Below are 288,358 nucleotides of genomic sequence, written 5' to 3'. Positions count from 1 at the left end.
ACCAAGATCTGGGCAGGGGTTTGTCCTTGCTACAGGACTGTCACTGTCTGGGACTTCTCTGAAGACAGAACTAGGGAAGATATGCATAGAACCCATGTATGCACATATATCATAATTATTTCTCTTTCTTTATGTCTTTATCATCTATCTACTACTTAGTCTATATTCTCTCTATGTGTATATGCATACAGATATATTCTCTATACACGCTGTCTATATATACACACATATATGTTCATAATAGGTATACATATATATATTTATAATTTATAAAAAATACATAATTAGATATATGTAATTTTTAAAATTTAGGGGTGCCTGGGTGGCTCAGTCGGCTGCCTCAGGGCATCATCTCATGGCTTGTGAGATCGAGCTCTGCATCAGGCTCTGTGCTGACAGAGCAGAAACTCCTTGGGATCTTCTGTCTCCCTCGCTCTCTGCCCCTCCCCTGCTTGCATGAGTGTGTGTTCTCTCTCTCTCTCTCTCTTTCTCAAAATAAATAAGTAAACATTTTTTTAAAAAAAGACTTTAAAAATTAAACACAAGGGGCGCCTGGGTGGCTCAGTCGGTTAAGTGTCCAACTTTGGCTCAGGTCATGATCCCACGGTTCGGGGGTTCAAGCCCCGCATCGGGATCTATGCTGACAGCTCAGAGCCTGGAGCCTGCTTCCGATTCTGTCTCTGGCTCTCTCTGCCCCTCCCCGCCTATGCTCTGTCTCTCTGTCTCTAAAATAAATAAACACTAAAAGTAAAGTTAAAAAGACGATTAGTATCTAGGTGAAAGTCTTCACACGTAATCAGACCTCTAGCTAAGGGCTCTCACCCTTGGCACTTTTGTTATTTGGGGCTAAATAGTTCTTGCTCTGAAGGCTCTCGATTGCAGGATAGGATGGTTAGCCACATTTGGGCAATCTTGGTCCACTGGATGCCAAAAACAGGCCCTCCCCCAGCACGACAGGGCAGAATGTCTCCGCATATGGCCAGGTGTTCTTCGGGCACCAAGTAGCCCCTGACCGAGAACCGTTACAAAATTAACAGTTTGTAACTAACAAAATGCTACATGCTGGTTTCAGTGTATGAAGGAAATTGTGATGGATCTTTCAAAAAATACCCCAACTCATAGTTCTCGTAGTCACTGGATGGCCACGAACGGGCCTGATGAAGATGTAGGGTGAGCGGGTATAGGTCTAGGGAGAGTGTTCCAAACCGACCCGATATTTTGATAATGGATTAAGAAAACGCGGGGCGCCTGGGTGGCGCAGTCGGTTGAGCGTCCGACTTTGGCCCGGGTCACGATCTCACTGTCCATGAGTTTGAGCCCCGCGTCAGGCTCTGTGCTGACGGCTCAGAGCCTGAAGCCTGTTTCCGATTCTGTGTCTCCCTCTCTCTCTGCCCCTCCCCTGTTCATGCTCTGTCTCTCTCTGTCTCAAAAATAAATAAATGTTAAAAAAAAAAAAAAAGAAAACGGTTTCTTATTCTTATATAAGACAGCTGCCACTGCAAACCATACTCTCTGCAAACCGTCTTCTAATGCCTTGTGAAGTGGTGAAGAATACCCAGACGGGGGTAGCTTTTGCTGCCAACATACCAGTTTTTAGGTACATTCTTTTCAGGTTTAAAACAATTGTTTTAATGTTTATTTATTTTTGAGAGAGAGAGATAGCACGTGAGCAGGAGATGGACAGAGAGAGAGGGAGGCACAGAATCCAAGGCAGGCTCCAGGTTCTGAGCTGTCAGCACAGAGCCCGATGCGGGGCTTGGACTCACGAACCGTGAGATCACGACCTGCGCCAAAGCCGGATGTTTAACTGACCGAGCCACCCAGGCGCCCCTCTTTTCAGGTTTTAGATCAGTTTCCATATTGTCGTGGGGTAAACCTGAACCACCTTCCGAGTACCAGCTACTTCAGGGAAGTCCCATTTGATTCCAAGTGGAAGAGGACTCCACCCAAACTGGCTTGTGCAAAATCCAAGTTGGCTCACATCCTAGAAAATCCGTGGGGGATGTGTTCAGGCATGGCTGGATCCAGGGGCCAAGCAAAGAACCCAGGGTTTTGCTTTGTCTCCATCTTTCACTTTTAGTATTGTGTCGGTTTCATTCTCAGGCTCAGTGACTCCAGGCTCCCCCTCAGAAAGCAAGATGAATACAGCAGCTCCTCTTTACATGTGATTATGTTCAGTCTCAATGGGAAAGCACGACTTGCTTGTCTCCAGAAGCAAAAGACTCTCTGTTTCTTTGTTTTGCTTTGCTTTGTTTTACTCTGTTTGGGTCACAAGGCTCCTCACATGCCCATTCTTGAGACAGTCCTGGTGCAGGGGTGTGGGATACATTGATTGACTTAGGTCTAGTTTATGTGCTACGGAGTGATGGTTAACTTCTGGGTCCCTTAACTGGCTACCGGGTGTCCAGATTAAACATTGTTTCTGGGGAAGAGCTACCGAATCAGGACGTGCATTTTCACAACGTTCCTCCATCATCTGTACGCACGTGGAATGATTTGTATACGCGATACTGTTTGAGAATCTGCGATTGCTCCACTGTTCTCATCCCCAGAAGCAATTCAAGCCCATCTGGGGAGAGGCAATAAAACACGTTTTTCCAAGCCCCACTCTGAAATGTTCGAATGAATAGGATAGGACCTTGGATAGGATCTCTGTAATGATAATTATTTAAAACGTTTATTTATTTATTTTGAGAGACAGAGAGAGACTATGTGTGTGCATGTGAGTGGGGGAGGGGCAGAGAGAGAGAGAGAGAGAGAGAGAGAGAGAAGCACTCTCTGTGCTATCAGCACAGAGCCCAATGCGGGGCTCAAACTCACGAACCATGAGATCATGACCTGAGCTGAAACCAAGAGTCGGACACTGAACCGACTGAGCCACCCAGGCACCCCCCAATCAGTAATTTCTTTTTAAAAAAAAAAAAACCAAGGTTTCCAGGTGATTCCAATGTACAGCCAAGGTTGAGAACCATAGTTATAAGAGGAAGAGTTTGCTGTCAGAAGGCCCCTCAGGTTAAATTTCAGCTACAACATTTATTAGCTCTGTGACTTTGGAGAAGCTATTTAACACCATAGCTTAACTAATCTGTAAAATAGACCTATATCCAAAATACTATTTCTAGGCAAATGGGGTAAATGGAGCTCCTGGTGGTTTGGGTACCTCGTGTCTTATTTTCTGGAAAGAGCTGTTCTGCGAGTTGCAGTTAAAAAACCTGCTTGCCAAACGGAGCTAAGGAAGCCAAGAGCAAAAACTCAGTTTTTATTAAGTAAAACACTGGCCAAGAGGATTTCACTTGCTGAGGATCCTGGGTCCCACTTGCTCCTGAGTCTGGTAAGGCCAGCTTTTTTTTTCTTTTTTTTCTTTTAACGTTTATTCATATTTGAGAGACAGTGAGAGACAAGGCACGAGTGGGGGAAAGGGCAGAGAGAGAGAGGGAGACACAGAACCCGAAGCAGGCTCCAGGCTCTGAGCCGTCCGCACAGAGCCCGACTCGGGGCTCGAACTCACAGACCGTGAGATCATGACCTGAGCTGAAGTCGGACGCTTAACCCACTGAGCCACCCAGGCGTCCCAAGGCAGCTTTCTAAAGCAGAGTCTGGTCGGGTTGCTTCCACCCCTAGATCGTACAGCGGCTCAAACACCAGCTTTCCTTTCTGTGGGTAAATCGGATGGGGCTTTATGCAACAGCGAGAGTGGATGCCAAGTTAGAGGGAGGTACCGTTCTTCCATGAACGTTTCCTGAGTCTTACTCCTCATTAGGTGCACACAGTGATGAGGCCAGCGCGACAAGCCTAATAGGCAAGGGAAACTGTTGGCTTTCAAGCTGGATTGTCAATAGGCCTGTTTGATACGGCTGCGTTTCTGACCTAATCAGCTGCAGGCGGCCTCTCCGCGGAGCTCCCTGGGGGCATCGGAGCAAGCAATATTTCACAATCTAACAGCTGAAATCAGCTCAGATCTCACAGAGCTGGAGCCTGAAGAAAAAATAACGTTGGAAGAGGCTTGCACATGCAGAGAAGAACCTTCTGGATGGTGGTCAAGTGTGTTTGCGGAAGCAGGCCGCTGCCTGTCGGGCAGTGCCGGGGCGATGTTTGTGAGGACGGGTGCATCTAAATTCGAATGACACCTTCAGGCCACTCAGCCTTGGGTTATTTTCCCGGAGAACGGTCACGTGGAGAGCTTTCGCCCAAGCATGGCGGGAAACTAAATGTCTGCTTGGCTCATGCTTCGGCCTTGGTTGAATATCATCATCCAGCCTGAGATGCTCTGCCGTGGCTGTGTTTGACTTGGGCACAGAAGGGGCCGCGTCAAATATTTTTGTAGTAGTGAGGATGTTTTCCGGTGCAATCTCCTGAAAAGCTAAACCCACTGGATTAGCTATGGAGTTTAGGGGCTCCCATATGAAGCCTGGAGTCGTTAGGTTGCAGGCATTGTTTGATGAGGATTCTTCTTCAATCTTTGTCATCCTGCAGGCTTGTGCTCCTGACTGTGTCCTCAAGGATAAGGCCAGGGAGCTGAAGCAGGTCTAGACTTCATATCCGAGCCTGCGAGAGCCTCTCTTTTCCCAAGCGTAAAGAGTCCCGAGTGTCACTCTGATCGGTTTAACTTAGTTGGCCCTCCTGACTCTAAGGCACGTTTGTCCAGAGGGGATGGCATTATGCTGATCAACCCAAGTAGAGTCAATTTCGCCCAAACCACATAGCAACTTTTCGATAAGATAAACGGCCACTGGGGAGGAAGCCAACATTTACTATATAGTTATTTTCTCTCAAGGCCCTAATAGGTTGTTGTTGTTGTTTTTTTAATTGGAGAGAACTTGAGCAGGTACAAGTTAGATTTCGAAAGAGGCTTAATAATCACTCGGCGTACCTTAGAATCGCCTCTCAAAGTGAGGCACATGAATATCCAGGTGAATCCCTGACGATTATCTCATGCTGGCAAAAAGCTCTTTTATTTTCTATTGAAATTTTTAATGTTTATTTCTGTTGAGAGAGAGAGAGAGAGAGTCGGGGGGGAGGGGCAGAGAGAGAGGGAGACACAGGATCCGAAGCAGGCTCCGGGCTCCGGGCTGTCAGCACAGAGCCTGACGGCGGGGCTCGAACTCACAGTCTTCTCCAGTAAGACCACTTCCTCTACTGTGGATGACTGTTTGAGAATTTCCCGTCCTTTCCATTCCACGTGCCTCTTAGTCTCAAGTGATGTTACGGCTTCATATGTCTTGGGCAAATCAGACGTCAATACACGAAGGTTTTCATGAACTCCCCACAAATCTACTCCTACCTGTTTTCTCTTGTTAGACTTTCTTCTTGTTAGGGTGGAGGAAATAGAGGAGAAGCAAGACATGGGGAGCCAGTAGCTAATGGGCATACAGTTTCAGTTTGGGATGAGGCACATTTCCGGCAGATGGATGGCGGGGATGGTCGCACAGCAGGGTGAATGTCCTTAGTGCCATAGAACTGAATATTTGGAAGTAGTTAAAATGGGGGCACCCGGGTGGCTCAGTCACTTGAGCAGCCGACTCCTGGTTTCGGCTCAGGTCACGATCTCATGGTTCGTGGGTTCTAGCCCCGCGCCAGGCTCTGTGCTGACAGCATGGAGCCTGCTTCGGGTTCTCTCTCTCTCCCTCTCTCTTTGCCCCTGCCCTGCTCATGCTCTCTCTTTCTCTCAAACTAAGTAAATTAACTTCGGAAAATAAAATAAGATACGATAGTTAAAACGGTTAAAACGTGGCGTGATAGATCTGTGGACCACAATAAACATGTTTATTAATTGCAAGGGGAAAAGTAGTAAATTTATACTAAAGAAAATGGATAGAAACCACGGCCACAGAAAGAAAAAGAAAAAAAAAGGTGGAGTGAACATGCTGATTTCACGTTCTCACTTTTAGAGTAATTCTTTATGCGCTGGGTTTTATTTCCTCCTGTTTTACTAAAGACTTTGTAGCAGGGCGCCTGGGTGGCTCAGTCGGTTCAGTGCCCAACTTGGGCTCAGGTCGTGATCTTGCGGTTCGTGAGTTCTAGCCCAGCCTCAGGCTCTGTGCTGACGGCTCGGAGCCTGGAGCCTGCATCAGATTCTGTGTCTCCCTTTCCCTCTGCCCCTCCCCCACTCACTCTCTGTCTCTCAAAAAATGAATAAACATTAAAAAAAAAACAATAAAAATTTAGAACAAGAACTTATCAGGACTCTACTTCTGGAACTGGCAACGCAACAAATATGTACTATCTGTCCCTTTAAAGAGGTGTTGTGGACTCCGGACCCAGACAATTAAACGTGCGTGTCTGGACCTCGGCTTTCAGGTCTGAATTGGAGACGTGAACGTAGGAGAGAGCGTGGAGTGCAAATGACATGAGTATCTGGACAGGGCTCTGAGGTGTCCTGACATGGAGAGGTCAAGCAGAGAAGTGCAAGGGGAGAAAGCAATTTGACAAGAGGCAGCCAGCGTGACTGGGGGAAACCCAGACGAATGTAGCATTCCAACAGCTCAGAGAGGCATTGCGGAGTCAGCTGGGACCTCTGTGCCCCCTGGATTTGGCAACATGGCGAGGTGGGGAGAGCCTCGGTGATTTTAAATCATGTCAGTGACGTTGCGAAAATCTAACTAGATCGAAGTAAAATGAAAAGAAAAAGAGACGTGTGGAAGTTGACCCACACATCTAGCCAGCAAGAATAGACACTGTGTTCAAGAAGTTTTGCTCTGAAGTCGGGGCACCTGGGTGGCTCGGTAGGTTGAGCATCCGGCTTCTGCTCAGGTCATGATCTCGCAGTGCGTGGGTTCGAGCCCCGCTTCCGGCTTGCTGCTATCAGCCTGTCAGTGCAGAGCCCGCCTTGGATCCTCTGTCCCCCTCTCTCTGCCCTTCCCCCACTTGTGCTCTCTCTCCCTCTCAAAATCAATAAATTACGTAAATAGCATTTAAAAAAAAGAAGGTTTGCTCTGAAGTAAAGAAATAACATGTTACAGGAAGGGATCGTGGATATGTAACCGAACATTTTTGTAGAATTATAACACACACAGATGAAAGCAGGAATCATAGGTGTGTAAATCAAACATCTTACACGGAGTGGACACACCTGTGTAAGCACTCCACAAATCATAAAACAGAACACTACCAGTATCTCGGAAGCCCATTATAGACTCTATGTTTGCATTCTGATATTAACAAGTTTGAACAATTTCTCCCTTCTGATGGTAAATTTTACAGGTCAACCTGGCTCAGCCAGGGTACAGAGATAGTTGGCCAAACATTATTCTAGTTGTTTTTGTGAGGGTGTTTTGAGACGAAATGAACATTGAAATCAGTGGGCTTTGAGTAAAGCAGATAACCCTCCATTATGTGGGTGGCCGTAATCCAATCTCTGAAGACCTTCATAGAAACCAAGACTGACTTCCCTGGGGGAGAAGAGAATTCTGCTCCAGAATGCTTATGGATTCCAGCTGTGACTTTTCCCCGGGTCTTTAGCCTGCTGGTCTACCTTACAGATTTGTTTTGTTTTGTTTTGGACTTGCCAGCCTCCACAATTGTATAAGTGAGATGATCCCTTTAAAAATCTCCCTCTCCCATATTTGTGTCTATATTTACATTTACTTTTCTTGATCTCTACCATCGTCATGATACAAACCACCATCACTTCCCACCAAAACATTGGTAGCCAGATAGTAAGTATTCTTTCAACCCTTCCTCCCTAGACAAATCAGAGATATTTGTAAAGATAAGACCACGTCCCCCTCCTGCTTAAAATAAAGACTCAAAATAAAATGCAGGTGTCCTGCCAAGGCTTGCTAGGATGTGGAAGAGGAAGACACACACTGCTTGCCATTCTCCGTAGGGCACCTGTTTATTCTTCGGCCCCAAGTTACACAGCAGTGTGGGCCCCTGTTGCCCGATCGTCACTACTGTTTTCTAAAGAAAAGTCAGACGCCGAGGTTCTTTGGTCTTCATACTCCTCATCAGGGTTTTCAAGGGTCTCTCAGGTTTTGCTCCTCTTTCTCTCTTCCCTTCACTCCTATCTGCATTTCACCCTCCAGCATTGGTAATCTAACTCAATTTAATTTCCAATGTGCATCAGGCTATTTCCCACCTTCGTGTGTTTGCATCTGCTACGCCTTCTGCTCAGACTTCCCTGCACCTCCCACCCCTTCCTTCCCCTGGCTGAGATGGTAGCATACCACTGACTCCGTGAAAACTTCTTCGACACCCCCCGCCCCCATCAAGAGGAGGTGGTTGCCTCTCCATGGGGCTCCATGCTTCCCCATGATAGCTATCGCCTGTCATGGTGCACTTCAATTATCTGCCAATAGACTGTGAACTAACTTCCTGAGGACACAGATGGCATCTTTGATCCCTTTGTCCTCACTCAGTACAGAAATTGACATGAGAGTGCTTGAGCCCTGGCCCTAGGTTCTGCCAGGCTCCCCCCATGGATTTCACCAGGCTTCTGCCACTGTCCAAGGTGCTGGCCACCTTGTTCTGCCTGCATCCAGCCAGCCTTCCTTACCAGAGCTACAGGCTGATGCTCTGCCTCCGTTCCCAGTGCCACGTCCCCAGATGGGGTTCCCTGCTCACTTGGTCTTTATGTTTCTAGGACCTGCTACTATCTTGGCTATTGGGATTAGGTTTATGCCTCAGCATCAGGCCTCAGTTGTTTACTTGTACCTCTAGGGTCAGTATCTGCAACCAGATCAGGGTTTTGTTGTTGTTGTTGTTGTTGTTGTTGTTGTTGTTTTGGTTTTTTTGGTATCTGCTCTGACGTGAGTGTAAGTCTCCTGTCTGAATCTGGTCAGTGCACTTCTCCCTGCTTCCTGCATCAACCCATATGCCAATCTTCACACCTTTCTCCACCTCTCTTGATATGTGATACCTGTTCTCACCCCCGAGAATGTGCGAGAAATAGTCCCTTCATTTCTTTCCTTATTAGGGGCAGGTCTTTGAATAGGATCAAGTTCAGGTTAAAAGCACAGACTGTATATTCCCTCAAGCCTACGTTTCAACTGTACCTCTATCATTAACTAGCAATGCAAAGTTGGGCAAGCTGCTAAGGCCTCTGAAGCTTGATTTCCCCATCTGAAATTAGGAATTCTCACAGGGTTATTAGGAAAACTGAAGCGAATGTGTTGAAAAGCGCTTGGTTACGTATCACTTATAGGTAATAAGTTATGCATCAGTATTGTTTCTTTTATTAGTAGGAAACAATAGTGTGGCAGTAACGTCACTCATTGTCCCAGTCTGAGCTCTGCCTATCGTTCTCCCCACAGAGCATCCCCCAGCTTCTCCTGTTCTCTCCCGACAGATGCTTTTGCTGCTAATAAATCCTGCCTGTGATATCACAGTTCACTGCAGCATCTGGCTTGGAATCGAGACATCAACACATGAATCAGACAGGATGAGAGGAGGAGGAGGCTGAAGATGTAGGCTCCAACTACCTTGGTGACAAGGAACCGAAGAGAGAAAGAACAGAGGATTATAATAAGATCTGGAGGTTTTGCTTTTCTGCTAAGTGGGGTGGGTTTAAACTTCTCCTTGTGTTCACCGCCCACTCAAGGTTAGGTAGACAGCTTCTGGGAGGGGCAGCCAGTTGGGAGTTTGGCACCCCAGAGGGAAAAGTTTGCAAATGCGCCGTGCCGTCTGACGTCCAGGCTGAAGAAGGGAGGAAAGAAGGAAGGAAGGAAGGAAGGCGAAAGTAAAAAGGAAGAGGGAAAGAAATCCCATTAGCCTCTCTGATACACCTGTCTTGGACACATTTCCAGCGTGGTAGGAACAGGCTTCCCAAGACTCTCACAATTTAGAATTAGTTGCATAAAATGTGATATTCCTAAGATTAAGTTCAATTCTACAGTGTAGCCTCGATGGTCATTCCAAGTCGGGTCCCTTCTGAACTGTCTCTCTCCATCTTCCACCACCTCTCCCCATATGCACATAGAAGGGTAAACACAGAAAAAGTTTATTGAGTGTTTGCCAGCTACCAAGTACTGTGCCTGTGTTCTCATGTGGTCTTGTCAACAGCCCTTCGAAGTAGGTTCTATTATTACCTTTATTTTCTAGATAATAAAACTGAGGCTTAGCATTATTTCCCGTAGTCGGAGACTAACACGAAGTTGAGCCATGGCAGGCTGATAAACAGACCACGATGACGATTTTTCCATGAATTTTTATCTTGTTTTACTATTTTATTTTATTTTTAGAGTTTCTTTATTTATTTTTGAGAGAAAGGGATCGGGGAGGGAGAGAGAGAATCCCAAGCAGGCTCTTCACTGTCAGTGCAGAGCCTGACTCCGGGCTCGATCCCTCAAAACGTGAGATTGTGACCTGAACCGAAATCAGCAATCGGATGCTTAACCAACTGAGCCATCCAGGCACCCCTCGATGACTTTTTATTTTTATTCAAAAATTTTTTTGTGGGTGTTTATTCATTTCTGAAAGACAGAGAGAGACAGAGCACAAGCAGCGGTGGGGCGGAGAGAGAGGGAGGCACAGAATCCGAAGCAGGCTCCGGGCTCCGAGCTGTCAGCACGGAGCCCGACGTGGGGCTCGAACTCACGAACCGTGAGATCGTGACCTGAGCTGAAGCTGGACGCTAGACCGACTGAGCCACCCAGGCGCCGCCCCCCCCCCCCCCCCCGCAATTGCTTTTTAAAAGAATGAGTTATATTTGAACGTGTGGAGATGTCCCCTGATATGTGCCAGGCTCTCCCGTCGACACCCAGGATACCGTGGTGAGCGGCACAGGCTTGGACAGATGAACCCAGCTCCTCAAGATCAAACACGCAGGCGGCAGACCTGGAATCCCAACCGTAGTCGTCGACTCTCAAATTCATCTTTCTATTACACTCAGCTGCTTCCCAATTCACACATCTTCATATTCAAAGAGGCTATTAACCTACTACATCATCACCACCTGGGGCCTGCCAGGCAAAGCAAATGGAGTCAGCATCTTCGTAAATAAGGATGATCGGGGTTGGTACTCCTGGGTCCCAGAGAAATGCCAACCCCCTGTATTTCAAAGAGAGGGTAAGTGGCATCGCCATCCCGCACAGACGATGGAGCGGAGGGTATAATGACTGAGGGGCCAGCTCTGGCTCGGCGTGATCCCGGCAAGGTGACTTCCCTCCCGGGTCCTCATCTGTAAATTGAGGGGGATGTATTAGCTGGTTCTGAGGTCCGGTCATCTTGGGAAGGGATCCATTTGCAGTGATTTCCCCCATACAGACTTCAAAAATTTTGGAGACTGGGGATTCAATGAAAAGAAATTAAAGAGGCACGATCTGACTAGTTGATGCATAATTTTTTGAAACTCCTGTTCTTTCAGTCTGTGAATATGCTGGATCTCACCCTCAGGTCTAATTAGCTGCAAGATTCTCCTGAAGGCTTTAGAATCCAGAAGCCCAAGCTTTATCGGGAGAGAACATTCATGGGTAATTATGTCAGGGCTTTCCTGGGGCTCCATACAAGACACACATGCGCTTAGGAAAGTTATCCTTTACACTTTCTGTTCTTCATCATCCGAGTTCAGAGCTTGAACTCAGAAACCAGATGGGGCAGGTCTGCATTTAACTCCTGTCCCTTAACTTCTCTTACCCTGCTCCCTCTTCTATAAAATGGAGGCACTTCTCTCCTCGCGTGTGACCCGTGTAAAGCTTCGCCCCATGCCTGAAAGATAGTGAGATGTGCAACTGACCGAGAATGGGGCCCCCAGGGCCATCAACGTGCCCAAGTTCCTCAGAATGTTACTATAGTGGCTTGGGTAGGGAAGGCAGAGGGACTTTGCGACTCATAACTAACATAATTTCATAATTTACTACTTTGTGTTGGATATTTTCCAGCTTGGAAAGGAGCAAGGACGAGAGAGAGAGAGAGGGAGGGAGAGAGAAAGCTTCCGGAAAGGATGCTTGGTCGGAGAGCCAGCCACAGGTTTTCACAAGCGTTGTTGACAATGGCCGCCTTCGCCCTCCTTTCTGCTTGACACCCCACTTTGCTGAGGGCTGGGTTGTTCATATAAAAAAAACTATCTTGGCCTTGTAGTAGGAGACAGGTTTACTCCCAAAAAGACGGTACAAAGCCTGGTGCTTGTGAGTCTAGTAGCCTGCCGCTCCCCTGCCCAACACCCCAGTTTCAACTCAGCGTTTGTTTGCAAGATCTGAGCTCTTGCAGAGATCTGAAGCTTGAGGGAGACGCAAGGGACTTGGAGAACCAGCCCATATCACTTATTTATTTCCCCCCAACCATTATTGAAGAGTATTTAGCAAGCATATTTCCTGAAGGCCGTCCTCCTTGTAAGAAACCCCGTCGGTGGTTTAATTAAGTTTACATAAATACTAAATGGGATCCAACCAGAATGGGGTTTGCTGATTTGTTGTGTTGAGATAAATCCTTGCTCTGTTCTAACTGAATAGATTGAACACAGGCTGTATTTGTTCTTATCCTGAAGCCACTTTCATGGGAGCGATAAACTGGAAATGTTATCGGGCTTGATATGCCGGTTTTTCTGGGAAAATCACACTGCCTGTGGTGAGGGAAGGGAGGAGCTAAAAAGGTATTTGTTTTCAAAGTCATATGTCACAAGCCAAGGAGACTAAAAACAAAACAAAAACCATGGCCACTTTCTGGTAAGGACATGGTGAAACAGGTACCTCGTGTGGTCAGGAATGTTGCAAATTAAAATGACCATCTCGAGAAACCAATTTGGAAATGTTAAAAGACAACTTTAAGATCAGGATAATGCTTCGTGGTTCCATCTAGGAGTTCCGCATATGGGAATCAAATCCAAGGAAATGGCCCCAACCTGGAAAAAATGATATGCATGAAGATGTTCATCGTGGTGTTAGCTACGGCAGCAAAACAAACAAAAAACCACAAAGAAATTTTGCAACAAACCAGATTGAGAAATGATTACGTTGGTTATGACACTTTCCCGATGGAATACTATGCAGGATTTAACAAGAGGATTACAAAGATTACATGGAAAACTACTTGTTGGGGCGCCTGGGGGGCTCAGTCGGTTGGGCGTCCGACTTCGGCTCAGGTCATGATCTCGCGGTCTGTGAGTTCGAGCCCCGCGTCGGGCTCCGTGCTGACAGCTCGGAGCCTGGAGCCTGCTTCTGATTCTGTGTCTCGCTCTCTCTCGGCCCTTCCCCTGCTCACGCTCTGTCTCTCTCTGTCTGAAAAATAAATAAAACATTGAAAAAAAAAAAGAAGAAGAAAACTACTTGAAGTAGAAAAAAAAATAAATCTAGATACACGTATACACTGTAAGTGAATTCAGCTTTAAAAAATACGCTGCTCAGCATGAAAGAGCCAGGATAGGCAAATTCAGAGAGACAGGAAGATGGACATAGGGGTTGTCAGGGGCTGAAGGGTGGAAAGAACGGGGAGGGACTGCTAATGGACGTGACGTGGGGTTTCCTTTGGAGTGATGAAAATGCAGATTATCGGTGATGGTTGCACGGCACTGTGAATGCAATGCCACTGGGTTGTACTCCTGAAGGTGGTGTTTTGTGTATTTACAACCATTAAAAAAGGGAAAGAGATGACAAACGATGTAGAATGCAGTAAGACGACCCCCAGAAATCTGAATAGCAGTTATTTTAGGAGAGTGGGGCACTTTTTCTGTGTTTCTGAAATTTCCTCTAATGCTAGTGTTACAGAAAGGCAGAATCATGCAGTATCAGATCCAGCCGAGAAGGTTAGGGGTGAGAGCCCCCCGTCGCCCACCTCCCGCCACCCTGCCCCAGTCAGTGCAGAGGGTAATAGACAGCATTGAATACATATTTTAGAAAAGAAGGCTCAAAACTCAATAGTATAAGCTTCCTTCTTGGGAAACTAGATACAGAAGAGCAGTGCAAACCTAAAGCAAATAGAAATACATAAATAATACACACTAGAACACAAACTAATAATATTGAAAGCAAGAAAGTAATGGAGAAACCAATGAAACCAAAAGCTGGTTTTTGAAAAGGTCCGTGAAATTGGTAAACCTCTAGTCAGGCCAACCAAGAAGCAATAAAGAAGCACAGGTCACGAATATCAGAAATGAAAGAGGGGACGTCTCTACAGGTGCATGGGACATCAGGGATCCCATGGACAGTAAATGAATAGAAACTGAATATTGTGAACATCTGTGGGCTCCAAACTTGGTTACGTAAATTAATTCCTTGAAAGATAATCACCCAAGGAGAAATAGATAATCCAAATAGGCTATATTATATCTATATAATTAATTTATAGCTAGTAAAGAAATTGAAGTTATTGTTAATAACTCCCCTAAATAGAAAGAGCCAGGCACAGATGTTTTCATTGGTGAATTCTATCGAGTGTTTAAAGGAAGAAATGAAACCTATTCTCTCTAATGTGTTCCAGAAGATAGAAGAAGAGAGAGCACTCTTTACTCATTCAATGAGGCCAGTGTTACCTTGATACCCAAACCAGATAAAGATATTATTAGAAAGGAAAACTACACACCAATATCTCTCCTGAACATTGAGGCAAAAATCCTCAAGAACACGTTAGAAAACAGAAGGAAACAATGGATGAAATTAACTATACACCACGATCGAATAGGATTCATTTCATGCTTACAAGGGTGGTTCAACATTGAAAATCAAGCAGTGTAATCATATCAGTAGTAAAGGAAGAAAAATAATATGACCGTATCAATAAATAGAGAAAAAGTATTTGTCAAAATCCAACACCCATTTGTAATAAAAACTCTCAGAGGACTTCAACTTGATAAAAAATATCCCCCAAACATCATATTTAGCAGTAAAAAAACCAGATGCCTTCTCCCTCAGATCAGGAGCTAGTACGTAATATCTCCTTTTACCACTCCTGTTCAGCATTCTACTGGAAGTTCTAGCTAATGCAATAACACAAGAAAAGAAAATGTGTAGAGAATGGGAAGGAAGAAATAAAACTATGTCCGTTTTCAGATGACATGATTATCCATGTAGAAAATCCAAAGAATCAACAAAAACCTTCTGGAACTAATAAGTGGCTATGGCAAGGTCACAGGATATAAGATTAATATCAAAAGTCAATTTTCCTTATATTCCAGCAATGAACAATTGGAAATTGAAATGAAAAGCAACATACAATGTTGCATCAGTACCTATATATATATATATATATATATATATATATAGGCATAATTCTAGCTAAATGTGTTGAGGATTTATATGAGAAGAACCCTGATGAAAGAAATAAAGATCTAAATAAATGAAGAGATATTCCATATTCATAGATAAGGAGATTCAATATTGTTAAGACATCAATTCTTCCCAACTTAGTTCAATGCTATCTACTAGAAGCAACCCCTGTCAAAATCTCACCAAGTCATTTTGTAGATGTTGACAGATTCTTTTTTTAAATGTTTATTTATTTATTTTGAGAGAGAGAGAGAGAGCGAGAGAGAGAGAGAGCATAAGTGGGGAAGGGGCAGAGAGAATCCCCAGCAGGCTCCCTGCTCAGTATGGAGCCTGATGGGGGCTCAATCTCACAATTGTGAGATCATGACCTGAGCTGAAGTCAAGAGCTGGATACTTAAGCGATTGAGCCACCCATGCACTCCTGACCAACAGATTCTAAATTTTGTACGGAAATGCAAGAGACAGACTAGCCAGCGCGATTCTGAAGAAGAAGACAAAGTCAGGGGACTGATATCACCTGACTTTAAGACTTATCATAAAACTGCAATAATCGTGACGGCATGATATTGGTGGAAAATATAGGCAAGTGATCAGTAGAATAGAATAGAGAACCCAGAAATGGACCCACTCACGTATAATCAACCGATCTTCCACAAAGCCGCGGAGGTAATTCAATGCATTGATGGCCTTTTCAACAAAAGGGGCTGAAAGACTTGAACATCTTATGCAAAAAAAAATTTTTCGCAAAATTAAATTAAAATAGATATTAAATGTAACTTGCCAGCTTACAGATTTTCTAGACGATAACAGGAGAAAACCTAGATGAACTTGGGCTTGTGGGTGAGGTGTTAGCTATAACAGCCAAGCACAGTCCATAAAGGGGAAAACAGGTATGTTGGACTTTATTAAAATGAAAACTCTCTCTCTGAGAAAGACATACTTTAAGAGAATGTGGCGGACAAGCCATAGGCTGGAAGGACATATTTCCAAAACACGCATCTGGTAAAGGACCTTTGCCCCAAATATACAAAGAGCTCTTAGAACTCAGTGTTAAGAAAACCAACCCAGGTAAAAACTGAGCAGAAGATCCGATACGTGCAACACCACAAAAGATACGCAGATGGAAAACAGGCATACGAAAAGATGCTGGACATTGCATGTTGTTAGCGGGTGGCCGAGTGAGGCAGCAACGAGATACTCTTCCATACGCAATAGAACGACGAAATCCAAGGATGTAGAGCAACAGAAATCTTTGTTCGCTGCTGGTGGAGACGCTAACGGGTACAGCTACATTGAAAGGCAAATGGGCAGTTTCCTACGAAGCTAAACACAGCCTTACCATATGATACAGCAAATATTACAGCAAATACGGTAACGCAGTGATACACCCCAAATGGTCCAAGACTCTGTGTGCGCAAAAAACCCCCGCACACGAATGTTTACAGCACCGTTAGTTGTGATGGCCCGAATCTGGAGGCAACCAAGATTGTCTTCAATAGGTGAATGAATAGTCTGTGCTGTATCTGTACAATAGCGCACTATTCAAGAATAAGAAGAAATGAGCTGTCAAGCCGTGAACAGACGTGGAGGGCACCTGAAATGCATTTTTACCCAGGGAAGGAAACCAGCCTGAAAAATCTACACACTATGTGATTCTAACTATATGACGCTTTGGAAAAAGACACAAGTATAGAGGTGGTAAAAAGATCAATGTTTGCAGGGGTGGGTTGCAGGGAGGGAGGAGAGGGATGACTTTCCTTCCTTCCTTCCTTCCTTCCTTCCTTCCTTCCTTCCTTCCTCCCTTCCTCCCTTCCTCCCTTCCTCCCTCCCTTCCTTCCTTCCTTCCTTCCTCCCTCCCTCCCTTCCTTCCTCCCTCCCTTCCTTCCTTCCTTCCTTCCTTCCTTCCTCCCTCCCTCCCTCCTTCCTCCCTCCCTCCCTTCCTTCCTTCCTTCCTTCCTTCCTTCCTTCCTCCTTTCCTTCCTCCCTTCCTCCCTTCCTCCCTTCCTTCCTTCTTCCTTCCCTCCCTCCCTCCTTCTTTCCTTCCTTCTGTCCTTCCTCCCTCCCTCCCTCCCTCCTTCTTTCCTTCCTCCCTTCCTCCCTCCCTTCCTTCCTTCCTTCCTTCCTTCCTTCCTTCCTTCCTTCCCTCCCCTCTTTCTTTCCTTCCTTCCTTCCCTCCCTCCCTCCTTCTTTCCTCCTTCCTTCCTTCCTTCCTCCCTCCTTCCCTTCCTTCCTTACTTCCTTCCCTCCTTCCCTCTCTCCTTCCTTCCTTCCTCCCTCCCTTCCTTCCTTCCTTCCTTCCTCCCTCCCTTCCTTCCTTCCTTCCTCCCTTCCTCCCTCCCTTCCTTCCTCCCTCCCTCCTTCCTCCCTCCCTTCCTTCCTTCCTTCCTCCCTTCCTTCCTTCCTTCCTTCCTTCCTTCCTCCCTTCCTTCCTCCCTTCCTCCCTTCCTCCTTTCCTTCCTTCTTCCTTCCCTCCCTCCCTCCTTCTTTCCTTCCTTCCTTCCTTCCTCCCTCCCTCCCTCCCTCCTTCTTTCCTTCCTCCCTTCCTCCCTTCCTTCCTTCCTTCCTTCCTTCCCTCCCCTCTTTCTTTCCTTCCTTCCTTCTCTCCCTCCCTCCTTCTTTCCTCCTTCCTTCCTTCCTTCCTCCCTCCTTCCCTTTCTTCCTTACTTCCTTCCCTCCTTCCCTCTCTCCTTCCTTCCTTCCTTCCTTATTTTTAGAGAGAGTGCAAGCAGGGGAGAGGGGCAGAAGGAGAGAGAGAGACTCCCAAGCTGTCTCCATGCCCAGCTCGGAGCCCCGTGAAATCTTGGCTTGAGCCGTCATCGAGAGTAGGACGTTCAACCGACTGAGCCACCCAGGCGCCCTCACAGCTTATTCTTAGCTGGGGAACCTGTCAGCAGATGGGACAAAGCCACTTTGGAAATGCAGCCTTCCTTCAAATTCATTACTGCTTCTTCTCAGAGCTCTCATTTATTTGCTGGCCGAATCACCTTTCCGTGGCTTTTGTCACCTGGTGACAAAGAGTTGCAGTGGTCATTCCGATCCGCTTGGCAGTCATTTAGGTGGGCCACCGTACGGAGGAGGGGGTGGCCCGGGTGCCCTCTGGGGTTTTCCATTTGCCAAGCGGACGAGGCTTGGGATGGTAAGGGGAAAGGTTGCCCTCCATCCTTTATCTGGGTGCCCCACATAGCTCACCCCAAATCTCTTTAATCATCCCCTTCTGTAAACTTGACCCTAACCTGGTGCTTTCCTGGGCACAAGGTGTGATCGAGCCTGAGCCCTGACCTCCGAGGTTCTCAGGGACCCCCGCCCTGGGCCTCCCACCCCTTAAACCGGGACCAAGAAGGGACCAGGGCCCCTCACACAGCGCTTAACTGACTGTGCTCTCCTTTGGTGTTTGTTTACGTTAAGCTCCACATGCCTGGGGCCCTCGGCAGGGAGGGAGAAGGCTTTGGCAAAACAAACAACATTGCTGTCTCACGCTTTGCTTGCCAGAAACTGCGGAAGACAACCTAGTTTTCTTCACTAGAGGGAGGCTTGCAGCATAGAAATTACTTCCCATTAAGTGTTAAAATCACAGGACTCTGACGGGGTCCCAAGGGACTTCGTCCTACGGAGTCCCATGCTCCCTTCCACAGATGTGCTATCCGTTTCTTGCCTTCCGTTGTTGGAGACTCACTTCTGGTCTCAAGACCCCTGCAGCATCTTTAAGCAGCCATCATACCTTGTTAACTCGGGCTGGGTTTCCTACGGACCCCTTAACTGTTGCTAACTTCCTTTCTTTTTTCTCCGTTCCCCGCAGAGAATTAAGGACAAGAGCTGACCTCCCTAGTTCCAAGTTATTCCTCTCAGGTGGCCCGCATTTATCGCTAAAAAAAAAAAAAAAAAAGAAGAAAACCCATAAAAACCCTTTTGTCTCTTTCTTCTTCTGCCTTTTCTCTCATTTGCTATTGAATTTAATAGTCGTACATCAGGCATGTGCTTTATGATCCGCGCGCCTCCTCCCTAAATTGTAAAACAAAAACAGAAAAAAAAAAAAAGGCATTTGCTCAAACTGACATTTTCATCTCCGCTCACTCATTTGGAGTGACAGGCTGTAATTTGCCGACAGGTTCACATCCAAATGCATAGGTGAGTGCTGACATCATGTGATTTGTCACAGCCGCCTCCAGCTCGTGCGTGCTACCCGGGAGGCCGTGCTTAGGTCAGCAGATACTGCGGTGGAAAAGCAAGGAAAAAAGCTCTTGACTTCCCTGAAGCGCTCAATGCGCCAAACGCGATGATGATGATGCACGCAGGTCTGTTCCGAGGAGCGGTCGGGCCGTGCATGGCAATGCCGTGCTTGTGGAGGAAAGCTGGTTTCACTGACTCTGGTGCGAACACACTTAACCTTTGGGGCTGTGAGTAAACAGCCTCTGTAGCCGGGGAAACCGGGATCGGCCCCTGGCTCCAAAGACGGAGGGCAGCCAGCTGGGCAAGGTGACAGAGGAAGTGTCGCCAGGAAACGTCGCTCTTCCCGCCTCCCGGGTTACTTCCTGACCTGGCTGGGAGCGTCCCCTGTCCAGATCTGCGCTCACTTGGTCATTGGCAGTAACCGGGCAAAGAAGGGACCGTCTTTGTTTCCTCTTCTCTCTCCCTCTAGTCCTGTTTCTCTGCTGTGTATTGCTTCTTGGTAGGTTGTAGCCTTGCTAGGCTCTCTCGGCAGGTGCCTCCTGGGTGGTGAAATCTCTTGGTTCCGTAGGTAGTTTTTCGTGTCGTTTATGTTGTAACGTTTGCCCGTGAGTTCACTTTCAGCAGGAGTTGGTGTGCACGCTGAGACTGGGGAGGGAGGCCACAGTCTGGTCTCGTAGTCATCTCTGCCAGAGACTCCTCAGCCCCTGGCTAGCTCTTACATGAATCTCATGGCTTGGAGTTTTGACTCTGTTTGAGGAGTTAGAACTCAGGCTTACTCACCTGTAGTCCACACACATACTGGGGTTCTAATACTTTATGAATAACCGCTTTCTATCAGTGACATCCTGGGAGGACCTTCACTTCCGAGCTCTGTCTTGGGACCGGAAGGCACTTTCTCATCCCTGCTTCCAGACTCAGCACATCTTTTCGGGCACTCTTTTTATAATTTTTTTTTAATGTTTATTTAATATTGAGAGACAGCGAGACACAGAGTGTGAGCAGGGGAGGGGCAGAGAGAGGGGGAGACACAGAACCCAAGCAGGCTCCAGGCTCCGAGCTGTCAGCACAGAGCCCGACGCGGGGCTCAAACCCATGAACCGCGAGATCACGACCTGAGCTGAAGTCGGACGCTCAACCGACTGAGCCACCCAGGCGCCCCTCTTGGCACTCTGATTTATTCAGGAGTCCCCACACGTGCTTCTTGCTGCCCGGAGAGATCACAGCCTTGACTCCAGTTTCTCTGAGGACGTTAGCATCCCAGCCACAGAGGTTCAGACCCTGTTCTCCACGGAACCTGTGAGGTCCCCATTTTCTCAAGATCCCCTGAGGACTGCCCTTCCTGGCTTTGACATCGCATTGTATTTTATTTATTCGAAATGATTTCATCTAGTAATGTTACGGTTTTGAGCACGGAGACGGGGTCTTCTACAATGATTTTGTCTCACCTTGTTCGCCAGGAGAGCCACACTGACTTTCAGTGCCTGCTCTCTGCAGCTTTGTGGGATCACGTTTAAACTGGTGGTAACTTCTGGGTTTGAGACGGTGGACGTTTAGAGACTCTCCTACCGGCCAGGACTCCAGGCAATCATGGGCTTCAAGCCCATACTGTGAGGATGTTACGAAATTGAGAGCGACCCTAAGATCCTTGGAGGACACTTGTTCGGAGAGCCAAGATCTGGGTGTGGCTCATGAGGACATAACTGAGCTCTGATCTCTGCGACGTCTAGTTCTGATTCTGTGGGCACCCACTCAAAAGTGAGAGGAGAGAAAAGGGCATGAGGGGGCTACGCATGGCATTGAATGTCCAGCATCTGTGGGTTGACCGTGGCCAACATGTGTCATAGTCCTGTCGCAAGGCACCGTTTCCTGAAAAATGTGATGCCTCTTTTGTTCTTTAAAGACAAGAAATTTGGTTTTCTCATCCTTGTGTTTTGTTTTTGTTTTTGTTTTTGTTTTTGTTTTTGTTTTTGTTTTTTGGCGGCTGAAAGAATGATTCAGTCTTCCTGGTCCAGAGCGGGAAGAAAATAATATCCGACCTCAGAATTAGAAATTCCTATTTCAGCAGCCAACCTGAGGAATGATCCTTCTAATTGGAGGGGCGTTGAAAGGGTCGGTGGGCATAAAGTTATACTGCCTTCGCCTCCTGCCAAACTGACTGGTCCGCGTGGGGGTGTTACCGTGGGAATACCGCTCCGAAAGGACTCGCTGGGTCCGGTGACGTCACAAGATACACACCACACACAGCCAGGAGGGACTGGGAAGGAGGTTTCGGAAGAGAGGGCCGTGCATCGTAATAGAACGTACCCCCTTTTTCTGCAAGGTGTCCTGATGGAAGTGGAGGGTCAGGCAAATAGGCTCCGCATCCTTTTTCCCTACGGGAGCCCACAGCATCCATGATTCTCAGAGGGGAAAGGGCTTGGAGCGGTGCCCTGCTTCCACTGAACATTCGCTTCTTTGTCTTTTCTCCCGGCGTCTCCCGGCGTGTGGAGGGAGCTGGTGTTTACTCGGTGCTTAATCTCTGCCAGGCAGGAGTGATCCATCCCTGACACCTCTGACAGAGTGACCTTTCACAAGTGAAATCAGATCATTCTCCTCTCCTTAGAGCCTCCTCAAGAGGTATTTTCTTTGCATTCAGGAGGATCCGGCTTCTTATCCTGACCCACTTGATGTGACCACTGTATGCTCAACTAGTTTGTAACTTAGCCACAGCTCTCCTTGCTTACCACAGTGCAGCTTCTTTCTGTTGGGTTTTTTTTTTCCCCATGTTGGTTTCATTACATATATCTCTCTCTCTGTATTTTTATTGTGGTAAGAATGCATTATGCGATCCGTCTGTTCATAAATTTTTAAGCGTGCAATGCCGTCTTGTTGACGGCAGGCTCAATGCTGTCCCAACAGATCTCTAGGACTTGCTGTCTTGTCTGACACTTTCTACCCATCGATTAGCAGCTCCCCCTGTCCCCCCTCCCGCCCAGCCCCTGGCGGCCACTATTCTGCTTCTATGAGTTTGAATGTTTTAGACACCTCGCTTACGTGGAATCTTTCTATGACTGGCTCATTTCGCTTAGCGTCATGTCTTTGAGGTTCAGTCGTATTGTTGCACACGGCAGGATTTCCTCCTTTAAAACGGCTACGAACATTCCATGGCGTGCATGTGACACATCTCGTTTGTCCATCTGTCTGCTGATGAACATCTGGGTTGTTCCCATACCTTGGCTACAGGGTGCGTGGGAATGCCAACATCTCTCTGCGATCCCGATTTCAGTTCTTCGGGATCAATACCCACAAGCGGGATTACTGGATCCTGTGGTGTTTCCGTGTCTGATTGTTTGAGGAAATTCCATCGTGTGTTGCATTTCTCCCAAGCGTGCACAGGGGTTCCCACGTCGCTACATAACGGACAGGCATTTGTCCAGAGAAGACAGACGTTGGCCAATAGGTACGTGAAAAGGTGCTCAGTGTAACTGATCGTCAAAGAAATGCCAATCCAAACCATGATGAGATGTCACCTCACATCTGTCAGCCTGGCTATTCTTCTGTTTCTTCACGTTTCCCAGCTTATTCCTACCTCAGGGCCTTGGAACGTAGTATTCTTTTTTTTTTTCTGGGACGCTTTCCCCCCAAGTCATCATCTGATTGGCTCCTTCTACTCATTGGAGTCACAGCTCGATGCAAATGTTACGTATTCAGAGAAGCTGACCCTGACCATGCTATCAGAAGTAATCATGTCAGCCCGTTTTCTTTTCTTTTTTTTTAAATATTTATTTATTTTTTGAGAGAGAGAGAGAGACAGAGAGAGCACGAGTGGGGAAGGGGCAGAGAGAGAAGGAGACACAGAATCTGAAACAGGCTCCAGGCTGAGCTGTCAGCACAGAGCCCGACCCGGGGCTCGAACTCATGGACCGTGAGATCGTGACCTGAGCCGAAGTCGGACACTTAACTGACTGAGCCACCCAGGCGCCCCCTGTTTTCTTTTCTTTATGGCTCTCATCACTGTCTGTGGTTATTCCCTTCATTTATTTGTTCATAGTCTCCCTCTCCATGAGCACAGAGGTTTGATTGTCTTATTCACCACTGTATCTCCTGTGCCTAGATCTGGAACAGTCCTCAGCGAGAGTAGTGGCCGAGAACATGGCCCCCATAGCCACCTGTGCTGGGTTCAAATCCCAGGTCGGCAATTCCCTTGCTGTGTGATCTTTCTCCTGTGGCTGAACCTCTCTGTGCCTCACTTTTTTCCACTGGTAAAAAGATGATAATGACAGTTAGTTCTTTTCTTCATAGACTTATGCTAAAGATTGAAAGAATGAATACCCACGAAGTGCTTTACATAGTACTTGGCACATAGTAAGCATCCAGAAAATGCTGGTTATTATCTCTGATCGCAAACATGTTGAATGAATGATGAGGCAGTTTCCCATATGGATTTCATGTATTTCCTACGGCAGACATGCCTCGATCCACTTGATGAGTGACGTTAAGAAAACCACCTAGGTTTTGGGGCGCCTGGGTGGCGCAGTCGGTTAAGCGTCCGACTTCAGCCAGGTCACGATCTCGCGCTCCGTGAGTTCGAGCCCCGCGTCGGGCTCTGGGCTGATGGCTCGGAGCCTGGAGCCTGTTTCCGATTCTGTGTCTCCCTCTCTCTCTGCCCCTCCCCCGTTCATGCTCTGTCTCTCTCTGTCCCCAAAATAAATAAACGTTGAAAAAAAATTAAAAAAAAAAAAAAAAAAGAAAGAAAAGAAAACCACCTAGGTTTTGATAGCAAAAATGACTTGGAGCAAGGATTCCATCCCAGTTCTTCCTGACTCCGGGTTAAAGGTGTTTTTCCATGAGACCACGCCCGCTGCCTCCAGCCCCCCTCGTCACCCCCATCTCTGCCTTGTGTCTTGGCCTTGCACTGGGTGGGTTGTCCCGAGGCCTCTCGTTCCCCAAGCCTCACAGCCGGTGTCCGCCCGTCCCTTGATCTCGAGCTAATCCCCCCTTTGCTCCTGTGTGTGCTGCGGAGAATTTGCCACCGAGGTCTGTTAATTCCAGCCGTTCTTGGTGACCCTCCACAAGAAGGGACAAAAGGGAACACCGCCTCCGCTCTGACGCCGCCTCTGGCTACGTAAATTGAAAAAGCAGCAGCGATTCCCCTGGCCGTCCAGCCTCATTGGCTCTGTCTTCACATCGAATTATTCCGCCCGGCAAGGTGGCAGAAATGGCCCCAGTGCTCTGGCAGGGGTGTCTTTCCCCTCCACCTATTCGTGGCCTCTGCGTTCAAGAGAACGTGGGAAAAACGAAAACAGACATTCCTCCAGGAAGGAAAAGGGCCGGAGGCTTCGTAGCAGGCTGGAAACTGGCACAGGTGCTTACTCTAACCGGGCTTCCGTGACGCATGAGCTCCAGTTCAGGGCCGTATCGCAGCATTTGGTTCGATGTGGGTTGTGAAGAGGGCCCGAAACTCGGACTTCTCTCGAAGGTGAGATCAACCTCGCGCATGTTCCCCTGGCTCCCCAGGCATAGGCTTCGTATGCTCCAAACTCTGGTCTGCTTTCCTGTACAATCCAGCACCTTGAACTATGTATATGGTAGATCGGAACACATGAATTCTAGTTGGGAACAATGTGGACCATTGTCTTACAGCTGAACCGTAGCCGTTTGCAGATTTTGTTTAGTTTGTATTTCTTTTTAAGTTTTGAAAATATTTATTTTTGAGACAGAAAGACAGAGAGAGAGAGAGAGAGAGAGAGAGCAAGCGGAGAGGGGGAGGGGCGGAGAGAGAGAGAATCCCAAGCAGACTCTGCACTGACAGCAGAGAGCCCGATGCGGGGCTTGAACTCACAAGCGGTGAGATCGTGACCTGAGCCAAGGTCAGACACTTGACCGAATGAGCCACCCGGCTGCCCCGCCGTGTTCGGGGTTTAGATGACGTGGCCGCCACACGGAATCCTTCCCGGATGCACCATCAGGATATGAAGTACGGATATGACATCCCTCATTTGCCCCACTCAGTACTCACTCAACAAACACCAGCCGAGAGCCTGCTGTGCCCCAGGCCCTGTGTTGGACCCTGGAGATACGACAGTGAGAAAGGTACCTTCCCCTAGGGAAATCGGGGTCTAGTAAGGACAGTGGCCGGTCATCAGGCGGTTGTAATACAGAACGATACGTCCTGGGTGTGAGGAATACGCATAATAGGGGTAGCAAGGAAAGGGGGTCCCAGCACAGATCCTGGACTGCTTGTGGGGGCTCACGACCCACCTTTGCATCCTCAACATTCCTTTGGGATACGGACCAGAAACCCAAGGACTTCCTCATCTTCATTTTTTGCCTTGAGAGCAAGTTTTCCAGGCTCTTCCAAAAACTACTCTCCCAGTCCTGGCTCAGTGGTGCCCGCAGATTCCGGGCTTTGTCCTCCTTGTCTGTTTCAGCTCTTGGCTGCTTCAGGCCCTCACGCTGAGGGGCTGTCCATTCGGTGTTCTGCTCCTGAGACTCATGACCGAATGGCCGCGGTTTTGCTTTTCCGAGCCACTGATCAGGCCCACCGAGCAGCGTGGTACCCGCTGGAAGCAACGACAGAGACGTGAGCCACCATCGGTCTCTGTGGATTCGGGGGCGGGCCTGGATGTGCTCTGCTCTTCCAGAGGGTAGGGTCATAAACAGGCCTAGCGCGGACGGAGGACAGAGGGGTGTTAATTAAGACTGTGATGAGGGCTTGGAAGGGTTCCCCTGGGAGACAGCGACCGGGACCCCAGGCAGGGGGCGAGGGAAAAGGAACCCCTGAAGAGAGGTGCGTGGGGTCCCCGGGGAGGAAGGGCAGGCCAGGAGCTGGGTGAGGACACAAAAGCACTCGCAGGGGGCAGACGGACAGCTTTTGGAGGCAGCTCTTGGAATGGAAGTCACAGGAATAAAAGAGGAACCAAGTCGTGCTCAGAAGAACTGAGAAGGCAGCAGCTGTGGGGAAAAGATCCTGGGACCAGCTTCACGCAGCTCATCTTTGTGTCCCGTGCCCGCAGGCCCCAAGACGGCAGCTGTAAATGAACCCGGCCCGAGGCTGCCTTGTGCTCTTGGTAATTCCAGCAGGGATACTCGGTGTCCGAATTCCGCTCTGAACCTGGAGGCCGGTGAGCTTGCCAGGTGTCTCAGCGGGAGGGGCGTCCCAGCCTGCTCTGTCTCTGGTCACCTCACCTCCTCACCCCTGCCCTGCCTTCAGCGAGGACTTGGGACCCCTGCTGTCCCCGTCTCCCTCTCCCCTGCTGGCCCCACCTTTGCCGCGGCGGGATCGGCCAGCCAGCCTGTCTTCGGGTTCTTTGCGCCGGATGTGAAAGAGTGTGAACGCAGCATCTCTGCAGGGAGAGGGTCCGTCATTTTTACAGGACTGTCAAAGGGTGTAAGAGTCCCACCTGCCTTGAAAAAAGAACCACTCGCTGCCCTGGGTGCCATCCCTGACCCCTCCCCTTCTTCGGTGACATTCACTCCACTTGACTTCCCCGTCAACTCTCCCCATCGGCCCCACCCTGCGGTAGCCGCCTCCAACTTCCCCCGACCGCAACCCTGGGTCCAACAGCTTTCTCACTTCCTCGTGCTGATGATGCTTTTCCAGCTGCCCGGAAGTTTCTAGGCCACTCCTCTCTCGCCTGGCTCTTCACCCTCCTGACCTGACTCCTGCGTCAGTCACTTAACCGTCTTCTCACAGGCATCTTGTGTTCCCCCAGATGCCTTGTCTTTGTCGCGGATCTGCAGGTGCATCGGAAGAAACAGGATGGTGCCCCCCACGCCCAGATCCACAGGGTAAAATCTCACCGGGGCACCCGGGGCAACTCAGTAAAACCCTGCTACCGACCGTCGCCGCCTCTTCTGCTTATTTATCGCGTGAAATCCTCCAAGACTGAGCCGCCTGTCCTCAAATCCCTTCATGTGATCCTTCAGCCAACCCCGTTCTCAAAGAAAGGCCTTGCCCCTTACAGGGAGAGCGGGGCCTGTGGGAATAAACTCTCTCAACTTCCTACTTGCTGGGCTAACTGTGGCCTCCCTTTGACAGGTGAGCGTCAGAGAAGGAAAATGCTCTCCCCGGACACCCTCGGCTCGCTGACGGCCGTGCGAATGTCCCGCGTTCTCCTGCTAGCTGGAGAGGCTTTCTTCTTTCTGTTTATTGTAATTATGTCTAGTGTTCTTGGTAGGAGTACTAACAGAGGTGAGACGGCCTTTATCCGTCGCTAAAATGACAAATGTTTGTGGAGTAGCCCCGATGAACTGTCTTAAAGTGCACCTGTTCCAGGGGTGGCTGGCTGGCTCAGTTGGGTAAGCGTCCGCCTTCGGTTCCGGTCGTGATCTCACAGTTCATGGGCTCGAGCGACGCATTGGGCTCTGCACGGACAGTCAGGAGCCTGCTTGGGATTCTCTCCCTCCCTCCTTCTGCCACTCCCCTGCGTGTGCTCTCTCTCCCTCTCCCTCTCTCTCAATATAAATAAATACACTTTAAAAAAAAAAGTGAACCTGTGCCCTACTGGGCAATAAAGTAGGCCTGCAGGAACTGGTGACATTGTTCAGCTGTGCAAATGCACAAGCAGTAGGGGCTCACAAGCATGCACGCACCACGTGCTCCAGAGGGCTCGGTGCGCACCTGCACGCACAGGCGCACACACACGTCTTTGCGGAAGCGCGGTCCGCTGCCGACGTGGGCTCAGGCACAGATGGGCACGCGTGCGCTGCTGCGGGTCCCAGTTGTACCCTTTTATCTGTTACCCGTCTTGCAGACGCCTTCCCCAGGTGGCCGGGGCATGCCCGCCCGCGAGGGGAGCCGCGCAAGGCACTGTGCGGAGCAGACCCATTCATTCATCAGGCGCTCACTTAGGCGCTCGCGTTACAGCAGATGGGTTTCTGGGGGCTCTGGAAGGGCCGCGTTTATTTGCGGAGGATTTGCCATTAGCCCCGGATGGGAGAGTGCGGAAGGCCGCCTTAGGGGGCCCTTTGGTCAGTGTCTGTTCCCCGGGGCGGTGGCAGAACCAGCGTGCGGTTTATTGATGGGCCAGTTGTCCTTTCACGGGGCCCCAGTTCGGCCCTGGGATAATGACATGGGTCTTTAGGGAGCATCCCTCTCCTCCCCTCCCTCCCCCCCCTCCCCCCAGCTGAGGGCGGCTCTGAGAAGCTTGGCCTCTTAGTGGCTGGTGACGGAGTGGAGACGGGCTGACTTTAGCACACCCATTTATTTCCCCAGAGCTGGAATGTTCAGCAGCCCCTCCCTTCCCCTCCCCCCACCCCCGCCCCCGCCCCCATGCCCACCCCTAGCTGACCAGGGCTCTGTCTCAGGCCGTCAAGGGCTGTGTGTCTGACCTCCGCTGGGCAGCCTTGGGCCAGTGGCCTAACCTTTCTGAGCCCCAGTTTTCTCTCCTGTAGAACGAAGGCATGCATTTGGGACACTTGACATTAACCGAGGACCTACCCTGGGCTCAGCCCTGCAGCTGGTTTCCAGGCTGACCAAGAGGGGCAGAAGCAGATGAGGTTTCTGTTGCCCCGTGAACTTGGATGAGAACAACAGAGAACACTTCAGTGGATCCCTCTAATGAATGCGCGGTTCAAGCTTAGAAGGCAAGAGGCAGGACGAGGCGACAAGGGGTCCTCTGCTTGTCCGCGGGCTCTGAGAGGGACGGTTGTTTGGCTTTTTTTTTTTTTGTAATTTTTTAATGTTTGTTTATTTTTGAGAGAGAGACAGGGTGTGAGCAGGGGAGGGGCAGAAAGAGAGGGAGACACCAAATCGGAAGCAGGCTCCAGGCCCCGAGCTGTCAGCACAGAGCCCGACGCAAGGCCTCGAACTCGTGACCCGTGAGATCACGACCTGAGCCGAAATCTGACGCTTCACCGATGGAGCCGCGCAGGCGCCCCAGGGGTAGTTAACTTTTGATCCCAGGGAGGAGCGGGTGTTAGGTGTTCATCGCTGAAGGGGCGTGGGGGGGGGGGGCAGGGGTGGGAAGGGTGCACCAGGCAGAGGGGGCAGCATGTGGAGGGGCCTGGTAACGGAGGGGACGTGGTACCTTGCAGAAACCGTGAGTGGGCCGGAAGGCCCGGCATGCCGGGAAGTCGGGCCCCCCCAGGAATCTTCACCAGGACGCCTTGTCCTGGACTTGACCTTTATCTTAAAAAAAATAGGAAGCTGCCAAAGGTTGTAAGCAAAGGAAAGGCTCATATTTGCGTTTTGGAAAGACCCCCCTGGCTGCAGCACGGGGCCACCGAACTGGAAGGCGCCAGGCAGGATGGGACTGGTAATGGGTATGGAAATGATGGAAGCGTGTCCTAGGGTGGGAGCAGAGGACACGGCGAGGAGTGGGGTTATGCGATGCCTTGAACGGAATTTGGACAGACAGGTGAGGAAGCCGCCAACAATGCCTCCTCCCTTTCCTGCTCCTACCTCACAAGGCCGCTTGATGAACCCATTTGTGACAAATGTCTGGCACACCTTAGGTGCCCAATAAATGTCAGTTCTCGTCCCCCCGTTTGCATCAGCTCTTTGCCATTTGATTCCCTTGGAATCTTTCGCAGCCACGGAGGGCCGGGACGCTAATCCTTTTTAGCTTCCAGAAGGTTCTAACCTTATCATTTTCGAATTCAGTGCTCAAGTGCCAACGGGCAGCCGTGGCTTGGTGGAGCTGCCAGGGAGAAGGCAGGCATGGATTGCACCTGCTGGGAGGCTCCTCAAGGCTGCCCCTCCTGGGATGAGAGCCGGCCAGGTCCCCTCCCGGCTTAGCACAGAGAAGGGGACCCTTGACAAAAGAATAAAGTGGGAAACATATTGGGACTGGTGGAGAGAAATCCACAAATTCCTGTGTGTGGTCCTGGGTGAATCACTTAACCCCCCCCCCCCTCCAAGGCTCCAGTTTTCTCATCTGTGAAGTGGGGTTGATGATAATTCTCACACCGGAGTTCCTTTGCAAGAGTAAATGGGATTCTGTGATGAAAACAAAATGGTTTATAAAGGACAGCGTGGCAAGGAAATAATTCATGTGTGAGTAACTCTGTGGGGTGGCTTTCAATTCAGTGAAATCTGGGATTAGATCCAAATTCTGCCGCTTCTGCCCTGTGTAATGGGGGGCAGGGATAAGTCACTGGCTTCTCCACACCTTAGAATCCTCATCTGCAAACGGGACTCATAATATTTGCCATTCATGGGACTGTTAGAATTAAAAGGGAACATAGTCTCGGTCTCTGACCTCATGAAGCTCCTATTTCGAGAGAGAAAAAAAAAATTAACAAACATACACAGGCCACTTTATTGTGCTTTGCAGATACGGTGTTTTGCAAATGGAAGGTGTAAAAAAAAATTTCTTTAATGTTTGTTTATTTTTGAGACAGAGAGAAAGACAGAGCCTGAGCAGGGGAGGGGCAGAGAGGGAGACCCAGAATCGGAAGCAGGCTCCAGGCTCTGAGCTGTCAGCACAGAGCCCAACACGGGGCTCGAACCCATGATCCGCAAGATCATGACCTGAGCTGAAGTAAGACACACAACCGACTGAGCCACCCAGGTGCCCCAAAGGTTTTTTTTTTAATGTTTATTTTTGAGAAAGAGAGAAAGACAGAGAGAAAGGGGGACAGAGGATCCCAAGTGGGCTCCACACTGACAGCAGAGAAGCCCTATGTGGCGCTTGAACCCACAAACCACGAGATCATGACCTGAGTCGAAGTCAGACGCTTAATTGGCTGATCCACCCAGGCGCCCCACAAATTGAAGGTTTGTGGCATCCCTGCGTCGAGCGCGTCTTTTGGTGCCATTTTTCCAACAGGATTTTCTCATTATGTGCTTCTGTGTCATATTTTGGTAATTCTCACGATATTTCAAACCTTTTCATTATTGTTGTATTTGTTATGGTGATCTGTGATCTTTGATGTTACTGCGTAATTGTTCGGGGGTGCCCAAACCACACCCACGTAAGATGGCAAACGCTGTATGTGTTCTGACTACTCCACCGACTGGCTGTTTCCCTCTCTCTGTCCCTCTCCTCGGGCCTCCTTGTCCCTTGAGACACAACAATATTGAAGTTAGGACAGGGGCACCTGGGTGGCTCAGCCGGTTAAGCATCCCAACTCTTGATTTGGGTTCAGGTCACGATCTTACGGTTCATGGGATCAAACCCCGTGTTGGGCTCTGTGCTGATGGTGTGGAGCCTGCTTGGGGTTCTCTCTCTCTCTCTCTCTCTCTCTCTCTCTCCCCCACCCCTCTCTCTCTCTCTCTCTGCCCCTCTCCTACTTGCATTCTCTCTCTCAAAATAAATAAATAAACATTAAAAAAATCAGGACAATTCATAACCCTACGGTGGCCTCTAAGTGTTCAAGCAAGCAAGTGTTCGAAGGAAGAATCATACGTCTCTCATGTCAAGTCCAAAGATGGAAATGATTAAGCTTCGTGAGGAAGACATATCGAAAGCCAAGAGAGGCCCAACGCGATGCCTCTTTGTGCGAAACGGTGAGCTAAGTTGTGGATGCCAAGGGAAAGTTCTGGAAGGAAATGGAAACATCGCAAACGATAAGAGAGTGAAGCAGCCTCACTTCTGAGACAGAGAGACTTTTGGTGGTCTGCCTAGAAGACCAAACCAGAAACAACATTCACTCAGGCCAAAACCCAATCCAAAGCAAGGCGCCGACTCTCTTCAGTTCCGCGCAGGCTGGAGGAGAAGTCAATGCCTGGCTTCAAAGCTTCAAAGGATAGGCTGACTCTCTTGCTAGAGGCTACGGCAGCTGATGGCTTGAAGTTGAAGCCAGTCCTCCCTGACCGTTCCAAAAATCCTAGGACCCTTATGAATTATGACAGATCTACTCTGGGCTCTTTAAGTGGAACCACAAAGCCTGGGTGACGCACATCTGTCTATACACGGTTTACTGACCTTTTTTTTTTATTGTGTAGGCAATGTTTATTTTATTTTTTTTAAATATCATTTATTGTCAAGTTGGCTCACACACAGTGTATACAGCCTGCTCTTGGTTTCGGGGGTAGCTTCCCGTGACTCCTCGTTCCCATATGACACCCAGGGTTCATCCCAACAGGTGCCCTCCTCAAAGCCTGTCACCCACTTTCCCCCCTCCCCCACACCCCCATCAACCCTCTGTTCGTTCTCTGTATTTAAGAGCCTTTTATGGGTTTGCCTCCCTCCCTCTCTGTTTGAAGCTATTTTTTCCCCTTCCCACCCCCCATCGTCTTCTGTTAAGTTTCTCAAGTCCCACATACGAGTGAAAACACATGATATGTGTCTTTCTCTGCCCGACTTATTTCACTTAGCATAATACCCTCCAGTTCCATCCACGTCACTGCAAATGGCAGGATTTCATTCTTTCTCATTGCCAAGGAGTATCCCATTGTATATATAAACCACATCTTCTTTATCCATTCATTCATCAGTTGATGGACATTTAGGCTCTTTCCACAATTTGGCTATTGTTGAAAGTGCTGCTGTAAACACTGGGGTGCGTGTGCCCCTGTGCATCAGCATTCCTGTATCCCTTGTGTAAATTCCCCGTAGCGCAATTGCTGGGTCGTAGGGTAGCTCTGTTTTTAATTTTTTGAGGAACCTCCACACTGTTTTCCAGAGTGGCTGCACCAGTTTGCATTCCCACCAACGGTGCAAGAGGGTTCCTGTTTCTCCACATCCTCGCCAGCATCTGTTGTTTCCCGAGTTGTTAATTTTAGCCACTCTGACCGGTGTGAGGTGGGGTCTCAGTGCGGTTTTGACTTGCATCTCCCTGATGAGTGGTGTTGAGCATCCTTTCATGTGTCTGTTGGCCATCTGGATGTCTTCCTTAGAAGAGTGTCTATTCATGTCTTCTGCCCATTTCTTCACTGGATTATTTGTTTTTCAGGTGTGGAGTTTAGTAAGTTCTTTATAGATTCTGGATACGAACCCTTTATCCGCTATGCCATTTGCAAATATCTTTTCCCATTCTGTCGGTTGCCTTTTAGTTTTGTTGATTGTTTCCTTCACTGTGCAGAAGCTTTTTGTCTTGATGAGGTCCCAGTAGTTAATTTTTGCTTTTATTTCCCTTGGCTTTGGAGATGTGTCGAGGAAGAAATTGTTGTGGCTGAGGTCAGAGAGGTTGTTGCCTGTTTTCTCCTCTACGGTTTTGTTGGTTTCCTGTTTCACATTTAGGTCTTTCATCCATTTTGAGTTTATTTTTGTGTCTGGTGTAACAAAGTGGCCCAGGTTCATTCTTCTGCATGTTGCTGTCCAGTTCTCCCAGCACCATTTGTTAAAGAGACTGTCTTTTTTCCATTGGATATTCTTTCCTGCTTTGTCAAAGATGAGTTGGCCATACCTTTGTGGGTCCATTTCTGGAGTCTCTTTTCTATTCCATTGGTGTATGTGTCTGTTTTTGTGCCAATGTCATACTGTCTTGATGATTACAGCTTCGTAGTAGAGGCTAACGTCTGGGATTGTGATGCCTCCCACTTTGGTTTTCTTTGTCAACTTACTGACTCTTTTGAGCCCCCTTTTGAGACCTAATGCTCAGAAAAAAAAATTATTTCAAAATACTACTGCTCACTGACAATGTACCTGGTCACCTAAGAGCTCTGATGGAAAGGGACAATGAGATTTATGTTTTCATGCCTCCTGATACGTCTATTCTGTAGCTTACGGATCAAGGAGAATATCTGACTTTCAAATCTTACTACATAAGAAATACATTTCATAAGGCTCTAGCTGCCATAGATAGTGATTCCTCTGATGGATCTGAGCAAAGTCAATTGAAAGCCCTTCTGGAAAGGATCCACTCTTTTCTAGATTCCGTGAAGAACATTTGTGATCCCGGAGAATAAGTCAAGATATCAACATAAACGGGAGTTTGGAAGAAGTGAATTCTAACCCTCACGGATGACGTTGAGGGGTTCAAGACTTCTGCGGAGGAAGTAACTGCAGATGGGGTGGAAATAGGAAGAGAAACAGAATGAGAAGTGGAGCCTGAAGATGGGATTGCAGGGCTGCAGTCTCATGATAAAAGTTTAATGGTTGAGGGGGCTCCTGGGTGGCTCAGTTGGTTAAGCATCCAACCTTGGGTCAGGTCATGATCTTGCAGTCTGTGAGTTTGAGCCCCGCATTGGGCTCTGTGCTGACATCTCAGAGCCTGGAGCCTGCTTCGGATTCTCTCTCTCTCTCTCTCTCTCTCTCTTTCTCTCTCTCCCTCCCCTGCTCGTGCTCTGCCTCTCTCTCTCTCAAAAAAAAAAAAACAACATTAATTTTTTTTTAAAAGTTTAATGGATGAGGAGTTGCTCCTTAGGGATGAACAAAGAAAGTGGTTTCTTGAGATGAAATCTACTCCGGGGGAAGATGCTGTGAAGGTTGTCAAAATGACAACAAGGGATTTACAATATTACAGGGTTTTGTACAATATTGTAGGGTGTGTAGGATTGACTATAATTTTCGTGTTGTATTTTAGTATGTTTTTAACTTTTAATTTAAATTTTAGTTAACATACAATGCAATAGTGGATTCAGGAGTAGAACTCGGTGATTCATCAGTGACATAAACACCCCACGCTCATCCCAACAAGTGCCCTCCTTAATGCCCATCACCCATCTAGCCCATCCTTCACCTCCTCCCTCCAGCAACCCCCAGTTTGTTCTCTATCGTTAAGAGTCTCTTGTGGTTTGTTTCCCTCTCTCCTCTGTCTTCTCCCCCTTCCCATATGTTCATCTGTTTCGTTTCTTAAATTCCGCATGAGTGAAATCATATGGTAATTGTCTTTCTCAGACTGGCTTATTTCACTTAGCATAATACTTTCTAGCTCCATCCACATCATTGCAAATGGCAAGATTTCATTCTTTTTTGATGGCTGGGTAATAGCCCATTGTATATATGTACCACATCTTCTATATCCATTCGTCCATCAATGGACAGTTGGGTTCTTTCCATAGTTTGGCTATTGCTGATAGTGCTGCTGTAAACATTGGGGGTGCATGTAGCCCTTCAAATCTGTATTTTTGTGTCCTTTGGGTAAATCCCTACTAGTGCCATTGCTGGGTCTTGGGGTAGTTCTATTTTTAATTTTTTGAGGAATCTCCATGCTGTTCTCCAGAGTGGCTGGAGTGGTTTACATTCTCACCAACCGTGCAAGAGGGTTCCCCTTACTCTGCGTCTTCACCAATATCTGGCATTTTCTGAGTTGTTAATTTTAGCCATTCTGACAGGTGTGGGGTTGTATCTCACTGTAGTTTTGATGTGTATTTCCCTGATGATGAGTGACATTGGGCATCTTTTCGTGTGTCGGTTGGCCATCTGGATGTCTTCTTTGGAAAAGTGTCTATTTATGTCTTCTGCCCATTTCTCAATGGGGTTGTTTGTTTTTTGGGTGTTGAGTTTGGGAAATGCTTTATAGATTCTGGATACTAATCCTTTATCAAGTATGTAATTGACTCCAATTTTGGAAGAACTTCTGCTGTGGGTAAAATGCTGTCAAATGGCATTGCAACTGTAAAGAGATAGCTCATGATCGGAAAAATCGATCGATGTGACAAACTTCATGCATTGGTGCCTTATTCTAAGAAATTGCTACGGCCTCCCCAACCTTCAGTGACCGCCACCCTGTTCAATCAGCAGCCATCAACATGGAGGCCAGATCGCAAAAACATTGCGATTCCCTGAAAGCTCAAATGATGTTTAACATTTTTTAGCAATAGGTATTTTTAAATTAAGATATGTACATTTTTTTGACATAAAGCTATTGTGCACTTAATAGAAAACAGTATAGTGTAAACATAACTTGTATGTGCCTGGGAAACCAAAAAACCTCATTTGACGTGTTTTATGGCAATATTTGCTTTTTTTGCAATGCCTGAAGCATCTCTGAGGTATGCTTGTAAATCAAAGATCATTTTACAGACTGATTCATGCTCTGAAGAAAGTGAAACAAGGTTTGGACGTAAAGGGATTGCTCTGGGTGGGGTGGTCACAGTGGGGGCCTCCCTATGGCCACGACCCTCAAGCCTCGAGAATATTAAGGAAAGCCAATGACCGAACAGTCGGAGACGGTGATTCTCAGGTGTGGCTGCTTATTAGAATCTCCTGGAATCACCTCCAGCCCAATGGAAATGGTTTCCTTGGGAATAGGGCATAGATAGATGCATTTTATGATTAATTTGTTTTATTTTAATTCCAGTGTAGCTACCATGCAGTGTTCTGTTTTTTAATCGGGTTATTTGTATTTTGGGTGTTGAGTTTTAGAAGTTCTTTATATATCTTGGATACTAACCCTTTATCAGATATGTCATTTGCAAATATCTTCTCCCTTTCAGTAGGTTGTTTTTCAGTTTTGTTGATTGTTTCCTTTGTCGTGAGGTATATTACATATATATATGTATATATATATGTATATATGTATATACATATACATATATATTGGTATATTATATATATATTTGGTATATTACATACATATATATTACATATACATACACATACATATGTACATATGTATATATTACATATATATGTATATATATGGATATATACATATATACGCAATATATACGTATATATGTATACACACATATTACATATATGTACATATGTACATATATGTACATATACATACATGTACACACATATACATATATGTATATACATAATACATATATTACATATATATTACATATGCATTACACATATATATGTAATATATACATATTACATATACATATACATGCATATGTACATATGTATATATTACATATGTATGTGATATATATGTAAATATATATACATATATAACATATATATTACATATATATGTAATATATATATTACATATACATACACATACATATGTACATATGTGTATATTACATATACATACACATATATGTAATATATATGTAATATATATGTATAATATATGTAAATATATGTTAAATATATATATATATATATATATATATATATATATGTGTATCACATATATATATATTTGCTTCTATTTTCCTTGGCTCAGGAGACCTATCTAGAAAAATGTTGCTATGGCTGATGTCAGAGAAATTGCATATTTATTTTGAAGCCTTCAGGTGATTTTGCTGCATGGTGAAGGTTGGTAATAGGTAAACATTTACAATATGCAAGATGTTGTGTCTCAGAGTCAAACATTTCCCAACACCTGATACCACCTTATGTTAGTCTGAGTGGGACGCCATAACAAACCACCGCATATGGGCTTAAATAACAGAAACTTCTTTTCCCAAAGTTCTGGAGGCTGGAAGTTGAAGATCAAGGGGTCTGCAGGGTTGCTTTCTGCTAAGGCCTCTCTCCTTGGCCTTCAGATGGCCGCCTTCCCATTGTGTCCTCACATGATCTTCTCTTGGTCTTGTCCGTGTCCTAATCTTCTCTTCTTATAAGGACACTGGTTACACTGGAAGAAGCTCCGCCCATGTGACCTCATTTTACCTTAATTTTCTATTTAACGGCCCTGCCTCCAAATATAGTCACATTTGAGGTATTGGGGTGAAGATTTCAGTACATGAATTGGGGGGGAGCACAATTCAGGCCATAATACACATTTTCTTGACTCTGCTTGACTTAACGGATTTCCGATTTCCCTATTTTCTGATCTCCCTGATTTCGTACTCTGCCTTTCCCTCTGTGTGGTCCGGGGCACATTCTTCATTATGAGATCATTGATTTCGAGACGTTTGAACTACAAAGCTTTCAGAGAGGAACTTGCTTAAAGCCCTTATTTTCCAGGTGGAGGTGGAGTGGTTAAAAGAGGAAGGAATTTGCTCAGTGTCTCACAGACAAATGGTGCAGAAGTAGGTCAGTTGTCCAGTGTGGCTGCCACCACCACTTTTGTTCTGCTGCATGGATGCAGAGGGCCGGATTATACGGCTTTGGGAGTTGGGCCATGACACGTAGCGCTCTCAGCTGTTAGAAACAGATAATAAAAGGATGATCATGAGAAATTCATAGCTTGATGAGAAGGCTCCTCAAAGTGACTGGCATACAGTGTGTGGTATTATAACTGATGTGATCACCAGGGTTGGGCCTTGTGATGGGGGCCAAGGCCATCGTGAGAGGGAAGAGGGAGCTTCTGTCTTCTTAGGGTCTCCAAGTCCGGTACCTGCTACGTGTGAGTCCAGGTCTGGGTTGCAGAAGGATTACATTCAAGAGAGGATGTGCAGGGTAGAGGAGACCTAACCTCAGATGATCGTGTAGCCATCGTCTTCCCAAGGACCATAGTCATCACACTTCTTTATAAGTTCTGCCCCCAGGCTGTCGGAATGCAATTCCGTGGGGCCCTGCCACACAGGATTTGCTGAGGACCCTGTGGGATTGTCTCTGGCACCTTGGCTGACCTGCTGTCTCCAAGGGGGGGTGAAGGAGAAGGTCTCTGTAGCTCAGTGGGATGGTGACATCAGGGTTCAGCCATGTCTGTAGGTTCCCCTTTTCTCTGATGCTCTGGAGGTTGAAGGATCAGATCAACAGAGAGAGGAGTTTCCTTTGCTGAAAGGTCCAGGAAGAGAGAGTGGCCGGGGAACTTCTGCTAAGCAATGAACTCACAAATGGTGGTTAGGGTTTTCTGGGAGCCCAGGTGAAGAGTCAAGAAAATTGAGATTTTCCAAAAACACAGCCCCACTTCCAAGTGGAGAAAGGAAGGAAATCTAACACCAAAAGCAAGGAAGGAGTCTTTGTGCGTAGGTCCTGTCTTTCTAAGGCCCTCCCAACCATTGCCCATACGTCCATAACTGTAGACAATAGACTTCCCTTATCACTGACATATTTCCTTCCCCCCCCCCACCCCCTCCTTGATGGGTTTATCCTGTTCCTGAGCCAGATCTGACCAAGACAAGAAGTCCAGCCACAGCCTCAGTTCCACAAACAGGCTGGTCTGGGAGGAGGGCTGCTGCTTGGGAAGTGATAGGCTGTCTGATAGAAGTCTCCCCACAGAGTCTTGGGCTTCCTTATGCCTTCCTCCAAGCCCAGCATCAACTGGATTCAGAGCCCAGACTACAAGGCAACTTCCCCAACCCTCTCTCTGAAGCTTCCAGGCTCCTTTTTCCTACCCAAAGTCTGTATCACACACCTTCCAGTCTCGGAATCGATTAGGCTCCTTTGGGCTGCAAGCAACAGAAAATTCAACGGTGTGGCTGGAGCCATAAGGATGTGTATTCGATTCCAAAATCCAAGTCCAGAGGTGAGAGGTGCCAAAGATAATTCCACAGCTCAGGACGTGCCATCCAGGACTGGAGCTATTAATCCCACTCCACTTTCCTTGGGATGTTGGGTTTTCATCCTTAGGAGTGTTTCCTCGAGGCTGCAAAATGGCTGTCACTGCTCTAGCCATTGCTGTAGCTCTTCGCAGAACAGCATCAAAGCAGGAGCAAGGGGCTGGGGGGGGGGCGGCAGTAAGAGAGCTCTATCCTCACACCAGCCCCTCTCTCTTAACTTTAAACGTAAATTTTCAGTGATGTATAACATACATACACACTGTACATAGACCAGGAGTGTGCATTGGGTGATCTTACACCGAGGAAACATGGAACGAGGCACGCAAACCCGGACACGGCAGATTGCCAGAAACACCCTTTGCCACCTTCTAATCCCAACGGTGAACCTTGGTTTTGGCTCAGGTCGTGGTCTTGGGGTTTCATGAGTTCAAGCTCCACATTGGGCTCTGTGCTGGCAGCACGGAGCCCGCTTGGGATTCTCGCTCTCTGCCCCTCCCCCTCTCACGCTGTCTCTGTGTCTCTCAAAATAAATAAATAAGCTTAAGAAAAATTTTAAAAAGAACCGAAAATAAAACACTTTATAGACCCGGAACCAGGCAGCATGTCCTTTGAGGCACCTCTCCTCTTCGGCTGTGTTTGGGTTCGCCTACAGAGTCGAGAGTAGCTTGCTCCTGGTCATTGCTGTATAGTGTTCCATTGTGTACATATGCAGAGTTTATTTCGTCTATTGTTTTTTTTTTTAATTTTTTTAATGTTTATTTATTTTTGAGACAGAGAGAGAGACATAGCATGAATGGGTGAGGGTCAGAGAGAGCGAGACACAGAATCTGAAACAGGCTCCAGGCTCTGAGCTGTCAACACAGAGCCCGACGCGGGGCTCGAACTCACGGTCTGCGAGATCACGACCTGAGCCGAAGTCGGACGGTTAACCGACTGAGCCACCCAGGCGCCCCTATTTCATCTATTGTTTGTGTTTATTTAAGTCGCTTCCGAGTTTTGTAGATCATGGGTAGCGCTGCTGTGACTCCCCTTATGCGTGTTTTGGTGAGTATATATCATATGAGTGGGTGTTGGGATAACCCAGGAGTGGAAAGTCAGGGTCATAGGATGGCCTCTTTCTTTTCATGGATGAACGTCTTTCCCCACAAGCCCCTCAGGCTTTAATTGGCTCATTACAAGCCTACTCTGAAGATACGCCGTAGAATATCTTAGACATATAATTTGTTCCTTGGGGCTGGGAATTTGTTCCGTTGCTGCTTGATCAAAATCAGGTTTCTGGAAATGACGAAGGCACAGAAATGTCAAGTGGGCGCCATCACACTCTTCTGTCTCCTCCCGATGATTAGCTCAGGCTCTTCTATGAAATGTGAATGTGTCTGGAATCGTGTCAGTGCCACTCACGGGGACGTCCCTCCACTTACTCCGCCTGGCCCAAAAGTGTGGTCTTTTTCCTGCCACCACCAACCTGCCCTCCATCCTGGTCCTGCCTCTGTTGCCTACGTTTCTCCGGAGCTGCAACCGAGCTCTTCCTCGATGGGTCGGCCTGAAGACGCTGTCGGGGGAGACTAATAAATATGGGCCGGCATCCACTCGCCAGGCACCTTGTCTCAGGTTATCAATCTGCATTTCTCTCCCATCAGGCTCCCTTCTGTTAGTGAGTTTTCTCAGAGCATCTATTTCAAGATCCCAGTGGGAATGATTTTTTTAAAAAAGAGGCACCGTCCCCTCTTGGTTATCATCAGACTACAAATTCTGAACAATCTAAGGCTGATTTTAGAGCAGTTTTGAGTAAGTTAGCATGGGATTTCCCCAGAGTTGGAGTTCAGTGTAGTATTTTAGGAGAATCTTAATACTGCAATAAGGATAGATTGACGTCGCATCAGTTTCTATTCACATTACAATAAAAGAGTCAGTGTGGTATTAGAATTTTACTGCCTGCAACGTTTGGTGAATTACAGGGAGGTCTAATATGCTTTCCCACACTATCTTCTGTTTAGATTGGCAGGTTTCTCTGGGCGTTTCTCAATAGACTGATAAAGCACTAGACAGGGGATTAGCTCTCTTGGAAGCTAAGAAAAGAGGTGATCGGGGTTGTTTATAGCTTGTGGGGATGGATTCTGATGGAGGAGCCCGGAGAGAATGAAACTTTCACAGCATACAGAATGCCAAGGACTCGGGGAGCATGTTCCAGGGGATGGCCCCACCCTGGTGAGCAATTCCCCTGAGGACTCAGGACAGGAACAACCAGAACAGAGAGACTAATGGGTGTCCTCTTGGGACGACGTCATGAGGAGAAATAAATCACACCGAACGTCTCTCCAGGGGATCGATTTCTTTTTCCTTCCGAAGAAAGGCTTCGGATCCAGATTTAACTAGCACATATTGGACAGCACCAACTCCGAGCGCCGTGAGCACTGATTCCCACAGGCCTGTTGGGTAAGCCCTCATTATCATCCTCATTGGTTTGGATAAGGTTTCCTGGAAACTGACTCTTAAATGGAGAATTGCATGCAGAAGGGTTACCCGGGATTACTCCTTGAAGATGCAGCTATAAGGAAGCTGGGGAGGCAGAGTTGGACAGAGAGACGCTGACCTGCCATGTGGCTCCAACCGAGGACTCAGCGGCTCCCACAGGGAACTCACGAGCCTTTAGAGTGATCCCACTCTGACACCAGGAGTTGCTCCTTCGTGTCCACACCTCAGTCATTCAGTGGCCAGGGCCACCCCAGAGAAGAGGCAGAACCTTGAGTGAGCCAGTTCGGGGCCGTGGAGGGCAGAGTCATCGACAGCCCAGATTTCCAACTCCCGCGAGGACAAGCGTGTTAGGCTTGAAGAGGAGATCTGAGTGTATTACACTCGTCGTCCGTGAATAATCAACTTTAATCATCGAGTTCACTAATCCATTCATTGATTGTCAGTGATACTTATCACCACCACCGTGGCTTCGCAGAAGAGGCTCAAAAGAATCATGTGACTTACCCAAGGCCACATAGCTGGTGACTGGACCATCGTTTGCTCTTATCCCTGGGTCAGTATGCTTTCTCTTCTCTATGCACCTGCTTCAGCCTCCATTTCTCTCAGGAGCCCAATTAGGGTTGGAGGCCGATGAGGTAGATGATGAAGGAATCCCCAGTCAAGGAAACGGTGACTCGGGAACCATTGCATTCAACAACACCCGTGGACACCTCCATGCGGGCTATTCTTCTGCGTGGTGTGGATATGTTGATAGGAAGACAGAAAGACCCCTTTCCTCGTGGAGAGGTTAGTCTAGTCAAAGAGGTGTATGGTCCAGAAAGCCTAGAAATCCACAGTGGAGAAAATCAGGAGTAGCTGAGATTGGCCGAGTAGACACGGCATCTCATTTGAGAGAATAAGAAAGGTCCTCATTATCTGCATTAAAAGGGGCTGTATTGTACTTGGCTACAGATAATAGAACACTCGGCTGATAATAAGAGGTTTCTTGTATCTTCGTTCCTTAAAAGTATGGGTGTTCTATGGAATGTTAAAGAATACCAGCATGGGCAAGAGTGTATTAGCATATGGTGGGTGTGTAGCTAGACAGAAATTTCTGCACCATCATGGGGGACAGACTTGGGTCCTTTTCCCTCCACTTCAGACTGGAGTTTGATATAGCTTGGGTTTAGTTGGTGTCCGATTTCAGATGAGAGAATGTGGATGTCAACGGCTGAAGGCAAGCCAGTCATCCGGTCATTCTGTCCCGTGTAGGGGCCCTTGAAGGGCAAGCGTGTGTCTTCTCATCGGAAGCACAGTGACAAACACATCTGGGAGTGAGAGGTGAGCGCTGGGGTTTTCCATTTGGTCCTACCCTTCTTCAGAAAAAGATTGCTTTCATGGTGATTTCCCCAGATGTATGTCCGTGTATGCCCCCAACCATCAACATGCCTCAGTTTCCAGATTTGTGCCCTGGACTCTCTTCATCAAATGGAAGATAAAAAGATTTCCACGTATCCCTGAAAAAACAAACTTGCTTCCAGTCCCGTTTCATTTTTTTTTTGTCATGCTTTAGAGAGCTACTTAATGTCACGAGAAATATGGATGATACTGGATCAAGCCGAAGATGAACGCAGAATATGTATCATGCAATCCCGAGCTGTGACAGTGGAGAAATATAAACTCAAATATTAACAGTTATGACCTTTGACTCTGGGATGAAGGGTGATTTTCAGTTTCTCATTTACACTACCCCTTATTTCCAGTACTGTGGAGGGCTTGGAGCTAAGACTGGGGGCTTAGGGTTGTGTCTGAGTTCTGTCACTTATGTGGAGGAGTAAGTTCCGGAGCTTCTTTCCCTCGCATGTAAAACCTAGTCCTCTTTTGATCTGCCTTTGCCACAGGGCAGCATACCCACCCACCTTGGACTTCTGTGCACTTTTCCGGGTTCTGCAGAACATCCATTCTGACATAAAGGTAGAAGGCATTCTTGGCTGCCTGCTAGAGGAGATATGAAGATTCTGCTAACTCTAGTCTCAGCAGGTAGACGAGAGCATCAGAGACCTGGAGACACCACTTAACCTTCTTAGGAAGGGCGCCGTATCTTTGCTTCACAGCATAGTAAAGAGTGTGGAGGCGGATGGAAACCGTTGCTAGAACCTCAGCCCAGGGAGGCAGCCTTCAAAGAGTCAACCCAGGAGTTGATCAGCTGCCCACTGAGCATGTACACCTTGACAAAGAGAAGAGCCTTTCCTTTATTTTGGGTCTCTTGACCTCTCCTTAAGCAATTCTGAGTGCTCTGATAGGTAGCTGGCGTGTCTGCTTAGGCCGCTGCCATAAGAAAATACCATAGACTGGTGGCTTAAGCAATAGACGTTTCTTTTCTCACACCTCTGGAGGCTGGGAGTCCCAGATCAAAATGCCAGTCCATTCAATTCTGGGTGAGAGCTCTTTTCCTGGCTTGTGGATGGCCATCTTCTCATTGAGTCCTCACATGGCAAAGAGAGGGAGGGGAGGGGGAAGGGATGGAGAGAGACAGAGACAGACACAGAGAGAGAGAGAGGCTTATGTCCCTTCTTATAAGGCCATATAAGATCCTGGCTCTACCCTAATGACTTTATTTAACCTTGACCATCTCCATAAAGGCCCTATCTCCAAATACAGTCACATTGAGGGTTAAGACTTTGACATGTGAATTTGGAGGGCACACAATTCAGCTCGTAGAAATGGCACTAAACATTTCTAGGTCTTCTTCTTCAAGGAGAAAGATTTCAAGAGATATCCTTCCAAGTCATCCAGCCTGGCATCCAAGCCCCTGTGCTTTCCAACCAATGGCCCAACCGAGTGGTCACAACATTCCTTAATAATCCCCTGTCATTTATGCAGAAATTCCAAAGGGCTTTCAGTGCCCATTTGGCCACCATGTCCAATGGAGACACTTCCAGTCATCAGCTAAGAATCCCAAGTTCCAGTAAGGAGCCAGTTACCACAGTACACTATTGCTGTCTTTAAATCAGAAGATACAGGACCCTTGTCGTAGTGTTTTCAAGAACAGGGAGGGGTCACATGGCCTGGTCATGGGCCATATCTAATTATTCATTTTCGTAATCCTCAACTGTCATATCACCAGTTGGCTTCATGGAATCCACACTTATTTTATGGTCATACAGGAGACTTCCTAGGGCCCTCAAAGACCTGGGAGGCAGAACCTTGGTGACATTCAGCTGTGTTGATCAGTCACTTCACAGCCTTCCAGAACTTGGATTAATTTCCTGTCATGGCTGTGTGTTCAGTTCATCAACAAGGGTCAAGGAATAGCTTCTTAGGACATCCCTGATGTTCAGACCTGAAGCCCTCACTGTCACACTTCCAAAGCAGTGGGTGGAGATCATCATCTATAGCCTTGTGGCTGAGTTGCTTTGAGAACAGCTGAACCCCTCTGCTCTTCTGTTGAGCCGGGACCAGGCAATGAGTGGAAAACAAGGTGAGGAGAAGGTGCTGGGAGAGCCCATGTTGAGTCCCAGCCTGAAGGAGAGCCACAACATCCATGAAGGCTGAGCTCAAAGAGCACCAGTCCTGGGATGGGAAGTTGTCAACACATGGTCACATGGTGGTTTGGGCGCTGTAACATAATTTTAAAGAGAGGGGACCTCCCCTCTTTGACCATCACAACCCTGAAACTCTTGCAAAGACATCCCATTCCCCTTTAATAAGCCCCACTGTGAGGTGGCAGGAACTGACTTACAGTCCCTCTCCCCTACACCCCCAAGTCCACTCGGCCCTTGCCTAGCTTGGTTGGAGGATTACTGGGAGTCAGGAAGGTTTATTAGTACCTCTCATGACAAGAGGTCTGGAGGTAAGAATCTTCAGGTTGTGCAGCAGCTCAGAGAAGTCATCAGATGACCTAGTCCTTCTGTCTCTGGGCTGTCGGATTTGTCCCCCACACGGTGGCAAAATGACCTTACTATTTCACTATTAGGGTAATGTAGTTGCTATAACAAACAAACAGCAATAAAAGAGATTCTCAAGCAGAGGGTATTTCTCCTTTGCACATCATAGTCCATTGAGGGGTGGTGGGAGAAAGTTAGGGAAGGGGCTCTTTCTCTCTGTCCCTCAAGAGCCCAGGCTCCTTCTATGTTATGGCTCTGCCTTCCTCTCAGTCTCCAGAGTTGTCTCCAGCCAGGCAGAGATCATGAAAGGTCAACAGTCATAATTGGAAGGTCGTATGCCACGCGTGGAAGCGGAGAACATGACTGCTGTTGACAGCTAGGACCCTGGTCAGAGAAACTTCCTTTTCCACCGCAAGCTGGAAACCGTAGTAGAGGGCAGAAGAAAAGTCAGCTATTAGGGACCGCTGCAGTATCCCGCACAATTTCCAAGTATCATGTCCACGCACCACAGTTTTGGAGACCAGATGAGAAACGGGTGCTGCCAATGAGAGGGAAGCAGAGAATGGCTTGCTAGGATCGCATCAACATGCGTCCAGGATGTAGAACAGAGCGTCCCAGACTGCGTTGGGCGGGAGATGTCAGAAGAAGAACGTGGCGCTTGGTGTGGGGTGGGTGACCCAGGCGAGAAGGCGAGAATTTGAGCTGGACTTCAGGCCTGGAGAGTCAATGCGGTAACAGGGCCGGATGATTAGAACCACGACCGTGGGTAGTTCGACAGCTTTTTTTTTCCCCCTCCCGTAGACAGATGGCCTGGAGTTAGATGCATGCCTCTTGCCCCTCCTGGAGGAACACTTAACAGCATCGGGTGAGGGCTCTTCTAAGGGGATCAGCGTCAGGGTAACTGGCTCCGAAGCATCGCTCGGTGGCGGGGAAGGTGGAGGAACGAACATTTCAAGGCATGACAGACACACTCTGATCACCCCGTGTGTTTGTGTCGTAGTTTTGTTTGAGCGCGGCTTTTTCCAGTACCCGTTCATCATCGTCCTAGCAATTCTGTCCATATATTACCTTTATTACCAAACTTTTGTTTTGTACCTGAAGAGTAGTTTTCCACCTTGGCCATACATTGGAATCACCCGAGGTGTTTAAAATCTTCTAACGTGCATGCTCCAGTTCCAGACGTCAGTAAATGTTTAGAAGGTCCACAGTGATTCTGACGTGCCAAGAAGTTTGAGAACCACTGGGCTAGACGATGTTCTAAAGTTTCAAGGGCGCCCGGGTGGCCCAGTCGGTTGAGCGTCCAGCTTCAGCTCAGGTCACGATCTTGCGGGCTGTGGGCTCGAGCCCCGCACCGGGCTCCGTGCCGAGAGCTCAGCGCCTGGAAACTGGCGCTTTGGATTCTGTGTCTCCCTTTCTCTGCCCCTCCCCTGCTTGCGCCCTGTCTCTCTCTCTCTCTCTCTCTCTCTCTCTCTCTCTCTCTCTCTGTCTCTCAAAAATAAATAAAATGTTAACAAGAATTTTAAGGTTTCAGACATGTGGTCACTTTCAATCCTCACAAAAGCCCCTTAAAGGAAGGGACCAAGCGAATCCCCATTCACAGATGAATCTCTCTCAGAAAGATTGAGAGATCATCCTGGGGTTCCATAGCTCATAGCGATGCTGAGATTCCAACCTAAGTCCGCCCCACGCCCCCACCTCTTCACAAGGCTGCATCCACAGGAAAACAGGTTGTTCCGTTTGACAGCTGGGGTGAGGCCACAGCAGGCTCCAGCTGATAACACCCAAGATTGCTCCCAAATGGTGTTCCCCTGGCTTTGTCTGGGGAAACCTAATTGCTGCAATTGTGTTATAAAATTATCACTTTACCCACGCAAATGGGCCAGAGCGACCGGTTGTCTATTCTTGTGGTTGTCCCAGATTATTAAATGAGCAGCTGCCTCCAAATACGTTTGCAGCCGCCGAATTCAATGGCAGCGTGAACTTGCATATTCATGGCTCCCGACCTGCAGCCCAGGCTTGTAGGACTCCTCCAGTGGGGCTCTAAAAGTCAATTTATCTTGACAATTTAAATACATACACTTCCGGGGGCTTTGGTGACTTGCAGATTTCAGTGAACACCTTGACGGAAAGGGGAGTCGGGGATCAAGGGAGGGGGAGTGGAAATCTGCTCTGGGTCTCGAGGTCAAGTGCAGGAGGACGAACAAACCATCGACGTGGTGGGAAGAGAGCCCCGTGGTGGCCGGGCACTGGCGTTTCAAGCCCCACCTGGCTGATTTCAAGCGTGGGCAAACCATTGGATTCGTCCAGACCTTGCTATTCCTCATCTATAAAATGGGAGTAATGGATTCATAGGCAGAGACTCAGGTGAAAGGATGCAGTTTCCTACACTCCCATCGGCCTCGTTTTGCCTTCGTGGAAACGTACCTCCAGGGCTCCGGGTTAACTTAATTTTTTCCCCCCTGTATGTTGACCTGCTTCTGTTTTTACCTGGAATATTATTTATCCATGAACCTATTTAGAGCGTCCTGTGAATCTCAGTCACAGGGCCCTTTCCTAGATAACTTTCAAAACTGGTTCTTCTATGTGCCGCCCCAGTGGTATGCAGACCGTGCCAGGGGACGGTCCTCGTGGAGCCGGCTAAGGCCACAGCTGAGCCCGGCACAGAGGAGACGCTTGACGCCTGCTTTCTCCTCTCCTTGGTCTTAATGCCGGCCTCCCAGGTGAGGAAGACGCGAACGCGGCCAAATCGGCCGAAGGTGCCTGCGAAGTGCCGGGTGTGGGTCGGGTGGGCCAGCTTAGCCACCACGAGGGAAGCTGCAGGTTAGCGGTGTGGACTCTGGGCTGGGCTGCGAGGGCTCAGGCCCTGGCTGTGCTGCCTACTGGTGAAAGAATCCTCTGCAGACACCTAGCTTCTCTGGACCTCAGTTGCTTCATCTGCAAGATGCAAACGGCTGTGTCCCAGGGTTGTCGTGAGGACGACAGACACCCCATACACTTTAAGCAGTGCCGGGCACAGAGGAAATGCCAGTGGAAGGGTTCTTAAGGCGTTGGAGATCTATTTTAAATGCCCGTGGATACATTTTAAAAAATCCCTGCTGGGGCGCCTGGGTGGCACAGTCGGTTAAGCGTCCGACTTCAGCCAGGTCACAATCTCGCGGTCCGTGAGTTCGAGCCCCGTGTCGGGCTCTGGGCTGATGGCTCAGAGCCTGGAGCTTGTTTCCGATTCTGTGTCTCCCTCTCTCTCTGCCCCTCCCCCGTTCATGCTCTGTCTCTCTCTGTCCCAAAAATAAATAAACATTGAAAAAAAAATTAAAAAAAATATTAAAAAAAAAAATCCCTGCTTTTTTTGTCCTTGTCCTTGTCCTTGTCCTTGTCCATCTCCTTCTCCTCCTCCTCCCCCTCCCCCTCCTCCCCCTCCCCCTCCCCCTCCTCCCCCTCCCCCTCCCCCCTCCCCCCTCCCCCTCCCCCTCCCCCTCCTCCCATCCCCCTCCCCCTCCTCCCCCTCCTCCCCCTCCCCCTCCTCCCCCTCCCCCTCCCCCTCCTCCTCCTCCCCCTCCTCCTCCTCCCCCTCCTCCTCCTCCCCCTCCTCCTCCTCCCCCCCTCCCTCCTCCCTCACTCCCATCTTGCACGCTGGGAGGGCTTCCTATGCTTCCGGTTCTTATTTAGACACTTTCCGCTACACGGAAGGTCTTATGTCCCATCTTGCAGGTGAAACAGAAGAAGCCGCGGCTCGCAGAAAACCGGAGATTTGCACAGGCTCACAGAGCAAAGTGAGTGAGCCTACGTCCTTCCCCCGGGTTCACAGTGAACATGACACTACCTGTGAACACGGGGATGACCCCGATGCATTGCGTGTCCCTCCGGTACAGACGTCGCTCCTGCAGAAGTTCTGGAACGTGTTTGTTAACGAGCAAGGCTTTGCCTTTTGCCGTGGAGTCTCCTCTCGTGTCTCCAGGATGCGGGAGGGCCCCGACTGTAATGGTGAGGAGTGTGGCCTCCGGGGCCAGGCTGCCCCGGGGTTCGCCTTGTGGTTCTCCCCCTTACTGGTCACGTGATGCTGGGCACATGGCTCCACATTTCTGAGCCTCTGTCTTAGTATCTGAAATACGGGGATAAGATTAGAACTTCCCTCCCGAGGTTTTTGCGAGGAATCCACAAGGCACCGTGTGACGAGGGCTCAGCAGCGCCCTCGCTAAGCGCCAACAGACGTCTCCTCTCGTTCTCGTTACTCTGGGCGTTAGAAGAAACTACAAGGCCACCGTTCAAATGCAAGGTGACGTTTCCAGTAGTGGAGGGATCCAGACACTCCCCTCCAACGCGAGTCTGTCTGATGCACAGCCTGTGCACCAATCCGCCTGCCACCTACAGGCTGTGTGGCCTTGAGTGAGTGCCGAACCTCTCTGAGCCTCAGTTCTCTTCAACTATAAAGGGAGGAGAAGAGCAGGGCCTGCCTCGGGGTGGTTGTGGGGATTCAGTGAAGTCAGGAAAGGGAAGCACTTAGAACAGAGCGGACTGTGTGATACCTAGTGGTGATTATCATACCAGTATCATATTATACATCTGATTATTATCATAGACGTGAGCTGTTTCTATCATGCCGATCTCTGCTCATTTCCGTTCCATGGACGCCAAGTTTGGGGAACAAATAGTACCTGTCTTTCTTTTTTTTTTAAACCACCAGGCCTAGACGGCCCTGTTACGTGATGCACCCTCTGTCTCTAGGTGAGCACGCCTGGGGATGCTCCAGATGTTTGCAGCTGGCAGGCTCCTTCCCCGCCCGCCTCCTGCACCTCCACTCTCCACTTCCTCTGTACTCCAAGGACAGCGGGGAGCTGCGGGGCCTGGGAGGGAGGGTCTGAGCAGGCCAAGGGGAGAGGAAAGAATCGCCCCTGAGTGTCTGGCATGCCTTCTGCCTTCTCTCAGGAGAATCATAAATTACCTCCCTTTACTTGCTCACCACCGTTCCCGGGGAAATGAAACCCACAGCCTGGATTTTAAATCCTATATATCGTTTGGCTTAAGCTGGGTTCCCCCCCCACCCTCCTCCTCTGATAAATAGGGAATTTTAATAATATTCACAGCACGACAAGAAGTTGGGGGAAAATACACATGGCTCTCCAGGTGTCGGATTCCCCGGGCGTCGCCGAGATGGGATCTAGTCACAGCTCTCTCCTGGAGAGTGACTAATGCTTACACGGGAGACAGCAGGCGGGGAGGGGCGGCCTCGGGGTGTGGGAGGCAGGACTCCTGGAGGGGGGGTGGCGGGTCCCAGAGAAGGGGGACAAGGGGTCCGGGAGGCAGGCAGGGGCAAGGACCCGGGGACGTTCAGCCCCGCAGGGGATGGCCTGGACCTACAGGCTCTCCCTGTAGCTCTTCCTTCTCCTTTCTGCCAGGGCTCAAAAGTGTCCTCGATGCCAGAGGTAACAGGGTGATGAAATGTCCCCAATCCATCAAGTGCCTGCACATCCAGGCAAGGGGCTGTTTTCACTCTTTCTCTCTCTCTCTCTTTCTTTCTCTTTCTATTCATTATTATGATTATTTTTATTTTTGGTTTTGCCCTCTGATGTCTGCAGAGGTCTTCGACATTAACACGCGTGGCTCGCCTCGTGCTCTGTGCTGGGCTCTGTGGGGGAGACAGACATGAATGAGACACAGTCAACCGTCCTTGAAGGGCTCACAGGTCAGCGGGGAGGACAGACGTGAGCTCCCGCAGTAAGGGTTCAATGACCATGGCGATGGCACGTTGGGTGACCACACGGAGCCTCGCACTGTGCTAAGCCTCTTTCCCTGAACAATGATTACTCTAGTGCCAAGTACGTGACGACAGCGTTTTGTTTCCGGCGCCTGGACTAAAATAGCGGACAACAACAGGGGGCCCGACCGTCGTGGAGTTTATATGCCCCGACGGTGGTGTTAAGGAGGGAGATAAATGAGAAACAAACCAAGAAATACCTCTGGATTTATTTCGGATGCACAGTAAGTGGAAAGGAGCAGAAGTGCCATTTTATGGCAAGTTTGGGACAGCTTCTCCGAATGAATGAAGGAAATAAGAGTCCTAGGGGGATTATCTGGGGGGAGACCCTTCCGGGTGGAGGAAGTGAAAAGGCCCTGAGGCACGTTTAGACTGTCCAAGGAACACAGCCAGGAGGCCAGTGGGCGGAAGCGGAGCGGAAGAGGGGGCGGAGGACGGTAAAGTTGACCAGAGGAGTCTCACCGTCCCAGGGAAGGATTTGGGATTTACTTGTGAAGCCAGCGGACGTCTTCTGGCGGATTTCAAAGCAGGGGAGTAAGCACTCCCTGGGTGGAGTGGGCAGAGAATGACTGCGGCCACAGCGTGAGGAATGGCCTGCTGGGACAGGATGGAGGGACCGCTTGGGAGGGCCTAAGGAGCAGGTGCTATTGCTTCTGCCGTGTGGGTGAGAAAAGCTGAAGCAGGAAGCTGAAACTTAGCCATGGTTTCCACCCCAGGAAGTGGAAAGACGGGAGGACAAAGCCAGGATGCTCTGGCTCCAGAATCTGTGCCCACTAACCCCTGTGATCTGACGTCTCCCTGATCATGACGGTAAAAGGCAGAATGTGAGCTTCGTCGGGCACCGTGCACACATCTCGCCTCGGAGGTTCAGAGGAGGGAGGAAATCCCTGAGATCCTGGGGGTGTCCCCTGAGCCCCGGGTTTTCACAGCTCCGTCTCGTCAGAGCCTCCCCAGGGCGGCGCTGGAAGATGCTTAGGCGTGGTTCCCACATGAACTTGGAGATGGGGGTAAAGGTGATTTCCCTTGTGGATGTAGGGAAGACAGGAAAAAAGAATTCTATATAAAGAGCTGATCCATGGGCACCTGGGTGGCTCAGTCGGCTGAGCGTCTGACTCTTGATTTTGGGTCAGGTCGTAATCCCAAGGTTGTGGGATTGAGCCCCGCCTCGGGCTCTGCACTGAGCATGGAGCCTCCTTAAGATCCCGCCCCCCTCTTTGCTCCTCTCCCCTACTCGTGCTCTCTTTTTCAAATAATAAAAGAAGCTGATCCAGCTGGGTTTCGGCATGCGAAGATAAAAGATCAAGGCATTTATTTTGATAGCATTTGTACAGCATTTATGATAATTCTAAGTAGGTTCTAAGTACTTCACAAATATTGACACACGAAATGCTCGTCACCCTGGAGGGGGTTTCCTATTATTGTTACCTCCCCGTTTTGCAAACAGGGAGCCAAGGCACATAAGGTTAAACGACTTGTCCAGTGTCCCATAGCTGGTGAGCGTCAAAGGCGAGATTTGAACCCGAGACTTCGGGCGGCAGAGTTCGTTCCTCAGACAGCCAGGTTATGACAAGGCCCTTGTGAGTGTCAGTCTCAAACCAATGATCTACGAGTGACTGTGTCTCCCACATTTCTTGAGAAAACGGTTCTTCTTGCGCATCAAGCCTCTAATTTTAGGGACATCCGGATTTACCTCGTACCTGCCAGGTCCTCCAGTTGACAGGTTCCCACCCGTTCTGGTAGAATCCATTGTCACCTTCTGTTCACCGTTAGGTTGCTGGTGTCTATAAAAACACTCGGAACATAATCACTGCTCGATAAGCATGGTCCATACGGTCTCCTTCCAGAGTCAGGTCCGAATTCGTCCCACCTCTTAGGTCCTGTTCTCTTACAGTATAGTATGGTGTGGTTATAAACTCAGAGTTTTACAAACTTCCTGGGTTTGAACCCTGGCCCCGTTGCTTGCTAGTTTGGGTGACTTTCAGCAAAGTTACCTAACATCTCTGTGCTTCGGTTTCCCGGTACGTAAAATGTGGATGAGGATAGTAACTACCCCATAACGTTGCTGCAAAGGTCAAATGAATCAACACCTAAAAAGCACATAAGGGGGGGGAGGGGTCTGGGTGGCTCGGTCGGTTGAGCGACTTGACTTCAGCTCAGGTCACGATCTCACGGATCGTGGGTTCGAGCCCCGTGTCAGGCTTTGTGCTGACAGCGTGGAGCCCGCTTCGGATTCTCCGTCTCCCTCTCTCTCTGCCCCTCCCCTGCTCGCGTGCTGTCTCTCTCTCAAAGATAAATAAACATTGAAACCTTTTTCAAAACCACGTAAAACAGCGAATGAGACGAACCAGCAGCTATGGCCGCCATCCGACCATCACCACTGCTACAATTTCTGCAAAGCCTAGGCGGGCTGCCCCGTGGGTACAGAGCCTTCTTTCCACCCAGTCCTGCTCCTCAAACTCTCCCTGCTGAGTTCTCCATCTGCCCAAACCTGAGAAGGTCACCCGGGTTATTTTTATTATAATGTGTACCAGGACGAAATGCCCTCTTACGAAACCCATACCGTCCCTGTTCCCTCGTGTCATCCTAGTCTCACATCGTGAGCCCCGGCCATTTGGTCTTTGCCTTCTTGCCAGCAAGACTGGAGTAGCAACGGGAATTGAGTTTAAGCAGAGAAGACCCAACCCTGCTGGCCCCAAAGCCCTGTCCTCAGCCCCGCTCCACTCTCCAGGGCCCTTCTTACAGAATTGCCGTGCTCCCGGCCCCCCACAGGGCTCCCTGAGTTTCCCTCAGCTGGATGCCCAGTGCTGAACTTCACCTGCTGCCCATCAGCCCCTTGTACTGGAGAAAAAGGGGGGCTCCGTGAAGGGCCATCAGGCGCACCCACGGAGTGTTTCCGGACAGGCCTGGGCATCTGAAACACTACCGGCGGGCCCACGCCCCTCCCACGGTGCAGGCTGTTTCATCAAATGCGCATGTCAGCGCTGCTCTGAAGGTGTTGTGCAAATGAGCTTAACACCTGCCATCAGTTGACTTGAAGCAAAGGAGACGGCCCTTGACAACACGGGTGGGCTTTGTTCAATCCGTTGATGGCCTTCGGGGTAAAAATCCAGGTTTCCCAGAGAAGAGGAGATTGTGCCTCGAGGCTGAAACTTCAACTCCTGCCCGAGTTGCACACCTCAGGTGTGCCGGATCTTACAATCGCATGAGCCAATCCTTAAAATAAATCTCTCAACATGTACATACAGGGACACAGGCACGCACACACACACACACACACACACACACACACACCCATTCTCTCTGTCTGGAGAACTCTACTGGGTACGACACCCTTCAAGCTCTTAGTAACGCGCAGGTGTCTAAGGCAAGTAGACTCCAGGAAGAAAATGAGGCTGGCTCGTAGTAATCACATAAGAGGAAAGGAAAAGAAGACAATGAGGAGGCAGGAAGGAAACTGCTTTTAAAAAACTTTTAGAGGGGTGCCTGGGTCGATCGGTCGGTTGGGCGTCCGACTTCGGCCCAGACCATCATCTTGCGGTTTGTGAGTTTGAGCCCTGCACTGGGCTCTGTGCTGATGGCTCAGAGCCTGGAGCCTGCTTTGGATTCTGTGTCTCCCTCTCTCTCTGCCCCTCCCCCACTCGTGTTCTGTCTCTCTCTCTCTCTCTCTCTCTCTCTCTCAAAAGTAAAAAACAGTAAAAAAATATATATATACTTAATAAAAAAATAATAAAGTTTTAGAAAGGAATATCTTTCAGACAACTTTTCAGAGAGACCGACTCTGTTCTTTGAGCACAATACAATTCTTTTTGTATATGTGGAGAGGTGGACTCTTGGCCAGTCCGTCAGACTTATGGTCCCCCCTGAGTGAGGCAGTCATCAGGCCATAACCTAGAGAACTTGGTCCCCACTTGAGTACAGCAGGCTCAGAAGAGCCTGCCCGACTTCTCTTGTCACAGCTGAGGAAACGGGGCCCAGACGCAGAAAGCGACTCGACTAATAAATATCATCCAGGGCGGTGGGGCAGGGGGGCAAGGCTGCAGGTACAGCCAGGTGTTCTATTTCGCAGTCTTCTTTCTTTTTCTACCGGATGGAGAGATCAAGAAGAGAAATTTTCTCTTCCACCTGCCTTCAGCCACTTCAGACCTTCCTGCTTCCTCATTCCCAAAAGTCAGAGAGGCGCAGGGTGGCCCCAGCCCCGAGAGGTATCTCAGGGAAGCCCTTGGCTGAGGGGGGAGCAGGGGAGACGGGGCATAAGGCTGTTCGTGACTCAGAGGTTGACATCCGTTCGGTTGCTTGTATGCCGTGCTAAATCCCCACGTGCAGGGACTGAAAATCACCCAGTTACTTTGCAGGAATGGTTTAATAAGATTAGCAGGAGTTGAGAACACTTGTTACTTCTGAAGCAATGATATGAGAAACTCAACATGCGGTGGTGGATTTGCAATGGAATTCTGAAACCGGCAAGTGGAGGAGGTGTATTTTTTTTTCAACATTTATTTATTTTTTGGGGGACAGAGAGAGACAGAGCATGAACGGGGGAGGGACAGAAAGAGAGGGAGACACACAATCGGAAACAGGCTCCAGGCTCTGAGCCATCAGCCCAGAGCCCGACACGGGGCTCGAACTCACGGACCGCGAGATCGTGACCTGGCTGAAGTCGGACGCTTAACCGACTGTGCCACCCAGGCGCCCCGGAGGAGGTGTATTTTGAGGCTATGGAGTCCAAGCCTCTGACTTTGGCCAGGCCGAATCTACTACTCTTAGAAGAAAATCTAGGGGGCCCCTGGGTGGCCAATCGGTTAAGCGTTGGACTTTGGCTGAAGTCACGATCTCGCGGTTCATGAGTTTGAGCCTCACGTTGGGCTCTGTGCTGACAGCTTGGAGCCTGGAACCTGCTTCGGATTCTGTGTGTGTGTCTCTCTCTGCCTCACCCCCACTCATACTCTGCGTCTCTCTCTCTCTCTCTCTCTCTCTCTCTCAAAAAAAAAAAATGAATTAACATTTAAAATAATTAAAAAAGAAGAAAATCCAGTTGCCCGTTGTATATAAGATTTTGCTATCCTTAGAGACTAGTTACAGAACCACATCATTATTTACATTAGGAAGTTCTACCTAATGCCATATCCAGTAGATAGATCTGATCTACTGACCTCTGAGCCCAAAAGTATTTACTGGGGTTTGAATTTGAACCCAATGATGTCATAATCTAAATAAATTATGTCAGGTGAAGTTTATTAACTTGGTCCAGTGGGAGGAGAAAAGAGGGAAAATTTGTGGATAATCAGAATTAGGAATGTTACCCAGATGTGGCATGGCCCACTGGGACATCCCATGGGCTGTGGTCAACTCTGGCTTAGTCAGTTAGGCACTGGCATATGTAGATGTCCAACAAGACAATGTTGCTCATGGAAAACAGTAATGTAAGTGGCAATGGAAACATTTTAGGTGGGAGAAGTCTTGGTGTGTGAAGGGAACTTAAAGAACACTCAATAGCTCAAGTACAATGGGACAGAGGGATTATGGTCTAAGGACAGTCAAATAGGGAGAGAGGGGACAGATGTATCAAAACCTTTGGTAAATAATGGGTTTGGATTATATACTAAGAATACTAAGATGTCTGAAGGGTTTCATACAGAGAATGACATGAATCGGTTTATATTTTTGAGAGATCACTTGGGCTGCTAGATGGGGAATAGATAGCAAGAAGTATGGGGAAAGGGGACCAGCTCGAAGGACGTTGTAGTAATGTGGGAGGGAGATGACTAAGCTTTGACTAGGATGATAGAAATGGAGATGGAAAGAGGTAGATGGATGAATGGTTGGGTGGACAGGTGGGTGGGTGGTTGGATGGATGGTTGGATGGATGGATGGATGGATGGATGGATGGATGGATGGATGGTTAGATGGATGGATGGATGGATGGATGGATGGATGGATGGATGGATAGATGGATGGATGGATGGTTGGATGGATGGATGGATGGATGGATGGATGGATGGATGGTTGGATGGATGGTTGGATGGATGGATGGATGGATGGATGGATGGATGGTTGGGTGAATGGATGGATGGATGGTTGGATGGATGGATGGATGGATGGATGGATGGATGGTTGGATGGATGGATGGTTGGATGGTTGGATGGATGGATGGATGGATGGATGGATGGATGGTTGGATGGTTGGATGGATGGATGGATGGATGGTTGGGTGGATGGATGGATGGATAAATGGGTGGATAGATGGATGAATAGATAGATGGATGACTCAGTGCTGATTCACTCTGAAGGAATGCACAATTTGTGCCCTTTGACCCTGATTTCTGTTGCTTGAATGCAGAGAGATACTCATTTTCTGTAAGAAGCTCATTGATTAGGATTTTCTCAGTCAATAGAGAGCAGATGAAAAATGATAAGCAAAAGGCCATTGGTGTATATGAAGAACAAATGTTGTGCCACCCTCAAGTTGCAGAGGAAAACGCTCTCGTTCTTAGAGGAGACCATCTGGCCTGTGCTCATGGGGAGGCTGGGAGCAGAACTGGAATCATACTTTGCTAACCCCAGTTGTGAGGGTCCTTGCTCCACTGGATGCCATACAGGTTGTGCACCCTTTCCCACTGAGGGGAGAAGCCAGGGCCACCTGTTACTCCTCTCAGTCATGGCGACATCTTGCCGAGAGGCTGATGGAAGTCACCACCGGGGATTGCCCCCCAAAGGAACAGCTACACTGGAGAGTTTCTTGAAGCTCTGCTTGGGAACAAAGTATGGCAGGAATGCACGGGCTGCCTTTTCACAGGTGTGTGAAAAAGAATGTGTGAGCAGGAAGAAAATTATATAGAAATTATAAAGAAATTATATATATATATATATAATCTCCATATCTAGAGCCAAAGAGAAACAGTCTTTGAGAAAGAAATGGTCATTTCATAGGTCTGGGTGTATGTTAAGTAATGAAGAAAAATAGAGGACAGAAAGGGAGGGAATGGATGACAGGGAGAATCGCTCCATGCGGGCAGAGGGGGTGTTTGGGGATGTGTGTGGGTGTGTGCATTTGTGTTTGGGTTTGTGTCTGTGTGTGCATGTAAATGAGAGAAACACCTGGAGAGAGATCTCTGAGGATTCTCATGTCAGGGGTGCCTGTCCACTTTAGGGAGGGAGGGATGGAGACATTATTTCTGTCATTTGGGGGTTGAGGTCTGTATGGCCCATGATGGCAGCAGGGAGGATTGGGAGGAGAGAGAGAGAGACAGGCAGAGAAGGAGAAAGACGGTCAGAGAAGAAGACAGGTAGAGAGACTGAGGGGCACCACCGAGCACAGAGGCTGTCAGCAGCCCTAGACTCACCCCCACCTGCCTGGGGGATCTTTGTTTTCCCAGAGTGGTTTTAATCCCCACGCTCTGTGATGGCCCTGCCTGTTTTATGGTATGTCAGTCCTCGACACGACCAGAAATTGCTTAGAAAAGACCTCATTTAAAAAAAAAAATCTCTAAAAGCAGCCCTTCTCCGTTACTGCTGTCTCAGATGCGGTCTCAGAAAGGTAGATGGATTCTCCGCAGCCCATCTCCTTTCTGTGGCGAGGTGGCAAGGCCCCCGGGTTATCCCGGGAAGGAGGGGAGAGAGAGATTCCATTAGATCGTGCCCCGGGTTGTCCAAGTGAAAAATGGAGAAAATAATAACGATACCTTTCTTGCCCTCGCAGGTGACTCTGGAAGGGGAGAGTAAATCTTTACTCGCCAAGAGTTCCCTGGGAGGCAGATTTTATAGAAGCTGCAGAGGGGGCGGTGGGGGAGGGCATGTTCAGAGAAGGGGAGATATCGAGACCGAAGAGTTAGTGCATGTTTCAAGGAGGCACAGGTGAAAAAAATAAAGCCTTGAGCAATGGTAACCAGGCTGCCAAGTTGTGGATTTCGTCTGTTCTGGGTCAGAATCGTGCAGAGTTGCGTTCCAGCTCCTCAACCCGGCTGGAAATGCGAGCATCTGGTCCTTAACGCCTTAACTATCATTTAGCACGGTTTCTGATTTACTTGGGAATTGCGGTGGCTTGGTGACAACAGAAGAAGCTGCGAGAACACGCACGGGGGGCTCACAAGACCAGGTTCACTCAATAAACACTTACGGAGGCTTTACGGCAGACCCAGCCCTGAGCCTGGTGCACCAGGTTCTGCTCCCACAGAGCTTAGGGTTTAGTGGGGAAAGATAGTTCAGAGGTGAGCCAAGGAATGAGACGATGCAAGTTAGTTGTAAGAGATGTGTAGGAATTACAGCAATTGATTCAATAGTTCGTGCTTCGCTGGGGACGTTGTTTAGATCGGTGAGTCAAGAAAGACCCACTGAGGAGGCACTGTTTGAGCTGAAATCTGGCCGATGAGAAGGGACGTGTAGAAGCTTGAAGGTCACCAGAAGAGCATACGATTTATTTCTGGGCGCAACCAGAAGCCATTGAAGGGTTTTTGGGAAGTGATAGGATCTGGGCGCTGGGTAGGAGATAGATGGCAGGGGGTTTGCTCATAGCAGGAAGCTAGGGGACCAGGTAGGAGCGCACTGTAGCTGTCCAGCACCAGATAATGGCGCCTTGGACTAGGGTCCTGCAGATGATAAGATATGGCTGGCTCTTTGCCCACCAGAATGGCTAAAAATAAAAATAAAAGACTAATGATACCGAGTGACAGCAAAGAGGTGCAAACATTTGGGACTCTTGGGCGCTGCTGGTGGGCATATGAATTGGTATAAACAGTTTGAAAATTGTTCAGCGGCATCTTCTAAAGCTCAAGATACATCACTCCTAAGACCCAGGAAAAGTAACTCCTTGGAATATGTCCAAGAGAGATGAGAAATGAGCCCACCTGGGTGGCTCAGTCAGTTAAGCATCTGACTTTGGCTCAGGTCATGATCCTTCAGTTTGTGGTTCAAGCCCCGCATCAAGCTCTCTGCTTTCAGCTCAGAGCCTGGAGCCTGTTTCCGATTTTGTGTGTGTGTCTCTCTCCTGACTCTCCCCTTCTTGTGCTCTGTCTCTCAAAAATGAATAAACATTAAAAAAATTAAACAATGAGTGTTCAAAAGAAAGGAAGAAAAGGAGGGAGGGAGGGACAGAGGGAGAGAGAGAGAGAAAGAAAGAAAGAAAGAAAGAAAGGCAAAAAAAGTAGTAAAAGTTCACCAATAAATATATATATAAATAAGTAAAAGAATTTATAACAGCTTTCTTCATGGAAGCTCCAAATGGGAAAACCAAATGTCCATCAGCAGAAAAATGGGTAAGAACACAAACAACTGAATCTCCCGATGACATACATGAAACTCATATCGATCAGGTCAAGCAGTACAAGTCAAGTGCAAAAGTATGTACTGCAACAGTTTATTAATGTGCCGTTCAAGACCAGATGATAGAGGTCAGAGTGGTGGTGACTTTTTAGAAGGATATTCACCGAATGGGACACCCCAGGGCTTCCTAGGTTGCCGGAAATGTCTGTCTTATGGATGGTGACAGAGGTGCCTTCACCCTAAAAATAAACGGACCTTAATGCTTGCATGCAATTTTGAATGGAAATTTGTAAAACAATTTGGCATTCGTATGTAAAAATGGATGGGGCTTAATACTAAAGATTTGTATGCAATTTTGTAACTACATTATACCTAAGTGATGAAGTTAACAGAAATGATTTAGGGAAGACGTGTGTGTTAGGGGTTGGTCCAAAAAGCCTAACAATCTGTTGATAGATTTCATCTGGGCTGAGAAGGAAAGACATGAGTCAAGTATTACTCTTTGGCTTCTGGCTTGACAAAGTGGGTGGCTAGTCTGACAAATGGGGAGTGATTAATATCCAGGTAGACAAGTCATGTTACCCTAGGGTCTCGGCCATCACTTGTCATTCACAGGTAAATGGGGAGGCACACTGAGGTCTAGGGTGAAGGCAACATCCAGACCTGTTGGCGGATGGGCAGTAACAGCAATAGGGAAGCCAGACCCATGGTCTTTGGGAAGCAGAACCTCAGCCACTAGTCTGGCATTCAGAGGACAGAGGTGCACACACTAGTGAGGGGCATGTGTAAGAACGTGGCGTGGCCTCTCTCGTACAAAGGGCCTAGGGAAAAACTGGTCACTGGAACAAGAAGCAGAGAAAAGGTTCTATCCTCTGCACCAGGGCAGGAGATGGAATACAGAGGAAGCTTGTTGTGACAGAGAACGAGTAGGTGCTCACCAATCCCATGTCCTTGACCTAAAACCATAGGGACACCATATTTCTGACTCTCCCTCGCTGTTAAGCTGAGGTCATGTGCTGGTTCTGGCTGGTGGAATATTGGTGAATGAGATGTATGCCATATCCAGCCTGGCCCCTAATATCTCAGGAGATCCTTGGTTTACTTTCTTTATTCAGATCCCGAGGATCCAGTTTAGGATTGCAAAACTCTATGTGGAACACAGAGCCTCAAGGTGGAAGGAAACTGTCTTCCTAAATTATGGCATACGAGACTACTAGCTCAATGAGTAAGACACGTGCCATCGAGATACAGCTATTTTTGCAGTAATTGGAGTGTGTTACCCTGACCGGGGCACCTGTGTTCAGAATTTAAGTACAGGAAGGTGGGTTTGCCAGAGAGTAGTTGCCAGTTGCCGGGACTCTAAGGTCTGGTGAGCTCTGGGGAGCCTGGAGTGGAGTCAGCCAATGAGGTGGAGACAGATGGCACTGAGCCCGTCTGATGGACGTGCTAAGAAATGGCTGGATTGTAGAACCTCTACCTTTGGGAGAAGAGTCTGGGAGCTAGGCCATGATTGTGGACATTAGGGACACAGCTGTGGGGTGTTGCAACATGGAGATATAGAAAAATTTATTGGCTCATTCATATATCCATCCGTACACTCATCCATCCGTGCACACATCCACCCATCTACCCACCCATCCACCCATCCATCCATTCATCTATCCTTCCATCTTTCATCTACCCCCTAATCTATCCATCTGCTTGCCCACCCATCTATCCAGTTATCTATCCCCCCCCACCCACCCACCCATATATCCATCCACCTATCCATCCATCCATCCATCCATCCATCCATCCACCCGTCTACACACCCATCCACCCATCTACCCATCCATCCATCCATCCATCCACCCACCCATCTATCCATTCATCCATCCATCCATCTTTCATCTACCCCCTAATCTATCCATCTGCTTGCCCACCCATCTATCCAGTTATCTATCCCCCATCCATCCACCCATTTATCCATCCATCCATCCATCTATCCATTCACTCATCCATCCATCCATCCATCCATCCATCCATCCACCCATCTACACACCCATCCACCCATCTACCCATCCATCCATCCACCCATCCACCCATCCACCCACCCATCCATCCATCCATCCATCCATCCACCCATCTATCCATTCATCCATCCATCCATCTTTCATCTACCCCCTAATCTATCCATCTGCTTGCCCACCCATCTATCCAGTTATCTATCCCCCATCCATCCACCCATTTATCCATCCATCCATCTATCCATTCACTCATCCATCCATCCATCCATCCATCCATCCACCCATCTACACACCCATCCACCCATCTACCCATCCATCCATCCACCCATCCACCCATCCACCCATCCATCCATCCATCCATCCATCCATCCATCCATCCATCCACCTATCCATCCATCCACCCACCCATCCACCCATCTACGCACCCACCCATTTATCCATCCATCCATCTATCCATTCACTCATCCATCCATCCATCCATCCATCCATCCATTCATCTACCCACTCCACTCATCCAAGGGTGGTCTGAACCTTGCTTCCCCATTCCCCCAGAAGGGGACTGATCCCTGGCCAGCTTTGGCAAGAGAGGTTGTTCCCATGCTATAGATGCTGTGGATGAAGAGAGTGGATGTAGGTGGACTGATACCATTTGTGAGCTCAGGATCACACTGCCGCATGGTGGTGGCCCCAGTTGTCTCCACGGTCCCAAGTCTGTACTGTCAACCACCAGATCCCCTGGCTTCCAGCACCAAGTGCCTTCCATTGGCAGACCCCATCCACCGCACTCACCTCCTGCTGCCTTCTCAGAGCTGTCACCATGCAGGGCACATAGTAGGTACTCGGTAGTTGTTTGTTGAATGCATGGGTAGGTGGATGGATTTGCTACCTTGAGACACGATCATGACTTACATCTGCTAATAGTGTTTCAGGGCCTCTCCTACACTCTAACTAGGATCCAGGAGACAGCCGTCAGGGGCAGCCCTGGAGTTTGTACAGGTGGCCAGAAGTGTCTGAATGCGTTGACTTCCCTCACATTGCTCTAAAATCCTCTGCCTTCCATTATTTTTCTTCCTAAAAACCATCTATGCACGACTTACCGTATACACCACCTGGTTAAATCTCCATCACAGCCACATCAGGTACATATTATGAACGCCATTTTACAGATGAGAACATTGAGGCCCAGAGAGGCTAAGTAACTTGCCTAATTCGTACTGTTACTTAGTGACAGAGCTGAGAATCGAATTATAATCTGCTGGTTGCTAAAGCCCGTCCCCTAAAGGGTACAGGTTCCCCGGAAAGGGTAGGTAGTCCCCTCGAGATTATTCGGAAGAGTCTGGGTACCCGTAGCTTTAGGGGGCCTGCTCGTGCCTGGCTCACCTCTCCCAAATAAACCCTTGCCGTTTCTAGCGAATTCCACCTTCCCCCACCCCCTAATAAAGGAAGAAGCCAGCAGAGAGATCTTGCTTTTTGCTCGTCAAGAAGCTCCAGATTAGAAAGCTAGTTAACAATTCATCTAAAAGAAGCAGAGTAGTCCAAGCATGTCCAAATTAATATTTATGGAACGAAGGCTTGCTCAGACCCAATTATTCTGAGGGGCTGGAAGCTGGGCACAAGAGGTGCATCGAGTAAAGGGAGGGAGTGGAGGTGCCAGGGGAAGCAGGGACTGGGGAGAACAGCCAGGACGCTGTTGGCTGCAAAGCCCGGGGTGTCCCTGGAGCCGGGCATACTGGATGGGTGAACGGGTCCTTTATGTACAGGTGAGCCCCGATTCACGGCAGCTTTGACTGCTCTTTTTAGCCCAGAACTGGGCAGAACGCATCTTTGCAGGAGTCAGCAACCCAAAGGCCCTTACAACGGCTGGGCGGTAAGATACATTCGCAGATGGGCCAGATGGGGACTCTGGCAAACTGGAGATGAGACACCACCATTTTCTTTCTCCGATGCATTATTGCCAGTGGGGAAGGGGGCCCTGGCTGGGCCAGCCAGATTTTGTGAGTGTGTGTGTGTGTGTGTGTGTGCAGAAAATTCAAATCTTGGGGCGCCCGGGTGGCTCTGTCAGTTAAGCCATCCAGCTCTTGATCTCCGCTCAGGTCATGATCCCACAGTTTGTGAGTTTGAGCCCCGCATTGGGCTCTGCACTGATGGTGTAGACCCTGCTTGGGATTCTGCCTCTCCTTCTCTCTGCCTCTTACCTGCTTGTGCGGTCTCTCTCTCTCTCTCAAAATAAATAAATAAACTTAAAAAAACCCCCAAAAGTCAAATTTTAATATGAAATCTCCATAGCAACTAATTCATATTTCTAAGTCGTTGAGAAATTCAACAAAGCATGTCTGTGTCATTTTTGTCCCTCGTGCTGACTTGTCACAACCTCCAGCCTGGAGGCTAGAATCTGAGATTATTTCCGGCAGCTTTGATTTGCTGTTTTTGCTTGATAGAATTCCCCTAGCACTGGCTTAAAACCAGTCAGTCCGTGTTCGTATTTCTCAGGTTCTAGCAGACTGGGCCCATTGCTTGGTCCCAACCCACCACGGAGAGGAGTGAGAAACAGGCTCGGTCATTATTCCCCAGACCTTAGTGCTGCCATCGGGACATCCTCCCTCCAGCCTTATGTCCAGTGATACTCATTTCTGGGTCTCTGATGCTGAGGCCCTTCTCTTCTGCCCACCGTCCACATAGCACCAGCGAGATCTTTGGAAAAGGCAAATCTCATTGTTTCAAGCTTCTGCCCTCAAATGGCTCCCCATTGCCTGCTTGCTACAAGTCAGCCTCCTAAGAATCACGTTTAAGGCCTTGTGTGATCTGACCATCTGTCTCTTGTGTGATCTGACCCTGTGACCTTGTGTGACCTGACCCTGTCTCTCCTGCCCCATCTCCCACCACCTTAGGGACCTTTGGGAGCAGCAGGAGGTGGCTCTGACTGACCAAAGCAGCAGAGGAAGAATAAAGAGACCACTGTGGTCTGACTCTCAGCTCCCACTGTCACTTGCCTGAATCTGAGCGTATCCACCTGCTGATTCAGTCTGCATAATAGCCAGAGTGATTGTTTTAACCTAAAATTAGTCCCTGTCTCTTCCCTGCTGAAAACCCTTCAAGGACTTCCTGTGGCATTGAGAATAAAATCAAAACTTCACCACGACTTGCGACAGTAAGTAACTTCCATGGAGCACGTAATGGACCAGGCACTTTTCCAGGTGCCTGATGTATCATAACAACCTTGTGGGATAGATTCTGTGATTAGCCCCCCATTTAACAGAGGGAGACGCCGAGGGGCAGAGCGCTCAAGTAGCTCGGTCCATGGCACAGAGAGGAAAGGTAGGGAATTCGAAAGGGATAGGTTGAGGCCAGAGCCCAAGAGCTCAGCCACTAAGCTACACCAGACGCTGTCCATGGTCTCCTGACACGGTCCTTGTTCACCCAGCTTCCGTCTCACTAATCTTAGTGGGCCTGAAATGTTGCCACAGCCGTGCCGACCTCTGGGCCTCTTCTCCTGCTGGTCCCCCTGCCCGGGACACCCTTGCTTAAGAACTCTGTATGGTTCCTCATATCACCTCCGCCAAGGGCCTTGCCCTGGCCACCAAACCTACGTAAACTAGCACCTCTCCTCCTGTACCGTGATTCCCCCCCGCCCCCCCCCCCAGATTGCAACAGTTTTCTCCAAAGCAGGGGGCCAATGGAAAGGTAGGAGAACAGGTCTGAGAAGGGCAGGGACCAAGGAGTTCTGGCAGGTTCTTACAGCAGGAGCTGACAGGTTCGCTGCAGGTCACTGGGGTGAGTCAGCTCCCACAACTTCGCCATCCTTGATGCAAACTCCAAGGAGAGATCAATCCTTGCTGGTGTTTACGTGGTCATGGGCCTCATTCTTGGTTGAGGGAGAGCAGGACATCTCGCTTGACAACCAAGGTAGCTACCAGCCCCTATGGTAACTTGGTGCAAGTTTGGGGAAAATGCCCTCCTTTGAGATAGGTGCCCCCCCCCATCACCACCATCGTACATGACTGGTGAACAGAGCCAGGGCTTGATTTCAGTCTCCAGGTCAGACTTGGCCAGGTACCCTTATGCAGTGCACAACCTGCACAACCACACATGGCCACCTAGTCAGGATTGCTCACGGGGGGGGGGGGGGGGAGAGGAAATTCCTTAAAATAGCATTAAGGAGAGTCTATAAATAAGTGAGGGTGTATGCTGAGTGGCCAAAAAAAAAAAAATCAATCCACAAATGTCTACCAGATATTCTCAACTAGAAGCTCTCAACGGAGATTGCACATTAGAGTCCCCTGATGGGCTTTATGGCTATTCAGATTCTGAAATCTTACCCCACACCAATGAAATCAGTGTCTCCGGGGGTGACAGCTGGGCATCGGTATTTTGAAAGCACTCTCAGTGATTCCAGTCTGTTGCCAGATTTGGAAACCACCGCTCTTAACCCTGCCTGCACTGACTTCTTTGTTTCTCACTTGGACCTCAACGTGGATTCCTTGTTCCTATCGTCATCTCTTCCTAGAATGCTTGCAGATGCCACACGGGTGCTCACAACACACACGGCCACCTTTGCCTTAGTACTTCCTGCTCTCATCCTCAAGGAAACACACCTGACCTCCGCTTGCCCCACTTCCATGCTTCCTGATCACGACACCTTCCTTCCACAACTCACTGTGCTTGTCAGCACATCCGTGTGTCCAACCCGGGGGCTGATGAACCCCCTGACGACAGGGGCTGGGCCAGATTCATAGTAGACATAAAATCTCACCCTAGAGACCTAACCCTAAAATATGGGGACTTCTGGTGACTGCTGATGTCTCTTATTTCTTGCCACACCACATCCCAACTTGGACGGACTCCAGATTTTAGGCATTTCTCTTGGTATCTGTTTCTTCAATCCAGAATCTACATTTCCACTTGATTCTGGGAAGTCTCTGTTACTCAGACCTCCTGATGGTTCAGATGCTTTTTTGTATCAGGCAGGTTCTCCAAAGAAACAAAACCCAAAGGACATATAGGTATAATCCATATATATACATATATATTTATATGCAATATACATATTATAGATATTTAATAGTGTCATGTCTACAATATATGACGTTTTCTGTTATTTATTAGTATTCTATTATTTATTTATACTGTTTATTTTATTACTATTATATGTTCAATTCCAGTGTAATTAACATTCAGTGTTATATTAGTTTCAGGAGTACAATAGAGTGATTCAACAATTCTGTACATTACTCAGTGCTCTCATCATGATAAGTGTATGCTAATCCTGTTATCTGTTTCCATCCCCCAGCAACCTCGCCTCTGGCAAGCAGCAGTTTGTTCTCTATAGTTAAGACTCTGTTTTGGTTTGTCTCTTTCTTGGCCCATTTGTTTCGATTCTTAAATTCCACATATGATTGAAATCATACAGTAGTTGTCTTTCTCTGACTTATTTCACTTAGCATTATACCTTCTAGCTCCATCCATGTTGTTGCAAATGGCAGTTTCACTCTTTTTCATGGCTGAGTAATATTCCAATATATATATCTCTATATATCTCTATATATGTATATTTGTGTGCATGCATGCACATATACATATAAACCACATCTTCTTTATCCATTTATCTCTCAGTGGACACTTGGGTTGTATAATATAATTATGGAGGACAGAAAATCCTGTGATCAGCCATCTGCAAGATGAAGAACCAGGAAAGCTGGTGGTCTAATTCAGTCTAAGTCCAAAGACCCGAGAGCCAGGAGTACCAATATCCAAGGGCAGAAGGTGGATGTCCCAGCTCAAGATTAAAAAAAAAGAGAGAGAGAGAGAAAATTTGTCTTTCCTCCACCTTTTTCTTCCATTTGGACCCACAGTGCTTTGGATGATGCCCACTCATGTTGGCAAGGGCAGTTTTCTTCACTCTTGTCTGCTGATTCGAATGCTAATCTCTTCTGAAAACACATCCACAGAAACACCCAGAAAAAATGTTTTACTGACTCTCTGAGCATCCCTTAACCCCATCAAGTTGACATGTAAAATTAACTGTCACATCCTGGGCATTTATTCTGACCTGCACTGAACTGGGTTTTGTATTTTGTTGTCTTTTGCCTTCTGAACTCTGCAAAGCAAATTCGTTCCAGGGTCGCTTCCTGCCTGCTGGAAGGTCGTCTACCTACTGGGTCTCACTTAAAATTCCTGGGTCACATCATCATTCTGCTTACTTCTCCGGAGGTTCTCAGCTTTCTCTGCAGCCTCAGCTCTCTTATGCTCCTTTCCCTTCGCCCCCCTGCCCCGACCCCAAGTCTGAAGATCTTCTCAGATCTCCCAGCTTCGCCCTGACTTCCCTGAGAAAAATAGCCAGAACTTGAATGAGAAGGACGGTCCACGGAAAGGAATTTGATTGGTCTGTGCATGCAGGTTTTCCTTGCTGTGCTGGAGACCGGTGAGGATGGGATTTCACAGAGAGCTCATCTCTGCTCAGGGTCAGCAGCTGCTCCTAAGTCAACAGAGCGATGGTGTGTGTCTTGGGAGGAGGAGAGCAGAGGTTGCTTAAATTGTTTTCCATCCCCTCTGAAACCAAAAAGTGCTGCTCTGTTGCCTGGCGCAATTGAATTCCCAAATGGTGCCCCAGTGGGGTGTCACTTCAAATCTTAATGCCGTCAAGCGTTGGCTCTGTGAGCTTCTGGAAGCAGGCACGGGACCAAGCAAAGGGAGCTTAGGGGTCCTGTTCTAATCAGTCTGTGCGGGAGGGTCGTGATGATACATTCTCCTCGGTCCAAAAAAGAAAGGCTATCAGTCCTAACAAACATCTGGAGTCTTAGAGAAGTCTTGTAACAGGTTCAATGTGGCCGTTAATAATAGCGTGTGTCTAACTTTATGATAAGGTTCAACAAGGCTAACGATGGCCAGAGGGCATGGGGTTGATCAAATGGTGGAAGGGGGCGAGGATGCATGTGTTTAATTACCAAATACTTATTGAGGGATTGGCTAGACACTATTCCAGACCCTGGAGCGATGTCAATGAAAAAGACAGGGAAGGGGGCGCCTGGGTGGCGCAGTCGGTTAAGCGTCCGACTTCAGCCAGGTCACGATTTCGTGGTCCGTGAGTTCGAGCCCCGCGTCGGGCTCTGGGCTGATGGCTCAGAGCCTGGAGCCTGTTTCCGATTCTGTGTCTCCCTCTCTCTCTGCCCCTCCCCTGTTCATGCTCTGTCTCTCTCTGTCCCAAAAATAAATAAACGTCAAAAAAAAATTAAAAAAAAAAGAAAAAGACAGGGAAGATCCCTACACTCAAGGAGTTGATGTTCTAGACACGGCCTCCCTCCAGCTCACTCTGGAACAACACGAGTTTTAAAAGATGAAGAAGGGCTTTCAAGAGATGCCATAGGACAAAAAAAAAAAAAAATCCCAGTCCCCCAGAGGTCCTGAAAACCCAACGTTTCTTTCAGAGTGCATGTTCTGATCTAACAAACTTGGCCAAGTGCAGACCAGCTCCATGGATAAGAGGCTACCATGTTAGTTTCAAGTGAAACTCTCTCTTCTCTCCCTTCCGCATTCATGACACAGCAGGTGCATAGGCTCTGGGATCTCAGCACATCACTCCCCAGGGTCTTTTCCCCCCTCTGACTCAAGTGCAGTGTGCTGGATAGTATGAAGAGGTAGCTAAGATCTCAGGCACTAAAGTCAGGTTTGGGATCCCAGCTCTGCCACTCGCTGCTGTGTGACCTTGGGCTTGTCCATACTCAGTGAGTCTCATTTTCCTGCACTTAAAAATGGAGACGAGTACCTACTTTTCAGAGTCAAGGTAAGGATCCATTGAGACCATTCAGGTGGGAAATAAACAAACGTTAGTTCCTATAGGAATAATAATTACTTTGCCACTACTATTCATGTGTATCTTGTTTTCATTGAGGTATGATGTAAATGCAATCCAACACACAGATATCAAGTTCCAGTGTGATGTCATCATGTAACCCACCCCTCAATACAGAGAATATTTCCATAGCCTGGAGAGTTCCCTCATGCCCCTTTCCGGTCAGCGCTCCCTCCCCGAGAGGCAATCGCTTTCCGACTTTTGTCATTATGGATTGGTTTTCTATGTTCTCGAAAGCCACGGGAATGGAATCAGAGAGTTAGAGTGCTTGCGTTTTTCTTCTTTTCCTCAACGTGATTTTTCTTTGAGATTCGTGACTGCTGGTCTACACCCAGGTTGCGTATGTATGGAGCCGGTTCCTTTCGGTGCTGGCGGTTGTCAAGTATCGTGACTGTACCGCAACCTGCTTGTCCATTCCGCCTGCCCAAAGCGGTTACACCATGTTTTACCCCCACCAGCAACATACGACGTTACAGTCGCTCATGACCCTGCCAAGGTTTGGAGTTCTTGCTCTTTGATTTTCCCCTCCAGGTTTTATTAGTATTTGGTTCACTACTTCTCTCGTTTGGGGGCTGTGATGGCCCTGAGAAGATGCTGCCTTTGCCCCACGATTGTTGTGGAGCCCGGGGACTTTGACCTCTGTCCTCAGCACTGGGTGTTTCAGGATCTCTGGAATTGGAGGAATGGTATGGGCACAAGTTACCAGCCATACCACGCTTCTCTAGGAATGGTGGTTCTCAACGGCTACACCTACAGGCTGAAGGCATCACTATCTCCTAAGCCAGCCCTCTGAACAGGGGCCTGGGGCTGTTACGTCACCATCGCCACCTAGAATCCTGTGATGAGCACATTAGCGGACGCCTCTTGACTGTGCATGCCTTGGACTGATTCTCCCTGTGTGTCTCCTAATAGATCCCAGGTTTCCTTTGTGAGCCTTCCAACCTTCAGTCTTCGAGTGAGCACCAGGGGGACTCCGCTCTCTGGATCCAGATTTGTACCCATGGCACAACTTTCGGCCCACTCGAGTCACGGGTCTTGTTTCAGAGACGGACGTGTGACGGAGCTGCCCCAGACCATGTGGAGTTCTGCAGCGGGTCTGGGAAAGAGACACTCTCCACTGGGGTTGCCCAGGCGGTAGCGTGGGAACCCAGAACTGCTGGGTCAGAGCTTCCAGATCACAGGAAGAGTCTGCTTAAAGAAAAAGCACAAGTAAGAGATGGGCACTTGGTGAAACTTGGTATATTTTTCAGAGTTTATTAAGATATAATTGACAATAGATACCAGTGAGGGCATCCCCAAAATCAAGTTGCTAAGCGCCGCCACTACGCCCAAAAGTTTCCGTCTGGCATCTTGTCATCCCTGCCCTCAGACACCTGCCATCCCGAGTTTATAGCATCACTATAAACGAGCGTGCACTTTCCGTCACTTTACGTAAACGGGATCATACAGCCCCCACTCTGCCTTTTACTCTGGCTTCTTTGACTCAGGCTAATTAATTTTCAATCATGTGTGTTTTCCCGGTTCGTGTCTTTTTGTTGCCGAACGATCATTCATGGTGTGAACGTACCACAGCCTGTTAATCCGTTCATCCCTTGATGGGCACCTGGATTGTTTCCCATCGAGGTCTGTCGCGCACAGAGCTGCGAGGACCGTTGGTGCTCAAGTCTTTTTGTAGCAATTCCCTCCTTTTGTCCCGGGGCCATTCCTAGGGAGGGAGTAACTTGTCCTACGGTAAGTGACTGTTGAACTTTTAAGGACACTGACAAACTGTTTTGCAAAGCGGTTGAAAGGGATGGTCCCCCATCAATGATGAGAGTTCCTTTTGCCCCACATCCTCGCCAACACTTGGCCTGGGTGTCTTTCTTCATGTTAGGCATTTCAGTAGCTATACGTCACGATAGTTTTGATTTAGCTGAATTTATTTATGCTCACAGTTTACAGTTTTTATTCCCATAATGCCTAACGACGAGCATATTTCTGTGTGCTCATCTGCCATCCCTTATCTTCTTCCTTTTTTCATTTAAATTTGTGTCAGTTAACATCTCATGTGGTATCAGTTTCGGGAGTAGAATTTACTGATTCATCACTTGACGTGTAACACCCAGCGCTCATCCCAACAACTGCCCTCCTTAATGCCCATCGCCCGTCTGGCCCATTCCCCACCCATCTCCCTTCCAGAAACCCTCAGTTTGTTTTCTATAATTAAGAGACTCTTGAGGCCCTTGGTGGTTCAGTTGGTTAGGCATCCGACTCTCGATTCTGTCCCCAGTCATGGTCTCACAGTTTAGGAGACTGAGCCGGGCATCGGGTTCTGTCCTGGCAGTGTAGACCCTGCTTGGGATTCTGTCTCCCTGCCCACCACTGCTCCCACGCACGCACTTTCTCTCTTTCTCACAATAAAGAAAAACATTTGTTTAGAAGAGTCTCTTATGGTTTACCTCCCTGTTTTTACCTTATTTTTCCTTCTCTTCCCCTGGGTTCATCTGTTTTTTTCTTAAGTTCTGCATGTGAGTGAAATCATATGATATTTATCTTTCTCTGATTGATTTATTTCACTTAGCCTAGCACACTCTTAGTTCCGTCCGTGTGGTTGCCAAATGACGAGATTTCATTCCGAGTAACGTTCCGAGTAACATTCCGTTGCACAGATAGACATCACATCTTCTTTATCCATATATCTTCTTTGGTGAGGAATATGTGAATTTTTTGGCCCATGATTTTACCAGGTTGTTTGTTTCTTAGTAGTGAAATATAAGAGTCCTTTATATATTCTACATGCAAGTTTCTGTCAGATGTATGCTTTGAAAATTTTTCCTCCCAGTTTGTGGTTTGCCTTTTGATTTCCAAAAGTCCTTTGAAGAACAAAAATGTTAAATTTTAATAAATTCTCATATATTTATATTGTTTCTTTTAATAACTTCTAGGTTTATGTTGTGTGTGTTCTGTTTAAGAAATCCTCCCTAACTTAAGGTCACTGACGTTTTCTTCCATGTTTTCTTTCTGGAAGTGTTATAGTTTAACTCATATGTAGATCCATAGTCCATTTGAGTTAAATTCTGTATGTGAGGCAAGTATTGAGGTTCCTTGTTCTTTGCATATGGCTACTGAATTATTAAGGAAAAGATTATTCTTTCCCCCAATGAACTGCCTTCATACTTTTGTGTAAAGTCAGTTGACAATATGTGTGGGGTCTATTTATTTCTAGACTCTCAATTATCTATCTATCTAATCTTTATATCTATATATACATATGCTATTAAATATTATATATTTAATTATATAAATATATAATATTAAATATAAAAATATATATAATGTATATATGATATATATAAAAAATATATATATAAAAATATATAAAAATATTATATATTTTATAGTATATGTATATAACACATATATACATATAATACATACATAATATTATAACACATATAAATTATATATTATATTATATATTATATATTTAATTAAATAAATATTATGTATTATATATTTAATATTATATATTATATATTTTTATGTTTTGTATATTTATTATTATATTATATATTAAATATTATATGTTTAATATAATATTATATATTTATATTTATATAATATTTAATAAATATAATATAATATTTATTAAATATTATATATTCAATATTATAATATTTAATATTTATAGTATTTATAATATTTTAATAAATATTATATATTTAATATTATATGTGTGTGTGTGTGTGTATATATATATATATAGAGAGAGAGAGATTTTTACACCAATGCCCACAGTCTTGATTCCTCTAGCTTTGCAATAAGACTCAAAATCAGATAATAAAAGGTCTCCAGCTCTTTTCCTCAGAGTTGTGCTGGCTATTCTAAATCCTTTGTATTTCCATCTAAATTTTAGAATCAGCTTATCAATTACCACGAGAAAATAGCTTGCTGGGATTTTGATTGGAGTTTGAGGAGAATAGGCATCTCAAAAATATTGAGCTTGCTGATCTAGGAACACAGCCTAGCTCTTCATAGTTTTAGATCTTCTTTAATTTATCCTGTCAATTTAGAACTCATTTTTTCATGTACACCTTTTAGCGAGATTATCCCTGTGCCTTTCATTTAAAAAGAATCGTCTAATTGTTCACTGCTGATACATAAGAATACGATTGAATTTGTGTCCTGAGCCTTTATGGCAGCACTTTGAACCCGTTCGTTTGCTTGGGTTTTCCACCGGCTCCAATTCTTGTTGTACTTAGTTACTCTGTTGAGCACTTGAGTATTTCCTTTTACTTGCTTTAGTCTCAGCCCTCTTACTGGCCCCTTGCATGATATTCATGGTCCCGATTTTCAGGTCCTCGTCACGAAGGCCAGCTTATCCTCAGCTCATCATATAGAAGTTGCTCTGACTGCTCAATTGTATACTCCCAGGGGTCGACGCCTACTTAAGAGATATTGTTGGGGCGCCTGGGGGGCTCCGTCGGTTAAGCGTCCAACTTCGGCTCAGGCCATGATTCACAGTTCGTGAGTTCAAGCCCTGTGTTGGGCTCTGTGCTGACAGCTCAGAGCCTGGAGCCTGCTTCGGATTCTGTGTCTCCCTCTCTCTCTCTGCCTCTCTCTCTCTCTCTCTCAAAAATAAACATTAAAAAAAGAGAGACCCATGGTACCTAAGATGTCTACCATACCTTTTCTGGAGAACAAACTCAGAACAAATTCCACTGCCACAAGTAAGTTGGTTTACCTCAACCTCCATAAATACCCTGAGCATTCATCCCATTCTCTAGTCACATGTAGGTCACCAGTTTTTACACCCAGCTTCCAGAACATCCCAGCTGGAATGAATGGTTTGTGAAGCTCTGGATTTTATCAGAATAAAAGAAGCATCAGAAGTAGGCATTCTTCCACCTTCTCTATGGCAGTGATTAAGGGGACGGCTTCCCGGTGTAGTGTGAATTATAGAAGCAACAAATCCAAGATCATTCAATACTAAAAATATCCAGTTAGAAGTGAAAGTGGGAGGAGGGGAGACCCATTCACAATAGTCATAAAAACTATAAAATATCTATGAATAAATTTAGCAAGCACGGTACTTCTCCGAATAAAACCATAAAATTTTATTGAAGAACATAAAACATGATCTGAATTAATGGAGAGACATAGCATGTTCCTGAATGGGATGACTTTGTGTCCTAAAACATCCACCCTTTCCAAATTAATAAAACTATTTACCAAAATTTCTATCAGATCCCCATTTAAAAAAAAATATTTTTCTTTTTTGCTTTCATTATTTGGTAGGGGGATGGGACAAAATAAGCCGATTAAAGAATAAATCTGGATATTTTCAAAATCCAGAGTGTCAGAAAGGGGATTAGCCTATACCACCTGTTTGAAAACATACTGTAAAGATGCTCTAATCCAAACAGTATTGGCATAGTAGTAGACGTTGTGGTAGAGAGCAAAACGGAATACAGAACAGATCGTGGTACGTAAGCAAATTTAATATCTGATAGAGATACTCATTCACGTAAGAAAATGAAAGGTCATTTAGTAAAACGTCCTGACACAACAGGCCTTCTGTCTGGGAAGGTACAAAACCTAACCCCAACAATAACATACAGAAATAAACCCCGGCTGAATGAAAGATGTAAAGATATAATAATGAAAATAATTTACAGGAAAATATGAGTATACACTTACAGAAAATGTTTGTAAGACCTCGGGTTGAAGGAAAACGTTCTTAAATAACACAGAATATTCCCAAACTACTACTGAAAAAAAAAATAAAGGAAAGACGTGTTGTCAGAAAAAGCAAAAGACAAGTGATAGATGGAGAAAAATTTAAACTTGAGACATTGCCGATAAAAAGTTAATGTTTTCGTGCAAGTGACTGAGAAATTTTTGATGTTGTTAATGAGAGTTTTTCACTTGTAGTTATTTTATTTTTTACTGAGGTATCATTGACCCCTATTATCATATCCATTTCGGGTTTTTTATGTTTACGTTCACGGTGAAATGATCACCGTGATACGTCTAGTTACCGTCTTTCACCATACAACTTCAATATAATAGTATTGGTTATATTCCCCCAAACTGTACATTACATCCCCATGACCTTTGTTTTATAACTGGAAGTTTGTACTTCATGATCCACTTGGCCCATTCTTCAATCCCTCCTCCCCCTCCATCCCCTCTGGGCACCACATGTATCTTCTCTGATTCTATGAATCTGTATTGGTTTTTTGTTTTCTAGACTCCACATATAAGTGAAATTATTCAGTATTTGTCTTTCTCCATTTGACTTATTTCATTTAGCATAATAATATTCTCAAGGTTCATCCATGTTGTCAAAGAGATTTCATTTTTTTTTTAATTTATTTTTGGGACAGAGAAAGACAGAGCATGAACAGGGGAGGGGCAGAGAGAGAGGGAGACACAGAATTGGAAACAGGCTCCAGGCTCTGAGCCATCAGCCCAGAGCCCGACGCGGGGCTTGAACTCACGGACCGTGAGATCGTGACCTGGCTGAAGTCGGACGCTTAACCGACTGCGCCACCCAGGCGCCCCAAGATTTCATTTTTTAATGGATGAATAATATGTGTGTGTGTGTGTGTGTGTGTGTGTGTGTGTGTGTTTTATTAGTTTTATGGCTTCAGGTCTTACATTCAAGTCTCTAATCCATTTTGAGTTAATTTTTTATATGGTTGTAAGTAAGTGGTCCAGTTTCATTCTTTTGCATGTAGCTATCCAGGAGTCTCCAGAAGACTGTCATTTCCCCATTATATATTCTTGCCTCCTTTGTCACAAATTAATTGACTATATATGTGTGGTTTTGTTTCTGGGCTCTGTAGTCTGTTCCATCGATCTATGTGTCTGTTTTTATGCCATTACTGTCCTGTTTTGATTATTGTAGCTTTGCAGTATACTTTGAAATCAGGGAGTGTAATACCTTTAGCTTTTTCATTCTTTCTTAAAATTGTTTTGGTTACTTGGGGTCTTTTGTGGTTCCATATGAATTTTAGAATTATTTGTCCTAGAGCTGTAAAAAAAAATACCATTGGAATTTTATTAGGGATTGCATTGAAGCTGTAGGTTGCTTTAGGTGGTATGGACCTTTTCACAACACTAATTCTTCCAATCTATGAGAATGGGTATCTTTCCATTTATTTGTGTCATCTTTAATTCTGTCATCAAGGGCATATGGTTTTTAGCGTGTAGGTCTTTTACCTCCTTTGTTAAGTTTATTCCTAGGTATTTTATTCTTTTTGGTATAATTGTGAATGCAATTATTTTCATGAGTTCTATTAATGATTATTTTTAAAGTTAAAAAATACAACATATTTTTGTATATTAATTTTGTACCCTGAAACTTTAGTGAGTTCATCTATCAGTTCTAACAGCTTTTCAGTGGAGTCTAACGTTTTATATATACAGTATCATGTCATCAGCAAATAGTGACAGTTTTACTTCTTCCTTTCCAATCTGGATGCCTTTTATTTATTTTTCTTGCCTAATTGCTGTGGCTAGGACTTCCAATACTATGTTGCATAAAAATGAAGAGAGTGGGTATCCATGTCTTGTTTGTGATCTTACGGCAAAAGCTTTCAGCTTTTCACCATTGAGTATATTAGCTGTGGGTATGTCACGTATGGCCTTTATTATGTGGAGGTGTGTTCCTCCTAAAGCCACTTTATTGAGAGTTTTTGTCATAAATGGATGTTGAATCTTTTTTTCTGTATCTCTTTTTTTCTGTATCTCAAATACTTTTTTTCTGTATCTCTTGATGCATGATATTGAGATCATCATATGATTTTTATCTTTCATTTTGTTGAGATGGTGTATTGTAGATCATGTTGATTGATTTGTGGATGTTGAACCATCCTTGCATTCCTGGAATAAATCACACTAGTTCATGGTGTATGATCCTTTTAATGTATTGTTGAATTAGGTTTGCTAGTATTTTGTTGAGGATTTTTGCATCTATGTTCATCAGGGATATTGGCATGAAGTTTTCTGTTTTTGTGGTTTTCTTGTATGGTTTTGGTATCAGGGTAATGTTTGCCTTGTAAAATGAGTCTGGAAATGTTTCCTCCTCTTCAAATTTTTGGTAGAGTTTGAGAAGGATAAGTACTAAACCTTTACTTGAATGTTTGGTAGAATTAAACAGGGGTGAGGGGGACCACATTACTCCCTTAAATGGGGAATCTCAGTTTCCTATAACACTTTATGTCTCTTGGACATCAGTAATGCTGGTTTTCTGAGTTGGATGTCTTGGAATCCCATCTCTCCAGGGAAGATCCCAGGAGTGGCGGTGCCTGATCAAGGGTACAAAGCCCTTGATCTTCTGGGAGAAGTTCTGGACTAGCACGATTTCTCCCTATTGTATTTCACTGCCCGGGGAGAAGGGGGATTGGTGACACCATATCTCAGCCTCTCTACTCTTCTCTAGATGGTTTTCTTATCCTTTGTTGTAGAGAAGCAGTTCACCTAGTTCTCAGTTCTTTCTCAGAGGTAAATAATCTGTATGTATCTGTAGATTTGGTGTGCCCATGGGAGGAGGTGAATTTAGGTTCTTCTTATACAATCATTTTATGGAAGACCTTCTAGAAGTGTTAAGAAAAAACTCAAGGGGCGCCTGGGTGGCGCAGTCGGTTAAGCGTCCGACTTCAGCCAGGTCACGATCTCGCGGTCCGTGAGTTCGAGCCCCGCATCGGGCTCTGGGCTGATGGCTCGGAGCCTGGGGCCTGTTTCCGATTCTGTGTCTCCCTCTCTCTCTGCCCCTCCCCCGTTCATGCTCTGTCTCTCTCTGTCGCAAAAATAAATAAACGTTGGGGAAAAAAAAAAAAACAAAAAAACAAAAAAAAAACCTCAACATCTCAAAAAAAGCCATTAGCAAATGGAATCAATAAAGTATCAGTAGAGACAATGGTAGGTGTTTTATGACCCCCAAATCCCCATAGTGTAACATAACGCGAGTTTCTGTATCACACCTGAATGGGTCCTTCCAGTGCAGTAGGTGGCCATTCCTGTGGTTGTTACAGGCCCAGGTTCCTTCCATCTTACAGCTCTGCCCTTCTCTAGGGTCTCAGACTCTGCTTTAAGCTGACACTTGGGGGGAAATGATGAAGGATCACAGACGGGAGGCTTGGGGGAAACAGGTGTGAAAGTGACGAGTCCCATCCCATTGTTCATATCCCATTGGCCAGAACTCAGTCACATGACCATACCAAACTGCAAAGAAGGCTGGGAAATATACTCTAGTTGTGTGCTCAAAAGGAAGAAATGGGGTTTGATGATGGGACTGCCACGGTCTGGCAATTCACAAGAGCAGAAATGAGTAGCCAGTGAACATATGATAAGATCCCCAGAATTATTAGTGTTAGAGAAAACCAAATTAAACCTTGACTTCCCACTGATAGACTGAAAATTCAGAAGTAAGTGTTAACACATGAGTTGGCAAAGATTTGCAGGAAGGGAATACTTTCATATGCTTCTGTTAATAATAAGATTGCTTCAGCCTATTTGGGAAGCTGCCTGGCAGTATGTGTTATACTTTTAAAGGGGCGCCTGGGTGACTCAGTCAGTTAAGCGTCTGACTTCGGCTCAGGTCATGATCTCGCGGTTTGTGAGTTCGAGCCCCGCGCTGGGCTCTGTGCTGACAGCTCGGAGCCTGGAGCCTGCTTTAGACTCTGTGTCTCCCTCTCTCTCTATCCCTCCCCGACTAGTGCTCTGTCTCTGTCTGTCTCTCAAAAATAAATAAATGTAAAAAATTACATATAGCCTCCATCCCAGAAATCCCACTTCAGGAGATCTCTTGCACAAAAACAAATGTGTGAGTAAATAAAAATATATACACAGAGATGTTATTGAAGTTATTTAAAATGGCAAAAGCAAAAGCCAGAAACATGCTGAGTGTTGATCGAAAAAGGAAGAGCTGAACACGTCTCAGTGCATTTATTCTGTGAGGTATTATGCAGTTGGAAAAAGAGAGAGAGAGAGACTAAATTAGATTTACACATATTATTCTGTAGGTACGTTTACAATGTATTGTTAAGTGCAAAACACAGGTGCAAGAACTGATTTGAGTCTTGCCTCATTTTGTAAAAATAACTTTCATAGACCATTTTGTGTGTAAGTTTACACGTGACTGTGTAAGAGGTGTGAACAAGTGTGTTCCAGCAGTTGAGGTAGCCAAGAGGCATTTTAAACAAACACATGAAATGACGGTCGACTAAAATAAATATCATGAATTTTGCAAGCATGGGTTAAATCATTCATCCATATATTCATTCAAGTTATCTATTAAGCCAAGCATCTCGCTGGGTGACACAGTGCTGACCTAAACAGATGTAACAGATGTGATTTGCATTCTCAAGGAGCTTGCAGCCTAATGTGATGTTGGGCGTGAGCAGGTGAGCAAACACGATACTGTGATAAATGCGTTAACGGGACGATTTCAGAAGGGGGCAGTTAGCTTCGCCTCAATGGAAATAGAAGACCGACACGTTCATGTTCTGACACAATACGTAGCTAGGTATGTGCCTAGAAATTCCGAGACTCAGTCTTCCCATCTTTAACAAGGGCTGAAAATCCCTTACCTTACAGGGCTGTTGTAAGGACTGAGTGATATAGTAATTATGAATTGTCTATCAGAGTGCCTGGAAAATAGTAGGAGCCCGGTAAAATTAGGTACCGGCTCATACCTTCATGCCCGGCTCCTTGAAAGTCCTCAGAGTGGTTCCTCGGGGGCTGGATGGTGTTTATCACGAGTGAGGTCCCTGAAAGTCATCAGCAGGCACCTCTAAACATCTCCAAGATCGGACTTGGGATGGCGCTCATTGAGTGCTCTGTTTTTATTTATTCATTACAAAAATTTTAACGGCAGAGGTTGTTTCTTAGAATTGCAACAGAGATCTATTTTTACACCCCTCTTTTCCTCCCGTTCTGGTGGCAGTATACTGGTTTTATTTTGAGAAGTTACTCCTCACCCCCGCTCCCCCGCTCATCCAGCCTGTGGTTTTAGTGGGAATGACCACGATCCCAGCTACAGGGATGGTGGCCATGTGACCAAAGCCTTGGTGAGGAAGGGCATTAGAGCACAAGGAAGCATTGGTTGGTTGAGAGCTAACAGACGTCTGCTTCTGGAGCTTGGCTGATCCTATTTTAAAAGAGAAGGGTTCTGTTTATAAGGGTACCTTTCGTTTCCAGGATCTACCACGTGAGGAAGGACTTTTCTCGCTTTGTAGGTGAAATCTCCCAATGTTTCGATGTTTACAACGAACTCAGTCTTTTAAAAAAGGAACACTGTGTGATCCAAACAAAAAATATCGACAGGGTGGTTGCAACCAGTGGGCAATATCTTTGTAAACCCCGGCATAAACCTTTCATGCCTCTGGAGCAGACCTGTGAGCTGTTCATCCGGAGTGAACAGAGCAAAATGGACTGACTATGGAGCGTTTTCACCCAGCTGTCTTCACGGAATGAGTAAATGATGATAATTTTCTTTCTGCTCAGTCCACAACAAAACAGCCTGTTTTAACTACTGATTTGAATCCCATCTAAACTATTAGATTTGAATCCCAGCTCAGCTGCTTACTAGTTTTGCCTGGGTGTTCGTAATAGTATCTACCTCCTAAAGTCATTTGTTCTGAGGACCAGGAGAAGTCATTGGTCCTTGGCGATGCCTTGACAGTCTCCTTCCAGAGAGAAGGTCCCTACCGAAGGAAGCCATGTTCTCCGGTCATCCAGCATCTGGGCCGACGTTGCATCAGTACCTTGGTCCTGGAAGCGGTTTCCAAATCTCTGCCTCCTTCTCAGCTAGCACAGTGTCTTCTCTTCCTTCTGTGTCCTCTGCGCAGACGAGGGTTGGAACAATCTCTCTCTTTCCATGGAGACTGTCTTGGAGAAAAAGAGCTCAACTTGGTCCGATCTTTAGGACCACTGAGTCTAGATTTGCATTGGTTTTCCTCTTTCTCTCTCTCTCTCTCTCTCTCCCTCCCTCTGTAAGAACTACCTCCTTTCTCTCCTCCCTCCCTCCCTCTCTCTCTTTTCCTTCTCTATGTATATATTGATCCTTTGCTTCTCTTTTCTATGTCTCTTTCCCCTACCACCTTGCTTCACACATTCCTTCTCTCCACATCTCGTTCTTCCTTCCTATTCCTACATCTGTCAAGTGCGGACAATCAACTGTATCATCAGGACTGTTTTAAGGTTTAGAAAAAAAATACATTTAAAATTCCTAACGTTGCCTGGATATAGTAGGCCCTGGATTAACGGGGGGGGGGGGGTGCTCATCATTTTCTTGTTCCTTTGAACCTGTCCTCTCCTTTTCTCTCTCGTTTCCTTGCTTAGATAGCTTCTTGGCATCCGCCCTCTGCCTTCCACCCCCACCTTTGCTGTCAGGCTTGTATCAGCACCTTCTTCACCCCCGCAGCTCAGTGAGGCAGCTGCCTTCGTTCAAACCATTAGCAGCCCTTTCTTGGCTTTTTATCGTTCCTTCTTCCTTTGAGATGCACAATGGCAACTGGTGATGTTGTTAAGATGATTGACTATGTACCACAAGAGAAAAGAGTCACATTTCGTGAACTTCAGAAATTTTCTCAATAAAGGCGCATTTGCCCTACGTACATTTTAATTATCTTTGTCAAAGGATCGTTGTAGACGCTAGAGGGAGAATTGCTTGGGAGCCATCAGGTGGAGCTTAGCGCACGCCTGAAGTTCTCTCCAAGGGTGCTGAAACTGGGACCCACGGGGTGTCTTTGCTTCATTCCTTCTGAGAGGGTGGACGGAAGAGTCTCACCCACACCCAGGCTTGACACACTGTTACAACAGCATCTCGGGTTGAACCTTTTGAATCGTGTTACCCGGAATTCAGACCTCGCTCCTATAATATCATTTCTTGGCTCGGGAATTTCTAATGATTTTTTTTTTCGTACAACGAGCGTTTCCAGCTCTGTCTTTGTGACAGCACGAGGTTCTGGCAAAGAGCATGGCTTCTGGAGCCCCCCACCCCCGCCCCCTCCCCACCCCCGCTCCATCACTAACTAGCCGTGTGACCTTGGGAAGATGACTTAACTTCTTTGTTCCTCCGTCAAATGAGAATGAATGGGAATAATAACGTATCCGCCAGATTGGTTTTGTAAGGGTTGAACGAGTTAATGTATGTAAAAATGCTTAGCAGAATCCCTGTCATATATTAAGTGCCATAAAGGAGTTAGTCAACAAAATCTTTCAAATCCAAATATTATGAAAACAGTTTGTCTCTCTACTTTCTGTGCAGAATTCACTCTGAACTGAGTAATAATGGCTTCGATGAACGCCACTCAACGCCAGACGTTGTGTCGGGAGCTCTGCGTATGCACCTGCCCCACGTACACGGGGTGGATGTAATCGTTATCCCCATGCTGCAGGAGAGGGTATACTGAAAGCTTACAGTATCGCTTTGGGTCACTCACCTCTAAGTATTTTATTAAGAAGGTTGCTGTCAGGTGCAAGTGAAGGATATAAGAAAACTGTCTTATGCAGAGAAGTAGAGGATTTATAACCAGCAAGTCCAAAGGGGGAATTCTTAGCTCCAGGCATGGGCGAAATAGCTGATTAAATGATAGTGTCTGAATCTGTCTTTATTATCTCTTGGCCGTGTTTATTCTCTGTCGGTCTTATCCTGAAATAGTCTCGCCCCACATGGTGGCAAAACAAGAAGAAACCTACTTATGGTCTTTGCAACTTTTTAACCTCTTGTGTGTTTTTCCTCTCGGTGCATGTGGTTATCCAAAGCTGTTTTTCTGTGTACTTCTTTCCCTTGTGGCTGAACCTATGTTACCCTGGTGGGTTCCACTCAATTCATTAATTTTATAATGTTTTGGGTCTCAGTTTGTTTCCTGGAATCTACAATACCTCTTGCGCTCCATTCTGTTGTTTCATCACCTCAACTCTGAGCTTTCATATTGTGGACATCTTGCTCTAGTCAGCGTCTTTTTCTGTAGCTTGAGGTGCTCCTTGTGCAATTCTGTGAGCTACGTTTCCAACAGGTTTCTACGCCAGCCTTTTGTGAGCTATACTGCATGTTTTTGTTTCTTGTCCCTTAATTGCATTGGTAGATGTTCAGTGTGGAAATGTGTTTATGAGCCTCTTGGTCATACTAACCATGGGTGCTCTTTTCACACCTTTTATTTGAAGTCGAAAAAATGAATGAATTTTCTCTGCCCCCTTTAGTCCTTATCTGAAAACTGCTTATCTTTCTCATGAGGAAGAACTTGAGTCTGAGTGTCGTTTACAGGCACTTTTATACACACACACACACACACACACACACATATACATAGTCGTACACATACCCTACACACACACATATGGGTACATATACACATTCTCATACACAAACACACATATGCATACTCACACACATACACATGCATATGCACATACTCATATACATACTTGTACACACACATGTACTCCTACACATACACTCATACATGTGCATATGTGTGTACATTCTCATACACACATGTACATAGTCATACACACAGATAATACATATATTCATGCACATATTCATACCCACACATACACATATATATACTCATGCACATATACACATACTCATACACAGATACATGCATATATACACATACTCAAGCACACATATACACATATTCATATACATACACAGATATAAATACTCATACACACATATATATACACACACTTATACATACACACACACACATATATACTCATATACATGTGCATGCATATATACACACTTACTCATACACACACATACACATAGTCATACACATATGTACAGATATACACATTCTTAGGCACATACACAAATAGATATATACATACATATACATATACTCATGCACATACATATATACATAGTCATACATATACACCCACTTATACACACATATGGATACATATACACATTCTCATACACATATACATGCATATGTACATACTCACACACATACTCATACACATACACATATGCATATGTATATACATTCTCATACACATAGATACACACACTCATACACATATATGTACATACACACATACATATATACACATTCATACACAAGCATACTCACTCACATATATATAACATATATACACACATATACACATACTCATATACATACACATGCACACATACTCTTGCAGACACATACACATTTTCATATACTCTTACACATACACATACACATACATATACACACACTCGTACACATGTACATACATATATACACACTTAACTCATACACATACATACCCACAGTCGTACACATACACAGGAAGAATGTGAAGTGTAAGGTGGGGCAGGGAGATAGCTTAGCTATAGAAATCATTAAGCCACCAAAGCTCGCTCTCATTCTCTTTCCCCCCCCCCTCTCTTGCTCTCTCTCCATCTCTGTCCCTGTCTCTGTCTCTCTCGCTCGTTAAGTGCCCGACATCCAGGTCTTCTCCTGTTACTTGAAGGTGCATTTCAATGACTCGAGAAAATTAATTCACACTTTGAATACTACACCTAATTAGGTCTAGGGGGCTGAGAAAAAGGCGGAACTTAATGGTTTCACCTGTCTCAGCAAAAAGAATTTTCTGGTAAGTAGCCAAGATTGAAAGCTGTTCTGTAATTTCCAATGGGCAGCTCCTCAGGCCATATCTTCTTAAACCAGGGAGTATTGATCAGCATTTTCTTGACACCCCCCCCCCCACGCCCCCTTGCCCAGTAACTATGCTGGTGAACACAGGCTGGGTCAGAAGCTCTGAGACACTTTGACAGAATATTCCGTTTCTTTTCTTCATTCTCATGTTTTAAGGATTTAAACGTTAAATTGGATACCTTCATTATATGGTTGCTGCTGGCAATTTTTGTGGCTTTTACTATTTTATTAATTTCATGAGTGTTGAGGGAATGTCGATGTATGTACAACTTGAGCATATTACCTTTGTCCAGAAGCCCCATTAACTCCCTCATTAAAAAAAAAAAAAAAGTTAGGACATTGATGTTCTAAGACTTTGGGTTGTTCCAAAATACTCAGTAATTAAGTTCACAGAGGTAAGACTTGGGATCTGTTCTTTGAAATCCAGTCCTAGTGAACTTTGTCCCTTTTGCCTAAACTTTTTCGATGGATATTTTCCACTTCTACTGCAAATGGAAACACAAAGAATGGGCCTAAGCCACAGCTTGAGGAAGGGAAGCTTACCTAACTGACAGAGCTACTTAATATTTTTAATGCATTCACAGATTCATTCATTCAGCTACTTGTTGTCAAATTGAGCGTCTCCTACAAACCAAACACTCTGCTGGGGGTTAGGATACGAGGGGAGGGGGGAGCAAGAGAGACAACTCTCTTGGCTTCTGGGGAGCTTTCTGGTCTAATGAAGGACACGGACCTTCATTAGAGGTACATCCAAGAAGGTACATTTCAGTAAGTTCTACAGACAAGCAAGTGATGTGACAGAGAGTGACAAAGGCAGAAAGGGCAAGGAAGGCTTGGTGATCCGATCATTTCCACGGCTAAGCTTTGTCTCTGCCCCACCTCACGTACCTCACGTTCTTCTTACTTGCCTCTTAGATCTCCTTACCTGATGTAGACAGAGGAGGTCTGCAGGGGGATTGGTGATGCTTTGAGGTCTGAAGGATGAGAGAAGGCCATTCTTGTGAAAAGAAGACAGAAGCGATCCAAAGCCCTGAGGCAAGACAAGGGTTTGGAGACAGGGAGGACGGGAATGGGGACCAGTGTGGCCGAAGTGTAGGGATGAAAGGGGCAGATGGCAAGGGGTGATGTCGGAGCAGCTGGCAGAGGGCAGACGGGGCGAGATGGTTGTACCAAAGGGTTGGATCAATTGCCAGGCAGTCAAGTGGCTTCCTGAAGACGGGCTCTTGTGTGAGAGAATTTTAAAGGGGGGAGTCACAGATGCCAGAGGGAGGGCTAAATGCCCATGACGGCCTCTCTCAGAGGTGGTGACTTCACAACACCCAAGTGAGGAGAGCTCTGTGTATTTGTATGTTGCGTATGGCTTTGCTGGCATTTCGAGTTGCCCACCCAAGACTGTTACAGATTCCTCAGGCTTTTTCTGCTTTCTGTCTGAACATCGGCCGAGAATCGGCCCAGTTACATCTCGCTTGCCCCGGGTCTTCCCACTCCGTAGGATGGATGGAAGGTTAATTCCACATCCGTAACTTCAGGAAGTGTTTTCTTCCAGGCTGCCAACACCTTCGGCGATTCGTCTTGGCTGTTGTGCCGTGGAATGTCACTTCCCTCCACTCACCCTTTGAAAACAGCCTATTTAAAGAAGGATGATTTGGGGTTAGAGTCAATAAAATCCAGTGGTAAGCAATCCCTCAGCATGTTTGGTCCTCCGCAGCTAGGCTGGGTGGCCCGAGGGCCATTTTTGATGACAGATATCTTGCAGCGCAAGCCTGGGAGACCCTCCGTGGATGTGCCTGCGACAGGCTTCAGGTGACTTAAAGACACATCCACATGAAAAGCAACTCTGGACCACGAAGGCTTCTCTTATAGCTCTTGTGGGGACTCTCCGGTGAGGGGCTCCTGGAGACGATGCAGGCTGTGTCCAATGGGAGCCCTGTCTTTCTAGGCAAGTAAATCGACGTTTTGAGCCTCCATTTTCCCACCTGTAAAGTGGAACAAATATTCCTCCCGCTGGGTGTTACATGGGGGCTTCGGTAAGATACGGAAAAGCCGGGGCGCCTGGGTGGCACAGTCCGTTAAGCGTCCGACTTCAGCTCAGGTCACGATCTCGCGGTCTGTGAGTTCGAGCCCCGCGTCGGGCTCTGGGCTGATGGCTCAGAGCCTGGAGCCTGTTTCCGATTCTGTGTCTCCCTCTCTCTCTGCCCCTCCCCCGTTCATGCTCTGTCTCTCTCTGTCTCAAAAATAAATAAACGTTTGGGGCGCCTGGGTGGCGCAGTCGGTTAAGCGTCCGACTTCAGCCAGGTCACGATCTCGCGGTCCGTGAGTTCGAGCCCCGCGTCAGGCTCTGGGCTGATGGCTCGGAGCCTGGAGCCTGCTTCCGATTCTGTGTCTCCCTCTCTCTCTCTCTCTGCCCCTTCCCTGCTCACACCCTGTCTCTCTCTCTCAAAAAATAAATAAAGATTTCAAATTTTTTAATAAATAACATGAATGCTACATACTTGTAAAAATAATATTTTGAAAGAGATGTCTGATAATACGAGGTGTACTGTCTTATGAAAAGTTAAAGTGGGCTGCAGGCCAGCCAGAAAGTGTCCCACATCATGGAGAAATTTCTTTATTTTCGATTGTGTTTTCATTAAAGTACTACTGGATTAAAGCATGTTGAGTCCACCCGTAAGATTCATTACGCAGGCAAAGCATCTCTGCAACGCCATCGCAAAAATTTCAGAACCCAGGCCCCCTAAGTATGTGGATGGGTATTTGAAAACATAGGTTTTCCCCACATATTCCCGGTAAAAGGGACGATTCAAGAAATTCTGCTGTTTTGACTTTATAGCTTTCTTCCCCCTTCATACTGACTCATGCTCCTAACCACACAAATAGGTACCATTTGGCGAGCACGACCTAATAGTAAAGATCCTGGAATGAAGTTATATCCCTGGCTTTCTTCTCTCCCTTCTAGCATCCTGGAGCCACAACTCCGAGATCAGATCCTTCGTTAACACTTCCTTCGCCAGGGCAGGTAGGATGTGTTTCTACGCCTATAGGCTTCAGTGCTGAAATAGGTATATGAGTCACGGTGAGGGGTGGGGCTCGGAAAGAGGAGGGGCCTTGGCTGGCGGGGTTTGAAGACGGCTCCTAAGCAAAAGGATTCGAAGCGGCTCCCTGTACTTTTATTATTATTATTTTATTATTATTAGCTGCGTTGCAGCGTCCACACGGGGTGTTCTGTCCTAATCTTCCTGGGGAAAGACTGACTTATTAAGTGGTAAGTGCCACCCAAGCCATCTAACCTCAACCAGGTGACATAACATTGTGATTAAGAACACAGCGGCTGATGGGGCGCCTGGGTGGCGCAGTCGGTTGGGCGTCCGACTTCAGCCAGGTCACGATCTCGCGGTCCGGGAGTTCGAGCCCCGCGTCAGGCTCTGGGCTGATGGCTCAGAGCCTGGAGCCTGTTTCCGATTCTGTGTCTCCCTCTCTCTCTGCCCCTCCCCCGTTCATGCTCTGTCTCCCTCTGTCCCAAAAATAAATAAACGTTGAAAAAAAAAATTAAAAAAAAAAAAAAGAAAAAGAACACAGCGGCTGGTTGTCAGACAGACTTGGGTGTGAATAGGAGCTCTGATGCTCTCTGCATAACACAAGGGTAATAACACCGGATTTACCGGGTGCTTGTGGGGATATTCCAAACCTCAAAATCAAATAACGATGAAAGCTCTTCTTCGAGAAATGATGCAATTTGCCCAGAAAGACATTTTTAAAAGCCACGCATACGACACACATGAAGGGACTCTTTACAAGACAGCAGAGAGCACGCATATTACATACACACAAGAAAAGGCGCATGCTTTTCTATCCTGAGTTGTTCATTCTTACTCGGTTAACCTGTACATTCGATATGATTTTGTGAAAATGTACCAGCAGGCTTGTTTTCGAAACAAACAAACAAAAAACTGATATGAAAGTTTACATCAGGAAACAAAACCCTCCGGGAGAAAAATAAGGGTTTTGATGACACTACTATCATCAGAAAGAAAGAAATACCATAAAGCATGTGGTTCTGGCACTACTAATAAAGACCGATCTATAGAGGGAAACAGGGAATGTGAAAACGAAAGCAAATACGGGAATAGATTTCACAAATGATAAAAGGAATGCATGGTTGTGGGAAAAAAGGTGAATTGCTCAGTACATCTTATTGGGAAAATTAGAAGCCATGTGGAAGTAACTTAGACCTCTGCTTTATTCCTTATAATAAATACATTATAGACAAAGCACATATTTTCGCTTAAAAATAAATCAAAATGGAGTACCCTTCTGTGATAAAAGGCAATGAACTACATCTTCCTCGATGGCACGAGACTACGTAGGGTTGCTGCCTGAGATGAGGGCCGTTCTCGCCACAGTTATCCCAAATTGTCCTGGGAGTTCTAGCCAGGGAAATTAGGCAAGAAGAAGAAATAAAAAGCAGCTAAATTAGAAAGAAAGAAGTAAAAGTATCTCTATTCACAGATGACATGATCCTCTATGTAGAAAAGTCCGAATACGCACACACGCACACACATGCACACACGCGCGCACACACACACACACACACACACACAAACGTTAACGTCTGAACTCACCAAAGTTACAGGGTACAACACTGACCCGCAAAACCCAGTGGTGTTTCTGTGCAGCAGCCACAAACAACCCAAGAAGGAAATTAAGAAAACAATTTCCAGCTACAGTTGCATCGAGGAATAAAATACCTAGGAGTACGTTTAACCAAGGAAGTGAAAGATTTTTATACCGAAAATTCTAAAACGTTGCCGGAAGGAATTAAAGGAGGCACGATAAATGCAAAGCTGTCCTTCAAAAGAACAAGGAGAGCTAGAGGATTGTGTCCCGTGACTGTGTAGTTTATATCATGACATGATACAAAATGTGTTTTTGAAAACACCATATTAAGGGGCACCTGACTGGCTTAGTCAGTCAAGCCTCCGACTTTGGCTCAGGTCATGATCTTGCAGTTTGTGGGTTCGAGCCCCGCGTCGGGCTCTGTGCTGACAGCTGGGAGCCTGAAGCCTGTTTCAGATTCTGTGTCTCCCTCTCTCTCTCTGCCCCTTCCCTGCTCATGCTCTGTCTCTCTCTCTCTCTCTCTCTCTCTCTCTCAAAAATAAATAAACATTAAAAAATCATTTAAAAAATCACCATCTTAAGTGATTAGGAAACCTCTCCACAAATCTAAGAAACAACAACCCCCAAAATACAGCATACAACACGAAAAAGTTTTTCAGTATATAAAGAGCCTCTATATATCCACAAGGAAAAAGAATCTACCTTCCCATAGGGAAACAAATGCAAGGCATATGAGAGAAAGTTCAGCAGAGAAAATTCAAATGCACACTAGAGAAAATCAAATGATTCGAAAAGATGGAAAAGATACAAACTCTCACTCATAAGGGAAATGCTACTTATTTTTAAAATCAACTTTATTGAAGAATAATGTATGGGCACTAAAATGCATAGACTATCATTGCTTACCCTACAAAACTTGCTGAAGCGTCTCCTCCATATAATTTTCTTTGACCTCCAGGTTCTCCATAATTACCGGAATACACATTGGGGGCACTTTGTACTGAAGTGATTGGTTTACATGTTCACCAAATGGAAGCTGTCTATGGGTTCCCGGTATCTTAGCCTGATGGATGCAGCCCTCCATGATCTGAACCCAACCCCCCTCTCTGATCGCTGTTCTTACAATGTTGATTGATTCACACATCAGAACCTCTTTGCTATCATCATCTGCTTGCTGGACCCTTTTGCTCATCTAGCCACCTAGGAGGGCTCAATGCTGTTCACCGTTATGTCTTTGTGTCAGTTTCTTTCCTGTCTTGTTGCTTCTTCCCAGAAGGTTTTTGCCAACTTGGCCTACATGTTGAATTCCTACTCCCCCTTCAAAGCCCAACAGCAATGTTACGGCTCTGGGAAGATTTCCCAGATCACCACCTTCTGACAAAGATACTGACTGCTTCAACTGATATTCAGCTTTTCCTTGAGCGTAACTTCACCCAAAATCTCTGTCTCTGTCTCTGTCTCTCTCTCTCTCTCTCTGTCTCTCTCTCTCTCTCTCACACACACACACACACACTGTTATGTGCTTCTGTCTCTGTCTCACATATTATAGCGATACAGTATGACCCCCCCCCCCCAAAATGAAGGAATCATGCCTGATATATATATTTCCTCCACATACTAACAGTGACCTGGCGAAAAGCGGTGTGTTAAATAAAAGTGAAGAGAGGACGGGAGGCACCATTTTTCAGGAAAAGAAACATAGAAAAACATGAATCAAAATTCCAGGTCATCTGTTGGTGCCTACACGAGGGTTAAGGAGAGCCTTGTGCCAAGGTCTGTGGTTTCCTCTAGTATCCGGGTTCTGATTGGGGGCACCATTTCACTCCAGCTTTAAGCTAAAGCTCAGATCAGGTCTGACTGAGGTCTGACTCTGTTGGGCAGATGAGTGGCCCTCCGCAGATCAGACTGAACGTTCCGGAGAAGACAGGATCTGCCAGAGAATACTGCGGAATCAAAGTGGGTCAAAGTTCCTCCTCTGCACAAATGCGTCACTTCCTGAGGGTGGGGTGGGAGGTGTGGAGCCAATATGTTTTCGACGCCGGGGACCTTCTTTACCAGCCTGGTCGGTGGGGTGAACTAGGTCAGGAGAGGACCACCCTTTGAAAGAAAAGAGGGGGCGTCCCACAAGCAGTCGGAGGCAGGGAGCTGCTAAGTCACCATGTGAGCGTGGGAGGTGCTTCTGATGAAGAAAACAATATTTGCATCTATATTTGGGCAGTCATTGCAGGATAAAGGCACGGAGGTACCAAAATAACCTGTGATTGATTCTGGGGGAGAAAAGGCAGCAGGTGGGGGGAACTGCTCCTTTGTGAAGGAGACATCTGCAATAAAAAAGGAACTGGGTTTTTTTTTCCCCCAAAATAGGCTGCTACCTGTCATGCTGCAGCTTTGTGGAAGAAAAAAAAAACCAGAAAATTTCAATTCCAAAGGGAAATTGACTGATGTTCACTTCGCTTTTTTTTTTTTTTTTTGGTCAAATATATCAGGTTTTATTGCTGAAAAATCTTAACTGTAGTAGGTCTATCAATCACATGCATATCCGATGGTGATGGGTTGGGCATCGATATGTACCCCAATCTGATAAGCACGCTTCTAGATGTTTCTTAAAAGCTAGTGTAAGTTCTCTCAGCCACTCACCAATGCTTTCGTGCGCAAAGAGTCAACAAGTCAGAGAGCGTTGCATTTTTTTGCTTATTCGGTGTAACTGTTATGTACAAACACAATAGTAGGTGTTTTATGTACTGGTATCTTGTATGCTTTTAGCCACACCACGATGTGAATATCATTGTCTCAGGTTACAAGTAAACTGAAGTCATTAATGAGATCTGTCTCAAGTTACCTTCTCCTAAGTGCATTTCGGTATTTAGAGTCAGTACCTGGACTCTGAAGGCATAGCGTACCATAGCCTTTGTTTTTCAATTGTATAGGAATAAGTGACAAAGAAGACTAAAAGGGACCCTACATATTAGGAACCTTCACACAGGCCAGGCATTGGGGTTTACACACATGCACACACACACACACACACACACACACGTGCACATGCACGCACATACCTGCAAATACAATGCATAGATACTCATTACAGTCCATTTCTTTTTTTTTTTTCAACGTTTATTTATTTTTGGGACAGAGAGAGGCAGAGCATGAACGGGGGAGGGGCAGAGAGAGAGGGAGACACAGAATCGGAAGCAGGCTCCAGGCTCTGAGCCATCAGCCCAGAGCCCGACGCGGGGCTCGAGCTCCCGGACCGCGAGATCGTGACCTGGCTGAAGTCGGACGCTTAACCGACTGCGCCACCCAGGCGCCCCACAGTCCATTTCTTAAACACGGGAACACAGAACTTCACAGAGAACACTGAACCCACCCATGCTCATACAGCCGGTAAGAAATGAGCTGGGTTCCACTCCAGAATTATCTGATGCCAAGATTGTTTTCAAGGCGTAGCTCCCAGAGACGGTGACTGAGTAGGTCAGACTCTGCTTGTCGCTTATCCAATGCTCTTCATCCATCCTGTCTTATTAGCAGAATCCCCACGATGGGCTGGTTAATTTCCTTTCTGTTGACACTGTCATTTCCTTGGTTCTCATAGCCTGTCACTTGGATGGTTGCAAGTATCTCTATTGAATATCCCAGGCTCCAGTCATGCCCCTTCCAATGTAACCAGTTTCCAAGTTTATTCAGGTATGTCCCAATCAGGGGATGCTTTAATGATGACTGGAGAAAGTCCAGACTCTTGGACAGCCCATCACAATGGAGCTCCATGCCTCCTTTACAGTCTTTCCTAGTCTTTGTATAGATAGCATGATCTGTCTCGGCCAGACTGATCTGACCCTGTCCTCCAAATGCATCTGGAACTTTCAAATGTCTTGTCATTCACGTATGGCAGCCATGCCCACCGCCTTGATTCCCGTCCATGCCATTTTGTAGCTCTTTAAGTTCTGGCCTTCAAGATGCCTTAAAGATTTTCTCTCCTTTTTCTGAACCCCAGCATGGATATGATGGGCCCATGCTTGTTAGACATAGATCAGATTTGATTTGGCATTTTCATCCATTGATTGCTGAGTCAACTGATTGATTAAATATGTAATATTTAGCTTGCATTTGCTTTGTGAAAGGCATGCTTGGGAATGGAGAATGCAACAGCAAACAAGACAGACAAGTTCGTTGCCTCAAGGGATCTGTAGAGAACTACCGCTCTGGGCATCTTTGTCTCTCCCCAGATCTCACACATAAACTAACTAGAATGTAAGATATTTAGGGATGGAAACTCCTTCTCTTTAACTAGACTATGAATTTTCAAGGTAAGATATATATATTACTATATATGAGTGTGTTATATAATTATATTAATAATTATCATCACTAATATTTAATGATTTACACCTCCACATCACATTTAACTCCTGTATCATGGTGTGGACTTAACACCCTGCCAGGCACTCGTGGAGTAGTTAAGAGTGTTAACTTGCATTATACAGCCTGGGTTCAATCACTGAATTTCTCACTCACGAGCTCTGTGACCCCACCGGGTCTCAGTTTCCTCATCTATGAAATGGGAATAACGATGATATCTACCTTATGGAGTTGTCTGGAGAATCAAACACCCAGTCATGCTCTGAACGTTGATCTGACTCCACAGGATGATGGGTCCCCAGCCAGGAAGATTCCGGTTACAATATTGTAAATGGCACACACACCCTCTGAACCCCATCCCTCCTGCCCTGTAGCTCCAGCCCTCAGGGCGCAATCACCCCTACAACGCAGCTAGCTCTATGTCGAGACCTCGCTCGCTCCCTCTGCTTTATCTGAGGGCTCTCAGAGTTGCAATCACACCTCCTGAACAAGGAAGGTGATGAGATTAATTAAGGGATGCCAGTCCCAGGCTGCCACACAGGGCTTCCGTCTGCTCAGCTGGAACAATCCTGAGTGCATCTGGAGCTAGTGAGGGGGCAGGTGAGCCAGACCATCCCTCTGCCTCCAAGCATGGTTTGCACCTTTTCTTCCCCAAAGAGAAGAGTATCACTGGGGCGCCTGGGTGGCGCAGTCGGTTAAGCGTCCGACTTCAGCCAGGTCACGATCTCACGGTCTGTGAGTTCGAGACCCGCGTCGGGCTCTGGGCTGATGGCTCAGAGCCTGGAGCCTGTTTCCGATTCTGTGTCTCCCTCTCTCTGCCCCCTCCCCCATTCATGCTCTGTCTCTCTCTGTCCCAAAAATAAATAAACGTTGAAAAAAAAAAAAAAAGAGAAGAGTATCACAGCTCTTCTGACCTTGGAGAAATTGAGCCAGATATGCTTCATTCCATGCCTCACTAAAAGCAAAGCTAAGCATTCTGTTTGCTGGGGATGGCTCTGAAACAGAAAGAGGTGATATTCCGTTGTAGATCTGAGTTCTTGGCAGGGGGCGGGGGGCAGGAGAGGGAGGGCGGTGCCGTCACATCATCATTTTCCAACCCATCCCTTCCCTTCGGGAGTCCTCCGATTGCTTACAAATGCGAAGTCTTTAAGAGAAGGGACTGTGTTGGTGACTAGCTCAGTACCGTGCACAAACCCCTGTGATAATGAGGAGATGGCTTGTGACTTGGTCCTAGGACCTCCAAATGCTCAGATTCCAGCCAACCACCTCCCTTGCCATTGGATCAAAAAAAAAAAAAAAAAGAAAAAAAGAAAAAAGAAAGAAAAAAAAAGACACGGAGAAGAGACACCCAATCACAGGCATTCATTTTACTATTTTAAACACAGTGGCCTTCAGTCCTGGCCATGTGCCCTTATCTCTCCACACCCTCTGAAACAGAACTTCTGGGGAATAGGACACCTATTTCTGTTGTTTTCATCCAGTTGATTCTGAAGGTCAGTTGAAGTTGAGAATCGTTTAGAAAAGTTTGTTGAAGTATAATCGACATGCAATGTTATATGAGTTTCAGGCGTACGGCATAGTGGTCTGACAATTCTATACAATATGCAATGCTCACCTAAGTGTAGTTACCATCTGTCGCCATACAACATGATTACAGTATTATTGACTGTATTCCCTACGCTGTACTTTTCATCTCTGTGGTCTGAACTGATTTCATAATTGGAAGTTTGTGCCTCTTAATCCCCTTCACCATTTTGCCCATCCTTCCACCGTCTGCCTCCTGGAAACCACCAGTTTGTCTCTGTATTTACTTACAATAACCAAGATATGGAGGAAACCTAAGTGTCCATCAGTAGATGAATGGATACAGAAGGTGTGTATACACACACACACACACACACATACGGCATGCACACACACACACGGCATGCACACACACACACACACACACACAATGGAATACTATTCATCCATTAAAAGAATGAGATCTTGCCATTTGCAACAACCTGGATATACCTATAGGCTATTAACCTAAATGAAATAAGTCTGACAGAGAGAGACAAATATATGATTTCACTTATATGTGGAAACTTAACAACAACAACAACAACAACAACAAAACAACTGAACAAAGACAGAATTATTTTATTGGGACTTTACCCCAAAGGCTACTGTGCACCTTCAGTGAACTGGATACTACAGGTCGATCTAAACATCCTGCAGCCAGCTTACAAAACACCTAAGCTTACAGCTTTAAGCAGAGCCAGGCAGTCACACAGGCCCCTTACTCGAGACCCACAGCCTATCTCAGCCACTTACCACTCCAAAGTTGAGGCCGGAGAAAGAATGTTTTTCCAAGGACTGGAATTGAACTGTTTGAGTTGCCTTTCTAGACAAAGAAGATAGCTCTGATCAAGCTGAGGGAAGCATCAGGACACTCTTGTCATAATGGCCACACAGGAGATTGGAATTCCAAGGAGTCAAAAGAGGAGAAAAGATCCTAAGAACACACTCAGCCTGAGGACACGAAGCTTCAACCTTGCCCCTGGGTCACACTCTTTGTCCAGTCTTGTATCACAAGGGCTGGCCTTTAGGAAGTGTTCTTAAAATTGAAGAAGACACAAAGAAATGGAAAAACATTCCATGCTCATGGATTAGAAGAACGAATGTTGCACAATTGTCTATACTACCCCCAAGTAATTGGCACATTCAATGCAATCCCCATCAAAATACCACCAGCATTTTCACAGAGCTGGAAAAAACAATCCTAGGATTTGCATGAAACCCCAAAAGACCCCGAATAGCAAAAGCAATCCTGAAAAGAAAAGCAAAGCCTGGAGGTATCACAATTCTGGACTTCCAGTTGTATTACAAAGCTGTAGTCATCGACCGGCACAAAAACAGGCACATAGATCACCGGAACAGAATAGAAAACCCATAAATTAACCCACAACTATATCTTCAATTAATCTTTGACAAAGCAGGAAAGAATATCCAAGGGAAAGAAAAAGACAGTCTCTTCAACAAATGGTGCTGGGAAAACTGGACAGCAACACGCAAAAGAATGAAACTAGACCATGTTCTTACACCACACACAAAAGTAAGCTCCAGGTGGATGAAAGACCTAAACATGAGACAGGAAACCATCAAAATCCTAAAGGAGAACACAGGCAATAACCTCTTTGACATCAGCCATAGCAACTTCTTACTAGATATGTCTCCTGAGGCAAGGGAAACAAAAGCAAGAATAAACCATTGGGACTTCATCAAGATGAAAAGCTTCTGCGCAGCAAAGGAGACAATCAACAAAACTAAAAAGCACTCTTTGGAACGGGAGAAGATATTTGCAAATGACATATCGGATGAAAGGTTAGAATCCAAAAGAGCTTATCAAACTCAACACCCCCAAACCAAACAACCCAGTTAAGAAATGGGTAGAAGACATGAATAGACATTTTTCCAAAAAAGACATCCAGATGGCTAACAGACACATGAAAAGATGCTCATCATTACTCATCATCAGGGAAATACAAATCAAAACTGCAATGAGATATCACCTCACACAAGTCAGAATGGCCAAAATGAACAACACAGAAAACAAGTGTTGGCAAAGATGTGGAGAAAGGGGAACGCTCTTACGCTGTTGGTGGGAATCCAAACTGGTGCAGCCACTGTGGGAAACAGTATGGCATTTCCTCAAAAAGCTAAAAATAGAATCACCCTATGGCCCAGCAATTGCACTACTAGATGTTTACCCAAAGCATATAAAAATACTGATTCAGAGGGATACACGCACCTCGATGTTTATAGCAGCGGTATCAGCAATAGCCAAATTATGGAAAGAGCCCAAATGCCCATCAACTGATAAATGGATAAAGATGTGTGTGTGTGTGTGTGTGTGTGTGTGTGTGTGTGTGTAATGGAATTTTTCTCAGCCATCAAAAAGAATGGTATCTTGCCATTTGGAATGATACATATGGAGATAGAGAGTATAATACTGAGCAAAATAAGCCAGAGAAAGACAAATACCATATGATTTCACTCATATGGAATTTAAGAAATAAAACAAGGAGTCATCAGGGGAAAAAAGAGAGAGGCAAAGCAGGAAATAGACTCTTAACCATAGAGAACAAACTGAGGGTTCATGGAGGGGGTGGGTTAAATGGAGGGATGGGTATTAAGAAGGGCACTTGCGATGAGCATTGGGTGTTATATGTAAGTGATGAATCACTATATTCTGCACCTGAAACTAACATTACACTGGGTGTTAACTAACTGGAATTTAAATAAAAACTTGAGAAAAAAAGTGTTCTTAAAATACTAGAGTGGATGAGGAAATGAACATCCTGCAGGTAAGTTTATCTGTCTCCCGTCTCATTTTATCCTGTCCCTGTTCTGGTTTAGGATTAATCTGAAAAGTCAAGTTACTCTAAGACGCCACCTAAGCAAAAGGCATCCCACTCTCTCTCTCATGAACTTTTTGGTCTCATAGGAGAAAAAAAAACAGGATGCAGCGGAAAGAACACAAGTGGGTTGTGGGGACAGACCACTTCACCTTTGCCCACACTTACCAGCTGTAGCTTGGATGCGTCGCCTTATCTTGCCGTGCCTCAGTTTTACCATCTGCAGATCTGGGATGCTACCATGGACTCCACAGGATGACAGCAGGTGTTTCTGTTCTGCTGAGTTTTCTTCAGCGACTGCATATGGTAGATTCCCTATAAATGGCCACTGTTAAGGGAGTGTGACTCTGGCTGGCTTTCAAATCTTTCCATACAGAGGAGGGTCTTGGCCCGTGGGCTTGGACATTCATGGAGCTTGGTGGCCCCAAGACCTTCGGAGGGCTTTGGTGTCTAGAGAAGGTCTTGAGAGTGGATGGAAACGAGAGGTAGAAAGACAAGGTGGGTTTAAGTCCTAACTAACTATGCCACTTACCTGCCATGTGACTTGGGTCATTGTCTTTCTGCTTCCCAGTCTGTGGAAGTGAGGGGTCAAATTACGTGACTTCTTATAGCCCATCCCAGAGTTTATGGTTATTCCGTCTCTGCATCAGGGGCTTATCTGACAGGCACATCAAGAGGTAAGCTCTATGGATGTGGGCCATGTGGGTCTAGGAGGCCAAGACCTACCTCTTTACCTAGACTCCATTGCTCTCAGTTCTCACCCAAGAGGTCAAAATCCAAATAAATAAGGGGAGAGAGACTTCTCGTATAATGATAGCTTTGAACCTCTAACTTACAGAAAGAGTAAATTCATCACAAGCCATGGCACTTGCAATATCCTTCCCAACGTTCCACACAGAGTGGAGAAACTCCAGGAGCTCCTGGGGTCTATGCTAGCAACCCAAGGACACCGTAGGGTGTCCTGCAGGGTGCATGGGTTTCTCCAAGGTATCTCACAGCTGCTATATAGGGGCATTAGGGCAGAGTTATCAAGAAGGCAGGCCCTGAGGTCAGATTGGCCAACAGTTGTGGGACCTTGAGCAAGCGATTTCGCTGCTTTTCTGTGCCTCGTTGTTCTCATCTGTGAAATGTGATAATGTATGCGAAGTCCTTGATATGCAGCATGGTTTATGAGCCGTGCTTTATCAGTGTTAACTAAAGCCACGCAGACACTACACTCTCCCCTTTGTTCACTCAACAAGGACTTACCCAGTACTTTCCATGAATCAGACACGGAGCATATAGCAAGGAATAAGGTAAAATTTATGTCCTTCTGATGCTTATGTCCTAGTGGGGGAAGAGACCAAAAAAAAAAAAAAAGAACCTACAAATAAGTCAGACAAATCCATATGGTCCAAGTAACCTGATAAATATAGAGTGCTACGGGACAAGTCAATGGTTTGAGAGGGCAATGTGTCAGCAAGTGACTTATGGCGGGCCACTTCGTCTCCCCCAGTCCTGTTTCCAATCCAACTCTCTCTCTTCTTCACTTCTTTTCTCTGAACCCCTCTCTTGCCATATATTCTTGTAGTGCTGGGTTGGACAATCTTCAGTTCATTGACTCAGGCACTGACCTTGCAGTCCATGTGTCCACTAGGATTGGAAGTCACAGTTTGAGACGTTTTTGTTGTTCTCTAACATAGCCCTTACTCCAAGGACAGTGCCTGGCACAGAGTACGTACTCAGCAAATAGCCACTGAATGTGTGAGCCCCAAATCCGAGCCACGAATGATCTACTGTATCTCCACACAGGTGGGAGAAATGCTGGTTCAGCCTCCCTCAGCATGCTCGCTGTAGAGCCTGTATAAGAATTCACAGCCCTTGACTTTCCAGGCCGCTTTCGCTTTCTGGGCCACTTACCCAAACTGGGAGACGGCACTGATAGTCCAAGAAGCCGGGATCCAATGTGACCCTTATAGTTAATTAACTACATGAGTTTGAGGAAGCCACGTAACCACCCTAGACTTCTGTTTTCTCATCCATAACATAGGAAAGCTAATCCTGTCTCAGCAGGAATTAAGTCAGATGTCGAATGTGAAAGAAAGAATTGTTAAACTCTCATCGAATGCATGACGCTGTCATTATTATGACAAGCGATTGGTGGCCACAGAGTAAAAACTCCAGATCCCTAAGCAAGTATTTGATAAGGATCGTCCAGATAGCCTCGTCCCGGCCCTGAAGCCCCTCAGTTCTCCTTCACGCCTTCTCTGGGTCTCCTCCTTTTGTCTTTAACCAAACACTGTAGGGACTTCCTGGGTCTGAAAAGAACACTCTGCCCAAAGCTACGATAATATGACTGAGGTTTGCTGCAAATGGAATAGCTGGTCTTTGAGGCATTTAGAAGCTCAGAATAAACAGTCTAATTGAAGGAATGAAATATCCATTAGTCTAAATGAATATTTCTATAAAGCTGCATGTTAGACATTGATAAAAAGAAATGATTAAATGCAGAATTAACCAAGATTAATTATTTTAATCAAGAGATTAATCACGATTATATCTTTACATTAGTTTGCTCTGCTGATGTTTGCTCAGCAATCTGGGGGAAAATCTGTTCATTTATCACCTTCGTGTTTGAAAATCGGCCCATATTTCATACAATCTCCTATCCACCATCCCTAACCTCTTGGTAAACAGAAGCGCCTAAACAGATAAACAGCACCGGAGGAGAGCCTGTGTGAGGCCAAGGACACGGAGCTTCATGTCAGGGACCCAGATTCAAAGCTGAAGATTTATTTTTGAAGTCTAGGAAAACTACAGCTGTTTCTCATTTTAGATCAGTCACCTAATCTGGTGGTTTTTCCAGTTGGACGCCCCAAGAAAGGACTCTGACTCTTGGAAATTAAAATAGCTTAGTGCATACAGAATATAGTCAATGATATAATGATTTTGTATAGTGACTACCCTCGTGACGGGGAGCATTTTGGAACGTATGTAATCGCTGAGTCATTCCATTGCACACCTGATGCTATGTAATATTACATGTCAACTCTACCTCCGTTAACAATAAAAAAGTAAAGTCCCAGTGCCAACCGAGATATTAAGAAGTGGGGCAGCGGATTTCGACGATGTAGCTTTGCCCTGCTTGAGTCTCGCCTGCATGTTTCGCTCCAGCCTTTCACTGACTTTGCTGATGAGATCCAAAACTAGTTCTCTCTGGGGCTCCCTCTTCCTAGTAAAAGTTACCACCATTCACTCAGGGTTCATGGTACAAAACTAGGATAATTCTTCACATGGCTTCCTGTATTACTTCCCCAACCAGTCAGAATATATATGAATATTATATATACGTTAATAATTCATATGTTATCCATATGAATATACATATACTTAATTAGTCACATACATTCATGATATATATTTTATAAATATGTATATGCATATATACATATTATATATAGACGTATGAATTGTATATTTATATAGATGTTAAATTGGTCAGTCTTGGGTAAAATTTCACCCTTTTCGATCATAACTTGCGCTTCTCACTTGGGTCGTGCTGGCTGGATTGGATACTGGTACCCACCTCTTCTAAATTAAAATTGAGAAAATTATGCCACCTTGGACAACTCCTGTATTTCTTCTCCCAGTGGATACTCCTTGAGTGCTTACTCTACATCAGGCCCTGTACTTTCGTTGGGCTCTGTGTTTGATGGTTATCTTCTGTGACTAAGTTAACTCGCTCAGGTCTCATATCTGTATTTTGCCAAGGAGAAAATGGAGTCACGGGAAATCTAAATAATTAGAGCATGATCTGCAGATCAATCTGGGGATAACTGAGATCTTAACAATAATTAAGTCTTCTGATCCAGGAACACGATACGTCTCACTATTTACTTACGGCTTCCTTAATTTCTCTCGGCAATGCTTTGTCTTTTTCAGTGTACAACATTTGCATTTATTTTGTTACATTTACTCCTAAGTATGTCGCCCTTTCTGATGCTACTGTGAATGAAATTGTTTTCTTCATTTCATTTTGGGATTGTTCTTCGCTGGTATAGAGAAGTTATAATAGACTTTTGTACATTGGTCTTGCGTCCTAAGTCCTTGCTCAACCTGTTTATTAGTTATAGAAGGGGTGCGTGTGTGTGTGCGTGTGTGTGCGCGTGCCTTTGGATTTTCTACATACAGGACTCTCTCATACATGAATAAAAACAGTATTATTCATTTTCTTCCAAACTGGATGTCTATATTTATTTATTTTTTTGTCTAATTGCATTGGCTAGGATGCTTTCTTCATAGTATGAGGTGGAAAGTATTCCTTCATTTTCAATTTTCTGGAAATGTTTGTATACACTGGTAATATTTACTCCTTAAATATTTGATAAGATTCACCAGAGAAATTATCTGGGCTTGCAGTTTTCTCTGTGGGATGGTTTTTAACTAAAAATGCACTGTCTTTGGGGCGCCTGGGTGGCGCAGTCGGTTAAGCGTCCGACTTCAGCCAGGTCACGATCTCGCGGTCCGGGAGTTCGAGCCCCGCGTCGGGCTCTGGGCTGATGGCTCGGAGCCTGGAGCCTGTTTCCGATTCTGTGTCTCCCTCTCTCTCTGCCCCTCCCCCGATCATGCTCTGTCTCTCTCTGTCCCCAAAATAAATAAAATTGAAAAAAAAATGCACTGTCTTTAAAAGGCATAGGGTTATGTTCAGGTTGACAATTTTTTCTTCAATAAGATTTGGAAATTTGTGTCGTTCAAGCAATTTGTCCATTTCATCTAAGTTTTCAAATTTATTGGCACAAAGTTGTTCATAATATTCCATTAATATCATTTTAATAGTTGTAGAATCTCTGGTGATGGCATCTCTCTCATTCCTGATATTGATTATTTGTGCTTTCATTATTTTTCCTATCCAGAGGTAAATTAATTGCATTGATCTTTTCAAAGAATGAGATTTGTTTTATTAATATACTTCTATTATTTTTATTTTCTGTTTCACTGTATTCTGCTCTATTCATTTTCATATCCTTTCTTCTTTACATGTATTCATTTATTTTTATTTTATTTTATTTTTTTTAATATATGACATTTATTGTCAAATTGGCTTCCATACAACACCCAGTGCTCATCCCAATAGGTGCCCTCCTCAATGCCCATCACCCATCCTCCCCTCCTTCCCACCCCCCATCAACCCTCAGTTTATTCTCAGTTTTTAAGAGTCTCTTATGGTTTGGCTGCCTCCCTCTCTAACTTTTTTTTTCCTTTCCCTCCCCCATGGTCTTCTGTTAAGCTTCTCAGGGTCCACTTAAGAGTGAAAACATATGGTATCTGTCTTTCTCCGTGTGACTTATTTCACTTAGCATCACACTCTCCAGTTCCATCCACGTTGCTACAAAGGGCCATATTTCATTCTTTCTGGTTGCCAAGTAGTATTCCATTGTGTATATAAACCACAATTTCTTTACCCATTCATCTGTTAATGGACATTTAGTCTCTCTCCATAGTTTGGCTATTGTTGAAAGTACTGCTATAATGCACTCCTGTATCCCTTGGGTAAATTCCTAGCAGTGCTATTTCAGGGTCATAGGATAGATCTATTTTTAATTTTTTGAGGAACCTCCACACTGCTTTCCAGAGTGGCTGCACCAGTCTGCATTCCCACCAAGAGTGCAAGAGGGTTCCCTTTTTCTTCACATCCTGTCCAGCATCTATAGTCTCCTGATTTGTTCATTTTGGCCACTCTGACTGGCGTGAGGTGATATCTGAGTGTGGTTTTGATTTGTATTTCCCTGATGAGGAGTCACGTTGAGCATCTTTTCATGTGTCTGTTGGCCATCTGGAGGTCTTCTTTAGAGAAGTGTCTATTCATGTTTTCTGCCCATTTCTTCACTGGATTATTTGTTTTTCGGGTGTGGAGTTTGGTGAGTTCCTTATAGATTTTGGATACTAGCCCTTTGTCTGATATGTCATTTGCAAATATCTTTTCCCATTCCCTCGGTTGCCTTTTAGTTTTGTTGATTGTTTCCTTTGCAGTGCAGAAGCTTTTTATCTTCATGAGGTCCCAATAGTTCATTTTTGCTTTTAATTCCCTTGCCTTTGGAGATGTGTCAAGTAAGAAATTTCTGCAGCTGAAGTCAGAGAGGTTTTTCCCTGCTTTTCCCTCTAGGGTTTTGATGGTTTCCTGTCTCACATTCAGGTCCTTTATCCATTTTGAGTTTATTTTTGTGAATGGTGTAAGAAAGTGGTCTAGTTTCATTCTTCTGCATATTGCTGTCCGTTCTCCCAGCACCGTTTGTTAAAGAGACTGTCTTTTTCCCATTGGATATTCTTTCTACTGTCTTTTTTCCACTGGATATTCTTTCCTGCTTTGTCAAAGATTAGTTGGTCATACTTTTGTGGGTCCAATTCTGGAGTTTCTATTCCATTGGTCTATGTGCCTGTTTTTGTGCCAATACCATGCTGTTTTGATGATTACAGCTTTATAGTAGAGGCTAAAGTCTGGGATTGTGATGCCTCCCGCTTTGGTCTTCTTCTTCAGTCTTACTTTGGCTATTCGGGGTCTTTTGTGATTCCATACAAATTTTAGTATTGCTTGTTCTAGCTTCGAGAAGAATGCTGGTGCAATTTTGATTGGGATTGAATTGAATGTGTAGATTGCTTTGGGTAGTATTGACATTTTAACAATATTTATGCATCACATTAATAAAAGGAAAGATAAGAACCATATGATCCTGTCAATCGATGCAGAAAAAGCATTTGACAAAATTCAGCATCCTTTCTTAATAAAAACCCTCGAGAAAGTCGGGATAGAAGGAACATACTTAAACATCATAAAAGCCATTCATGAAAAGCCCGCAGCTAATATCATCCTCGATGGGGAAAAACTAAGAGCTTTCCCCCTGAGATCAGGAACACGACAGGGATGTCCACTCTCACTGATGTTGTTTAACATAATGTTGGAAGTGCTAGCATCAGCAATCAGACAACAAAAGGAAATCAAAGGCATCAAAATTGGCAAAGATGAAGTTAAGCTTTCACTTTTTGCAGATGACATGATATTGTACATGGAAAACCCCATAGACTCCACCAAAAGTCTGCTAGAACTGACACATGAATTCAGCAAAGTCGCAGGATACAAAATCAATGTACAGAAATCAGTTGCATTCTTATACACTAATAATGAAGCAACAGAAAGACAAATAAAGAGACTGATCCCCTTCACAATTGCACCAAGAATCATAAAATACCTAGGAATAAACCTAACCAAAGGTGTAAAAGATCTGTATGCTGAAAACTATAGAAAGCTTATGAAGGAAATTGAAAAAGATACAAAGAAATGGAAAAACATTCCGTGCTCATGGGTTGGAAGAATAAATATTGTTCAAATGTCAATACTACCCAAAGCAATCTACACTTTCTTCTTTACATTTAATTGGCTTGGTCTTTTTTTCATTTTTCCAAGTGGAAGCTGGTCATTGATTTGAGACTTTTTTCCCTTAATTTGAGCATATAATGCTATGAAAATTTTCCCTTACTTCTGCTTTAGTGGTATCTCACAATTTTTTATATATTGAATTTTCATTTTATTTTACCTGAAAATATTTTGTAATTTCCCTTTTGATCTCATCTCTGATAAATGTGTTACTGAAAATTATGCTATTTTGCTTTCAAATATTCGGGGATTTTCCAGAAATCTTTTAGTTACAGATTTCTCATTTAATTCCACTGTGGTCAGAAAACATACTTTACATGACCTGAGACCTTTTAAATTTATTGAGATTTACTTTATGACCCAGAATGTGGCTTTTTGTAGTAAATATTACACGTGCCCTTGAAAAGAATGTGTATTTTGCCAGTGGTGGATGGAATGTTCTATAAATGTCAGTTAGGTCAAGTTTGTTGATAACGTTGTTCACATCCTCTATATTCATCCTAATTTTCTCTCCAATTGTTGTATCAATCATTGCGAGAAGGGTATTAAACTTTATGATCATAATTTTTGCTTTGCCCATTTCTACTTTCATTTTTCCTGGGTTTTGCTTCGTGTATTTTGAAGCTCAGCTGTTAGGTTCATAAAGGTTTGGAATTATTATGTGTTTTCTAAGAATTCACTCTTTTATCACTGGGAAATGGCCTTCTTTCTCCCTGGTAATATTCTTTGCTCTGAAATCTAGTTTGTTTAACATGAATATAACCACTCTGGCTCTCTTTGGGTTGTATGGTGTATCTCTTTCCATTACTCTTTTATGTTTGAAATGTATTTCTGTAGGCAAATTATGCTTGGGTCTTGCCTTTGAAGTCTAATCTGGCAGTCTTTTGCCTTTTAACTGGGATATTTATGCCATAAACATTTAATGTGATCGTTGATATGGTTGTGCCTAAATCTGTCATGTTGCTATTGTTTTCTATTTACTGCATTTGTTCTTGTTTCCTTTTACCTCTTTGTGCCTTCTTTTTGATTAATTGAATTTGTATGATTCCATTTTATCTCCTCTGTTGGCTTATTATCTATACTTGTTTGTTATTTCATTGGTTTCTTCAGTGTTATCACAGTCTGTCTCTAAGTGACATTATATGGTGAGTGGGAGGCTCTGATTTGAACATATTACTTCAAAGCTTACTTTTGATCCCTTGTTTTAGGGACTCTCATTAAGTCGTACAGTTGATCTCAGTAAAAGTTCTATAGGTGAGAGTCAAGAAGGAAAGAGACCCGTTGTTGCAGAGATGGGTCTGAAATGCATCAGAAGCCTCAACTTTGGAGAAGTTATAAATGTCTAGGTGGAACAAACGACACATTTTTGAGCTCATCTCCTGAAGTTTGTTACCATTTTTCAAAAAAAAAAATCCCACAACATTTTGGCCAGTTTTTTATCCCCCCCCCTTAAATAATTATATGATACAAATAGCAAATATTTTCTTGAGAAGATTGGATAACACAAAAGGTAATGGGAAAACAAACAAAAAATTCTGATGACTATTGTCAATAGACATATTTATGTAGAGTTTTCCAGACTTTCCTCTGCAAAAAGAGACATAGACTGGTATGCAAACATAATAGCTAACATTTAAAGAATACTCACTGGATGTCAGGTAATTTGTTTAGTATTTCACGTAGCCACAAATTTGCATGGTAGATACTATTACTATCTGCATTTTATAGATGAGGAAACTGCTACATACAGATATTAATACATGTGTACAAGTTCTGTCAACGAGCATGTGACGATGCTGTTTGAATCTAGACATTTCAGCCAGAGTGGTCACTCTTAACCACCATACTAAGTTTTCTATCGTATGCGTACATTTTTATAGAATTGAAATAATCTTTTTCATATTTCATATACACAGATACGTGTGTTGGTGTGTATGTGTCATTTTTCCATGTGATATTTACACTTTGGAAAAAGGTTTATCATTTTGAGAGAGAAAGCACACAAGCAGAGGAGGGGCAGAGAGAGAGAGGAGCAGAGAATCTCAAGTAGGCTCTTTGCTGTCAGCACAGAGCCTGATGTGGGGCTCAAACTCATGAATTGTGAGATCGTGACTTGAGCCCCGAGGTTTGTACTTTTGTATGCATGAATCTTGACTCTAATTCTAATAAGTAGTAGAATTGGCCTCTTTGAAGATCTTTCATTCTCTCCTTCCGCCATCATTCTCTCTTGTATTTTCCAACCATTCTCTTGGGCAGATACTAATGGGCTCACTTTCCATGGTGTGGCTGTATCCAAGGTTTGAGAATTCAGGGAAGGTGTTCTTAGCCCTCAATCAGAATAACCATTTCTGAGGATCCTGTTACACTCGTGATGAAGAGCATAAGGGCTCCTATTTTATTTTATTTATTATTTTTTAAAGTTTTAAATACAAAGACAGCGCAAGTGGGGGAGAGAGAGAGAGAGAGAGAGAGAGAGAGAGAGAGAATCTTAAAGTAGGCTCTGTGTGTTCAGTGTGGAGCCCAGTACAGGGCTTGATCCCACAACCCTGGGAACATGACCTGAGCTGAAATCGAGAGTCGGACACTCAACTGACTGAGCCACCCAGGTGCCCCAGGTCTCCTATTTTTAAAATAAAAGCTTTCTTGACTTACGCAAATTGACAATTAATTGGCTTTCCAGAACCAAGCGATTGGTACAGAGGACATCGTGCCAACACTGACACCTGCTGTTAAGCATTGAAACTGCAGCATAGCTCTGCTAGCCTTGCAAGTGATGACCTAATATCAGAATTCTCTACTTCTACCTTTTAAGGCAGTCCCTGAGCTTTCAAAAGCAACAAAAGCGAGGTAAATTATCTCCAGTTCTCCTTTACTCAACTTTCGCATGTATTAAGCAGCTCCTGACTTAAATATATGATGGGTTCCGTTATATATGTGCCCTTCAAAATCTGAAATCCCTCATTATCTCTCCGAGTTCATCGGCACTCTGAAAATGTCCTTCTCTTCTAAGGACCTTCCCTACACATTTGGGTTTTGAGCTCCCAGTTTGCATCTGACAGCTTGAAGCTTGGATTTGGGCCTCCTCATAGTGAGAATCAGCCTGAATATTTAAAGAAGTGACAGGCGATAAATTGGCGAAGGGGAAAGAATGGGAACTAGCATCTCTGGGAGCTGACTATCCACAAGAGATTTAACCGTGCGAGAGGTTTTCATGCGGGTTTTCCTTTAATACTCACAACCGTCGTTAATAAGTAACAATTATTATTCCTGTTTAACAGATGATAAATGTTTGCATCTAATTTCAAGTCAGGGGTTCGCAGGGCTTCAATAATTTTTCTATGGGCAGAGAATTACTACATGGGAGGGATGAGATATGGAGCTGGGTCTTGACCCCAAGACCCACCAAGTGCCACCTCTCTAAAAAATTACATTCCGTAACACATACCCACGTACGTAACTTTATTTGACAACATATCTACTCATCAAATAGGCGTCTTTAGCTCCGTTGTATAGATGAGGGAATTAGTGCTTACACAAAGCTGAACAAGTAGAGAAACCTCAAAACAAGATGTAAGCTCCAGTCTTCTGATTTTCTCATGAGACACGTTCATTCAGTGGTTCAAGACACGGACTTTGGAGTCAGCCTGCCTGGTTTCACCTGTGTTCTGCTAGTTTCAAAACGAGGATCTTTAGACACGTTGTTTAACCACAGTATGATGTCGCATTCCCCCCGCCCCCGCCTCGTCAATAAAGGGGGGGATAATTATAGCACTTTTCTTGTGAGGTTGTCGTGAGAATCAAGTGAGAATATATATAATGCACATATGGCAGGTAATATGTAAGATGTTATAATTATGAGCAAGAGTGAATATAGCCTGCCTTAGTTACTGGGTTTCCAGGGAAGAAAATAAAGACACGTCGTGGACAGTTTCAGCACAGAGCCATCTATTTTTTGCAGTCTGCCCCCTTCCTTCTTCCCTCTCTAATGGGCCCAGGTTGGGAATTGTGGGAAGCTATGTCAGGGTCTCTTTCTGCCTCTGAGTCAGAATCCGTTGTGTGAACCGCCAAAGCCCTGCCTTCTTTCTCTGGCAGCTAAGAAGTAGGCTTGCAGGCTACAGGCATAACCACACTGGTTTGTACTGAAGAGTTTCTAATTTCAGGTTACTGGGCTCTCTGCCTCGGGGAAGGAGTGACACAGGAAGAGTGTGAGTTCTACCAGGCAGGCTGGGGCCAGATGCTTTTCAGTTTCTCTACCAATCAGGACGAGGGCCAGAAACAGCTGGAGTTCAGTTCTCGAAGCATTCACGGAGCTGGGAGCACACATAAGCAGTCATTTTTTGGACCCTCTGCTTCCTTCTCAGTAAAATAAGGATAACAAGGCTGAACCAGAAAAGAGTGAATGCAGTACGTGTCGCAAAATGCTAAGATTGGGTGCCCCCTGTAGGACAGACTTGTATTGCAAAGAGCTCCGGATTGAGAATTAGGTCACCTCAGTCGTCACGTAGCTTTGAATCCCCCGTGTGTTTTTGTGTGGGTTGTTTGCCCGCTCTGGCTGACAGTTTCTTCCTATGTATGATCAGTTATTTGGATTTGATAACTACCCCGTGTTTTTTTTTTTCCAGCTCATCTGCGTAAACAATTCACTCATTCATCCGTCACACTTTTATTAGGTGTCTGTCTACCACCCAAGAACTGATACCAAATGAATAAGAAAGACTGACCCCAAAGCACTCAAGAGTTATAATGGATATTATCCCTGCATTGTGGGAACAGAGCTAAAGGAAGAAACTGATTACTAGTAGGGGAGCAATGGTCCCAAGTAAGAGGCTTTTTATTTCGCTCCAGATCCTGCATAGCTTCGATGGTGTTATGTTCGATCCAACCAGAAAAGGGAAGTCCCCATACTTTGAGGGGCATTTCTAAATCTCATCTCCGAATAGGATTGGGTTTTGCCTCATAAGCTCCACTCCTGACTGGTGGCAGTCAACATCAAGGGCTCGGTGTCTTGATTCTGGGTCATCTCTCTAACAGAGAGCAAGACTCAAGCCCATGTCTTAGGGAAAGATGCACAGATCAGGGAACATAAAGCAAGAAGCGAATACGCACGCTCTCAAGCTCTCAGCTGGTGTTCTGGGATTCAAAGAAAGGCTTGGGGTCCCTCTGGGAAACCAAAGAGCTGGGCAGGGAAACCAGTGCCCACTGGTAAGACTGAAGGAGATCGTGGCCCCAAGACAGGATGGGGCTTAGAACTCCCACCAGGCTGGAGATGAGTGTCCGTGATGAACATCATCCGTGCCTGCCGGGAGTGGTACCATAAAGAGGGGGTGAGGTGCCTGACTGGCTCGGTCAGTTAAGAGGGAGACTCTTGATCTCAGGGCTGTGAGTTTGTGCCCCATGTTGGGTATGGAGACTACTAAATAAATAAATAACTTTTTCAAAAGGTGGTGGTAATGGCGGTGCCGATGAACACCGCAGGGTACAAAAACCGTTCACGTTTCTTGCTCGCCTGCCCCCTCTTTCCACGCCCGCAACCTTAATCGAGCACCTTACAGAACTACCCTCTGCTTTCATGGACTGCCGGTGAAGCCGATTCCTTCCGTGGGCGGCACAGTTAGCCAGGTGACCCAAGTCTGGCCAACCAGAGGATCTTATCTCCCTTGCCACAGCGATCCGTTCTAGAATGGGCTTGCCTACCCGGCAGGGAAAATCCAAGAACTCTCGCCCCAGGACCTGGGACAGCGTTGCCCCCCTTTAGTAAGAAGGATGGGAAGACAGGATACAAGCCCAGAGTGCTAGCCGCCGTCTGGCACAAGGAAGGAAGAACTTGCTTGAAAACGAAACCAACACCGAGAAAATAAAACTCAGAGAAATCAATAACATGATACTGCTTTGGCGCCCAGATTCGGTTCTGCCTCAAATTGAACCTGATCTTCCACTTGGCAATTCTGTAAAGCAATACAACTTCCTTTGTGTTTAAACCAGCTCAGCGTTCGTTTTCTGTCACTTGAAAACCGTTCTTGACTGAAACAATGCTGTTCGTATTCTTGGAGCTTGGGGTGTGGAAAATCGGAGGGGCTTCTGGGATCAGCTTTCTGAGTATCGCAGAGCACCTCTTTCTTCCCAGAATAACGGTCCAGGTTCTCAACCCAGTCAGACCTATTTTTCCTCCCAAACCACATTCCAACCTGTAGCTACAGATCGCTCTTGTCTATAGCATTCTCCTCCCACGACTTTTTTGCTGCCTCTTTTTAAAAATAACTCCCATCTGTTCGTCTGCCTCCTGTTCGTCGTTCTCTTTCTGAGTCGTGAGCTTCCCTGCTCTCTGTCCCTGGTGCTGAGCAAGCTTTGGAGGTACACCTGTCAGACCTATTTCTCCCACTATGCTTTGCCTCTGCCCAATTTTTTTTAAGTAGGCTCCATGCCCAGAGCAGGGCTTGAACTCGCAACCCTGAGATCGGGACCGAAGCTGAGATCAAGAGTCGGATGCTTAACCAACTGAGCCACCCAGGCAACCTGCCTCTGCCCAATTTTTACCTCTCCAAATCACACACTTCTCTTCCCGTGGCTTCAACACAGGACCCATCAAAAACATGTGGCTGCATTTCTGGATTCACTAAAGTGAAACTTTACATTGCCGTAGACTCCCGGACATAACTTTTTGACATCCTGAAGGTGGATGGTTAACGAGAGAGAACTTAGCCTATATAGATTCTGGGGACACATATCCCATCGTATTGGCTGAGACGAGGGGGAAAGGAGAACCAAGTCTCTTTAGGTAATAGGAACTGGTTAATGTTTAATTATAATAAAGCCGGTGCTCACTGAACATGTATTATGACTTACGCACTGTGCTGAGTACCTCCACGATTTCTCACAACAACTTGGCAGGTATATAATTACCTCCATTCTGAAGATGAGAAAACAGAGGTGCAGAGAAGTTAAGAAACTTGCTCAGGGTCACACAGCTGATGATGGTTAGGATGGTCCCCCAAATACGCCTGGCTTTCTACTTTCCGGATCCAAGGAATGATTGGGCTGCCCTGCCCTTTGGTGAGCTGTGTGACTTGCTTTGGACAATGACAGGTGGATAGATGGGACAAATGTCACCATGAGGTAGAAGAGGGTCGGTACTGGATTTCTCATGCAGAATTCCCACGCAGATACTCCAGGCAGTGGCAGCTTCGCCGGCCTAGGGAACATGATGTATATAATCCAACAGAGTGTCTCCACTGGTGATCAGTGCACTGGTCCTCTGTACTCTGACTTGACTGTCCTGAAAACAAGTCTCAGGCTGCAGAGATCCTGGGGTGTGTGTGTGTGTGTGTGTGTGCACCTGCGGGTTGGTAGCATTTTATTTCTTTTTTTTTAATTTCTTTTTTATTGTTTTTAATATAATTTATTGTATTATTTTACAATTTATTTATAATTGTATATAATATAGTTTATTGGTTTCCGTACAACACCCAGCATGTAGCATTTCATTTCTTAAGCTGGAGGGGGGTTTCTAAGTTTTGTTACAGTGCTCCCTAAACCATTTTGGAATCATATGTTTTTTTTGTGCTACTGGTGTTTAGTTGTTTAAAAAAATTACTTATTTATTTTGAGAGAGGGAAAAATAGAGAGAGAGAGAGGGAACAAGCACAGGGGGAGTGCAGAAAATGAGGAGAGAGAGAATTCCAATCAGGATCTGTGCCACCAGGGCAGAGCCTGATGCGGGGCTCAGTCCCACAAAGCACGAGATCATGACCTGGGCCGAAATCAAGAGTCCGACGCTCAGTTGATGGAGCCACCCAGGCACCCCTAGATGGATTCTTCTGGGTCCCTGTCTACGAATCTTGCCTCTTTCCATCAAGACACATCACTCTTCATGCCAAACGCGCACCTGCGCTCTAACACGCCGAGCCACCTGACCCTCTGGGTGGCCGCTGATGGCTGCTTGTCTGCTAAAGCCCATGGTGGGCAAAGCCACGCGGTTTTGCACCTAAATATGCCTCCCCACTGCGCTTGGGGCCCCAGCCCCATGCCTGGCGCTTACTGCTGTAAGGCCTTTGCTCGTGCTGTTCCCTGTGCCTGGAATGCCAGCCACTGCTCATCTCCACATGTTCAGAGATGGACCACTTCAATATCAAATTCCCCACCAAACATTCACTGGTTCCCGCAGCCCAGACTTGTGTCTCCACTCCTCGAGCCCTCCCACAATCGCCACATTCCTGACCCCTCTCTGTAGGGTATCTTGTTATTTTTATTTGAATTTTAGGAGACAAGGTGGCATAGCAGTTAAATGTGGGTGTTTGGAGTCAGGCAGTCCTGAATTTGGGCCTTTGCTCTGCACTTAATGTTGTCTGACCTCATGGCTTGTCACATTATTCCCCATAAATTTGAAGTATTTCAGGGGCACCTGGGTGGCTCAGTCTGTTGAGCACCTGACTCTTGGTTTCAGCTCAGGTCATGATCTCACAGTTCGTGAGTTCGAGCCCCGTGTCGGGCTCTGTGCTGACAGCTGCGGACCCTGCTTGGGATTCTTTGTCTCCTCTCTCTGCCCCTCCCCCGCTCAGTCTCTCTCTCTCGCTCTCTCTCTCTCTTTCAGAATAAATAAACATTTAAAGTATTTCATATTTAAAACCACAACATATGGATAAAGAAGATGTGGTTTATATATACAATGGAATACTACTTGGCAATGAGAAAGAATGAGATATGGCCTTTTGCAGCAACGTGGATGGAACTGGAGGGTATTATGCTAAGTGAAATAAGTCAGGCAGAGAAAGACAGATACCATATGTTTTCGCTCCTGTGGGTCTTGAGAAACTTAACAGAAGACCATGGGGGAAGGGAAGGAGAAAAAAAAAAGTTACAGAGAGGGAGGGAGGCAGACGATAAGACACTCGTAAGTACCGAGAACAAACTGAGGGTTGATGGGGGAGAGGAGAAAGTGGGTGATGGGCATCGAGGAGGGCGCCTGTTGGGATGAACGCTGGGTGTTGTGTGGAAACCAATTTGACAATAAATCACACTCGAGAAAAAAATAAAATAAAAACCACAACGTCTATAAGCCCCTCCCCGCCCAACTTCTATCTGTAAAACATGGATAATGAAACCAACCACAGAAGTTCTGTGAGAATCGAATAATATAATAAAGCACTTGGCCCAGAGCCTGAGAAAATAAATGGTAGCTATCTTTATTAGGCATCGCTAACATTATTTATTAACATGAATTGCCACTTATTATTTTCTCTATTTTCACAATACAAATGTCTAAGGAGGCGGGACGACCCATCTAGCTGCAGGGCCTCGAGCGAGTTACTTAACATCTTTGTGCCACAGACTCCTCGCTGAATCCTTCGTTTATCCCTGAGTTCGCCACACGTTCGCGGAGTGCCTGTTCTGTGCCAAGCCCAGTGTTTAACCCTGGATCGATAAGGAACAAAACGATAAGTTACACTGTCGCCATGGAACTCTAATCGGGGAAATTGGCAAGAACCAAAATACCACCTAGCGAGTTGTCAGGTTATTCTTTTTTTTTTTTTTTTTAATTTTTTTTTCAACGTTTTTTATGTATTTTGGGGACAGAGAGAGACAGAGCATGAACAGGGGAGGGGCAGAGAGAGAGGGAGACACAGAATCAGAAGCAGGCTCCGGGCTCTGAGCCATCAGCCCAGAGCCTGACGCGGGACTCGAACTCCCGGACCGCGAGATCGTGACCTGGCTTAACCGACTGCGCCACCCAGGCGCCCCGTCAGATTATTCTTGTGATGAGTGCCTGCAACAGAGGTCCATGGTGTGTGATGGGGGATTTGCAGGCGGTGAGCTCTGAGAAGTATTAGTAGGAACAAAGTAGAGAAAAAAAAGGAAGAGAGAGGCTCAAGGAGAACACGGTGGAGAGCCTATGCAAAGGTCCGGGGGTGACGGGAAGCATGTTGAGCGGGAAGGCTGTAGAGCAAGACAGACAGTATGTGCTCTTAGATAAAACAGAAGAGGGAGTCAGACGCATTCACACTCTCCTCCAGGAAGTGTTCCTGGATTGATGAAATGAACATAGGCGGTATCTTTGAGTCTAGGGTCTCACCCCTTTGTGTCTGTGGGCTACAGAAAAATACTTCTCTGCATTCCTGTGTGATGAAAGTCCTGTCATTCCCGGGCCCATCTGTAGCACACACCAGTAAATACCTACTGTTGGTCAGTGCCTCTCCCCTAATCGTGTAGCGTTTCATTTTCCTATTAGCGCGAGCATTTATTTTGATTTGTTTACCATAAAAGCTCGCGAGTGTGGATTCTATCCACTCAAGAATGCGCGATACTAACAGAGAAATCGAGCTGATGCTAGGAAGCACGGAAGAAAGTTCCCAAGCACGTTACACGTATTCAATTAGATACAAACAATTACTAGGGTAATTATAAATCATTCCTACCTATTCATTAAAGCAGGTCCAAGATGTAATAAAGCTACATCCTTTTTGCAAACAGTCTATAACTCAGGATGTTGCTAATTCAAATCAGCCTCCCCCTCAATCACAGAGATTACTGAAGTGTGTTGGCTTGCTCTTTTTAAAATTAAATGGAACATCTTCTTTTCTGATTATATAAGTGCACCTACGATGTAATAGTTTCAGAAAATTCAGAACAAGGTAAGCGGGATAAAATCACCCATTATGCCCGTATCTGATCACTTTTCTCACATCCGCACATTCCTTCCAATCTCTTCTTAAATGCAACTTCATAAATGAATGGGTGAATGGAGGCATGGCTGGATGGACGGGTGGGCGGTTAGAACGATGATAAGCGGATACGTATACGGATAGGTAGGCGGATGGTCTAAAATTTGAGATCATAACGCGTTAGGGATTATTCAGTCTCTCCCAACTATCCCTGTGTTGCTCTCCGTTTCTTCACCTTCCTCGAAGCGAGCGTGGCCATAAGACTGAATCTGGTCGAAAGAATGCATGGAAGGGATACACAAATTGCCAGCACTGGTATCAGAACTCCCTGTGCAACCAGCCACATCCTCTCTTTGAGCCACACCCTCACTTGTCCTATGGTGGAGGCATCCTAGAGTCCTTGGGTCACTACTCAAAGGAGACCCATAGAGAAGAGCTGCGCATCTAACGGGGATACGACGAGGAAATAAACCTTCACGGCATTAGGCAATTGAGATCTGAGAAACTATTAGTCACGACAGCTGTATACGCTGATTCATACACTATTTTTAGTCGTTTTACATTCTATCCTATGTAATTTCCCATGTTAACCCGCAGTCTTTAAAATTGTGACTTTAATTATGTATGCGGTATTCATTTATTCATTTATTATGTGGCTGGCTGTACCAGATTTTTCTTGTTACCATTTTCTTGCCTGTGAGATTTTTTCAAAAAATGAGGATACATTCCTCGAAGATCGTCTCAAAACTTGGAACATTGAGAAAAAAAGTTCTTGACGTATTTGCACAACACCTTCCAGAAAGTTCTGAGAGTCATACACATCCTGTAGTCGAAGAGAGTTCTACTCGGATGACCATCCTAACAAAATTGGGCGTTAATATTTAAATAATCTTTGCCAACTTGATAGGTGACCAGGAGACTTCCTCTTAAATAAATGCTTATTACCGATGAGGCTAGAGCATCATGTATTTGTCATTTGGTTTTGGTTTCTGTTGTGAATTCTTAGTTCTTCAGCCTGAAATTTCCTCTGTTTCCATATCATCTTAGTCTGGCTAACTTCCATATACCCTGTAAGGCTCTGCTTAAAATCATTTCTTCCCAGAGATTGTCCCTGATGGTCCCTGTTGTCCCTATGACTTGTTACAACACCCGTATCTGTATACAAGATTATAGCAATGGTACTTCCTGTCAGTATCTGTCTTCACTGGCAGACACGGGTCATTTCTTTTTTTTTTTAATGTTTATTTGTTTTTGAGAGAGAGAGAGCTTGTGAGTGAGTGAGGGGCAGAGAGATAGGGGACAGAGGATCCAAAGCAGGCTCCGTGCTGACAGCAGCGAGCCCAGTGTGGGCCTTGAACTCCCGAACTGTGAGATCATGACCTGAGCCAAAGTCAGAGGCTCAGCTAACTGAGCCACCCAGGTGCCCCACAGGGGTCATTTCTGATGTGTTCTTTACTGTCCCTTACCTCTGGTATGGTGCCTGACCATGTTAGACAATCTTTGTCTAATGAATGAATTAACTGATAAAGGTAATAGTTGATGATGATGATGTTGGTGATTTTTCCTTGGGCAAAGATACTATAATGATGATGGATTATAAAGGTGATTATTCCAAAGCTGATGGGGACAATGACGGGGACAGCTGCAGAAGAGACTGTTACGTGGAAGAGAGCTAATATGTTGGTAATAAAGACGTAGGACTTGTTTTAACTGTATCGATGGTCATGTTCATGGTGGTGGTGATGCCGAAGCTGATGGTCGGCATTAGAGATTGAGGTTGATGAGAGCTGATAACTGTGTGATGCTTGATAATATTTGCCAAAACTTTTAGATGCATTTTCTTGGATTAATCTAAATCATGCAGGGAAGTTTGACTTAATAAAGATTATTGGTCTACATGCTCTACATCCTACCTTGGGGACGTGACCATGTCTCCGTCTGGACTTGACTCAGATAGAGAGGTCTTATAATTTAAGAAAATCATGTCACAGTACTCAAGGGATTTGCCTCAGGAAACGTGCTTCTGGCACTCGAGGCAATAATTAATTTCCGCAAAATATCCCTGTTCGCTCTCTTCGGATATTAGGCTTGAGTAAGACTTCAGCTTAAAAATAAGGTCCACGAGGGGCACCTGGGTGGCTCGGTTGGTTAAGTGTCTGACTCTTAATTTTAGCTCAGGTCATGATCTCATGGTCGAGGCATTGAGCCTCACGTTGGGCTCCTCACTGAGTGTGCAGCCTGCTTAAAGATTCTCTCTCTCTCTCTTTCTCTTTTTCCCTCGGCCCCTCTCCCCTTCTCTCTCTCTCTCTCTCTCTCTCTCTCTCTCTCATTCTTTCTCAGAAAAAAAAAGGTCCTTGAAGAACAGGAACACCTACCTGATCACTGAGGGCAAGACCAGAAGTGATAGATCCATACCATTGCACAGGAATGCAGACCTTAGAGTCTCTGAGGTCACAGTTAGTAACGTTCACGGACGATGGGAGAACTTGAGCCATTTGCCAAGTCACCTTAAGGGTTTAGAATTTCAATCCGAGGATGATGAGTAAGAAGGATGAATACTGCTGTTGTGCTGGAACAGAGACAGAATTTGTGAAGGAACACAGTACCGTAGACTAAAAAATGACCAAATAGCTACTGTGACAGATAAGCTCTCAACTCTCAGTAGTTCAGCAGAATACAGGTTTCTTTCCCACTTTCAAAAGGGCTGCTTTGGATTGCTGAGAGCTGCATTCCATCCCGTGACTCAGGGATCCAGCCTTTGTGTCTTGCCACCACTTTAACATGTGGCTTCCAGGATCACCGTGGTGTGAGCATCCACATGAGGCGGTACATCAGCTGTTTAAGGCTTCAACTCATAAGTGACACCTATAGTTTCTGCCCACATTGCCTTCCCTGGGTCCAGTCACGTGGTCCATCTTGACCTGCCAGGCGTTCACGCCTTCCACGAGCTCAGCGTCGTGGCCTTCCCGTGTTTCCAGGGAGAACACTAGAAGTCTCTACCCCACGGGGAACTGTCCACACGAAGTCTGGAACACAGAAAGCCAAGAATTAAATTCTCAACAGGATATCTGGGCCATGGGAGTGTTTGGGCTAAAATAAAACACAACTCCATTAATCCAAAAGGACTGACTGTCCAACGGGGGATTTAAACCAGATGATCTTTGAAGAACGTTCTTCCTCATTTAGGATTCAAGAAAAGGGCTCTCCACTGGGAAGTGATATGAGTCCCCGCTTTAACCGTCATCATCTGTGGAAGAAGTTACTAATCATCTCCAAAACTTGGGACCCAGACTCAATGTATGACAAATGAATTAAGATAGGCAGACGAGATTAACCTGTTTGCCGTCTTTATGCTTGATGGTCAAGAAAACGTTGCAAAAGAATTTCTGTTTCCAGCTATGACAGAGTTAATTGGTGGGCAGACCTGCCTTCCCAGTATAAGCAACTATGAAAGCCAACAATATAAATGAGGCCACAGTTTTCAAGAATTGAACAGCAAGCAGCATAAGACTACAAACCCCTGAAATAAAATTCACAAGGCAAGTCCCACAATGGCCCTAGCTCTCTGACTGGGGATAATTTCCCAATGGAATGGAATGAGCTGTAGTCCAAGTGGAGTTCATTGGCCGCAAGGTGCCAAGGAAGCAGAAAATAGCCTCTGGGGTGGCTGATGGAGCTGGAAACTGTGACACCCATAAATAAGACAGAGAGATGAAAAGAATAGTGCCCCAGGGGCGCCTGGGTGGCTCCGTCGGTTCAGCGTCCAACTTCGGCTCAAGTCATGGTCTCACGGCTGTGAGTTCGAGCCCCGCGTCGGGCTCTGTGCTGACAGCTCAGAGCCTGGAGCCTGCTTCCGATTCTGTGTCTCCCTCTCTCTCTCTGCCCCTTCCCCGCTCTCGCTCTTTCTCTCTCTGTCTCTCAAAAATGAATAAAGTTAAAAAAATTAAAGAATAGTGCCCCGGAAATCTGTGTAAGGGGTCTCCATGAGTCCTTAGCTGAAAGCTAGGTTGCGTCTACACAGGGAGAGACCATGTGAGGCTTACAAGGGAGTGGCTTCTACGAGGTTGTGAGTAAAACTGAGAAACCCGTGGCCAGAATACAAAGGGGATGTTAGAATGCCAGCTTGGTCAGAAAAGAGACTTCATTCAGTAACAAGTTGCTGTTTACCCCTAGCCCACCCTTTTAGTGAGAGCTATCAGAAAAGACATAGCTTCAGAGGAATATTACCACCCCAGAGTAAGACCTCTCTAGACCTGCCCTCACAAACTACAGTGACGCGCTAACAGGATTGCAAAGGAGACAGAGTTTGGTGGTTATAATCTCACAAGTTAGCGGGACCTAGAAAACTTCGGGCCTTCCACAGATCTGCACTAGCCACACGAAATTCAGCTTATGCAAGTTCAAGGTGTGGTAAATCAGTAAGTGAGTTGTTTAACAATAACAAAAGAAATTCTTAAGGTGGGGGGGATGAGAACCCCTGTGTCCACAGCAAGTCTTTGACACTTTCCAGCATATGAGCAAAAGTTGCTAGACGTGCAGAAAAGAAAAGAGAGGAAAAAAAACCTGCAGAAAAATGAAGAGAACCATTGGCACGGTGAAACAATATAGTTGACATATGTGTGATTGTGGTACCAGAAGTAGAGGAGAGTGAGAAAAAGAGAAAAACACATAGAGGAAGAAATATGCCAGAAAATTCCCCAAATTTATTAAAAACATGACTTATAGATCCAAGAATTCTGGCAAGACCAAGCAGCGTGAATGCAAAGAAAAGAACAGCGATGCATAAAATAGTCGAACTGCTGAGATCCAAGAAAAAACTTGAAAGTATCCAGAGAAAAAAATAGCATGTATATAGACTTAAATGTAAGAGTGAAAACAATAGTATCTTATAAGGAAACATAAAAGAAAATCTGTAAGTCCTTGGGCGCAGGCAAAGGTTTCTTAGATATGACAATAAAATCATGGTCTATAAAGGAAGAAGAAGAAAAAAGTCAATCTCATGAGAAATAAAAACTTTTGCACTTCAAAACAAAACCAAAAGTCAATACCCCTCATGTACACAGACACAAAAATCCTGAACTAAGTGTTAACAAAATGAATTTAGTAATATACGAAAAGGAAAATACATGATGAGGTTGATGCGGTCAGGGTTCTCCGGAGAAACAGAACCCATAGGATAGATATAGATAAAGATTTGTTATAAGGGATTGATTCACACGATTATGGGGGCTGAGAAGTCCATGCCCTGGTGTCGGAAGTGTGGAGACCCAGGAAAGCTGCTGGTGTAGTTCCAACTCAAACTCAAAAGCCTGAGAACCAGAGGAGCTAAGGGAGTAATGTTTTAATTCAGGTGCTGAGAACCAGGAATGCCAACCTCTGTGTGCAGGAGACGATGAATGTCCCAGCTGAGGAAGACAGGAAATTTGCCTTACCTCCCTCTTTGGTTCTATACAGGCCCTCCCTGGATAGGAGGCTGCCCACATGCTTTGGGAAGGGTGGTCTTTACTCAGTCTACTAATTCAAATGCTAGTCTCTTCTGGAATCTCACAGACACGCCCAGAAATAATACCAGTTATGTGAGCATCCCTTAGCCCGGTCAAGTCGAGCCATAAAATTAACCAGGAAATGATCGAATGGGGTTCATCCAAAGACGCAGTGTTGGTTCGACACACAAAAGTCAATCAATGTAATTCACTCTGTTAACAGACTAAAAAACCAAAAGGCAAAAAAACAAACAACAAAAAAAAACATACAGTTATCTCAATAGTTTCAAAAAAACCAAAAAGTTTTGGACAGAATTCTAAAATCATCGTGATTTTTAGAAACAGAAGAGAACCTCATCAACCCTATAAAGGGCATCCACAGCAAAAAAACCAACAACCAACCAAACACCCTCCAGACAGCATTATAGTCAATGGTGAATGAACAGATGCTTTCCCATTTAATATCTGAAATAAAGCACCTTTGTTTATTCCCACCTCTTGTATCCAAAATTATAATGAAGTCCTGGCTAGTCTAATAAGGCAAGAAAAATAAATAAAAGCATCCACGTTGAAATAAAAAGATAAATTGTCTCTATCCAAAATTATGTGATTGTCCACATAGAAAATCTTAAAGAATCTAGTAAGTTATTTGAGCTAATCAATGAGTTTGGCAAGATTTCAGGACACCAGGCCAACAGACAAATCTACAGTGTTTATAAATAGTTGAAAGTGAAATTTTTAAATTTTAATTCTTTTAATGTTTATTTATTTTTGAGAGCAAGAGACAGACCGTGAGTGGGGGAGGGGCAGAGAAAAAGGGAGACACAGAATCCGAAGCAGGCTCCAGGCTCTGAGCTGTCAGCACAGAGCCTGACGTGGGGCTCTAACCCACGAACTGTGAGATCATGACCTGAGCTCAAGTAGGTCACCTCATCGACTGAGCCACCCAGGGGACCCTCCTCTAATTTTTTCTAAGGAGCTCTTAAATACTATCAATACCGTATGCCCCCCACCCAGATATTTTTTTTTAATTTTTTTTAACATTTATTCTTTTTTGAGAGACTGAGAGAGACAGAACATGAGCAAGGGGCGGGAAAGAGAGAGAGGAGGACACAGAATCTGAAGCAGGCTCCAGGCTCTGAGCTATCAGCACAGAGCCTGATGCGGGGCTCGAACTCTCGAACCGTGAGATCATGATCTGAGCCATTAACCTACTTAGCCACCAAGTCACCCCCGGAAAGTGAAATTTAACAAATGGTCCCATTTACAGTAGCAAGATACACAGAACCTAACCAAATATGTGTAATATCTGTACATCGAAAGCTACAAAGCACCAATGAAAGAAATCAAAGGCGACGTGAATGAATGACTAGAAATCCCATGTCCATAGATTGGAAGATAAGACAGGACTAAGAGGTCAATTGTCCCCACACAGAGATTCAATGCAGTTCAAATCCCTACCAGGATTTTTTTTTTTTTTTGTAGACACCATCAAATCGAGTCAAAATTTATGGAATTAAGAAGATAAAAAAAGAAGGAGAATCCAAACATTCTCAAAAACTGAACAGAGTTGAAGAACTGACACTTTCCAAACTTAAAAATAAATAATTGAAACTGTAACTAGAATAATAGGGAGAATGTGGAATTAATAAAACCAGTGGATTGGAATGAATTATACGTTAAAATGCAGAAATAGATTCACACATATATGATCGATTGATTTTCAAAAAAAAATGGTACATGGAAGCAATTCCATGAAATCTAATAGTAGTTACATTAAAAAAATGGTCCTAGAAAAACCGGATACCCGAATGCAAAAAAACAAAAACAAAAAAACCCTGAACCTTCATCGTGTATCCTATGCCACGTAAAAATTAAATCCCAATAAATTATAGACCTAAATGCAAATCTTAAAACTACAATATTTTTAGAAGGTGAATAGGTAGAAATGTCTCCATTTTTGCATTAGGGAAATATTGCTTATAAATGGTACTAAAAACTCAATTCATAAAAGTAAATTGATAATTTGGCCTTTATCCTAGTTTAAAACTCTGGCCACACGAAAGATCTTTATGATAAAAATGAAAAGGCAAGTCACAGACAGAAAATATTTACAAAACATATACTCATCAAAAGACTTACATCTTAAAAAAATATAAAGAAGTTTGACAACTCTGGAAGAAGACAGATATCCCCAATTTTTTTTTGAAGGCAGCAGGTTTGAGCAGACATGTCACCCGCACATGAAAAGATATACGACATGATTAGCCATTGGGGAAATTCAAATTAAAACCTAAGGAGATATTACTTCATCCCTTCTAGAATGCCTAAACGTATACAGAATGATCATGCCCAGACTGGTAAGGGTCAGAAGCAACTAGATGTCTCATACGCTGCTGGTGGGAAAGCAAATTGTGTAACCCCCTCGGAAAACAATATGGCAGTGTCTTAAAAAGCTAACTGGGCACCAGCCATATGGCCCAGCTCTTCCACTCCTAGGTGTTCACTCACAAATGAAAGCATGTGTCCACACAACGACTTGTAAGTGAAAGTTGATTGCTACATTATTTGTAATAGTCAAAGAGGGGAATTAACTCACATGCCCATCACCAGTTTGATGGATACACACACTGTTGGTACGTGCACACAATGGTATACTAGTCCACAGTAACGAGTAATAAAATAGCAGTGCATGTGAAAACAGACGAATCTCAAAGCCATTATGCTGAGCGAAAGAGCCAGACAAAGGAGTACACACTGTGGGATTCCATTGATGCAGAATTCTACAGAATGGCAACTAATCTCCGGGGACAGGAAGGAGACCAGTGGTTGCCTGAGGGTGTGTTGGGAGAGGAGAGAAATGAAGGATGTGTTGAATTACAAGCCTCACACTTTGCAACCACTTTGGGAAAATATTTGCTGGCTTCTTACAAAGTTAAACACACATTTCCTATCCGTCCTAGCAACTCACAAGAGAAATAAAATTATATGCTCACAGAAAGCCTGGTCGTCAATATTTCATAGCCGCATTCCTCATAATACCTGAAGACTGGAAGAAACCAAGTGCCCATCGGCAGGTGAATTCATTAATAACAGTGATGGCTTTGTACATTGGATACTTTTTAGCAACGTAAAAGAACAAATTTTGGATACATACAGTAGAACGGATGAAACTCAGAAACATCACACTGAGCAAGGAGGTCAGATACAAACAGACAAACAAACAAACACCCCACGATCCCATTTATTTGACAAGTGGGCAAAACGAGTCTGTGGTGATAGAAATCAGATCAGTTGCTGCCAGGGATGTGGTCAAGAGAGATTTACTGCAGAGACTCAGAAGCAAACTTATCCGAGGCGACAGAAACATTGTATTTCTTTATTGGGATGATGGTTACAGAGGTCTACCTATTTGCCAAACTCATAAACCTGGATACTTAAAATATATGCATTTTTCTCGTACGTTAATTATGCCTCAGTGACATCGATGGAAAAACGGAGAGAATGGGGAGGGCTTGGAAAGAAAGTGAAAGAGAGAGCGATTCCCCGGGGCTTTCGGATCTGTTTCTGGGCCACTTTATAAGAAACAGCAGGTGGTTCTCCCCACATTGAGTTTATTTTTAGGCGAGAGAGTTCATTGGTATACCCTTGGGGGTTATTTCCTAGCGTGAATGCATTTCCTCTTGCATTTTCTTCACAGTAAGGAAACAAAATAGTTGGAAAAGAGCTCGGCTGCATAAAAATGTAGAGTGCTTTGTCCTTGTGATGCACTTGGAAACAAAAATGTCATATTACTTTCGCTCATTATGATGATTCGCGCACAATTACAGACGGCCTATGTGTTGGCGGACGTAAGAGAAGGCGTCTTGGGCTGCGTATCTCAGGAGGCTGCGACCCCAGGCGGGCCACCTGATTGCTTTGAGACTTAATCTCCTCGTCTGGAAAGAGAGAATGAATGACCCTCTCTTGGACAAGACAGTCACTCCCAGACTCCAACGAGATCATGTCTGTGAATGCATTTTTGATTTTTTTTTTCCAACGTTTATTTATTTTTGGGACAGACAGAGACAGAACATGAACGGGGGAGGGGCAGAGAGAGAGGGAGACACAGAATCGGAAACAGGCTCCAGGCTCCGAGCCATCAGCCCAGAGCCTGACGCGGGGCTCGAACTCACGGACCGCGAGATCGTGACCTGGCTGAAGTCGGACGCTTAACCGACTGCGCCACCCAGGCGCCCCAGTATTAAAATTTTTTTAAAAGGAAAGAAATTGTAACTAAGAGTGGGCAGAGCCAGAACCGTAGGATCAGAGGATCTCAGTTGGCACTTCCCAAATGTAAAATGTAGACACTAGGAATTGTTTAATCTGCGAGGAATTACTTCACCTTCCTGTGCCTATGCGTCTCTAGCTATATACAGTTTGAAGGATTACACAGAGGTTTTGGAAGAATAATGGTGATAACTTTTGTGGAAACATGTAGTTAACTCTTGGCAAGATAGCGGAACAGCTTGGAGAATTTCCTCTAAGGTGTAGTTGTTAGCAGTTCACCGCAGTCCGTGCAGCCGTGGAAGGCGATACACGGGTGATGCAGCAGACGGGGCACCCAAAACAACAATGGTGGTGGCCGTGGTCACAACCGTTATTGTAAACGTGCGTCGAGAAGGTGCCGTTCACAAAAATCCAACCTGCGTTAAATCTGAAGGATCGAATGGGCTTTGTTCACCGATTTACGAATCGGGCAGCGTCCCGTTCCGGAGGTAGAGGGGAGCCCCAAAGGGCTCCGGGAAAGGAAAGGTGTGTCAAGGCAGAGAGGAAGCAGGAAAACAGGAAATTGGTAGCCAGGAATCCATTACTCGAGGCAAGTAATGGGGAACAGAAAGGGGGTCTTTCAGTCAAGTTCCTGGTGCTGAGCAGGGAAGTCCCATGTTGACCAGTTCAAGGCTACGCCTCTGGGAAGTTGTAGGTTAGATGTTAAGTCTTGGTTTACAGACTTGGGGTCTTAACGTCAATGACACCATTTGGGTCCTGAGGTTTCCTTTTTTTTTTTTAAGCTTATTTATTCATTTCAAGAGAGACAGAGAGCACAAGAGGGGGAGGGGCAGAGAGAGAGAGAGAGAGAGAGAGAGAGAGAGAGAGAATCCCAAGCAGGCTCTGCACTCAGTGCAGAGACCTCACCACCGTGAGATCATGACCTGAGCTGAAATCAAGAGTCAGACGCTCAACTGACTGAGCCCCCCAGGCGCCGTGAGGTTTCCTTTTTAACAGCACTGCGGTAATTGCTTCTCTAGTATATCTCACTCCGTTTCCCAGGGACTCAGGAGGAGGGCATGATAATTGCTCCTTATCCTGCAGATGAAGGCTGAAGTTCAGAGAGGTTAATTCTCTTGCCTAAACTCACACGGGTGGTAAGCACGCAGCGGGGAGTGAGCCTGCTGTTCCTGGCGGGCACCGGTCTCGATGTACTTACAGCTCTGTCGCTGCAAGGATGCCACCATTGCTGTGGCCTGGACACCGCATAGTTCAGTGACAATAAAATCATGGCGTCAGAGATCCCAGAGTGCTGGGGCTTGCTGCCTGTCGCTCCGGGAGGCCTCGTGCTTCAGGTCTCGGGGCCTGTGTCATAACAACACCTTTGCGCGTCTCCAATGGCACCTGCAGCCAGCTGCTCATGTGGTGACACACAATTTCCAGGTTCCAGAACAGGTGGCTTTCACCGCCCGTTTATCAGCAGACGCATCCATTGTGCAGGTGCACCTGCTGTTTCCGAGGACTCTTAGGCCGAATCCTTTTAAAAAAGAAGGAACATTATGCCAAGCGGAAAATTCTCCCGCCCTCATTTGGAGGTCTCACAGACACAGGTTTTCCGAAATGGGCTTTTGCGTGTGTGGGAAGAAAGTGGGGGGGGACTTGGCCTTGGCAAACCGGAAAGATGGCTGCCATCCACGCAACAGAAAACTGGGTATAAAGGAAGAGGTGTTGGTAACCGCTGAGCACGCGCTCGACGTCTGGCATCCTGTCGGAGTTGGACGTTTTTGCTTGAGAACCTTCCAGTGGTCCTCAAATCAACCGTGGCAGGTTGTATTTTGGTCAGGAGTTTCTAGGGTATGCTGTAGTTAACCAATTAACCCTAAAATCTCAGTGGTTTCCCTCAATGGAAGTTTATGTGTCACTCAGGCTAAGGGTCCAGTTTACATCAGCAAGGAGTTCTGCTCCACATGGTCACTCAGGGACCCAGGGGCATGGATGCTGTCACCGTGTGGCCCCCACTGTTGCTGTATCACAGGAAGCAAGAGCTGGAGAGATACGCACGGGCTTTAAAGAAAATCAGCAAAATTAACATGCAGTGTTGTTAGTTTCAAGGGTACAGTCTAGTGATTCAAGAATTTTATCTGTAAATGTACGGATGACTCATCATGGTAAATGTAATCTTAATCCCTTTCACCTGTTTCATCCACCCCCCTCCCTTCCCTCCTCCCCTCTGACAGCCACCAATCTGTCCTCTATATTTAAGAGTCTGGATTTTGTTTGTTTCTTTGCCTTTTTTCTTTCTCTCTTTCTTTTATTCCTTAAATTCCACATGAGTGAAATCATATGGTGTCTGTCTTTCTCTGCCTTATTCGACTTAGCACTATAACTCTCTTGATCCATCCATGAAGTTGCAAATGGCAAGATTTCCTTCTTTTTTATGGCTGAGTAATATTCCATTGTCTGTACATAAAGAACTTCTACAATTCAACATCAAAAAAACAAGTAACCCGATTAAAAATGGGCAGAAGACACGGGGGTCTGGGTGGCTCAGCCGGTTGAGCGTCCGACTGTCGCTTTCGGCTCAGGTCATGATCTCAGGGTTCTTGGGACCGAGCTCTGAGTCAGAGCTGCACTCACAGCATGGAGTCTGGTTGGGATTCTCTCTCTTCCTCTCTCTCTACCCCTCCCAATTTGCACTCTCTCTCTCAAACTAAATAAATAAACGTTAAACATGGGCAGAAGACAGGAAAAGCCATTTCTCCAAAGAAGACATATGGGTGGCCAAGAGAACACGAAAAGATGCTCAACATCTTTTATCGACATCAGTTATCATCAGAGAAATGCGAATCAAAACCTCAATGAGATATCACCTCTCATCTTTCAGAGTGGCCAAAACCAACAACACAAGAAACGACAGGTGTTGGCGAAGATGCAGAGAAAAACAAACCCTCTTGCGCTGCTGGTGGGAATGCAAACTGGTGCAGCCGCTCTGGAAAACAGTACGGAGGTTTCTCAAGAAGTTAGAGACAGAACTACCCTACCATCCAGCCATTGCACTACTAGGTGTTTACCGAAAGGAAACGAAAACACTAATTCAAAAAGACACGTGCACACACTGGCTTTTAAATGCCTCAGCAGGAAGGGGCACATCCTTTCCACTCACAGAGCACTGGCCAGGATTAATTACACACCCGGCCTGACCGTAAGAAGACTGGGAAATGAGTGGCGAGTGGGAAAACACTGATATTTGGCGGTAAATGTTTCCGGCACAAGTGGGTGTTTGACTCCTCCGTTTTACAGAGGGAGAAACTATAGACCCAAGATGTTATTTGACTTATCCAAGGTCACATCGTTCTTATTCAGCAAAAAGGGGTGTCTAGAATGTATCTTCTGAGCTCCAAACAGCGATCATTTAACTTCTTTACAAGGTCTCCCCAGAGTGCCTGGTCAAGAATCCTGATACGTTCTCTGGACGGGTCCTTGGATGCCACTTAGGTATTAATCAATTTGTGTAGGTTGTGTATCAGTCAGGATTCAGCCAGAGGAGTAGAACCATAGATTGTGTGTGTGTGTGTGTGCATGCGTGTGTGTGTGCGTGTGCATATATACGTACGCATATTCTGTGGTGTGGTTATGAAATAGTTATCAGTGTATATGTCTGTCTCCCATACTATTTTGTTACAGAGTGAGCCCCAAAAGGAAGGAATCATGTCTGGTATATATTTAAGGGATTTGTTGGGAAGTTGGTTGGTGTAACCGTGGACACTGACGAGGCGGTCTCTGTAGGCTGCTTGATGTGGGACCCTGAGGTCTACACAGCAGGCAACGGGAATCAAAGACTGCAAGCAGGCCGGAACCCATGAGTGTGAGTTGGAAAGGTATGAGAATGGTTTGAAACTCACCCGTCAGGAGCTTCAGATGGGACACGCCCACACCCAGAAGCATAAAAAATAAGGAAAGAGGGAAGACAAAAGGACTTTGCCTCACTGTCTGCCCCACTTGCAATGACCTCCCTGTAAGCCTCTCTTGTCAGTTCCCCCCAAGTTCTAACCAACACTTACCAGGAATAACTTCATTCATTCCAAATGTGTCTATTCGCTGAGTGTAGACGGAGTTCTTAGTCTGTGTCAAGCACGATTCTAAGCACTGAAGGGATAGCAGCGAGGCATGCGGATAAAATCCCTGCTTCTAAATAGGGGTAGTAGAGAATACACAAGAATTATTTAAATGAAGAATCAAATGAGGAATTTAAACAAGATAATTGGAAACAAATAGAATGATGCGATATTTTATTTTGAGTCACGAATCTCAAGAGAATTCACGTTGTCATCTCATCTGTGCACCTTATAAAGTGTCCCATTGTGTGAGGTTATGGTTTGGTGCCCGCGTTCCGAACGCTCCCATAACAGACAACCCCACGTATCTTACCAGAGAGAATCAGGACGCTGCTAAATTTTAATTAGTTCTATTCACTTGGGGTCTGATCGGCATTAATGTTGTTCAAGGGGGAACGTCTCCAAGTTCATGGCTTGTTGGTAACCCTTCTTGCAGTGCTGTGACATTGAGCGTTTTTAACAGTCCTCAGTTTGTACAAGCTTTTCATTCCAGCTTTTAATTTCCTGGGTGAGTATACGATATCCAGCTGAACGGATGCCACAGAGTGAAGACATCTCAACAAGGATGTTGGGGAACCAGTGGAAATCCAGTTTGTGTGAAAGAGGCAGAAACACGTCCTTTTCTTCAATCAGATACTTTCTGCTCCAATGTGAGGCTTGGGCGGTAGTTTTCAACCGAGGGGATTCTGTCCCCCAGGGGGTATTTTGCAATGTCTGGAGACATTCTTTTGTTTTCCACAGCTGAGGGCAGGGGTACAGCTGGCTTGTAGTGAGTAGAGGCCACGGATGCCCTCCAGACATCCAGTGACGTGCGGGACAGTTCCCCGCGGTAAGGATGATCTGGCCCCAAAACATCAGTAGGGCTGACCTTGAAAAAACCCTGGGCCGGGGAATACTTGCGTGCTTTCCTATGAGATCAGGAGCCCAGGAGACCACCTTGCACATGAAAATCCAAAGTTCTACATAAAGCTAAGAAGACTCATCTGTACATTTTCATTAGAACAAGAAGCCATGAATCCCTTCATTAGAGAAGGAGCTGCTGCCCCCCGGCAAGAAGCTATGGTCATTTGTTGAGGATGAGGCATTGCCAGGGGCTCTGAATCTGCAGGCTCTTAACAGTGCATTTAACTAATGGCATTCTAGTCCCTCTCTGTCTTCTCCCTTCTGCAACTCTTCTCTAGATTCACAAGGCTGGGGAGGCTGGGAGATGATCCAGGTGTCCGGTGGGAGGTGGTGGAGAAGGACCAGACGGTTTTGTGTCTTGCCCTTGCTCTTTGACCCTGAATAGGGAGGCTTGATGGGGAAGATCTTTAGTTCCCGGCCCCTGGCCCCTTCTCTTCCTCCAAATCCTTTGTTGCATGCTGACACCGGCTTTGCCCAGGGAGATTCACAGAATAGAAGAATGGCAGAGAAGAGGGAATTTACAGATGATCTCGCACCGTGTCCCCTAAAACGTGAGACAAATTACCGGTGGCACAGAGATGACTAGAGATGATTTGCGGATGCAGCAAAAATGTCATTTTGAGAAGACTATTTGATGGCAGGTGTCGAGGATTTTGTCCTGCCTTTTCCCTTTGCCTGGGATGCTCTTTCTCTGGATCTTTCTATGTTCGGCCTTCTCTCACCTCTCAAAAGCCTCAGAGAGACCTTCCCTGACCACCCACGCTAAAGTAAAGTAGTGCCCCACGCACACACTCGTACACACCCTTCTGGATTTCATTGCCCTGGTTATTTTCTTGGTAACCCTTCACCCTAGCTAAAATCTTATTATTCAGTTATTTATTATGCCGGCCATTCCCCCCCCCCCCCCCCCCCCCCGCCCTATGAGAATCAAGGACCATGAAGACGGACGCCATCTTTGCTTGGCTTAAAGGTGCACCTCCAGGACCCATAACTGTGTATGTGCCTCATCCTAAACCTGTTGCAGTCAGTTACCCTCCAATCTTCCGATTGAGTCAGAGTGCATCTCCCTTTGTAGCTAAACCAGGAGACTGTGTCCCTCCCTCCAACGTCGCCCCACTCCGCTGGGGGAGGAGTTGTCATAGGGGGCGGACGGGGAGTAAGGAAAGGTGGGTGTAGGAGGCCGGGAGGCAGAGCAGAGACCGGGGAAGCGAGGGCTTCCGGCTTTGAGGAGCTGCCCCCGGCCTGCCCCGGGTGAGAGAGGTTTCCAGCTGCTGTGGGGGGCCTGAGTCAGTGAGAGCCCTGGTAAGATGAGGCTTAGCCGCTGTCTTGCAAACCTGCCTGTTCCTGGGGCGCCGGTGGGCAGATGCTTGCTAACTGACACTCAGCGTCTAATTGCCTCCCTCCTGGATCCAGAGAGCCGCAGTTTTCCCCGACTGTGAGGAGGCCTTCCAAAGCAGCAGAGCCGGCCGGCAGATGAAACGTAAAAACCCTTTTCCTCTGGAGAACGGCCTCCACCAGAACCCGGGGCTGTGCCCCGATTCAGAAGACACGTCTGGAAGCAAAGCAGGCCGGAGCCTGTTAGGTGCTTTGCCCCGTGCAGTGGTTGAAACTACAAAGACGCCCTCGTGGACTTACGTGAGGGGTTGGTTAGGCACAGTCGTCCTGTTGAAGACCTACTGAGTGCCAGGCTGTTCACGGCTCACACACACACACACACACACACACACATGCAGCCACGTGTACGTGAAAGACGCACACGAACACCGGGGCACAAATAGCTTTTTATTGACGGATAGCATTTGCAAATGCTGTTCCAAAAAGGGTTTGCTGCGTCTTGCGCAAAAGACGCCTGTAGCAAGAGTGACAAAATGGGAACAAGGTCAGGCAAGAGTCCCTAGCGGCGAGAAGGGTCTCTGGGCCAAGCACGTGCCCAGTCTTCTAGACCAGCATCTCCGTGATCACAAAGGTTGTTTTTTATTTATTTATTTATTTATTTATTTATTTAACATTTTATTTATTTTTGGGACAGAGAGAGACAGAGCATGAACGGGGGAGGGGCAGAGAGAGAGGGAGACACAGAATCGGAAACAGGCTCCAGGCTCCGAGCCATCAGCCCAGAGCCCGACGCGGGGCTCGAACTCACGGACCGCGAGATCGTGACCTGGCTGAAGTCGGACGCTGAACCGACTGCGCCACCCAGGCGCCCCATAAAGGTTGTTTTTTAAAGGAAGCAGCGGGGAGGGGACGTGAACCCTGGGGTCTGAAAAGCCTGGTTGAGCTCCAAGCTCCCGAACTCGCCTGTATATAAAAGGACCCCATATGTTTTAGCATTCTTACCTTTAAACCAGGATTGCTTTCACTCCCTCTGAGCTCTAAGAATTAAAGGTGTTGACAGGACGGATGGGACAGGTTTGCAATTGTTGCAAGCTTTTTTTCATCCAGTTTTCTGTCTATTTAAAACATTTGACTGTTTAAAAATTTTTTTTAGGGGCGCCTGGGTGGCGCAGTCGGTTCAGCATCCGACTTCAGCCAGGTCACGATCTCGCGGTCCGGGAGTTCGAGCCCCGCGTCGGGCTCTGGGCTGATGGCTCAGAGCCTGGAGCCTGTTTCCGATTCTGTGTCTCCCTCTCTCTCTGCCCCTCCCCCGTTCATGCTCTGTCTCTCTCTGTCCCAAAAATAAATAAACGTTGGGAAAAAAAAAATTTAAAAAAAAAAAATTTTTTTTAATTTTATTTAGGGAAAAGAGAGGGCAGGGGAGAGGGGCAAAAGGAGAGAGAGAGAGGGAGAGAATCCTAAGCAGGCTCCACACTCAGTGGGCAGAGCCTGAGTCGGGGCTCAATCCCACAACCCTGGGATCCTGACCTGAGCCGAAATCAAGAGGCAGACGCTCAACCGACTGAGCCACTCAGGTTCCCCGAACTCCTGACAGTGTTAAAGCATCATCAGATATTTATTGAAGTACTATGTGCGGGTTTCTTTTTTTTTTTTTTTAATATTTTTCATGTTTATTTATTTTTGAGAGAGAAAGGGAAAGAGTGCGAGTGTGGGCTGGTCAGAGAAATTCTGAAGCAGGCTCCGGGCTCTGAGCTGTCAGCACAGAGCACGATGCAGGGCTTGAACTCAAAAACTGCAAGATCATGACCTGAGCCGAAGCCGGACGCTCGACCGACTGAGCCACCCAGGTGCCACGAATGTGTCGATTCTAAACCTCATGCTTCTAGGTTTCTTCTCTCTTGCCTTCTTGCAAGTCTATGTAAGTCAAATTATCTGCCTTATATTGCAGATGAGGTCTGCAGTGGTGTCTGCTAAATTTGCATTATCTGAGTTGAGCCCAGCCGTCGGGCACGCCACGTCTTTACCCCAGCCTACCAGCCCCAAACACAGTCTTCCTCCTTCCTCCCCAGGCACCCACGCCAGAAAATTGGGAACTGCGCTGACCTCTTTCTTTCTTCACGTGCAGCCAACCGAAGCCCCAAGTTCTGCAGATTCTGGAACTCCGTGGTATGCAGATGTTTCACTTCCTAGTTTCCCCACATTGTGTTAGAACAGCTTAAGAGCTGATTCAAGAGGTATTTTTATATGATTCAGGAATTTTGCCTCCTCGACAAAAATCAGACAAATGGATGGCATCATTGCTAAGAAGGTGAGCGTGGGGGACAGAATGACCCTTGTTTTAATCCCAGCCCGGCCACCGAGTAATCGTGTGACATTAGCCACCTTCCTTGGCATCTCTGGGTCTCAGTTTCCTCATCTCGACAGCAAGGCTGATAGGGACCTCACACCCCCATGGCACGTATTCTGTGCTTGGACATGTTCCAAGTGCTACATGTGGATTAACCCCTCTCACCCCTCGCAGCAGGTGTCTGAGATAGGAACTATGATCAGTCGAGTTCACGGGTAGGTAAACTGAGGCTGCAGACGTGAGGCTGCCTGAGCCCATTCAGCTAGTTAGTGACAGACCTGGCTTCCAGCCCAGACGCTCTGGCGTCCTTGCTCTTAACCACCTTAGGAGCTTTGTCTTCAGGGCCTGGTAAGAGGATTCTGGTCAGGCACAGCGCCTGGTTCATGATAAATGCTTGGTAATGAACATGCCCCAGAAAATGGGTTTATGGTCTCACGAGGAACACAGGGTTTCGGTGGTTACCGTTTCCCCAAGGGTGGAGATTCTTACTAGTTTAATGTTTCGCCTCTTGATCGTGTTCTTTGGGAAACTACGGCTGATAAATTGTCGCACATCCCCGACCAGGGTCTGAGATTTGGTTACTGCACCTGCTCTGCCATCTCCGGTGGTGATCAAGCCTGTCTTTTTTTGGGGGGGCGGGGGGTAATTAACTGCACCATATAGATTCAGCTGACCTGGACTCTTTCCTCCCCGCTGAGCTTGGGGAAGCCTGCGTCACTTGCCCCCCCGTGTTCCTCGAGGATAACCAACAAATACAATGTTGTGGATGAACATGTCAAGTATTTTGGCGGTTCGCAGCTTTGTGTTTGGATCCATCCACTCCCTTATTGACTCATTCAAGAAATGTTAGCCGAGCGCCAACTCCTTGCTGGGGACTATTGCCCTGTCCTTCCCATGGTCCCTAACGGTCCCCTTGATCTCTGTGTTTAGCTGTCCTGGCAGATGCTATTGGAACTTTGTTAGGTACCCCTTCTCTGATACCCGGAAGACGTAGGAAGCTCTCCTCTTCGTGAAATGCATCCCGGTGGCATGTTACAATTATTTGTTGCAGATCATGCTTCTCCCAGTTTGGCTTTCTGGTTTAAATTCCTAGATCCTCTCTTCGCTCTGTCAGCGTAGCAAGGAGACTCCCCCTTGCTCCTCCTTTGTGATTTGGAGTGGAAGCCCGCAATGTACTTTATGAAGGACGCGGGATAATAACACCATCGCTGATAATGCTAAAGATAGCTTTTAATGAATCTTGTTTCTGGGTATTATTGGAAGCATTTGCGCTGGCGAGAGAGACCTTTTCAAGCTCCAAGAATTTCACATTTGCAGACTTCTACAGCGCTGGGAGGGTTGTTTAGTCCTGGCTGAAAAAAAACATCTCCTTTGACAAGAGCTGGTCTAATTTGTTAAACTGGTCGCTTTTGTCTTTCTGGTTTTATGATTAAAAAAAAAAAAAAGTCTGTATACTTTCCTGGATGCAAAACTCGCCGAGGTGCATTTCATTTTCTTTTTTCTTCTTCTTCTTTTTCTCTCCCCCCCCCGCCCCGCCACCTTCCTTGGCTGTTGACAGCCTGTGCTGCTGAGTGCAGAAATGAAGGCTGCTTTCTTATTAAAATGCACAGAGCCTCCGAGGTAGGCACTGGAGTTTTGCTGGTGCACTGTCTCACTCGCAGAGGATTCTGGTGAGATGGGTGTGGCTTGCCTACTGCAATGATCCTTACTGAGCCCATTCGGAAGGTGCCCTCTGCTCCATGGTGCCCAGCGGGTACCAGCTGCTCTGACATAGGGACTCCGTGGACGGAGAAATATCGTGCCCCCTTTTGTAGATGAAGACACAGTCTTGCTTATTATTTTATTCACTTATTCAATAGATGTTTGTTGAGGGCCTACCGTATGCTGGGCATCATTCTAGGCTCTGGCAATACAACAATGAACAAAACAGACAGCAATCCCTGCCCATGAAAAACATGTTTTTAATGTTTATTTATTTTTGAGAGACAGACAGAGAGAGAGAGAGAGAGAGAGAGAGCATGAGCAGGGGAGGGACAGAGAGAGAAAGAGGGAGACACAGAATCCGAAGCAGGCTCCAGGCTCTGAGCTGTCAACACAGAGCCCGATGCGGGGCTCGAACTCACGGACCGCGAGATCATGACCTGAGCTGACCGATGGAGCCACCCAGGCGGCCCTAGGAGGAGCTTGACTTTTAGTGGAGGGAGGGCAGAATCCAAATGATTAGTACGTATTATATCTGATAGTGATGAGGGTTATGGAAAAAACTGAAAGCAGAAAAGTACGGGGGATTGCAATTTTATGGAGAATGGTTAAGGAAAGCCTCACTGAAACAAAAGCATTTAGGGGCGCCTGAGTGGCTCAGTTGGTTAAGCGTCCGGCTTCGGCTCGGGTCATGATCTCGTGGTCCATGAGTTCGAGCCCCGCCTTGGGCTCTGGGCTGACAGCTCAGAGCCTGGAGCCTGCTTCGGATTCTGTGTCTCCCTCTCTCTCTCTGCCCCTCCCCCGCTCACACTTTGTGTCTCTCTCCCTCAGAAATAAACATTAAAACAAGAGCATTTGAACAGACTTGAGGGAAATGAGAGTTGGCCTTATTTCTAGGCAAAGGAATCCTTAACTGCAAAGGCCCTGGGGCCAGCATGCTTGACATGCTGAGAGCAACAACTCCAGAGAGGCTGGAGCCAGGTGAGCAAGGAAAGTGCCGTGTGAGGAGGTCGGGGACTTGATCCAGGTCATTCAGGGCTTTGGAGGCCACAGTAAAGATTTGGGCTTTTATGTTGAGAGAGGCAGTGGGGCATTGGCAGGTTTTAACAGAGAAGTGCTATGACTTGACCCACACAGGTTGCAACCGGGATTCAGGTCTTTCTACTCGAAAGCCAGCATTTTCCCGGATTCTGATGCTGCTTCTCTCTCTTTACGTTTCAGTATAATGTTTTGGGTCTATACCTGTGTATCAGGCTGAAGCCTGATCTTTGGAGTAACCACGTAGTTCTTACATGATATAAGAACTCAGCAAAGACTCATGGAATAGACTGATTTCTGTACCTAGGGGGGAAAAGAAGGAATAGCTTTATTAAGAAGCGATTTAAAAAAACCTTTATTATTTATATATATTTTTATATATTTATATTTTATATAAATCTGTATATATTATATATAATATATATTTATATATTTAAATATATATTATATGTAATATATATTATATTATATATATAATTATATATATTTATATATATAATTATATATTTATATATATAAATATATATATTTATATATAATATAAACATTATATATTTAAATATATATTATATGTAATATATATTTATATATATTATATATTTATATATGTAACAGCTTTTTTCCTTTCTATACATTTTCTTGAAGTATTTTTTACCTGCAGGTGAAATTCAGGTAAATAATCATGCCAGGGTAATCATTCTGTATTTGTGTTTTAAATTTTAATATTGGAACATAAACGTTTCCCCACATTTCTGTAGATCTTCGGTACTGAGCTTTTAAAGAGCTCATTAGTAGGACTTTATCAGGATGTGCCATTATTTATTTTACTAGTTCAATATTCTGGCCACTTAAAAGCCTTTCAGGTCTGTTTATTTTGTTTGTTTTGGCCATATAGATAATGCAGCAATGGACATCTTTGTGCGTGCAGCTTTTGACATTTTTTCATGTTCATTGATTTTTTAGAGAGAGAGAGTGAGAGCGCGCACATGCACACAAGCAGGGGAGGGGCAGAGAGAGAGAGGGAGACTGAGGATCGCTGACAGCAAAGAGTCCCGTACGGGGCTCGAACTCCCGAACCGCAAGATCATGACCTGAACCAAAGTCAGACGCTTAACAGCTAAGCGACTGAGCCACCCAGGCGCCCCCAGCTTTTGATTTTAATGCTTCGTTCCCCGGATCGACATTCCCAGAATCGAGACTCTTGGGTGGAAGTGTGCCAACACCTTTAGAGTTACCGGTCACCATCGTTCATGGTTTTTCCCGGTGATGACGGCAGTCGTCGGGACATGTGCGGATCCCAGTTTGACTTCCCAGGTCAGGCAAGTGAGATCGTCTTGCCTCCAGCCACGTCCTAGGAAAAGCGCTAAGCCTCAAGGATACAGAACCCAGTGTTTCAGAACCTTGTAGACAGCCACGTGGGTGTGTCCCCTGAAAGTGGAGAATTTCTGGCTCTGCTCCACCCCAGTAGGAGGAAAATGTATCCTTTGTCCAACGTCTATTGTTGGCCTGTGTTCTCGTGTGTATTTCAAGAGAGGAGAGCAAGCCACAGAGAGATCAGTAACTTGCCCCCTCCTCCCCGCCCCGGTTCCAGTTAACCGCAAGGACGAGGCAGATTCGAGCCGGGTCCTCAGACTTTGTCCTCCACACCACCCTGCAGCCCACGGTGAGGCGTTGTGTCGCCCCTCAAGGAGCTGGATGAGTGTAAGTGTAATATCTGCACAATTTTATGACAGGTTATGATATAGACATGTTACTGGATCAGAGGCAGCACCCAAGAGAGAATAATTAAATCTCTCACGGTGGGTCAGAAAAGACTTCACGAGGGGCTCCCGGGGGGCTCAGCCAGTTAAGCGTCCAAATCTTGATTTCGCTCAAGTCACAAGCTCACGGTTCATAGGATCAAGTCCTGAGTCCGGCTCTGTGCTGAGAGTGAGGAGCCTGCTTGGGATTCTCTCTCTCCTTCTCTCTTTCTCTGCACCCCCCCCCCAAATAAATAAATAAACTTTTTTAAAAAGAAAAGATTTCACCCACAAAAAAGGTGACACGGGAGGACAGGAATTTTTCCGGAGAGAGAAAATGCGAGAAAGCAGTTCAGAAAAGAGAACACAGGGTGCAAGAATCCCGGAGGCAGAGGATAACATGCCATACATGGAAAAGCCCAGAAATGTGGCGAGGAGGCATGGTGCAGGCAAGGGGTCGGAAGCTCAGGCCGGTGGCCAGAGAGGGACCCACCAGAGCAGATGTCATAATGGGTGGTTTGCCTTCGATATCGTAAGTCCGTTATTCTCAGTCTTGGCCCCACCTCAGGGTCGCCTGGGCGGGTTTTAGTTTTATGTTTCGCGGTTTGTCTTTAAATATGAATTCTAGTCCAGCCGGATTAGAATCTATGCACGAGGGGCCTGGGGTGAATGCATGTGATGTCAAGGTTGAAAACTATGATGATAAGAGACATTCGCATGTTGTCAAATACAGAATCAAGTCCATACCCTTTATAAGACGAATGGGAACAGGAAGGAGTATCCGAAGGAGATCAGGGATACAACCCCTCCAGGGTCAAGGTGAGGGTGTATTGTGGGGCATGGGGAGATGTACAACCAGACATTAAAGTGTTCTAGGACATGATCACGAGGAGCCTTGGGAAGTCTCTGTGCCTCGAGATCTTATTTGAGGGTGATTTAATCGTCACCCTTCGGACAATTAAATAAAATTCTCTGATGATGGGACCCAAGCATCAATATTGTTTAAAGTCCCCGGGTGATCTCATAAAGTCCCCGGGTGATCTCAGTGTGTAGCCAGGTTTGAGCTCTCGTGTTTTAGAACCTTGTAGACCAACAACATCAGTACATCCTGAGCACTTGCTGGAAATGGAGAATTTCAGCCTCCACCCCAGACCTTCCGAATCAGAATCCGTTCTGCAACAAGATTCCTAGGTCATCTGTGTGCACGTTAATAATCGATCACATTCTGTGTCTCCCTCTCTCTCTGCCCCTTCCCTGCTCATGTTCTGTCTCTCTCTGTCTCAAAAATAAACAAACATTAAAAAAAATTTTTTTTAATCGAGAAGCAGGGACACCTGGGTGGCTCAGTCAGTTGAGCGTCCGACCCTTGATTTCAGCATGATTCCAGGGTCATGGGATAGAGCCCTACGTTGGGCTCTGTGCTGAGTGCGGAGCCTGCTTGAGATTCTCCCTCTCCTCTCTCTCTCTCTCTGCCCCTCTCCTTTGCTTGTACTCTGTGTCTAAAAAAAAAAAAATTTGAGAAGCACTATCCTAGAGATATATTTTTTTAAATTTTTTTTAATGTTTATTTATTTTTGAGACAGAGAGAGACAGAGCATGAACGGGGGAGGGGCAGAGAGAGAGAGGGAGACACAGAATCGGAAGCAGGCTCCAGGCTCTGAGCCATCAGCCCAGAGCCTGACGCGGGGCTTGAACTCACGGACCTCGAGATCGTGACCTGAGCTGAAGTCGGACGCTTAACCGACTGCGCCACCCAGGCGCCCCCTACTACAGATATTTTTAAAAGCACTATCATAATTTTTGATAATTGCATAATTATCATGAGATTGCATAATTTTTGCAAAAACGAACTATACTTTAGGTACGTAATAATACGCTAAATTCCCCGCGATTTGCAGTTGAACGATACATGTTGTGTATGACTCCTTATATATTTCTCTGACCTTGCTTCCGGCTGGATGAAATTGTAGGGGTCACAGTGGCCCATACCCGTAGACGATTGCATGCAGGTGGCCTGTTAAAGGGATTCCAGTTGTGCGTGAGCTGGCCTGGTTTTGCTTCTCTTCAGATTTTCTCCAGATGGGGGCGCTATAGGCATTTTCAACGGCCTGCTTCCGGCTGGAGCAGAATTAACATCCTTTGAGCACCGGCACTCAATATCGTAGCACGTACGGGTCACGTGACATCAAAATGGCTTTTTTTTTCCCCTCCACCCCTGTTTCCAAATGCCCCCCAGGGGTTCAAGAACCCCCGTACGTCAAAGAGAAGACTGGGTTTTTGCATCTAAATCTTCTGCAGGTGACTTTGTAGCTGAGTAGATCCACCTGGCGTGTGTGTCGAGGGTCAGAGGCAGTAATAACACGTGCCTCGGCCGGAAGAAGTCTGTGCATTTGTGTGCGTGTGCGGTGCGTGTGAGCAGGTGTGCACCTCTATCACTGTACGTGTGTGTGTGTGTCTTTGTAGCTCTGAGCTTGGCCCAGACGTAGGGGTCACACGAAGGATCCCATGCGAGAGACCAGTGTCCACGTGAAGCCGCCCTGCACCTTCGTCATCCTCATTTCTGCCCACGGTCTCAGCCCGGGACCAGCACACCCAGCATGTGCACACGCCCAGACATACGCACACAACCCGTCCCCCCACCCCGAGGCATGCTCTTCCGAGGCAACCCCGGTGGGACAGGAACTACAAACAGATTCCACATAACCCTGAAAGGGACGCTTGGGTGCAATGCGCCGGGGGCGACCTTGAACGTGTTGCTTCTAATCCCCGGTTTGGAAAACGGGAAGGGTTTTCGCTGCCGGCAGGGGACAAAGGGAGGCGCTCAACAGCAGAGAAAAGACCCTTCTCCTGGGCTCCTGACCAGGCAAACCTCCCCAGGAAAGGAGAACTCTCCTTCCTCCCCCTGCACCCAGCCCTGCTCCCTCCATCCTCCCCGATCTTTTCAGTCTCACCTTGTGTCACTTCTAACATCTGAACTGCAAGCCTTGGCCTTGGGAAGCCCGGATGAGTCTTGCCCGCTGCTTACGGCTCTGCACTGAGCAAGTACTCGTGTCCTCTGAAGACGGGGGTGCTGGCAGGGCACTTCTCGATGTTTCTTTCACAAGAAGCTTCAAGTGTCCAATTATCGTTGCATTCTGATCATTCACAGGCTCCGAAACAAGAACCAGCCTCCCTATCTTTTGCAGGGAGCCTCAAAATACCATGCGCCCAATAAGAGAGAAAGTCACATAAACACCATTCACACACAAACACTCAGATTGACTTAGGAGCCAGGGCAAGGAAGCACATAGAGGCTTTTCTGAAATGCCTTCTCTCTGCCGCACCAACGCAAGGACATGCCTAGAACCCCCGGGGCACGAACGTCGACAGAGGCCTGGATACTGTGGCGACACACGTATGCAAACAGACATGGTCAGACCCAGGCACACGCCCCGCTGTGGACCCGTCCACTTCCCCGGGGGACCCAGGTTTTAGCCTGAACAACGCAAGCCACAGAGGATGTGCAGCGTGGCCAGTCCGCTGGGGAGTGTGGACGAGAACGGTCTCAAACGGTCCTCTGGACTGACTCGTGGTTTGGAAACAGAAGAAGTTACATGTCAGTCACGGTGGCAAGCAAGCAGAGCTGGGAGAAGGTTCACAACCAACACAGCGGTAAGTTTTTAAACTTTCTTCCCCCCTTCCCTTTAAACGGTTATCTGTGAGCCGGGGGTTTGACCACAGGGCTGTGTTTTCCTCGAAGTCTTTGTGGTTGCTATTGGTGTTATTAATTTGTGGACACAGGGAGAGCAGAGAGGTCCTCAGCGGTGGCAGGAAGTGCCTGGTTCTTGCTGGAAAAGCCTGTCAGGGTCATTTTTCCTGCTGAAAGCTGGGGGCTGCGGTTAGCACCGGCTTCATTACACCTTCTCTCGCTTATTTATCGGGAAAGGGTCTGACAGGACTGAACTGGGGAAACGGGGGAGGGAGGGCAGAGATTCATCTGGGTAGAGAGACAAAGAGGAAGAGAGAGAAGCACAAAATGGTCTCCCGGTCCCCATTTCCAAATGCCGTCTGGGGATTTGGGGACCGCCGCCTGAGAGACACAGAGCTTTGGAAAGGAAAGAAAGACAAAAACAGAAAAACGATGGATGGCTGGGGGCGGGGGGACAATATGAGATGGAAAGAGAGACAGAGAAACGGAGAAAGGGAGGCAGCAGACCCTGTGCCTGAGAATTGCTTACGAGACAAAGATGACGTGACGTGTGTGTGAAAGATCACGGTGGCGGGGAGATCGTGTATGTGTGCGTGCACGGGTGTGTACGTGTGTGTGTGTGTGTGCCCATGTACACGGGCACGTCTGCCTAAGAACAGAAGTGATGGCAGACAAACAAGGGCAGGGGAGAGGTGCAAAACAAGGAGCATGTTCAAAGGAAGAGAGAAAGCTCTAGAAATTCTGAGCGTGGGTATGAGTGTGTCTGTGGAAAGGAGACAGAGAGATAGGGGCCGACAGAGACAGAGGGACACAGAGAGGCAGAAGCTGTTGAATGACATCGACGGAGAATCTGCATCCAGTCCTTCCCGAATCCCATGTATTCCTGAACTGACAGTTGTGTGAGCCAATAAACCCCTTGCTTCCCCTAGAATGAGCGGGATTTTCTGTCCGCTTCCGGCTAAAATGGTCTTGCTTACTCTCCGCAAGGTTCTTTCACATAGCCATGCTTGTGCCTAAGCATTTTTTTTTACACCTAGAATATCTTTCCTGCCCTTCCCTAACTGATGACCTCTTTTTCATCTAAGCACCAATTCAAATGTTATCTTTTTCAGTTAAGCTTTCCCAGCGTTCCCCCCACCCCCCCGGCAAACGACTTCCTCTTCTCCGTCTGCTGGCATCGTACGTAAACCTTGGGGAAACCACGGAGAGCATCGTGGGATAGAAATTGGTGTCTGTGTCTCCCACGGGAGACTGGGGCCGATGTTAATTTCCTTTGTTTTTCCTGCTCCCTCAACTAGTGTGGCATCTGTGGCTTTTGAGCACACGCACCTCCCTCTTCCTCCCTCTTCCTCCCTCTTCTTCCTCTTTTTCCTTTCCTGGATGATTTCACCCGGAGCACAGAGTCTTACGAGAGTCACCAGAGAAGAAGTGGGTTTCAGAGAATGTTAACAGTCCCCGACATCACAGAGGATAGCCTAGGGGGCTAACTGGGGTCCTGGTTTACCACAAGGAGCACACAGATGAGAAGTCGTGCGTCCCCGAAGGCCCATGAGAAACAAAGATCTATAGGAAATGCCAACTTGAACTTGAATGAAGCCCCGATTGGCAAACATTAAACCCAGCGCTGGTCCTGTGAGGAGCTGAGACTTGAAGGCTGAGTCCTCTAGCTCCTGAATCATTTTCTAGGGCAAGCCTCCACACTCAGACACGTCCAGGCAGGTTCACGGCCCACATTTCTTGCTCCAATATTTCCCGTTACTTCGTTTTGGATTCGAATTTTGTCCCTCGTGTATTATGCTTTTTAGGACGTGTAATCCATCTAGGCTTTGGGCTGGAGCTGTTAATGTGAACCGTGGTTATTTCCCTTTCAGGACCTCCGACTTGGTCAGTGCCCAACGTGGCCCCCACGCCGCATCCCTGCCTTCCTAGCTGGGAGGTAGAACAGAGCAGTCACTGCCCTCGATGGCCATTGTGCATCTTGTCGATCTCCCCCTTCTAAGGTAGATTTGGGATTTGAGCCGAAAGGTCATCGCTGAATCGGCATAAGCAAGAGTACAGTTAACAACGCCCATCTGCCTCAGTGGCTCTGAAGGACCACGTGTGAGTATGAGTTGAAATTGAAAGGGACGCTCACTACATGAACAAAAACCAGAGGAAGCTAATCGGTACGGAGAAATGGCCACCATGGGGGACCGAGGGGCTTCTGTTTCAACAGCTCCTTTTCTGTAAGGCCTGATCTACTTTGGTTCCCACCACGATTCCCATGAACCCACCAAGCAACCGTCCAATAAAATACAAGTCCCCATGCTGTCAGCACAGAGCCCGACACGCGGCTCAAACCCGTGAACCATGAGATCCTGACCTGAGCCCAAGCCGGACGCTTACCCGACTGAGCCACCCAGGCACCCCTGTTTCTGGTCTTTAAAACCAAAAGAACCAGGGCGAAAACCGCCAGCCAATGATAGCCACAGCGGTTACTCTTCAATCGGGAAGATAATGGGGACGATGGCGGCACGGAGGGTGGGAAGGGGGTGATCTTGGGGACTGGTAGGGACCTATAGCATCTAGAGGAGATGATCAGTTTGCCAAGGCCGACTCTGGATTTTCTTCGGGGTTGTTGACACACCGTGTCCAAAGGGTCCAAGGGTCCCCATCATCATTCTGAAACGGTGACAAGACCCCATAGTGAAGGAGCGGAGATGTAGGGGTCAGGAAAACCATTGGTTAAAAACCCCCGAAAAATCTTCCCAGAGCCTGTTTCCAGTCCTGAAGGGGGTCGTAAATGGGAGGCAGTTCAGGGCAAGAGATGTCTAGTTACCAGGATGTTAGAATTCACCATGGCGGGAGGAGATGGACAGTAAGACAGATCAAGATAGAATGTTGGATCTTACAGTGTGAGCCAGAAGAGTTGAAGGAGGGAGAGGTAGGTACGACATGACCCTCGGTTATTAGGAGGCCACTGAGTTGTCTTGGATAGCCTAGAAATACTAGGCCAACATTGGCCCCGAAGGAGGTTGTAGCAGCAACATAAGAGATGGTTCCGGAGTCGCCTGGTTCCAGAGTTTGGTTGGGTGAACTGAACCCTAAGACTCCCCTATCCAGGGATGAACTTGCCATTAGAGCAAATGAAGAGGAAGGGAGGCGTCCGTGCGTAGTCAGGCTGACCAGGCAAGGTCTTAAAACTTCATAAGCGACAGAAACTAGAGCTCTACGTGGCTTGGCATGCCTTGCCCTTCCTTTCTGGAAGATTCTAACAATTCTACAAGAGCCTCTGCTTTCTGTGATTAAAAAGCGAGCTATCAGAGCGAGAATGCAGTCAACAATGCCCATCTGCCGCCAGGCCCTGCCCTTTCCCATCTGGAAAACAGCATTTCTGAGCCCAGAATGCAGTCGGATAGATTTGTTTAACTTGCCGAACCTCGGTTCATGGGATTGTGCATTTGAATTTTATAATACGGAAAATTAATTTCTTAAGTTATTAGGACAGAAAATTCAATAGGATTAATTCTCCTCGTTCAAAAATAATCAGAGGTCACCATGGCAACGCACATCAATGGAGCAGTACACAATGAATGAATCATTTCCCTGTGTTTGGCTGTTTATTCAGGGCCTCTCCCCTCTCTGCCCTGGTGGCATTTGTAAGGGTGGGTGAATCCCCGGGGTCTCTGCCACTAAGGAGCACGGGTCAGGGTGGTTGTATCCGAGATCCGCCCAGGTAGACGGGCAAGTCTGGCCTGGAAGCAGTTTCCTTTGGCCTGTGTCCTCATCCCCAAGGAATTAAAGGGTGAGGTTTGGAGAACATACCGGCTCTTTCTCCAAATTCGCGAGCAGGCTGTGGAAATGAAACCAGCAATGGCAAGGATTCAGGTCATTTACTGGATGCCAAGTGCAACTCCTTGGAAACCGGAGAAAAACAGGCTTCTAACTTTACTAAGAGGGATTTGCAAGGTCGAATGGTTCTGGCTGGCTGATGTGAGAAGGCCAAGGGACGCTGATCCCCTTTCCCGTTCGGTTTTGCCTGGATTGAGCGGAGACGAGGGAGGATTTCTCTGGATCCCAAGTTCCATTTTCAAGAAGGGCGGTGTAGCTGCGTTAGGGAAAGCTTTGCCTCTACAGGTAGCCAGTCTGGGTCGGCGTGCCAGTCCCACCACTTTCTAACCTTGGGGAATGGATTTCTCTGATGCTTGGCCTGGTCACCCGTCAACAGGGGTGTGCGGGCACGCGTGCACAGAGGATGAGGTCATCGTACAGATCGCACGGGATGATGGATGTGAGACCCTTAGCGTGGTGTCAGGCACATGGTGAGCATTTGCTTCTCCTTCCGACGGGAGTGTGAACTGAGGGCAATACATATGGATTGCTCGAACTCTTGATTGAAACGGTAGGAATGGTCCAGAAGAGGCAACGGGAGAGAGGCAGGGTAGTTCCTACCTTTTGCCCCACCTGTCATTCACATCTAAGTTGGAGAATGCAGGCACACCCTTACAGCACTCTCAGGAAATATGGCTTAGTTTGTTACTCACATCTCGAGATAAATAAGTAAAGAGACCCTGAGATTCTGGGTACCTCCAAACACACCGCGAGTCATTAGAGGGAAGGCTCTCCCGGAGCACACACGGATAGGCTGAGCTCCGGATGAGGAAGGACATCCCTCCACTGCCCTTGTCCCTTGTCCTGCCTGACTTGGAGTCTCATTTTGGTTCTGCGAGTAGGGCCTTCAAGGGGATTTGGAGCACGTGGAGAGAACAATCCGAATGCATATCAAAGGAAGAGTGGTAGAAGGTCCTGGAACGAAATCAATGAGACAATCGATTGATCTCATTGAGTCTTTTTTTTTTTTTTAATGGCTCAAAGAATTGTCATGGAGCAAATGTGACCTACAAGGGGAGGGAAATTTTAGGCTTTGCTCCCCTTGACTGCCTTGACTCTGCGTACCTTCTTCCTGGTTCCATATCCCGGCCCAAGGCAGCAGAAGTTGATATCCCTACCTGCCTCTGGGGCCTGGTAGGTGGGTTCAGTGCGTTGTAGCAGATACAGCTTATCCATGATGCTGTGGCTTCCCTTGATCTCTCTTTTCGTCTAAATGTGTAAGCTAAGTCAAGGACCCCCTTGGAACCTGAATGTAACAGAAAAGAGGAAAGGTGAATTTGCTCTCTTCGCTCGAGCTGGGACAACCATCGTCTCCTGGCCTCGGACATCAGAGCTCCCTTTTGTCCTTCTGACTCAGCCTCCAGGAATGGACTGGACCATCCAGGCCTGCTTGGGACTTGCCGTCTCGTTCACACTTAGGCTGTGTGTGACCTCTCAGGTCCTGAAAGCAAATGCAATTCCACTGGCATGGCTCAAGTATTTAATAAGGGGATTGCTTATGGAGATGTGAGCAGGGGAGAGGAACCACCAAGAGATAACGAGGCACCAGGGAACTAGCAAAAAGGGAAACGAACACCACCCCCCACATCAGAAGGTGCAAGGTGAGAAAAGGGTTTTATGGAGCTCAGCAAGATGTGGACCCACGGAGAAGGCGGGCATCCCAATAGGAGCCATAGATAGGCTGGACCTCAGCAAGTATGGAAGCACCAAGGCAGGGAGAAGCAGAGGAAAATAGCCCAGCCCCTTTCCTCTCCTACACTCTGAGTTCCGGCAAGTGTAGTCGTCATTAAAGTCTTTCAGTAGCTGCGACAGGGAAGAGGGAAAGAGAGAGAGAGAGAGAGAGAGAGAGAGAGGGAGAGAATTGGCTTGCTTATTTACATATGGACCAAAGCATAGAAGTCGCCCAATGGATTGAAGTTACAAAAAGGCAGGTTTTAGTTTTAGCTGGAAGAGCGTCGGTAAAAAGAGTCTGGGTGACGGGGTCTGTAGACGCAGCCTCCTGGAGGACCAGGCATGGCTTGGAGGGCTGAAGGCTGGATGGGATGGGGCAGACACTAAGGAACCAGCAGAGAGTCTTCCAGAAGGCTGTTTTCCTAACGTTACATTTCTGGGAAGAAGGGCGTGATGGTTAATTTTGTGTGCCAAGACTTAGTGGTATTGCTTAATGGCTTTAATAACAGGAAGACGTTATTTCAGGCTGTGTCTGCGAGGGTGTTTCCAGAAGAGATTAGCATTTGGATCGGTAGACTGAGTACAGAAGATCACCCTCCCCGGTGCAGGTGGGAAGCATCCCATCTGTGAAGAGCCTGAATGTAACAGAAAAGAGGAAAGGTGAATTTGCTCTCTTCGCTCGAGCTGGGACAACCATCGTCTCCTGGCCTCGGACATCAGAGCTCCCGGTTCCTGAGCCTTCTGACTCAAGACTGGGACCCCCGCCATCAGCGCCCTAATCCTTTGGACTCAGCCTTGCCTGGATCTCCAGCTTGCAGACGGCAGATCGCGGGACTTCTCAGCCTCCGTAATCATGTGAGCCAGTTCCCATAATAAATCTCCTCTGACGTGTATCTCTGGATCATGTTCTGTTTCTTTAGAGAAACTTGACTAGAGAACTTGGCCTTGACGTGGCGTTGGGTTTGTAGACTCGAGGTCCCCATCAGGCCTTACGCGTAAGCAGAGCGTTCCAGTTCAGACTGGAACTCTTAGGGAACTGGTGTGGGCAAGTGTTAACAGAATGCTGTTTTGGCTGCATTTGTGCGTCACTTCCCTAGCAAGTTAAAGGGGAAATGGGAGGGAGTACCGTGTTTCTATGTGGGAATTCCTGGGCCCCGTCATAAGCCATGCAGTTATCATCAGACGTAAACCCAGCCCCAATATGGCGGTCGGCGAGAACATAAGCTTTCTAGTAAGCGCTCGGCCTTTCCACTTACTACCTGTGTGATCCAGGACAAGTCAACCTCTTTCTTACTTACTTGCTTAACGTCTTTGAGCCTTAGTTTCCTTATTTGCGAGGCGGCCATCTTACCTTAACCGCACCGACCTCAGATTGCTGCTAGGGGAATACAAGTGAGATCAGGTAGGTGATGTCTTAGGACAGTGCCTGGTCCATCGTAGATGCTTGGCCAATGGTAGGTAAATTTTAGGTTGCGGGAGAGGAGAGGAGGAGGAGAAACAGGGACAGGGAAGAGGGAGAGAGAGAGAGAGAGAGAATTGGCTTGTTTCTTTACATATGGACCCAAGCATAGAAGTAGCCCAATGGATTGAAGTTACAAAAAGGCAGGTTTTAGTTTTAATGAAAGGAATTGGCTCCCAGTTCCTACCCGCTGGCTAGGAATGGAAAGGTAATGAGCTTCTTATCACTGAAGCATGTTACAGTCAAGGCAGAGCAGCCTCGTTGTCAGGGTGCAAAGGCAGTGGGTTTTTTTGTACTCGGGTAGAAATTGATTCAGAGAAGTTCTCGGTTCGGTTCCGCTGATACTCTTTCTGCAGAGCTTGGAGCACCAGAGAGGCCAGATCATTCTACAAGACTGCGTGTCCTCCAGGGGACGCCATTCTCCAAAGACCCTAAATATTTCGGTCCTGGGAGAGGAAAAAAAAAAAAAAAAAAGGAAAACGTCACTTCTCTCGGGGCATTTCCCCGGAGTGCTTCGAGGTGGAAACAGTCACCATCGATGACGCTGTAGTCAGAGGCCGAGGGCTTGGGAGAAAATAAAATGACAGCACTTGCAGACAGTGGGACTCAGGGCTGTGGATGTACAAAATCACAAGGATGTGCGAGGATCATTTGAGATGACACAGAGCATTTCGCCCTGGTCTCTCCGTCAGGCTCCCTCCCGTGCACAGCCTCTCGCAGGGCTTTGTGGCTCACGTTTGCAATCCTAAGCTTCCCTAGAGGTCACTTAGGAAAGGGGGCATCAGGCATCCACCTTCTCACCCAGGAAACAGTCCAGCCAGAGGTGGGAGGAAGTTGCTCGAATTACCCGGCTGATGAGTAGAAATTTGGAGGCAGCTATGTTCTGAAAACAAGGAACAAGTGCATTGAAGGCTACAAACACAAACACAGAGACAGGGCACGTGACAAAGGGTGTCTTAGGGTCTTGGGGAAGACCGGAGATGTGAGGGCCAGAGCAGTGGGAGTCAAATCCCTGCCTTCCCATTGGCGGACTGTGTGATCTTTGCAAGTTTCTTAACCGTCAGTTTCCTCGGCTGTAAAACAATAGTAACCCTTTCATAGGCTTGTTAAGCTATGAGCTAATATTTGCAAAGCTTTCAGAATAGTGCCTCGCACAAAAATGCTGCATAAGTGATTGAGAAATAACTACAAAGAATAAGGTCCTCAGAAGGTGAAGGATGAAACTGGGAGCCGTGATGAATCTTTGGAGAAGGGGAGAGACACCCACGTCAGCTGCAGCTGGCAGTTGCCGTGGAGGAATTCTGGGCACAATGACACCAAACTTTGCAAGGGGTTAAAAGTAGCTAGTGGGGCACCTGGGTGGCTCAGTGGGTTGAGCGCCCGACCTCAACTCACGTCATGATCTCACGGTCCGTGGGTTCAAGCCCCATGCTGGGCTCTGTGCTGACAGCTCGGAGCCTGGAGCCTGCTTCGGATTCTGTGTCTCCCTCTCTCTCTGGCCCTTCCCGTCTCGAGCTCTGTCTGTCTCTCTCTCTCTCTCTCTCGCTCAAAAATAAATAAACATTAAACAATTTTTTTAAAAAAGTAGCTAGAGGGGCTCAGTCGGCTAAGCATCCGGCTTTGGCTCATGATCTCGAGGTTCATGGGTTCAGGCCCCGCATCAGGCTCTGTGCTGACAGCTTGCTCAGAGCCTGGAGCCTGCTTCCGATCCTGTGTCTCCTTCTCTCTCTGCCCCTCCCCTGCTCACGCTGTCTCTCAAAAAGAAAGAAATGTTTAAAAAAGTTGAAAAAAATAAAAGTAGCTGGAAACCCTGAGTTTCCCTCTGGGACTCTAATTATAAGCAAAGGCTAGTTTTGTAGGGGCCACACAGATTTTCTTTCTATTCAAAGACCACGGAAAGTTCTTCCCTGCCTCAGGGTATTGTGAGACAGGATAATTACCACCAAGTACTCTCACAGACATTCTTCAGGAGCTGAATGGCTTAACGTAATAAGCCTATTTCTTGGGCCGAGACTAGTGCAGCGCAGGTCATTTGAGGGTGCGGGAATAGGGACCCTCCTTCAGAGGCCGAGCTGCTGACGGAGGCTGTGCCTTCTTCAACTCATGGCCCCCAAGGGCTGCACTGGACAGTGATGAGGGGGGGATACGGAACACTGTGGAGGTTATGGTGGCCAGACCCGGAAATGGAGACTACCATTTCCACCCAGGTGTCCTTGGCTGGACACCACTCTTGTGGTCCTGCCGCACTGCAGGGCACTAGAAACACAGTCCATGGATGTCCCCATGGAAGAGAGGAGAATGGTTAGCATTCTCTGCCACAGGGTCTTTGCACTTACCGTTCTGTCCCCTAGAGCAATCTTTTCTTATCATCTCTCTCTTCCACCTCCTCATTCTGCTCTGTTCCTCCTCAAAGGGCCCTTCTTGACATTCCTAGTTTCAGGAGCTCCCTTCCCTTACCCTTACCTTCTTCTTCTTCTTCTTTTTTTTTTTTACGTATTTTTATTTCTTTTTTTTTTAGAGACACACAGAGAGAGAGAGTGCGCCCTCATGGGGGAAAGGGACAGAAAGAGAGAGAGGATCTTAAGCAAGCTCCACGCTCAGTGCAGAGCCTGACACGGGGCTTGATCCCACGACCCCGGGACCAGGACCTGAGCCGAAATCAAGAGGCCAACTCTCAACGGACTGAGCGACCCAGGCGCCCCATCCCCGCCTTCTTTACCGCTTCGGTCGGGTTCTTCAAAGCACTGAGGACACTCTGAAGTCATCGAGGGCTTGTGGTTGCTTCTTCTGCATCCCGGGGCCCTGCCTGCTCCTTCCAGTCGTGAGAGCAGGAAGGTTGTGTATCTCGTTTACCAACACCCTTGTGGGTCTACACCAGCAGGGCTGAGTTAATGGCTTCAAGTTCATTCCAATCACGGACAGCCTCACGGGGAACCAGGGCCTCCCTGCTCCTGCGGCCATCACATATTGGACAGGCCTTTACAATGCCGTCTCCCCGTTGTCCCGTGTCCCGTCCCAGCCCGGAGTCTGCGTGCCGCAGGCTGACCGTGGAGGCCCCGCCCGCTTCCCGAAGCCAGGCTTCCAGGATGCGTTTCCTCTGCTTTACAGGATCTTTCACGGTGTTCTCGTCTGCCTACTCTGTCATTCTGGAATCTGTAGAGACGGTTTTGAAATGTTTTTTTTTTCTATTTCAGGTCTGCTTGTTAAGCAGGAGGGAAAAATGTCAGCGGGGAAGAGCTAAGCGACGTCTGTGTGTGTGTGTGTGTGTGTGTGTGCACTCAGCAGCTGCATGTTGGAAAACAAGTTATAGGGATAGAGGTGGTGATGGAGAGATAAATCAATTATTTATGACTGCAAACGCGTAGGAGCCCCACGTCTCAGTGACTTCTAACTGCAGGGGTTTCCTTCTTGCTTACGCTGTATGTTGTTGGCTGAGGGCCGGTGGTGGCTTTGCCCCATGTGTCTACACAGAGCAGGGGCGCTCGGGGCCTGCCTTTCTTGTGGCAGAAAGAGAGCTCACGCGAGGACTCTGAAAGCCCCCGCTTGGTGCTGGGATTTGACTCCTCGCCTTCCGTTGGCCCAAATGAGTTGTGCCACCCAGCCCGCTATCTGGGCCCAGGGAGGTAGACTCTTTCCTCAACAAGATCGCACACGCTAAGCCCAGTGGTGGAGGGGTGTGTAGGCAGGAAGACCGAGTCGTTGGGAACACCAAACACGAATGTGCCCTGCTCCACGCTCTACAAAAATCTTACAGTGTCTGTGACAGTCAGGGTTGTTTTGGTTGGAACAAACAAAACCAGCTCACATGGGCTTCCTTTTGAAAGAGGCCATGTGCTTGGCCGTAGTCCATGGTTGGTTGCTCAGGTCGCACATGTCCGAATCCATTCTGTTTCCCCGGCCCGTATTTCTTTAGGGAGAGCCATTCTCGGGTAGGTTCGGTCCAGGGTGTGAGCTGTCCTATCCGGTCTTACAGTCCTGTAAAGGGGGGGGCACAGCCCTTCTCCCCTGAATTCTAGCCCAGGACGGTGCAAGACAGGTTCCTGGGCAGTTGAAAACGACAGATTGTATCAAAGAGGCTTTTAACAAATCCATACATCAGTATGTGTCTGAGCCAAGGAAAATATCGATGGGGATAGGAAGTCAAGACCATGGCTAAAAATAGGACACAACTGAGCAGCCCATGAGGGCTAATTAGCTTGCCCTGTCGGCATTGAAACTTGGACTTGGAACTTCCCGGTGGTCACGGTATCTTGACGAAACGCACTGTCCTCGCCCCCCGAGGGCGACTATCAGAGTCGCAGGATAAATGAGGTCGTGGCGAGCGGGGACGTCCAAAATTCTAGGTTGTGACCCAGAGCATACCCAGTCCCCGATTCCCAACCCCCCGCATAGGTGTGTACGTGCATACGTACTTATGTCGTTACCAATGCATAGACAGATGCAGTCTGTCTCTCTCTCTATGCCTTTAAATATTTATTTATTTAAGTAATCTCTCTACCCAACAGGGGGGTCGGATTCCCAACACCGAGGTCAGGAGTTTCACGCTCTCCAGACTGAGCCAGCCAGGTGCCCCTACAATCTATATATTTTCAGAAATAATGTTGAACCTTCCACGCGAAGCGCACTCCGACATTTTCTCCCTCGGACTGCCCAGTCTGTCCCAGCCTGCCCTATCCTCGCCCATCCTATCCTATTTCATACCACTTTATTTTATTTTCTATTTCTTAATGCAACTCGCAGACCATTAACATGATTTCATTGGCCGCTACGGCGTTGCAATCCGCATTTTGAAAAACACTGACCTAGTCGCGGAAAGGAAGGTATCTGCTGCACCTCGTGAATAGCTATTGAGCGGCGGACGGTGAATGAATGAAATCAGTTCAGTCCAGTCTGTAATTATTTTGTACTCTACTATTATGTATAATTATGTGTGCCAGGTACTGGGATGCAGCTATGAACACGTTCAGCCCCCTGGCCTTGAGTCCACCTCTCATCGGGGAAGAGGGAGGTCCTGAGAGGCAGTGACAAGACGGCGTGACCCCTCTTCCACAGAGGTGAGGCAGGTGCCATGGGTGCACAGCTAAGAAGCCAGTGGCCCTTCCAGGATGGAAGGTGAGAGAGGGAACAGGGAACCCTCCACCAAGTACGTCAAGGAGCCACCAGAAAAGGGATGTGAAATTCGTGATTTTTTAAAATGTTTATTTATTTTTGAGAGAGAGAGGCAGAAAGAGAGGGAGATGCAAAATCCGAAGCAGGCTCCAGGCTCCGAGCTGCCGGCACAGGGCCTGATGTGGGGCTTGAACCCACGAACCTCGGGCCCACCACCTTTCAGGGCAATCGTGAGAAGTGACTGCAGATGTCCTTGCTGGGGAAGAAGTCTTCCAAAACCTCCTCGAGCCATAAATAGAGTCTTTCTTTCTTCCTTTTCTTAACCCCCCCTTTTTTTTTGTCCTTTAAGGGTATTGCTTTTCATATTTTTACCTCCAGCTGTCTCGATGGTATTTCAACCTTTTTTATATTTTTCTAAGTCTTGTATTTAACGTGCCCTGGAAATCGTCATCGAATATGAAAAAATCAGATCTCAAACTTCTGCGTTAGGAACGGAGGGACGCAGAGTCAAGGTTTTTTTGGTTTTTTTTTTTTGTTTTTTTTCTCTTTTGAGTGCACGGACTTTTGATATATGGAATGAAGACGATTGTGTCTGATTGCATCTGTAATGAACCCTCATAATTTTAGATTAGGGTTATGTGGACGTCCCAACTAATGGGCAGTAGATTGTGTGGAGATAATTCTAGCCTATCACACTTTTTCTTCAATATCAATTACTTCGAATGCTTAAATATCCAATTTCCTGAGATTTTTATTGTTCCATTTTCTTGTTAAGTGACCCTCCCTCCCTCCCCACGCCCCCAGTTGAAGTTGCTAAAGCAAGGAACTATGGGTTCTGGCAGCCTGAAAGGAGCTGGAGTGGGGAGCCCAGGGTCAGCGAGGGAATGGTTTATGGTTCGGAGTGTCCGGAATATTCTATGACAAATGCCGCCAGAGATTAGAGGCTCAGATCTTTTCCCCAGCGCTCAGACAGAATTGGAAAAAAAGGAAAAAATAAAGACAGGTTTAATTAACCTGCCAACAGGAAAAAAAAAAAATCACAGAATGTCTGTGCGTGAGATTAAGAGCAAATCTAATGATGAAAAGGATTGGAAGGGGGGATGATTAGGCATATTTCCTATTCAGCCAACTAATATCACTGAATCTCCTTAGAATCAAGTCATCAAATTATTTTGGCTTTGGGGTTGCCGCAGCACGGAGAACTCCTGCAGGTGGAATCTGACCGAAAGGAAAAAGTCAAGGTCACCAGCCCTCATCTGCAGTCTCCAGGCAAATGCACGGCTGGAGGTAACTCACCCTCAGAACCCCCTCCAGCAGCGCAAGGAGCCCAGGAGAGGTCAGGGCAGAGCCACAGCCGGAAAGCAGAGGTGAGGCAGAGAGGCAAGAGAGTTACAATGACACCCGCCCAGGGCGCCTGGGCGGCTCAGTGGGTTAAGCGGACGACTCTTGGTCTCGGCTCAGGTCACGATCTCATGGTTCGTGAGATCGAGCCCCACGTCAGGCCCTGCGCGGACCGTGCGGAGCCTGCTTGGGATCCCCTCTCTCCCTCTCCCCCCTCCTCGAAGTAAATAAATTAATTAAAAAAAAAAGAATGACGTCAGCCCAGTAGAAGGACAAGTACAAGCGCGTGGGTGTGCGTGGGGGCGTGTCCTGTGGGTGTGGTCAGCTATGACTGTTGCTCATCAGAGCCCGTGCAATGTGCCATTTCCTCGACAGACGGAGACAGGACCTTCCCAACCCTCCTTGGGTCCAGGTGGGGCCACATGCTTGGGTTCGTCAGTGGACGACGAGCGGCCGTGAGGGCAGCCATTTCCAGGTAAGCTGGTGAAAAGTCGGCGGACCTTCTGTATTTCTTCTCTTCTCTATTCACCTTTCTCTCCTTCTTCTTCTTCTTCTGTCCTTTGTCCTTCCCCGTCTACTGGCTAACGTGGAGCAGGACGTGGCCCCGGCAGAGGGGAGAGCCACACGATGGAAGGGGCCCTGGTGCCCGAACGTGGTGTAGAAGAATCTTCCAGACCCACCCACCCAGGACGCGACGTGGGCGGGAGCTGACCTGAATGGTGTAGGCACCCTGAAACGGGGGGAGGGGGGGGGTTGTTTGTCAGCGGGCTTCATCTCTTTGAGCTTCTTTGTCAAATGGGCGTCCTAATAAAACCTTGGCTTTATAGGACCATTGTATGGGTTAAATGAGATACGGAAATAAAGTGCCCAGTCCGAGTCCCGTATGAATCACTCAGTGAATATTAGTTAACAGTGAGGCAGCTCTAGGCTGCTGTTACTGGAAATCTGGCTTATTCGTTATGTGACCGATATTTCATGAACACCAACTACACGCCAGCGCTGATGAGAGACACTGGGGACACGGGGACATGAGACACATTCTCATGCGGAGCTAGTAGACGTGGACTTTTTATCTTTACCACGTTATTCAAAGGTTGCGCTCCCTATTCTGACCCACCCTGACGTCCACTCTGGAATCCCTGACCACAGCTTTCCTCGCTGAAGCCAGTCCTGACCCCTGAGCACTAGCAACCAGAAAGTTCCATCCCGTATGAAGAGAATACAGGTCGTTTTTGTCTAACAAAACCCACTGCCCTTGTTCTGGAGCTGCCCCAACCTCATGCTATGACTTTGTTTTCCCGATCGGGTTGGCCACGTGTCAGTTCTAGCTCTTGGGGTGAACACGTAACCCAAGCTGGCCGATCAGAGCCCTCCGCGGTCCCTGAGAACACTAATGAGGGAGTAAGCGTGTGACTTCAGCTGGGACAATGCGATGAAATCTCAGGGCTTCCACAAGAACAGTGACCAGGAGATGTCTTCTTCATGCTTGGATTATTGGGCTGATCAGATACAATCTCGAAGCTCTGGAGTTGCCGTGACCATCTTTGTGACCACACGGCAAGCCCCTGTCCGAGCTTCAAGCAAACGCCGGGGAGGCTGAGTCAAAAGACGTCAAAGGACGCCAGATCCCGAGGGTCTCCTCGGAGCATCTGGACCCCGCTATGTATGCCTACGGTCCAGCTCTTGGACTTTGCAGTTCATTCAACCGAATAATTTACTGCCCAAAGCAGTTTCACCGGGTGTTTGATTCCTTGGGACCGAAGTATTGCTGAGTTGATATCTGACATTAGCTTTGGAGACTGAATGGTCTGAAGCATCACGCACTCCCCGGAGAAGACACATCACCTGACCTTTAGGCACAGCGCTCACCTTCCCACCGTGCTGTTCCGGCACGGGCTCACCTTTCCGAAACAAGTTTAAACTCCGAAGTTTATATATGCTGTTAAAGACCCCTGGGCGCTCTTGCTTCCCCTGACTACCCTTAGCTTCCTCCCTCTACCTGCCGGCCCATTTTACTCAGGTCCCACCACATCTTTTAGGTGACATTTTCCCATTTATGACAAGCTCGCCATTTCTGTGTAGAAGATAATCTTTTTAAAGCTCTCGCTCTGTAAGTTGATGGACTATAATCTCCGGGGAAATTTAAGAGGTGTGCTTCTCTCTGGTCCCCCACTCCCCGAACCCGCAGAGAAATCCTCTTGTCTCCCCAAGACGGGAATCACTCCGGCTTAGTTATTTTTTTCATTAAAATTCAAATTAATTGAATAAAACGCAGAGTTTCAAATTAATGAACCCCTTGCAGAACCTATATAAATGCAAGCCTCTCCCGTAACTATGGAATTTCTTCTATGAACAAATGTCGGGGCTCCCTGGGGAACGGAGTTGGCTACAATTACCCTTATCAGCTCAGCTCAGTTACTAGCAAGCGGGTCCCTTGGTGGCAGCGCGGATTCGTAAGCATTTCCTGAGCATGTACTATGTACTGGCTCCTGGACAAGGCACCGTCTGCTGGGCTGTGCATCGTCTTCTGGAATCCACGTGGCCACTCCAAATGTAAGTGGTGTGAGAGGAACCTATACAGGTAGGTATGGTCTCAACCCTTCTACCCACCGAGCTTACCTAGGAGAGAACACACGGACCCTTTTATAATGGTTACACCACATCGGGATTATATGACACCCTGCGGGGGTGCAAGAACAGGGCGGATTGAAAGTAAATGAGAGATGGGCACCGAGGAGGCCACTATTGGGGATAAGCCCTGGCTGTCACGTGGTACGAGGTGAATCACTGGGTTCTACTCCTGGAGCCAAGATTACGCTGTATGCCAACGAACTTGAATTTAGATTAAAAAATAAAATAATTAAATTAAATTAAATTAAATTAAATTAAATTAAATTAAAATAAAGTAAAATAAAATAAAATAATAAAATAAAGTAAAATAAAATAAAGTAAAATAAAATAAAATAATAAAATAAATAAAATAAAGTAAAATTAAATTAAATTAAATTAAAATAAAGTAAAGTAAAATAAAATAAAATAAAATATTAAAATAAATAAAATAAAGTAAAATAAAATAAAATTAAAATTAAATTAAATAAATTAAAATAAAATTAAAATTAAAATAAAGTAAAGTAAAATAAAATAAAATAAAATAATAAAATAAATAAAATAAAGTAAAATACAATAAGTGATAAAATCATGTGGCTATGTTATACCTTCCAGCCCTGATTTTAAAACTTCCCATCGTCTGAAGTAGTTTGGAGGGAAAGGATACACAGGAAAGCAGTTGACTGTATATGGAGATTAATGTGTAATCTGTACATGGTCTGTTGAGTGCTAAGCGTGTGCCAGGAGTGCCTGTTACCAGATCACTGGATCTTCAAAGCAGACATATCTATTGGAAGTTAGTATTAGCATCCTTTATTTTTTTAATGTTTATTTATTTTTGAAAGAGAGAGAGAGAGAGATTGGAAACAAGTGGGGGAGGGGCAGAGAGAGAGGGAGACACGGAATCCAAAGCAGGCTCCGGGCTCTGAGCTGCCAGCACAGAGCCCAACGTGGGGCTCGAACCCGCGAACCGTGAGATCGTGACCTGAGCCAAAGTCGGAAGCTTAACTGGCTGAGCCACCCAGGCGTCCCAGCATCCTTTACTTACATGCTAAAAAACCAAGGCGCACAGCGTTCACAGAAGCTGCCCAGATTCCCCCAGTTAGTAAATGCCGAAATGGGGATTTCGTTCAAGCAAATTTTGCTCCAGTGCCTAAGTGCTTAAACTGTGATGTTCTGCCTCATGCTCAGGTGACCTATGGTAACGGGAACTATGGCAAATACTTTTATGAAATCAGGGCAATATTCATGTATTTCTTTGGCGTCTGATTTAGGTCAGAAATTGCTAGACACTGCAGATTCCGTGGTGAACACAAAGAACAAATGGACAAACAATATGGTCCTTGACCTCATAGAACAGGATGTGCAAAGGCTCTGGGGTGTGTTAGAGGAACGAAAAGAAAGGCGAGAAAATGGGGCGCCTGGGTGGCTCAGTCGGTTGAGCGTCCGACTTCGGCTCAGGTCACGATCTCGCGGTCCGTGAGTTCGAGCCCCGCGTCGGGCTCTGGGCTGATGGCTCGGAGCCTGGAGCCTGCTTCCGATTCTGTGTCTCCCTCTCTCTCTGCTCCTCCCCCGTTCATGCTCTGTCTCTCTCTCTGTCTCAAAAATAAATAAACGATAAAAAAAAATTTTTTAATAAAAATAAAAAAAAAAAAAAGAAAGGCGAGAAAAGCAGAGAAGAGAGTTGGAGCCAGATAAGAGAGAGCCAAGGCCGAGAATGCAGACACTTGTGGTCCTTTCAGCATTCTCGTTTTTATTCTAAAAACAATGGAACATCCGCAGAATTTTAAGCAGGGGAGTGACGTGGGGGAACATCATCTTTGGTCACCTCAACACTCTGGAGCAGATTGACAGTCTACTGGTCCCATGGGAAAGCAGGGAGATAGCATGACAGTTTTGAGGCCCCACCGTCGCCGGGAGCATCTGCCTCCGATGGAGTCTGGTGAAGTGTTTGTCACCATCTAATATAATGGATTCTACTGGGTAAGGTCGCCATCAAGGTCGGTTGAGGGTAAATGGCCTCCACTCTTCAATCTCGTGACTGAAGGTTTTTGTCTTAGGGACCAAGACCTAAAGCAATTCGCTGTAACCATCATAGGAAGGCTGGTTGAATTCTCACACTTGGAACCAACCCTTTCTGTTGCCAAGAGCCAATCTGAGGTGGTTTTCTTTAGAAGGAAGTGCTAGGCATGGAAGGGACATGGGGCTTCTCATCATCTTCTCCAGATACACTAGATTTCAAGGAAGCAGTGACGTTTCCGTGAAAAATCGACAAGATTGTTTGGCTGGTGGACAGGATACGTCAAGGAGATCCATTGCCCCGTTGCGAGTCATAAAGCCCGAAAGCAGCAGTGTTGGAAGATGCCCCCTTTCTCAAGTTTGGCTCTCCTACTTGTGCACCAGATCTAACCTTGACACTGATGTTGAAGCTGACCTTCCAACCCCACGGAGTCCCGCCTCTTCCCACATCTGCAGAGGAGGCAGGAAGGTGAACTGAACTCCATGAGGACAGGAGCACTGTCTCCTCCCTGCCCTTGGCGTCCTGAACAGCACCCATGTATGGCAGGTACTCGTTTAGTTTTTGCTGAATGAGTGAGAAAAGTTCTGTTCACAGCATCCCTGATGGCTGACAGCCTCTTCCTGCGTATGGCAAAGTGCAGCTATAACACCACCTCCTTGGTTAATGTTAAATGATTTTTTATAAAGCAAAAAGAGGTCCTCCTTTGTAAAGAATGCCCTTCGGAGCTTCACAGAACAAGCAAAATCCCTCCTTTTCATGATGCGAATTCAGATAGTTGAAGTTATTAGGGGTCTCCTTGGCATCTCTTCCCTGATGGAATGTCTTTTGTTCCTTAAAATGTCCTCCGTATTATGTGTGTGGGGGGTTGCATTTTCCTACTCTCCTCTGTGGTGAACATCCAGGTTTCTCACTTTAACCCATCGGCTAATCAGGTCAGATTTATCCCTAGGTCCGCATCAAGCCGCACACTGTTTGGTACCTAGTGGGTTCTCCATTAGCGTTTCGTCAAAGGAATGAATGAGTAAATGAGTATCGTCCTGAGAACACCCTCCAGGTTTTCTACTGCACTATTACAGTAAGGTACTCCGGGCTGAAGATACAATATTGCAAATCTACCTGATTATTTAGGGTCAAAACAGTCACCTCGTTCAGTTAAACGCTATGATTCGGTTAATGGGATTTAAGATACAAATGCATTTGCAGTGTGTGTGTGTGTGTGTGTGTGTGTGTGTGTGTGCATGTTCATTTTGTGTCCGTGGGTAAGACGATGGTGTTGATGCTAGAACTCATTCTGGCCCCGGGGAATTATGGGCTGCTCGGATCCATAGAGGAGGACCAACGGCACACAGGGTGAAGCGGTCTTAAAGAGATCAGCCGTATGGGAACTGGAAACACGCACAGTGTCTGTGTCCGGGAACAAACTCTAACAGTGTGGGTGTCCCAGCAGTGTGAGGGGAGCGTAGCGATAAGGAACAGGTGGCAGTGGCCCGGGGTCAGGTGGGTGATCGCCATGATGTTGCCAGATCTGAAGACTGAGATTTCTCGGAAACCAAACCCCGAGACATGGGCCCCTTCAGGCAAAGGTCAAGAGCATCATAGTAGGGAAGCTGGGTCTGGGTCCCCAGAGCTCCACCCTGGAGGACTGGGTCTTGGGTCTGATTGGATGCAAGGGAGGCTTTTGGAGGAAATGGATCCCAAGACTCTGGCGGGAGGGGTGATTTTCTTCCAAGCCACATCAATCAGTAGATAAACTGAGCTACCCTAAGGAGGGGGACCCGAAGTATAGCTAAGCAGACAAAACAGAAGTTTATTTTGTTAACGTGCCGCAGTCCAGAGGTAAATTGGTGGTCCAGTGCAGATAGAGACTTCGGGTCCGTGATGACGTCAGAGGGACCAGGCCCTCCTACTTCATCGTTCCACCCTGATCTGCACGGTCCAAGCTTGTGCAGAAGCTTCATGTCTGTATCGCACAGCCTAGAAAGACAGAGGGGAGGGCAGGTAATTAGCTTTTAAGAAGCAAGACAGATGTTTCACACGTCACTTCATTCACGTCCTAGAGGCGAGAACTTGGTCACTTGGCCGCCTCGCACCGCAGGGGAGGGAAGGTAATGTAACTTTCAGCTCCGAGCGGTCACGGGCTGAGTCCTCCAGGAGCCAATGCTGAGACTGTGTTCGGGGTACAAGATGATCAGTGGAATCAACGCCATGGAAAGGAATATAAAGCAGGATTAGGCAGGGAGAAGTCAGTCTGTGAAGCATCGACCAACCTGGGAGGAAATTCGGGGGTAAGAATCAACCACCCGAGTCGGCTCGTGATGGACTGAACTGGCTGAACCTTCCAGCCCCTCCCTTCCTCGGTCACTAGGTGCAGGCTACCCCAGCTAGGGATGGAAACCCTTGAAGGAACCGATTTGTAAAAACCTGCCTTCTGACCGCCCTCCCCACAGCCGGGTGCTAAGCCACCTCTTTGCGAAGGGGCCCGGCGGCATGTGACGGGGTCTACCCATGTGGCACGTGGCTTAAAGCAAACATGAGAAGCGTGGACGCTGGTGGGCAATGAGCAATCTTGGGTCAGAGCGTGTGGAGGGAACTCGTTTGTTCAGCACCTACTAGGTTTCAGCAATGAACCAGGATATGGGGCCCCTGATCTTACAGTTTACTGAAAGAGACAGAAATAAGCAAGGGAACAAACAATCAAGACTATTAAAAATAATGGAAACCCCCATGAAGATATTCCAACGGAACAGGGAGTGTTAGTTGGCAGTTACTTCCGAGGGGGTAATCAGAGAGGGCTTCTCTGAGGAGGTGATGTTTGCACTGAGGACGGAATGAGGGAGATGGGGAACAGCATTGCAGGCAGAGAGAACAGCATGTGCAAAAAAAAAATCGTAGCGGGGCGCCTGGGTGGCGCAGTCGGTTAAGCGTCCGACTTCGGCCAGGTCACGATCTTTCGGTCCGGGAGTTCGAGCCCCGCGTCAGGCTCTGGGCTGATGGCTCAGAGCCTGGAGCCTCCTTCGCATTCTGTGTCTCCCTCTCTCTCTGCCCCTCCCCCGTTCATGCTCTGTCTCTCTCTGTCCCAAAAATAAATAAACGTTGAAAAAAAAATTAAAAAAAAAATCGTAGCAAACTCGACTCTTTCAAGGAAGAGAAAGAAGCTACTGGGACTTGAAGCTATTTTGGCAGAAAAAGAGATATAAACCCTACCATCAAATAGGTTGGGAAGGGTCAGATCATGTACTATTTGGATAAAGAGTCTGGAATTCATTTTAAATGTGATTGAAGCCATGGTAAGTATTAAAACAAGGGAGATGACTTAACTATTTTAATCAAAATTCTAATAAATTTGCTATATTTTCGTGGAGCTAATTCTTTAAACCTATTTAACTCTTGGATCAATTTTCTGTACAACACAGTTAACCTGCTTCCAACTTTTGTCCTATTTTCATTTGACTGAAATTATTTTCATATGGATCAGTTTCACAGAAAAGCTTTTACTCTTATCGTTCCCAACTCTGGCTCTGACAAGAATGACGCAGAAACTGAGACACGGCCAGACTGTCCCTTCATCCACAGGCAGGAGATTTATTTTCATGCCAAAACCCAGTGTCCCATGAAAATAGTTCATTGCCTACTATGCCCTGACCCATTTCTCCTTGAACTTCTTTGTGCTTTTTTTCCTGCTTGTTTGGGTTCCTTCTCAAGTTTCATGTAAGTCAAGATTCTTTCTTTCTTTTTTTTTTTAATTTTTTTTCAACGTTTTTTATTTATTTTTGGGACAGAGAGAGACAGAGCATGAACGGGGGAGGGGCAGAGAGAGAGGGAGACACAGAATCGGAAACAGGCTCCAGGCTCCGAGCCATCAGCCCAGAGCCCGACGCGGGGCTCGAACTCATGGACCATGAGATCGTGACCTGGCTGAAGTCGGACGCTTAACCGACTGCGCCACCCAGGCGCCCCTATTCTTTCTTTTTTTTTCTTTCTTTTTTTTTTTTAAGAAAATCAAGCCCACTCAAAATAGTCTAGGCGGGCCTGCATGGCTCAGTCGGTTAAGCATCCGACCCTTGATTTCGGCTCAGGTCATGAGCTCACCATTCGTGAAACTGAGCCCCCCTGTCAGTGTAGAGCCTGCTTAGGATTCTCTCTCTCTCTCAAAGTAAATAAATAAACTTTCTCTCTCTCTCTTTCTCCATATATATATATATATATATATAAAATATATATATTATATATATAAAGTTTATATATTTTTATATATATAATATATATAATATATAATATATATAATATAATATATAATTATATATATAATTATAATATTTTATATATTTTATATATTATTTTATGTTACTTTATATATCTTTATATATTTTATTTATTATAAATATATTTATAAATATATAAATAAATAAATTTATAATAAATACATTTATAAATAAATAAAAATACGTAAATAAATGTATAAATAAATAAATGTATAAATATAAATCAACGTATAAATAAATATAAATGTATGTATATTATTTATTTATATTTATATATAAATTTTTAATAGCTTAACAAAAGAGGCAGTGTCTTAATTTATACCTAGCTTTAGGTGTGGCTGGATCCAGCAACTCAATTCGTGTCATGGCCATTCAGTACTGCCCTCTATTTCTCTGCAATATGCTTTCTTTTCTGTTGACCAGTGACCTGATGGCCACGGTCCTGTCCGTGTGGTTGGGCACAGCAGCACCACGAACACACGTTCTACTCCTCGGCGGCTGCAGAGATTTAAAAAAAAAAAAAATCTAAAAAAAATTTTTAAGTTTATTTACTTCGAAAGAGACAGAGAGACAGCCTGGATGCAGGAGGAGCAGAAAGATAGAGAGACGAAAAAATCCCAAGCAAGCTCCACACCGTCAGCGCGGGGGAGCCCAACGCGGGGCTGGAACCCACGAAACCGTGAGATCGTGGCCCCAGCCAGCCGAGTCCAAGAGTTGGACGCTTAGCGGAATGAGCCACCCGGGCGCCCCGCCCCCGCCCCCAAAACATCTTTCCATCCTGTCTTGCAAACACTGCCGGACCGATTCCAGTTTGGGTGTCCTGTGACCACACCCGCGTTCATGATGTCGCCGGAAGAGCGTAAGGCTCTGGTCGGCTGGCTCACTCTTTGAGACAAGGGCTACAGCCAGCCCTTCCTTGTACCATAGGAGTTGGAAATGGAGCAGTGATTGCCCTCTAAGAAACATCAAGCCGTGGATAGCAGAATAAAAGGGAACAGATGTCGGGCAGGGACTGCCGTCGTCCCTGAGCCCATGACACCGTTCCTGTCTGCAGCTCTGTATTTTCCCGTCCGAACTGCACTTCCTCGGCTGTGGCCTTTGGGTCGAGCCCGCTCCCGGGGCTGTACTTGTGCTTCTCACCCAGCACAGCGTGCTCTTTGCTCTCTGGCTCTAAAGGAGGACCACAACATCACTGGACTGACCTGAGCCCCAGAAATAAGATCCAGACGGAGCAACCCTATACAGGGAGCTGACTGCCAAAACAGCCACCCCTAAGCCCCCAGTTGGGAGGACAGCTTCTCTCTCTGCATCCCCCGTGGCGTCGAGTGGCTGAGCCAATGCTTAATTCAAAGGCTAGAATCCATTCAAAGCCAACGCGAGGAACAAAAAAGAAATCCCCTCATTAAATCGATGCTCGGTGGGGTGTGTGCATAATTCATCCCAACACCATCAAATATAAATGTCCCAGCGTCGGGGGACTGGAGCCGGCACCACGGAAGTCTGAGCCTGCTTAGAAGGAGATGTTGGAAAGAGACAAGTTTTGCAAGGAGACCTTCTCGGAGCGGTCATGAGATGTGGCACCAGAGTGTCTCCGGCAAGGATGCTCGACGAGGACGTGGTCAGCGACGGGGCTCCCCCTCCAGCCTCTCGGCGGGTGCCTGCGTGTTTATAAACTCAGCTCCGGACTCCCTCTGAGCTGGGGCTGGGCTGCCAGAGCTGCCGAAGGACATGGAACGAAGGGTCCTGGGGCTGTGGATTAGACGGGCGACTTGCGCGCGGGGGGCGCGGGCTCCTGCTGTCCCGGCTGGGCTTGGCAGCTTTGCAAAGCATCGCTTCCAGCCCGTGGCCTCAACGCCAGCTAGCCCCAGGGCCGCGGATGGCCGTTGCGGAAAGTGCTGGTCAGGAACCCCTTTGTCCCTCAGTCCCCTGGTGCACAGATGAAGGTCTGGTGAGCCCAGGCGAGGTCCTCCCACCACGTGGAAACCTTACCCTCCACCTCACTGATGTTGTCCGCGCATCTGCTCTGAGCGACGGCACACACAGCCTGGGTCCCGCCGCTCCTGTCCCAGAGAGGTTGCGTCTTGCTCCCGCCCGGCCAGACCGTGGTGGCAGTTCGTGACCTCCTCCTCCTCCTCCTCCTCCTCACCGTCAAGACTACTGTCCGCTTAACGCTTGTCACACGCTGAGCCCCGGGTCAGTGAGCCACGTGCGTCTCGTCAGTTATCCTCAAACGTGTGGATCCTCCTATTTCCAGGCCTTTTGCACCTGCTTCCTGGAACGCTGTTACCAGGCTCTTCAAAAAGCGTCATCCTCCTAGCCGCAAGCTGAATACCGCCTCTGCGCCACCCGTAAGAGACTCTTGAATACTGAGTACAAACTGAGGGTTGATGGGGGTGGGAGGGAGGGGAGGGTGGGCGATGGGCATCGAGGAGGGTGCCTCTTGGGCTGAGCGCTGGGTGTTGTATGGAAACCAATTGGGCAATAAATTATATCTAATATAGAAAATGCATAAATAAATACCACTTCTGCAGAATATTCCTTCATTCCTTTAGTGGTGCTCAGCACTCTACCACATGGTCAAGTTCATTTATCTGCATAGTTATTTATATCTGCCCCCCCCCCCCCCCCGCCCTCACCGTGTTGGAACATGAGTGGTTGAGGAGGCGAAGCAGGGATCCACTGTCTCATTCCGTGTCATGTGTGCATTGCCTGGAAGAACACGTTAAACAACATCAGCGATCAGCGCTCAAAAAAATGTTGGCGGAGTGAATGAACAACTCTATGATGCAGATGATATTATAATCCCCATTGTACTTAGAAGGAAACTGATGCCCAGACAGCGGATATAATGAATCGATTTCCGCTGGGTTACGTGACACTGAATTGAGTGGTGGCTGCTGATCGTCACCACGGACCTGCCCCACTAGCCGAGCCCCAAGCCACGGTGCTGCCCAAACCCTCCTCTCCATTCCTTTTCCACGATGACTCCATCTTGGGTCAAGATCAAGTTCACCAAGACCTCTTGGACGGTGACCGAGACAGTAGTTTAGGTAGTAGCAGTCAGCTGCCTCCAACCACATGTCCCTTTCTCTGCTTTCTCATTCCCTCCCAGACCGTTCATCAGTTCCTTCGTGATCGTGTATCCCTTTAAAATACTAGAGAGCCTCTGTGAGGCCTGAGCCCCCGGCTTGGTACACCCTCCTGTCTGGATGTATAAACGGGCCCAGACTCCCTGGTAGGGAACGCTATGGGATGGCCAGTTTCCGGTGGCCGATGAGAAGGAAAGAGTTAATTGTGTCAGGAGGCAGGAGCACTGTGTGTTCCTGTCGCCTCCTCTGGTCCTCAGCACTGGTTTGGTCCTCGAAAATAGCAGGAGAATCCAACCGAGTTATCCCTACCCAAACTGGCTCCAACTGTGTTCCTCCCTCTCTACAGGGTTGAGGCGTCCGGGCTAGAAGAGACGTGGTGTTCACGCTGATATGTTGTCATGGATCAGAAGGTCAGGGTAGCAGACGGTAAATATTCTGCGTGGTGCCTAAGGTGGAGTATAATCGGTCAATTCCAGCATCGGTCCAAGGGAGCTCACGGGCATCGATCTCCAATGTGCCACGTTGTTCTGGGTCCAAGCCCGTTCTCACTTCGCGGCGCTGGCCTGCCGAGAAACCCCGCGGGCTGTAATCCAGCCGGTCTGTCTCCCGGGATTTAAAGAGCAGCCACTCAGAGATCACTTAGCTTGTTGTAAATGGGTTTTGAGAACATAGGGGATCATAAAGTGCGGAAGGAATTCATCCGTCAGCCAAGGGGTCACACGGCTCGCCAGCCTCCCGGGTTCTCGGACGCTCAGCACGTTTCCTGAGAAGCAGGACAACTGCCAGACCCTGCCAAGGCCCGTTCAGTGAGTGCGTTTGGAGAGCGCACCCCTGTTCTGTCTCCCCGCTTCTGGACCTCGCAAGGGAGGAAACGACTGGGTTGAGCTGGTGCCTTTTGGCGCGCAACCTCCCTCTGCAAGGGGCTGAGGCTGCGCGGGTGCCTCTGAGGCTGATGGAGATGTGTGACATTGGGTCGCACGGTGTGTTTCCCAAGGTCGTTGAGGATCAAGGAGGTAGCGTCTGTGAGTTTACTCGTTCGTGCTCATAGAAGCCGGGCTCTGGTTTTGCTAAGAACATCCTGGGACTTTCCCCCCTGCGCCCTGCAATCCATCCACGTCGGAATTGTTCCCGTGTCTTGAACATGACGTGCTGGCTCTCGTTTCCGTAAAACTGTGCGTGATACCTTTGCTGCCCTGACCTTGGCCATTCCTGCACAGGACCCAACGCCCACTCTCACCTCCCACGCGAGCGATTCTGTATCTCATGGGTCTCTCCTTAAATGGCACTCCCTTCAGGGCCCCCCTGACTCGCCTAGACCATTTTATGTATGTATGTATATATATATTTATATATATGCTTATTTATTGATGTTGAGAGAGCTCAAGGGGAGGAAGGGGCAGAGAGAGAGGGACAGAAGATCCGAAGCGAGCTCTGCACCGACAGGCCGACAGCAGCGAGCCCGACGCAGGGCTCGAGCTCACAAACCGTGAGATCATGACCGGAGCGGAAACCGGACGCTCAACCCACTGAGCCGCCCAGGCGCCCCTCCTAGACCATCTTAGGCGCCCCTGCTATGGCTCATTCAAGTCTCTCATATCAGCTTCATCTTTCCTCTCCCGAGGACCCTCTGCCTCCTGGAAGGAATTAGGATTGCTCGATTTACCAAGTAAAACTTCGAAAGGCCAGGCAAGCTTGCATTCCAGAAACACGGAGTCTTTTTTTAGTGTCACTTGACCGATGACGAAAGAAAGAATGAGTTGTTTACCGGAAATTCAAATTCAACTGGGCATCCTGTATCGCATCTGGCAACCTTACCTGAAATGCCCGTTCACCTGCAAAGGAGCCGATTGCCTCTTGGTGGGAATGGAACTCACGCGCCTTAAGACCTCGGGCCGAAACTACCGCCTGTGACAACTACGAAAACCTGGTTCTTCCTGAACTGGCCATCATGCCCTTGGAAGCCAGAGGCGTGGTATCGCCACCTCCTGAGACCTTTGCAATCCAGCAGATAGAACGGCCGCTCCGCCTCCAGGGTACGGCCACTCATCCCTCCAGGATGCACTTCTGGGGCCATGTGGGCTCGCGGTGTGGGCGGGACGACCTCTCGGTGCTGATCTCCGCTAAATACGCTCCACGGCCAAGGTGCCCTGGATACTTCCTAGATACCCACCTGCCCCAAAAGGCGAGGCTTAGATCACCTGCCATGAGCAGCCGTCTAGGGACCCAAGCTCGCCATGTCCCCCGCAGACTGGACAACGGGCGTTACGGTTTTTATCTCCAAGGTAATTTGATCTCAGGAGCGCCGTTGCCTTTTTCTGCTACCTGGCCTTGGGGAGGAACATCTTGACAGATTTAATTAAATTTGAGTTTCAGGAGGAGTGTTTGGGTTTCTTGCAAAACAATCCTTCACTGGAAGACAGCTTATTCTTCAAATTTCTCACTTTCTCAACCAGGCTGAAGCTTTGCATAACAAGAGTTCTTTAAAAATTCGATGTTGGTGCATCCTGCTAAGGATATTTGCTAAATGAATACGTGGCATGGAGGGAGCGCCGATCTCAAACATCTACTGTGAGCCAGGAGGCTAAGTGCTTTGTATTTTTATTTCGCTCGAGTCTCACAGATGCACTATTGGATTAGGGCGAAGATTACATTTTTAGAGGAGGAAACCGAGGCTCAAAGTTAAGTGAGTAAGTTCACATCAGCAGTGTAAGATTTGGGATCTTCTACAAAGTATTGTAGGAAGGGTGTGCTTCCCCCCACACTGTTGATTTGGGGGTTCAGCTACGGGACTTGGGGCGTCCGAGGAGATATTCACATGTGACCCAAAGGCGGCCCCAAGAATGCCGTTGTATTTTGGCCTGGCTCTCGTGTCCTGGTGACGTGACAAAGATTCTGTCTCTGACCAAACTTGACTGGGTCTCCCCTGAGCTTCTCAGCTAGGCTTCAACCTTTGGACACCTGGGTGTATCTCTGGGTTGTCCAGCCTTAGCCAGAATGCCTCTTCCTGCCTAGCAGCCTGACAGCCTTGGGTGCATATTCAGTCTTTTACCCATCAGCCCCCAGTGATGTCTGATCGCCCTGGCCTGCCTTCGGCAGGAATCCCAATAGGCTGGTTTAGCCAGAATCCACACCCCCCCCCCCACTGCCCTCCACCCCCCCACCCCCGCCGCAACCTTACCCTTGATATTTCGTCTCATTATTTTTCCATCCATTGGCCCCCTACCCTGCTCTCCGCTGTGAATCCCTCTTTCCTTGCCATATTTGGGGTGGAACCCGATCTCTCTCCACCACCGCCAGACCCCAATGGCGCCCCCTTGAAGAAAGTTGGCCTTACCATCCCCAGCAAAGACATGATTTTTTTTTTTCTTTGACACGGGACCCTGGTGGCTTCTGGTACAGGGAGGACAGAATTCACGGAACAGAGGCAGCTCAGCCCCTACCTAGCTGACTGGGAGTGGAAAGCAGCTATCCAGCTGGATCCAGTCTAGATGGGCCACACTGCCATTGACTTGCAGACCTGAAATCCCCCGAGATTCCGAGATCGTTTTCTAAGCAGCAAAAGACGATTTGCTACAGCCAGGAGCTCACATGTCCCAGATTTCAACCCCTAAAATTTGAATGCGTGGGTTCGGGCCACCCACACTGACCCCTGGAGCGTGGGCAAGCTCTACCTGTCCGAAAGTTGTTAAGTCCGCAGGCTTCGGATTGCAGAGGAACCGGAAACGTGCGGAGGGAGTGCGGGCCTCTAGGGAAGTTTTACAGCACAGCTTTGGAATAGGAAACACGGCCGCCGGTATTTATTTTCCTGAAAAATCAAATCTTCTCCCCTTCTTCTTCTTCTTCTTCTTTAATTTTTCTCTGTTTTTCCAGTTTGATTAGTTTCTATTAACCTACAATCAAGTGAACTAATGACTTCATCTTCTAGGTCCATTCTGCTGGGAAGCCCGTTCCAAGAATTATTCATCTCTGACGTCGTGTTTTTCATTTTCATTCCATCTTTTTATAGCTGCCATCCCTGCTAGAATCCCCCATTTGTTTCTTCACGATGTCTTGCCCGCTAGACCCTCCAACATGCTAACTTTAAAGGCCCCCTCCGATAGTCACAACACCCACACCTTCCCCGGGGCCGGGCTTGTTGACTATTTTATCTTTCGGTAGTGGGCGCTTTTTTTTGTTTCCTGTTTCTTTTTTTAACACTTCTCTTAATTTTGTATTACATGCCGAATACTGTGTGCAACAGAACAAGAAAGACTGAAGTCCATTGTGTCGATATCTAGACACGGGCATGCCTTTCTTTCCACCAAGTCTTCTGTATCGGAGGTGGAGTCAATATTGCCTGCAGTTGAACCAGGTTTAATTGTATCGTTGCTGTTACGGCTGCCGGTAACCGCAGGGTGACACTTCAGATTCCTCCAGGAGCCACGACCTCATGTTGAATCTGAGGCCTAGGATTCAGAAGGGTTTTCCTCAGTATCCCTCTTGTGCTCTGAGCGCAAATATGGAGCACCTTCTCTTGCACCCGGCAGTTGACTTCTGTTGCTCACACGAGGCTAATGATAGGGCAGGGAATTTCTCAGATGTTCTAGACTTTGCCTTAGGTAGATCTGTGCACCCGTTCTCCGGGGGTGGGGCTCTCTCGGCCTCCCACCCATCCTCCTCTGACAGTCTCCGCCCCCGGCGAGGTCTAGAGCCCAGGCAAGCTTCCTGTCCGCCAGTCCTCTACTCCGTGGCAGCTGAACTATACCTTGTATAAAGCAAGTTTTCTGCTACTATCCCAGCAGCCGATGGCCTGCATCTAGTGTCTGTGCAGTACGGAGGGGGGGTAGATTTTATCCTTCTCCCAGCGGCATTTGATGGTTTCCCAGTGTCAAGGCAGAGCCAGGTGGCAGATGGGTTTTGCTAGGTCTTCCAAGGAGCACGCGACTTTGGTCTTGTGCCCAAAGGAAGGGCGGGCCTGGGGCCCGGGTGGTTCCTGCCCCTCCTGCGGTGGATTCGAGTTTTGCTTTGCATCGGCGGAAGGTTTATGGTAAGGTGGTTTCCTGTCTGTCTCGACATGAGGTTCCACTCTCAGACGGTGGCAGGGTCTGTGGAACCGGGGCACTGAGGGGGTCCTAGTGAGTAACGACTGGAGGTCCGTGGAACAGATCCCCTTGGTGGGTACAGACTTCCTTTAGATTTAGGGAGTGCCCAAGGGTTCTAGGCTGTCGTGCTTGCCCTGGCTTTGTTCTCAGGAATCCTTAAAAAAATTTGAGGCGCCCCCGGGTGGCTGTCGCGTAAGCGTCTAACTCTTGATTCAGGCACAGGTCGTGATCTCACAATTCAGGGGGTTGAGCCCCGAGTCGGGCTCTGTGCCCACAGCGTGGAGCCTGCTTGGGATTCTCTGTCTCCCTCTCTCTCTCTGCCCCCCTTCCCTGTTCACACGTGTGCGTTCTCGATCTCTCTCAAAAATAAATGAACATTTTTCAAAAGACTCTTGAAAATGTTTACTGTTTTATCATTGCTCTCTCCTGGTGGACCGCCTCTTGCTGGGCTCGGGCAAAGATGTAACCTCTCGTGGGTCCCCTCTCCCCTTAGAGGAAACTGTTGCCCTTTGGAATTCAGTGACCTATATTTTTCTTGTAGCCTTAGCTTTCTGTTGGGCTCCAAAAACTAGCATCATGCAGATTATCTGGCTTTTTCTCGTTGTCAGCAGAGGAGTGACCTTCACTTATAGCTTTTACCACCACAGGGGACTACAGACCCATTCTTACTATAGTCTCGGGCTCATACTAATGTTCTATCATCTTCTCTCGGTGTTTTGTTTTCATTGGCTCTTTGATGCAGCAGGTTTGTTTCCCCGTGGGTTTGTCTCGAAACCGTCAACCCAGCTGAACGCGTATGCAAGACGTTCCTGAAGGTTCGAGGAAAAGGTAGACGTTACTTATGTAGAAAGACAAATAACGGAAATCTTAGCATCGTCAAACCTTAGTCTTAGGGGCACTCTAGCCACTTGACAATGGCCAGGACTTTATATCACTGCCATTTTTAAATATCGAATTAAGAATTCTGCCACGTTTGTTCAGCATCCAGCCACGCACCCCACCTACGGGCTCTCCTAGCTCCCTGCTCTCCCATGTTCTGGATCCCCTCTTTTTAAGAGTGGTGTCTGGGTCACGAACCTTGAGCTGTAAGCAGCACAGCTCAGTCAGTCTCTAAAGAAAGAGGAATTTATTGGTAGCTCAGGAATTGAGGATGTTACAGGGTGGAACACCTGAATCCGAAATTTCTGTGTTAACAAGTCTTTCCGATGAGTGGATCTGCTCTCTTTTCTCCTGGCCTCGTTCTCAGATGGGCTTTCTCTGGGCTCAGGCAAAGAGGGCCACCTGCAGCTTTAGACTTAGATTCTCCCCGACGTAGGGATTGCAGGGAAAAGGGATGCCTTCGTTCCGCATGGCTCAGGCAATGTCTAGGGTTACGAACCTTGCGGGCTTGGGGCTCAGTCACCTGCCCACTCCCAGAGCGAAGGGGGTTGGGGGGTTGGGGGGTTGGGGAAGGTTCACCTCCGCTGAAATCACAAGCACGGAGACCAGAGAAGTGTTAGTTTCCCAAAAGGGAGACATTTAGAGAAGACACAGCAAGTTTCAGGTATCATTGCAATCAATTCTCTTCTGTAGGATGCAGCCAATGAAAAGTAGTCATTACTCATAAACCATCGTGAATGGTTCTAGAAATTATGAATTGTTTTAGCGCTTTAGGTAACCTGGCTTTCTGGGTGTAGGGGCCAATCAAACTCCGGGTGTGTTAGGGGGTTATATACCGCACACGGGAATGTCTTTCTGAGGCTGTCCGTGAGAACTCAACCTGGGGCGTACGATATTTGCTAGCTATACGCTCTTCTCCCGGCTGCCTAGTCTGGACTTCGTACACAGTGTCTATTTACGACCGTCCCCGGCGCGGGCACACAATTTACTGCTGTCTTCCCTGCACTCAGGCCTCCTCTGAGATGATGACTTCTCAACCCCCAGCTGGAGTCTGGGCTCTGATTAGGAACCAAATGACCTCAATTTCACAAGCCTTGGATGGGACCAAGCAAATACTCCTTAGTCAGCAGGAGCAGCCGTTGATATGGGAGGATTGGCTAGGGGCTGGTAGCCCGGTTTGGAAGGGGGCAGTGGTAAAGGACCGACTTTTAGGGGTTTGGAAACCCAGTCTTAAGAGTTTCGTAAGTCAAAACGGCTCTTCTGAAGCCTTTAAACAGGGTGGCTGCTCACTGTCCAAGTCCATGAGGTGAACGTGGCCCTTGGAGTGGTACAATGTGGAGGGGTACCACCTTTACAGACCCCCATGTCTTCCCCAATGTGATTATGGGACAGGTGACTCCCTATATGCTTCCGCTCAAGGACGAGGTGAGAAATCAAAGTGAAAAGCAGAGATCTGGGGGGCAACGAGGTGGCTGAGACCACTCGAAGGCAGAAGGAATACTTGAGGAGCTGAACGTCTTTGCCCTGGAGGGGACCGCCCTGGGGGGAGCCAGTTCTGAGTTCGGACAGTGGGAAGAGAATATTCCAGAGTGGAGGCATGATAGGCTCTGCTTGCCGCCAGGGGCTGGAAATGAGCACCTGGCAGTGTAAGGAGTTAGAGTCAGGTTTTGATTCAAACGCTGGAAGAAGGTGTTAATTATGCAGGGGACCCAGAGGGCCCCGTTTTGGTGATGGGTTGCCGGTCACGTGCTCTCCCCGGCCTCCGGGCCTTTGCCAAAGCTCTTGTCCCTCGGGCATCACCTGTAGCTCCTGCCCCGACTCCCTCCACGAAGCCCTTTGCTTGTTCTCACTCTCTTTCTCAAACTCATTTGAGGAATCATTTCTCCTGGGAAATTTTCCCGGCCATCATCCATCCATCCATCCATCACCATCACCATCTTCACGAAAAATTACCATTATCACTAGGATCAGTACAACTATCATTGCGCTTAATAATGTCGCATAATATAATTATGACAATTATTAATACTAAGTAACATGACTGTGAGTGAGACGCTCCATGTGCCTGTCCTTGGGACCCATGCCTTCGCATGGACTGCTCACAACAAAGCGAATAATGGTTCCATGCTCCCCTCACCCCACTCTGACCCTGAATGAGGAAACTGAGACCAACACATGCATTAACTTGCCCCAGGACGCCTAGTGAGCGGGGAGGGGGGGGGGGGAGCCCAGAGTGATCTTGGGTCTTCCGGACACACTCACCATGTGGTTTTGTGACTTCCGGTTCTCATGCTGTCCTCCCGTCTCTGCTGTGACCTGCCTGGTGGAGGACGGGGACCAGAGGAGGATTCTACAGACCCTAACCAATTTTTGCTACTGACCAAATGTCCCAGGTGACCAGGAGAGGGGTGTGGCGTGTCCGTTGTTCAAGGGCCGGAAGTGTTAAGAAGAGGGGGGGCAGGAGATGATCCCCAAACTCAGAATAAAGGGCTCAGGCCCTAATGAGCTTCCAAGGACCACACCAGGAGCGCACCAGTGACCAGACGACAGCGGGCAGGGACGATGGGATGGACCTCTGTGAGCTTCTGGAAACTTACCAGCCTCCCCACCCTTGTCACTCTGTTGCTCCCGGCTGGTCCCTTCACAGGAATAGGAGACAATACAAAATCAAGGAGAAGAAATGAAGCCCGACAGCACGACCTTCAGGATGGGAAGGGGTGGTCGAGGGACGGAGCAGGGAGGGTGCTGGCTGGAGTCTGAAGTCACGGGGCTGGAAGGGACAGGAAGGCTGGCAATGCAGGGGTCTGTGCAGGTTCAGGTGTTCGTGGTGGAGAGCACAGACGTAGGAGTCCCACAGGCCAGAACTTAAACTTAGCCCTGCCACATCACACGCAATTCTTCTGCCCTGAACTCGAGTATCCCTGACCTCAACACGGAGTCACAACACCCCTGCTCAGAGAACGCCACAGAGGGTTAAATGAGTTAATACCAGAGAGCCCTTTGCTCAATGCATGGCAGATGGTAAGCTCATACGTCTGCTATAATAGCTCTCTTAGTCCTGAGGACCAGAGGCTATGCTCCTGCTGACTCCCACTTGGGAAGAGGGCAGCCCTACAGGGCTCAGGAAGAGGCAGGGTGGAAAGGGGCCACCGTATGGACTCCCAGTTCTAAGGGGTGGGGCGGAGGAAAGTGCAAAGCAGGGCTCGGTTAGGAGGGGCTGTGCCAGAGCGGCCATGACCTTGAGGAGGATGATCGCCACCGTTGCGCTCCAGATGACAGCCCCAGGTCCAGACAGAGGCCAGAAACCAGGTTGGGATTCCCCCACGCCGGGCCACAGGTCAAGGGCAAACACGTGAGAGACATTGTCAAGAATCTAGCAACAGCACTGAGCTGGGAGAAGATAGGTCCAGAGAAAGGGGCTGGGGGCTTGGCTGTCATATCCGAGCTGTGAGGGGCAAAGGTGAGAGTCCATGGATGGGGGTGGGGACAGGGGTAGGGTGTCCTCCCTGGGGGTAGTGGTGAGCTATGTGGGGTCCCAGCTGCACAAGCTTGCTAGCTGAATGAGCTTGGGCAAGTTACTCAACCTCTCTGGGCCCTGATGTCACCGTCTATAAAATGGGGATGAGGACAGTAGCCCTAAGGAAGTTTTAGGGTCACGTGGAGATCCGAGGCGCGGGGAAGCATCTAAGCATCGGGCACATAGCCTGCGATCGGTAAGTGTTAGCTATTGTTAGTATTTGATTAGCTCTGGCTCTAGGATTTTTAAGATCGTATCGAAGGGGGCTCATCCCTACTCACCAGGGTAGAAAAGCAGAGAGGGTGGGGAAAAGGAGCCCTAGCTGAGAGCCAAGAGCATGCTGGAGGTGGGGGGTTCCCAGAATGGTGGCAAGAAAGGCGGTCAGGAGCTAGGTGAGAAGCCAGGCTGAGCTGAGAAGAGGGGATCCCCACGTGTGCCATGGCCTGAATCTCGGGGACCGCACTGTAGAATTCAGGTACCCTTCAACACGCACATACACAGTCTCCAGAGTTGTGCACTGATCTTACCTACCTTCGGAAATATTCAGTGTGGGTCTGCAGCGTGTCAGGCACTATGTGCTACGTACTGTCGGCCAAGACAGGCATCGTCCGTACCTCACGGAACTTACGGTCCCTTCGGAGGGGAGGATCTTGGCACTGGGTACAAATTAGCATACGGAGAAGCCAGCGAGAGGAGGTGTGGGTGAGGAGGTTTGGAGCGTCTGGAGAGCAGAGCGTGAAATAAGCAAAGGAAACATCATGTGCAAAGGGCCTGTGGTGTGAGGGAGCAGGGCACATTAACGAGGTGGGGGTACTCGTGCCAGAAAAAAAAGGAACTGGCTGCTGGGCTCCAAGAGCGAAAGTGTCCGTGATGCTTAGTTACTGATGAGGAAACTGAGGCTCAGAGGTTATATGAATGTCAAGGTGAATCATCAGGGAAATGGCGAGGCTGCACTTCAAACTCAGGTATCCCGAAATCCCTGTTCTTTTTCCCCCACTGCCCGGTCCTGCCCAGGTGTACCCAGGGTAGGTAGCGACTGCCAGCCTCCCCAGACCAGCACAAGGCCTGGGTGTCCCCCAGCCGGCCACACATTCTTCCTGCTGCCGAGGGACGGTGTTTGGGAGGGAGGTGGGCAGCCGTGGGAAACTTCTGCCTGATGGGTCCTTGCCAAAGCCTTTTACCTCCGTCGTGGAAAGGACAATATTGAAAATCAATGGGGAGAAAGTGTCTGAAAGGGGAACTCAATCAAATATCCCAATACGGAGGAGTTAATCATCCGAAATTAACCTTATCACGTCTAGTATCAAACTGATCTATAAAGAAAATCAATGAGAGCGAGTCGAACCCCAAAGCCTCGCGCCCCATCCTGGCTGGCTGCTGCAACCAGGCTGTGGCAATTGGGCTCTATTACCTGGAAACTGTCCCTCAGCGGTTGATAGATTTAGCCACGGGCTTTCAATGGGTAGTTTTCATATACGTGTCTCCTCCTGCATTTGCTTAACTGCCATTCTTAGAGCCTTAAATAAGATGCACTTAGCTGAAAATTGTCCTTCACCGAGGAGACACGCTGTTCCCACTGAGATGGATAATCCGGCATTGTGTGTGCTCGTGCTCGGAGGAAAACAAGACGTTCCCTCAGAGACACAGCTGCGTCTCCGTTCCCAAGCGGCCCAGAGGGGTGTGCGGGGCCGGGAGGGTGCCCTGACGGAGTGGGGTGGACAGAGGGGGACCCCTAGAGGCCGATCCGGGAAGAGTGTGGCCAAGCCAGACTGAGGGCTGGTGGGGGCCCCGGGCAGCGGACGCTGAGGACTGCAAAGTCAACAGGGTGACTAAGCAGCTGGCCTGAGGTCACACAGCTTGGCGCTGTTGGTGTTAGAATCTGAACTCAGGCCCCGGGCTCCCGTCACGCTCTAAGCCACTGCCCCCAGTCTGCCCTTTTACGGCAAGCTTGATGAGCGCGGGCTGTGATGATGGCGGGGGTGAATAAAAACGTTCAGAGTGAAGAGTGACATCCACAAGGTAGGGGCCCAGGCAGGACCGAGCCCCCGCCCTCCAGCGCAGACATCAGAAGTGTGGCAGAAGGCGTCAGAGTCAGACCTGCCAGAACTCCGATGAACTGTCCGAGGTGGGCAGCAACCGGGTGAAAGTCAGCCTCAAGAGGGTAGAAAAGCGTGGGGTGTTTTATTTGCTCGTGCCCTGGCCCCTGAAAATGACAGTGCCTTGGCCCTACGAGGGACTCGTAGCATCTTTACGTAACGACAGCCTCACATTCAAAGTGGGAGCAAAGGAAGGCTCCCTCTGCCTCCCCTCATGGGAGCAGTGGGCGGGCCTTTTCCCTTCAGGTGCTCTTTCTCGAAGACCTTGACCTTCACCTCCGCTCTGCGCCTCCAGGGAGGGCTAATTTCCCTTTTATCATGGTGGTCTCTGCGTGGCCCCTTCTGTGCGCGGACCTTTCCCTGCAGAGCGGCTGGGATCATGCTGAACTACATCCCGTGGACGCGATGTTGACTTCCATCTGACCGATGGGTAAACTGAGGCGCAGAAGGTTCTGGAACGTTCCCGTGGTCCCACGGCTACTAAGTGTGGGCTCCAGGATAGAAACGCAGGCCGATCTGACTCCGGAACCAATGTTCTTGACCACAAAATTTCGCGGCTCCCTTATAAACATTGAGAAGTGGTGCTTTGTGCCAGTGAATTGTGTCTGAATATAAATTGAGCATTTTCCAAGAAAATTGAAGCCTGCTTAACGGGAGAACATTTATTTATGGAGCCAGGAGTGAGACAGCAAATGTTTCCAGAGCAGCACTTCTCACTTTCCCTGTGTTCATCCTTTTGTTCTCTCTGGGATGTTAAAAGATGATTAAACTTCTACAGAAAAAAAAAAAAAAAAAAAAACACTTTTCAAAAACTTTCCACAAAACCTGATTTTGTCAAAAGAGCCACGTCGGGAATTCTCAGCCTGGTAGACATATAGGGTGGCTGTCTTGAGACCCGTCCAGGGCCTTGCACCAGACAGACCTGGGTTCCAACCCCAGCACCAATATTTCTTTTTTTAGATATGTTTATAAGATTGAATGTTTATCTATTTATTTTGAAGGGGGAAGGGGTGGAGAGAGAGAGAGAGAGAGAATCCCAAGCAGGCTCCGCACCGTCAGCGCAGAGCCCCTCGCGGGGATCCGTCTCACAAATGGCAAGATCACGACCGGAGCCGAAATTAAGAGTCAGAAATCATGAGTCGGACGCTTACCCGACTTGGCCGCCCAGGCGCCCCTGAAGCTTTGGGCCCTGGGCTTTCTCATCTCGCCCATTCAGTCACCAAACGCTGACTAGCACCAGCCCACTCTGTTAACTTTGCTGTCACCTGTAGGGGCCTGGGCTGCAGGTGGGGGCAGGTCACAGGAAGGAGGGACAGTGTGGAACAGAGCCCGCTGCATTGCTCCTGATGCGGACCCCCCTCCCCCACCCCCCAGCACACTGCCTTTATTAACCGTGTCCTCTCACCTGCAAACAGCAAGTGGGAAGGCCCAGGCTGGCTCTGGAGCCCAGTGGAGAAATGACCATCTCTGGTCAGACCCCCGGGGTCCAAATGGTGGCTCCATCACCCCTGGGCTCGCGGACGCTGGGCAAATTATGTAGCTTCCCTGGGCGTCATTTCTTACTCTGTAAAATCAGGGTGCTGGTAATAATACTTCCTATCTCATAGAGTTGTTTGGGGGGGAAAAACGAGTTAATTCATGTAGACCGCTTGGCTTGCCTGTCGAGAGTTGATTCTTTGTCAGATCCTGATCTAGGATTCTTTATACCCACTATTCTATTTAATTTCATGATAACCACATTATATATATATATATATATATATATATATATATATATATAAAATGTGATATATGTATGTGATATATATATAATGTCATATATATATGTGATATATATATATAATGTCATATATATATATATATATATATATGACATGTCCCCTATTTTATATAGAAGGAAGCTGAATCCTCAAGCATAAAATCAAGGGATGCAAGGTAGCGGTAAAGAACTTACCCAAAGCCACAGCACCGGGAAGTGGGGACGCCGAGCTTCAGATCCCTGTGTGTCCATGTCTGAAGCCTCAGCCCCTTCCCCCACAGCCCAGAGCTTTGCCAAGAAAGGAATGGGGTGGGTTTTCTAGGATGCTTTACGGGATCCGTTGCTCTCCTTCGGAGGGTTCGCTCCCTGTGGTAACCTCGTCCAGGGGCCTGCCCCTGAACCGTGTCAGTTTCCCAGACGGTAGTTTGCAAACTTCACTCCGTTCCCCTTTTGTGTTCATCTCCAGTTGGTTGGTGCCTCACTGAGCCCTCGTGAGACACGTAGTGGCAGTGACGATGTGTTGGAATAGCTGTAATAGCAACCGAGGCCTCAAAGTCTCTTTCCACTCTCCCTCCTCCTCCCGCCTCTGTGTCCTGAGTGTCCTATCTCTCAAATATCTGCTCCTATCGCCCCCTCTCCCTTCCAGGCCCTTAGCATCCCTCGCCTACGGGTCAACAGCGGTCCTGACTGGCCTACCCCCTGCTTAACACCCGTCTCTGCCTTGCCATCACCTCTGACTAGCCGATTCCTTCAAGTTCTGTCCTATAAGCCATGCCTGGGAATCTGACCTTTGCCCCTTTATCCAAAAATATCTCTTCCCATACCTACCCAGGGGCCCAACACACTGTTTGGCATCTCTGAGTCTTACACTTAATGGACAGCTCCTTCCGCCTTGAACAGACAGTTCACTCCTATGCCTTCACCCCGTTCGCTTCCTAGAATTTTAAGTGCTCAGCTGATGGTTCACCTCCTCCGGGATGTCTTCCCTGATTACACTGGTCTAGGTCCTCTGCCTTTGCTCCCCATGATGCTCTGTGCTACCTCTGTCCCTCTGCTTCTCCCTCCCGTGATGGTTTGAAACATTTTCCAGCAAACCTTCCCTCTCTTCTCTTCCTACTGTGTGCGTGGCGGGGCATAGATGCCTGCCCCACAGATGCTCACGTACTTTGGACAGCGGGATACAGTAGGCATGTGGAGGCAGAGGCTTGCATGGTGCGGCCTGCACCCTTGTGTTCCTGTGATCCATCGGGGGAAGAGAATGCCTTGAATTGCTGTGGACCCTTTGGTCTGGCTCCGAAAAGAGTACATGGGAAATAGCCCGGACCCAAGCACAGATGACGGGCAGCCCACAGCATGGATGACCAACTGAGCCCAGCCCCAAGCAGCCGGCAAACACGAGAATAAATACTTGCGGTAAGCCAGTGGTTTGTTTAACAGCATTCTGTGGCAGTAGATGATTTATTTTTTACTTGCTTTCTCCCTCTTCGAATCTGCAGGCAACTGAAGGGTAGAGACTGTCTCTTGCATATAAATCTATATCCCCGGCACCCAATATAAGGCTTGGCACATTAAAGAATGCCCGGTATCAGAGAAATACAGATGCCCTATGTTTTCACTCATGTGTGGATCCTGAGAAACTTAACAGAAGACCGTGGGGGAGGGGAAGGGGAAAAAAAGGGAGAGAGGGAGGGAGCCAAAGCATAAGAGACTCTTAAAAACTGAGAACAAACTGAGGGCGGATGGGGGGTGGGAGGGAGGGGAGGGTGGGTGATGGGTATTGAGGAGGGCACCTGTTGGGCTGAGCACTGGGTGTTGTATGGAAACCAATTTGACAATAAATTTCATATAAAAAAATATGAGGCTCGAATACAGTCTTGTCTAAATAAATTAGCATTTCCCCTAAAATCTAAAAGAAAGAAAGAAAGAAAGCCCGATATATGTTTGAAGGGAAAAAGAAGAAGGAAAGGAAAGCAAAGGAAGGAGAGAAGGCAAAGGAAGAAATAAAGAAGGAAAAAAGGAAGGAATGTTGACGTTCTCAGTAAAGCACAAACATCTTTGTTAAAACTGCTTTGTGTTGGCACCTGAATTTAATGATTAAGCCCCATGCCAACGAAACCATCAGGAAAGATCTAGAAAGGAAGAAATGAAAGGAAAACTTATCAAAATGGCCATCTATCAACCTGGATCCATCTCGGAAAGAATGGAAGGAGGATATTTCACCAGCTTTAAGGTTGCCCAACTCCTACAGAGACAGCATTACTCCTGGCAGTGACATCGATCCGTATAATAACATTTCCTTCTGAAGGAGGTGAAGGGGGTGCCGGAGAAGACCAGCCGAGAGCCATGGAGCTCACGGTAGCGACCACGGACGTGGCCTCCTGCTTCCCTCTTACCGTACCTGCTCATCTGGGACAGTAATGACTTTGAGCGCCATATGCAAAATTAAGAGGACGTCGGTGAAAGGAAATTGATGGTGGATAGGTCGCTGTGCTGCAAGTCAGGATTTCACTTACTGATGATTTGGCATGAACTATCTTCCCTAAGCCTTCCATTTGTAGAAATAATTTTTACTTTTTATTTTCATCTTTTCTGGCACCTCAGAGAGCACCAGGGGAAGTTCAGATTTCAGATCCAAATGTTGTTCTGTTCCCAGAGCTATACTTTCTCTAGGCCGGGAAGATGAAATTTTTTTAGCCTCCCTTAGAGGTTCCCTCACTGCTACCAAGATTCCAATGATAATTACCCTGCCTTGAGCACATAGGTCAAGCACTTTACATCAATTATCTCCTGTAGTTCCTCACGACAACACAGGGGAGTTGGGGGGGGCGGGGGAGGGGTGACGAGAGGAGGGAGAGGTACCCGTGTTTCACAGATGAGGAAACCGAGGTTCAGGGAGGTAAGTAACTTGCCTTGGATCCTCTGGTTGGGAACAGACAGAACCGACGTTCGAACGCGGCACTCGTGGAAGGCAGCAGTCAAGTCAAGTTCATTGCCTCCCATAACAAACACGGCCTCTCATCTCTGGCCTCCGTCCCTCCTTAGCAGGAGGAGATGCTCTTGCCAGTCTGAGATGCCACTCACTGACGGGGAAGGCTGTAGCAAACAGCGTGGGGAAATTTAGAATGTTCACTGTCTCACAAAAATTAGCATGTCAAAAAATCTTTCCTTGCCTGCGATAACTCTAGTCTCCAGGGAAACGGGGTTATAATACAATGCCAGTGGCGGGAGACAAAACCTTCATGCGGGTAGATTGCTAAACTCTCAAGCTGCGTTACAGGAGCAAACACAGCCCTGGGGAGAAGAATGTGAGGTCTTTAACCCCAGCGCCGCCGCATAACCCGAGCAAGTCGCTTGCCCCTTCCCAGCCTCATTCTGTTTCCTCCTTTGGAAGATGGAAATGGGGGTTTTTGCTTTGCATCGTCTATAGTAGTAAAAAAAAAAAAAATTGGGAATAGCCTAAGTTCCCGAGAGTAGGGATTGGGCTACGTTTTGACATACGCATATCGTGTCATGGCCATTAAGGAGTGATCGGGTGAAATGCGGGTCTATTTCATGTTTCACGATGTTGCGGGCGCCGTGACGTAGACGCATCGGCCCTTTCATTTTCCCTCAAATCTACCAGGTTTTTGTCAAGTCCGTTTTGGAGATGAGGTGAAGTACTTTGCCCAAAGTCACAGTTAAGAAGAGAAATCAGAATTAAAACCAAGGCGATCTGATGCAGAACTCACTGTACCCACAACATCAGTACGTAGAAATATGGTCTCATTTTAAACTTCGACATGCGAGTTATCAGGTAGAATGGTGATCTGTTACTTAATTGCTATTGTCATAAGCCACCAGCCCCAAAACGTAATGGCTTCCAGTAACGACCAGTTTCTACCGCGGGTCGTAGCATTCTCGCGATTCTGCAGTCCAGGCTGGGCTCAGTGGGGTGGTTCTTCTGTGGATCTTGCCGGTGGCCTTCTAGGTGCTTGTACTCACAGGGCAGGGCAGGTGGGTGCCGGGCTCGGCCGGGAGGCTGGAAGGACTGGGCGCGCTCTCTCTCTCTCCACGTGGTTACTCCAGAAGCATGGGCTTCTTACGCGACTTGGCAGAGCTCCCAAGAAAGCTAAAGTAGAAACTGCCCAGATTTCTTAAAGCTTAGGCCTCCACTTGACCCCGCTTCACTTGCCCACGTTCTATTGGTCAAAGTCAGTCCCGGGACCAGCCCAGGTGCACGCAAGGGGAGGAGACAACACGGGGCATAAATACTGGAATCACGCTAGGCTGGGGCCCCCAGCCTAGGAAGAGAATCCTACTTGTGGGAGAGCACTTTTATAGAAGTACCCAAATGGACATACTTTCAACTGTTAGGAATGTTTGAGATGTTTATCTGGGTCCAGGGAGAGACTATAAGGTCTTTGTCTTCTTATATCGGTCTATCTGTATTTTCCAAATTGTCTAGAGTAAATGCGTGCTAATTGTACGTAAGCAAAATAACCGGGGTTACCTTTGTTTTCAAGAATAAGAAAATAATTGCTTGTCTGTATGGTCCAACCAGAGTCACTGCTTATGCAGCACTTACTATGTGCATACACATGTTAAGTCTTTTCCTTCTCCCAGAAACTACGAGGTGAGATAATAAGCATATTATCCCCATTTCGCAGATGCACAAACTGAGGCACGGTAGCCGCCAGAGCTGAGAATCAAGGCCCAGCAGTCAGGCTCCGGAGCAAAGCTCAGGGCTTGCGTTCCTTCGGGTCCTGGAGCTTCCTGTCCTGCGATGTTCCCTTTTCCTTTTGGGTGCAGCACGGCTCACTGATCTATTCCAGGAAATTAAAACCCGGAAGCCCCCCCATCACCCTAGGACGTCAGCCTAGGGGAACGGCCTGCCTGAGCAGACCTCAAGGTAGAAATCTCTGGACACTTCCTGATGGTCTTCCCCCATCTACTATGAACCATAGTAGCCAACACACAAACTGAGGACTCCCCTCCCTATGCCAACACACCCACAAAGGTGCACACGTGCCTGTGTGGGCAAACACACGTGGAGAGGTATTCATGTATCCACATTCATACGTGTGTGCCTGGCGTGATCTGCACATCCAAGCACACGCAGATGCACAAACATCAGAAGTAAACTCACCACGCATCCGCATACAGGTGTTCACAGGGCAAAAGGATATGTGTGCGTATGCCTACGTCCCCACTCTGCATTTATACAAATCGTGCATTTACTTGCCGTGGGCTCCCACATGTGTGCAGCTATGGGCATTTAGACCCCCCCACACAGCTATGCAAATTCCTACCCTTGCTCGTCTTTCAGATTACTTAACTCCCAGAGAATCTCAAAAAGAGACGGGCTCCGAAATATTCCTTACCTTCACCGGGGAAAAAAAGCAGAACTTTGCATCTATACCTCCAGAGATGGTTTTTATAGGTTGACTCATTCATTCGTTCGTTCGTTCGTTCGTTCATTCATTCATTCAGCAAATATTTATTGAATGCTGGCTATGTGCCAGGCACAGTTCTGGGTGTTGGGTATTCAATATTGAAGAAAACATACCCAGAATTCCTTCAGTCGTGGAGATTACAGCCTGGGTTCCCAGACAGAGAGGCGTCTGGAGCCACAGAGACTCCCCTGAGTTTTCAGAACACAGTCCCGTGGGTATTATCAAAGGAAATTCTATTCTTTCGAGAGTGAGAGCGGCTGGCCAGGCTGTGTCAGTGCTGGATAAAGGCATCAGAAGCCATGCAAAGCTTGGAATGCTCTCCCATAGCCCTGGTGTCATGGGTGGACATGTCCCTATCTGCGGGAGACACGTCCATCGGGCCACAGGATGTAGCCTCAGGGAAGATGAGAGTGGTGGGTAGAGCGAGGTTGAGACAGAGACCCAGGCTGACGGTGGAGGGCAGGTGGACAGAGGAAGAAAGTGAGGATCAATGTGCAAACTGCAGAGATCAGTAGCAGTGGGAACCATCATCTGTGACCAACTAATGGGACCAAGAAAGAGGCTCGTTCCCTTCTTCCTCCTTCTAGTGTATGCTACGCGCCAGGAAGGTGCCCCGTGAGTTCAGCGGCAGAATCTGAGAAACTCAGAGAGCCTAGTGGGTGCCAGGCATTGGCAAAGACAGTGGAATGCAGGAGTCAAGGAAAGAACGAAGTGAATGGAACAGTTTAATGGCCCTAAACCCTTGTTTTTACCAGGCGCTGTTGTATTATTTCATGTAATTTTCACGATTGCCCTTTGACGGTAAAGAAAGGAAGGCACGGACCTTTCCTAAGTTTCTACTAAATAGATGGATGGATAGATGACGAGATAGTGCGTAAAAAATGATAGAGCTGAAAACTCTAAGGAGTTTTATCTGGTTGAGATTGCCCATTCCTGCCCGCTCCAGAAATACTGCGCACCCGAGTTCTGAAATGCCATTTATTTTAAGATGTGCCACGGATTTATTAATAGCTTTTCAGGGGAAAACAAACAACGGATCAGCGCAGGTACACAAATCTCATCACATCAAATACATACATCAAGCGTTAGATAGGTCCCAACGCAGAAGTCTTAACTTGTGGGAAAACAACTGCCTCTGAATCAAGGAGTCGGGGTGTTATATTAGCCATCGGACGCCTAATAATCAAGCGGCATTGGCAGGTTCCCAGCTGACCCTCCACTTCTCCGTTCCTGGTTCCTGCCTCGGCTCTCAGCCTGGGACCTGACTTGTGCTGTCTCTGCTCGCTTTTGCTGTCTCTGTTTCCAGCTAATTGCCCTAGAATGCCCTGCTGCTAGCTGGGGGGCTCTGTGACTTGGGGCAGACCAGGGCACGCACTTGAAAAGGGGAGCAAGATCGCTTCCTTCATCCACTGAATGAAACCCACGCCAGTTGGGATTTCTAAGGAGCAGCCTGGCTCTTCGGGCACCCCACCCCCACCCCCGGGGGTCCCAGCCCATTCATTTGTGATGCTAATCCAGGGGCATCAAAAAGAGGAGCACTTCTTCACACCGGACCCCCAAATAGTTGTCAGAAGCTTCTCCTAGCCTTTTTGTGCAGAAATGGAAGAGGGGAGGGTGTGTTCTAATTCCGGGATTTATAAAATCTTTGTGAGTCACTCTAGCATTGCCAAGTAGTCTTCTTTTCTTTACGTGGCACAGCCCTAGGGTTGAAGGAAACCGTTCCCCTCCCCCCGCCCCCGCCCCGCATGTCTGAGAACCCCTCCGAATGGATTTACTCCCAAGGGCCCCAAAGGATGACGGTACTTGAAACAGACGTACCAGCACTGGAGACGCACTTGACAAAGATTCTCTCCCTGAGCGAGTTCTCTCCTCGACCAGTCCCTGGGCTTTGGGCTTGCGCGTCATCTCTGCATTAATGCTGGCAAGACTCCTGCTAAGTCAAGTGCGCCAGGATCCAGCCCCACCCCGTCCTGGATGCCTGAGGAGGCTCCGAGTCCCGCCCCCCTCCTCCCCGCAGGGTGACCTCTGACCAGCCCGGGCTGCCTTCAGCAAGAACCTGTTACATCATTTAACCCCTGACCCTGGACACATTCTCTTGGTAATTTTCCATCCACTGACCCCACCCCGTTCCTTGGCTCTAAATCTCTACTCTTCCTTGTATTTGGGGTTGAGCCCGATCTCTGCCCCCACTGCAAAATCCCACGCAGCGGTCCCTGTGCCTATCGCCTGCGCCTACCGAATAAGGCCTGCCCTGCCCTTCTTTAACAAGCATCAAGAATAATTGAATAGTGGGTGATGGGTATAGAGGAGGGCACCTTTTGGGATGAGCACTGGGTGTTGTATAGAAACCAATTGGACAATAAATTTCATATATTGAAAAAAAAAAGAATAATTGAATAGTTTTTTCTTTAATGCACGTGGTACATTCTAAAATTTTTTTTAATGCTTATTTTTGAGACAGAGAGAGAGAAAGAGAGAGAGAACAAGCAAGGGAGGGGCAGAGAGAGGGCGACACAGAATCGGAAGCAGGCTCCAGGCTCCAAGCCATCAGCACAGAGCCCGACGCGGGGCTCGAACTCACGGACCGTGAGATCATGACCTGAGCCGAAGTCGGATGCTCAACCGACTGAGCCACCCAGGCGCCCCAGCACGGGGTACACTCTGTGTAGCTCCGGTTATAGTATTCTTTGTAGCGGCCCAAGAAGATGCTGTTGGCTGATGTATGAATCAGGACACATAATGTGCTACCACCTTTTCTTCCTGACGCGTAGATAGAGATGGGTGAATGTTTGAAAAATAACGTTCCGCTTTACTTTTTAAGCTTATTTATTTATTTTGAGAGAGAGAGAGAGAGAGAGAGAGCATGCGAGAGCACAGCGGGGGAGGGACACAGAGAGAGGGCTAGACAGAGAATCCCAAGCAGGCTCTGCGCTGTCAGGGCTTGAACTCACGAACCGTGAGATCACGACATTGACACCAAGAATCAGGAGCTTAACTGCCTGAGCCTCCCAGGCGCCCGAGATATATGAATTTTTATTGAAAAGACTAAGAAGCTAATCGCTTTGACATTCCTGCTCTTTTTACCCCAAGCAACATCGTGTGATGAAGTGATTCCTGGTCTGTGTCAAATACTTGCTTGCACCCCTGGGAACTGTCCCAGGGTCACCCCGGATCCGCCCAGCACTGCGACAGAAGGGTCGCACAGGTGTGTATATGAGCAAGGTTCTTGTCGATGTCACAGCCTTGGTTCGTAGCAAGTGGGTCAGGTTGGGGGAAAGGGTTACAAGTGTCAGACAGAAAGGAAGACCAATCACTTACAGGATTGGCCAGGAAGGACAGTCCAGCAATGAAAAGGCAGGCAGGAACCCGGGACCCACAAAGGTCCACAGGGTCACAGACTCCTTCCAACCGCTCCCAAGAAGGTCTTTCCTCTACCTGTCGAAGTAAGGTGTCCTTGTTTGGCTAGCAGCGAGGCAAGCTGGGGGCTGTGCCCCACTTTTTTAGGGAACCCGCTTTCGAGCACCCTGTATCCAGCGGTATAGGTGGGACTGACCAGACCCATTCTTCCTGAGGTCCTGGGAGAGCCGCGCAACTCAGAACGTGCCCAAGCAGCCAGTGTCACCCTCCACCCCACCCCTGGATGGAGTCCATCCAAGAGGAGGCAGCCTCTTGTGGGAACAGGGAGAGACACTCCATGGGAATGGCTAAAGCAGGTTGTCCCGTGAGATAACCAATCGACAAATGAACGAAGGACCTGCCTGAGACTGTCCTGGAGAATCTGGGTGAAAACACCGCAGATCAGTGTCCCTTCCACGCCTTAGACGACACGTGTGAATACCCAGCAAGCTCAGGTGGGTGCTGAAGAGTGTCGGTGGGGGGGATATGTATTCAGCTTCTGCTCCGAAGTCAGGGAACCTTTTAATGGTCCGCGTCCCTGGGTGATCATTCCTTCCTCCCCCAAACAATGGAAGGCTGGGGCTCTCTGCACCCCCTTTAATCCATGTAGCTCATCCCTTAGGAGCTATTATGTAATCCCTCTGGGGGGGACATAATGCCTTAATCCTGAGAAAATGCACCTGCCTATAAAAGCAATTAAGTAGAAATGCTCACGGTAGATTTCCAAGCAACGTAGCTCAAGGGGGCTTTCAGTAGCCCAGAGAGGACTCCACGAAAGAAGCTGTTGAAACTGCCGCAGCATAAAGCATTCCTGCTGTCCTTGTGTGAGTATCTCGTCCCCCAAACCCCTCTCCCAGGTCTGCAGGGAATCACCACCTTCCCCCAGGCGGAGGCAGATGGAGGTTCCGCTCTCCCCTTCCAGGCCAGCTCTCGTAGATTTCCAAGGGCGGGCGGAGGCTCCCTGTGACCCCAAGGATCAGCCCCTTCCAGTGCTGGGTCACCAAGCCAGGACCACCCATTCTTGCTAGCTCAGCCAGAACTTGGTAAAGATGAATCAGTGGTTGGAGCCTGTTCGCTGGGAATACCTCCCCACCCCCCAACCCCGCCCCCGCCTTCACTGCTGGCTCAGCCTCTAGTGAATGTTTCCATTAGAACTCGCCCTACAGGGTCGTAGCGATGCGGTAATCACATGGATGGGAGTAACGCGCACTTACCGAACCTTTGCCTTCTTCTGGGAACTCTTCTGAGCACCTTATGACATGAATTCGTTTCCTCCTTACACCTGCCCCGTGAGACAGGGACAGTTATTAGCATTCCCACCCACCCATCCAACGTGCCCAAGATAAAACGGAGACACAGAGAGGTTGAGCGGCTTGCATGAGATCACACAGCAAGGGGCTGGAGGAAGCGGGACGTAGAATTGGCTTTAGGACTTGCTCTTCCAGCCACGAGGCTAGCCTGTCTCCGGGAGACGATGGCCTTTGCTGTCAGCGTGTGCCTCTAGGTAGTCCGTTTCTTACCTGCAGCACTTTTGGCTGTGCTCTCTGCACCCCATGTTGGCCCCTGCCTAGAACCCAGCCATTTTCCCTTCTCAAATAGCTAATGAAGTTCACACTTTAGCACTTCCCCGATAAAGATGGTCACACTAGACCCCCGTCCTGACTGCCCTGGGGCCAGGCACCAGACAGCTGGGGGTTGCCCCTACCTCCCAGAGCCCACCGAAGGCATCAGCCAATCCACAAGGGAGCCCAGAAATCTAGCTCGCCCCCCTCCACCTGCCGTATGTAAGCCGCCCCCTATGGCTCCAGCTTGCTGCTACCCTGCCTCTGTGTGGCCCTGCAGCCTCCTGTCGAGACAGAGGAGGGAAAGAGAAAGGGGAGTCGGGGGGAGAAAGAGAGACTGGCCGGGGCGGGGAGGGGGGCAGGAGTTGGGAAAGCAAACGATGTGGCTCCAGAAGACACAGCGGGCGACAGGCCGCGTGACTGTCGCCTGGCCACACCTTCCGAGACCGGGACGCACAGAAGGGAACATTTAATACCGTCAAGACCACAAGGCTCTGAGTGGCACCAGCAGCAGCCACTGGTACGTGTTCCCCTGTGGGTCTTTCCGGAACAGCAGAGAGGGAAGCGGTTCCCGTTCCTGGCTCACACCCAGGAAGAGAGCAGAAGTGCTTTTAGGCTCTGTGTGCCCAGCGTGAGCCGGGGGTGGGCACGGATTTTCCCTCCGTCCTCACCAGGACGTGTGAGTCCTTGACCAACAATCAGAGATGTTGAATGACTCCTTTAAAACAATTGGATTGCTCTCGGGGCGCCAGGGTGGCTCAGTCGGTGAAGCATCCGACTCTCGATCTCAGCTCAGGTCTGGATCTCGGGGTCGCGAGTTCAAGCCCCGGGTTGGGCTCAGAGCTGGGTGTGGAGCCTACTTAAAAAAAAAAATTTTAAAAACCCAGAAAGCTATCATTAAGTGTGGATGCCAGGATTCGAAGCCCAGAGGTACCTCCCTCTGCACCCTTCTGTGAAGGCTGGTACGTCCTACCCACGGCTAAGCCTGTTGTCCCAGGGCCCGTGGGCGTGGTACCCTCGTGTCTCTGGGGTGAGTGGGTGAGAGGCAGAACCAAACGTTCCATCCACCGCTCTCACCAAGGTTGTTCTTCGTAATCAGTCTCTCCGGAGGAATGTTGATAACCCAAGAAACATTTGCCTCCTCGCTGGGCTCCAGCTGCCTGCCCGAGGAAGTCTGGTTCGTCCCCCACCCTGGACCCCCGCTTTATTCTCAATCTACGTTCACTGGCCTCCTGAGTTCAATGGCTGCTGCTCATTTTGCATAGCTGAAGGGATGACGGAAGCTTCTTACCTGGACCCCCCCCCCCCCCCCGGCGTCCCCACTCCTGGACCCCCTGAGGGCATCCTACCAGGGAAAGGAGTAATAGGCAGGACTTCCAATGTCAATTTTCATCCCCTCTCAGGATGGAGTCGAGAATGTCTGCGTCGCCTCTAGGCCCCCGCCCCCTGCTACCTTCTCCCGTTGGCTCTCTGTTGACTCAACCCATGAGAATTGGATTAAACCCCATCCCAATGTCTGGTGCAGAGGCAGAATAGCATAGGAATAAAGGAGAATTTGGAACGAGCCAGATAGGTCTGGCCAAGATTCTTCTACCCACGCTAAACTCCTCTCAGCTTTATCGTCCTCTCCAGTAAAATGGTAACGGTAGGACTACCTATCTCGGAAGTTTGTCGTGAGGATCCAATGAGATCATGTATGTCTTTACACGTTGTGTTTGTCGGATGCTACAGTGGCCTAACCAAGAGAGGTAGATTTTTCTCGTTAAATACGATACACAGAGGTAGTCGGGACATGATACCAATCACCGCCAAGGCTCAGATTCTTTTGTTTTCCTGGACTGCCACTCTTAGCATGAATGTCTTTTCCTCTTGATCGCAAGATGGCTGCTGCCGCCTGACCATCATATCCACGTTCCGGGCAGATAGAGTAGCTTTCCTGGAAACACCGTCAAGCAGACTTCCATCCTGACCTCATCGCGTGGCCACCTTTGGCCGATATCGGCGATATCGGTAGGACGTTAGACAGTTCCTGACACATGGTAATGCCTGCTGAGGCTCAGTTAGCTCTTCCGAAGGCGATAACAATGTATGATTTTTACACGATCCTGGCTCCTCTTGGAGCTGGGACCTAACCCTGAAGCCACAGTCCCATTTATATCCAGGCCTTGTCATCTTCATGAGCTCCCGTCACCCAAGAATGGGGCTCTGAGTCACCCGCCCAAGATCGGTGAGTGCTGTGGGCTGAAGTGTCCACAAGGGTCACTGCACAGCCCCTGGGTCCCATCTCTTGCTTCCGTGCACTGCCCCCTTGTCTGATTGTCCTAGGGTGTCTCTTGGACCATCCAGCCACCAGCCAGGCACGTGCGTTCTCTTGGAGGTTACTAATAAAGCCTGGATGAAAAGCAGGGCCCCTACCAGTGGCTCTCGGCCTTTCTATCTCGGGAATCGCACAGAAGCTGGCAGGTTCTCTTTATTCGGGCGCTCTCCAGTCTTGGTTCCAGCCACATGCCTCCCTCACCAAGGAGCCAGTTTCCCAGCGAGAGCAATCCCTGTGCAAACATCGTTGCAACAAACATCCATTTCCCAGCTTCCCTGGGTAGGAGTTTCTTTAAAGTATAAACCTGGAAGCGAAAGGGCGTGGCCACTGGGTACTCCCCTCTTTAACCTCGCTGTATATATCCGAATTGCTTACCAAAGTCGACGTTCACGTTGACAGTTACACCGGCGACAGATAAGATAATTGGTTTCGCAGCATCCTCGCCAGCACCTAATATTGTTGGACCTTTTATTTATTTTTTATTTGTTTTTGTTGGACTCTTCACTGTTTGGAAACACCAAGTCCTTAAGATGGGGCTCCTTCGACGTGGAACTTTACATCTTCATGATTACCGAGGGGAGGGACATCTTTTTACGAGTTTCCCAGCCACTCATGCCCTGTAAACTCTCCAAGGCACTGTGCCTGTATAACCGTGTTCTCCAGTGCAGAACTGTGGATTTTGATCTGTGGAGGAGAAAATTCCATTTGTCCGTGAGACCCAGCCCTACCTGGGTGCAGTAAAAACATAGTTTGCTAACAAGAGCCCGTGAATCTGCACTGGGGTCCTCTGAGCTAGGACTCAGGGATCGAGGTCCAAGGAAGGAGTGTCCAGGGGTGAGCCAGGTACAGAGGCAACGAAGCAACCAGAATTCCAAACCCGGAGCCGTCAGCAGAACAGGACTCAGTTTATAAATACTGGACCGTAGCCAGGGTCCAAACAGCGTTCTAGGAGACCAAAGCTGAATGGGAAATGAAAGGTGAATTATAAATCAGGCTCCAGGCAAAAGAGAAAACTGGGGAGGGAGGGCACGAGGCAGCCAGGAGCCAAAGATTCTGTCTCCGTCCAAACAGGGAAGCACCCCCTGAACCATGGTGCGATAATTCACAAGGGAAAGGTTGTCGGAGCAGGAGAACAGCACTTACGGGGTAGGGATGGGGGGTGGGGAGAAACCTGCCTGGAGCAGGTCTTGTGGGCCGTACCTGGAGGAGCAGGAGCCTGGAAGGACCAGGATGGTGAGGATCCGTTGGTTAGACGAGAGGACCATCAACTCTCTCCTCTTGCTCACTGTGAGCCCCTACTGCATTTGGGGTGATCATGGACCGGTGAAAATACTCCTTTTCCAACCCTCGCTTTGCAACTAGGCTTGGCCAATGAGTTGCTAGCAGAAATCACCAAGTGGAGCTTCTGGGAAATCTGTTTAACAGGGGCTTACTCGGGAGGGATAGATGTTTGCCTCTTGCTTTTTCTCTTCTTGCTTGGAACGGGCCACGAAGGCTGGAGCTCTGGCAGCCATGGCATGACTTTGAGGATAGTGGACTAGAAAACAGAAGATCCCTAATGACGTTGGAAACCAGCACACCAACCCCAAACTACTTACGTCTGGAGTTCTTTTATGTGAAGGAATACGCTCTGGGTTTAAAGCCCTGTAAATGGGTCTCTGTTAGTAGAAAGGGCAGAGATTTGCCGGGACGTCTGCATACTTGACTATTTGGGGGAAGGGGGGGGTGTTAATGACAGAGCAGGATAGATACAAAGTTTCATTAAATAACCAAACAATGCATCAGCAAAGGCTGCAATTCTTTTCCCAGTCTGTAACCTTATTTTTCTTCTTCTTCTTTTATTTGAGAGCGAGAGAATGAGCACAGGAGAAGGGAAGAGAGAGAGGGGGAGAGAGAATCCCAGCAGATTCCATGCTCAGCACAGAGCCCGATGCAGGGCTCGATACCACGACTCTGGGATCACGACCTGAGCCAGTATCCAGAGTCAGACGCTCAACCGACTGAGACACCCAGGCGCCCCAAGCTCTGCACCTTTCAATGTAACGCCACACTGGGTCAGGTCATTAGCAGTCGAGGATTTCTAAACAGACATGATCACATGGCTTTAGAAATCTCTCCGGCCTTCCGAGTCCAATTCGGGGGTGTTCCCATCTTTTCCTTTCGCAGGTGGAGAAACCGGGCTGTGGGTAGAGGACATTATTTGCGCAAGGTTACAGAGCAACGTATCAAAGCTAGGTTTCCAGTATCCGTGCCGACTTCCCGTCCCTTGTGCCGTCTCTCCCTACCTCTAAAATAAGAATATTGCAGTGGATTGCCTTCCAAATACTATTGCTTTATTATCCTAAAGGAACCAGCCTCCTGAGTATCAAGCAAGCCCCGCCTGCATATTGGGCACTGTTTCCATAGACATAACCCTCCCGTTGCTACAGGAATTCTGGCATCCCTTCAAGTTCATTAAAACGGGATTTTTGCCGCATTTACCTTGTGCCAGAGCAATAACCATTTCACTCTGGGAAAATTTGCTCTCAAGGAATTTCCACGTCTTATTGTTGGTTGGATGTAACGATCTGCCCCAAAATGTGGCGCTAAGAGCTTTCTTATGTTTAAAATGAAAAGCCAGCCAAGCATTCGTCCTGAACATCTTTGGCCAGTACCCATGCTCTCCGGTCCTGGTTGGCTTTGATGTCCCGCCCTGCTCCTGACCCACCCCCATCCTGGGATGGTTCAGGTCACCCTAGAGTATGACCTTCTGTGACCGGCCTCGAAGTGAAATTCCCTGGCCTTGTGGGGGGAGGGAACAGGGGCCGGGTGGTTTGGACTGTGCTAGTTTAGGTGGACATTTGTGTGATCCGAGAACCGAGTCCCAAGGGAAAAATCGTCCCTGTGTTTATTCTGAAAGATCTCCTTCCCGAGCCCTCTGGGACTGTGACATTTGCGCCTCGGGCGGAAATCGGATATTCACCCTGGAAGCCACTTTCCACAGTTCTGGGAGGTCGGCTCTTTTGGAAGAATCGGAGACGAGGTCAAGAGTGAAGGGAGAGGTGCTAAGAGACCCCTGGTTGCCCACCAGCTGGAGGAAAGGTAGAGGAAGGACGGGAGGACAGTGGGACAAAACTGGAAGGGATACAGGCTGCACCTGCCCACCGTCTTTATCCACTAGACACGGGGCTTGGAGTCTGGTCAAACAGGCTGAGATCCACGAGGGTACCAGGATCAGGCTCCGGGGCCTGGATTCTAGGTAGCTCAGTCTGTTAGGACCTGCTTATAGGCGAGGGGGTCTTGTCCTATCACAGATCCCAGCCCAGATGCCTGGAGCCTGCAGGCGGGAAGCGTAACTGATTGGGGGCGGAGCTCTATGGTGATGGAGATTATTGCAAACCGGAGAATGTGAGCCCAATGACCCGTTTGCTAACACGACAGTCTGGCTAGATACAACACAGTGCCGCGCAGACTAACGAACGGTGACCTCCGATGAATGAGGAGTTTGGGGGGAAAGGCAGGGGACCTTGCGACGTGGAGCCCGCCTGGGTCCCCAGGCGTTGTACTTGGGGTCCTAGACCCAGCATCCGATGGGCATCGCGAGGTCAGAAGGGCGAGATTCGGCACCCGTTCAGTCGCGGGTTCATTTAACACTTCCCGATGGGCTACTCTGTGTCAGGTCATGTGCTGGGCGCTGGAGACACCGAGGTAGACAAGGAGACGGCAGTGGATGTGGGGTCGGGGAGGGCGGCTTCATTCCAGCACCGCCGGGCAGGGACTGAGGCCACTGACCAAGTCGGCTCGGGGTGGGAAAAACAGGCAAACCCATCGGTGGAGTCGGGCTCCGGGATCTGAGCAAGGCTGATAACAGGAGTCTCTGGTCGGGAATTCTGCTCCCCGGACAAAACCAGGGCGGGGCTGTGCAGCCGGGTTTGGCCAAGTGAGGGAGGCGGGTCCAATTAAAGTAGCCGCTGCAGGAATTTAATAAGCAGGGGAACGTTTACAGAGACAGCTCCCTATTGGAGAACATGGCCTCGTTTCTGAGATTTGAAACGTTTGATGTTGTTCTGACTCTGTTCCGAGTTCCCAGCCAGCTCTGCAGAGGGCCCACATCCCAAGGAGCCTCCTTTGAAGGAGCCAGGCTGTCAATGGAGTTATACTAATTAGGCAACCAGAGTGGCCTCAAATGCCTGTCCTCATTTGCAATTCAGTGTGTCTATAATTTGCCAAAAAAAGAAAAAAAAAAAAAAAGAAAGAAATAGTCCTCTCTGTAAAATTATTTCCAGGTTGGTGAGGGAGACGGCCTCGGTCACCATTTATGAAGCACTTAAAGTACCGGGCTAAAACGTCCTCGTGGGTGATGAGGGGGGCATTATAGTTTTGATCCCATCTTGCAGATGGGGAACTAGAGTTCAGGAAGGTGAAATACTCACCCCACAGCCACCCAGCTCGTAAGGGACAAAGCCCGGGTTTCCGTCCACCAGTCATTTATAACGGTGGTTCTCAGCCAGGGTGACTGTCCCTCAGGAGACATGCGACATTTTTCATTGTCACCGCGTGGGGTGGGGGATGTTCTTGGCATCTCGTGAGTAGGGGTTAGAGCTGCTCCTGGACCCCCTGCAGTGCACAGGGCAACCCCCCCCCTCCACAACACAGAATTATCTGGCCCCAAAGGTCAATCGTGGTGAGTCAAGATTGAGAAAGCCTGATATCGCCCAAAAGAGCAGGTTTTAAATCTGCTGGCCTGACAGCAATTGCATGGTTTGGGGGAACTTTTCTGAGGCTCATTTAACATCTTTAAAACGGAAGGTGTGACGAATATAAAAGATAGCATGTGAAAGTAACGCTCTTTGCTCTCTCTCTAGGTGGATAGATAGATAGATAGATAGATAGATAACATATTTCTTTTTGCCTTTCTCTCCGGAACTAATGAAGTGCATGTACATTACAGGAAGTCAAAGATTGGGATAAGTCTGAACTGCATTGCTCGGTTCCATAAACCACAGCCCTGGCAGCCAGTGCCTTGCACCAAGAAAGCCTTCAGCCTCAGGATGGAAATCATGCAACCTTAGTGTCCAGGGAGGGTCTTAGAGATCAGCATTCAACCCCGTTTACTGATGGAGGTACCAAGGCTCAGAATGTACGTCACAGATATCTATCTGTTTCTTTGCCTTTCCAGCTTGCAGCCCCCCTTTTGGGAACAATACCTTCACCTCCCTTGGGGAAACATCCTTCCCTGGTCACAGTGATGTGATTAGGGTGAGAGTGACCCCTGATTCCAGGAATAGACACATGACACTGGCTTGGCCAATCAGAATGTTCCATCTCCCCGGCCTTAACAATTGGTTCAGGAATGTGCACATGACCCACTTTGGGCCAATGAGAATAGATATGACTTCTTCTGGACTTGTTGCCTCCGAGCTATGAGAATGGAAAATCCATAGAGAAAGTCCGCTCAGACTCACGACATCCCAGACTGAGCAGTACCGGGAAACAGAGAAAGGGAATACAAGCGCTCTAGCCCTGGGCATCTTGTTTGAGCCTCTGGATCCAGCCACGCCTGAGGCTCCGTCTTTTCATTTACGGGAGTGTCCAAGAAATTCTTTTTCGCTTAAGACAGTTGCAACTGAACTTGTTTCGTGGTAACACATGACCCGAGGTGAAATCAAGAGTCAGACACTCAACCGATCGAGCCACCCCAGCGTCCCTGCCACTGTCCTCATGGTATAAAACTATCACAGGGTAGTTTTACCCATGGTTTGTTTGCTTTATTTTATTTTTTCACCAATCTGCATTCTGGGCGGGGCGGGGGCAACTTGTCTCTGCTCTACTGAGTCTCAGTGGGGGCAGCTCAGAGGGAAGGGGTGCCGGAGTCACCTAGAGACTCATACGCCTGGCGTCCGGCCTGGGAAGCCTCGGACAGCTGGGCCCCCTGACATCTCTTAGGGTGGGTTGCTCCAGCCCAGCACCTTCAGGCTCACCGACTCCTCGCATAGCGGTTCAGGACTCCAGAGGCGTGTGTCTGTCCCGTGAGCGAGTGCCAGGCTCAGAGGTCACTGCTTCTCTCGCACCCAAACCCGCCCCGATTCAGGGAGCCAAGCGGGACCTCACCTGTCAGTGGAGACCTGACAGGGGAATAATGGTGCCAGGAGATGTTTTCTGCTTGATCTTGACATTCATAATAAATGAGATACAGCATATGCCCTCTTTTGTGGCCACCGTCTTTCGCACAACACTCTATTTACGAGATGCACTGTATCTGCGTTTCGTCCATGCCTATTTGTTACGGGCTGAAGGTTTGTGTCCCCCACAAATTCATGTGTTGAAATTCTGAGCCCCAAGGCGACGGCATTTGGAAGGAGAGGCTTTGGGAGAGGATTGGGTCATGCGGCTGGAACGCTGCTGAATGGGATTGGCTCCATAATGAAAGGGACCCCAGACACTTCTCCTATGGTCTTTCTTGTCCTGCAAGGACACAGCAGGAACACGGAAGCGAACCAGGAAATGAGCTGTCACCTGATGTTGAATCTGCTGGTGCCCTACCCTTGAACTTCCCAGCCTCCAGAGGTGGGAGAAGTAAATGCTTGCTGTTTAAGCCCTCGGTCGAGGGTGTTTGGTTATCGCAGCCTGAACGGACTGAGACGGCATTGCTATACGGCATCCTACCGTGTGACCGCACCACAGAACCTTATCCCTCGCAGTGTGGTAGACATTTGGAACCTTGTCGGGTGGGCGGTCACGAGTGGTGCCCCTACGCGGATTCTCGTGTGTGTCTTTTGGTGTTTTTGGGTACACGTTTCTGTGAAAAGGCCAGGTCCTGGGGTATACGTACACTCACCTTAGGGGATTCTGACACGTAGTTTTCTTTGGTGGTGGTTGTGCAAAGGCACACGCTTTCCCAGCAGTGCAGGAGGGTCCCGGCTGCCCCAGGTCCTGGCCGACACTGGTCTTTTCTGTCTTGTTTCAACCGCTCTGGTGGCTGTGACAATCTGGCATGCTTCCAACAGTATCAGTCCTTTCTGACCCGAGGCCATGCCGCACGTTCACGTAGAGGTTCAAAAAAGTTTGCAGACGAAAGGATGTTTGCCTGGCTCTGACTGAGCCACCCTGGACTCCTGCAGGAACTGTCAACATGAACTTCTAGAGCCCGACTGTGGAGTCAGATTGATGGATGTCCCCCCGTGGGGTTAGTATGGTGACGCATCTATCAACATCTTTGCTGCCCCTGCTATGTATTTTTTATCCCGTGGCCTGTCATTCTGCTCAACTCAGACCGCGAGACTTTCATAGCCTCAGGGAAGGGTTTTAGAGCAGGAAAAGCAGAGAAAAGTGCTTTTGGAGTTTCAAAAGCCAGAGCTTTTGGAAGACTACAAGATCGGAATAATCTCCCCCCCCCCCCCCCACCCTGCAAACTTCTGGGAGCAGGGGTGTGGTCAGCAAAACCGGAGCCCCCACCAAGATGTCCGTGTTCTAATCCCCGGAGCCTGTGAATGTGTTACGTTCCGTGGCCAAAGGGACTTTGGGGATGTGATCCAGCTGAGGATCTTGCAATGGGCAATTACTCCAGATGGTGCAGGTGGGCTCAATGCCATCACAGGGGACCGTGAGGGAGACGGGAGACTCAGACTCCGAGAAGAAGAGGGGACGATGCGAAGAGGCAGAGGTCAGAGCGACGGTTGCTGGCCCGAATATGGAGGAGAGGCCATGAGCCGAGGAAGGAGACGGCTTCTCCAGGTCAGGAAAGGCCAGGAAACCAATTCTTGCCTGACGTCTTCAGGAGGAATACGATCCTGTCACCTTTTGATTTTAGCCCAGTGAGGACCCTTTTGGACCCCTGACCTCCCACCAAACTGTCCGATAATGTGTTTGTGTTCTTCTAAGCCAGGGAGTCTGTGCTGATGCGTCGTACAAGGGATAGGACGCTGACCCTGGGGTCGAGGTAAGTAGAGCTCAGGGGAAAACAAAGCAAGACTGGAGGGTTCCTCCTTGAGAGGAAGAGCTGTCGAGGCTCAGGGGCCAAGTAGGGCTGAGTCCGTATCTACAAACCCAATGTCCATCTCACCCAGAGCGAAGGTCAGGGCAGCACTGAACGACCTACTGACTGTCCAGAACATTGGCATCCATCCATGATTCAACCTACACACCGTTTGGCTCTGTCTGGACAATCGTCTCCCTTTCCCCAACCGAGGGGCCCATCTGCTTCATTTCTGAGGAGACATGAAAGCTAGCCCTGACCCTGACATCTGTGGGGTGCTCCTCCACCCCCCCCGCACCGTGTGGGAGGAGACAGGCCACGGTCAACATATTGCCCATTGCAACGGAAAAGCGTCGAGACCAAAGGAAGTACGAGTCAGGTGGTCTTGTCTCGCTTTCAGCTGGCCCCGTGCGTCATTTCAGCATTCAAGAGAGAAAACCCGGTGGGACCTTCTCAACAACCAAACAAGAATGGAAACAAACCAAAAACGCTGCAAGTCGGGGTGGTCTCCAGCGTGAGTCTGGCCCCACACCGTCATCGTGTGTTGGGGAAGGGGTAGGACCAAGACTTCGCAGAGACGTGACCCTCAGCACGGAGCTGGGTGGGTACAGGCTGGCATGCGGCCACCTCGTTTCTGGTGGAGACTTTTTTACACTTCACCACACCTGCCCAGGGTCATATTTTAAACTCACACGCTTATTCTTGTCGTTGTTTTTACCGAACTACGAGCAATGCAACATGATTATAAATCTCAGAGGCACGGACTGGCATTTCTTTGAAGCTTTGGGTTTTTTTTTGTTTGTTTTTTGGGTTTTTTTTTCCCCCATCTAACGGATGTAGCAAGCCCACAGTGTTTTAATATGTATCGCACCTTTATTTGATTTCATGGACAATTGGTTCTTTCACAAAGCAAAAGAAGACGAAGGAAGTCCGTTAGGATGTAGGAGGCCAGCCTGCGGGTCCCAGCTCCCCATGTACTGACATGCTCTCAGCGGGGCTCTCGGGGGTGCATCCCTGACGACCAACACTGAAAATCTGGGCACCATGGGGGAGACCAGCAGGTCACTGCTACCTGGCCTCCGGAGGGCAAGAGAAGCCAGGTGTTCCAGCTGGAAGGGTATTTCTCGACAACATGGGAGAGTTAAGAGTAAGGGGAAATCAGTTTGTTGAGAAAGGCAGTAATGGGATGGACGAAGGAGGGCAGATCAGCATCACCATTGTCTCCCGTGACTGGAGGTCAGAAATTCATACTGGATACGGGTACCATTTTTAGGAGAGCGGAGAGGAGTTGCTTCCAGCGTAGCTGCACAGATCGTCCCTCTGAAAACTCGCGAAAGGAAAGGCCTCTTCCCAGCTGAATAGAATCGAAGCATGAAGAATGATAACAATGCAAAAGCATCCATTAACATCGATCAAACACTTACTGGGTTGCAGATGGTCTACTAAGAATTCTCATGCATTATTTTACCTACCTTACGAGGTAGGTGCCATTATCATCCCGACCCTACAGGTCTGAAGAGGGAGGCCTGGAGGGATTAAGACACAGCCAAGGACACCAGTCTGCAGGTGGATGGCCTGGGATTTAAGTTGAAGCAGTGTGGCCCCAAAGTCCATGACCTTGACCATCATGCTATCCTCCTTCTTTCCACATGGGGTTAGCCCATCCCCATTTTAAAGGCTCAGAAACTGAGGCTCAGAATACTCTAAGTGAAGGTCATTGGAGGTAGGGCCCAGCTCAGCTCAATCTGGATTATTGCCGGGATTTCTTGGAAAGACACCTCCTCTCCCCACTTGGGTTGCTAAGCTGGTTGGTTGTAGGTTGGCCCCAAAGTATTGGACCACCTTATACCGTCTGAAAGTTTAACCATCCCCTAGGAAAGCCGGGTTCTGAGGTGCTTTGGGGTCAGGAATGCCCCAAGACAGTTCTACTTCCATAATCTCATGAAATCACTCATTGGCTTAATTCAATGTGAGTTGGCAGGTGCCTATATTCTGTCTGCCATCTGGATTCCTAGACGTACCCCCTCCAGCGCGGTCCCTGCCCCAAGAGGCTGAGCTGCGTGGACTTCATTGCCAGCTCCCGAGGCTTTCGGCTTCCAGTAGAATCTGGCTGACGGAGCACACTGGCCGGAGGTCGGAGGAAGGGGGAGGGTGAGGCCGGAGGTTCATTCCCTGACTGTGGCTGCACAGAGTGGGCTGGATGGCGTCAACCAAAGGTAGCAGGTGGCCCCTCCCCCCCTCCCCTTCTCTTTCTCTGTCTCTCCCCCGCCCCCGGCCCCTGCCCCGGGATCTGGTGACAGCTCCTTTCTCTTGCCCCTCCAGGCCCAGCTGCTTTGTACTTTTGTAAATAGTTCCTTTGTTAAACGCTATTCATATCTCCCCAGTTGAGTGTCCCATCTGCTTCCAGCTGGGACCATGACTGACACAGACGGCTTTCTGTCACTTACAACCAATAATCTCAATTATCCCAGGAAATAAAATACTTCAAGGACTACTTTCAGGCAAACGTGGTATCAAGCCCCTCATTTGCTTGACGTCGTTCATGGCTCATGGTAAACCGGCTTGGCTCATCATGCAAGTTGTCCCAAAGTGCCTCAGTTGACCTTCCTGGCCAATGGCTATTACACCTGCCAACACGGAATTAATCTGTGGCCTCTTCCCATGGGCGATTGCTTCTAGGTGCCTTTACGAGGCACGTTGCCTTTCTTGATGCCTTCCTAGTCCTCAAAAGCCACCTCCTCCTTGAAGCCCTCTTTGCTACATTACTCCCCCAAGCAGTGTGTGTCTTTGTTCTCAGTTGAATCACCCTGGCCATCCTCAAGCAGAGGGCTTCCTGGTCCTTCCTCTATCCCTGATGCTTAGAATAGTGCCTGACAGGTAGCAAGCAGCTACTTGGTGACAAGCATTTGAGGCAGCCTCACAATCAGGAAGAGGGAAGGGAAGCAGGAAGGGAGGGAGAGATTGAAGTTACTTATCGGAACCCAGAGTTAATCTTCAATTATGGCGTCATTTGTATTAGGAAGCTCTCAGGGCTTCTGAACACAAAAACTTACCTGTGGGGAGCGGAGCCCATTTCTACCACCTCAATTGAAATGAATTTTCTTTCTTTCTTCTTTTTGGGGGGGGGGGGTGGAGGAGCAGAAGGAGAGGGAGAGAGAGAGAGAATCTGAAGCAGCTTCCACACTCAGCATGGAACCCGATCTCACAACCTCGAGACCATGACCTGAGATGAAATCAAGAGTTGGATGCTTTGGGTGCCCGGGTGGCTCAGTCGGTTGAGCGTCTGACTTCGGCTCAGGTCATGGGCTCGCAGTTCGGAGGTTCGTGCTGACAGCTAAGATTCTGTGCTTCTCTCTCTCTCTGCCCCTCCTCTGCTCACACTCTGCCTCTCTCAAAAATAAACATTTAAAAATTAATTAAAAAAAGAGTTGGACCCTTAAGCAACTGAGCCACCAGGTGCCCCCTTGAATTTTCTTTTCTTTTCTTTTCTTTTTTTGCATGCTAATTCTACATCAAGAAGTCATTCCCATAGACTCTGACCAGTGTCCTTGTTGGCAATTGTTTCCTCTCCTATCGACACGCAGAGCCTGGCCCCCTCTGGGGGGAGCAGAGACCCCCAAGATCACCAGACCACAGATTCCCCAGTCATGGCCCAGCCTCCTGGATTCCACCCTGCCCTTTAAGCCAGCCAGGAGAAGCAGACGGAAGAAAGACGCCCTCCCCAGCCCCCTCCCTGCATCCGTCAGCCCGGCCTCATGCGGAGGACAACGCCTGCTCTCCGCACCACCAAATGCCAAGCCATTGATTGACTGCAACACTCGATTTCAACCCAGCAGAGGACCTGGCAGCCCTTTGATCAATATTTTCCACAACAGACCACTTCCCTATGATAAATGCACTAGTTGAGAAGAGGAACAGATTAACTTTTCAGTGCGGATGGCAGGCAGCAAGGAGGAAAAAGATGGCTCAATTCTTTCGGGAAAAGAGGATGGGGTCTATTTTCCGAGCTCCCTGCGACCATATTTCAGCCGCGAGAGAACCGTGAATGAGAAAGCTCGTTCCTAAAGGGTCTGGGGAATGCCCACTGTCAAAGCAAACCGGAGGCCGCCACCCCCCTACCTGTGTTGGACTCAGAGGAAGCAAGCGAGAAGCAAAGGTAACAGAGAGAGAATGGGAAAGATTATATATGTTCTCTGGATTCTCAGGGCAGCTGAAGGATGAGGGCCAGGAGGAGCGGTGGCGTGGAAAGTGCACGCAAAGGGAAGATGGAAGTCCGGGGAAGTGTTCTGTCCCCTCCCCGTAAATCCTTCTCCCTGACACGCAGCGCGGGGAACGAGGTGATTCTCCACGGCGATGGAACTGCGATTGCATCAGAGATCCTCCAGCCCCACAGACGGCGGGAGGGGCCCTCGAACAACACCAGGAAAGGTGCTGAGGGCTGAAGCGCTCAGACCAGGAGCCCCGGGAGCCCCGGGGGCCTGGAGTGCACACCCCGCGGCTGAGCTGAGGCGCTCCGGTGAGATCCAGCACGGAGAAATCACAGTGGCCACATCCCTCCATCCGTTTAAAACTATTCGGCCCTGTGCCAAGTATGTGCTTGCTAGGCACCGTGGGTCAGGAGGGAGCCAGCAAGACTCAGACTCTGTGGTCAAGTTGCTTAATGAACGACGCTTGCGGTAATGACTGACAAGGAGTAAGCATCCCTTCCCTGCAGGCTGGGTGCTCAGCTCTACGCATTGTATCATTTTGTGCTCCTCATGTCCTTACCCTCCTTGTACAGATGAGGAAAGCGACACTTGGAGATGCGAGCTGGCTTTCCCGAGGGCACACAGCTCGTGCGTGACAGGGCCGGAAGTCAGCGCCCCCGGCATTGTGACTCTGGCGCATTACATAAGAGTTGCATAAAGTGGGCGGGTGCAGACTGGTTCCCAGGGGCAGACAGGTCACACCGTCCGAGGAGAGTCAGGAAAGCTTCCCAGAGGAGGTGGCAGCTCCTTTTGTTATTGAAGGACAGGTTGGGTTTGAACAGGTGACGATGGAGAGGAGCGTCCAGAGTCCAGCAAGTATGAGAATATCACCTTCCCTCCGGCCGTCCTCCAAGAACCCGGACATGATGGTTGATTTCACGTCAGTTTGACTAAGCCAAGGGGTGCCCAGATTAAACGTTATTTCCGAGTGAGCGTGTTTCGGGACGAGATTAACATTTGAATGGTGGGCTCAGTACTTCGTTCTCCCCTCTCCAGCCGGGCACCAGTCCATTGAGGGCCTGAAGTCGCCAAAAGGCAACAAAAGTTCGCTCCCTTTGCCTCCTGCCTGTCAGTTCCAGCGCCATCAATCGTCTCCTGCGATTGACTAGGATTTATACCATCGGCTCCCCTGGTTCTCAGGCCTTCAGACTTGGACTGGAATTATGCCACCAGCTTTTTGGGGCCTCCAGCTTATAGACGGCAGAGTTTAGCCTCCAGAATCATGAGCCAATTTCTCATAAATCTCTTCCTATACATATCTTATTGGTTTTGTTTCTGGAGAGCACTGACTGGTTCACGGGGCATGGTAAGGGGGGCAGGAGGCTTCCAACAGGACCCCCGAAGGCCCGGCCGGTGCCATCCCATTGCCCTGAGTGCAGATGTTCCTATAGCAACTTCCTTCTAAGGAACAGAATATGGGGAATACAATGGCATGCCACGTCCAAGACTGGGAAGTCACAACATCTATGACTTCCATCTTGTTTGTTTGTGTTTACTCTCTCTGGTTCTTCGTGGCTTCATTGGATGAACCAAACTGCCATGTTGTGACCTGTTCCACAGAGACTCACACATAGCAAGGAAATGAGGCAGCCTATGGGACACAGGCAGTAAGGAGCTGAGGTCCTCCCTACAAAAGCTACCAAGGACCTGGATCCTGCTGACGACCATGCTAGTGTGACATTGGGAGAGAATCCTTTCCCAGTGGAGTCTTCCGATGACTGCAGCCCTGCCAGACCTGGATGACGGTCTCGTAAGGATCCCAGAGCCAGAAGACCTAGCTAAGCCAGACCCATATAAAGTGAAAGATAATTTACATTGTTGTTCCCAAGCCACTAAGTTTTGGAGTAATTTGTTATGCAGCAATAGGAAACTGATACATTGGGTCACAAAAAGTGTTTACCTTCTTACTATCATCCTTACAGATCAATACAGTAGCCTTGTTATCTCTTCGTCTCCCAGCTTTCTCTCCATATTCCACGGTCCCTCAGTATGCAGCCAAACCCAAGTCCACAGGGCTCCCGTGACGTCCGATATCTTTGTTCACGGGAAGGCATGGAGGACCCGAATGGACAGGTAAGCCAGCACTACCCCAGGCTCTTTGACACTAAGGTGGCTCCTCCATTAGCTGGTGGACCAGGAAAGAGTGAGGCTGTCTTAGGGTTGAGACGAGGGCTCAGCGGAATTAAGATAATATTGAGACAGATGCCTCAACTCTGTCCCAAACTATAAATACCTCGCTGGGGAGATCCCCTAGGCAACTGTAAATACAAAGGTTAAAGGGAATTACGAAATTCCAGCACGATTTCAGTATAATTTGGACGTGAGCCCCAAATGCCAGAGCGGACCATGTGGACGTGCCAGCTGGAGGGTCCAGCTGGAGCCTGTCATCTTTAGGGTCCTCTGCCTCCCCCTCAGCCTAAGCCCAAATGACGCCACCAGCTGGCCATCCATATGGGGCAAGGCATCGAAGGAAGGAGAACACATACACGCAGAAGGACAGAGAGACAGAGAGAGAGAGCTGGGCAGACGTTTTCCCTCGTGGGACTGCATTTTGGACCCTGCATTCCATGAGAGGTAGAAAAGTGGAAGCAAGGCTTCAGAGATCTGTACTGATTACTTTCTGTTGCATCGTGGACACTGTCCTAGTCTAGCACCTGATCAGTTTAGAAACATCCCCTTTCAAGAGCTGGGACTGTGTGAAAAGCAAACCCAAATGTGGAGACCCTAGAGCACTGCAGGAAAGAGGCTGCCTCTCTTCGTCTCCTAGGCACCAATTACCAAACACTCGGTGGCTTAAGAAAACCACAGGCTTATTAGGTACAGTTCTGGAAGTCAGAAGTGCCAACGTGGCCTCACCGGGTATCAGCAGGGCTCTGTTCTCTCTGGAGGCCCTGGGAGAGAACCTGTTTCCTTGCCTCTTCCAGCTTCTAGAGGCTTCCACATCCCTCGGCTCGTGGCCCCGTCCCCCACCTTCAGAGCAAAGCCCTTCCTTGTGCTGTCAGCTCTGCCGTTCTCGGTCTTCTGGCTCCTTCCTCCGCTTGCAGAACTTGCGTAATTACGCCGGGCCCCCTACAGAATGGAGATCATCTCCCCGTCTCAAGGTCAGCTCACTGGCAATCTTAATTTCATCTTTGACTTGGTCCCCCTCTGCCATGTAAACCTGACCTAGTCACAAGAATTAGGAAGCAGCCATCTTTGGGAGGCCATTATTCTGCCTCTCGCGTTGCCCAACCCACAGAATGGCCATTTGGACACTTCTGACCCCACCCTTTTCCCTGGGGTGACAAAAGGCAAACCAGAGGAACCTTTCCGGGGACCAAGGTCAACGATTTGGATGCACCAAATTAAAGGGACTGACGCCCTGGAAAGCAGGCACCCAAGAGTGGTCTCAAAGCAAACGTCTTAGCATCCCTGATTCAGTATTTGTTGCCTCCTGTATGAAGTGGGGTCAGCCACCAACCGACCCCACGGAATGGGTGTGAGGTTTGCCCGATTCAAAAGTCTGTGTGGCTAAGTATGAATGCCGGAGCAAGCTCTCCCTCTGGACCTGCCCTCACCATTGTGTTTCCCGTGTTAGACTCTCCGTACCACATTTCCCAGCCTTTCTGTTTCGTAAGATGCTGGAAGCAAATAATCACTTCTGTCTTCAGTTCCAGAACATTCATCGCCTTGTGTACTCCATGCAATTTTCCAAATCACAAGCTAATTAAATACTCCAGCAAAGGGCTAAGAGTAGATTAAACATTGATGTGGGCATCCATCGATTGGCGCATTTCCCTGACTCCTGGCACAGTGTATCAATAATATTAAATAATCTCTTAATAAAACGTCCTCCTCGTGATACCTCCCCCCCCCCTTCGCTCTCTCTGAAGATGCAATTGCATAGGAAATAAACACTCTTTGTAAATGGCCATCAATAAACGCCAAATAGGATGGAAGGGATGGGGTAAGCGGAGTTCTGGTACACGTGCTTGATTGTATTACAGTCGAAATAAATCCGGACAAACTACCCTGGACAGCACTAATTCAGGATGCCTGGATGCCTGTGGGTTATATTTTTCCCCTTTATTTCTTAACAGGACCTGCCTGTTCGGTTCAGCAGGGATTCAAAAACATTGACTCGATGCCTCATTGCAAGAGCAAACATTGTACTCAGCAACACTCCATGTCAGGTGCTGGTGCTAAGCTATGCTGACCCCCGATGTCCCAGGTAGTTCCTTCCAAGCATCTTAGGATCCAGGCGCTAGTGTTATGCTGTCAGACCAAAGACATTGGGGCTTGGAGACCCGAGGAAATCTGCTCTTTCTCGGCCATACAGAGAGTAGTAATTGGCAGTAACAGGATTTTATTCCGGGTCTGTCTGCTTCAGGAGCTCCGTTTCTTTTCTTTTTCTTTTTTTTTCCTTAATGTTTATTTTTGAGAGAGAGAGAGAGACAGAGCGCGAGCGGGGAAGGGGCAGAGAGAGAGAGGGAGACCCAGAATGCGAAGGAGGCTCCAGGCTCCGAGCTGTCAGCCCAGAGCCCGACGCGGGGCTCGAACTCACGGACCGCGAGATCACGACCTGAGCCGAAGTCGGACGCTTAACCGACCGAGCCACCCAGGTGCCCCCACGGGAGATGCATTTCTCACCACTGCACATTACCTACTTCATGCCAGACCCTCGCCTGGGAGTCTGAGATGCAGTTGTGAATCGCAAGAGGTCCTTGTCACGGAAAAAGCTGTAACCCTACTGGGTTGACATCTTATTCGTACTTAAAAAAAAAAAAATGTGTTTATTTGAATGAGTTGCATGGTCCTGAATTGCAAAAAAAAGAAAATATGAAAGGGCGTCCCGAATTGCAAAAAAAAAAAAAAAAAAAAAAAAAAAAAAAGAAAGGGGGTCCCGAATTGCAAAAAAAAAAAAAATATATATGAAAGGGTACACAGTGAAAAGTGACTGTCCCTTTCATCCTGTTCTAGAGCCCCTAGCTATTTACCTTCTCATTAAATAGCAGAAAACGAGGACTCCCCTCTTCCTTTCGCAACCAGGAAACACTGTCGAGCGAATGGAACGCGTAAACGAGATTGAAAGGCGTCGCCGAGCGTCCTGTGTTCATCACGCGCTACGGACGCTGAGCAGGGCAGGGCCAAGTTGACCCACAGGGTCAGGCCACCAAGACGCGAGAGGCGAGAGCCTCAAATCCAGGCTCAAAAAGGAAAAGAAGGCGAGGCCCACCGGCCGCGCGGGGTCAAACGGTTCTGCCATCGCAGTGGCTCAACGGCGGCAGTTTGTTTCCCGGGCGACGAGGGTCTGTGCCCCACATTCAGGGGCTCAGGTTGCTTCCGTCCTGGGGAGGCGTAGCAGGTGGTTTCCCTGGCGGGGTGGAGGATTATGCGGGAGGGTGTTATGGGCACGTGGAAGAATGCCACGTATCACTTCTGCCCACATCCCCTGGGGCCGAGTTTAGCCACATGGTGCTCACTGCACAGAGGCCTGGAAATTGGAACCCAGGTGGGCTTCCCGGAGGCAGAGGAAACAGGGGGACCTCAGAACCAGCCCTCTACTTTCCGGATCCCGCTCAAGGCCAGATGCCGTGAGTGCAAATAGGCGATGAGAAGTCTGGATGTGGTCTCTTGGGAGACCGCAGGGGGAGGGGGACAATACCAGTCCCCAGCTGAACGCGAGGCGGGAGCGGGACCCCTGTGCAAGAAGGGAGATGGAGACAGGTACAGCCCGAGGAATCTCTTCCGGCAGGATAACTCTTATTTCTTTGAGCCCAGAATGCCTCAGTGATGGACGTTTCTTGAGAGGACGCAGCTTTCTAATGCTTGGATTTAGAGCACGTAAGAGATCAAACTGTTCCTAAAAATAATTGGGAAGTGTTTTGTGTACTTAAGATAAGGCAATGCTATAGATGAGAGAGAGAGAGAGAGAGAGAGAGAGAGGTTGATAGTGACGTATATTTATACAAAGTTTGTATGTAAGATATTGCGTATATAGAAAACTCAGAATACAGCGAGACCTTGGTTTGCCAGCACGATTCGTTGTGGAAACGGGCTTGTAATCCAAAGCGCTTGTGCATCAAAACCAGTTTCAAGAACCATTGGCTCAGTGGTGATCATGTGATGCTGGGCGTCACGTACGACTCGCGTTGCAAGGCAGCGGTGTATCAGGTTAAAATTTATTAGAAATGCTCATTTTGTGGAATGCTCGCAGAACAGGCTACTCATAGTCCAAGGTTTTATTTTCTGATAGGGGTATTGAGATGTCCAGAAGGTGTAAGGGGACGAGTCTACACAGTACACGTGATTGGACTCCCAGGACAGACAAGGATATGGGCGCCTCCTGGTTTCTCTGCTCACTGCAGGTGCCGCCTTGGGCCAGGGTCTCGACGCCTCTGTGTGCTAACCGCCTGTGGAATCGCTGCATCCATCACCTCCCGCGAGCAAATTCCGGAGATGTGCCACTGTCCTCATTCTCGGTCCATCCTCTACCCAGCAGCTGCAGTGATATTTTTTAAATTTTATCTTAAAGGGGGGGCGGGGGCTGGGACAGGGGCCGAGGGAGGAGAGAGAATCGCCAGCAGGCTCCATGCTCAGCCCTGAGCCTGATGTGGGGCTCGATCGAACCCTGGGATCACGATCTGAGTCGTAATCGAGAGTCACACGCTCAACCAACCGAGCCACCTCGGCGCCACCCCCCCTCCCACCTTTTTTTTTAGTTGCCGTGATATTTAAAAAAAAAATTTTTTTTTTCAACGTTTATTTATTTTTGGGACAGAGAGAGGCAGAGCATGAACGGGGGAGGGGCAGAGAGAGAGGGAGACACAGAATCGGAAACAGGCTCCAGGCTCCGAGCCATGAGCCCAGAGCCTGACGCGGGGCTCGAACTCACGGACCGCGAGATCGTGACCTGGCTGAAGTCGGACGCTTAACCGACTGCGCCACCCAGGCGCCCCATTTGCCGTGATATTTTTAACGGTAAATTTGACCATGTATTTCTCCCAGGCCAGCACTTTGCTCAGTACTCTCTTGTGCTTACCCTCTGCTGGTCCAAGCACTTTGGAAAACAGTTGGCGATTCCTTATAAATTAAACCTACACTGGCCATATGGCCCAAGCCCCCCACTCCTAGGTGTGCACGTAAACAGAAATGAAAACATATGTTCATTTAAAGACCCGTATGTGAAAGCTTATAGCGGCGTTATTCAAGACAGCGCAAAGCTGGAAACGACCAAAATATCTATCTACCTGCAGATAAATAGAAAAACAAATTATGGTATATCCATATAATGAAATATTCCTTTTAATTAAACACACACACACACACACACACACACATGCAAAGCAGTGATAGTCACAGCGCGGATGAATCTCAAAAACATCGTGCTGAGTAAAGGAAGCCAGATCCAAAGGATGACACATTGTATCCTTCATTTATCTGAGGATCTAGAAAGCCCAAGCTCATCTAAGGTGACAGAAGGCAGACCCGTGGTTGCCTGGAGCGGAGGGAGGGGGTTGACCGCAAAGGCACCACAAGGGAACCTTCCCCGGGGATGGGAATATTCTGTATCTCAACTAGAGAGACAGTTACGGAGGTGTGGAGAGCTGGCAGAATGTACTGGACTGTGTACTTGAACTGGGAATATTTGATGGTATGGAGATTACACTTCAATAAGTTGACGTTAAAGTAACAAGATTGAATCTCCCCGTGTGGTTTTTTTTTTCCCTCTCATTCGGAATGACTTCCAAAGTCCTTACCACAGCTACAAGGCTCGGAATTTATTCCTGTCCTGCACAGCATCTCGCCCCCAGTGCCGGGCACGCCGGCCTCCCTGCTGATTCTCAAACACCCACCTCCATGCCCTTGCCTTTCCAGAGCCTTCCACTTGGACAGCACCTTCCCTGGCTGCTGTCATGGCTGCTGTCTTCACCTCTCCAGGCACCTGCTCGTATGTCACGTCCTCAGAGCACCCTCTGATTCCCACTCCCATTTTTTTTTTTAATTTTAGAGTGAGAACACAAGCTGGGGAAGGGGCAGAGGAGAGAGAGAGAGAGAGAGAGAGAGAGAGAGAGCAGCTTAAGCAGGTCCCATATTCAGTCTGGAGCCCGACGCGAGGCTCGATCCTACAACCCTGGGATCCTCATCTGAGCCGAAATCAAGAGTTGGATGCTCAACCAACTGCACCACTCAGGTGCCCCTGATTCCCCCTTTCTGTCACTCACAATACCTGGAGTCTGTTTTAAGCTGGCCTCATGCAGCTTATCGCAACCTGAAAATATGCCTAATGAATTTGGCGTCTGTTTTCCGGAGCTAGAATGAATGTTTTGTGAGGGCAGGCATGGTTTTTCATCTCCATAATCTCCACACCTGTTATAGCGCCTGGTGCGTCATAGGGTCGCAACAAACATGTGCTTGATTTAGTAAAATATGAGTGTGCCCATACACATATATGCACATGCATATACACACATGTATGTATATGCACGTATACGTGTAATGTAAAGCACTAAGGGCTATGAAGAAAGAGTGTGTGTATACGTGTGTATACGGGGGACATATTGGATGACGTACTCAATGAAAACATCTCTGAGGAGGTGACTTTTAAACAAAAACTCAAACGTAACAGGGGAGTGAATCGTGCAGATAGCTGGATGAGAGCATTCCGGGCAGAGGAGCCCCAAGTGCAAAGGCCCTGAGGTTGGCATTCAGTAACGGTGAGGTCAGCGTATCTGAAACAGAACGAGTGCGCCCCCCACTCCCTGGCCTCCCCCCCCCCCCATATGCCCTATCGATGTGTAAGTTTCCTTTACATTGTTGCTCCTTTGATCATTCATGTAGTCGTCTGTCTCTTCTATGGACTGTGAGTTCCACAAAGGGAAGACCGTGTCTGTTTTATTCGACAGGACGTATCTGCACCGATGGAGTGCCTGGCACAGGGTGGGGGGACGTTCGAGCACGTGGTGAAAAGTATGAACTGTTTCATGAAGGAGCGAGAGCGGGAGGAGAGGAGAGAGCGTCGCATTGGCCTGGACAAGGGGCTCTTGGCTTCATGGCTTCAAACGGGAGCACCGGTGATCCGCTGGAGCGCGGGCCGCCTCGCGGTCCTGTCCAGAGGTGGGGGGAAGGAATCGAGGAACCTCCTGGCTTTGATTACATGGTTTGGCCAGATGGCAAGCAAGGGCTTTCCCACCCAACTGAGACCCACGGCTGGTGCAGGCACAGCCGATTCTGCCATTCCGCCCGTCTCACTTGGGTACGCGGGCACGTCGGGGGAGGCGTTTGAAGTAACGTACGGACCCCTGAGGCGTTTTCCAGGGGGAGAAATATCCCACCCTATTCTGTCACCTCTCCTTTCGGCACAAGACCTTTCTTACCTGGAGAGTCATTTTTCCTGATGGCCAAAAAGTAAGAACGTATTACAATTAAACACCCGCGGGCACAGATAGATAGACCCCCCCCCCCCACACACACACATACACACACACATGCATGCACACACATACATACACCATTCATAATTTACCACGTAAGAGATAAGCCCTGGTGATATTCTGTTGTACTGAACGCCACTCTTTTGGTGTGTGAGGATGCATCCTTTAGAACATATGAACATCACGGGGCGTTTGGGTGGCTCAGTCAGTTAAGTTGCTGACTCTTGATTTTGGCTCTGGTCGTGATCTCTCAGTCGTGGGGTCGAGCCCCGCGTCAGGCTCCTTACTGCCTCACTGACAGCGTGGAGTCTGTTTGGGATTCTCTGTCTCCCTCTCTCCCTGCCCCTTCCCTGCTCATGCTTTCTCTCTCTCCCTCTCTCTCTCTCTCTCTCAAAATAAACATTTAAAAAAGAAACATGAACACCATACAAGAAATGTTATTTTGTAACATTTTTAAATGTTTACTTATTTTTGAGAGAGAGAGAGAGAGAGACAGAGTGTGAGCAGGGGAGCGGCAGACAGAGAGAGGGAGACACAGAATCCGAAGGAGGCTCCAGGCTCCGAGCTGTCAGCACAGAGCCCGACGCGGGGCTCAAACTCACGAACCCCGAGGTCATGCCCTGAGCCGAAGCTCAACCGACGGAACCACCCAGGCGCCCCTATTTGGTAACAAATTTAAATAAAGAGGTTATCTTAATGACTTCTCTCACTGTTGAATAGCCTGCTAAACTCAAATTTCAATGCTACTTCACAGAGGTGCTGTGAGTTTATTTAAGTCAATGCCCTGGTATTGAGTGTTTAGATTTGCTGTCACCGTGTTTATACACAGCTGCCAGGGAAATCTCTGCCCACATCTTTTCTTCGCCATCTGTGTCCCTCACCTGGGGACAAAGTCAGAGAGGCCTGCTGGTGGGGAGAGGGGAGCACAAACATCCTGGACGAGGTTACGTCCGCCGTGTCGTTCTCCAGAAATGCCGAACCCTCTGTCCACCAAGCCCGCATTTCTCTTTTCTCCCAGGTCTCCCCAAATGTGTTACCTTTTTATTTTTGGATCACTTCTCCCGGAGCCAGTGATGGAACCATTCGTCCTCTGCTTGCTCGCCAATACTTTAATTTTTATCAACAGGATGCATGCATGAGTGAGAAAACAGATCCACAGAATTAACGATAATGTAGCAAAGAGCTCCTACCCCCTCTCCCCTGCATCTTACGTGGAGCGACCCATGGATTCCCTCCTAAGTTGTTGGGCTTATATTTCTCCTGATGGTTACCTCCTTATCATCACACGATAGAGACACTTACATTTGTTAATATCCCATATTTAGAAAATACTCGTTTCCTTGATATTAACACTTACACGACACTGTCTCCTTCTTCCCCAGCTTCCTGTTTCATCGTTACTTATAATTCCTTATTATTTCATTATTCCCTTTTGTTCTTCTGTTGGCTACTCTTTTTTTAAGGCTGTTGCTTAAAAGCTGAAACCTCCTAAGGTGTAAGGTTTTTTAAGCAATATAAACTGAATACGAATTGAGTTCAATTCATATGAATTGAATATATCCGTTCCATGCGACAATATTAAATCCTGTCATAATTTCAAATGACAGAAAAGTTGTAAAAGTTTTGAAAGGATTCTCTGCATACCTTTCACCCAGATTCCACAAATAATATTCTTATTGGCTCTAAATATACTGGCGTCACCATACGCATAGGTAGATAAGCATACATATTACTGTTATTTAGTAGAAGCTTCTGAGCTGTTTGAAAGTTGCAAATGTGTTATACTTTTTGTTTCAATTATTTTTTTTAGTTTTTATTTTTGAGAGAGAGAGAGAGAGAGAGAGAGAGAGAAAGCATGCACGAGGGCAGGGCAGAGACACAGAGAGAGGGAGAGAATCCCAAGCAGGCTCCTCACTGTCAGTGCAGAGCCTGATGTGGGGGTCGATCCCATGAACCATGAGATCATGACCTGAGCCAAAACCAAGAGTCGGACACTTAACTGACTGAGCCACCCAGGCGCCCCTTCACTTCCACTTTAGATTGAATGTTTGTGTTCCCTCCAGCAGGCGAGGACACAAGAGTTTCCAGATCACCACAACCTGACCATGCTGGCCCCCTGATTGTGGACTTCCAGCCTCCAGAACCGTGAGCTAGAAATCTCTGCCCTTCACAATCCCCCCAGTCTGTGACGTCGTGTTACGGCGGCCTCAACAGACAGCTTCTGAATACTTCAGTGTGAATTTCCCAAAAACCAGGCCATTCTCTTCCATAGCCACGGTGCGGTGATCAAAATCAGGAAATGACTCTGAATCATCACTATTATCTCATCTACAGATCTTACTCAAATTTCACCAATTGCCTGCTAATGTCCTTTGTAGCACAACCAGGGAAAATTGGCTGCCTTTTTAACTGCAAATAATAAATACGGATTTCCGTTTCTTGTTTCATTTGCTTCATTCATCCTGTGCACCCTTTAATAAATGCCGTGGTTTCCTTCTGGTAGGACCCGGGCAATGCGAGTTAAGTCTCTTCCTAGGTATTTTCTTGTCTTTTTTTATTCCTCGGTATTTTCATTTGTTTTGGCTGGTATTATTGTGAATGGGATCTATTAATCTTTTATATCGTACCTTGCTGAACCCTTGTATTAGTTCGCAGCGTGTGTTACCCAATTTTCTAAGGAGACAGCATATTACCTGCAGATAACGATAATTGCATCTCATCCCCCCGGCCCTGAAATTTTAACTCGTTTCTTCCTCTTGTTCCTTTGGCATTGGCCACGAAATTAAGACACGCGTCATTCCAGGGGCGCCTGGGTGGCTCGGTAGGTTAAGCGTCCGACTTTGGCTCAGGACATGATCTCACGGTCCATGAGTTCGAGCCCCATGTCGGGCTCTGTGCTGACAGCTCAGAGCCTGGAGCCTGCTTCGGATTCTGCATCTCCCTCTCTCTCTGCCCCTTGCCCGATCATGCTGTCTCTGTCTGTCTCAAAGATAAATATAAACATTAAAAAAATTTTTTAATAAATAAATAAATAAATAAATAAATAAATAAAAACCAAATGGGACCTGTCACAACCACAAGGACCCTAATGAGACATGATGGACCTAATGAGTCCCCCAGTGAGTACTAAGTATAATGTGGTCTCCGGGATAACTCAGGGACAGAAAAAAGTTTCAAGGGAAAATCAGAAAATCTGAATACAGTCCAGACCTCAGTTGACAATAACGTACCCAGACTGGTTCACTCATTGTGAAACAAAGGACAATACTAAGGCAAGACGCAAACAGTAGGGGAAACTGGGTGTGGGGGGGTAAGAAAGCTCTCTGCTCTATTTTTTCTATTTCTCTGTACATCTTAAACTATTCTCAAATTTAAAAAATCATCAGAAGACAAACGGGGACGATTGGGAGACTTTGAAACAGGAACTAAATATTGGATAGAGAGTAGTTATTAGTTTTATTGGGTTGGGGTGATGGTGTTGAGTTATGAGGGAGACAGAATCCCAATAATTTTGGCAATGTGTGCCATAAGCTGTTAAGTGTTTAAAGATAAAGTGGCTTGGGGTGGGAACTTACGTCAAAATGATTGAGCCTAAGCCTGACGGAAGGATTGCCGATAGGTTAAACCTATTAGGTGAAAAGCCCCTGGAGACTTTCTAATGGGTAGATTATAGAAATGAACTCCAGAATCTATTTAACATCATCAAAGGAGACGACCGGGCATATGGTCTTCCGATGATGAACCACCTCAACACTACTTACAGAGTACTCTTGCCAGAAATCTAACCCGAATTCCATCAAGCCTCCCTAGCTCGCTCCCAGTTGACAAGAGGTAAAAGTGAGGGAAGAATGTGTGAAATGGTGTCACAGAATTGACTTAGCAAAATCCGGAATGTGGCAAGTTGCACAAGAGAAGTGACCTGGGCTCTTGAAACAAAGAAACCCAGTGGAAAACCAAAAAGCAGAACAAACCAAAACCGGAAGAGAAAACCCAGAGCCAGGGTTAGTCAAATACACTGGGGGGACCCCGGATGAATCCCAATTCAATGATAAGAACTGTAAAAACAGACAGGAGGAAGCAGGCGGGGTGGGGGGGGAGGGGTGGTGGGAGGGCAGAGCTCGGGTGATCTGAGCACAGACTGAGTATTTGGTACTATTTAGAAAACGTTCGCTATTTTAGGTATGATAGTGACATCGTGTTTGTATTTTTATTTATTTGTTTTGAGAGAGACAGACATGCCAAGTGGGGGAGGGACAGAGAAAGAGAGAGACAGAATCCCCAGCAGGCTCCACAGTCAGCACAGAGCCTGATGTGGGGCTCGAACTCCCGAAACCGGGAGATCATGACCTGAGCCGAAACCAAGAGCCAGACGTTCAACCGACGGAGCCACCCAGGGGCCCCATATCTCGCAGAGACACGGACTGAACTACTTATAGGTGAAATCACACAACGTCTGGGATTTGCCTCAAAGCAATCCAGGACTGGGGCGTAAGAGGCATGGAGTGATGGAGGGAACAGGCGGATTGAGATTGTCCCCAGAATTGTCTGTGCTGAAGCTGGTGGGGTCCATCGCGCCAGCGTCTCTGTTTTTATATACAGTAGGTACTTTACAAAATGAAATCCTTAAATAATGGCTCAGCCAATGGAAAGCTGAGGCAAAGGCAAAAGAAAAAAAAAGGCAAAAAAAAAAAAAAAAAAGACACACAACAAAGCCAAATGTTAAAAAGCTGTTGGAATCCAGCTGTAGGTGAATCATATTCGATTATGAAATGTAGTACGCCTTCTAATTTTCTGCATATTTGATCATTGTCATAATCAAAAATTAAAAATGAATGACCGAGTAGAATAACACAAAAGGCAGGGAAAGGACTGCCCTGCAGGGGGAGGAGGGGCGACATGGGATCAGATAGGCAGGTGGAGCTGCTAAGGTCCAGAAAATTTTTCCATTTCCTTTTTTTTTTTTTTTTTTTTTCAACGTTTATTTATTTTTGGGACAGAGAGAGACAGAGCATGAACGGGGGAGGGGCAGACAGAGAGGGAGACACAGAATCGGAACCAGGCTCCAGGCTCTGAGCCATCAGCCCAGAGCCCGACGTGGGGCTCGAACTCGCGGACCGCGAGATCGTGACCTGGCTGAAGTCGGACGCTCAACCGACTGCGCCCCCCAGGCGCCCCTCTTTCTTTCTTTTTAAATGAAGTTGAGTTTCAAAAAACTCCAACTAGCTTTCCATCTTCCTGAGAGGACGGGTTTAACCCTTCTTAGTTTTGTGAGAATAAGAACGAGGCTTTTTTGTGAATTGTGAAAATACCATGAGAGCAGGCAGCCTCCCTTGGTCTGATTAAAGGGGACAGACGTGACACGGAGAATGTGGCCAACAGGAGGCTGGGATAGGGTCAGTCACAGAGGAGACGCAGGACAGCCGGCCAGCCAAGGGACAGAGAGCCGGGCCCCGGGCCGGACCCCTGGTTCTAACATGAGGGAGGACCTACCAGAATGTTCACTTTTTCTTGCTGTGCGACCCCTGATCCTGCTCTGAATGGCACTTTTCTCTCCCGTAGATGTAAATCAAGTCCTGCCAACTATAGGGGACAGACCAAGAAACCAGAGGAGTGAAATAGTTAACTGAAAAGCTTGTGCCTCATCTACCTGGGCAGGTAGGACTCAGCTGCAGCAGCAACAGAGACCCAGCCTTTGTTTTTCATCTCAGGAAAATCGAAATCTGACGTTTGAAAGTGAACTATCCCTATTCCGCGTGTTGGCACATAATTCGATTTAAAAAGAAAACAACAGCAACAACAAAACCAAAAAGCAAAAAGCAAACACAGTAAAGCCACTTAAAAAAAAAAATCACCTTTGATTAAAGATGGGCTTCCGTTGGGGCACCTGGGTGGCTCAGGTCACGATCTCATGGTTCGTGAGACCGAGCCCCGCGTCGGGCTCTGTGCTGACAGCTCGGAGCCTGGAGCCTGCTTCGGATTCTGTGTCTCCCTCTCTCTCTGCCCCTCCCCTGCTCATGCTCTGTCTCTCTCTCAAAAGTAAATAAATAAAAACATTTTTTAAAATTTTTAAAAAGGATGGGCTTCTGTTTGTAAACCACTGCTTTCTGATCTCTGTACAAGATACTGGATAATACCTGAAGAACCTCTCCAATGTTAACAACCTGCATTAAAACAATTTGGCTTCGAGGTTAAGGAGACATGCTGGGGACCCAGAAAGACGTCGGTTCAAATGGTAGCTCTTCCCCTTCTGGCTGTGTGACGTCGGAAAAGTCCCTCAACTTCTCTGAGCTTCTGTTTCCTCCCCTGAGACCGTGTAGCTACCAGAATGAAAGGAGGACGTGTGCACACAGGTGGCACCTGGCACACAGGACGTGCTCGATAAATGGCACTGATTATAACTCTTGACTTTCACCAAGATATGTTAGCTGCATACTTTTGAATCTGGAGGACTTTACGCAAACAGATCATTGGAGAAACTTTTGCTTGCATGATGAGTTCCTCAGGAAAGCATAGCAGAAAATTCCTTCGGGGGAGGCTCAGCCCTTGTGTGGACGACGCAGAACGGTGTCCCGGAATCTGCTGCGGGCTATGTTCCGCTCTGGAGTTCATCTCTTGATCCCAAAGACTGAGGATCTGAAGACTTGAGGTCCTGTGGGTAACAAAAAATGAAGCAGATGCCTACGACGAAGCTAAGACCAACTCGATCTTCCACTTAAAAATATATTAAGTACTTTCTTTCTTTCTTTCTTTCTTTCTTTCTTTTTTTTTTGGTAGCTTTAGATTTGCAGAATCGTCTTCAAGACCCTACAGAAACTTCCCGTATACACTCATCCAGGGTCCCCCATTGTTAACATGTTACATCACCACGGTGCATTTGTCACAACGGAAAACCAACATCGGTGCGTTTGTGTTAACTAAATTCCAGATTCCATTTCAATGTCACTGGTTATTTTTTTTTCCTGTTAATGCCTCTTGCTGTTCCAGGAGGCAATCAGAGGTACCCCATTGCTTTTCACCATCCCCTTTCCCCCTACCTTCTCTGATCTGTCCCAATTTCTTAGTCTTCCCTTGCTTTTCGTGACCTGACAACCTTGAGGGTACTGGCCAGGCGTCTTGTAGAATGTCCTCCAATCGGGGCGTGTCGGGTGAATTTCCCATGATGAGCCTGGAGCCTGGGGTTTGGGGGAAGAAGTCCACGGAGGTGAGGTGCCCCCAGCATCACATCATATCTGGGGACACACAGAACATTAGCCTTCATCACTTGGTCACGGTGCTGTTTCCCAAGCTTCTCCCCTCTCTGGTTACCATTTTTCCTCTTTCCAGACTTTATTCTTCGGGAGCAAGCCATTAAGTCAAGCCCACCCTCAGTGGGGAATCCCAGAAAAGGAGGAAGGTTAACCCCCACCTTCTGAAGTGGAACATCTCCGTATATTAAACAGAACTCTTCTGTGAGCAACTAACTTTCATCCTGTGTGGCACATTAGCCCCATTTTACAGGAGTGAAAACGGAGGCCCAAGAAAGTCAAGCAACTTGCCCGAAGCGGCTACATTTATAGGGAACAGGGCCTGGGTGCAAACTGCCAAGTCTTTGACCCCAAGGCCTCTCTTCTTTCCAACGCTCAGTGCCAGACTCCAGCAGCAATGCCCTTGACCCTTGCCCTCTTTCGGGTTCCTCCACTGCGTGTCGTGAAGGCTCCTTGGCAACATTGTCTCTGCCGTCTCTTCAGACTCAGAATGCTTGGTTTCTGTCATCCACGAAACGAGTTCAATCACTGACACAGAGAACAATCTGGTGAGTCTTTCTCAGAATTGCTGTGTCCTTGTGGTCACCGAACCCAGGTAAGGACTGACTCATGCTCGTTTCCAGGTGCTGGTGAATTCCTGTGGGGGCAGCTCTCCTCGCTGCCTCTGCAATCCGGGGAGGTGCCAAACGTACTCACCAAGCCCCCCGCACCCTAGAAAGTAAAAGGCACAAAGAAGGGTAGAAAACGCTGTTTCTGTTACCCCCTGGAACTTCGTGGGAACAACAATGTTTTCCCGGCGTCTTTCTAGCTGAAGCGCATTCGCAGCTCAGTGATTCCCCCAATACTCTAAATTTTTTCTACTTCCCTGATCAGGACTCTCTTTCCTGCAAAATACACTCCAACCCAAGTGGAGTCAAGATTCCAACTTAAGTTCACTCTAGCCAAAAAAAAAAAAAAGAGAAGAAGAAGAAGTTATTCCATCAAACTGAAAAGTCTACTTAGGGCTGTTTCAGGTATGGCTGGATCCAGGAGCTCTAAAGACACGGTCAGGATTCTTTCTTTCCATTTTAAATCTCAATTCTCCTGTGTTGGCTTCAGTCTCAGTCAGGCTTTCCCGAAGTTGACCTGGTATTTTCCAGCTTTCTGGGCTTCCAGAAAAATAAATGCCTCTGTGTTAATTGTTCCAGCCAGTCTCCATCCCGATTCTGATTGGCCGAAATATGTTCACCTGCCTTATCTACTGCCACAAAGTAGTGCGCAATAAACAGCTACAAAGCCTCACTGGCATATAAAAACATTTATTTGCCATGGATCCAGAGTCGTTTGAGGGCCAGCTGGCGGTTCTGCTGATGGTCTCGCCCCCTGACCTGGTGGGCCAGTTGTGCGACGGGGGTGATCCTGCTGTTCCACATGCCTCTCCTCCCCCAGCAGGCTGGCGCAGGCATGTTCTCCTGACGATGGCAGAGGCGAGGGGACGCACACCCGTCGGCATCGGCACAGCGACTTGCCGTCCCTTCCGTCCCAGCCACTTGGCCACGACGCACGGCAAGCCGGCCCCCCGTGTCAGGGGTGGAGAATTCGACGGCTTCTAGAAGGCGGTCACGTTGTGTCTGGACCTGTCTTCAACCCAGGTCAACTCATTGTATGTCTCATCTCACATCCTCCTCATGCTTTGACATTGTTTTCAGCCCCTTTTAGCGCCCTCATAAAGGGAATGCTCTTAGGCACCTTTCGCGGATTATTCCTTATCGTCGTTTTTTAGCCATGGGTGATGCACAGGCAGATTTTTGCCCCTTTTGGAAAGGATGCTGTCTGGCTGAATTCAGCTCATCATGCTGGCACTGTAGAAGACCCTCTTGATTTCATCTTATTTGTTTTAAGTGTATGCGTTTCTTTCGAGAGAGACGGAGACAGTGCGAGTGGGGGAGGGGCGGAGAGAGAGGGAGACGGAGCATCTCAAGCAGGCTCCGCGCTGCCAGCACAGAGCCCGACGCGGGGCCCGAACCCACGAACGCGTGAGATCCTGACCTGAGCCGAAATCAAGGGGCGGATGCTTAACCGACCGAGCCACCCAGGCACCCAGAAGACCTTCTGGGCTTTAAGCGGGAGCGAGGAAATTCTCGGTACCAGGGGGGTTTGGAGATGAGGACCCACAATCTATAAACAGGAGTGATAGTATCTCCTTCTTCTTGGCAAATGTTGGGCGATTTGGAGACACTGGCGAAGACGTCGCCGAACGCCCAGGCTTCCTCGCCGTCCTCCTGCGAGTCAGTCCTCCGGGACAGACGATGGCTCTTCGAAGCTGGCAAACGCCTTCCGAAGAGATAACGTGACTTCCATTCCCGTGTTTCGACAGGAGCCGATGCCGAAGGGCTCGACAGCATCTAATCTCTGCAACAATTCTCCTAAGAGCTAAAGTCTCTCCTCTCGCAGGGGGCCGGGGTCTCATGAGTGGCCTATGATGTGGCCGCTGGGAGGAGGGGTGGACACCGCAGGGAAGACGGGAGGAACCGTCTCCTGGGCTCAGGAACGTGAATGTCACCGGTTGCCGAGAGGGGCAGTGATGCCCTGGGAAAACTTCGACCCCGCAGAGCACTTCCATGAGTGGAGCCGGGAGGCCACGAACAGCTCTGTCCATACACGCGGAGCCGCAGGAAGTGTGGGCTCCTGCTTGGCACGCCGCGTGGACCCTGGGCTCTTCTGGGAATGCCACTGATGTCTTCGCTCACCCCACAACCGTTTAGGGAGCCCCTACGAAGCGCCAAGCCCTAGAATGCCACAGTGGGCCGGACAGAGAAGACCCTGCCCGTGTGGGAGGGCCGTTCCCTCCAGGAAGAATCCACGCGGTGTGCCCGGAAGGTCAGCAACGGGAACGCAAAAGCAAATTGTTGAACTTGCAGGTCACGGATGAGGTCTGCACAAGACGAAGGAATGACGGGTAGCGGGCGCACCAGCTGAGGAGGGGGCCTGCCAGTCACTGGATGGGGCCCAGGGCACGTGATTCTCAGTTACGCGTTCAGCAAATCCCTGCGGAGCATCTGTGTCGCAGGAGGCATTAGGTGCAAGGGAGCAAGATGCCCACGCATCGCTGCCCTCACAGAGATTAGGGCTCAGAGGGGGCAGCAGATGAGGAGAGGAGGCAGGGCCCCCCGGGGAGCGACTGGGAAAGCCCACAGGCCTCTGGGAGCAGAGGAGGGGCGAGAAGGTTCCTAATGGGGCCGAAGAGCAGCTTCGGGGTCTCAGCGAGCGATGACAGCTGAGGCCAGCGAAGGTGCAGGGAGGGAGGGTGGGGAGGGCCCGTCCTCAGCGGAGCCTGGCACCAGGGCAGGCCTGGCACGCGTGAGGTCCGGCTCAAGGTCCCGTCCAGCTGCGTGGGGGGCATATGGCAAAAAAATGAGGCTGGAGAATAAAACAGTAGCTCAGGCAGGGAGGGTAAACTTGCACCTTTGCAAAGGAGTCTGGACTCCAACCCCAGGTTGGCGAGACATGATGGCAGCGGGGAGGGGTGGGGGGGAGGTGGTTCCACAGGTGCGTGGCATGGCCAGAGGTCCGTGCAGAAGGATCCCTACGCCCTTGGCCCGCCCAGTGGATAAGAGAAGGCAAGACGGGGGCCGGGGAGCCACATAAGGAAAGGCGGGGTTAGCCAGGCGGGGAGGCCGTCCCGCGGGGAGCCCACGGGCAGAAGCGTGGTGACATGCGTGGGCCGCCTAGTAGCAGAAGCCCCTGGCTTTGAACAGGTGTGCTGCGGACAGAACTCCAGGGGAGAGGCTCGCTCAAGGAGCTGCCCCAGCAGGAAGGAAAGGATGCGCAACAGGGAACCAGATGGTGAGGATGGGGTCTGGCGCTAAGCAGGCACCTCTTCAGCCTGAAGGGCTTTCCTGTCCTCACCTCCTGGGAGATTTGGTTACAAAGAGTGGATCCCACTACTGGTGAAAAGTGCTTTCTCGCAGACAACTAAAAGGTTGGGGACGGGAGACCCTCGAGGGCCGTCCCGCCTCGATTCTCAGGTTCTGTGAATCGGGGTCTGGCCGGACTCCAAAAGCTGCACCGGCGGGCGCGGGCGTGAGCTGCGGTCCCCGGAGAGGCGTCCAGAAACTGGGGCCAATGACACGCGGGCCCTGGGCAATGCTGTCAGGGCCCTGGCCTGTTCTCCACCTCCAAACGATGATAAAAAAGAAAAAAAAAATTCACAGGCAAGAGACAGGACCCTCCAAGCAATTGCTTACCAGGCAAAACCTCCCAAGGCAGCGATCCACGCTAACAGCCCGGCATCTGGCACCGAGAAGCCCACGCTCACATGAGCAAACGGGGTAATTAGAGTTTCCCAGAAACAGTTACCTAAGCTCGAGGGTTTCTTTGGAGTTGCTCGGAGGAGGGGTGAGAGGAAGAAAAATCATCTCCTGCTTCCGGCCGCCAGATTCAGCTGCTACAGACGGGGGCACCTGCGGGGAAGTGAAGACAGATTCCCGTCCGCGTCTCCCTCCCTGAATCCGCCCGGAAATCCCGGGAAGGGTGCTGGCCATCCTGGGGAGCTGCAATCCCTAGTCCCCCGGATGTTGGAAGGAGGGACCCCCAGCCCTCCTGGGCAGTAGAAGATAGCATTTAAGCCCATGGGCGCCCCACCAAATGGGTTTCTAACAACAGAGCCTCTCCGATGGGGTCGCCGCAGGATCGAACGAGTCCTCACAACGTACCACAGTCAGGCGGGCGCCCGGCACCGGGGGCTAAGCATTTTTGGTTGCTACCGCGTGGGATATGCTCCCGCCGCTACGGATTTCGAGCAGTGGCGCTCTTGGCGGTTTGCCGTGGGGGTGTCTCAGTCCCGGGAGGGAAGGAAGCCACATCCTCCGCTCTCCAAACAAAAGGGCCGTTAGGCCAAAAGAGTCTGGCACGTGCCAGGGTTTCCGGCAGCTTCCCGTGGCCGTGTGGCCACGCCAGGCTGCTTCCCCAAACACAACAGGCCTCCCGTTATGTTACGTGACGCACCTGACCCACAGGCTCCTGTTTGCGTTCCTCTCTGTCTGCAAAAAGAAAATTCTCATTGTCTGGAAGGGAAAAACAACAACAACAACAAAAAAACAAACCAAACACAAAACCCATAATAATCTGCCAGGCATACGGACAAACCCTTTCACAGACAACAAAACCCCCAACAGCTTCTCATCAAGGGCTCTTCAGCCTGTTTCTAAACACTCACAGGAAGGCCAGGCTGACATTTTACACATGATTGACCCGGAGAGCCAGGCCTGTCTCTGGGTGTGCATGTGCACGTGTGTGTGTGTGTGTGTGTGTGTGTGCGTGCTTACCTGCCCTGTAGCTCGGCCTCAACCGAGATTCACACTTGCCTGTGTGCAAATAATGAGTCGCCGGGGCCAGAAGCCCACCCCCTTGGGTCTCTTGGCAGAGAATGATTCGCATGAAAGCCCAAGAAGTTGGGCGACAGGTTGGAGACAGCAGCCTGGGGTCTATTCCCCGCCCCCCCCCCCCCGGCCCCAGCTGCCTCAGGGGTAGAAACCACTCGTATCTACAAAGTCCTCACTCTGAGAGTAGCGTTCTGACCACCGAACTCTCACTGAGCTGATGGATGCACAGCACCCAGCCTGCCTGGTACTTAGGTCCTCTGACCCCAAGGTCAAAATAAAGTCGACGGTCTCTTTTAAAAAAAATTTTTTTATTAGAAGTTTTTTTAATGTTTATTTTGGAAGGAGAGAGAGACAGAGCGTGCGTGGGGGAGGGACAGAGAGTGAGGGAGACACAGAATCCGAGGGAGCTGAGCTGTCAGCACAGAGCCCGACGCGGGGCTCGAACCCACAAACCATGAGCTCATGACCTGAGCCGAAGTCGGACACTGAACTGACTGAACCACCCAGGCGCCCCTAATTTATTATTAAAATTTTTTAAAATGAGAGAGAGAAAGAGAGAGGGGAGGAGGGGCAGAGAGAGAGGGAGACAGAATCCGAAGCAGGCTCCGGGCTCCGAGCTGTCAGCACAGAGCCCGATGCGGGGCTTGAACTCACGAACCGCGAGATCATGCCCTGAGCTGAAGTCGGACGCTCAACGGACTGAGCCACCCAGGCGCCCCGATTACTTTTAAACTTTGTCATCTTTGTCTCCAACCACCGTTGTACCTCCAGCACCCAGAACAGCTCCTGGCACTTAGTAGATACTCAATACACACGTTTGGAATTCACGAGAGCACTGATCTCGGAGGAACCGGGACCCCCAGCCGGCTTCAGGCACAGCCCTCTGCTTCGCCCTCCTGCTCCTTCCCTTTGGATGGGAATCTCTGTTTTAGACCCTGCTTTCCCCAATTCATCTGCAAATGAGGAAATCCAGTTGTAACTGCCTTAATCGTGCATAAGTAATGTATCGCCTCAGATGACAGAGAAGTCCAATGGTGTATCTGGATTTATTCAGGTAACGAATGGAGTCCAATAGTAGATTTAGCTTCAGGTAATAAACATCTGTCAACGGAATTAAAAAGTGAGCGAGGGCGTGAATGCACGAGTCTCCCTACCTCCGGTGAGCTCTAATGTCTCAGGGCTCAGTGCAGGGGTCGAGAAAGAGGCAAAGTGGAGAGACGGGGTCCTGCAAACCCTTGTTTTGGCTGGATCGACACATCTCTCTGTCTTGTGTTTTAGGGGGATCTTCATAAGACTTCATTTGATTTAAAGGGTTCTGCTACTTTGCCAACAGATCTTTGAAAACCATCGCTGTAATGGGAAAAAAATCAAGTCTTCGAAATCTCGAAGACCTGAGGCGGAATCCCACACCTTAATGGGTTTCGTGCCAAAGAAAAATGCGAGCTCACGACGGTCTGCAAGGACCTACGGTCCGTCCCCTGCCATCTTCCAGCCTTGTCCGTCGCTTCCTTCCTTTGACTACATGGGCCTTCTTCCAGGCCCTTGGGCTTCTCTGGGCTTTGCTCCCTCACAGCCCGTGCACATGCGCACCCTGCTGGAATGTTCTCCCCAGCCCCAGCCCCATGCTTTTTTTATCACAGCCTTCACTGGTCTGCTCAGTGATTTCTCAGAGAGGCCATCCGGGGACCTGCTGCCTAAAGTAAACTTCTATCTGTCCTCTTCCTCCGCCCCACGACGTTCTGCTTCTCAGCGTGAATTACTTCAATAAGCCGTGTCATTGCGTGTTTGGCCTCCTCAGCCGTGACCCTGCCAGACAGAGACGGTGCCCGGCTTGGGGGCTACCGTGTGCCCAAGGCCCAGAACGTTCCCCTGCGTGAGGCGGTTTCTCATCAATATTTGCTGAATCGAAGAGAATAGTTGTAGGACATTGACTGTAGCGTACCCGGACCTCAGTGTTCTCATCTCTGTGTTGGACATAGTACGATCCACCCCTCAGAAAGTGACAGGGATGCCGCACAGAGCACGTCTGACGCTGGTGGGGGCGGGGGACACCTTCAAGTCGGCCGCCTCCCTGCTGTCCTGCCCCCTGTTTGCGGAGGACGCAGCCAGGTGAGCCTCGCCAGAACTCAAGCGTCTTCTAAAACCAGAGCCACCCTTCAGCTCTGAGGCTGATGGAGGGCCAGTGATGCAGCCTGTCAGCCTCACGCTGCCACACGTCCGAATACACAAACTGAAAAATTAATGTCCCTGGAAGGCATCGCCTCCCTTCCTGCAGACATCGCTGACCTTCTTGCCTGACTGCGGCTGCAGCGAAACCGAGGGCACCTGCTTTGCTCGGTCTTGGTGCAGCTACAGGGACAAAGGGCAGACCGGAGGAGAAAGCATCCGGCGGGAATCTCAGTAGCTGGGAGAGAGAACCGGAGAGAGAGTCTGGCGTGAGAGCAAAAATCCGTGTGATCTCTGCCTCCAGCTTTACAGCCCGTCCTGAAACCCATTCACGTGGACCCTCAGAGGGCCGGCTCCAAAACGGGGCCCAGGCAGGGCGAGGGAGGGGTGTGCGGGGCGAGAAAGAAGAGAGAAGCGTTAGGCCGTGACCCTGAATCTCATAGATTCTCAGGCACAGCAGCGCCCTCCAGGACCTTGCGCAACACCCACAGGTAATTCCTTCGCAATTCTTTTTTTTTTTTTTTTTTTTTAACGTTTATTTATTTTTGAGACAGAGAGAGACAGAGCATGAACGGGGGAGGGTCAGAGAGAGGGAGACACAGAATCTGAAACGGGCTCCAGGCTCTGAGCTGTCAGCACAGAGCCCGACGCGGGGCTCGAACTCACGGACCGCAAGATCATGACCTGAGCCGAAGTCGGACGTTCAACCGACTGAGCCACCCAGGCGCCCCTCCGCTGCAATTCTTTAAGCATGACGGCCCGGGCTGGCTCAGCGTTTCAGGATGATGCCTACCTCGGCCGAGACCATTCTCAGGGCCCCAGACTCATCATCAGGGCCCTCCTCTCCTTGTGGTCTGAGACTGGTTCCCCAACCTGGTCTCCCAAAGTGGGGAGACCAGCGGGGAGACCAGTGGCATCATCTGGGAGCTGGTTAGAGCTGGTTACCTGGGAGCTTTCAGGCTCCACCCAGACCTCCTGACTCCGAGCCTGCCTTTGAACAGAGGACTCCCGTGCACTTGGGCATTGGAGGAGCCCCCGCCCCAGAAGCCGTGATGGTGAATTTTAGGTGTCAACCTGACAGGGCCACGGGATGCCCAGATGGCTACGTAGACACTGTTTCTGAGTACATCTGTGAGGCTCTTTCTGGGAGAGCTTGGCATTTGATTGGGGGATTGAGTAAAGCAGATGGGCCTCCCCTGGGTGGGTGGGCATCGTCCAATCCGCGGAGGGTCTGGGTATCATGAAAAGGCAGAGGAAGGCTGAGTCTGCTCTCTGCCTGATCGCATGAGCTGGAACATCAATCTCCTCCTGCCCTTGGCTCTCCCAGTTCTCGGACCTCACGCTCAGGCCCGAGTCTGCCCCACGGGCTCCCCCGGCCCGCAGGCCTTTGAACGTTGCACCACCAGCATTGCTGGGACTTTAGGCGGCAGGTGGCAGAATGCAGGGTTTTCTCAGCCTCCGTAATTGTGTGAGCCGATATCTTATGATAAATCTCTTTCTAGAGAGAAAGAGAGATCGATAGGGATATGTTTTTATGTCTAAAAATATATCTGTAACTATAGCTGTATATCTATGTAAAGATTATATGTATATATGTATTATCTGTCTATATATCATGTCGATTATATATATATATGTCTATCTGTCTACCTATCATCTATCTATCCATCTACCTCCTATTGGTTCATTTTCTCTGAAGAGCCCTGACGAATACGGGTGCAGTGTCATAACACATCGGTGCTGCCCATCCTGATGTGTGACGTGACACAGCCTGGCATTTAGCGTTAGGCAAGGAGCGTGTGTGTCTGCCCTGTTCGTCTGCGAGACTCGGATCCCTCTGAACCGCAGCTGACTCCCTTCCTGGGGCCGTTGGGGGACGCGATGAGCCCTCACGATGAACAAAGCGTTCCTCACGGTGCCTGCCACGAGCTGAATGCCCGGGACAGATCAGCTTGGATTGTTACAGCTAGCAAATTGTTTCTAGTAACAAAACATCCAGATTTGTGAATTCTCTGCCTCTCTTTTTTGCCCCTCCCCAAAATAGATACGCTTGCAGATTCAAGGTAACCTTAGAACAGGTGCACCCGCAGGGCACCTGGGTGGCTCAGTCGGTTAAAGGTCCGGCCTCTGCTCGGGTCACGATCTCATGGTTCGGGAGTTCGAGCCCTGCGTGGGCTCTCTGTTGCCAGAGCAGAGCCTGCTAGGGATCCTCTGTCTCCCTCTCTCTCTGCCCCTCCCCCGTTCATGCTCTGTCTCTCCCTGTCCCAAAAATAAATAAACATTGAAAAAAAAAATTAAAAAAAAAACATTGAAAAAAATAATAAAGCAGTGGTGCTCAGCCTGGGTTATAGTACTCTCATCTGGGGAGAATTTCTAAACCCGCAGAGACTGTGAGTTCAGTGGTGGGGGCCTGGAGTGAGTGTTTTGTAAAAGCATCAGGGGCTGGGAACCCATGAAGGAAGGGAGGAGAGATAAGAGGCCTGAGCACCAGATGCCCCGCAATCGGCCATCAATAGCCATGCGTGAGTGGTCACCTTCAGTCTCCTGTTACCTGAGAGGCCGAGCTGGGTCCCAAAGAGGACAGGGGACAGCGATATGTGCTCAAACTAGGGAACCTAAATCCCCTTGATTTCTCCTAATCAGGTCAAGGAAAGGGGCAGGGCTGGAAAGCGGCTTTAATCCTAAAATCCTTGCAGGCAGCTCCAGGATGCAGCTGGGACACAGGCCTGTCTGGTATCTGACCTGGACGGGAAATTGATTTCTCTCTTTGCGCCTCTTTCTCTCATGGAGGGCTGATGCCAGGACGGGCTGGCGTCCTTAGAGAGCGTCGTCCATTTTCAGGAGGAAAGTGGCCTTTGGAGAGACAGAGTTCATCTCTTAAAGAAGATTTTTAGCCCCCAAATTATGTAAACAGACCAAAATTATTATAGAATATACAGAGATGCATAAAATATTTAAGTGTATAATATTTAAAAATCTATAAATATAAAATATTTAATACATCATTTAGCATTTATATTACATCCTCAATATATTATATGATTGTTAATATAGTGTATTAATATATCACATATGATTATATTAATATAATAAATATATGTGCTTATATGTAAGTTAATAAATTTAGGTACTTTAATAAAATATGTTTATTAATATTATTAATATATTGCTTATATTATTATCAATATAAATATTATAAATGTGTATTTATATAAATATCATAAATATTTAAAAATTGTAAAATTTTTTAATGTTTTCATTTTGACGGGAACCCTTGGCAGTGAATGTCTTTAAAAAAAAACCTCTTCTGGTAAGGGTCTGACTATGTTGACCACCCTCTTCCTCTACAAATAAAGATAGCTCCCATCCCATGAAACCCAAAACGTAGAGTTAAAAAAAAAAAAAAAACAAGCAATATCAGGGTCCGTGCGCCCTGGACAAATCTTACACTATAACCCATCGCCGTTTCAATAAGAACCCGTAGAAGGCGACAAGGAACAAATGATCCCTCTTTACAGATGAGCACATTAAGGTGCCAGAGGGGAGCTAACTCATTTCAAGGTTCCACTGATCTCCAAGCCCATAGGGTCCTGCCTCTTGCTTGGAGACAAGGTTCATTTCAATTCCAGAAAGCAGGTCGACTTTCGGCGTGCCGTAAGAGGAGCGCGTCTCAGGAAGCGTTCCTGCCCTTCCTGCTCTCCTGTGTCAGCCTCGCTCCTGATGGGCACAGACGGTAAGCAGGCTGGCGTGAGGTCAAGGTCACAGAAGCAGAAACGTGAAGTTGCCTGCCTCCAGCCTCCGACATGGTCCCCAAGCAGCCAGGGGTCTGCATCCTTGCCCCTACCCCATTTCTTTCTTTTCTTTTTAATTTTTAAATATTTATTTATTTTTTTGAGAGACAGAGACAGACTGTGAGCAGGGGAGGGTCAGAGACAGGGAGACACAGAATCTGAAACAGGCTCCAGGCTCTGAGCTGTCAGCACAGAGCCCGACGCGGGGCTCGAACTCATAGACCGCGAGATCGTGACCTGAGCCGAAGTCGGACGCTTAACCGACTGAGCCACCCAGGCTACCCCATTTCTACCTTTGCTCAGTCCGGCAACAAAGTGCCTCGGATTGATCTCCCTTAGCTGATGCTACTGACTCAGAGGGCACTTCCCATGAGCCAGGGGCCACACGAAGTCATTCATTCGTTCATTCATTCATCCAACAAATATTTATCAAGCATCTACCAGCTGTCAGGAGTTTTTTGTGGGTTCTTCCATGGAATTCTCATTTTGGAAATGCCCTAGGGTAGGGACTATTATTAGGGAACACGTGCTCACACGCCTTGCTCTTTGCATATGGTAGTACCAGCAGGAAGCAGGATTCACACTCAGGTCCACTGTGTCTTAAGCCCCCAGACACAACCAGTCCCCTGGAGGTCTTGCCTGTGCCTCCCACCAAGGCCAAGCCTGCCTCCCCAATCCAAGGGACCACCTCAGCCCAGCCCAAGGGATGCCCCCGGCCCTGGTCAGAGGAAATCCTGAGGCTCCCGGCATTGTGAGGGAGAAACAGACCCGATCAGAATTGTCTAATGGAAAACCACTAGCATGCTATGGAGACAGACCATGACAGAAAGGGGGGGACGATGAGAAGGCCTGAAGACGGGAACAGAAATGGACAAGAAGGGAGGAGAGAGGTGAAGAATGGAACAGGAAGGACAGGAGAGGAGTGGCAAAAGGGAACAAAGAGGAGAGGAAGAGCGGGGAGACCAACACGCGGGGGACGGAAAGAGAAAGAAACAGAGATAAGACAGAGGGGAAAATGGAGACCCAGACAGACCCTGTTAGAAAACTGGAGGAGACAAGGGAGGGGAGAAGCCAAAGGAAAAATAGAGAAGGAGGCAGACGGCAAGAGACAAGAGAGAGAGAAAGATACAAGACGCGCCCCCTCCCCCCACACACAGGCACACCAACCCTCCCGGGGCGTGTTTGCTTTCGCGCTGTGTTCCTCTGAAAAGGTCCTGGGAACGGCCTTCCCCCGAAGCACCCGGCGAGCTGGGCCAGGGCGCGGAGGACAGACAATCAGCCGCCCTGGAAAGCGGCCAACTCCCAAGGTAAAATGGATGCTGTGTTTGTTCGTTCTGACCTTGAATGTTCCCCATTGCGACGCCCGAGAAGCAGCCTCGGATACACCAGGACGGTGTGGCGCCCGGATGAAGCAGCGCCACGCACGGAGTGCCCATGGCCATGAGCCCCGGTGGACCTGCGTGCCTCATCGGGGGAGGGGGGCGGGCTCTGATGCACCTGCGGCCGGCAGGGTCACAAAGCCACACTCGGAGTAAGGAATAAGGGTCCAAGGAGGAGAGGACGAGCATCAGAAAAGATAGAAGAACACGGGCAGATGGACAAGGCTGAGAAGCTCCCGCCGGCGGGAGTAATGGCCAAAGGAGACGGGCCAGCACTGACGTCACCTTCCCCTCGCCCTCCTCCTCCTCATCTTCACCAGCACCTCCTCATTTGGACTTCTTGCTCAGCGCTGGACACTGTAATAAGTATTTCGCGTCATTTGATCGTGACCCCAGACCCATGTGATGGCACAGATGTTGTCCTCGTTCTCCACGTGAGGCTCAGAGAGCTTTCCCAAGGCCACAGACCTGGTAACTACCCCTAAGGCCTTGAACCCGGACCTTCCTGACTCCCACATCCACCCGTGCAATATCCTCCCCTTGGCTCCCTCGGGCTCCCCCCAGTAGTCTGGGTCAACTAGGCTGCTTGGCTCAGAGGTGATGGGCATCTGAGGCCACCAGGAGGCAGCGGTGGGGGCAGGCCTGAGGGGAGTCCTAAAATCCGGAAGGCAGAAGGGATGCGGTTTGGGGTGATCTATTCATTCTCGGGAGGACTCCAGATCCTGGTTTCGGAACAGGCCCGGGGGCAGAGCTGAAGTCGCAAGGAGGGTGGCTCCTTCCAGGCAGGTGTCGGGGTGGCAGACATGATGGGGAGCCAGGAGCCAACTGGGGCACAGCGGTAGACAGCGGCTGTGACCCTGGGGACACAGAAGCCCTGGGCTCTCGTGGAGGCAGCTCTGTCGTAGCAAGACGCCATCTGACGGCCTGTCTGCGGACGGGACCCTTTGCCTGGCTCTGGAACTGGGCAGCGTGTGTCTGTAGGGGAACGTCATGGGGACTGCAGGTGGCAAAGCTGGGGAACACAGGAAACGAGAGATCAGAGCCTGCCAGCCCGTAAGGGAAATGGCTCCTCTCCGTCCCACATCAAAACCTCTAGGGCCATCCCCCCCTGTGGAGTAACAGCCCGTGTAAATAGGCCGTTAAAATCCAATGCACTCGAGTACCATATGGGATGGCCTTGCTAAGAACTGGGGATCCCCAGGGGAAGGGCCCTGGGCTGTCTCCACAGGGCTGGGCCCTTACAGATGAGTCTGCGAGACTGGGGCTGGAGGAAGGGCCCCGTGTGCACGGGGAGACCTGCGTGGACGTTTCGTGTTCAGGGAAGTTGAGGGTAGCTGCTTCCCAGGACGGGTGAAACAAAGAGAATAAAACCGGAAGTGAAGGCCGGGCATGGATTGCAGAGGCCCCCTTATATCACGCGTGGGAACTTCGGGGCACGTTCAAAATGCTTGGCGCTCACACATGCAGAAGTGCGCGGCTTATGGAATGCTGAAGGTAGCGTCCTCACACCCCTTTGACCATGGAAATGGCCATGACGTTTACCCCAGGAGCTGGTGAAATTGAAAAGGATAGGGATTTACTGTCCCCCTAACTTATCCCATTGTCTCTAATCTCAAATTCCCGTCCTCCATGTTTATTTGTGACTCAAGTCACCTCTCTGCCCTGGTCCTGTTAAACACTCCGCATTTATCCCATCCAGGTCAAAGAGACAGGACTTAGGAGCCATACGTTGGGGGAAAGGGTCGAAAATCTTGAAGGTTGGAGATGATTTTAAAAGGATTTTGGAACCTCCCAGCGCCACCAGTGTATCCAAAGAGCCAGAGACGAGGTATTGGAGAGGAAAGGGCATCTTCCTTCATACCTGGGCAACAGCCAAGACCCTACCCGGCATTATGTGCCCCCAAAAGATAACGTGAAGAAGCTTTTCACAGATCCCAGGGCATTCTCTGAATGCACTAGGACAAGAAGCTGATGCAGGGGAATTCTTAAGCTTGTTGTTGCAAACTTTCTCCCCTGGGGACCTTGAGAACACTTGACGCTGTACGGGAGGAACGAGGAAGGTGTTAGAGGCATTGCCCGCCGCATCATCTCTCGCGGCACATGGCCCTGAGGCACTAGATCTAATCCAAAGAAATGCACAAACTAGATAGAGATAAATAGCAGACCAGGATGGCACCCGCCCAAGTGTTTTGAAAGAACTCCAGGGTGAAATTGGGCAAGGGTTGGCCAAAATGGGGAACCGACCTTTGCAAATGGCTGCTCTGCCGAGAACTGGAGCACCCCTGACCCACAGAGCAGCACCTGGGAAGCCCCAGGTCAGTGAGGGGAGTCTCGCTCCCCTACCAGGTCATGGGGCACTCTAGGATGGAGAGAGAAATCAACAGAGAAAAAGTTACGTGACCTCCTCCTTTCTCCAAGGGCAACGTAGTCTGATGCATTTGCTCACGTGAAGTGGGTTTTCCAAAGGAGAGTTGGCTACGCTCCACCACTGAAGACTCTGGAATGAAGAGAAATTAGTTTGGGGAATGAGGGAGAAGTTTTAATAAGGCTTTGGGACTGGCTTATGGATAAGGCAGAATCTCCATGCTTTTATCTCTATAAATGGGAAATTTGTTTTTAAGTTAATTGTGAACAGCAAGGTCCCTTCAGCCCATTGGTGGCCACCATGACAACCCAACCTAGACCTTCTTTGGGTCACCTTTCCAGAGCCTGCTGTAGACCCCTTCAAAAGAAATCTGTCTTCTGTCCTTCCCCTGTCAGGATCCCTCAGTCAACTATCCAGTCTTGAAATACGTGTACTGCTTCCGGGTGCACATTCTAATATGTAACATTGACAAAATCGGGTCTTCCAGGAAGGTACAATCCAAGCGAAGAAGAGTGGTAGGCCATGGGACGTTGAAGGAAACAGAGATTCTTGGCATCTACAAAGGAAAATGGCATCTCTATTTGCACAGGAGATAGTATAGAAATGGTCCATATGGGAGGAACCCAAGACCATTCAGCCACCAACCTTTTATTTCAATAAAGTTTTATTGAACACCTGTTGTGTGCCAACACTCTTTCGAGTATTAAGGACACAGCATGGAATGAGACGTAACAGACCCTGACCGCATCGAATTCATATTCCAGTGAAGCCAAGTCACCGTATGCACGGTTGCAAAATTAATAAAATAAAATAGGGCAATGTGATCCAAAGTGGCAGTGTGGGGGCCACTCGAGGTTGGGTGACTAGAGAAGGCTCCTGGAAATTTGTACCTCTTCACCCCCTTCCCCTGTTTTGCCCATCCCTCCACCCCCCCTGCAACCACCAGTTTGTTCTCCAATTTGAGCGTGTTTTGACTTGTTAGCTCGTTCGCCTGTTCTGTGTTTTAAATTCCACACGTAAGCGATCTCATACGGAACTTGTCTTTGCCGTGTTCACTCAGTGTAGTGCCTTCTAGATGCCTCCATGCTGCCACAAATGACAAGATTTCATTCTTTTCTACAGCTGGGTCATATTCGGCCACATCATCTTCTCCCATTCAACCAAGCAACGCTTCGGTCGCTTCCCTATCTTGGCCGTTGTAAACAGTGCGGCAATAAACAGAGGGGGGCCTGTACCTTTTTGGGTTAGAGTTTTCACCTCCTTTGGGTAAATACTCAGCAGTGGATATGCTGGATCATGGGTTAGGCCTATTTTTAACTTTCGGAGGAACCTCCATACTGTTTTCTGCCGTGGCTGCACCGACTTACATTCCCACCAACAGTGCATGGAGGTTCCCTTTTCTTCACAGCCTCCACGCTTCCTATTTCTGAGGGTAGCCATTCTGACTGGTGTGAGGTGATACCTCGTTGTAGTTTTGATCTGCATTCCTCTGATGATGAGTGATGTTGGGCGTCTTTTCACGTGTCTGTCGGCCATCTGGATGTCTTCTTTGGGAACACGTGTATTCAGGTCTTTTGCTTGCTTTTTTGCAAATTTCCAATTACAAATATAAATAAGCCATGGGGATGAAAAGCACAGCATAGGGCATGCAGTCAATAATTTTGTAATGGTTTCGTATGGTGACAGGTGATCGCGACACTTACACTAGTGAGGATTGTGTAACGTGTAGAATTGTTGAGCCTCCATGTTGTACTCCCGAAGTTAGTATTACATTGTATGTCAATTACACTTCAATTACAAAAAAAAAAAAAAAAAAGAAGGCTTCTGTAGGGAGACATCTTTTTCTGAAGAACCAAACTTCTCAAGGAATTAAATGAAGGCAAGAGGAGATTCCTGAGCCTTAAGGTGCAGAAAGTCTTCAAAAATCGGTGTTTGGCCAAAGAAAGGTCCTGAAGTTCAGTGCTTCTGTGACCCATGAGACTATCGACCTGTCCAAGAAAGGCCCAGAGGCAAATCCAGTCTTGATATGAACATAAAACCATGGCTAGTGAAAAGCTAAAGAGATGTGCTCATGGGGTTTGGGGGAACAGTATCCCACGTGGGTTTGGGACCCAAGGACACCCCTGTGCAACACTTTTCTTCTTTACGGGAAGAAAAGCTTGCTTGTTCCTAAGCAAGCTACACTACTCTCTCTGTCTCCCTTCCAGAATATAGCCTGAATATCTAACAAAGGGAAGACAACTCCATCATCTCTCCATTTCCTGTTAACAGTTACTTTTTTTGTTGTTCCAACCAGACTTTCCAGACCGTTCCATTAAAAGAATCGTTACAAACATGCCTTGGGTGTTCCAAATAAATAAAGAAGGATGTGATTGGATGCCAGCGGGGCACCACAATTCCTGCCCGAGGGAAGTGAAGAAAGGAATCAAAAATACGTCTGCTCACGCTACTGGTATGGTGAGCTGGTCACGCTCAGTAGACAGGCTCAGCTGGGGGACAGGGGTTATACCACTGTCATTTGCCCCGTTGACCAAGTAAGTAATGGAATTTAGGAATCACCATGTAGCCGAAGAACCCACCATCAAGCAGGAACAGAGCAAAGAATCACGTGATGCTACACTTCATAAAGAACAGAGGTAAAATGAAACTCTTGGACCAGTCTTTGTCTTTCAATATCCTGCCATTTCCTGTTACTCTAATCCCAAAGGGCCCGACTCTGGTCTGGTATAGGTGATGGAGAAAACCCAACCTTGACAGACTTGAAGGTAACACCGCGGACAGTCTCGGTGACAATCTTGTCAACAACTTGTACAGCGTGAGATGAATTTTTGAAAATTCTCCTGATGTCCTTAACACCTCAGCAGGCCAAATCTTCCGAATAGAATGTAATTAAAATTGCATCTTCTGTGACCCATTGCAAAGAAATCTTCTCCAAGGCGAGCTGGAATTGTGGCACATTGAACAAGAGTCTCTGGGTGCCGGGAGCTGCTGTTGGAAATACAGAATAAACTGGAGGGTATCAGGCAGGTGCAGGAACCCCCAAACATTAATTTGAGTCACAGTTGGCTGCACCATATCAACCTATAAACACCTCTCCACTTTCAATTAACATTGCTCTGTCTCCTGTCTCGCTGAATATTATATTTAACTAATTTAAGAGGATTGGTAAAGAGAGTTTTCACACTTCACAGGAAAACATAATGAAATAATTATACGTCTACCTCCAAAAGGCATGAGAGTATTACCTAAGCAGCCTTCAAGCCTTTTCAACCAAAGCCTCTTTCCTGTGTCTCCTGACTGAGGGTTCATGCCTGAACTTTCACTTAGATGTACTTTGTTTTTACACGTTCGTGCTCATACTTAGGCTATAGAATGTTGGCTTACTTCTGGGGATTACACTGCAGGTCTCTTTTTTGGTCACCAAATATACTGGCTGAGGTGGGATTAGACACATGGCAGGCTGAGACACTGGCCACGCGTGCTCCTGGGTAGGAATGGAGTTGAGGTCGGGATCACAAAAAAGTAATGACACAAGGTTTATCATAGGCGTGGCGTGTGGGACAAAGTCAACTCATTAGCATCCAAGTCCAGTGTATTAGTCAGCTATTGACATAAGAATGCCGCGTAACAAACTACCTCAAAGTTCAGTGTTTTACAACCACGAGCATTTATCTTCATGGAGAGGGGGTCTGCACACGAGTGATGCCTTAGACAACTCCATCAGGCTGCTGGTTGGCTGGCCTTAGTTCCAGGCTGTACCTTGGGGTCAAGTCTGCCCCATGTTCTTGGACCTAGGCTGAAAGGGCAGTGGCTACTCAGTGAATGTTCTTCTCATGGTAATCACAGGAGATCCAGAGCCAAGCCAAACTGTGCTAATATCATACCTGGCAATATCCCTTTGGCCAAAGAAGTCAAATCAGGGGCTGAGAAGTATATACCTCCTTCCCTGGGAGAGGTAAAGTAATACATACATAGCTGCTGAACAGTAACCTGATCCTTCACGGCCACGAAGGGCCATTCCAGTGGGCATTGCAAATAGTGAGTGAAGAGAGAAAGACTGACCAAAGGCAGGCTGGAATTTAAGGAGGAAGGCCACGTATCCGTGAAATAGAGTGCCGTGATCCCGGCCAATCCAGGGGGCATCTCAGTATGCCTTGAGAACTGGAGAAGTAGGTAAACGAGAAGGAGCCCAGACTTCAAGGTGTGATGTAATGGACAGACTGTCGGGTCCACAGGAAGACTGATACTCAGCTGGTTGAGCTGAGCCGAGAGGTGTTCCTGCCCTCTCAGCTGGGGGAGCCCTCGATGGCACCACCTGAGCGGTACCCGCAGCCGCCTCCGAGAGCCTCTATGGAACAAAGCTAAACTCTACGATCGGCCATTTCCTGCCCCACCCCACGCTCCTAAGGCCAGTTTTAAAAACTAAAATCTGTATATATTTAAGGTATAGGGCATGATGGCTTGGTACATGCAGACATAACAAAACGGTAACTGCAGGGAAGCTAATTAGTGTCTTGAATCCGTGTTCAGAACAAAGAAATCACAGAAGGCCAGAAGGGGACAATGAACAGGCAGAGAAGGGACAATCCCACACGAACGGCGGAGCCTAGAATAATGACCGACCGTTGCTGAGGGTGTGTCGAAGTTATAGCAGGAGGCCGACGGCTCTGTCCCACAATGCGGCCCGCTCAGCCGAGGCCGGAAGGGACTCCGCTCTGCCCACGTTTTGCACCACTGCAATAAGGATACTATGGCCCTGGGAGGTCTTTCTTTTTTTAATGTCTATTTATTCATTTTGAGAGAGAGGAATAGTGAGTTTGAGCAGGGGAAGGGGAGGGACAGAGGGAGAGGGAATCCCAAGCAGGCTCCACGTTGACGACGCAGAGCCTGACGCGGGGCTCGAACTCACAAACCGCGAGATCATCACCTGAGCCGAAACCGAGAGTCGGACGCTCAGCCACCTGAGCTAGCTACCCAGGTGCCCCGGTGGGAGATCTTTCTGGATGGACAATCAGTGCTCAGGGTTCCAGTGACGCGAAGCTGGGAAAACAGGAGGCGCTCACACACGCTATGTACAAGAACGTGCTCTACATTTGCGTGTGTTCCTTCGCCTCACCCTTCACCAGGCCCTGGAAACTCGGGCACGTGAAGCTCAGAGGAGTTAGTAATTTGCCAAGGGTGTCACCACTCCGGAGTCGTGAGCTGGGATTAGGATCCAGGTAATCCACGGGGCGCCTGGGTGGCTCAGTCGGTTGAGCGGCCGTCTTCGGCTCAGGTCATGATCCGGCGGTTCGTGAGTTCGAGCCCCGCGTCGGGCTCCGGGCTGACAGCTCGGAGCCCAGAGCCTGCTTCCGATTCTGTGTCTCCTTCTCTCTCTGCCCCTCCCCTGCTCACACTCTGTCTCTCTCTGTCTCAAAAATAAGTGAACATTAAAAAAAAGAAAGAACCCAGGTAATCCAAGCCCTGTTTTTGAACACCACTCCCTCCTGCCCCCAGGTAGAAAAGTCAGGTGCAGCGGGTGGCCTGGAATTAGCAGGGAACGGGAGAGAATAAGCACAGTGGAGGAGAAGGATAGATTATTCTATACCAGATACACTTCACAGCCTAAAGGAGCATGGAAACAGACATATGTCAACAAAGCATAGACTGTATCTTCTCAATTCCATTTCCAAGTTCCAAGTTCAGTCTTTTGTTTTGATTTTTTTTTTTTTATTTAAATTCACGTTCGTTAACCTACAGTGTAGTCTTGGCTTCAGGAGCAGAGCCCAGGGATTCGTCTCTTACCTATGACACCCAGTGCCCGTCCAGAAAAGTGCCCTCCTTAGCGCCCGTCGCCCATTTAACCCATCCCTCCCCCGACCTCCCCTCCAGCAACCCTCAGTTTGTTCTCTGTATTCAACAGTCTCTTACGGTTTCCTTAAAAGAAATTCTTTCAGGGGTGCACGGGTGGCTCAGACGGTTGAGCATCTGACTCTTGGTTTTGGCTCAGGTCGTGATCTCACGGTTCGTGGGTTTGAGCCCTGCATCAGGCTCGGGGCTGACAGTGCGGAACCCGCTTGGGATTCTCTTTCTCTCTCTTTCTCAAAATAATTAACTTTAAAAAATAAGATAATAAGTTAAAGTTTTAAAACCTCCTTCATAAAGTCTTATTTATTTATTTGTTTGATTGGTTGGTTGGTTACACCGGGATGTTCTACTTTATTCAGAACAGCCCCAAATTGGAAACAACTGAAATGTATTCCCCCATAAGAGAGTGACTGAGGATGTCAATGGAGTATATTTTTATAATAGAATATCACTCAGTAACCAAAGGATCAAACTTCTGATCAATGCCACACAATATGAGAATCTCAAAAACACCATGTTATCGAGGAAAAAAAGAATCAGACCCAAATTAGTACATTAAGTATAATTTCCCCCCTCCTGCCTTTGGATTATCTCTGTGGTTTTGTCACAAAGCGTGTGTCTATTTCTGGACTCTATTCTGTTATATTTATTATTCTTTTTTTTAGGGTTATTTATTTTTTAGGGAGGAGAGAGAGGGAGAGAGGGAGAGAGGGAGAGAGCAAAGCAGGGAGAGGACACAGACAGAGGGAGTGAGAGAATCCCAAGCAGGCTTCACATTGTCAGCATGGAGCCTGATGTGGGGCTCAAACTCACGAACCCATGAGACCATAAGCTGAGCTGAAAACAAGAGTTGGATGTTTAACTGACTGAGCTACCCAGGTGCCCCAATTTATTATTCTTAAGTCAATAACACCACCCTGTCTTGATTACTATAGTTTTCTGGTAAGTCCAGAAATCAAGTAGTGTGATCTTCCAATTATGTTCTTCTATTTAAGAATATTTTGACTTTTCTAGGACTTCCAGCCATGCATTTTTAACTACTCTCAGCTTTGATCACCTTTTACTTGAAATATAAAATCCTTACTAAAGGATCTTCTGGATAAAGAGGAAAGAATAAAACTATCACAGAATCTCTCTCCCTCAGTACTAATGGAATAAATAAACAACAGTTAAAATTACCAAAAAGGCAATTAGCGATAATAACGATAATAACAGGAAGAACCAAGGGAAGGAGGATCACATGATGCCGTAATCTACAAAATGCTTCACCAAGTAAAGAAACAACGTTTAGGGGCGCCTGGCTGGCTCGGGCGGAACAGCACAGGACTCTTGATCTCGGGGTCACGAGTTTAAGCCCCACGTTGGGTGTAGAGGTTACTTAAAATAAATTAATTAAAGGAAAAAGAAACAAAACTTTTAGAGCAGTATGACTCCTGACTTCTCACCTTCGCCCCACACCCCAGCGGGGTCCTGATGGGATAACGGAAAGCCATGTATTTCAAGAATATCTCCAAGCAATCAAATGAGTGGACAGAGGTGGGGGAAGGCGTTTCCTGCTCTGACTGTCTGGGTAGGGGGAGAGGCGGGGAGAGGCGAGTGAAGACAGAAGAAGCAAACAACGAACAGTGATACTTTTGGTGGGGACAAAGACGTCGCCACTCTGAACAGGGGAACAGTTTGAGGGCAGGGGGCATCCTCTGGGACACTTCCCGGGTGGGTGGACACCGACACCGGGCGAAGGACAACCTCTGGGAAGAGAGCGGAGTGTGGTTGTTCTGACACGGCATCTGCCCTCCACCTGCCAGCTCCCCTGATCTCAGGCGACCGGAGCAGAAGCCGCAACACAAAATCCCGGCCCTCACGCTGTTGCTTGGAAGGCAAACAGGTCTGGCAAGAGGGAAAATTCAGCCCTACCCTCAGCAAGCGGAAGCACGAGCAAAACCAGAAAGAAAATGTAACAGCCACGCACACTTGCTTTGGGGGAAGGGGAGAGACGGGAAGAGACATGAAATGGAAACTGTCTGGAAGAAAATGCCCCCAAGGAACAGGAGGAAACACGGCCCAATGATTCGTGGCAAAGAACCTAACCCGAACACCGCGGCAACCAAGTGGGAATTCAAAGACAAAGGAGTTTTCCCAAGAATGAGGCGCATGGGAGGTGGCAATGCCGAAAAGACAAAATTGAGGCCCAATGATATTCATGCAGAATGGGTAATTTAGAAACATCAAAGGAAAAAATAGATGAAGCTGAAAAAATGATTTACTGACACAGAGGAAAGTCTTGACATAATTGCATTTAAAATAGAGATAAGACCGTGAGATTAAAGCACTTAAGGCAGGGAGTGGGCAAACAGGGAGCGTGAAGTAAGCCAATGTTAAGATCGCTAACGTCCCTGATGTCAAGAACTCAACAAATACCAAACGAAGAGAAATGCAAATATATTAGAAGGAAAATTTCCTGAAAGAAGGGAAAAACCATCTGCGGAACCGAAGTGCGTATTCTCTCCGGGGAAAAAGGTATGAGAATCAAGGTGAAGTCTGAAGCTTTTCCACCAGGGCATTAAACATCAGGAAAAAACGGGGCCTGAGTTCTAATGGCCCAGAACAAAGCATGAATTGATCCATGGTGACGAGGTAAGACTAGAGGGGCCATTTTCAAAAATCCACGGAGTTGGGACCAATGCCAGTGTTTCCCGTCTTTTGCATCAGGAGCCCTGTGATACCGTCCAAAATTAAAATACGACGTTAAAAGTAGCATCGATTCTTACGTCTGCCAATATATCTTTTCCTTAACCTTAGAGGACTCTTAATGGGAATAATGCATTTTATGGCGAAGAATTCATCTGGCAAACCCTTCAGTGTCACGTCATTTGTGTTTTCTTCTGTCAAATTCAGGAAAATTTGACTTCAGAACTTTTATTTAAGTAACAGATATAATTGTATTTATTATAGTTTGTCTGTCTTTCTGGCTTGATGCTGGAAAGCTGTGTGGAATGATAGGCACTTCGTATTGACGAGGGTTATTTTTAGGTATTAAGACTCAGAGTGATTTCTTTGACTTCCTTCTTCCTGCTTTGGCACCATTTGAATGGCTTATAATGAGTAGGCATACTTTTCAACATGCAGTCATTATTTTAAAAACTCAGCACCCGTACCGGCATGGTTTTATAAGGACACTTTGCCTGGATAAACAGAAGGAGCAAAACCAGATAGGCGGAACGCTTTATTAGTGCCCAGATCTCGAGACTGATTTCTGCGCGGGCATGCTATGCGTTCTGGGATGGCAGGACAGAGAACCTAGCAGGGTCATAAAAAGGAAAATGGGAAGTGAATCCAAAACAATAAATAGCCAAAATATATTGCATATTTCTACAAGCCAAACGCTATGCTAAGAACTATATATTGATTTTCTAATTTAATTATGACCATAATCCTGTTAAATAGGTACGGTCATAACTCATTATATTATGCACAAGGAGGGTGTCAAGACGGGAGTTACCTTCCCAAGGCCACCTTAAAGTGGTAGGGATGATAGCTAGACTCCAAACCTGGCCTCTTTAACCTCTCTTCAACCCACTTTAGAAAAGAAGGTGCAGGGGGGGTGGCGCGCCTGGGTGGCTCAGTCGGTTGAGCATCCAATTCTTTCCTTTTTTAACTTTTTAAAACATTTTTAACATTTTTTAACATTCATTTTTGAGAGTGAGAGAGACAGAGCATGAGTGAGGGAGGGGCAGAGAGAGAGGGAGACACAGAATCCAAAGCAGGCTCCAGGCTCCGAGCTGTCAGCACAGAGCCCGACGCGGGGCTCGAACTCACAGACTGTGAGATCATGACCTGAGCCGAAGTCGAACTGACTGAGCCACCCAAGTGCCCCGAGCATCCAATTCTTGATTTCGGCCCAGGTCATGATGCCAGGGTCGTGGCATTGAGCCCCGTGTTGGGCTCCATGCCAAGAGTGAAGCCCGCTTGGGATTCTCTCTCTCTCTCTCTCTCTCTCTCTCTCCCCCCCCCCCCGTCCCTCTTCCCTGCTTGTACTCTAAAAAATAAAAAGACAGAAAGGAAGGAAGGGAGGGAAGGAGGGAGGGAGGGAGAGAGAGAGAGAAGGAAAGAAAGAAAAAAGGGAAGGAAGAAATAAAGAAAAGGAATAAAGAAAGAAAGAAAAGAAAGAAAGAACAAAGAAAGAAAGAAAGAAAGAAAGAACAAAGAAAGAAAGAAAGAAAGAGAAATTGCAGAATCTAGAACACAGTGGGTTTGACCTGTCTGAGCTTCCTCAAGTTAGCCTCCCACGAACGGTCATGTGACTCACCCTCCACAGAAGCAAGGTCGAGTAGGCTCATGAAAGTGTTTCCAGTGGGGATGATTTCCAGATGCTGCCATCAAAGCCTGGCTTATGTCCTCCCCGTCCTTCCCCTTGGCGTGCACGGTTACCTTGGAAAACATAACATCCACCCCATTGACCCCTGGGGTCCTGCTGAGGTGATTCAATTGCCAGGAGGCCTTGATTTCGACTCTGGGGTGCTCTGTGCCCAGAAGTCTGGTGTGGGCTCTCTCGCCATCCCCACAGGGTGCTATGCAAAGCCTCCGCAGGGAAGCACTGACCTGCCACGCCAAGAACGTGGGTGTAATCCTTCTGTCATTTCGGCAGCCTGGACCAAGAGAAGAGCCCCCCATCCCCACCCCGGGAAGGATGTGTCTCCAGGCCACGGAGTGCCGGCAGCCGCCAGAAGCTGGGAGAGAGAGGCCTGGAGAGGATTCTCCCACCATGCCTTCGGAAGGAGCCAACCCTGCCAGCACCTGGAGCGTGGACTTCGGACCCCCTGAACTGCGAGGGAAAACATTCCGGCCGGCCTACACTGCCAAGTTTGTGGTGATTTGTTATGGCAGCCCGAGGAAACTAAGAGATTCTCGAAGCATCTAAGCCACAAATATCCACCGCAGGGGAATTCCTGCCATGGAAGCCGGAATTCAGTGTTGTCACGAATTCACCCCTTCATTCAGGGATGCCGCCGGCAGGTTCAGAACTGCACCAAGCTGCCTTCCACGTGGCACGTGAGCTCCGTGGGGACAGGGACGGTGCTGTCCCGCCTGCCGCCACACAGGCGCCTGGCCTGCAGTCGCCAAATGCATGAGGTGGAGGCCAAGGAAGGCCCCGCACGATACGGTAAATGGCACGAAGCCAACCTAGGGAGGATATCAGCGGCATTCTAGAGTCACGGCTGCTAGAATGAGTCCCTTCCTGGGCCTTGGGCTCTTGGTCTTTCAAACGGAAAAAAACCGGCCCCGATTATCCCAAAGGACGCTTGCGAAGACCCGAGACTGGCGTCCATGGTGAGAACGGTTACGGTTCCCAAGTCTGTGTTTTCGGTGTTATTCGCAGAACCCAGGATTCCGCATTTGAAAAGAAAAGTGCTTAAAGCTAAGGAACGAATCCGCTCTGGCAGGGAAGGGGGGCAGAGGGTGGTCTGGGAGAAGGGGAGGTCTGGCTGGTGCACAGAGAGGGGCCACAGGGGTGCCCGGACTTCATCCCCCTGGAACTGGGGCCTCACCACCGAATGAACACGAGGGCCCTGGGTTCCTTGCAACGTGGAGGTCTGTCCTCCTTAAGGGCAGAGCTAGAAGGAGATCTTTGAAAGCCACGTGTGGAAATTGATTTCTCTTCTTTTTGAATTTGTTTTGTTTCTTTTTGAGCATTTGCTGAAAGCTGACTCTGTGCCGGCATTTCACAGGCGTTGCCTCTTTTCAGTGTTGTACCCACTTTACAGATAAGCAAAGTCCAGTGTGGCCGCGGAAATGGTAGGGCTGAGATTTTAGCGGGGGTCTCTCTGGGTCCAGAGCCTGAGCTCCTAACCATATGCTTTCCTGCCCTCCCGTCAACCTACGGGGCACCTTCTCTTGGAACGCAAAAACCCCCGATCTCTGCTTCGAGAAAATCACAGGGAGTTAGAGAGAGCAGACAGTATAATCTGCTGTATCTAACAGCAGACACATGTGCCTAATGCTGTGAAAGTTCTGAGGAAAGAGGAACGATCCATCTCTGGAGGATAATGGAAGGATTCACAAAGTAGGTGGCTTTGAGCTGGGTTTTGTAGTATGAATAGGAGTTTGCTAATCCCTATAGAAAGAAAAGTAGCCCAGCGGTATGAGAGAGGGTGTTTGATCTGGGAACCAATGTTCCCTCTACTATACCCAAAATACGAGTTTGGTGCCCGTTTGGGGAGAAGGAGGGAGAGGCAAAGGAAGTTGTGAGGGTGAGTTTGTATGGATGAGTTTCAACAGGGAGACCGGTTTTTATCCTCCACCAGAATTTGCAAATTTGTGGCCCCGGGGGCCCAGCATTCGTTCACAGACATGTTCTGCTGGACCCGTTAGTGTTTAAAATTTTTTCATTGACTGCCCACCATTTGAACACGAATAGATTTCATGCAAGTATCAAGATTAAAGTCCTCATCTAAAAAAAAAAAAAATCGGAACCTGCCAACACCGGGTCTGTATTTCTTCACAGCTACCCAAGTTGGAGCTTAGGAGCCGTGGTCTCTTTAGGCCCCACCCCTTCTTCTTTCGTTGCCCAGCCCCCACCGTACCTCTCCACCCACTGAACTTCCCCGCCTGGTGCCTGGGGGCAGCAGAGGCCTCCCCTCTGAGGAATGGGAATCATCTTGGATTTCTAAGCCCGTAAGTGACGTGGTCTGATTTGAATGGGTCGAATCCACTCTGGCTGGAGTGTGCGGGATGGGCCGGAAGGAGAAAACTAACGTCAGAGAAACCAATGAGGAGACCGTTCAGGAGATCAGGCCTCCGGGAGATGAAGGGACTTTGCTGGAGTAACGGACGTGGAGTGGGGTCTTGGTGAGGCTACTTCCAGATCACTTTAGTCCCCCTCCCCACCCTCCTACTTAAATTACACCCCCCAACATCACCGGTCTCCCTCTCCTACTCTATTTTTCTGCTTCCCGCGTATCACACCCCGGCATCCTGGATCCTTTCCTTAGTCATTTGTTTACTATCTGTCTTCTCCAGCGCAAGTTCAAAGTGGCCAGGACTTTTGTGAGTTCCGTGCTCTGCTGGATTCCTGGTGCCTGGCACGCAATGTTAACGAAGAGATGTTTATTTTAGATGAGAAGTGCTGTCTCAAATTACTTAACAAGTGATGTATTTAAGCATCCATGAGCTCAGTACTTTGAGGACAACCTGTATACCAGGAAGAGGGGCCAGCCAGCATGGCCCAGGGGGCCTCCGGAAGGGTTCAGACCCCAATCTGGGAAGTCCCCCAGTCCCCCCATCCCTGGCTTGCTGTGGGAGGGGCGGGGGAGATCCTGGATCTCGGGAGCCGGGCTCCTGGGAGACCCAGGGCTTGGCCAGGACTCCTCGCACTGCGGCCAGAGCGCCCCTGACACCTGCCCCGGACCACCCTGAGCCCCAGCCCCCTGGGGCCGGCACATCCTTTGAAAGGAAGACTCAAATCAGTTGTCCTTTATCTCCCCTGTAATTTCTTCACTGGTTTTCTGAACAATTGCCAGGGCCGGAAGAGCCTCCCTTTGATGCTTAATTGCTTAATTATCAGTTTACTCCACCAACTTGAAGAGAGGGATTTGGACCACTTTTAAAAAGAGATGGGTCTGCCCGAGCAGACAGCCCTGCGCGATTCTCACACTGCAGTCAAGTGTCAGACTCAGACGGGGGCTCCTCTCCCTCCTGTCCCGCCTGAGCTGCAGGGGGCCAGCCCTCGCTCCAAACCCGAGTGCAGCCCTCTCTATACCCTATGTTTTCCTTCTATTTTCTTTCTTTTTTTTTTCAGCCAGCATTTGGCAAGAGCTACATCCAACAGAGGGATCTGGGGGAGAGATCAAAACAAACACCGCGAAGACGGCGAAGGAGGAACCCGGGTATCAGCAGAGAAAGCCGTGTGTGCGGAGGGCAAAGATGTAGCGGCCGCAGGTCACAGCCGTACCCTGTGGGTGGGACCCCGGGGGAAGGAGAGACATGCTGTCTAGGGGTCTTGGTGCTGATATACAATAGAACATTTTTCCATATTTTTCCAACACGGTGGGCAAGAAAGAAATGCAGCCGAATGAATCCTAGCCCCCAAACTTAAGAGTGCAGGAACTCTTTTTTTTTTTTTTTAATTTTTTTTTTCAACGTTTATTTATTTATTTGGGACAGAGAGAGACAGAGCATGAACGGGGAGGGGCAGAGAGAGAGGGAGACACAGAATCGGAAACAGGCTCCAGGCTCTGAGCCGTCAGCCCAGAGCCCGACGCGGGGCTCGAACTCACGGACCGCGAGATCGTGACCTGGCTGAAGTCGGACGCTTAACCGACTGCGCCACCCAGGCGCCCCAAGAGTGCAGGAACTCTTAAATTAACGTTAATATCAAATTATATCTCACTCATGGCCTCCATCCTGTCCAGAGAGGGAAATGGACTAGGTTTCCCTCTCCCCTCAGGCTGGATCTTGCAAATGTCCTGGGGTCCTGGGGTCTCACACAAAGCAAACGTTTGGGAGGTTACCCTTGGATGACAGTGGACAGAGCTTCCATGCTGAACACCTCCAAGGTGCGCAGTACCCTTGGGGTCCACTGGAGTGGACACAGCTTCTCTCAGTGCACCATGCCGTGATCCCCACCTTCTCTGTAACCTTCTGGGGTGTGAAGAGGAAACCAGTCCCAGATCTCCAGTGCTTGGGGACCCTAGAGTCCTCCTTTTTCTTCCCAGTCTGGGAAGATCCAACCCCTCTCTGCTTGCACCCTCAAAGGTGCCCATCGTCTCTCTTCCCGTCTCAACAGGGAAGCCTGCCTTGATAGTCTCAACCATGCCACAGAAGCCGGGAAGAGGCTGGCTTCAAAAAGGTCCTACCTGCTCCTAAAAATGCCCCGAAAATACAGGATCGTCGGAAGGGTTTCGCTTCCTTCCTTGTATCCAATAGGATCAACAAAATTCGAACAAAAACAAAGACACAATTGAACGTGTCTATCGGTCATCCTACCAGAGGGTTGACCGCAGTGTGTTGGGGCTGGTTAGTCGAGGGTCCCGCTGAGACCGAATTTATTGCCACCACTGTGCTGTCCCAGGTAGTTTGCTACAGCAAGGCCTCGGACACATCGTGCACCCCATTATCCACACACCCTTGTGGGTTACTCTCCACATGGACTCTGGACTTGGCCTTGGGACGTGCTTTGGCTAGCGGGACCCGTGCGGACACGGTACACGCAGAAGTTTGATGAGTGTTTGTGCATCAGGGCTCGCAACCTTGGACAGCACTTCGGGGAAGCCGGTCTAGCCCACCGGGGGATAAGAGTCTACGTGGAGGAGAACCGAGATGCCTCGGCCAACAGCCAGCACCAACTAACTGCCGGGCGTGCGGCTGGGCCATCTTGGACGACTGTGGCCAAGCCAACTCTCCAGGTGAACTGAGCCACATGAGCGAACTCAGGCCCAGCTGACCCACTGAGTTGAGGGCTAGTTCGTTGTATAACAGGAGACAACAAAATTGTCTCTAACCGCAAGACTTCATACGCTAACTTCCGGAGAGCTTTTTTTTTTTTTTCTTTTAACAGACTTTATTATTTTTAAATTATTTTATTTTATTTTTACTTTTTTTAAATGTTTATTTCCTTTTGAGAGAGAGAGAGACAGAGTGCGAACAGGGGAGTGCAGGGAGAGGGAGGGAGACGCAGCATCTGAAGCAGGCTCCGGGCTCTGAGCTGCCAGCACGGAGCCCGACCCGGGGTTCGAACCCACAGACCATGAGCTCACGACCTGAGCCAAAATCGGGTGTTTAACCTACCGAGCCACCCAAGCGCCCCTAAATTATTTTATTTTAGAGAGCTAGAGACAGCATGCGAGCAGGGGAGAGGGGCAGAGGGAGAGAGAGAGAGAGAATCCCAATCCGGCTGCATGCTCAGGGCAGAGCCCGATGCGGGGGCTCGATCTCACGACCCTGGTGAAATCTCATGACCCAAGCTGAAATCGAGAGTCAGACACTCAATCGACTGAGCCACCCAGGGACCCTATGAACAGACTTTATCTTTTAAAGAAGTTTTAGGTTCCAAACAGAATTAAAGAAAGGTCCAGAGATTTCCCATAGAGCCCCTGCCCCTATACACGCACAGCCAACGTCCCCCACCAAAGTGGTACATTTGTTACCACTGATGGTCCTAAAATGACACGTCATTATCCCCCAAACTTCAGAGCTTACAGTAGGGTTCACTCTTGGCGTCGTCCGCTCAGCTGGCTGGGACAAATGTATAATGATACGTATCACGTAGCATCCTATAACCATACGGTTTTATACGTACCTGACAGAACAACGTCACTGCCTTAAAAGTCCTTTGTGTTCCACCCACCCAACTCTTCCTCCCCCGCGTTCCCTGGCAACCACGCATCTTTTTACAGTCTCCATGGCTAGCCTCTTCCAGAATGTCGTATACCTGGAGTCATACAGTATGGGTTTTCAGACTGACTTCCTTTACTTGGTAATCCACATCGAAATGTCTCCCGTGCCTTCATGGCCCGATTGCTCATTTCCTTTAGCACTGAATAATAAATGCGATGCCTGGATATACCACCGTTGATTCATCCGTTCACCCACCGAACGGCATCTTGATGTTTCTTCCAGGTTTCGCGGCTACAAACATCCACCCGCGGGATTTTGTGCAGACGTGAACGCCAAGGAGTATTTGGGTAAATGTCAAGGAGCATGGTCGCTCGGTCAACAGCACGGTTAGTGTTGTAAGAAACTGCCAAACCGTCTTCCGACGTGGCTGCGCCATTTTTGAATTCCCACAGCGCGAGAGAGTTCCTGTCGCTCCACATCGTCACCGGCATTTGGTGTTGTCAGTGTATGATAGGATTTGGGCCGTTCTAGGAGGGGTGTAAGTGGTATTTCATGGTTGTTTTGATTTGCATTTCCCCGATGACACGATGGGGGGCGCCTTTTTTTTTTTTGTAGTTTCAAGTTTTTATTTAAGTTCTAGTTAACATACAGTGTCATATCAGTTGTGTCTTTTTTTTTTATTTTTTTAACGTTTTTATTTATTTTTGAGACAGAGAGAGACAGAGCATGAACGGGGGAGGGGCAGAGAGAGAGGGAGACACAGAAGCGGAAACAGGCTCCAGGCTCCGAGCCATCAGCCCAGAGCCCGACGCGGGGCTCGAACTCACGGACCGTGAGATCGTGACCTGAGCCGAAGTCGGATGCTTAACCGACTGTGCCACCCAGGCGCCCCAGTTGTGTCTTTTTATACATTTATTTGCCGTCCCTAGATCTTCTTGGCTCAGGTGTCTGTCACTCTGGCTTATTTTTAATCAGGTTGTTTGTTTTCTTATGGTCGAGTTTAAGTTTCTTGCGTATGTATGTTTTGGAACACAGTCCTCTAGCAGGTTATCTTCTGCAAATATTTTCTCCCCAGGGTGTTCAGGGGGGAGCAGCGCCCCCTGGGAACCTGCAGGGCGGACGAGAGGAGTGCTGAGTTAGGGAGGAGGAGTTCTCAGAAGGGGCATGTATTGAGCGCCTGAAGCATGAGGTCCAGAAGGGGAGAGAGGAAAGACAAACAAGGCCAGATCACGAAGTACTTAGGACTTGGAATTTTTACGAGTCGATCTGCTCCCTTTCCTTGGACTCACACCGTTGGGTGACTCGAGTCTTCGAAAACGAAAGAACATCAAAGTCCAAAGACATGTCTGGAAACACAGGCAGAGGACTTTTAATATTTTGCTTTCCAGCAAACTCCCAAGAGATGTTATCGAATGAGGTGGGCAGAACGCATTCAATCTGATTTCCTGTCCCTGCAAACAGGATCATTAAGGCATCCAAATTAACTGGGTGTAATCATGAATTCAATCGAGCTCGTTTATAAGGGAAACATAGAAGCATCTCTCAGCTTAATATCCTGACATGATTCTCCTGACTTGAAGGTACAATTAGGAGGAAAGCAGGGGGGAAAAAAAACCCAAAAAGCCCGTAGCTTAACCCTGAGTGGAATTCGTAATAAAACACCAGTTCCCTAGTGAACTCGCTGCCTTTCCAGTCTTCCTCAGCCGAGCTCATTATATTATTTCACTCCTTGATAGGTTGAAAAATTGCCTGCAAACTGGCTAATTAGGACTAACAGTGCTTAGTAACGGAGGAGACAATTGCACTTTGAGAAATTAAGGCTGAAATCGTTGGAGCTCATGATTCATCTACTAAAGTGCATCTAGACACAGGGGTCCCCTCACTGTTGTGTCAACCCAGCCATCTGTCCGAGCGGCCAGGGGAAGCCAGCATGTGTCTAAGTTTGGGGCTGATGGTGGTAAGAAACAGAAACCCATCTGGAGGAAAACACGAGGCTCATTGTAAAGACAGAGACGGCAACTATACTTGGGGCTTTGGGATGAGTATAAAACTGAGAAAATGAAGGTCTGAGGGGGTCTGTGTCTTTCTTCCCTTCCTTGGTCATTCTCTATCCCTCTCTATGTGACCAGAGTACCTTGTCTGTCTTCTACCCAACCCTCCATTTCCGTCTCCGCATACATCCGCCTTCATTTAGCAGCGGTATAGGCACTCAACCCCCATCCACTCATTCTTCTTCCAGATGTTTCCCGATTTCCCCTCCTTCTCTTTGCCAGACGGTATGAGTCGGTGAAGGTCGCACGGACCAATGTTAGGGATACAGCTGGTGGCCAACACCTTAGCCAATCCGCTCATTGTGTTCTCTTTGGTCCCAGAAGTTGGCTCAGGGATGGTCTCATGGTCCAACCGGAGTCAGTAAGATGCCTCTGCCGGCGCGTCATGGAAAATCGCTCTCTGTCTTTACCATGAGGTTCCAAAGACGGGCAACGTAGGCTCTTGGAACAGCGGGAGTCATCTCGCGACCCCCATGATAAATCGTCTTTGGGAGTCAAGGCAGCAGGCGGAGTAGAGCAAAGCTCGGCCGCGAAGACAGAAATAGGTTATGTGACATCATGTGAGCCCCTAGATCCAGCAGTGCCTGAAGCCTACTTCCTGGTGGATTTCACAGTTGCCTGTAAACCCCCTTCTTGCGTGTAAGCTAATTAGTTTTCAAGTTCCTGTCACTTGTGAGAGAAAGAATTCCTTTTGGAATTCTGTGGCTTCCTCAGTCCCCTCCAACCCTGAGCTGCAAACTTCCCAGCGCCGACCCTCCTTCCATACGGCCCTGCCCGCGTGCCTTCCTTCACAGTCTCAGAGAGACGCAGTCAGTCGTCCTAGTCACGGATTGGATTTCCTGATCCACCCCGAGCGTGAGGGCCGCACACAGTATGAACATGGTCATCCTCCAGCTGGAACCGTAAAGGAGGAAAGAGTCAAAGTCACGACCGGACATCCTCCCTGGGTTCCCTTAGCCAACTGAAAAGACAAGGGCAGCCCCTCCCAATTCACGTGCACCTGCCCTTCCCCTGTGACTCCCCATCCGGGCATCTCCATGCTCGTCTCACACTGGCCCGCGGGCGCATGCTTGCCAGACCTCGAGCGAGCCCCCAAGGAGCTCCCGCCATGCGAAGAAGACGGATCTTTGATTCTTTCTGCTTGGGGAGCTCCACGTGCCTGAGAACACGGACCCTTCAGCATCTCTCTGTCTGACAGTGACAGATTTGAACTCCAGGAAATGGCTGGCTGGGGCACACACTCTGGCTCCTCTCCTTGGAGATCTGGCTAGGAGGGAATAAGCAGAATATTTTAAAGTTCCCCTTCACGGTTGTCCATTGGGATGAGGAAGAACTGGTTTCATTATCGTGTGCACGTAGCAAATATCTGCTGAGCCCTGGCCTCCAGGAGAGGCGATTAAAAAACAAAACAAAACGAAACAAACCCCGGGAGGTTTGAGAGTCCTTACGTTAGCAGGACCTGGGTGTCCTAAGGTGAGTTAGGTGAGATCTCCGAGCCTCAGTTTCTCCATCTTGAAAAGGGGGGGTTGATAATCCTTCTTCTGTCTACCCCGGAATAATGCTCATCGCCAAGAGGACCATGCTGCCTGCTGTTCCCTTTGCTGTTCGATGATGGGTTCTGCGGTCTGTGGCTCTAAGGGCCTCTGAAGAAGCAGACTCAGTTCAAGTGTGGACTGCAGCAGGTTCCCGGATCCCGCCCGGGGCAGCTGCTATCTATGCCCAGCCTTACCCTCCCGGAGAAGGTGTGGAGCCTCCCCTCTCCTCTCCTCTGCCTGGCTTTCTCCTGCGTGGTGCATCACGGGACTTGGGGCGGGAGGTCAGTCGTCCAGCCTGGGACGATACCAACGTGGCTCCTCAGGGATTCCAGCAGGAGCGAGTCCCAGGCGCGACCTGCCCACGAAGGCGCCCCTCACTGACTCTCCCACCTTCCCTGCCTCGCCTCCTCCCCTTCGCTTGGGCTTCATGGGGTCACCTTCCATATAAACCCCCTGTGTCCGCGTCTCAGGGTCCGCTCTGGAAGAACATACAGCAAATCACCACCACCCAGACTCACTTCTTATCTCATTATTCCTTCGATGACTGCAGGGTCTGCAACGACATCCCCCCCACCCCGTTTCATTCCTAATATTTGTAATTTCTGTCTTCTCTCTTCTTTTTTTTTTTCCTTTGTCCGTTTCACGAGAGGCTTGTCAATTACGGTGAGCTTTTCAGAGAACAAGGGTTTGTTTGATTTTCCTTATTGTTTTTCTGTTTTCAGTTCCATGGATTTCTGCTCTTATCTTTATTATTTCCTTCTCTCTACTTGCTCTAGCTTATTTTGTCTTCTTTGTCTAGTTTCTTGAGGCAAGAGCTTAAATCATTAATTTGAGACTTTTTTTTTTCCTGTTACAAGCTTAGGGGCCATGTAAGTCTCTCTTAACCCTGTTTTCCTTGGGCACCACAAATTTGGATACATTGTGTGGTCCTATTCGTTCATTTAAAGGCATTTAAAACTTTTCCTGAGATTTCCCTTTTGGCCCCCAATCGTTTAGAAACGTGGTGTTCGGTTTCTGAGTGTTTGGAGATTTTTTCTGTTACCTTTCTGGGTGTATTCCCTGATGGACAGAGGACACATGCTACATGATTTCCATTCTTTGAACTTCATTTTGGTTTATTTTATAACTTTGCTGTAGATTTCTTTGGACTTCTCTTGTTTAGAATTCACTCGTTTTCTTGAATCTGTGGGTTTATGTCTTCTGCTAAAGGTGGGGATATTTAGCCATCATTTCCTGGCATAGTTTTTCACCCCCACTCTATTTCTTCTCCTCCAGGACTCTGATGACCCAAGGGATTAGGTGTTTTGTTATAATCCACATGTCCCGCATGTTGATTGGGGTTTTTTTCCCCCATCTTTTTTCTCTCTGAGTTCAGATTGAGTCATTTCTATTTTATTTTATTTTATTTTATTTTATTTTATTTTATTTTATTTTTATTTCTAAATTTGAAAGAGGGAGAGACAGAGCATGAGCAAGGGAGAGGCAGAGAGAGACGGAGCCACAGGATCCGAAGCAGGCTCCAGGCTCCGAGCTGTCATCACAGAGCCCGATGTGGGGCTCGAACTCACCAACCGCGAGATCACGACCTGAGCTGAAGTCAGACGCTTAACCCACTGAGCCACCCAGGCGCCCCTGGGCAATTTCTATTTAAAATTCACTTTCCTCTCTCTTCCTCTTCATTCTACTGCTATGCCGATCCATTGAGTTTTTACTTCATCTTTTTTTTATGTTTGCAGTTCTAAAATCTCCACGTGGTTCTTCATCATATCATATTTCTTTACTGACCATTTCTAGTAAATTGGCTGAGACCTCCTACACTTTCATTTGTTTCAACGGCGTTTGCCGTTCCTCGCCGAAACGTTTTCACAACAGCTACTTACAATACTTGTCAGGTGATTCCACACCTCTGTCATCCTGGAGCCGGGCTGGGTCAGTTGCCTTGTTCTCGTTCAAGTTGCGAGAGTCCCGATTGTTGGTCTACCGAGTGATATTTGACTGATACCTGGCCATTTTTGAATATTACGTGATAGGACTCGGGATCGTATCCAGATTTTATGTTTCAGCAGGCTTCCTTTGGTGTTGCCCCAGGTGGGAAAGAGGGGACACCAGCTCGTTACCGCCATGTGGAGATAGAACTCCAGATTCTACACTTGGCCCCCACTGACACACGGTGGAGAAGAGGCTCCTTGTTACCGGTGGCAGGGGCGGGTACTGGGAGCTCAGGCTCCCTACTGATGACACCTTACCTGGGAGGGGGGGACGTGAACCACATCACTGCTCTGCTGATAACCCTCTACCAGGGAGGGGACGTGAGCCACGTTACTGCTCCTTACGTTACCTCCTCTGATACTACAGCATCGGTGGCCTCATGAATGCTGAGCAGTGGTCTAAGTCCCGACTCTCCGTGAAGCCTCTTCGGACACTACCCCAGTGAGGAGGGAAAGGAGTGATTCATTCCTCCCAGCAAGTGTGGAAGTCCAGGTTCCCACATCGACTTCGCCCCCGCAGAGGAGTCTGGGTCACCTCGCTACAGCCTGACAAGGGTAGAGGTCTAGGTTCTCTGCCCAACCTTTGCCGATGGAAACGGGGGAACTGGCATCTCCGGCTGGTTTCCCACCACGTAGTCTGGGATCCGCGAGGCAGAACGAAACCCCAGGGACCTCACCGCCATGTTGTTCCTCGGGTTTCCAGGTCCCTGGACAGTCTGCCTCCTTCTCCCCACCTTTTCTTTTTTTCTTTTTTTCAAATTACTTTATTTAGACAGAGAAAGAGAGAGTGTGAGAGCAGGGGAGGGGCAGAGAGAGAGGGGGTAGAGAGAGAATCCCAAGCAGGCTCCAGGCTGTGCGTGCAGAGGCCGACGGGGGGCTCGATCCCAGAAACTGTGACCTCATGACCTGAGCCGAAACCAAGAGTCGGTGCTCACCCACGTGCCCCTTCTCTCCCCGCTTTCGAGTCTTCTCGTGTTTATTTTATTTATATGTCCGTGGTGGGGGGGAGTTTAGCTGTACCTAATGGGGTGAAAAGGGAAAAGCATGTGTGTCCTCCCCATCTTACCAGGAGTGGAAGTGGTTAAATCGCTTTTAATATTTATTTATCAACAGGGAATGTATGCACGTGGCTCAAAAATCCAAAGACACAAAAGAGGGTGTAGCAAAAACCCCCTGCTCGCCTCTGTCCCCCAGCCCCTCAGGTGCCACTCCCACTAGACGAATGCTGCCAGCTTCTTGTGTATTTCTTCGGAGACTTCTATGCCACTAGAGGCAAATTCATCTATAACATTGTTCTGCCTATTTTCTATAAATAGTGGAACCCTCAACATACTGATTTGGTGCTTCTGATTTTTTTTAGCCACTCGCTTGTAACTCTTTATGTTGAAATAGTTATAGATTCATGCATGGAAGGCCGAAAAGAAACGTACGGGGAACGTCTGTGCACCATTTCCTCAGCCTTCCGCGAAGCTGGAACGGCGGTAACACTTTATCCAACTTCAGCACGTTACCAAGACCTAGGAAGGGACGTTGGCACAATCCAGGCTCCAGAGGTGTCACTCAGATGTCATCTGTGACCTGTACACTCTGCGTGTGTGTGTGTGTGTGTGTGTGTGTGTGTGTAGCTCTTTGCAATTTGGCCATGCCATAGTCATCAAGATACTCAACTGCCCCATCAGAAGACTCCTTCGTGTTACCTCTCCATAGCCACCGCAATCCCTAATCAGCTCTGTTATCGGATGATTTCATACACGTTTACGTGAACAGAATCATCCTTTGGGGGAAAGAAATGTAAAATCTCAGCAGAATTTCCCTGAGATTCCTCCATGCTGTTCTGTGTACCTGAGCTGTTTTCCATGACGTGGATGGCCCCCAGTGTGGTTAACAATTTCCCCATTAAAGGACATTTGAGTGGTTTCCGGTTTGGGGCTATTATGGATAAAGCTGCTGGGAACATTTGTGTTCAAGTGTGTGAATGATAATGAGCCTTTGTTTCTCTGGGAGAAATGCCCAAGGGTGCAACTGTTGGTTTATGTGGTAAGTCCATTTTTAGCTTTCAAAGGAACTTTCAGCCAGTTTTCCCAGAGCTATTGACATTCCCACCAGCAATGCACGCAGGATCCAGAGCCTCGGCATCCGCATTCACTAATTTTTATCGACTTTGTCTATTTTTTATTGGTGTAATTCACACATCGTAAAATCTACCCTTTTATTTTCTAATGTTTATTTATTATGAGAGAGAGAGAGAGAGAGAGAGAGCGCAGGGGAGGGGCAGAGAGGGAGAGAGAGAATCCCAAGCAGGCTGTGTACTGCCATCTCAGAGCCAGCGTGGAGCTTGAACTCGTGAACCATGAGATCGCGATCGGAGCCGGAATCAAGAGTCAGACGCTCAACTGACTGAGCCACCCTGGTGCCCCCAAATCCGCCTCTTTAAAGTTAGACAATTCAGTGGTATTTAGTACACTCCCAGCGTTGCACACTTATCACCGCTGTCTAATTCCAGAACGTTTTCAGCACCCCGGAAAGAAACCTGATACCCTTGAGTGGTCACTCCCCACGTCATGTCCCTCCCACCCCCTGGCAGCCCCTTTTGAAATTTCCCCAGAATCCTTCAGTTCCTAATTACCCCCTTCCTCCCTTGGAATATAGGATCTAATTAAAAATAAGTAAAGTCACACCCAATGGGTCACGAGCTCCATGAGGGTGAGGGGTTTATTTCTTTGTTTAGTCTCTTTTGTCCAGCAACGGTTCCTCAGTGCCCAGCACACTGTCTGGCACATCGGAGTCTCTCCACATTCATCTTTAGGAGTGTAAGTGAACGGAAGACGGAAGGGGTACACAAGGGGATGCATTTCCCAGGGTCAGGGTCATCATGTTAAGTCCCAGGGCTGGTGCAGGTCAGCCGTTTCCATCCCAGCCCCTGGGCTTCACAATAATGTATGGAGTTCGTTAAAGGCTCACATTTCTAAGCTTCCGCCCACATGTTCTGAATCCAGACTCCCAGGTCTGGGGTCTGAGATCATTCATTTGTTTTGGTTTTTTCGTTTTTTTTTTTTTTTTTTAATGTTTTATTTATTTTTGATACAGAGACAGAGCGTGAGCAGGGGAGGGGCAAAGAGAGAGGGAGACACAGAATCCGAAGCAGGCTCCAGGCTCTGAGCTGTCAGCACAGAGCCCAACGCGGGGCTCGAACTCACAAGCCATGAGATCATATGACCTGAGCCGAAGCCGGATGCTTAACAGACTGAGCCACCCATGCATGACCCCACCCGCGCCCCCCCCCCCACATTTTAATTGTCAGACGTCCAGTTACAGAATCAGAACCCAAGCACCTCAGCAATAAAATGGTCCTAAGAATAATAGCATCTCATCTGCGTCTTCCAAAAGAGATCTTTTTCTCTAGCACTCTCAACAGGTGGCCGCTCTGTCTCTGCTTGAATGCCTCCAGTGCCGGAAGCCTCACCACCGCCTAAAGCATCCCAATTAAATCTGCCCACTGGTTCCCATTTCTGCACTGGAGCCCCAAAGAATGAGACAAACCTATTCTCACCTCACGAGCTTTCTGGTTAACCAGTCTCTCATCGAATCGTCACAGCTGGGCAATAGATGATGGGTGGTGTATCACATGATGGAATTTTTTTTGCTGGGACATTTTTCATTGCTCCTAGAAGCAGCTAAGTAGCAAGTCCGAATGCCTTCAGAAGCCGGGCTGGTGACGTATACCAGTGAGGTCAGCCAGCACAGGACCATGGCGAGATAAAGACCCAATGCCCTCTATAGTGAGACAGCCTTGGGGCACCTGGGTGGCTCAGTCGGTTAAGTGTCCGACTCCTGGTTTCGGCTCAGGTCATGATCTCCCCGCTTGTGAGTTCGAGCCCCACATCGGGCTGAAGGTGCAGCGCCTGCTTGGGATTCTCTCCCTCTGCCTCTCCCCTGCTCACGCGCACTCTCTCTCTCAAAATAAATAAATAAATAAACAAAACAATGCAATGGGGCAGGCTTCACTCCATGCCAGCTGATGTCTCCAGACATCAAAATCAGTGTTCTCCGAGGTGGATTTTTTAATAAGGATCTGAATTCCGTACTTTTTATTTAGAATCACCTCATCGAAATACAGGTGCATTGCCAACTAGCACTATTTATTAAATAGTGTCGCACCAATGCCAATGACCTGGTTTTGATAACATCCTGTGGGTACGCAAGATGTTTATCATGGGGGGACGTTGAGGCCAGGGGCTAAGGGAGCTTTTCTGTACTATTTTCGTGATGTTTGTGGCCGGACCCCGAAGGGACAGGTGACCTACACCATCCCAGCTTCAGTGTTTCATTCCAGTGAGGCCAAGAGACTTTGGTGGGGCCACAAAGGGGTCCCAAACCACAGCATTCAAAAAAGCCCCTTCGCATATCAGGAGCAACATGGTGGTTCAAAGAAACTGCTTAATAAGAAGGAAAGAAGGAAGGAGGGAAGGAAGGAAGGAAGGAAGGAAGGAAGGGAGGGAGAGAGGGAGGGATGGGGAGGGAGAGAGGGAGGGCAGGGAGGAGGAAGGCAGAATTCAAACAGAATTCTCTCCACAAATATGACAGGTGCCTCCTCTGGGCCAAGCCCTGTCAGGCATTGAGGTAAAGCAGTGACCACAGACAGCCTGCTCTCAGCTTACGCCGTGGAAGGGAGACGGAGAAAACCATCAAAACCGTAACTTTGTGAGGCTGCAAGACGTGCTGGGAAGGAAAACAAAGCAAGGTGCTCAGCTTTCATCAGACGGGCAGGAAGGACGGTTCTGAGGAGGTGACAGCGGAGACTAGATGTGAATGAAGTGAGGGAGCAAGCTTTGAAGGGACCTGGGAGTGAGCTGCCTAAGCGGAGGAGGCAACAAGGGCCAAGGCCCCGAGGCTGGAGCTGCTCGGTCTCTTCCTGGAGCAGCCCCGGAAGGGGTAGAGAGCAGTGGGGCGGAAGCCCTGGGTTTCTGCGACCTGAGTGAGAGAGGGAGGCTGTGGAAGGTTCTAGAAAGAGGAGGACCGGCGTTGACTGAGCCTGTTAAACAGGATCCTGCTGACTGCCAGGTGGACAAGAGCAGAGGTCAAGAACTGGTGGGATGTGCCTCCAACGGTCCAGAGGAACGAACGGACGCTCCATCATTCATGACCCCTCCCCGCCTTGTCCTGACACACGGCATCTTCCACGAAACTGGATCACGTCCGCTTTCCAACAGTGCTGAGTGGCTCCCCGCCCCCCCCCCCCCCCGCATCGCACATGCACAGGTATGAGGGTCCTCATGCGGGTCTTTGAGATGGCACACACCCCTGTCCTCAGCTCCCTCCCAGCTAGCCAGCCCCCCTTCCGTGTCTCCCTCTGCGGTCCAGAGTCAGCGAGGTGACTCTCACACGTTGACACGTCCCTTTAATGCTGACTTTTACGGCATCCGAGGGACGTGGCTTGTGACCACCGGCATGGGTCTGTTGCACGCTGTGCCTCCCCCCAGCCCCCGAGCTCCGCCAGAACAGAGTTTGCGTCTGTCTTTCGTGACACATGTATCCTGGGCGCCTGCGGGGTGCCGGACGCCGCGTAGACCCTGGTCGTGCAAGATGCCCACGGCGGGGGAAGCTGGCTGATGGGTCCGTGGGAGCTCGAATCCTCTGTCCTCTGTTCGCAGCTCCCGTCTCAACGTGAAATTGTTTCAAATACAACAAAAGCTAGCAATCACGCTGGCGGGCAAAACAAACAAAGGAGAGCGGTTTCCAACGAACGGGAACCCAGGTTGCCTGCTTCTTCTCCGGCTGCTGTCAGGCCAGAGCCCTGGGCCGCCGGTGTGAGCCTCCGGAATAAATATCTGGAAAATCTGGCAGCGTCTGGGGTTAGGGAACGTGGAGCGGCAGGTGCACAGGGAACTCCCTCGCACCACCCAGACGTCCCCCGGCGGGTGCAAGGGCCTCAGCCAGGGGACTGAGGATTTTATTAAAGCGACACTTTGTGGGGCTCGCTCCGCCCGTCAAGATAATTGTTTGACTTAATGTGAAATCTGAGCCCCGCAGCTGCGTGAGTCTGTCCTCTCGGGCTGGCTCCTGGCGCACATTTCAAGCTTCTCGAATTAACAGCGGTGTGGAAGTCTCCCTAATTAGTGATAGTGCGGCTCGAGGTGTCATTTCATTTTATTTTATTTTCGTAATTTTTTTATGAGCCACATAACATATTGCCGCGTACGTTGCTGGAAGACGGGAAGCTATAAATAAAATGATAATTTACTTGAAGTCTATCACACAGAGATCCCGAGTTCAGGAGTAAGTTTACTAATGAGATGCTGAGTGGGGGGCTGTGGGGGGGAGGGTGGTCATCGCTGTGTGACACGGAAGAGGACGTTCCCCAAAAGGCCGGGGACGCGGCGCAGCCCGGAGATGGTGAAGGGACAAAACTCGATCTGCCCAACGGAAGGTGCGCTCAGGATCCAAGGAATCACGACGCCAATGCAGACCCCAGGACCTGCCTCCTCTTAGCCCGGAGTCTGTGGGTCTCCCCTCTTTCCCCAGACCTCAGTTTCCTCTTATATCCAAGGAGGAGGATACTGGTTAAGCCTCCATCAGAGGTTCTTGGAAACATATAAACATCTTACTTCCAGGAAAACAGCACACGCCAGAGATCTGGAGGCATGGCGTAGTCGCTGAAGGGACTGTACTCAGAACCCACACCGCTGGAGTTCAAATCCTGCCTCATTTATTACCAGGCTGTGGCAACTCAGGCAAAAATTCTCAGTCTCTCTGTGCCTTGCTTTCTTCACCTGTTGAACACAGCACAAGTTTCTTTCTTTCTTTTTTTTTTTAATGTTTATTTATTTTTGAGAGAGAGAGAGAGAGAGAGAGAGCCCTGCACAGTGAGCCCAGAGCCTGCCTTGGGGCTCGAACTCACCATCAGTGAGATCACGACCGAAGCCGAAATCTAGAGTCAGCCGCTTAACCGACTGAGCCACCCAGGTGCCCCATAAGCTTCCTAAATAAATTAATTTGTTTATTAAATAGATAAATTGCTTAGAACTTCTGGGGAACCCATAGCAAACTCTCTGCAAGCCTCACCTAGCGTTCCTGTTCTCAACAGGGAGCCAAGAAACCTTCGCTGTGACCCTGGCTTGTGGGCCGCCGAAGGGACACAGAACGTAAATAGATCCGCAGCACGCCTGTGCTATTAAAATATAATCAGGGAGGGACGCCTGGGTGGCTCAGTCGGTGAAGCATCCGAATCTTGATTTCGGCTCGGGTCGTGGTGAGTTCGAGCCCCGCGTCAGGCTCTGTGCCGACGGCTCGGAGCCTGGAGCCTGCTTCGGATTCTGTGTCTCCCTCTCTCTCTGCCCCTCCCCGGCTCATGCTCTGTCTCTATCTCAGAAATAAATAAACATTAAAAAAAAAAAAAGAACTGTGTGATCGAGGCAAGTTCCCTCACTTCTCTGTGCTTGAGTTCCTTGTGCATAAAATGGAGCTCATAAAGCCGTGGTAAGGATAAAATAAAATTACGCACGCCAAGTGCTTGGGATAACGCCTGCCATGTAAGAAGCATGCAATATATAGGGCAGCTATTATTGGAATTATTTTCCTCACAATTTATCAAACATAAAAAACAACAACAAAAAAAAAACCAAGCAACAACCCCATAGCACACACAGGCACGCAACCCGTGAGAGCTCAGCCGTGTTTCTGAGCCATCCCGGGGCTGACACTTTCTCGGGCCTTGCTCGATCTCTCTAATGATCCCTGGGAAATGGTGCTGTTTGCTATGCAAATATCTCGCTGTTCGTCTGTAATTATAATATCACACCACAGAGTGGACTCTGACAAGAGGAACACGCTGAGGGCGGGTGTTTGCCACCGCTCGTCGGTTCCTGGAGGATCCGTGGGAGCGGTCGAGGCAGCCAGCCAGGCGCTTGCTTCCCCGGGCGCGTTTCAGGAGGCGAAGCCTTATTAGCGCTGCTCTGCACGGAGTCCTTTGTGCACTCAATTCATGCTCAGCGGTGATGCCGTAAAGAAAGGGCCACGTTTACATAATCAATATGGAATGAAAATGATTGAAAAGCGCAACTCGCCCCTCCAGGGTTCCCCGCCGAGCCAGAGGGACTGTGGACTTGTGCTCAGGGAAGGTGGCTGGAGAATGGAGGCCGCCCAGGCCACTCCTCTGCACCCAGGGGCCAAGGCCTGTGCCCTGACTCCCACCAGCCCCGGGGCCATTTTGGCTGCTTGCAAATCTCTCAGTACTCGTGGTGGGAATGCATCTTTTCCCCCTGCTCTAAGCATCTCCCCTGGGTATAATCTAAATCCTTTGTGTCGCAAGTGGAATCCACCTTCTTCGGGGTCTTGTGGACTCCTACGCAGAGGCCCCAGTTGGTCGCAGAGATTAGGAGGGGGAGCACGGGAGGTTAGCAAGCACCCCACCTTGGGCCCTCCAGCCCGCCTACGCAGGCTGCCGAGGACAGGCATGGAGAAGCTGCCTCCCCGGCTGGCCGTCCAGGAGTCTCCTTGAGGATGACAAATGTCCCGAGGCATCACGTAGGAGTGCTGACAGGGGCAATATCCACGGACTCAGCCTGGGCACAGCCACTCTGGACAGTCAGCTGATGCCGGGAGAGTGGATACCCCTGTGCGTAGACAGAAGCCCCCGCGGGCTGGTGCCAGGGCTCCCATGGGCTGTATGTCTAGCTGGTCAGTGTCATTTACTCACAGGGAATCTGTGCTGGGCCAGGAGGCTGCCTGGGGTCCCAGGGATCAAAGAAAGAACAGCAAAACCAAAATCAACAACAATAACACCCTAAGTCTCTGCCCTCCTTGGCCTCACCTTCTAATGAAGTCGGGCTCTAAAGATGGGCTCGGTGATAAATTCAAATGGAAGAGAATAAAGCAGGGTGAGGGGACAGAGAGGGACAGGAGGGGCTATTTCGGGCAGGGTGGGCCAAGTGGGCCTCTCTGAGGAGGGGACCCTGAACCGGATGCCTGAATGAAAGGGACCGTGAGCCACGCGCACATGGCAGGGAGGAAAGTCCGGGGAGATGGCACTTGCTTGGTCGTTCTGGGAGAAGCAAGACGGGGATGAGCAGAGACAGCAGGTGGGAGAGTTGCGGGGTGCGGGGGGGGAGAGTTGCAGGGGAGGGGGGCGCAGAGGGGGCAGGGGCCAATCACGTGGGACCTCCACCAGCGCGAGAAGGCAGGTGGACCTCAATCTCAGTGGAAGGTAGAGCCACTGGAGCCTTGACGGTAGGTGCTTTTTATTGATTTATTTTCATTTTTATTTTTTTCGATTTATTTATTTAAATTCAAGTTAGTTAACACGCCGCGCAATCTTAGTTTCAGGAGCAGAAGCCAGCCATTCATCTCTTACGCTCATCCCCACAAGCGCCCTCCTTAATGTCCGTCACCCATTTAGCCCATCCCCCCCCACCTCCAGCAGCCCTCAGTTTGTTGTCTGCATTTAAGAGTCTCCTATGGTTTGCCTTCCTCTCTGTTTTTATCTTATTTTTCCTTCCCTTTTTATTTGTACGGGCTGACTCTGGCTGCTGTGTAGGAAAGCTTTTAGCAGTGTGGGAGAAAAGGGAGCAGGGAGTCAAGTTAGGGACATTAATCCAGATTAATCCATTAACCCATAGCACATTAATCCAGGTGGCTTGGGCATCTCTTGCAAGAGAGAGAGAGAGCAGGTCCTCCTTATTTGTGGGTTCTGTATTTGCAAACCTTCCTGCTTGCGGAGATTTATTTGTAACTCCCCAATCAACACCAGCCTCACTTTCCCCATCAGCCGTAGGCATTTTCAGAGCAGCAAAACATTGGAGTCACTGACCCCCAGGTTCTCAGCTGCCTCATGTCCCAGATGTGAACGAGGGTCCTTTCGATGTCCCTCAGTGCCCCATTGTTCACATCCCTGTGGATTTTGTTGGCCGTATTCCTGTTTAAACTCGCCCCCAAGGTTAGGGTCAAAGTGGCGGCTAGTGTTCCTAATTGTGAGTTCTGATGTGCCTCGTGGAGAAAAAAGATGCATCAGACCAGTTTTGTTCAGGCAGGCGTTGTAGTGCTGTTGGCCGCGAGTTCAGTATTAATGCATCAACAATGCGCAGGAAAACTTTGGATTGCGAGCCGGTTGTTTTGCGAGCGTTCCGCAAGACGGGCGAACGGTTCTCGTAAATTCTAACTAGATAAACGAACGATGTCTTGCAATACGAGTCGTACGTGTCTCCAACTGTCACGTGATCACCACTGAGCCAATGGCTCTTGAAATTCGCTTTGATACACGAGTGCTTTGGATTACAGCCATGATTCCGGAACGAATTATGCTCGCAAACCAAGGTTTTACTGTGTATTAAATAGGCTGCATTCAAATAGAGATGCGCACCAAACACAGTTCTACACGGCTCGAATGATAAAAACCTCCTGATGCTCACAGGAGCCAACAGCTTACTCAGTGATGGCTGATGCAGTATTTCCAGCGACTTTGTAAAACCTAACTACCGTGAATAACACCACCGGTAAAGGCAGCAGTGAGATGCGAGCCCACCTCCAAATCTAGTCCTTTCTTGCTAATGTGTGAGGGCTGCTAGATCAAAATACCACTGGATGCCTTCAACAGCAGGAGTGTATTTCTTTATATATATATATATATATATATAATTTATTGTCATATATATAAATATATATATTGTCATATATATAAATATATATATTGTCATATATATAAATATATATATATGTCATATATATGTATATGTATATATGTCATATGTCATATATATGTCATATATATATGTCATATATATAAATATATATATTGTCATATATATAAATATATAATTTATATATATATAATTTATTGTCAAGTTAGCTAACATATAGTGAATACAGCTTTTGGTTTCGGGGGTAGCTTCCCGTGACTCATCGTTCCCTTATGACACCCAGGGCTCATCCCAACAGGTGCCTTCCTCAATGCCCGTCACCCACTTCCCCCCCTCCCCCACACCCCCCATCAACCCTCGGTTCGTTCTCCGTATTTAAGAGCCTTTTATGGGTTTGCCTCCCTCCCTCTCTGTTTGAAACTATTTTTTCCCCTTCCCGTCCCCCATGGTCTTCTGTTAAGTTTCTCAAGTTCCACATACGAGTGAAAACATATGGTACCTGTCTTTCTCTGCCTGACTTGTTCCACTCAGCACAATGCCCTCCAGTTCCATCCACGTTGCTGCAAATGGCAGGATTTCATCCTTTGTCATTGCCAAGGAGTATTCCATTGTATAAACCACATCTTCTTCATCCATTCATCAGGTGGGAACAACAAGTTCTGGCAAGGATGTGGAGTAAAAGGGAACCGTCTTGCTCTGTTGGTGGGAATGCAGACTGGTGCAGCCGCTCTGGAAAACAGCGTGGAGGTTCCTCAAAAAATTAAAAATAGAACTACCCTACGACCCAGGAATAGCACTGCTAAGAATTTATCCAAAGGATACAGGAGTGCTGATGCACAGGGGCACACGGACCCCGATGTTCATAGCAGCACCTTCAACAGCAGCCAAATCATGGAAAGTAGGAATGTACTTCTCACGGTCCTGGAGGCTTTGGTCCAAGATTAAGGTGCCAATTGTTTCTTCCGGGGTCTCTCTCCTTGGCTTGTAGATGGTTGCGTTTTGTGTCCTCACACGGTCTTTCCTCTGTGTGCATGTGTGTCCAAATTCCTCGAGTGTCTACATTTCCTCTCTTCTCCGGGACACTGGTTAGACTGGATTAATGCCCACCTGAATGGCCTCCTTTCCGCTGAATCACCTCTTGGAAGCTCCCCCTCCAAATACATCCACATCCTGAGGTCTTGGTGGTTAGAGTTTCAACACGTGCGTTTGGTGGAGGGACGCAGTTCAGCCCGTAGCACTCCACCCTCCCCCACCTCTCCCAAATTCTTGTCTTCCTCACACGCAGAACACATTCACCCCCATGCCGACAGACCGCAAGTTTTAACGCATGCTGGCGTCAGGTCAGAGTTTCAAGCCTCATGTAAATATTGTTTCAATCCAGTGTGGGTGAGACTCCAGGTACGATTCATTTTTTTTGTTTTTTTTGTTTTTTTTTTAATTTTTTTTTCAACGTTTATTTATTTTTGGGACAGAGAGAGACAGAGCATGAACGGGGGAGGGGCAGAGAGAGAGGGAGACACAGAATCGGAAACAGGCTCCAGGCTCTGAGCCATCAGCCCAGAGCCTGACGCAGGGCTCCAACTCCCGGACCGCGAGATCGTGACCTGGCTGAAGTCGGACGCTTAACCGACTGCGCCACCCAGGCGCCCCAGGTACGATTCATTTTTAAGCAAAATTCCTCTCCAGATGTGAGTCTGTGCAACCGGGCAGGTTATGTGCTCTGGAAGTGGAACCGTGACATGGGCACCGAAGGTGCCTAGACCCATAGGGTTTGCAGCCGTACTAGAGAAGCCCTGGATGGTGACAGCCCGGCCCACTGAAACCAAGGAGGTGTCCCTGCCCCTGGGGATGGAGGAGGAGACAGCCCTGCCTTGGGGTCCTTCTTCCCTTTTTGTTACAAAATAACACGGGTTCACATCTGGGTAAGCCAAGAGGTCCATCCGGTAGGATCCCAGGAGTCTGACGACCTTCCTTCATGTTGTCCCATCTCTGCCCCCTCCAGTCCACGCTGGCAGGGATTCCGCTCAGACGGCTGGCTGGGCACAAGGGTCACACGTGCAATCTTTTCCTCACACGCGTATCCAGTCACGTCCTTGGTGTTCTCGCCAGAATGGACTCTCGCTTCTTCCACGATATGGACATGCTGAGTACCTTCTGAATCTTCAAGCCCTGGTTCCTTTTTTGTTTGCGAATTCCTTCCTCAGTTTCTCCCTCCCTTCTCCTATTGGACCCTAAGCAGTAGGAGAAACGGGTGACACTGACGCTGTGCTTGGAAATGTGCTTGGAAATGTGCTTGGAAATTTCCCTGTGCTGCTGTGCGTGTGCCCCTCCCCACGCCTGAGCTCTTCATTCACAGGTTCTGACTTCCCCAAGATGCTAGAACACAATTCGGTCCAGTTCTCTGCCACTTCGTGAAAAGGATCGCCTTTCCTCCTGCGTCCGGTGACTTCTCCGCTTTCCCGTCCGGGACCTCACCGGAAGCACGTTCCCATATTCCTGCCAACGAACGGGCTGTCCTTGGAGGCAAGGTGCGCTTTTTCTAACATGCGTCTCAAAACTTCCCGCCTGCACCTCATCTCCAGCCCCAAAGCCACTTCTTCATGTTCAGGTATCTGTATTACTTTGCGGAGGCTTCCGGAACAAAATGCCGCAGCCTGGGTGGCTTCACCAGATTTATTTTCTCACGGTCGCGGAGGCCGGAGCCCAAGCTCAAGGTGCTGACAGACTTCGTTCTTTCGGAGACCTCTCCCCGGGGCTTGCAGGTGGCCGGTCCCCTCGTGGTCTTTCTCCTGTGTGTGCGCACCCCTGGTGTCTCTGTGACCGAACCCCCTCTTCCTGTGAGGGCATCCCGTCAGATGGGCTTAGCGCCTTGTTCTCATTTCATCACCTCCGCAAGGGTGCTGTTTGCAAATACGGTCACGTTCAGAGGGCCTGGGGATTAGGGCTCCAACAGATGGGCTCGGGGAGGCTGGGACTCAGTCCAGCCCCCGACACACAGCAGCCGCTGTACGTCCCCTTGCTCTCCGCCTCTCTCCCTCGATTGCAAAATCTGCTGTCCCTTTCCCTGTGCTGCTGTGCGTGTGCCCCTTTCCACGCCGAACCTATACTGCAGCCTGGCACAGCCACGGAAGAGAAGTAGGAGCCTTGGCACGTCCTCAGTTCTTTGACCGCGTAAGTCTCGCCGTCTTCCCCTGCCTCATTATTCTCTCTGTCATTTAAGAAACTGACTCCAAAATTATGAGGGAGAGGAAATCACCACCTCATGTCCCCGGTACTCCCGGAGGGATTATGGGATTTTACATAATTAAATAAGAGCCTTGTAATTTCGCACCTGCTCGCCTCCTTCGTACGTGATTGTCCCCTCACCGCTCCTCAGCTCTGATTTCAAGTGGAAAACATGACTCACTGTGACAACCATGCCTCTCCCCAGGCTCCGTGGGGCTCCCCGGCTTCCGCTGGGGCTTCCCCACGTCCCCCGGGGCACTTCCCCTGACAGGTGTCCGCGGGGTCCAGCTGGGGTGCACAGGGTCCTTCCCCAACGCTGGGGTTGAGGCTTGGCCGACGAGAAAGCAGGCTACTTGGGCTCAACGACTAGCTTGGCAAACTCTCTCCCCCCCAACCCCAGGCCTCTGTTGGTTCATCTGTGAAATGGGCTTGCATTCTTTTCTGGCCTGGTTGACATGGAGATGTCAAGGGCCCTGATATTTCCCAGCCCTCTAAGGCGCTCTATAAACTAAAAACTGATGCACAAATATTATAGCAACGCCCTTTGGAAAAAGCCAGCTCCACAGCCCCAAGTGGCAGGGGGGCCCCCGAAAACACGAGGGGCAGAGAAGCGTCGCTAGGCATCCCCTGAGGCCACCTGAACACTCCTGACCTGGAGGGTGAGAAACTATGGAGCTGGGGGGCGGGCGTGAGAATCAGAGATTGCCTTTTAAATCTCTTGCCTTGAGAACATGGAGTATCCTGAGTAATGCGCCCAACAGGCAGAATCCGACCCAGGGGAGTTCCGATTCGGCTTCCGTGCCTGATGCGTGTGTTTTTACACCCCGCAAGCTGCAGGGGGCGCACCTGTCTCTCCATCTGAGGACAGTCTCCCTCCGGCCAGGTCAAGAGGCTCAGGCCACACCTTGGCAGGGGGGGGCGGGCAGGCTGGAAGTGCCTGAGTGTTAGTGACCCTGGAGCACGCCCCCAACCAGACGAACAGGGACAGTGGGTAGCAGAAAGCGCAGGTTCCTGGGACGGCAAGGGGACAGTCCTGTCATTTTCTCAGACGGTCCCCAGCGGCACAGAGCCCCGCTTGCCCGCTGTGGTAGTTGGTTCACTGATGCACTCTTCACGGGCTTCCTTCCCTTTCCTGCTGCACTTCCCTACTCTCACCGGGTCCCCTGGAATCACAAGCCGACGAAGTAGGTACGTCCAAATCCCTCTCCAAATCCTTGTCTCAGGATCCGCTGGGGGGGGGGGGGGGGGGGGCGGACAGAGACAGCACTTACTCAGTGCTCTGCAGCCAGTCTGTTTAATACCGTGATGGCCCAACAGCCCACTTCAACTCGTGCACCTCTAGCTACGGACAATCCACTCCCTCGTAGCTCCGTCCGTGCCCTTCTTGGACACCCTTGATCATAACGAATGAAAAATCGAAAACTCTGCCTCGTAATGAAAAGCCATCGGTCTTTTCTTCCCAGGGCCCTTCCTCCATTCCCCCTTCCACCGTCATCGTCCCTCTGGCTGCTCAACAGCTGTTTTGATGGAGCGTGACGCTCAGAACCAAATGCCACAATGCAGGAGCAGTCTAGCCAGCCGGGAGCAGAGCGGTGCTGGTGGCACGGCCCCCTCCCCGTTCCTGGCCACCGTAGCTCCGTGCAGCGTAACCAGAGGCCGTGTTCTGGTCCCACACTGAGGATACAGATGGCCTTGGCTGGAGCCCATCACGGGCTGTCATCGCTGGCCCAGCTCTAGTGCCCGCGTACGTGATGCTCCCAGTGGAGGGAGAGGAAGCCAGGAGGATCAGGACAGCAGAGGCCCCAGGATGGTTGCCTGAGCCAAAGGGGTCAATCCAGGTGGCAGGGTCCAGGCTCCTCGGTAAGTGTTGGCAGAACAGGAACGGGGTGACATCTTGGTCAAATTCGATTGAGCGTGTACCACTGTGCCCCATGCGGATTATCCCAGCCACCTTCAGAATCCTGCCATTACTGGGGAAACCCTTAAAAATCCCTATGCCAGGGGCACTATGGTGGCTCAGTCAGTTGAGCGTCTTGACTCTTGATTGCGGCTCAGGTCGTGATCTGGCAGTCGTGGGATCGAGCTCTTCGTTGGGCTCCGTGCTGAGCATGGAGGCTGGTTGGGATTCTTTCTCTCCCTCTCTCTCTGCCCCTCTCCTGCCTCTCTAAATAATAAAAAAAAATGAAAATTGGGGAAAAACGACAACAACAACCCCATGGCAGGCTGCAACCCAGATCCGTCTCTGGGAGTGGGGTCCAGGCAAGAATGATTTTTTAAAAAAAAATTTTTTTTTAACGTTTATTTATTTTTGAGACAGAGAGAGACAGAGCATGAACGGGGGAAGGGCAGGGAAAGAGGGAGACACAGAATCGGAAGCAGGCTCCAGGCTCTGAGCCATCAGCCCAGAGCCCGACGTGGGGCTCGAACTCACGGACCGCGAGATCATGACCCGGGGGGAAGTCGGACGCTTAACCGACTGAGCCACCCAGGCGCCCCAGGCAAGAATGATTTTTAAAGCTCCCCGCGGCCACCGTCCTACCCAGGCCAGTGATTCCAACTTGCAACGTGCAACCATGACTAAGAACTGTCGGTCTGGGGTCCACACCGCTGACTACTCCTCAAGGGACAGCCTGCCTTTGGGCCAAGCTTGCGAGGCTGGGCCTGGACCAGGGTTGGAGGTCACGGGCTACTTGTGTCCGTGTGACTCACCTTCAGCTCTCTGCTTAGCCAGTCTAATCGCCAGTCCAGACTCCTCCCAGGCAAAACTTCTGACTCCGCTCTCCAGCAGACCCAGATAGCCCCTCTTTTCATCCTCCCTGGCGTCTCCGTGGACGGGCTCCAAGGTTGGGAGCCCTCGGCACGTTGGGTCCTAGTCACCTTTTTTTGAGTGTCCCTCACTCCAGGACCAAGGCCGAGACCTGGAAGCTTTGTAGAAGACAAACCTGGTCTCCTCACCCATTTCACAGATGGGCACGTGGAGACTCCCCTGCCTCTCCCGTCACTGGCATTTTCTTGCTGGGCAACTCACTGGCAAGCATTAACACTTAGAATGAAAAGCAGAAAGTGGGGTGTAAGGAAAAGGGCCACTGTTACGGGCTGAATATTTGTGTCTCCCTCCACCCCCAAATTCCTGTTTTGAAACCCTACGCCTCCCCAGTGCGATGGTACCAGGACGTGAGGCCTTTGGATGGTCCTCAGGGCTAAATGAGGCCATGAGGGTGGGGCCCCATGATGGGACTGGTGTCTTGTAAGAGTCACTGGACAGTTCATTTCCTCCCTCCCTCCCCGCCATGTGAAGACACAATGAGAAACCGGCAGTCAGTCTGCAGCCCCACAACCCGACCCCACTGGAACCCCGATCTTGGACTTCCAACCTCCAGAACCTAGAGAAATAATTTTCTGTTGTTTCTAAGCCGCCAGACTATGGTATGTTGTTACAACATCTGGAACACACCGAGACAACCATTGACCCACAGTTCCATCCATCCATCAACACCCCCTTCTCCGACACCCCCCAGGTGGTCTCAGACCTTCGAAGTCATCCAGTCATTCTTAAAAGCATTCACCGAGCACTTAGGGCCTCGTCAGGCTGCAAGGATGCAAGGAATTTGAGATCGAGGTCCCCACTCGGAACAGCCTCAGAGGGTGTGATCAGATTTGCTGGTCGTGTTCCCGAGGGCCGTTCCTTGGCCCTCTTCTAAGCTGCCTGAACCCACCTTCAGCAGCAGAAACTGAAGACGCGGACACGTGTTTTCTCGGACTCTCTTGCAGCTAGGATTGTGAAAGTTGCGGCCAGCGGGGTGTAAGGGAAAACCAGCTGGGGGACGTCGGGGAACATTATCTCCCTTATGAAAACGGACAAGTGTGCCAGGAGCGCTTCATGCACTGACCTACCCCGCCCCTTCCTGCTTGAGAGAGAGTCTGCTTGGAGACCGGGAGCCTGGAGGGTACGAGAAGACAAAGTCAACACACGGTCGATGGGGAAGCCCAGGCTTGGGAAGAGCTAGGGTCTGCAACCTCCCTGTCAACAGCTGTTGACCCACTGCTGGGGTGGCCCACTTCTCTTCTGGTTACACCAGACAATAAAATCCCCTGCTGTTTAGGACGTTCCATCAGGCATCCAGTTCCTGATGGATGAAAGCATTCATTTTTGAAACGGTGATGTCAAGGAGATTGGCCTCTGTGCCTCTTTTTTTTTTTTTAATTTTTTTTTCAACGTTTTTTATTTATTTTTGGGGACAGAGAGAGACAGAGCATGAACGGGGGAGGGGCAGAGAGAGAGGGAGACACAGAATCGGAAACAGGCTCCAGGCTCCGAGCCATCAGCCCAGAGCCCGACGCGGGGCTCGACCTCACGGACCGCGAGATCGTGACCTGGCTGAAGTCGGACGCTTAACCGACTGCGCCACCCAGGTGCCCCTGGCCTCTGTGCCTCTTACCGGTTCTGAAATTCTTGGTTAGTGAACCGCCCTCCCTGAGACGTCACCGCACAAAATATAAAACAGGAATAATGATGAGTCCTAGCTGGCTTGTCTTGGGGATTGATGGAGACAGCAAATGCCCGTGTCTGTGAGGCACAGCCGGTGTTTCATGGATGCTCGGGACTCTTCCCTTCTCTCACCCGAAACAGTAAAGCACAGACGCTCAAAGCTCAGGCTTTGGAACCCCCCAGACACAGACGTGAATGTGGGATCGGACGATTCGTGACCTTGCGCGAGGCACCTTCCTGGAACCTCGTTGTCCTGATCTGCAGAACGGACGTGGCATTGTCTTCTGCTCCCCTGGGCTATTGTAAAGACTGGGAAAGAAATTGCTTGTAAAGCTGGTGACACAGAGACGACACGCAGAAACGTTCAATGTACGTGAACTGTTGCTTTGAAATGGGCGAAACGAGAAAGTCTGTGAGAAGATGTGAGAAGTCACATCCTCTTTTTCAGACAGCAGCCTGATTTTCTTCCGGGTGCCCCTGGGGTCTACCGCATGCCCGGGCGAGCTCCCCTCACGCTCCATGGGGACAGAGCTGTTGGCGCTAAGGCCGTCCTCCCCCTTGACGGTGGCCGCCCTGTTGGGGGCTGGCACGTGACCTACCTCTCCCCAAGGGGGGGCGGTCCGTTCGGTAGCTTTCGGCAAAGTCTCCCGGGATCGTCCCCCTTGGGAGACACGCTCCCTCTTCTTGGCCTGGATGCTTTCATGTCTGGGTGTGGCAGCCATCTTCCTACAGCTGGAGGAGGAAGCCAGCGTCCAGGAGCGCACAGAGATGGGGTGAGTGACGTTGGGTCTCTGAAGATGGTTGAGCCGTAAGTCGCCAGTCCGAAGACCCGCTGTACCCAGGAGCCTCTGCAGCACATTTGGGGACAACGCATTTCCGTGCTGCTTAAGCTACTTTCAGTGGATGTTTCTGTTGCCCAAACCCACAATCCTCCCGACTGATGTAGATGGTTTCCGGCATCCAGGTCTGAGCCTGGCTCATATAAGGAGCCACGGAATCATGGGACGTAGGGACCTTGTTCCCTACATAAACGAGAAGATGAAGGCCCAGAGATGGGAAGCAACTTGCCCCAAGACACACAGCTGGTAGGGAGCAAAGCCATAAACCACACCCGTATGTTCTGACCCTTAAAACCTTCTGTCCTGTACCCATTGCCCACATCTGGGGGAAGGAGAGGCGGATGTAATCTGGGAAGAAGGAAAGAGGCATGAAAAGCAAGGAGTGGAACTTCCTGTGGCTCCTCCGGGAGATCTGATAATTCCGCAGCAACCCCTTAGTGCTCACCCAGCCTCTAGCTCACCAGGGTTCATATCTTCTTTGTATTCGGCACCCTGCGATGCGCGTGGTGGTAAATGCCAGAGCAGGACCCGAGACCGATGGCCCTTCGGACGATTTGTAGGTCAGGGTGATGACAGGGCACCGATGAAATGCGGCACTGTGCCCAGCTGAGCCTTTGGCTTAACTGCACCGTTCACAGCACGGAGCCACAGGGCCGTGACCCTCAGCCACAGAGAGGGAACCTCGGCTCCAGACTGACCCACGAGACCTCGGTGCATCTGAGGCCAGCTGCCTTTTCTTCCCTTTGCGCAGGTCAGGGCCGGGGGGTCCTCACCTACAAACATGCTGGGGTGGACCTTGGATCCAAGTGCACCGATTTCCGCGAGAGCAAACCATCTTGCGATAAAGGGATAATTCCGTGGCAGACCCTCCCTTTGCTCACCTGCATTTGGGTCCCCTCCTCTCCTGGGCCCGGGCGAGGATTACATGCCTCCACTCACACGCCCCTAAAAGGGTGGGTCATGCAATTCGTTCTGGCCAATTGGGCGTGAGCAGAGTGCCTGCATATTTCTTCTGGATCAGAGCATTTAATTGCGCGTGGGAAATCTCTCAGGCTGTCCTCCCTGCCTTGGCGATTGTGAAAACGCGTGTGCAATGGAAATGCCACAGGCTGGAAGCAACCCGGAGCTCCAAACCACTTTGTGCAGACAGGTGTCCAAGAGCGTGATTTCCATCCAGAGCCAGGAGCAGACTCCTGTTGCGCTGGGGTCGCCGAGGGCCGTTGTCATAGCAGCATGACCCAGGCTGACTGACAAGGGTCTACTCGACATTAGCCGGTCCCCCATCGTCCCGTAAGCACTTGCTGTGTTTCAAGGACTGTGCTGAGTTCCAGCGGCCTTACGCCATTTAAATCCCACACGAACCCTATGAGAGAAGGTTTAGATTTTCCCGGGGCCAAATACCTAAAGCATCGTAGAGCTGTGGATTCTCATCCCCGCGCTGATCTTCACTCCCAAGTCTGATACGCTCGTATTGTTAAATAGGGTAGGGGTGGGGGGAGAACCCGCAGGAGAAAAGCTTTTATAATATATTGAAAACAGTCAAACAGAAAAATCTGTATGTAAGGTGACCCCAGGTGTTTTTAGATACACACACAGAAAGAGAGGGAGACAGAGACAGAGGCAGAGAATAGAAGCGAAGCACGATACACACAGTTGAGATCTTTTAACGGGCGGTTTGGGGAAGATTTTTATTTTATTTTTATACGCTTCTATAACCTCTTTGGTCGTCTACAGTGAGTGAACATTGTTTTGTAATCAGAAAAAGAAACCCATTTTTAAACCTATGATAGTATCCAAAACGGAATGTGAATTTCTGGTATCCGAAACATTCCCGACTCAAGAAGGCTCCAGGACAGACGCAGAAGAGACACGGACGAAGCCCCCTGCTATGTTCCTGACAGTTTTTATATGCTATGGCATTTAATCCTCCTAATGAGCTTGAGGCCACTGAGAGGAGGATTACTTTTCCCAATCCGTAGATGAGAAATCTGGGGTTCCAAGAGGTCAAGTGACTTGCCCCCTCATTTTCATGCCTTCGTACGAGACTGCATCAGGTGCCCCACAGAAGATGCTCTTCCCGATTTGGGCTCATTGCTTCCTTGTGGGGCTGTTTTGTATGTTCCCCTATCCTGCATTCTTTGTACAGTTCAGAGGTCTGTAATCTAACACGTTGATTTGATTCAAGTGGCACTGCATGGTTTAAAAAAATTTTTTTCTCATGTTTATTTTTGAGAGAGAGAGAAAGACAGAGCATGAGCAGGGGAGGGGCGGAGACAGAAGGAGACACAGAACCCGAAGCAGGCTCCAGGCTCCGAGCTGTCAGCACAGAGCCCGATGCGGGGCTCGAACTCACGGACCGTGAGATCACGACCTGAGCCGAAGTCGGACGCTTAACCGACTGAGCCACCCAGGCGCCCCTGATGGTGCATGGTTCTTAAATGTGCAGTTACTCTTAGTGGCTTAAAACAACACATTTTTTTTTAAATCTTACAGTTTTGGGGGTCTGAAATCTGGAATGGTTGTCACTGGGCTAAAACAAAAACTCCGACGGGACTTCATTCCTCCTACAGTTTCAGAGGGAGAATCTGTTTCTTTGCCTTTTCCAGCTTCTAGAGACTTCTGTCTTCCTTGGTTCACATTCCTCTTCCTCCATCTTCAAAATGGGCCAATGGCAGGTGAGTCTCATGACGCCGCCTCTCTGGTGGCCCCTTCTCTGCCTCCCACGTCCCCGTTTAAGGACCCTCGTGAGTGCTTTGGGTCCACCTGGAGAGGTCAGGATCATCTCTTTTTCTTAAGGTCATTTGATGAACAACCTTAGCTCCGTCCGCACCTTAAATTCCCCCTTACCATGTAACCTGACGTATTCACGGCGTCCGGGCACTTGACGTGGTCACTACTCTGCCCCCATCCCTGCCCAGAATTGTCACGTAGGCCTTCCTGTCTCCTTGGGAAAGTGAAAGTGGGGAAGAGTCGCATTAGCCGCCATAAACAGCCAAGGACCCTCAGCCAACTCACACCTCCTTCTAGAACAGACGTCATGTCTTGTGTGACTCCCACCTTCCCTTTGGGAGCACTGAAGGGAGACAGGCAGACAGCACAGTGTTCTCACAGGTAGAGGTGCACATTTGGGGCTCATCCTTGCTGACCACAGGTCTTTGGGAATGCCATTTAACTGCTCTGGCCCTCGATGTCCCCATCGCTGAAGTGAAGAGAATGACAGGCCGGGTGATGTAGGACACTGCTTAGAACAACAGCACAGGTAGCTACTGTTAATCGATGACAGTAGCACCTGTCCCACCCAAGACCCTGGCTTCACCTGCTGCAGCACGGCCCGCCCTTTCTTTGGAGCCTGACTTCGTTGTCACCGTTAGATTGTCTCCATACAGCCTCCTGGAGCTGCCACCCGGAACTGGTTATCTCTGGGGCCGATGGTGTTGGTCTCATCATTTTTACCTCCGTGGAAGTGACTCTGGGTAAGGCGACAGAGGGTTCCTCCCCTGGCCCCCCAGTATATGTAACTTCTTAACTCAATTTCCCAAAAAGAAGAGGGATCTCTTCCATAAGCCACTGGGTCTAGGGAGCGAAGTTCACAATGTGAATGAATCCCAAAGACACCCCCCCCCCAGGTGACCGGAGCATAAGAAGGAGCCAGGGGTCAATGTGGGGGTCGTGCCCAGGAAAGGCTCCCAGGGAGGGACACTTGTGGCGCCTTGGAGGCGCAGTGGTCACCCTCGCTCACTGGGCCCCACAGTCTGGCTAACCTCTAGCCCTGGAACCAACAGGAGAGAATGAGGATCCTACTCTGTCACCTTCGCCAAACAAGACTCCAGGAAGACTGGAGCAGAAGGTCATAGCCTCCCATATTCCAAGACAGCCAGTTGGACAGAAAAGTCTGAATGTGACAGTAAGACATGAGAGATGCCCGTGAGTGTTTTTGTGACCTTGAGTTGTCCTGTAGATAACTGTAGATATAGACCCAGAAATACGTCATTCTATTTATATACGCACATATTTATTTCTTTGATTTAGAATTAGGGCATACGTCCCGGGTTAGAGGAAGAAGCAACTTGTCGTGGATAACTTGCATTTCTTCACTTCCTCAACACGTTCCAAGGCCTGTGCGCGGCCTTTTTCCGCCATCGTCTCGTGGGCAGCCTCAGTGGTAATCCGATCCCCACTTGCCACTCAGAGAAGGGGAAGCTGATACTCGGAGAAGTTAAGAAGGTTGGCCAAGGACGCCCAGGTGGTAGGTTGAATTTCCGAGTCATGGAATTTAGAGCCAAATGAACACCTTCCCGACAAAAAGAGTCAGTGTGTTTGCCACGGCACCACAGAGCAGCTGAGTATATGAAGGAAGCCATTTGATCTTTGCATATCTTTAAATCTTGCTCTAAATGGTATCATTTCCTTTAAATAGACTAAGCGACTATGAATAATTAGCAATTAATAATTATTATGCCTCATTAACTTAATAAAGGATTATGTCTTTAAAGAAAATGCAGAGCTAATTGGAAACGAAAGTTAACCCGTGATTTTTCAGCTTAGACGTCCCGGAGTCCAGAACTTCCTGCTCACCTGAGGCCACGTCACCAGGCCGCTCGCCTGTGACCAGAAGGGAGCTGGAGGGACGGCCTTGTGAACCGAAACCAAGAAGGGCCCTGTCGCTAAACAAACGGAAACCTCAGGAAGCAGAACATAAGGAGGACACTTAGCAGCTCCGGAGCTGGGCAGCCCGTGGCCCAGAACGTGGCGGACGTGGGCAGTGTGCCAATCTCAGGTTGCTGCGACTTGCAGAACGGCCACTTGGAGAGATAAGCATAGGCCAGGCAGCCCTTTAGGCGAGGGAAGAGGACAGTCATCAAATGTCACTGGAGCCCTAAGCCGGGGTCACAGGTTCAAGGAGAGCAAATTCACCCACCACTCTCCTTGTCTCACACCCGGTCTTACTCTGGTCGGGACGGTGGCCTCAGCTCCCTGCATGGTCCCCCTGCCCCCAGCCTTGCTCCTCTGCAACCCTAACGGCAGCCACAGTGAGTCTGATCCTGCAGCTGCTTGGAAGTCTTGTGTCGGCTTCTCACTGCCCTGGGATAAAGCCCGGAGGGAGGGAGCCCTGCTTGATGCCCCAGAATCTTCCATCCTGCCTTCTTCTCCTAGCTGGATGCCGGAGGAGCACCCCCATGCTCTTCCGGATTAATGCCTTCTCTCTGTGCACGGCCCTTCGGCATCCCCTTCCTTCATGAGGGTCACTTCTTTATGGCCACTGTGCTTCTGCTTGACATCAGGCTAGGAAGGTCCTGTGGGCTCCTGGGACCACTGCACTGTCCTCAAGAACACCTGCAGATAGCTCATCAGGTGACAGTATAGCAGTAGAGGAACTGAGGCCCAGTGAACGGCAGCTCCAGGGTCTGCGGACGAGACTGGACGCACCTTCGCACAAATAGATCCTACCCTGGAACCGGAGTCAGTAAGTGTTGGCTGCAAGAAAGCTGGTGCCCCACTGGCCACCTTCCTTTTGGGGCCCAACCCTTCCTGTTCCATCCCACCTTCTAGGTCACAGCAGGGCCTGTGCCCAAGTCCCTCCCTCTGTTCATTTGCACCAGATCAAGACTCCCAGCCATGCCTCTTGGACTGAGAGTCTCCTCTCGGCCACTGGGCATGAACCTGTCGGGTGTGTAAGCGCAGAAGCGGGAGACGGCATCGTGGTTACAAGTGTGGACGCTGGACTGAGACCCGGGTCTGAATTCTGGTTCCGCCACTTTGCGGCCATGTGGTTGGGAAAGTCACTTATGCCATGGGCTTCCATTCCCTCTAAAAACCTGGGTCCGAGGGCGCCTGGGCGGCTCAGTCCGTTAAGCGTCCGACTTCGGCTCAGGTCATGATCTCGCGGTTCATGAGTTCGAGCCCCGCGTCGGGCTCTGTGCTGACGGCTCGGAGCCTGCAGCCTGCTTCGGATTCGGGTCTCCCTCTCTCTGCCCCTTGCCTGTTCACACTCCGTCTCTGTCTCTCAAAAATAAACTAACGTTGAAAAACAATTTTTTTAATTAAAAAAAATGGGTATAATGGTAACACTAATGCTCTAAGGCTTGTAATGCATGCCAAGCCCATAGAGCCCACGCATGCTAAGTATGTGTTAGCTGCTCACTATGGTTTTGGTGTTTTGGTGGAGGCCATGGCAAAACCGGACCCAGTGGTCTGGTATGTCTGCCATGATATCTAATAAGATAATCATTGCTACTTCGAATAATGGAATTATCACCACTTTGAGCGAGCACACGTAAAAAGGTATCAGGCACGGGCAGGGTAGGTGCTGTCTTGCCCTTTTTTGCATGATCAGGAATCCGATACTCAGAAAATGTCAGGAGCTTCTGCCCCAGGTCACAGCCCAGAATCAAATCCATGCGTGTCTGACCTCAAAAATCTGTGCACTTAATTACATTTTCTCAAGCTTCACCTGTGGCTCCCTCTAGAATCCCCACCTGAGGGAGGTCTCTCCCCCCGCCCCCGCAGTCTTTCACCAACACCTCTTCCTTTCCCTTTGCTTGTCCTTCCAGCCTCTGCAAAGATGGCCTCTCTTTGGGAAGCTTTCCCTGACTGCCTCAGGCTGGGTCACGTGTTCCACGTTGGTGCCTATCCCTATCCCGGCTACACCAGTCAGGACAGGCTGGGCTATGCTGCAGTAACAAACAGGCCCGAGACCCCGCAATGTCGTATTCCTCTCTCACACTACTTAACCATCCAGGGTCACCACTCTCTCTCCGGGGCCCAGAGGGAATGGGCAGCCTCTATCCAGAATATTTCCAGTCATCATGGAAGAGGGTAACAAGGGTCACTGTGGCAGGGGGCCTGGCACGGACAAGCTCGTAAGGCAGAACCTGTCCGAGCAAGCCACGCGGCCAAGCCAGACTCTGAGGGGTCTGGAAGTGTAGGTGCTCCGTACAACCCTCCTTGTGGTGAACGACGTGGTGCCCCCCACCATGTCACCACATTATAACGTGGGGAACCACTGACTTGTCCGTCTTCCCCACTGTGAGCTTCTCCAGGCTTTGGTCTTTATCGTCAAGACACTGCTGCTCACAGCACCTGCACCAAAGAGCCACCTGCCATGTTGAATAGACAGGTAAAGAAGTGCCCGAGGGGAGCCCAGACCGGCACCCAGACCTGACCCCTCTTTCCACCTCCTACGGCACCGAGACAGCTCACGGGCACGGCCGCTCCTGCCACCGGCCTTCTGTCCCGCAAACTCGCCAGGCTCCTTCTCTTCCACAGGGCCTTTACACATGCTGTCCCTTTCTCCCGGAACACTTCGCTCGAAATGCATGTATACCAGAGACACCCTCCCCGACCGCTTCGTTTACAAGGGCTCTCCACCCCCAGCTCTCTCTGTCCTCACATCGTGTCCCATTTTCTCCATAGACATTATCGCTACTTTAAAGGATATTCCCGACTCGTTTACTTAATGTTGGGCTTCCTGATGAAGATGTGGTTCCGTGAGGCAGGGCCTTGGCCCACTGTGTTTACTACCGTTCCCCTAGAACTGGAATAGTGTTTGGAATTAGTCAATATTTTATATATAAACACACTACCCCCAAATACTCTCTGCCTCCGCTAGAAAATAGTATGTAGAGAAAGGTAGTGTGTGAACTCAAACTTCCCTGGATTATTTTTTTTCAGATCCT

Source organism: Prionailurus viverrinus, chromosome E3, assembly GCF_022837055.1.
Source record: "Prionailurus viverrinus isolate Anna chromosome E3, UM_Priviv_1.0, whole genome shotgun sequence".
Lineage (NCBI taxonomy): Eukaryota > Metazoa > Chordata > Mammalia > Carnivora > Felidae > Prionailurus > Prionailurus viverrinus.
This window is presented reverse-complemented; position numbering follows the sequence as displayed.